The 288358-nt window shown below is 41.5% G+C and overlaps 2 protein-coding genes across 2 annotated transcripts in view; both read left to right on the top strand.

Moving 5' to 3' along the window:
• Positions 1-53862: 53862 nt before the first annotated feature.
• Positions 53863-256915, top strand: nrg3b (neuregulin 3b). The gene is made up of 9 exons (XM_056430675.1): positions 53863-54700; positions 152749-152884; positions 225304-225377; positions 233076-233102; positions 236632-236734; positions 239840-239966; positions 246326-246435; positions 251732-251914; positions 255712-256915. Exons 1-9 carry the CDS (start codon positions 53863-53865, stop codon positions 256448-256450), a joined length of 2337 nt encoding a protein of 778 aa, XP_056286650.1. The 3' UTR covers positions 256451-256915.
• Positions 256916-287153: 30238 nt separating this feature from the next.
• LOC130203930 (uncharacterized) overlaps positions 287154-288358 on the top strand; it is a 2236-nt gene continuing 1031 nt past the window's right edge. The window contains exons 1-3 of the mRNA XM_056430391.1: positions 287154-287366; positions 287477-288065; positions 288152-288205. Of these exons, the coding sequence (XP_056286366.1) occupies positions 287876-288065; positions 288152-288205 (244 nt within the window). The 5' untranslated portion in view covers positions 287154-287366; positions 287477-287875. The remainder of the gene's footprint in view (positions 287367-287476; positions 288066-288151; positions 288206-288358) is intronic.

Raw genomic sequence — 288358 nt, 5'->3', positions numbered from 1 at the left:
ATGGAAGGACACAGGGGACTGCTTGTGTCTGATTTGTAAAATGGTCAAAAGTGATACCGTGGAAAATATTTACCTTTCTTGGGCAACATTATTGCATGCGCACATTTGCACGGAATGAACTCAGAAATGTCTACATATACACCGAGGGACTTATCCATCCTCCCCCCCCATCGGGACTATACGGAATAGTTTGAACTTTGAAGCTTAGTCCATAATCAAATTCTAAATCAACATTTAAATGCTTTGCTGTTTGTCTTTTTTTATGTCTAGTACCTTGTCATGTATTTCTTCACAGTTGCAGATAGAGATAGAGCGACACTAATCAGTGTCACAGGGCTCAGCTGAAAAGAGAAAGGTGAAGTGCAGAGATCGTTGTCGGTCCCGGTTGTAAACAGGCTGGGAGTGAAGAGTGTTATACGGTCTGAGAATAAGATACCGGTGGTGGGGCTGCGTAGGATGGACGGAAGAGTGTTTCCTATTTAATAAAGTTGATTTAATAAAAAAAGAAACTGATCACTTTATTCAAATTTAGGATTTAGTTTAAGGATCCATAAAAAACATTGTAGGGTTTTGAAGTTAGACATTTTACCGACAGACATTCAACACTTCATTCAAAAACCTCAGAAGCTTCGAATGTAAAAATAAAAAATAAAATAAAAACATACAGTACCTCGCCACTGTAGGAAGTGCCACCGCAACGATTCTTTCAGAAAAAAGAAAATCTGTCACGGAGCGATAACAAAAGACCCGAAGCACGACCCACGAGACAAAAGTAACAAATAATAGTCCTTTACTCGAGGACCGGCGTGGAACGGAAGCGGCAGGAACAGGGAAACACACGGCAGACTGCTGGAGCGCTTGATCGGAAAAACACACGAGACAATCTGGGAGAGGACAAGTTCAAGTGAGGGGACCACTCCGCTCTCTTCACTGGTTACCAGTAGCCGCCCGCATCCGCTTCAAAACATTGGTTCTGGCGTACCGCGCTCTGAACGGATCGGGCCCCGTCTCCATCCGGGATGCGGTCACACCGTACACCCCGGCACGGTCGCTCCGCTCGGCAACAGCCAGCCGACTCGTGACTCCTGCACTTCGAGCTAATCACTCTACATCCAGACCTTATTGCTGTCCTGGCTCCTGATTGGTGGAACGAGCTCCCCACTGACATCAGGACGGCAGGAAGTCTCTACATCTTCCGCCGGAAACTAAAAACACATCTTTTCCGACTATATCTGGATTAAAACACAGATTAGCACTCCAGTGGCACTTGAATAGCTCTTATTATGGTACTTTTGTAGTTTGACTATGTTGAGGAAATGTTACTTTCTGTATTCTTGTAGTTCTTAGTTTGCACTCTTGGTTGATGCACTTATTGTAAGTCGCTTTGGATAAAAGCGTCTGCTAAATGACATGTAATGTAATGAGTGAGGGACTAATGAGGGAGCGGGCTGCAGGTGAGACGGGCGTGAGGACCATGTGAAGGGAATGAGGGATGATTAAGTGTGAAGCAGGATCTGGAACGACATGAGAGTGAGTGAAACAGGCACAGGGTGTCCAAGGGTACCTGTGCACAAACATCCATCACATAGAGATGCAGGCAGACATGATGAAAACAGCTCGTCAGGGAGGAATCTGTGGAGCTGAATGTTACAAAATCCAAACCAGTTGAGAAAAACAGTTCAATATTTGTATCATTCAGCCCAACACAAACACTCTTTTGTTGAAGGTTCAGACGTTTACCGTCTTTCTACTTGATTGCCAACAAGCAAACCCTTTTAGAATTTCCACTGAAAACAGGGTTGTTCTGAGATGAAATGATGCTGTGGTTTAAAGTAGAAAAATTAAAGGACAACAGCTCAGGAGGATTGACCTTTTGTCTGTTCGGAATTGGCGAGAAGCCTTGAAATGGTTCTCCAGCAAATGACTATGGTAAGTTTTGCTTTGGAGTGTGTCCTAATGGCTCCCCAAATCAAAAGGGCCATCAAGATGTTTATATTAGGTTTAATATCATTTTATGACTGCTATTGCAGTTCATTCAGCCGTGATAAAAACATGCGCATAAATTACCAATTTGGAAGAATATGTTGAGAGAATATCAAAAGCCATAATCGCTCTTCTGTGCGGAGTAAAGTTGCTGCCATAGGAACTGCTAACTGTGTCCACTCTTTGATCTGATTGGATAAGTATGTTCGTTCCCTCTGCCATAGATCCTGTGTTGATCCACTTCTGTGACAGGAGTTTTTTTGTTTGTTTATTTCCTCTCGACCCACGTCGAAATAAACGAGGAGTCTAAAAATGCAAGAGGTGAATCAGGCGCTGCAACCGTCAACCATCTTCACAGCGTGAGAGGAAGAGGGTCAGCCCGAATGTTTTGGTGGTGGTGGAGGAGAGAAGGGGAGTCCTGATTGAGTCTTGATTCATCCTGTTGGTAGCACACATAATGAGAGGCTGTGCCCTCAGAGCTGAAGATGAAGTTCTACCCTGATTGGATATCCTCATTTTAAATTTAGCAGTCACTTCATGCAGCCAATGCCGAACGGCTGTGGCTCATCTACTCTCTTTTAAACACACCTGTACTATTCTTGTTTCTACGTTTTTAAGAAATGTTTAGGGAATTTCACCCGTTTGCTTTCTTTCTGAGATCTCGTTGAGAAGATTGACAATACTCCCGCGACTGAGTTTGATTTTGATCTCGACGTCGCGCTCTGGGCGAGAAAGCCTCTACGTGTTTTTGTCGAAGTGACCGGTTTCGTGACCGAAAGGCTGTCGGCAATGCAATTCAGGCCACGTTTACACATAGCCGGGTATTTACAGAAACGAAGATTTCTGCCCCTCCGTTTTCAAAAATAACGTCGTACACACAAGGTCGTTTTCAAAAAAGTTTCTGTTTATATGAACCCGCATAAATACGCCCCCGGGCGCCGTCATAACTATGCCAAACCTGTAGTCGGCAGTGTAACGAGAAGGATAAAGACATGCAAACCAATCAGAATTCTCAAGACTCGAGACATCCGAGGAGTATCCTCATGTCAAGGAGGAAATAACTCGGGCGCACCTGACTACGAAAATGAAGGCAGTCAACACTGGACGTAGGAGCCAGTGTTGCCAGGTCCGCGGTTTTCCCGCGGAATTGGGCTACTTTTGAAGTGTTGCGCGGGTTGAATTTGTTGTCCGCTGGTTCGGGTAGACCTATTTTGCATGCAAATTACATGAATATCTTTAAATAAAAATCCATATTTTAAATGAAATAATTTATTTATACACAAATCCTACCAAACTGACTCCAGATCAGCACGTACACACATGGACATTGGACACGTTCACATACACACACTTTAAAAGCAGTGTATATGGTTTGGCACGGGCATATTTTGAGTTCTGATATTGGGCTGGTACACACAGACCTGGCAACCCTGGTAGGAGCGGCCAAACTAACTGTAAACACAGGACGCTCACATGACGTGAAGTATTTTTAGTCGCATACTGTGACGTTTGACAACCTGAAACTCCGTTTGACCTAGTTCACACGCAAACACAAAAACGGAGTTTTCAGAAATCTCCACTTTGGCCGGAGTTTTTAGAAATGATCGTTTTCCGTGATAAAACCTCCGTTTTTGTGTAAATGAAAGGCCAAAACGCATGAAAATATATGCGTTTTCCCATCGTGTAAACGGGGCCTCAGACACGACAACCAATCAAAACGCTTGGCAACACGAGGAGATGTCCGGTTACAGCCGGTTACTGAATTTTATATTATTAGCCGGCAGAGAGTTGTGAGGCTTCAGATAGTAAAATACAGCATTATTACCACAGACCACACAACATGATGCACTCGGCTCACACGCTACTTCTCTCACTTATACAGAGTTCACAGTAATCGAAAGTGAAGATGCGAGTAAAACTATGATCAATCGATGCCAAATAATTCGTGGTCATTTTATAAATTGCCATCTGTACCTACCTGTAAGCCCACTTGGGACACACTGAGGCTATAAGTGTTCTAACGAGGGTGGTATGCTGGCTCAGCAGTTAGCGCTGTGGCCGCACAGTGAGATGCTTATGGGTTTGAATTGTTGCCGTGCTTCTTCTTGTTTGTTTCCTCCCACCATCCGAGCACATGCAGCTCAGATCGCCATGAAAATCTAAATTGTTCAGAAGTATAAATGGGTTTTCTGTGATTTGTATTCTCCTACTGTTCACGCAGAGCGTGCAGAGGCCCAGCTTTCAGAACCCCGTGGCTTCAAGTAGGAGCAGGTATATTATTTTGGAAAGAGACAGCAGACAGAGCCATTTTCAACCAAACCCACCGTCCACTGTGCACTGCAATCTAAGATGATTTTCCCGTTTTGTCTAGCTTTATATTAGATTATATGAGACAACATTTCAACACATTCTGCAGTTGGATAAATACATGGTTTCAAATATTACATTTTCCAGGCCTGGTAAAAACATGAAATCCCTAAAATACTGAAAGGTTTTGTAAAAGTCATATTTAATGAAGCTAACTGTCAAAGTAATATTCCATGGATAACCTTCCACGTGATGTAACATTAAGGGGAACAAAAAATTATATAGCTGTTGTTGCAATGCAGCGGCATACAAAACTAAAGGCCCACACAAGAACAGGGAATTTCACCAAAACCAAACTTTTTCAAAGATTAGAAGATACTTTGGTGTATTTCTCAGTACAAAGGTGTCAAGTATCAATGCTGTAGGTCGGGGGAAGCTCTGAGAATAGAAGCCCACTGGGGTGAAGGCCTTGGTGCAGAAGATGACCATGTAGGGTGGGGGTCAGAAGAACACTTTTAGCCCCAACTGACGTGGCCGGCCTCTAGATTGTGACCTTAAACGGCCCTTCCTTCTCCCTATATAACTTGTAGCAGAATGTCACATCTTTGGACTTTCGCAATCCGGCTCCTGAAAGTCTCCAGTCGTTCTAGGCGTCTGTTGTTGACCTGTATCTTGTAGAATAAACTTTGTATTCCTATCAAGTGCTGAGTCGCTCAAACTTTCCTTCTTCATCATCATTTCTTCAATCTTCCACGGTCACGATATACTACAATAACTAACTAAATAAAATGTTAGATTTCTTGTCCAGAATTCTGGAATACAATGGTGAGGTGTTTCTTGGCCAAAGGTCTTTGGATGTGCATTTGCGATTTTGATGTTCTTCCATTCACAAACCCTACAACACAGGTTCTCATGCGTCTCACACACAACCTTCTCTCCATTGCTGCTGTAGTTGATGAGGACCACCAGGCGGGTCTTTGTTCCTTTTAATTTGCGCTCACACCCGGTTCCGTGATCATATCACTCCTGTCCTTCAATCTCTCCACTGGCTCCCCATCAAAGACCGCATCAACTTTAAAGTGCTCCTCCTCACCTACAAAGCACTTCACTGCCTGGCCCCCCCTTACCTGACTGACCTCCTTCTTCTCCATCGCCCTACCCTAACCCTCCGATCCTCATCCACTCCCCCCCTCATTGTTCCTCCGTCCAAACTCAAACACTTTGGTGATCGAGCCTTCTCTCGAGTTGCACCTCGTCTCTGGAACTCCCTCCCCCAGCCTGTCAGAGACTCACCTTCACTTACCACCTTCAAATCCCGCCTTAAAACCTACCTCTTCTCCCGAGCGTATGACCTCCCCTACCCTTAACCACCTCCTCTCCCCAAACCCCCCCCTCCGCTTTGCTTCTATTTTTCCCTGACTACTGTGTTTTGTTGTTCTGTTCTATTTTGTCTCTATATGTTGCCCATTCTTGTCTGTTCTTTTGCTTTGCATTTTCTGTCAGCGTCTTTGGGTCATTGAAAAGCGCTTTACAAATATAATGAATTATTATTATTATTATTATTCTTCTAATGCGGGTTACAATGAGAAAATTATTCTGCATATGTTGCCGAATTTGTTGTGTTTTCAGGCCGCCGCCATGGGTCCACACTCCTCTTTTCAACATTGTCCTAAACCGTGATTTAATCGGCCAGCTCTAGTATGGCTACGTACTTAATTTGATGCATTATTTTTCAGACGTGCATCCAGCGTTAATAATCAAATGCATTCTACGAATACGCTGGCCGTACAATCGTTTCGGTTTTCCATCACGCATGAAAGCCAGCGCCAGACTGAATGCCTGTTAAGTATTTTAGATGAATATTAACATAACCAACAATTAGAGATTTAAAGATTCTGCCGTTTAATTCCTTAAACACCTATATGAATAGTATATAGATATAATGTTTAGTGTACAGGCTCCTATATGTAGGTTGTGAATAAGGTTATTAACTTCAGCTCAGCAATAATACCATGATATATAGAGCTGTGGGATATTTGCGCAGGAAGGTTGAATCTAAAGATTTTGTATGAACACCATCCACTGCATACAGAACTAACTCATGCATTTATATGAAAGAACAAAGCATGTGTGTGCAAATGGAAATCAGACACATTCAGACTGAAATATTGAGGCCTTGCTTCACTGGGACATTTTATGATGCATCTGATATATTTACTTATCAGCTTCAAAAAAAATGTCATTGAGCATCCAATAAGATGAATGCTTTTGTAGTTTAAATTATAAAGCGATCACATCAGTAATGTTCAGATGACATTTTCCGTTCTTTCAAGTCACTTCAAACATCCGTAGAGGATGGGATTTTACATAATTTAACAACAAAATCAAGTGGGATCTCTGTTTTTTCCCCCATCTGTGTGTCAAAGCTGTTCATTTACAAAGGCTGGTATGGATGGACTGGATGGAGCCGTGAGGTGAAAGAACGTCTACTTCCCCGCAGCCTTCCACTCACCTGCTGTACACAACCTTCACATATATCACTCCACCAAATGCTTAGAATGTGCTGCATGAATCATCTACATAGGGATGCAGATTTGTGGATTAGTCCTTCATCACACTGCGTCTCCGGGGCGCAATCATGTCATTCACAGTGGCGCTAATAAATACCGAGCTCATTTCACACCGCGGTTCACTCCGACGTTGATGGTATCGGAAGCATTATCAATTTCTGCGATGCACTGCGTGAGCAGAAAGAAAAGTGCCGGGGGTTCGTCGATCTATCAGCTCTGTGTTATATCAGAGAGGAGGGAGGGGCAGGAGGGTTAAACTGTGATGTCTATATAAACAGATGGTATGACAAATAGATGATGAATGGAAACAGAAAATAGAAGCGTAGGTTGGATACTAAAAAAAATATGTTTTGGAAAAAATGATTGCAGAACAGTTCCTGATTAAGTGGGAAAGATTTGATGTGTGTGCCATTTATTGTTTGGAAAAAAAATCACTTTGCTGAAAGGCATTTTTATGTCGCAATTACCTGGAATCTTGCTGAATTATCTTTTTTTAACTGCACCATTCAGTCGCTGACAATTTCACGACTCGAGCCTGATTGCAGAGGAGCTCTTTCGTTTTGGCAGTCGGCCAATTGGATGAACATGCTCTTTAATACAACGGGTTAACTGTTAGCGTTTAAGTAGTCCGTGTGTGTGTGTGTGCGCGCATGTGATTGGGTGCTTGATCTCATCTAGATCAAGATGGAATTGTCATGGAAATGCTAACTCTGATGTGCCAAATCACCACGGAGGAGTTTCAGAGCAGAAGGGCTTTGAACAGAAAGTTGGATGACATTTAAAAAAGGAAGACACATGTTTGAACTGGCTCAAAGTCATTTGAAAGTATTGTTTGGCAAAGTCTATCTCTAAATGGGCCACATTGAGGAATTAGAGAGCAATCCATTTTGATATCACATATTTTAAACTATATACCAAAGCACTTTGGAGTTACACCTGAAAACTCCTCATGTATTACTCAGCAGTAGATATTCAGTGTGTTCACTATCTGTAAATACCTATTTCTTGCCATTTCTGCACGGTATTCAAATTGCCTTCCTATGATGAGGGATGCATGCTATGCTACTATTTACAATTTTTTAAGCCAATTGTGATAGAATTTAGCGAAAAGGCAACTGGCAGCATCTGCTGCACACAACATTAATATCAACAGTAAAGTAATTAAATTAATTAAAGTGACAACATATTTCAAAAGGTGAAGAGAAGAGACTAATCTAATCTTCCCACGTGAAAGTCAAAATAATTTAGTATGCCTGAGTCATACATTCAGACTAAAGACACATACTCAAAATGAAATAGCAATATGAAAATGCATCTGTATCACTTGAAACGATGCGTTACATCACCCCCGTTGCCGGGGAGTAGATTTGCAGGTCATGTCACTTGATTTGTTGAGACGCTCCTTTTGACTAAGGGTGATGAATAGGAAGCGTGACCAATCACTGCAATCTGCAGGGGTCACTGGATGCTAATGAGTGGTAGCCCCTTTTCAGACTTCATTAATCCCACATTGCAGGGTGACAAATGCTCCTCGCAGCAGAGTTATTGGTCGGTGGGCAGCGCAAACGGCCACGGCCATTGATCAGACTCAAAGGACCCTGATCTGCTCTGTTTGTTTGCATGGTTGCTCTCCGTCTCATGTCTGTGGCCCTGACTAGATTTATTTGACCTTGAAGATTTTGGAGTTTCCTTGTGTCTTTAATGGCGTCTTTTCCATTCGCCTCACATTCATAATTATTAAAGAGGCGTACTGTCTCTAAATGGTTCTGGGTTCTAGTTCCAATGTCTGCTCAAATCTGTCCTGACATTCATTATGCACCTGTAGCTTTCAAATGAATTGTGAAATGCCCTTAAAGTTATCTTTTTTACATGCTGTTTTCATTTCAATACAGACTCTAAAGTCATAGAGACAACACCAAGGTAAACAAGAATACCTTAATATGTAGATAGAACTGTAAATGCCCACAGGCACTGGAGGTGTCTGACGTGTGTGTTTTAAAGTACTCTTATTAGGTTAACCCTCCTGTTACCTTTCGGGTCAATTTGACCCCATTCAATGTTTAATGTCGGTGTTCCTTGGGGTCAATTTGACCCCAGGCTGTTTTTCACTGTCAAACATATAAGAAATATCAACTTTTTTATATATTTAAAGGGCTATTTAGGTAGTCAACAAACACACATAAAGTACCTCACACTTAAACTTGGGAAACAATATTCATTCTAATAATTTTCTGGATGTTTTAATTGCTGGGGTCAAATTGACCCCGAGGGTAAAATATGTTAGTAAATATGAAGGTAACAGGAGGGTTAAAACATCAAAAGTGTAATTGAAAAGCATTAGGACAAATCCACAATGTAATCGGTGTTTGAAGATGACTGGGCCTGATTGTTATGCATGTTGTATGTCAGTTTGATCATCCAAATTGGATACTATTGCGACTTTAAGAACAATGATCAAATAAATCCAGAGCGAGTTTATCCCCGACTGATTCACAACATCCCTGTGAGACGTGAGCGTCGGCTGTGGGTTGCATCCAGCAGACTTCCCGGTCCTCTATCTGCGTGTGAAAGACTGAGAAACCTCCCACCTCAAAAGATTTAAATAGGCAAACTGTAAACATTCCAGTTCTAGATTTTAACATTGCAGATCGAGTCTGACACCTCGCTCCCTCTGCTGTTCTGCTTTTTTTTTGCACACGTTTAGCCTGATGCTATCACTTCTTTCACTACACTATCTGTTCTTTCGCTAATCCACTGGGCCGAAAGGCTTAAAAGCTTATTAAGCCCCTCGATAACCATTTACCGGGAGCAACTTTTGACTAGCAGTCTGTCCCTGTAGATGTTATTGCGACCTGATTTCCAAGAGAGGTGATGGAGAATTTAATTACTGTATTTCTACTGCTCGCTCCTATAAATATATCTGCACGTGGCAAAAATAACCCTTACTTTATACATATATATAGGCCTATATACACTACCGTTCAAAAGTTTGGGGTCACTTAGAAATGTCTTTATTTTTCAAAGAAAAGCACTGTTTTTTCAATAAAGATAACATTAAATTAATCAAAAATACACACTATACATTGTTAATGTGGTAAATTAATATTCAAGGTGGAAGTGTCTGGTTTCTAATGAAATATCTCCAGAGGTGTATAGAGGCCCATTTCCATCAACTATCACTCCAGTGTTCTAATGGTACATTGTGTTTGCTAATCGCCTTAGAAGACTAATATCTGATTAGAAAACCTGTGCAATTATGCTAGCACAGCTGAAAACAGTTATGCTGGTGATATAAGCTATACAACTGGCCTTCCTTTGAGCTTGAAGTTTGTAGAACAAAATGAATACTTCAAATATTAATCATTATTTCTAACCTTGTCAATGTCTTGACTGTATGTTCTATGAAATGTTCAATTCATTTGATAAATAAAAGTGTGAGTTTTCATGGAAGACACAAAATTGTCTGGGTGACCCCAAACTTTTGAACGGTAGTGTATGTATAAATCTTAAAATTACAAAGTTCTAAATGCGGTCTTAACAAAACTTGTATCATCTCGTCACATTCCTGAAATGAATCGAGTAATTCTAGTCTTCTTGAAATGAGTCACACAAGCATGATATTGACAGAGATACACTGAATGTCCTGAATGATGTCACTGCAGACGAGGCTAAATTGAGGCGTACTAAGCTGCTGGCTATTTATAAATGTATCTCTGCACTGGGCTGTCGTTTGTTTATCGAGACGGGAAATGAATTGGTCTCAGTGGGTGAGACGCACACCTCATCAGTGGTTCTCAACCATGTGGCACGACACCTTTTAAAGCCTGTAGAATCTATTTCCAGCTTTCTACACCTGGGAATTAGTTACATAAAGGTGCTAATCGGTGAGAGCGACCTTGTTGTGTATACGTGTAGAAACAAACACTTGCGGTGCCTTTTTTTGGGAGGAACTGGGAACACTGCTGTTGTTTTGTAAAGATTTAAAAAAAAGCTGTTTTGTAAGACTTCTGAAAGTTTTAAATGTAGCGCTCATAGCCCGGAGCTTCGCACTTTTTATTTATTTATATTTCTAAATGCATGCAGTCTAAAGCCCTGTCTCCCTGGAGACATATTTTTTTAGATCGGATATTTTTCTTTATTTTTAAGCCCTTTATTTACATGCCAACCAATATTTAGGTCACCAGAATAGAGACTTTTGACTACACCTTTTAGTGTGGCAGATTTGTTCTAAACTCTGGTTTCTTTGTCTCTAAAACAGCATTTTGGAAGCGATGATGGCTTCTCCTGAAATGGCATCTCGTCAGTTATTACTGCTTTGGGAATGCGCTCCAGAAACAACAGAAATGGCGCTATATAAAATAAATGATTATTATTATTATAGTAGCAGCATTGTGAGGTGAGCAGCAACTCAACCTCACCGTCTGTCCACATTTCAAAGTCCCATTTCGGTTTTGCCTTAGCACCTTGAGCCTTGTACCAGAAATATATTAAATAAATAGCATATGTATAAATGTATATATATAAAACTAATCAAACTCTCTTCGTTCCACTTCTAGGTGAAAAATAAACCCTTAATTCATCGAGTTAGATTAAAAAATGTCTTTGACACTGTTTTTCTTCACTGTCTGTCTCTCCCCACGAAACATCTGGAGGTGAGAGAAGAACATCGAAAAGGGCTTCTGTTTGCAATGCTACTATTATGTTTCCGTTTGATTTTTTCTTTTCTTCCCCTGGTATTCAACATATCGTTGACGTCGCCTTGATCGTCACCTATCTGGAGGTGTTTTTGTATTCTATTGTGGACAGAGATATTTTAGCGAAGGCAGAAAATATCAGTTTTCATAAATATCTGTGTACAGAACCTACAAAGCAGTGCAATAACCGACAGTCCAAACTCCATGGCCCTTGAGGATTTAGCTATTCATTAATAGGATCATCAATGAGCCATTTAAGACATGTCCTAGATTGGAATTCACAGTGTTGCATCATCACTTGTATGGCCACAAACAGCCACACAAAACACAAGCTGAATCCACATGAATTAAGAAATAATAGCTTCCATTGTTTTGGCTCTCTGCGCATCAGACTTATAGTTGAGGTTTTATTTCAAGCGTTTGAGGGAGCAGAGCAGCAGGACAAAGCCCCTAAACAGACACGCAGACACGACAACTAAAAGCTGATGTATTGACTGGACACATCAGTCGTCCAACCTCAGTCCAATTTACCATGCATTTAATTAGCTGAAAGCAAAAAGCCCCTAGAGCAAGAAGTGACCGTGTTGGTGATGCAGGACCGGAAAAACATCTCACAAGACAGCAGTGTCTGATGTCTATCGGCTATCGAGGATTTTTAACCAATCTCTCAATCTGATTATGAGTTTGTTTGCTTGTGAAAATGCCATCCCTATATCACAGGTTCACACGGGTAAGCTCAGGTGCAGAAGAACTGTCCGACTCCAGGTTTGAGAAACACATGTTTTTACTTCAAAACAGACTGGTCGTGAGCGAATCGACACGAGGGACAAAACACACAACAATCTGGCAGGGGACAAGGCAAAGACTGGGAGAATATATAAGGGGGGGACACACAGGTGTGGGACATCGGGGATCAGGGAGACGGGAGTGGCTGGGGCAGGTGACGGGAATGAAACAATCAGGAGAGGCTGAGGGCAGGTGAGGGGAATGAAACAATCAGGTGAGGCTGAGGGCAGGTGAGGGGAATGAAACAATCAGGAGAGGCTGAGGGCAGGTGAGGGGAATGAAACAATCATGAGAGACTGGGGCAGGTGAGGGGAATGAAACAATCAGGATAGGCTGAGGGCAGGTGAGGGGAATGAAACAATCAGGCGAGGCTGGGGGAAGGTGAGGGGAATGAAACAATCAGGCGAGGCTGAGGGAAGGTGAGGGAAATGAAACAATCGTGAGAGGCTGAGGGCAGGTGAGGGGAATGAAACAATCAGGCGAGGCTGGGGGCAGGTGAGGGGAATGAAACAATCAGGCGAGGCTGAGGGCATGTGCAGGGAATGATCAATCACTGGGGAGACAGACACAACATTAACAGGGTGTTACAGTCCGACTCTTGTATGTTGTGTAAAGCAGGACCGATGAGCCCAAACTGTTTTGAACTTAACATTTTCTGAGCTGAGAGTCACCACTTTGCTTAAAAGCAATTGATTATTGTCAGTATTAATGTCATAGTTCACAGTGCCAAAAACAACAACAACAATCACAGAATAGCTTTTAGCAACCATTGCTGTGCTAAGGTCCGGGATCGTTGTCCTTCATGCTGAGTGCAGGTTCTGTGGGGCAGGACCTGAACAGCTGGAGCTTCACCTCATGCAGCCACAATGTATTGTTGGCATTGTGCAGCAGCAGACGAGCACTGTGCCATATGACCACAGCTCTGACCACATGGGTCCAACTGAGCAAAAATATAGACACACTAACCTTGGATCAGACGATTGACAAAATGAAGCCCGCTGACATCACCGCTCCTTTTTATTTTCTACATAAGTAAGCGTATCAAAGTTAACAGTGCATCGGTCAGCCGGCAAAGCTTTTCTCTTCTGTCAAGAGCAAATGAAAGGCGGAGACTGCTGATAAGAAGAATGGAATGGCTTAGAAATTACATGCTATATATTAAATTCCTTTTTAGCTTCTATAAAAGGTATTACTGCCACGTGTGGACCTCAGATGAACATTTTGGAGAGAGATAACGAGGGAGGAAGCCTCACGGCCGCCTGCATGTTGCCAACGGAGAGTAAAGGTAGCAGCCAGTATTTGTTCGTATTGATTTAGGTTACCTATTGTTATCCAATGTCATATTAAAAATGTACGATTTCTTCAGGAAGGATGTCGGCCAAGACGCCAGCCTATGAATAAATTGATAATAATCACATGACGGAAAGGTGGCTGGGTAAAATGTGAGAGGGACGCAATCAAAAAGTCAAACGTAAAGTTGTTATTCACCAGAGGATGCTTAAATAGTTATTGAGAGACATTTCCAAATAAAGGAGCAGATTTCGGCCTTTCAGGCAATCAGGCCAATGCCAGAAATCATGCTGGTGCATCTACTGGACTCCGTAGTTTAAGAAATTGAACAGAAATATCACCAAAAAGTTACCTCACCATCCTCCGACCTCATTTTTATGACATATTGTAAATAAAGTTGTCGAGGCTCTCGCCACTTCTCGGCTGCCTCTTGTTCTTCTGCTCTCATCGGCTTTTCCACATCTCCGGCCGGTGTCTCCCCGGAGCTTCAGATGTCCCCTGCAGGCGCCCTATAGTCGTCCTCAGCCTGGTCTCTTTTCCTGCTCGGGGGTTTGAAGCATTGCTCCGCTCCCCTCCCTCCTCCTTCCGAATACTTCCAGCACAAAGCCCGAGGACAAGTCTAAGGTCAGAAAGTCCAGAAGAGTAAACTCTCAGCCTTAGCACTGTAATAGAATTCAAATCACACTTAATCTCCCCTTATTGCTCTGTTTATATTTGAGAGTTAAAAGTCCATTGAGTCTGCTCACTGCATCCTTCATCTCACACACCTCCTTGATCAAGTTTCTTTTACCGTCTTCGTTTTTTGCCAATTGTAGAGAGAACATGATGCTTTGAAGTAGTCGATTGCAAGACGGTATATATTCACACAATTCACACTCATTGTACCCCGGGGGCTGTGTGTGTGTGTGTGTGTGTGTGTGTGTGTGTGAAAGAATGAATTCAAAGTATGGTTGGCTTCTTGGAGAGGACCAAACAACTATAGAGAGAATTTACATGAGCAATTAAGAAGCTCTGAGTCAGAGTGTGCTATTTTTGCTTCCCTTTTCCACTGAATAGTCATTAGTCAATACTGATGGTGTGATTTTTTAACTAACATCCAGAGATTAATAGCTAACTAGATGCAGGATGGGCGGAAAGATAGTTCGACACATCAATGTGTCGAAATCCAGCTCGTGACTTTCTCTAAAGTAAGAATGATATATTCCTGTTATTTTAAATGTACATAACATATATAGCCTATATGTGCATGAAGCAAGAAAGCCACTTCTCTTATCCCATGTTCATATTCATCACACCATTTTTAAAATCTCACACCCTGTCTGTGATTCCAGGGAGGGGGGGATGGAGGGAGGGGGGGGGGGCAGGGGAGATTTGCATAGTATGACATATGGGTGTGAATATTAATGTACTGTAAAAAGTGCTCTGAATATTATTTAAATCTTTTCGAGAATTCTGCTGTCTAAGGTTTTTGACACCCCTGAACCACTGATGCATTCTCCAAAAAGCTACTTGACAGTTTGTCAGGATGATGCTCTACTTTACTGGAGAAGACCAAAACTTCAAAGTAAAAAGAAAACCATGAAATAATGATGTTTCCTGAGGAATTACTCGCTTAATGCGCCACTTTGATAAAGGAGAAACCAACCCAACTAAATCTGGATCTTGATGTGTGCAAAGACTAAATAATATATATATAAAAATAAAAAATCCATATATATGTCTACATTTATAATGTCTGGCCATCTCAAAGAGAATAGTTGTGAGAACTATGGCTTTCTTATAGGTTTCTAAATCGCGATGTTTATCGTGGTGCTGCTTTTTGTAAACTTCGGTATGTTCATGAGGTCATAGCTGTCTTTATTACTCTGAGAGTACAGAGGGGGTGATATTGATTTTAGATTAAGGGCTTGTCAAGAGAGATACAATTTTAAATGACGTGCTTCTATATCAAATTAACTTTTTAAAGAAAGGCATACATCTTAAATATTTTTCTTATGAAATAAACACGAGACACATTAATTTCTTGAGCTGGCTGTCTTGAATATCCCACATTCATTCAGGGCACCGTTGTACCATTTGAAAACAGGAAGTAATCCCCAGGATTGCACTGCAGTACACAAAACAAATGAAGCGGATATGTTGAAAAATGAAAGGGAACCAACACGCCAGAGAGAATGTGCACCTTGCTCCCGGCGTAAAAGCCCCAGTGGCAAGAACAATGACTGAAAGTAGCGAGTCTATGAAATGTTAATGAGCAGAGATGTAACCAAGATAATATATTATACTGCATGCAGAAATTTAGGATACGACGTATAAACATTAACAAACTGCTTTGGGATTGGAAAACATGGGTAATGAATAAAGAAATCAGGGATTTATGGACAGGGACCCAGAAAGCTTGGCTCCTGACCTCCCAGCTATTCAAAAGAACCCGAGATGAGAGAAAGGCCCTCTCAGTTTTACCGGTGGCCACCGTTCCTTTCGGCTGCGAACGCTCCGGCTGCGTGCCGTTAAGCCGGCATCTCTAGCCGCCGTGGGGCATTGTCCTGGAGTTTCCTGCAATGGGAAAACAGAAGACTATTGGGGGATTTAGAGGGAAATTGAATGTTGTCTTTTTCGTACCCGGCTCAGTTACTATAGGTGTGGTGTTTGAAATGAGAGATAAAAACGGGGAAATCACCCAGCAGGCATTGAGCAGTGATTTTTCTCATCCATCACCATAAGAGATCATTTCATTCCGATTTGTTGCTTGGAGGAGGAAATAAAAGCATTTAATCACCTCAAAGGCCTTTTCTATTCTTTCTTGAAAAACACACAATACATATAGGTGGCCGTTAACACAGTGCACGAAATACCTTTTTTTTAAAGTTCATTAAATATCACACAAAATGGCTTATTATTAAAAGAAATCAGGGATCGAGGGCACATGACCAGCATTAAACTGTGATTTGGTTTGGTGAAAACAACCACATTTGATAAATAAACACATATATTATTGAATCTGCAATGCACTTGTACAATTGCATTATCTTAATTCATCACATTACCACATTATTCTTATTTTTTCACCTTTTTAACATATTCTTATCAATAAAGCATTTTCATTCGTGAGTTTGGTTCACCACACATCCTGAAGGCTCTTTCCCGCTTTCCACAGTTAATAAATGACTAATTAATAAACTGTGAGCAGTGAGAATGGGCTCGCTTGACTGTCACCTTCACACACAGTTTGGTGAAAAGAGAGCCTTCTACAAATAAAGCAACAACCTCAAACATATTGAGATATTCATGGGTAAATTGGGCGACTGTGGGTCAGTGGGTAGAAGGTCCATCTTTCAATCAGGGGGTTGGAGGTTCAATCCCCGCCCTAGTCTATGTGTCCTTGAGCAAGACACTTAACCCTGAATTGCTCCCTGTAGCTGCGTCTATGGTGTGTAATTGTAACAGGATTGTGAGTCGCTTTGGATAAAAGCGTCAGCTAAATGACATGTAATGTAATGTAATAATGTAAATTCACCTGGTTTTGCACATTAATCTGCCTCTGGTTTGGGTGACTATATACTATTAATACATTTAACTGATGGTACTGATAATTATTATTGACTCATTGTTTAGTAATAATTATATCATTGTTTATTATTAAACAGTTGATCTCTATTAGTGATTAAATCTAAAATTTAGAAAATTAACATTTGCTGACTATTTTCTCAACTACTTGATTTCCCAAAGTTCCAGATGATGTTGTCTTATTTTGGACCAGTAATCTTGATCAAGATATTTCACTTAGCACATCCTCACAGTGAGGATGCTCACATGGAAGGCTGGGCATCGTATATGTTTTATAATGAGCACTACTTTTAATATCCCTTTTAGCGCCCGATGGAAATATTCTTGAAATACTTTCCGCAGCCTCTGAGAGTCACCATCCTTCCTCTGCGCTCTCCCGTTGCTATGGTTACAGGCACTGAGCTGCTGATGAGAATAAACTCAATGCACTTCTTTATAGACAAAGTTCTAATGTCACTCGGCTGAACATGCACAACACAAATCTGGATTCTCTCTCACGGTAATTATTGTTTTCAGTCCTCAGAGTATGATCATATAGTCTGTGACTCAGCTGGTGTAATGACACAATGATTGCTTTGCTGCTGTTCAACAGACGTTTCATAATTCAAAACCAAATATGCAATGAATCAAGAATGTTGGTATGAAGACAATGAATGGTTTGGCATGTGACACAAACACTGTGTCCAAATCTAATTAAAGAGGAGAGTGTGAACATTCATTCATTATTAACTGTGGCCATATATCTATTTTTGACAGGAATGTGCTACTTTCTGACGGATTTGGACATGGAACTTGTTGACGCTTGTCAGGTGGCATTTATATCACAAGCAAGTACATTTGACAATGTTGTTTGGGCTCACTGTGGACGTGACAGCCGTCAATGATTCCGCTCTGAAGGTGTTGATGTTAACAACTTAATTATCTTCAGTGAGCCCTCATGTTTATGACTTTCTCCCATCATTCATGTCTCAGTGTGACACATGTTGCTTCGGTTCAGTCAGTTCTGGTTCCGCTCATATATTCGTGCTCTCCTTGACTCCATTTGTCACATATTTTCTGATTAAAGAAACAGTTTCAAAGAAACGCATAACTTTATGCTATGAACCACCCTTATCTGTGTGACATTGGTCATTGGTGTCAAATACAGGCACTTAAGTGTTACATTGGGGGCTTTTCACTTCGATCTTTCCCAAATGCTTAAAAAACGGAGCTAAAGCTTCGCCTGGAAGCGGTTCCTGAATCTGTATTGGCAATTGAGGGTCTAGAACTGCTTCCTGTGATGCTCGTTTCTGTGATGAAGATGCCATTCAGGGTAATAAGTGTTCATTATGAATCGGGATTTTCCAATGGGTTTGCCTTCCAAGCACAACACAATGACAGTGTAATGTGTCCTTGTTCAGAATGTTAGTGTGTTATAATATACTGTAAGGGATGGCAGGATAGAACTGAGAGTTTCTATACGCTAAAGTAGAAAAAAGCACAGAAAGTCCGCCTTAAAGAAACTTTGTTGAACTTGTAAATGGTTATGAAACTACTTTCAATACTGATGCCTCGAAATGACCTACATAAGTAAACAAGTCCATCGGCGAGAAGATCGGATATTTCTGCAAAGTTATTCTTGCTTGTAATCGGTGCTACCGGGTCAGATTCCGTGCTAAATCACGCAGGTCAAAAACTCCTTCAGCTCCGACCTTTAACCTGCGGTCAGGAACATCTGGCGGAAAGAGGAGAGGTCAACTTCCTGCAGCAGTGTCTCCTCCTCCGACCAGAGCTTCTCCTCTCTGGCTGAGCCCACGCTGCTGCTTTTCGTTGTCTAACTGGTCCTTCAAATATGAAATTAATTATGTGGGCAACAAAGTAGTTATTTGAAACCTAGAGGGACATGTATAACGTCTTTTTAATTATCAAAATGTAAATGTAGTTTTTTACTAAAGCTGTCATCTGTGTTACTGTGCATATACACATATACACTCTTCAGTGCCTGCAGCAGTGTCTCTCATCAGACTGTAAACACTTAATGGCTGTACAATTAAGTGTGAAAGAGCAAATAACCATATGACATCTAAATGTCATAAAATGATGCCTCCCATTCTAAACAGTACTATTTTCTTTATCGTTACCAAAAAGCAGTGTCTTGCTTCTTTAGTACCTTTAGTACCCTGCAAATAAGTTCTGTTGTTCTGACATTTTATAGTAGAAATCCATAGCCGGATAACACATACAAAGCCACAGATACATGTCCTGGATGAGAGTCTCAGCAATGTGTCATCTAAATGAGGAGGTGCTGCATGCAACGCCATTCATTCATCGAGAAGAATTGATCCCTCTGCCTCAGAGTTGGCTCCTGTAATGCATACGCCCAGCCCAACTGCACACAAACAACATCCGACGTATTAAAATCTCAACAGCCACAGTACGTCTGCTAACTAGAACATGAAACCTACGCTCTGTGCACCGGCTCTCCTGTAAAATACCGCTTCCAACCTTGAAGATATTCCTCGTCCCCGCTTCTCAATATAATGTGTGACTTATTGACTCCCTTCCTGTACACCCAACTGCACTGTTCCTTCTCAGGTTGCAGGACTGCAAGAAGATCTATGTATTAGAAATAAAACAGGTGGGAGTCATCTCATCTATAAACCTGAGCAAAACAAACTGCAAAATACTTCTCGTGGCCCTAACTATCGCCAAGAAAACAATCCTCGTGAACTGGAAATCAAGGAATAACACACATATCTCACACTGGAAAAATGTAATGTCAGAATATATTTCAATGGAACAACTCACTTCATCTATCATTTACAATACAACAGAACACCACGACATCCGGTCATCATTCACTATATTTTTACAAACATGACACCACTCCTCTTTTTTATTAGTTAATTCATAATGCTCGCGCACACACATATACACATGTACACATGCATCTGTCTTTCTTTCTTCTTCTCCTTCTAATTCTTTTTATCATTTTTTTTTTTTTCCACAAATATTCTGACTTTATGATGTTATGTCCATTGTTTTGTCGTCCGCATTGTTTATTGTCCTCTAGGTGTTATGTCTATGTATTGTCTTTTGTCTTATAATAAAATGAAAAAAAGAAAAGAAAGCAGGTGTGTGTGTGTGTGTGTGTGTGTGGGGGGGGGGTATTCTGCTGAAGCCCACTACCTCTGGAACAAGCCTCTTGTCCTTGTCAATGATTCAGACTTGACAGTTTTCAAATCTACACTCAAGAAGTGAAATTCAGCACAGCTTGTAACCCGCTACCTGCGGCTGTGTTCCACTTCCCTCTGCAGTCGGTGCCAGTGTTGTTGACTGACTGGGTGTGATTAGTGGACACGCTGTTGTGTGTGTGTGTGTTCAGGGGGGGCGCACACAGGCGGCGTAGGACCGCACTGTACGCATGCGTAATCACAAACGCACACACTCTCCCTCTGTCTCTGTAATGCGCGTCAGCTGTGGGTGTCTTTGATGACGTCGTCCTTTATCTTATTTTGTATCTTTTCATTCTATTCATATCGACATTTTGATTGCTTTTCTAACCTCAATGGTGCTCTGTGAATGAATGACCTCGCGGAAAACATCAACACATTATTGCAGGTTTTAAGTAAGAGAAATGAGCTTCAGCTGTACTTATTGGGTCCTGCTATTTAGAAAATGTGTGCATGCTTACAAGCTGAACTGAAATGGTGAATATGGGAAAGAAATACCTGTTAAACATCCGGCTGCCATCAGCGTCGGGGTAATCATGTTAGCGTGAGTGGCAATAGCCTTTCCATCAAAGCACCACTGTGCCCGAGTGCAGCTTTATACGGCTCCTCGCATGTCTGTATTCATTAAAGATTCAGCGGCAACATTTTAAAAAGGATTTTTTTCCCCTGCGATATCTCCCAAAGGCAATGACAGTATAATTAAGCTGAGACTTGGATCATTGTTATGGCAGATTGACGATGAATAGGCAACTAATGCACTTGGTAAAGGTTGAGGAAAGGTCTTGGTTATGGTTTTTAAGGAAAGTACTTACGCAATCACAGGTCTCTTACTACGGGACACACACTATGGTCTTGTACCCGGAAGACAATAAGGAGAATGTAGTCCCTACATTCTTCCCCCCCCCCGCCTTCCATGAAGGACCACACTATTTCCAGCATTGGCACTGGACATAAATCGTGACCTGCGGATTGGTCCACCATAAGTCAAAGTGATAGTGGGCAGTATTTTCCTGGCGTTTGGCATCGTGCTGATTGGTTCTGATCAAAACACTGCCTGGTGACATCACTGTAGCACCATATAGTGTATCTTTAAATGAAAAAGTCCTTCCAACATATCCATTGAAAACATTTACATTTCGTCCCATGTTTTACTCTATGACTGTCACTGCTTAATTCATGTTATACAATAAACTAAAGTATCTGACCTCAAATCATCAAGGCTAATTGAGAAATGGAATTTCCCCCCCGGGCAATATGAATACAATATAAATACTCTTTGTATGACGATACGCCTTCGCTGTGCCATCATATAGTTCCTAGAATAGTTATGAGATAGATTTCAATATTTTAGACTCTGGCTGGTGTCTTTTCTATTCAGTCGCTGGTCTTGTTGGCTGCTTCAGGAGATGGTCGGTGTTCTCCGGTAATCCCAAACCACAGGTTTCAGCACTCGCCCACTGCCGGGCCTCCATGATACGCCTACTGACCATGAGGCCCACATTCTTTCTGGGAATCCAGAGTGATCAATACCATTTAAAGTGTGGTTGCTGCAGAGCATCTATGATGACAACGGAGCTTCTGGGACTCGTCTGGATGTGGTCTGCTTTGTGTGTGGGTGTCCCCTGGCTGAGGAGACCCAGCTGCCTGCTTTAAAAGGAATTAATCTGAACTTCAATTCAAAAGATTGATATCTTTGGCCTTTCTTGTATTGACGTATAATAATTGAGAGGACATCATTTATGATTTTTAATTTAGTTTCTTTGTAATCTTGACACAACAAGCTGGTTTTTAGGTCAGACAAAAAAAGTAATTTGAGTGAATTATGAATAATAAATCAAGCTCATCCTTAGAGATGGGGTAGGAAGCTCAGACATCCAAAGGCTGCTCGAAAGTTGAGCCGACACCCGTTTGTGTCGAAGGAGCCAGTCGTGATCGTTCTGGCATCTGGAGCTTTTTTTTTCTCATTCTTCAGGCGAAAAGTTTTATAAAAAAGACAATAAAAATTAATAGTCTATCTCTTTTATTTCCTTGTATTTCACCAGTGTTAACAGACACATAGTGGCCTTGTAATTGTCGTACAAGACGTGTTAATAAATGGCAGCTGGCAAGATAAAACTATATGAGCACATTGGAACAGCAGACTAACGGCGGGTTCACACTGGACACGTCTCTTCATGGCATCTCACACCTCAAGCACATTTCTTCATCAGCGTCAAAGTGTTTCTGCTCCTCTGCTGTTTTTTAAAGAGCTAATTTCTGTCTGTCTGATTGTCTTTCTGCTTGTTGCGCTGGCTCTCTGTTGTGTTTTTAAACGGAGCACAACTGACAAATGGCCATGAGGAATACATAAGTAATTTTAAAAAACACAATCACAAACAACAGTGACACGAGGCGATTTCTTATTAAATGGGATTTCAAAATGTGATCTTGTGGAATCATAGACATTGAAAGTCATAACAGCAGGACGGGAGGGGAGGAAATCCCAAAGCTTATAGGCTACATTCTTTATCAGAATCCGATCATTTAAATCATTAAAAAAAAAGATCCTGTGTCAACATTCGAAAACAAATATCACGGGCGCCGAAAGGTCACTGCTTCTCCGAAAATAGGAACAATAGCCAACCTGATTTTAGAGACCTCTTCATTTATTCCTCCTGTTCTTATGCGAGTGCTCTGATTAATACATGTTGGCCGATTATTTGATTTTGAAATGGCCACTTTGTTATTTATGAATGACGAATTCGTGAGATCCTGGGACAGGGATGTCCTATGTGTACAGATTGTCAAGCCCTCTTAGGCAAATTCGTCATTTGTGATATTGGGATATACAAAATGAACTGAATTGAATTGAATGATCCTTGGTTTTATCACCACATTTCCCTCAGGTCTAGTTTTTTTAATTGTCACCCCTAGTTTACCATGAATACACCCGCCAACCCGAGTTTTCTTGAACACGACAATATGAAATGGATGCCTTATGGACGCCTTACTTAGAATTTCCAGGCATGCACAACTGGTTGGAGACCCCGGGGGTAGACCGAGAACACACAGGAGATATTTAATGTTTCACCTGTCTTGGGAACGCCTGGGGTTCCCCTCGGAGGTGCAGGAAAAGGTTGCAGGGGTGAAGGACCTCTGGGCTATTGCTTAGCTGGCTGCCACCGCGCCCGGGTGCTGGTGCCTTTAGAGAGCAATGACGCACTATTTTAAGATTGAATATAACCTTTTAAAGACATTTAAACATTATGCTTTTCCACTAAATTATAGATAGTGATTTGTGTTTGATTTACTGTCTTAACCCTTGTGTTGCCTTCGGGTCATTTTGACCCGATTCAATATTTAACCCTCCTGTCGCCTTCGGGTCAATTTGACCCGATTCAATGTTTAATGTCGGTGTTCTTTGAGAGTCAAACAAACATAAAGTACCTCACACTTAAACTTGGAAAACAATATTAATTCTAATAATTTTCTGGAGATTTTAATAGCTGGGGTCATATTGACCTCAAGGGTAAAATATGTTAGTAAATATAAAGGTAACAGGAGGGTTAAACATTGAATCGGGTCAAATTGACTGTCTTAATGTGTTGTACAGTCCGCCATGATTATATGACACCCCAACTGTACTTGACTTAATGCTTAAATATATTGGATTGGAAATACAGCACAATACAAATACATGTAAATGTAGAGTTATAAATGTTGATCTGGGTGTTTATCAAACCATTGCATGCAAGAAAATGTAGGAATCAATAGATTCATTTGAAGAATTTGAACATTTTAATTAAAATTAAATGAAAGTTGCAACTTATATTACAAATCCATATTTCATTCATTCAGGTTCCATTTTTCAACTGAAATGCACAATATGAGCATTATTTCAGAGATTATAGAATATATAATAATCAGTGGATAAATAAATAGACAGATGTATATAACCTGATGCCAATCCATGCATGTGCTCCACTGTCCTCACTGTCATGTCTCGTCGGTTTTGTTAAGTTTTAGATTTTAGTCCTGTTTTCCATGTCCGCTTTTATTTTGTAGTAACTGTCCTCTCTCGTTTCAGACACTTTATTTCCTGCCCCGGTGTTTCCTCGTTAGTGTGATTGTCTGCTCCACCCCTGATTGTGTCCACCTGTTCCCCATTTCCTCATGTATTTAAGCCGGTGTCTACCTGTGTCTTGTGTCAGATCGTCTTGTCTCTTCTCTCGTCCTGATCGTTCTTGATAGTGTAGTCGTTTGTCCTGGTTTACTTTTCCAGCATAGTTGTGATTTTGTTTTGTACTTTGTTCAAGTCTTTTTCCAACATAGCTGTGATTTTCTGTACTTTTATAAACCCTTTTGATTACCCTGAACTTTGGAGTCGTGCTTTTGGGTCCTGTTTTTTGAGTCGTGACACTCACAAACCACAATTCTCAGGTGTTGCATCGACAGGAAGATGTCACACTGTGCTAACGAGCCTCAGACGCCAAGGCGCAGCAACGGCGTGCCCCGAGTCATCTTTATGCATCGGTTTCCTCAGGATACAAAGTGAACAGAGGTGCAGGTATCAGTCTGCCTGGACCCAGATGACTGAGTCAATCTACCGCGGTAATGTTTCCAGATGGAAATGACTCAAAATTGATGCTCCAACCAGAACATTGACTGTTGCAATGCGACAATGAAGGAAATGAGAATTGATTTCTGCCGAGTCATTCCAATGTCAGGAGATGGCGATCTTCTATACAGGCTTGGTTATGATAACTTCTAATGTCGATGCCTCTGATAACAAAAGGCAATTCCAGAGTTTACGGATCTTCAACAGGAATCCTATGTATCAATAATGAATGCTTGGTTTGTATCATGTACCCATAAAATGAACAGAAGATATTCTTGTTCCAAAGCTCTAACTCTGATAAGGTGGTTGTTGTTCCAACTGACTGTGCCAATCCTTGCCCCCGTACAGCATTCATCCAATCGTAGCTTTGCAACCGTAACTCGGCACAACGGGCCTGTCAATCTTTGGATTTCTCTGTAATTAGAGTCATACTTGTTAGTATTGAAAGAGTTTTGAGGGTGGTGTTTTGTTTTTTTTACCTCCAGCCTAATGAATGTCTTAAAGTATGTGGTTTATCTGGTGTAATGCAAGCTGCAAACGTTAGCAGGTACGACTAAATTAGTGTTAACTAAATGTTACTTCAGAAAGCAGGTGGGAGGAGCCTGTCCAGGGCTGACACAATATTTAGAGCAACAGTATCACCTCTGTTCCGCTCCTCGTTTGAGGAAGTTTAAACTTCATAAGCTCCTGCGCAATGTGTATATAGATACGTTATTAAGATTGCTGATCGTCCCAAAATGATTTTCTCTTGTAAAAGTGTTCAAATAAGGAACATTAAAACATAAATCTCATTACCATATTTGTTAAAGGAATAGTGCCTTTTGTACATCTGTTTGAAATAGAAGCTTTATTTGTATTTTTTATGAATTTTGAGTGATAGCTCTCCTACTGTTATCACTTTGAACTGCATTATGGATTAATAAAATAATGAATGGTCATTAGGTTCCGATGAAGATATCTTAAGCACTGAGTCTGAAACTCTTCTGTATACTTATAAAAGTAAAAGTCACATTAGCATCAATCAGTCCAACTCAGATCTGAGCACAGGTTACACATATCACTTATATTGTGTTATTCTGTCATTTAAAACTAATGGTACTGGAGCCAAACTCACCTACAGCAAGTGGGCTTCAGGAGAACTCGGCTTATCTGTGATCAAAACTGCAGATACCATCTCACTTTCTGTCCTTTTTCTTTGTCAAGTCTGAGCACTTACATAATTGGAGGGTGAATGAAGGTTTACCTTGATAATTGCACTTTTGAATTCCCTGCACGAGGAGAATAACACAAGTATACCTGACCCTTCGTAATAGCCACTGCTCTTTCCAGATAAATTAGTGGGCTCGGTGTATTTCTGTGACATGCGTGGAGGAGGGTTTTTTCTTCAGTTCATTCGTTAATCACCCGTGAATTCAGAAGCAGCCCCCCTGATTTCATTTCATCCTGTAAATGATGCGCCTCGAACGGCAAACAGGAAACTGAGTGGCCTTCGTTTTGCAGGATACAGTTTACCGCTTGAATTCCACAATTATTTCTCTTTTATTAAGGTACCATCCGGAAAACAGACAGTAAATGTAGCTCAAGCAAAGTTCAGACAGGAAGACGCTCTTTACACGCTGGTTCATTCATAAGCAGTCTCTAATTGCAGGGTTACTCCATCAGCTGATTGGGGGCGGGCACGATGAATGAATCAACCAATTAGAGGCAGCGATGTTCTGTAAGCCAATCACAGCGTCGTTGACATTTTAAAATGTGTTCTCTGCTGCTGTCAATTGTCGTTTCAGCTCAAGTCGTTGCGACCCTCCTCCACCCTCGGCTCCTATAATAATAATAATAACAAGAATACATTTAGCTTTTATAAGGTGCCTTTCAAGGCACTCAATGTCGCCGTACAACACATTAAAACAGGAGGACAGCCCTCAGACTACGCTCCTATAGGAGGACAGCCCTCAGACTACGCTCCTATAGGAGGACAGCCCTCAGACTACGCTCCTATAGGAGGACAGCCCTCAGACTACGCTCCTATAGGGGGACAGCCCTCAGACTACGCTCCTATAGGAGGACAGCCCTCAGACTAGGCTCCTATGGGAGGACAACCCTCAGACTACGCTCCTATAGGAGGACGGCCCTCAGACTACGCTCCTATAGGAGGACAGCCCTCAGACTACGCTCCTATAGGAGGACAACCCTCAGACTACGCTCCTATAGGAGGACAGCCCTCAGACTACGCTCCTATAGGAGGACGGCCCTCAGACTAGGCTCCTATAGGAGGACAGCCCTCAGACTAGGCTCCTATAGGAGGACAACCCTCAGACTACGCTCCTATAGGAGGACAGCCCTCAGACTACGCTCCTATAGGAGGACAGCCCTCAGACTACGCTCCTATAGGAGGACAGCCCTCAGACTACGCTCCTATAGGAGGACGGCCCTCAGACTACGCTCCTATAGGAGGACAACTCTCAGACTACGCTCCTATAGGAGGACGGCCCTCAGACTACGCTCCTATAGGAGGACAGCCCTCAGACTACGCTCCTATAGGAGGACGGCCCTCAGACTACGCTCCTATAGGAGGACGGCCCTCAGACTACGCTCCTATCGGAGGACAACTCTCAGACTACGCTCCTATAGGAGGACAACCCTCAGACTACGCTCCTATCGGAGGACAACCCTCAGACTACGCTCCTATAGGAGGACAACCCTCAGACTACGCTCCTATCGGAGGACAACCCTCAGACTACGCTCCTATAGGAGGACAACCCTCAGACTACGCTCCTATATGAGGACAGCCCTCAGACTACGCTCCTATAGGAGGACGGCCCTCAGACTACGCTCCTATCGGAGGACAGTGTGGGAGCAGGAACACACACACCTCAGCACATTAGCACACACATTTAAACATGACTTGCAACCAGAAACAGGCGATATAATCGGCGTTACGGCAACTCTTCTTCTCCACCACCACCAGTGTCTGGACTCCATGGGGGATTCTGCCTTCGCAGATATCAGCATCTCTACCCCCGGCTTATCCTACTTCAGGATGGAGTCCAATCGCCAAAAAGACTTTGCAGTATTTCAATATGCTATTGTAAATACATTATTGTTTAACTCTAAAATACCCATCTCTCCTGATCGAACTGTACTGGCATCTATACTTATTGATACTCTAATTAATGAAGGATTGTTATAGGATTTTGACATTTGCAGCACATAATGGTAAAATGAAAGATCAGTGCATACAACACAAGCAGATAGGAATAAACTCCTCGTAGTTGTAATTCAGATAATTAGATCCACGGAAGTTTCCTGTGGTTCGATGCAAGGCTTATCTATCAGCGAAAGAAAGGCTGTCGAAGAATTCCTTGTCCAATCTGAGCAAACATCTTCCTAATTTAAGGCAAATGTCTGGTTTCTGAGACCGTCTGTGCAGCTTTTATTCCATTAATCATTCACGGTACTCCAGCAGCAGTGCACCTCATTAACTGAAGATGCATGTTCCAGTAGAAACTATTAAACAACTCAAAAAATATATTTTTAACATTGCCACAACCGACAGGTTCACCTTGAACCAGAATAGATTTGTTTACTCAAAATATATTCACATTATGATCTTGCTTCTTCTTCTTTTGCGCAGATAATTGAATTTCACTTTGCAGTTCTCCGTACAATTGTACATTTGTTTCTGTGGACATACATCTTTGCAAACTAAAGATGCTTAAGTTTCATTTCCTGAAAATAAGTTGGTTGCCATCAACAACAAAAAAGTTAATTTTCATAGGAAAACGTCCGCCTCCATATTGCTCGCGGTGCTATCTATCTACATGCTGAGCTGGATATCAATTAGGTGAGCCAACCATGTAATTGACTTCCACCCTGTTACCTTTAGCTCTGTTATTTGTGATGTTTAGACAGCCTTGCCTGTCTTTTTCTGCCGGCTTGTGTCAACAGCTCCACACATACATGCACTTTATTACAATCACGGGAATTAATATGATCTATGTCATCCATTTAGGCCACATGAGCCGCCTCTCATTGTGATTCCATTAAGTTACGCTGCATGTGGTGCGAGATGGACACCGGCTCATTACAGAGTCGCTATAACACCACTATTACAATAAAATCAGATATCAGAATCAGAATCAGAATCAGAAACAGTTTTATTGCCAGGAATGTTTACACAAACGAGGAATTTTTTTTGGCGGAAGGTGCAACATTTGGACATGACAAACAAACAACAATCAACACGACAGAAAGACAACAAATAATGTGAAAGTGTTTGGGTGTGTGCTTCAAGTGGTGTGTTTTAGTTAAAAGTGTATGTTACGCGTGGCGTGTGTTTAAGTTAAAGTGCATGTAAATAAAGTGGCATGTGTGTGGAGGAGGCCTAAAGTTAAAGTGCATGTTAAAGTGACGTGTGTGGAGGAGGCCTCCAGGAGGGAAGAAGAAGGAGGAGGGAGGAGGAGTGGGAGGAAGAGGGAGGAGGAGGAAGAGGAAGGAGCGGGAAGAAGGATTCAAGAGATTCAAGATTCAAGATTCAAGATTCAAGATGTTTTATTTGTCACATACACACACAGGGTGTGCAGTGAAATGAAAGTGGCAATGCTCAGCAGGAATGTGCAAGGGCAACAAGTACACACTATTTACAAATAAAAAACAACACAATATTTACAGTAAGTGTGTGTGTGTGTGTGTGTGTGTGTGTGTGTGCCTAAGAGGGGCAGTTGTGTGGGTCTATGTGGGGGTCCTGGTGAGGTCGGAGTTCACAATCCTGATGGCCTGAGGAAAGAAACTCCGTCTCAGTCTCTCTGTTCTTGCAGCGTGACTACGGGCGCCTGCCTGACCGCAGCAGCTGAAACAGTCTGTTGTTGGGGTGGTGAGGATCCTTCATGATCCTGCGGCTCTGGTTCTGCACCTCCTGGTGTACAAGTCCTGCAGGGTGGGAGTGTAGTTCCAATAGTGCGCTCAGCCGAGCACTACTCTCTGCAGAGCCTTCCTGTCCTGAGCGGAGCAGTTGCCAAACCAGGCTGTGATGCTTCCTGTCAGGACGCTCTCTACAGCTCCAGAGTAGAAGGACTGAAGGATCCTCTGGGAAACTTTAAATTTCCTCAGCTGCCTGAGGTGGTAGAGGCTGCCTTGCCTTTCTCACCAGAGTGTCTGTGTGTGTTGACCATGTCAGATCCTCGGTGATGTGGACTCCCAGGTATTTATACTCGCTCACCCTCTCCACAGTAGTCCCGTTAATCCCCAGTGGTGAGTACGTCCTCTGTTGTTGTACCTTCCTAAAGTCCACAATCAGCTCCTTAGTTTTGGTGACATTCATGATGAGGCTGTTGTCCTGGCACCAGAGTGACAGATCAGCAACTTCCTCCAGGTAGGCCTTCTCGTCGTTGTCGGAGATCAGGCCCACCACCACTGTGTCATCCGCAAACTTGATGATGGTATTGAGTTGAACCTGGCCACACAGTCATGTGTGTACAGGAGTACAGTAGGGGCTGAGGACGCAACCCTGGGGGATCCTGTGTTCAGGGTGAGGGATTTGGAGTGTGTCTGCCCACCCTGACCACCTGTGGCCTGGCGGTCAGGAAGTCCAGGATCCAAGCACACAGGGGTGTTCAGTCCCAGCTCAATCAGCTTGCCGGCCAGTCTGGAGGGACTATGGTGTTGAAAGCTGAACTATAATCAATGAACAGTAGTCTCACATAGCCCCTCTGGCTGTCCAGATGAGAGAGTGTGGTGTGCAGTACCTGGGAGACAGCATCATCCGTGGATCTGTTTGGGCGATAAGCAAACTGCAGCGGGTCCATGGAGGAAGGAGGAAGGCGCAGATGTAGTCCTTTATCAGCCTCTCAAAGCATTTCATGACCACCGAGGTGAGGGCCACGGTCGGTAGTCATTCATACATGCTGGAGAAGCATTCTTGGGCACAGGGACAATAGTGGATCTCTTGAAGCAGGCGGGGACCACGGACTCAGCCAGGAGAGGTTGAATATTGTGGTGAACACTGGAGCTAGCTGGTTAGCACAGGTCTTCAGTACTCGCCCAGATATGCCATCTGGACCTGCAGCTTTCCTGGTGTTCACCCTCAACAGAGCCCTCCTCACACTGTGCTCGGTCACAGAGTGTGTGTTCATCCCCAGCGGTAGAACTCACCTCGGCTACGCTAACGGTGTTGTTGTTAGCGGCGAGCTAAGCGCTGATGTTGCTGGCCTCAAACCGTGCATAAAATGAGTTCAGGTCGTCCGCTAGGGATGCGTCGGCACTCACCATTCTTGGGGTCTGCTCTGGTAGTTTGTGATAGTCCGTAGCCCCTGCCATAGGCGCCTGGTGTCGCGCTGCTCCATCTGTGATTCCACTCTGTCTCGGTACCTCCTTTTGGCGTCCTTCACCGCCCTCCTCAGTCCATAGACCGCTGCCTTGTACTCGTCCATGTTGCGGATACAAGACCGGAGTTATAGGCAGCAATGCGGGCGTTCACAGCTTCACGGATGGATCTATCAACCCACGGCTTTTGATTAGGAAAGACCCTAACTTTTACGGTGGGGACGATGGTGTCCGTTAAGCGTTGCTATGAGGCTCATTGCTACTTCCAAACTCGCTGACGTCACTGGAACTGGATTGGATCATGTCCCAGTCAACGATACTCAGAGCGTCCTGTAGCTCAGCCTCTGATTGGTCAGACCACCGCATTACGTTCCTCGTCACTACCGCTTCCCGCGCGATCCTTTGTTTATACTCCGGAAGCAGAAAAATGGCGGCATGGTCTGATTTCCCTAACGGAGGGAGAGAGACAGCCTTGTAGCCTCTCTTGAATGGCGTATAGCAGTGGTCCAACGTTCTTTCCCCTCTGGTAGCACACGTAATGTGCTGGTGAAAGTCTGTCATGACTTTTTTTAGGTTTGCCTTGTTAAAGTCCCCAGCCACCACCACAGCAGCGTCGGGATACTTGTTCTGATGCCGACATAACACATCATGTAGGTCCGATAGTGCTACGTCGGTGTCCGCTTGTGGTGGAATGTGAGCGGCTGTGGTGATGACCGAGCTGAACTCCGGGGAAGGTAGAATGGGCGGCATGAGATCGTCAGATGTTCCAGGTTCGGCGAGCAGGAGCGAGAAAGAGTCTTAATGTTCTTGGGGTCGCACCACATGTTGTTTGTCATGAAGCAGACCCTCCACCCTTAGATTTACCAGACTCTTCCGTTCTGTCTGCACGGAAAACAGAGAAGGACTCGGTTGGACATATGACTCGATCCGGCACCAGCGGGTCAGCCAAGTTTCCGTCAGACAAAAGATGTTACAATCCCGCATGTCCCGTTGGAATCTGATCCTTGCCTAAAATCATCCATCTTATTTTCCAGAGACTGGACGTTAGCAAGAAGGATGCTGGGCAAAGGTGGACGGTGGGCTTGAACTCTCAGTCTGTTCAATTCGCTCCGTTTCCCTCGATGTTTCGTCGTCTCCCGTAGTAGCGGCTCCACTGCTGTTGTTGTGGTTCGTCGACGATCTCTGCCGCCACGCCGCTGGATCGATGGAAAAAGTGGACAAAAACCCTTGTTTTGCGCAAAAGTTTATGTCCAAAAGTGTGCTGCGGTCGTATGTTGTTAGTGCCGATGTGTTTGTGGCAAAGAAAATATTAAAAATAAACACAAAAACTAAAAGAGCGCACAATCTCCGCGGAGCTGCCGCGACGGCGACTGGACAGAAGAAGAGGTGGTAGTCCTGGGGGTGACAGTCAGTCAGTCCCGGGTTCCATTGATGAGCCCGACTGCCGACGGGAAAAAACTTTTGGTGTGGCGGGTGGACTTTGTCATGATGGACCGCATCCTCCTCCCGAGGAGGGACTCGAACAGGAGTGTCCAGGGTGGGAGGGTCAGCGACAATCTTTCTGGCCCGCTTCAGTGCCCGGGAAGTGAACAGGACCGGGAGGGAAGGCAGATTGCAGCCGATAACCCTCTCGGCCGGCGGATGATGCTCTGCAGCCTGCGCTTGTCTTTGGCTGTGGCTGCAGGGTGCCAGACGGTGATGGAGGAGCAGATGATGGACTCAACGATGGCCGTGTAGAATTGTACCATCATTCTCCCTGGCAGGTTGAATTTCCTCAGCTGCCTCAGGAAGAACATCCTCTGCTGGGCCTTCTTGGTGATGGAGCCGATGTTCAGCTCCCACTTGAGGTCCTGGGTGATGATGGAGCCCAGGAAGCGGAAGGACTCCACAGCGTCGACGGGGGAGTCACACAGGATGAGAGGGGCGGGTGGGGCTGCATTCCTCCTGAAATCCACAACCATCTCCACTGTCTTTAGAGCGTTGAGCTCCAGGTTGTTCTGGCTGCACCAGGTCACCAGGTGGTCAGTCTCCCACCTGTAGGCGGTCTCGTCCCCACCAGAGATGAGCCCAATGAGGGTGGTGTCATCCGCGAACTTCAGGAGCTTGACGGACTGGTGACTGGAGGTGCAGCTGTTGGTGTACAGGGAGAACAGCAGAGGGAAAGAACACAGCCTTGCGGGGAACCTGTGCTGGTGGTCCGGGAGCCTGAGACGTGTTTCCCCAGCCTCACGTGCTGCTTCCTGTCGGTCAGGAAGTCTGTGATCCACCTGCAGGTGGAGTCGGGCACGTGCAGCTGGGAGAGCTTGTCCTGCAGCAGGGACGGGATGATTGTATTGAAAGCAGAGCTGAAGTCCACAAACAGGATCCTGGCGTAGGTTCCTGGGAGTCCAGATGCTGGAGGATGTAGTGAAGGGCCATGTTGACTGTGTCGTCTGCAGACCTGTTGGCTCTGTGGGCGAACTGCAGGGGTCCAGGAGTGGGTCTGTGATGGTCTTAAGGTGTGACAGGACCAAGCGTTCAAGGACTTCATGACCACAGAGGTCAGGCGACGGGCCTGTAGTCATTGAGTCCTGTGATCTTGGGTTTTGGGGACGGGGATGATGGTGGAGGCCTTGAAGCAGGCTGGAACGTGGCATGTCTCCAGGAGGTGTTGAAGATGTCGGTGAACACCGGAGACAGCTGGTCAGCACAGTGCTTCAGGGTGGAGGGGAGACGGAGTCCGGGCCCGCTGCTGCGGGGTTCTGCTTTTAAACAGCCTGTTGACGCTCTCTCCAGGATGACGAGGTCGTCGCTGAGTTGATGGAGGGTGCTCCAGAGGTGTGAGCCCCTGATGGGCTGGGCGAGGGTAGGCTGATGGTCTGTGGCTTGGTGATGGGGCTGTGGGGATTGTCTCAGGACTGCTCCATTGTCTTTCAAAGCGGCAGTAGAACTCATTGAGCTCGTCTGCCAGAAGCACATTGTTCATGGAGTGGGGTGATTTGGGCCTGTAGTTGGTGATCTGCCTGAGCCCTCTCCAGACAGAAGCAGAGTCGTTTGCTGAGAGCTGCTGTTGCAGTTTCTCAGAGTACAGTCGTTTAGCATCTCTCACCGCCTTGCTAAACCTGTATTTTGACTCTGTGTACAGGTCCTTGTCCCCACTCCTGAATGCCTGGTCCTTCTGCAGTCTTAGCTTCCTGAGCTCCGCTGTGAACCAGGGTTTGTCGTTGTTATAACTCACCCTGGAGCTGGATGGAATACAGCTGTCCTCACAGAAGCTGATGTAGGAAGTTACAGCCTCTGTGTACTCATCCAGGCTGTTGGTAGCAGTCCTGAAGACATCCCAGTCAGTACAGTCCAAGCACGCCCGTAGATCCTCCAGAGCCTCACTGGTCCACTTCTTGAACTTCCTCACCACAGGTTTGCAGAGCTTTAGTCTCTGCCTGTATGAGGGAATCAGATGAACCATGGAGTGAACAGAGAGTACCAGTGCAGCTCGAGGACGGCGTGATAGGCCCTGCTGATTGTTGTGTAGCAGTGGTCCAGAATGCTCTTCTCTCTAGTAGGGCATTTAATTAACTGTCTATATTTTGGGAGTTCGTGGCTGAGGTTTCCTTTGTTAAAATCCCCGAGTACAATAACTAAAGAGTCCGGGAAGGTCCGCTCCACACACCGTATCTGTTCGGCGAGGGTCCGCTGTGCCTCTTGCACGTTTCCCTGCGGCATGTAAACTCCGGCCAGGATGAATGAAGCGAACTCACGTGGGGAGTAGAAGGGTTTGCAGTGAATGATAAAAGATTCCAGGTCCGGCGAACAGTGCTGTAGAATCACCGTTACGTCATTGCACCAGCCGTTGTTGAGGTAGAAGCAGATTCCTCCACCCTTTGTTTTTCCGGAGAGCTCCGTGTCCCGGTCCGCTCGGAACAGCTGGAAGCCAGCCAGCTGGGCGCAGAATCTGGTATCGATCCACTTAGCCATGATTCCGTAAAACACAGGACGGAGGATGAGGAGAAGTCTCTGTCTCTCCCCACCAGCAGCTGGAGTTCGTCCAGTTTGTTGCACAGTGAGCGGACATTTGAGAGAAATATGCCCGGCAGCGCTGTACGAGATCCCGTTTCCGTAGCCGTACAAGCGCCCCTGAACGTTTCCCTCTCCGGCGGCGTCTCACCGCGTGAGCGAAGGTGAGGACACCTTTCACAAAAATGTCCAGTAACTCCACAGAAGTTAAAAACGTTGGAAATAAATCCGCTGGAGTTGTTCCCCTGATGTTCATGAGCTCTTCTCTGGTGAAAGAGCTCCGGGAATCACAGCAGAAAATAGTATTTAAGACGAAAACAACAAAAAACATCGCGCACCAACGCACCGAGGCGGCCGTCCGCGGCGCCACAGGAAGTAGAATATGGGAACAAATTACATTTGTGTCCAATCTAAATGATTCTCTGATCTGCAATAACTGCTGCCCCACCAGCCATTCCTCTCACGTAACAGAAAGAAGTTGTACGCACCTCTTGCTCTTGGCAATTTGAATAATTCACTCAGATGTGTGGTTGCGATTGGTCCCTGCGACCTGTGTCTGTGCGGTCTACCTCACTGAATGCAGCGGGGAGATAAGGACGTGAATCACAGACGAGAGATACCTCGGCTTGAGAAGCAGAGGGGGACAACCTGGGGTCAACTATTTGCTCAAGGATGACAACTCGTGCCACGGAGATGTGGGAGACTTACAAGATAAATCAGGTTTTTAGAGAGGTCCATTTTTTTTTAACAAATATGACCAGATGGGATTTCAGTGTTTTATACTCCTATCAGACTCGTATCTGCACGTTGAAAAAGAATGAAACCAATCCTAAACTGCGCCATCGGAGCGAGAGAACGAGGGAGAGCGAATCACGGGAATGTCAGAAAACAAGTTGGAAGTCGACTCGCTTGTGAGGAATCACTTTAGAGCGCCGATTGCTTTCGCCAGGAAGATGTATGCATGTTTATTTCTTCACTCAATGCATCTAGGGCAGTGGTCCCCAAACTACGGCCCGCGGGCCGGATTCGGCCCGCCTCCACATTTGGACCGGCCCCCTGAACAATACCAGAGACGCGTTCCGATTTATTATTTTTTTCACCTGGCCCGCTGCCGTTGAGATTGCAGTGAGACGCGGAGAAAATGTGAAGTGGTGCTCTTCGCAATAAAACATCTTTGATGGACGTGTCGCGTCTCGGCCAATCAGCGTTCAGATGTCCACAGCGTTTGGGAAGTTAGGTTAGCTTGAATGTTAGTCCGCTACATCTACTGCTGTCACGCTGCACGGTGTAGCGATACTAACGAAGTACCCGTACGTTAAACACAATGTGATTTAGCATATCAATTTGACCCCAGCAATTAAAACCTCCAGAAAATTATTAGAATTAATATTGTTTCCCAAGTTTAAGTGTGAGGTACTTTATGTTTGTTTGTTTGTTGACGACCTAAATAGTCCTTTAAATATATAAAAAAGTTGATATTTCTTATATGTTTGACACAGTGAAAAACAGCCTGGGGTCAAATTGACCCCAAAGAACACCGACGTTAAACATTGAATGGGATCAAATTGACCCGAAAGGTAACAGGAGGGTTAAGATGAAATTCACGAGTGTTCACTTGGATGTCGTTCATGAACCCTGAAGATGATGAAGGGAACGAAGCCAGTTTCTATTCTCTCTTCCCTTCGTATTTAATATTCCGTCAACATGAACTACGAAGGTTAACTCAGGAAAATGAATAGGCAGAGTGGGAGGTAATTTTACTTGCAGCCTGCAGGTCCAATCATTAGTTGTGTGGTCCTTCTGGGTTCTCACATCCTCTGACGGCAGCACTGCTCGATGCTTCAAGGTTAGCGCTGAAGTGTTGTTTTCATCCGCACATTCCTGGAAAAAAGCAGAGTGCCTCAGTCACTAAAAGCTCCTGTCTCCGTTTGCTGCTCTGTATCTGCGTGTGTATGTGTGTACACATGAGTCAATGTGTGTGTGTGTGTGTGCACATACACATCTTTCCTCCTGCTTAAACACATGCACTGTCTATCAAAAGGCCCCTTTGTTCCCATAAGTGGGAAAAAAGAATGTTATTCCTCCAAAAACTGTTGTGAATACAAACACAGGCAGGCTCAGTTCAGCCCGAGCATCAGGCTATACCTGGATCTCAGTCGTGCTGCTAAAGAGGGTCACCTTGAAGGACCTCCGGACAGCGTGTGTGTGCATGCTCTGGGGAAAAAAGAACATTTCTCCACTCTCAAATCGAACCATCGGCAGTGTGTCACCATGATGAAATGACTCAACAGTTTCCCGTGTCATAGATCGTTACTAATAAACCAGCATTCCACTTTGTATGTTGCTGACACGATTACAATGAGGAGAAAAAGCCTCTGACACTGATGATTGTAATTATCAAGACAAACCCGACATGTGTGGAATTGCTGCAGAATCACTCGTTACTAATAGCAGGTACACCTGACATGACGACTTTGAATTCCTCCTAATCCTATCCATGTCAGAAGTGGCTTCCGGAAATAGTCTGATCCTTACTTAGGAGGAAAAACATATATAAACCCTTGTAAATGTGTGGGGGGGAAAGGTTTAGCAGTGGGTGTTTAGCCACGATGCGATAAACGACAGGAAGTCTGGAATCCCTCGCATCAAAAAGATGACGAATTTTAGCATGATTTCTTCTTTTTGTGGCATCTTTTGTTTCCTCCCGCACAATTCCCCACGGCTGGCTGATCTCAGGATTTTGGGGGCTTTGAGTGAAGGTACCGACATGTTCAAATTCCACTTATGACAAGCAATTCTTAAAAATGTCGTTCACTTGGCCATTTCCCTGCGAATCCAGACTTTTCAGACACAGAGCACTGAGCAAATTAGCACGCTGCCTGTCACCTCACCTACCAGAGAACGACAGGAGGTGGGTAGGCCTGATGTCAGTGATGTTGTATTTGGAAGTTTAATTTTAAGAGTGCAAGTTTAATTTTCAATCTTTCTTCGTTTACACTTTTCTTACCTCAGTCGTGTAATTTGCTTTGATTAAGAGTGCAAGAAGACTTTTCTGTTGGAAGTGACATCGCCTCTTGATGTCGACTGAATTCTATCAGTTAATGTGCTTATTGATCCTGATGAACAAGTCTTTGTCACTTGTTTTGCTAACCTACTTAAAAATCTTACTTTGACAAACAATTCTTAACTCAAGCGTCACTTACTGGCTTTTCCTGAAGCTTTCGGCTGTTCTTTAGTGACCACACTTTCACACGTATGTCATGTGGTAACAATCCAGCAGTGTCCATGATGGAGTAAACTATCACATTATCTGATCATCTTTGGGTTTTGGATTGTTGGTCAAACAAAAATAGATATTTATATCACTCGACTAACTTACTTCATCATAATATACTTTAAGTCAGCTAGATGATATTTAATGTAATGTAATGTACCAGTTGAGCTAAGAAATACATCTACATGGGCTGTAATAAGAAGATAGTCTATCTTATATTCCCCAACTTTATTCCATGAAAAGTTGTACTTGTTGTCAGTCATCAGTCAGTTTATTGTTGATGTTGAGATAATAATTGCACAGCCTCATCTGACGAGTCTCCAAGCTGTCCTATATGTAAAGACGACCTTGCTCCCACATAGCAACGCAAATCAACTATGATAAATAATAATAAATTACAACGGTGTGCCTCGCTGCTGCCGCCCTCAAATGACGCACTTGAACCACGCTGCTGCGTACCAGGTTGGAGAAAGGTATGAGAGAAATGTCACTTTTAATCAAATTAATCGGCCTTCAGCGGCAACATTATGTAGCTTCACTGTGAGCGGATATAAGCAGAAGTACAAAGACACATTATGTGTGCATGTTTCAATGATACCACTTCTTTAAAAAAATGCTTTTCATAAAATAAATTCAAGTGTGTCTAGTATATAATACAAAGTGAATGTTGAGTCAATATAATTCTTTAAAACTATTTTTCTGTCACTAGAAAATAAAACTTTTTTCCACATTTGGATATGCCAGTGTAATGATTGAAAAATATGCCATAACGTGACTTTGAATTATGAATATGTGTGTCTCATAATACTTATAGGAGCACGATACAACATCAGAACATTAATATAGCAGCAAAAAAAGATCCTCTATGTAAAAATGTTGAGGAGTAACTACTTGAGCAGAACATGAAGTCGCTCTTGTTGAGAGGCGTTGATCGGTTATCATAAGGCACCCAATCATTTATAATGCACCTTTGAGTACTAATTATGTCACTTTTAATTGTGGGGAAATAGTTGTTATCAGAAAATTCCCCAAATCATGTGTGGAGAAATCAAAATGTGTAACTTGTCTTCATGTCCATTAATTTACAGAGAGTATTTCGTAATCTGATTAGTTTGATTCAGTCAGCGCGACGAAGAGTTCCCATGAAGAGTTTTTTCCCCCACACTGAGTGGGGTAAACCACTGGAAAGGAAACTGGTGTGCCGGATTTATAACACAAGACAAAATGAGAATCTTTCAAAACGGAATCTGGTACAACAATAGTGTTATGTTCATTACCTTCGCATTGAAAATGCCGGAAGGTTATGTTTTGATCGCCGTGTATTTATTTATTTATTTATTTGTATGCGTGTTATTCGCAAAACTCAAAAAGTATTGAACCGAATCGCATGAAATTTGGTGGGATGATTGTTTATTATCCGGGGACCAGTTGATTCGATTTTGGGATCGATCGGGTCAAAGGTCAAGGTCAAAGGTCATGAACAGGTCAAAATCTTTCGCAGAACTCAAAAAGTATTGAACCGAATCGCATGAAATTTGGTGGGATGATTGTTTATTATCCGGGACCAGTTGATTAGATTTTGGGATCGATCGGGTCAAAGGTCAAGGTCAAAGGTCATGAACAGGTCAAATCTTCTTGAATCACATGGAATTTGGTGGGATGATTGGTTATTATCCGGGGACCATTTGATTAGATTTTGGGATCAATCCGGTCAAGGTCAAGGTCAAGGTCATGGAAAGGTCAAAATCTTTTTTTTACCATAGCACGATACATTTTTGTCCAATTGGCATGCAACTAATGCCAAAATGTTCATAATTCAATGCCCAATCTTGTGATATGCGAAGGTATGCACTCTACCGAGTGCCCGTTCTAGTTATTACCTGCATCTGCCTGATGGATCACGGAGGTCTGGATCGTGGAGTTTGCCTACTACCAACTATGCCACTAATAAACTGAATTGAATTGAATTGAATGATCTTGTTTTTCAAATCATTGGATTCCAACCCGATTTATGAAATTGAACATTGAACATCAACCATAAGGTTGCCTCACATTTTCATACAAACAGCCATGGTTCCCAGAGGATGAATTTTAGTGTCTTTGGTGATCCCTTGACTTTTTTTAAGCGACCACTATGAGCTTCACATTTGGGGTTTAAAGTGAATTTGGTACTTGTGAAATACACAAAGTAAATCAACCTCTGGTGGTCATATTTAACCACATCAAGGAGGTGATGAACGATTGAGACCAGAGCCTGCAGAGTAACAAACACTGCATTATTTTTGGCCATGCAGGGAGATTGCATATTTTATTTGGACCAAACTGGATCATCACAAACACTATTTTAAACTAGTTATGTGCAGCACCCTTGTTTTCCCCTTCATCAACATGTGTTTTTCCTCATTGTGTCCCCATGAGGCGGCTACCTCTAGCCAATACAAAAATCCATGAAACACACATACACAACACACACCAACTAATCACGCAATATATCATGCATTACTAAGCCGGGGTTTGAATAAAACATAACGGTTAGTGTTTCCCAAATTATTCTCTCAAGGAAAGGGAGACAATTGTGAACATATTTGTTTGGTGCTGACCTGCAGCTTGAATTAACGGAACGTAAGATGTAATGCTGTGCTTTAAAACTAAAACCAGCAGTAAACTAGTTTTTGTAATGGTCATCTGCTACAGAAACATAACTTACTAGATACAAATTGTGGTTTACGACTCCAAACATCTAAAAGAATTCACACAATCCTCTTGATAAGTCACATTGGTATTTATTTGTAACTGTGACTTGGAAAACATCTGATTTTAAGCCCCCATGGTTTCAAAGTGAAATATTATGTTGGAAATGGTATCATGGGGGGTAAAATACAGCTATTGGGAAACATCGGAGGACAGGGTTTAATACCAGTACCTCCAGGAAATATATAGTTGTTTTAAAGTTAAACAGAGGGTTTTCATCTAAAGATTAGGCTCCCTCAAGACAGGACCACACAAAATAGTATCATATAGAGCTGTCATCAATAAGTCATGAGAGGTCCGCTTAGTGTTTGTTGATGGGAAGCGGGTGGCTAATTAAGCCAAGAGGGTCAAAATATTGGCTTTTAAAGGCGTTAAGGTAAACGAACGATGTGTAAAGGATACTGTTTTTTTTTCTTCTCCCACATCTGTCATGTTCTAGATGGCGCGGCTGTGTCCAGTCGCCGTCGCGGCAGCTCCGCGGAGATTGTGCGCTCTTTTAGTTTTTGTGTTTATTTTTAATATTTTCTTTGCCACAAACACATCGGCACTAACAACATACGACCGCAGCACACTTTTGGACATAAACTTTTGCGCAAAACAAGGGTTTTTGTCCACTTTTTCCATCGATCCAGCGTGGCGGCAGAGATCGTCGAGCGAACCACAACAACAGCAGTGGAGCCGCTACTACGGAGGCGACGAAAACATCGAGGGAAGCGGAGCGGAATTCGGAACAGACTGAGAGTTCAAGCCCACCGTCCACCTTTGCCCAGCATCCTTCTTGCTAACGTCCAGTCTCTGGAAAATAAGATGGATGATTTTAGGTCAGGATCAGATTCAACGGGACATGCGGGATTGTAACATCTTTTGTCTGGCGGAAACTTGGCTGACCCGCTGGTGCCGGATCGAGTCATATGTCCAACCGAGTCCTTCTCTGTTTTCCGTGCAGACAGAACGGAAGAGTCTGGTAAATCTAAGGGTGGAGGGTCTGCTTCATGACAAACAACATGTAGTGCGACCCCAAGAACATTAAGACTCTTTCGTTCCTGCTCGCGAACCTGGAACATCTGACGATCTCATGCCGTCCATTCTACCTTCCCGGGAGTTCAGCTCGGTCATCACCACAGCCGTCTACATTCCACCACAAGCGGACACCGACGTAGCACTATCGGACCTACATGATGTGTTATGTCGGCATCAGAACAAGTATCCCGGCGGCTGTGGTGGTGGCTGGGACTTTAACAAGGCAAACCTAAAAAGTCATGCGAACTTTCACCAGCACATTACGTGTGCTACCAGAGGAAAGAACGTTGGACCACTGCTATACGCCATTCAAGAGAGGCTACAAGGCTGTCTCTCTCCCTCCGTTAGGGAAATCAGACCATGCCGCCATTTTTCTGCTTGCGGAGTATAAACAAAGGATCGCGGGAAGCGGTAGTGACGAGCGAATGCGGTGGTCTGACCAATCAGAGGCTGAGCTACAGGACGCTCTGAGTATCGTTGACTGGGACATGATCCAATCCAGTTCCAGTGACGTCAGCGAGTTTGGAGTAGCAATGAGCCTCATAGCAACGCTAACGGACACCATCGTCCCCACGGTAAAGTTAGGGTCTTTCCTAACCAAAAGCCGTGGGTTGATAGATCCATCCGTGAAGCTGTGAACGCCCGTACTGCTGCCTATAACTCCGGTCTTGTATCCGCAACATGGGCGAGTACAAGGCAGCGGTCTATGGACTGAGGAGGCGGTGAAGGACCAAAGGAGGTACCGAGACTTAGTGGAATCACTGATGGAGCAGGGCGACACCAGGCGCGTATGGCAGTGGCTACGGACTAACACAAACTACGGGAGCAGACCCGCGCAATGGTGAGTGCCGACGCATCCCTAGCGGACGACCTGAACTCATTTTATGCGGTTTGAGGCTAGCGACAACAGCGCTAGCTCGCCCGCTCACAACAACACCGTTAAGCGTAGCGGTGAGTTCTACCGCTGGGGATGAACACACACTCTCTGTGACCGAGCACAGTGTGAGGAGGGCTCTGTTGAGGTGAACACCAGGAAAGCTGCAGGTCCAGATGGCATATCTGGGCGAGTACTGAAGACCTGTGCTAACCAGCTAGCTCCAGTGTTCACCACAATATTCAACCTCTCCCTGGCTGAGTCCGTGGTCCCGCCTGCTTCAAGAGATCCACTATTGTCCCTGTGCCCAAGAATGCTTCTCCAGCATGTATGAATGACTACCGACCGGTGGCCCTCACCTCGGTGGTCATGAAATGCTGAGAGGCTGATAAAGGACTACATCTGCGCCTTCCTCCCTTCCTCCATGGACCCGCTGCAGTTTGCTTATCGCCCAAACAGATCCACGGATGATGCTGTCTCCCAGGTACTGCACACCACACTCTCTCATCTGGACAGCCAGAGGGGGCTATGTGAGACTGCTGTTCATTGATTATAGTTCAGCTTTCAACACCATAGTCCCCTCCAGACTGGCCGGCAAGCTGATTGAGCTGGGACTGAACACCCCCCTGTGTGCTTGGATCCTGGACTTCCTGACCGCCAGGCCACAGGTGGTCAGGGTGGGCACACACCTCCAAATCCCTCACCCTGAACACAGGATCCCCAGGGTTGCGTCCTCAGCCCCTACTGTACTCCCTGTACACACATGACTGTGTGGCCAGGTTCAACTCAATACCATCATCAAGTTTGCGGATGACACAGTGGTGGTGGGCCTGATCTCCGACAACGACGAGAAGGCCTACCTGGAGGAAGTTGCTGATCTGTCACTCTGGTGCCAGGACAACAGCCTCATCATGAATGTCACCAAAACTAAGGAGCTGATTGTGGACTTTAGGAAGGTACAACAACAGAGGACGTACTCACCACTGGGGATTAACGGGACTACTGTGGAGAGGGTGAGCGGGTATAAATACCTGGGAGTCCACATCACCGAGGATCTGACATGGTCAACAAACACAGACACTCTGGTGAGAAAGGCAAGGCAGCGCCTCTACCACCTCAGGCAGCTGAGGAAATTTAAAGTTTCCCAGAGGATCCTTCAGTCCTTCTACTCTGGAGCTGTAGAGAGCGTCCTGACAGGAAGCATCACAGCCTGGTTTGGCAACTGCTCCGCTCAGGACAGGAAGGCTCTGCAGAGAGTAGTGCGTTCGGCTGAGCGCACTATTGGAACTACACTCCCCACCCTGCAGGACTTGTACACCAGGAGGTGCAGAACCAGAGCCGGCAGGATCATGAAGGATCCTCACCACCCCAACAACAGACTGTTTCAGCTGCTGCGGTCAGGCAGGCGCCTCCGTAGTCACGCTGCAAGAACAGAGACTGAGACGGAGTTTCTTTCCTCAGGCCATCAGGATTGTGAACTCCGACCTCACCAGGACCCCCACATAGACCCACACAACTGCCCCTCTTAGGCACACACACACACACACACACACACACACACACACACACACACACTTACTGTAAATATTGTGTTGTTTTTTATTTGTAAATAGTGTGTACTTGTTGCCCTTGCACATTCCTGCTGAGCATTGCCACTTTCATTTCACTGCACACCCTGTGTGTGTATGTGACAAATAAAACATCTTGAATCTTGAATCTTGAATCTTCCTCGCAGCATCCGTACCTGAACTGGCTTTACATATTCATGTGAGGCTGTTCAAGCCACTATAATTGAATTTATTTTTGTTTGACATTGACTATTTGCTCAGCCAAACAGAAATTTGAGAAATAGCTAAATCAAATGAACTATTTCAGGAAAAATGAAAAACATTTTGTTCGATGTGAATTACGCATCGTGGTCTGTCTTTACGAATACAACATGTCTTCTTTATGTTTGTAAGTGTGAATGTGAAAACACGACAATGAGAATTAACTTGACCAGTGGTACAACTAAGAAATGGTTGAACTGTGTTGTTGTTTAACCTTATTAAAAATATCCTAAATATATGCCTTTTTAAATGCCAACCACAAAAGAGAACCACAGTTATGTCTGTTCAGTCATTTCTATGCTGAAAATACAGAGATAAAGATACATCATCTCCAGTGAGAGACACACAGCTGCATTTCAGAGATGCATCTCAGTATAAAAACATGAGTAGACACACGCACATTTCAAAGTAACATATTTTTATTTGTTCAGTTGGGTAACCACGCGCTAGTGGGGCTCAGGACTTACTCCTAACATATTTTCCCTTTGCTCGCTTTGAATGTCCCGCAACGAATGAGAAACAGTTGAAACGAGGAATAAATGATGTATGCAATACTTTTACATTACATTATTACAACGATAGCTAACTTTTATCCGTCGACTAACAATAAGTGCTTATGTCATTTAGCAGACGCTTTTATCCAAAGCGACTTACAATAAGTGCTTAAATCAAGATCACAAACTCAGAACAACAAGAATACAGAAAGTAACATTTCTTCAAGAAAGTCGAACCACAAAAGTACCATAAGTAATAAGTAAGAGTGATTTAAGTGCCACTGAAGTGTTAATCTGTGTTTTAATCCAGATATAGTCGGAAAAGATGTGTTTTTAGTTTCCGGGTGAAGATGTAGAGATGTTCCGCATCCACATTCTGCTGAACCCAGTCAGTGCCTGTTCCAATTTTTCCGCATCCCGTTGTGCAGGACAAATAACCCATCTGCATTCTAAATGATTGGGCTGCAGCCAGGTCCCAACTTCGAAATCTTCAGGCTGCCACATAGGTGCTTCCCTGACCTGCTGGCTTTAGCTTATTGGGTCTTAACAGGATACATTGACCATCCTTTGGAAACAGAATTGAAATGAAACTTGTGTTCAAGGAAAGAGGTGTCTTCCTGCTTTCTATTTAATATCTCCTTGAGAACAGGATACACTGGACCATCCTTTGCTAAAAGAGGCAACGCCGTCCCACAATTCCTTGTGGCAGCAGCATTCAACTGAATTTAATTGAATACATCATTAGAATGTAATATAATTCGGCCAAATGTGAAACAATCTCGACTATTTTATGGAGGTAATTTGTCCGGATGGGATTTTGTTTGTCATTTCCCACTTTCCCGAAACTCTAAAATGCCATGAATTCTGTCGAGATGGCAGTTTTCGATTGAACCTCTTGTCTTGAAGCACCTATACTGCAACAGCTACAGCTTTCTTCCTCACACACGCTTTCCATCTCCAAGACAAGTGTGTCATTGCGTACAATTCAATTACTTTGAGTGTCATTGTCTTCGTCTAAGGTTGTGTTTCCGTCATATTTGTTTCGTCTTTAAGTCCTGCAACTCCTGAAACTGCTGCCTTTTTCACCACGGCCTTCTATTGTTAGTAAAGAAGGCAGATGGAGACGACAATAATCAGGTTTCCATCCAAAATTCAGTGCAAAGTTATCTGAAAACAAAATCTAACTATGAATCTTTTCCAGCTACGACTGTTATGCAATATAGACATATTTTAAGCGCCAAGAGGAACACATGTTGTTGTCAGTCACTATTGGGGCTGCTAAAATCAAGCTCAACTTATAATACACAACACTGGCTACATATTTTACTTTTTAATGTGGAATTTGCCCCCAATTATATTGCTGGCACTGCATCGTTCTGTTTGTGTACTCGGGAGCATCCCCTTTCTCTCCCCAGCCCTTAATATGCGTAGGAGTACCTTTCCTCTCACTGAAGACCTAAATGTCCAGGAAGAGAAGTCAGACCCAACTCGTGCACCGTTGTTATTTCCACAAAAGTGAAGTACATTGTAATTAAGTCCCAGCCTGCCTCACTGTTATTCTGTCAAGAGTGTGTGGACCCAGCAGCTCTGGCTCTTCAGAAGTCGACATGTTGCCTAACAAGATCCTCTGCAGCCGGTACCCATACATCGAGGTTCTGCTCTGTCGGGCAACCCATCTGACATTCAAATGGAGGCTTCCCTGTGAACAAGACCTGCAGGGTATTTGCAAGAGCATTGATCCCACGAGAGACGGCATTTCCAAGTCAACGGTTTGGATGCAGCCAGGCAGGGCGACATGGTTTCTCCTGATTAACCCTCTCCATCTGCTCATTTAACCGAGAGCACGGGGGCCAAGGTGAGAAAAAAACCCAGCTGCACGCACAAAAGAAAAGAAAAGCGCAGACGTTATATGAACCGAGGAGCAACGCAGCGATGACATTCTGTGGAACCCCGTGCGGTGGTGGATCATTAGGGCAGCTGTGTAGCTTTGGAGAAGCTCTCCACAATGACCACCGTGTCGGGCAGGATATGGCACGATGGGAGGATACCAACAATGCAAGTCCACAGCAATGTGGGAACACCTCATTATTTCCCCCCCCCCTGAGGAAAGCTCCATCTGTGCTCTGCGAAGGCCTGCTATGTAATGGTAATCTTAGTAATGGCATTAATGGGAACAACGACACACTTCCCACTGAACCCCTGGTAGGGGCTGGGGAGCCCCATTAAGATATAATCCTACAAAGTTGGAATGTGGCCAATTCGAGACCGCGTTCACCTTTTCTGGCTCCACGTATTCACATGTATCACAGGAAGACGACACATCAAAGTATTTAAACTACTTTAGCTTGATGAAAGTTAGTTTTTTAAAAGACTTTCTAGCACTGGACTGATGCTGCTGCTGGTTCTGGGAGTATACACTACCGTTCAAAAGTTTGGGGTCACCCACCCAGACAATTTCGTGTTTAACATGAAAACTCACACTTTTATTTATCAAGTGATTTGCAAAATGAATAGAAAATATAGTCAAGACATTGACAAGGTTAGAAATAATGATTTTTATTTGAAATATTAATTTTGTTCTTCAATCGTCAAGCTCAAAGGAAGGCCAGTTTTATAGCTTCTCTAACCAGCATAACTGTTTTCAGCTGTGCTAACTTAAAAAGGGTTTTCAAGGGTTTTCTAACCCTCCGTTAGTCTTCTAAGGCGATAACACAATGTACCATAAGAACACTGGAGACAGGCCTCCACACACCTATGGAGATATTTCATTAAAAACCAGACATTTCCACCTAGAATAGTCATTTACCACATTAACAATGTATAGAGTGTATTTCTGATTAATTTAATGTTATCTTCATTGGATAAAATAGTGCTTTACTTTGACAAATAAGGACATTTCTTCGTGACCCCAAACTTTTGAACGGTAGTGTATATGCGTGGATGATGTCCATGAACGCGTATACATACCTTGGCATTGGCCATACCGGAAGAAAGTACCAAGTACCCTGTGACAACGGGAGTGATGTGTCTCTCTCTCACAAGAGTTCTGATTGGCTAACGGGTACTCATGTAAAAAAATTTTTTATATATATATATACAGTATATGCCCCGTCAGATATCAAAATACATTTGGAGTGAATTGATGACAGAGAAAGTATTTTTTATTAAATACTGATGAATGAGGGAACAATTTGTCTCCAGAAAAAGGGGCAGTTTTCTCATCAAAAGGGGAGGAGCTTGAGCCCCACTAGGGGTCTATCTGTGCACGTGCCTGGGTGGCATTATATATTCAAGTTGTCAGAGAGTCTATACATACAGTACGTACACATATGTTCCATTCTCGTTATCGTGAGAGCTCTGGAACTCTTTAGTTAAGTTCGTTAATTTGACACAAAACGCCCACTTAATTTGAGGTCACTCAATAATTCATACATTTATTTTGACAATTTTACACAAATGTCGAATAGAATAAAAGGATGAGGTGATGCCTTTGCCAAACAGTAAACTTGAAATGTCAAGTTTGGCAGAGGCGTAGAACCCCGAGGCAATAATTATAGTTAATATTATGCACGGGGAATGATCAATACAATGATGGATGTTGTCTGCGTTTATGCCCACAAAGTGAGGTGGGTGAGAAACAGAAGCTTTGTTGACAGGTTTGACATTTTGGGTGGAGTCCCCTTTTACTGACTGAGGACCTCATGCACTTCATCATGCTCTGGAGGCACACTAGTCTAGCTTAGCGCCTTAAAGTGGACCATGGGAGGCCTCATGGACAAAGACAGGATAACTGACACAATGGACACTGCAGCTGCCCAACAGTCTATAAGGCCATAAATATCTCCAGTCCAGAAGACACCCAGTGACTCAGGGGAATAGACCAGATTAAATGATACGTCCTTCTGGTGACAACCCTCTAGGCCGAGGATAAGGGAGATAGCAAAGGGATGAACTTTAACTGACACCAATGGACATTAATCAGGGACAGTAACCTGAATGGCTCCCTCCAGAAAACAGAGGAGAATTCTTCACTCCAAACTCAGAAATACAGGGCATCATGGGCACCTGACCCAGTCATAGACCATATCAAATTATAACATTTCAGAGTATAATGAGAAATATCACTATTGTGTGTCAATAATAGGAATTAATCTCAGGTTATATATATATATATATATATATATATATATATATATATATATAAAATAAAAAAACATTACAAAATTATAAAAATAAATTTCTATATATATTTTTTCTTTTTTTGGATTTGATATTCCTTTATTTGTCCCAGTGGGGAAATTTAATTTCTTTATACAGGACTGTCTCAGAAAATTAGAATATTGTGATAAAGTTCTTTATTTTCTGTAATGCAATTAAAAAAACAAAAATGTCATGCATTCTGGATTCATTACAAATCAACTGAAATATTGCAAGCCTTTTATTCTTTTAATATTGCTGATTATGGCTTACAGCTTAAGAAAACTCTAAAATCCTATCTCATAAAATTTTAATATTTCCTCAGACCAAGTAAAAAAAAGATTTATAACAGCTGAGTGTTTGTCAAGGCTCAGGAAACCCTTGCAGGTGTTTCGAGTTAATTAGACAATTCAAGTGATTTGTTTAATACCCTACTAGTATACTTTTCATGATATTCTAATATTTAGAGATAGGATATTTGAGTTTTCTTAAGCTGTAAGCCATAATCAGCAATAAATCAGAATAAAAGGCTTGCAATATTTCAGTTGATTTGTAATGAATCCAGAAATTTTTTTTTTTTTTTTTAATTGCATTACAGAAAATAAAGAACTTCATCTCAATATTCTAATTTTCTGAGACAGTCCTGTATATAAAATAATTATATATATAAAAAAATTAAATTTGTATATATAAAATTTAAAAAACATAAACAAATTATAAAAAATAAATGTATGTATATATATATTTATATATATAAATATATATATATAACCTGAGATTATAACTTGTTACACAATTGAAACCAATAGTTCAGTGATTTAAATTCCCCTGTTGAAAGTCTTCAGATTATTTTTCTTTCCCTGAGAATCTTCAAAGGATTGTGAGGGATGAAAGCAAAAGAAGTGAAATCCTGGGAGGGGATGACTGTCGACAGCCTGTCAGGTAGAAACATTTCTTCACAATACTTCTACTCCTAAAGCTGTAAAACAAAAATGCAGTCAAACTCATAAGACGCAATAGCAAGTCGCTAATGAAAGATTTCATTTCAACAGAAATATGAATATGCAGGGAGATGTCACAATGCTGCAAATGTGTCAGACATGTTCTATTATGCATGAAAATCAATTGAGAAACCAACCTCAGGGTGATGCAAATTGTTATTGAAAAAACAATGCATTCAAAGTGGCTTAATTTTCGAGTCGTTTGGGGAATGTGAGGAGTTTGAAATGCAATGAGCGATAAGCAGTTTAGAAAGCAATACATTATGTTGTTTGGGATTTTGTGGGAATGGTGGCAAGCTTTTGGATGTTGAACTGTGTATCGCACAGAGGCTTATACAAGTCGTGTGAAAAAGCAGCAGACATTTTCTTCATTTTACTCTCTCCGACCTCACCTCCATCTTTCTTCCTCGCTCTCCACTTCATCCTCATACAGAGGAACACATACACACCGTTTTTCAAGCACTATTATTACAGACCATATGCACACACTTTTTCGGCGATTCGTTCTTTTTCCTGAATTCGACGAAAACTCCGGTTCCAGCGTTTATAGAATCAATCACGTTCTAAAGAAGCGGCTTAAAATAATGCCACAACCTTAGGCTAACAACGAATAACAAACCAGAGTATACTTCATGCTCATCAACATCTGGGTTTTCTTCCACAAGCCTCAAAAGAAGCTGCATTCGATGCCACTTTGTCAACATCGGAGACAATAGAGACATCTAAATGTCTGATTAGCAATTTAACAACCGCAACTTGTTTAAATAGCTTTTATTATGATTAGAAATTAATCGAGGAAAACTGTCTAGTCACACTTTGATAATGAAACAGCATCGATGTGACTCCCATGGTGACAATGGGTGTGCAAAAAAGAGACAGTAGGGAAGTAGGAAATTCATGTTTTAAGTTACAACTGTTGCTTTTTTTTTTTTCACTCAAAACTGGAGCTATATTGCATGCATATAGAAAATAAAATACACCCTTATATTGCATTTTCTTTCACACACTTCAAATCTTTGTGATGGATAAACATTTTAAAATGTGGTTTTACCCTTAAATGAATTCATAATGTAATTCAAATAAGTGCCCCGTCGTATTTCCAGTGATTTGCTGCTGATTGCACTGCCGGATATTTCATTATAGCCTTATCCATGCCGATGTTAAAAGCTTTTTATAATACAAACCAAAAAGCCAAATCATTAAAGGAGCTTTCATTCTACAATATAGCTTGAGAATATTGTTCACTCATATCAGGATACTGCCGACGTAACCAGAATGGCTTTGCTCCCAACGCACGACTGTCCCTCGTGAACTGTAAAATAAAGGATCCATCTCCTGCCCACAGGAGTATCGAGTTGAAGTAGTGCTGTAACTCGGCCATACATTATCAGCCAGGTGTTTGGTGTGGTTGCTCTTGTGTGCCACTGGTGGAAGACTTCGGGGTGGCGCCTCCCTCCCCTTCTTCCTCATCCTCTCCCTCCCTCCCTGGGGTGTGTCTATGGCAGCGCCTCTCCTCGCCACATCGTGTGTGTGTGTGTGTGTGTGTGTGTGCCGTGCGCGCCGTTGGTGCTGCTGCCTCCTATCTGCATCTGCTGCAGAGCTTAGCGCCTCTCTCTCGCTCCCTGTCTCTCTCTCTCTCTTCATCCCGTCTCTGCCCACCACAATTGTTCTTTTTTCTTTCTTTCGCTTAATCGCTTGGCCCATCGGGGAGTCGGAGCGCACACACCTACGCTCGTGGAGTCCGCGGGGAGGGATGGGGCAGTCACCAGTCGTCACTTTGGAGTGCTGAGGACGGCGGTGAGCCGGAGGAGAGCACCGGATGGGATAGGAGCCGCGAAACCCACATCACTCACCGCGGATTTAGCGAGCCCCCCGCCCCCCCCTCTCTCTCTCTCTCTCTCTCCCTAGTCTGCAGCCTCCAAGAACAGCCGCCGCATCATTTTTTCAGAGCGGCAGCCCCCTCCTTCCCTCCCTCTCTCTCCCTCTCTCTCTCTCTCTTTCTCTCTCTCTCTCTCTCCATCCTCTCTCTCTCTCTCCCTCCGTCTCCCCTTCTGCTGCTTGCACCACTGTGGGAATGCAGAGAAGGTAAACGAATCGTGGAGGCTTCTTTTTCTTCCTCTCACCGACACCGGATCTATCATCTACCGACTCCGACAAGACCGCCCGCGGAGACACGCGACTGTCACTCCCGGGAAATCAGAGCGGAGTGGTCGGCGTCGGGATTGGACCCGGATCTATCGGATTTATCCAGCAGCACCGCCCCATCTCAACCCGACAGCTGAAGCGACCAGAAGGGTGGCCGGGCATGAAGAGCCATTAGAGGCAAACTTGGAGTCACCTGGCAGAGGAAGAGGAGACTCTCTGGTGTACGTAGAGGAAGAAGAAAAAATAGGTCGAATGAACTCAAATGAACTCAAATGAAACCCCAGAGAATAAAGGAACAATACGCGCCTTTTTTATTCAAAGGAACTTATGCGGCCGATAATCAACCGACTGAGCGTGGAGACAACGGGTGCTGCCGTAGCCTGGGTTGTTGATCTACGCGCGCGCGCACGCACATGGATTTACAGCTCCAGTCTGAGGCGGATCGATATCCTTCTCCGTTTCTTTTTACGTCGGCTTTTTTTTAACAAGGGAGTGAAGCATCCTGGGATTTATCGTCGCTTCGTTAGAGCTGAACTACAGTGAGCGCCCCCCCCCCATCCTTCTCCTCGCCCTCTCACCTGTCCATAACCCGCGTGCTCGTCGTGGCGAAGTGTGTGTGTTCTCGTGCATATACACGTGTGTGTTTGTTTTGTTGTCCGCCAGAGGGAGTATCGGTGATATGACTGGCGTGTGCATTTGAGTGCTTTGCCCGGTTTTTTAATTAGTAGTAGGTGACTATGAGTGCTTGTGTCTGCTCGTGGGTGCTAGTGCATTAGTTAATAGTGGTATGTTAGTGCATGAAGATATATATATATAGGTATTGTGTGAGTACATTTTTAAGATGCCCGGCATTTCTTCGGCACCCCTTCCCCTTCCTCCTACATGCCTTTGTATCATTTGGCCACCTGTTTGACCGCCTAAGCACCCCACGAGACGGAAAAAGAAGAAGCTCCAAGCAAGATGAGTGAGCGTTCTGGCACAAGCAGTCTCGCGGCCATGACACTGGAGGAGCCGGGGGCCGAGCAGGCGTCTCCCAGAGCCCCGGGCCCTCTCCGCTGCGGCCCCTGTGCCGTGTGGCCTCGCCAGCAGACCTGGCTGTGTGCCGTGCCCCTGGTAATGGGCTTTGTGGGACTGGGACTCAGTCTCATGCTGCTGAAATGGATCGTCGTGGGATCGGTCCAAGACTATGTCCCCACCGATCTGGTGGATCCCAAAGGTAGCATCGGACAGGACCCCATATTTCTCTCCAAACCCAGTGCCGTGCCCAAGGGGCCCGACATCCCCACAGCCACGACCACTTCGGCCGCCTCCGCCACGGCCACGGCGTTGACGACCACGCTGCTGGCGGCCGACGGCACGGCGCCGCGAACTCGATCGGGGCCGCCGGCGAACCACTCGGCCAACGGCAGCACTGCCAACGGAGACGGCAGTCGCGCCCCGCACCTTCACAACCGCGTCGGCACCCGCGTCAGCGGGACCGTGGTCACCACCTCCACCACTCGCGCCACCCGACTCACTCCGCCCCTCGGCGGTGAGGAGGTCACCCCTCGCAGCACCGTTAGAAAAGGAAGCAGCACCGGCAACGGACGCAACGGAGCCGCCAGCTCCAAGCCGGGGCAGACTCCTCCCACCGCCGACACTACGGCGCCCACCGCGACTACAGCTACTGCGAAGACCACCGCTAAGGCGCAGCCGACCACCTCCCATCAGGCAGCTCCGGTCAAGCCCACGTCACGCTGGAATCACGGGCGCCCGGGCAAGGGCCCGGCCACACGCCCACACCACCGCTACCGAACACGTAAGTCCACTTTTTGGGGGGTTTACGGGGAGCTAATGCTGTTGTGTGAGTTTGTGTGTTGAACTGGAGGTGAGTGTTTCACAAGAACTCCTTTCTGAGCATTTACATAGGAACAATGGTGTGTCACTCTAGCAGTTTATACATGTAACTGTGTGCCTATATCCACAACTTTTGTCTGGTATGCTTTGAAAAGACTCATGGTCTGAGACTATGCATTATTTATTGTTCTATCCACATGGAAAGTGGATACGACGACAGCTTTACATTAATCATATTCATGAGCACATAGATGTATCAGGGGATATTCTCAGTACTCTCATTCCTCTTGTCTTTATCTTTCACTTGCACATTAATCCGATACGAATCATGGGAGTTTTTTTTCCACCCACTGGTTTAAATTGATCTCATTCTGTCTGCTTGAGTTGGGCTGTGAAGGTAATGTAACTGTGGACAGCATATTTGTGTAAATAACAGGAGCTGGTGAGGTGTCGAAGTGGGATAAAGGTTAGCTCTCACTTCCTGTCTCGGGGAATCAGATATAGCAAGGCCACACATCTCATTTAGATCAGAGGATACCGTGACCAGATTGTCACAGGTACTGCAGGGACACAGAGAGAGAGAGAGAAAGATAAGGCACAGAGGGGAAAGTAGATGGATGTTGGGATGAGAATGATGTTGCAAAGGACACATAGATAGAGTTGAGGTAGGTAATGGAGAGAAGAAGAAATACTTTGGCAGAACAACAAAGTAAAAGAGGATGGCACAGGAAGAAAATGTAGGAAGCATACCAAGCAGGGGCACGGTGAGTGGGAGCTGTGAGTAGAGAGAGAGATGGCAGATGGAGTGGGCTAAGTGAGGAAAAGGCTTGAGGGAGGAATAGGGTGTAGAGCAGGGTAGCTGTAGCTGTGCATTTAGCATATTTAGCTTCATGTAAAGAAGGAAGGCTGATTATTCATTCCACAAGGGGCATGCTTTTAACATCACACGCCTGTTTTCAGACGTGGGTGGGGCAGGATGCAACTGTAATCATGAGAATTGCCGGCGTATGACTGTGGAATTTTTATTCTCAAACTCAAACGCTTTGATTTAAAACTCACTTTTGACTCTTGGTCATATATATGCAGTTGCACGAACCACCTGAGCTTTATAGAGTTGCACCAATGCAAAGGATGCAGGTCTAGTGGCAGACACGTGCTGTCGTCAAAACGTCACGGCGGTAATATGAGCTGGGTGGATTTACCAATTTAGGGAATTATGAAGTGGTCAGTTTCCTGTTGTGTTTTTTCTCTCCAGCAAAGTGCAACGATAGAACTTGAATGTGAAAACTGAAACCTTAATTTCTCGACATTTCGGGTGTCGATCACATGTATGGACGCGGCAGTTCCGGTTGTCAAAACGATATCCTCTCTTGTATCGGTTGCAAAAGCTTCAAAGGCGTCGGCGCCCCCCGGCCCCCGACCGTGATCAAAGAACACCATTTGTTTTTTCTTAACCTCAGGCCACATATCTTCAGTATAGCTGGTTGTACATTGGACATTAAACCATACGGTATCCGTTTGCAGTTGAATAGCTTTTTGTGAAAATAGCTTACACTTTGGAGTTTGCCTAATTGAGCGAGAACATTGGTTTTGATCGGCTTGATTTCATGAAGCAACAATGGACTCCGATGGTGATTTCAGTTTCGAAAAGCTGATAGGCCGTCTTCAGACTCCTCCTGCAGCCTAATCCACTGCGCCAGAGTCAATCATGTCACTCAACGATGATCTGCCAAACAGCTGAGAGCTGCCAAACCGGGCGGCCCCCTCATGTGAACATCAGGACACATCTGTCTGTACTATATTCTATAAAAAAAGGCGATGCCTTCCAAAGCTGAAGCATGCTTCGTAAAGCTGCACTCAGTTAATATTATATTCCACGTATATACACTACCGTTCAAAAGTTTGGGGTCACTAAGAAATGTCTTTATTTTTCAAAGAAAATCACTGTTTTTTCAATAAAGATAACATTAATCAAAAATACCCACTATACATTGTTAATGTGGTAAATGACTATTCTAGGTGGAAACCTCTGGTTTCTAATGAAATATCTCCAGAGGTGTATAGAGGCCCATTTCCATCAACGATCACTCCAGTGTTCTAATGGTACATTGTGTTTGCTGATCGCCTTAGAAGACTAATATCTGATTAGAAAACCCGTGCAATTATGTTAGCACAGCTGAAAACAGTTATGCTGGTGATATAAGCTATTCAACTGGCCTTCCTTTGAGCTTGAAGTTTGAAGAACGAAATTAATACTTCAAATATTAATCATTATTTCTAACCTTGTCAATGTCTTGACTTTATTTTCTATTCAATTTTCAATTCATTTGATAATTAAAAGTGAGTTTTCATGGAAGACACAAAATTGTCTGGATGACCCCAAACTTTTGAACGGTAGTGTAAGTCATTTTTCCGTGGAGGCTGATGTCGTTGATAAGTCTCAAACCTACATGTTGACATCATGACTAGTGGGCTGACATCTGAGTCCACTTATGGAATCCATTATCCATGCATCTAGTAAATATCTATACGGCAGCAACTCTACAGGCACCAACACACACGTCTGCTTTCCGCATTGTTCCGAATCAAATTGGCTTTTCTTCAGATTCTTTCAACCTAGATTATTAAAAAAATAGCAAAAGCCTAAAACTATCAGCCCCTTTCTTGTTTTCCAAAAGCATTACCATGGCAGCAAGCGTTGTTCAAGTAATAACTGTTTACATCAATAATGTCCTACAATAATAGGCATATATGTCTCCTACTTTAAAATAGCCATTCTGATTTTCAAAGCAATGCAAAGTGTCATTTTAATTGCTATGGCAGTCTTGCATACATTGTTAAGAATCCTTCAAATATGCTCAACATTCTAATATCATGTACATATTCAGATTTTTATGTAAGATAAATCGTGCCAGCAAATGCTTTTATCAGTCTGTCAACTCACTGCAGCATGTGCAATCCAATGGAATCTTTAAATCTCTCCTTGTAGTAACATTGCTGTAGATCTTCTTTAAGAACAGTAACTTCTCACGGCCCAGGATGTTCTCATGAAGGATTTTCTCCTCAGTATTAATAGACATATCTGTGTCAGGTTGAAGATATTAATTCTTCCCTATCGTCAGCAGACTTTAACTTAAGTCATTCAGTCGACAACCTCCGGATCTCAGAGTGAAGCGCCTTAAACTTGCATTGCCACCAAAAATAAGTCTGATTGTATTGAAGTCTCTGAGAAAAGAACCCGACTCCTCACTTGATTTATTAACTCGGTAAATAGAGTAAACAGGAGTTTATGTTCTCAATCGCTAGTTTCAAGTCCTACAAGATGATGCTCATTTAGTAAATGACGGTCATATTCAGAGTAAAACAGACCATAAAGCAGGGCCGGCTTTAGCATGGCTTCTTTATTATTGGCAGGTCACTTACACACTTTTGTCTACACACAGTGTGTTTTCAGTTCATACAAGTTATTTGTAAGGTTTCAGTCTCCTAAAAAGTCTCATTGAGTGTCCGGTTCTTCTAAGCTCCGCCCTCTTATTTCACTCCCGGTTGCAAAAAGCCAAGATGGTGATGGTCCAAATGACGAACTCTAGGCTTAAAAAAAAAAAATAACCGCTGTAAATCCATTGATTTAATAGCCATATGTTTACCATCATGCTATCGCTTCCAGTACTTGTGAACGCTTTGAATTTTAACCACATCAAACCACAAAAGATGTTAGGGACTAAAATGTAATGGTTAGAATTCAGAGTGGACCACTGCCACTGCTGATTCGCCCAGAGCTGCGCTTTGTGTGAAATGGCTTCTGGTTGCTATGATAATCTCCCCTGCCTCTTGACATTGTTTATATGGGTTACATTATTGAAGCATTCTCTTTACTGCATATTGCTTTAATTTACACAACCTCTGTGCCATTCACACAAGCCCTGTATACAATACTTATGTGCTATATTCCATGCAAAACACTAACACAGTAATCTGCGGTTTACGAAGCAAACTTTCAAGGATGCGGCTTCTTCTAAAGCTCGGATGTATCGAGCTCGTAGATTTGTGTAGTGCCGTTCATTTAAAGTGCGGAGATAAACGGAACGTGTCTCAGCTCTGTAAAACATGACTTCAGGTGGATCGGTCTTCACCCACGGCCAAGTCATCTCATATTTTATGATGAATTATGTGCAGTTAGTTGTACTGCATGGTCTCTGGTTTCACATAATCTTCCACCATTGCTTCTGTAGTTTGGTGAAGATCTAAATGAATCTCCGTGTCCCGGAAGAAAGACACGCTCAGTCCGTTGAGGATAACGACATATTTTCTCTGCTCCTTTTGTCTTCTCCTCATTCTCCCTCTCTGTCTCTCCCTCTTTCCCCCCTCTTTCTCCACGGGTATTGTGTCCGCTCCGGGTGTCATTGTGTTCCTCCATCTATTTTTTGCCTTCCTTTTGTGCATTCTATCTTCCTTCTCACGTTAGCTCCTCAGTTCACAGTCAGGAGCATGTGGGCAGACGCAGAAATATCGCCACACTTCTAACACAAAGACGAGCCAGAAGCCTGTGTGTGCCCAAACTCATGCACCTATCATTTTTTTCTTTTTTTTTCTGAGGCCAATTATGTATCCGACTCCACTCTCTACAACACACCATTGGCTCACAAGTAGAGAAATATCAGGTGAATGGAGCGGAGCACAATGAATGCCTGTTAGAGAAACCATGGAAGCCACATTGGCTCAGGGCCCAATCCCACTCTCTCCTGGCTCGTGAGGAATCTTCTTCAGTGAAAGTGTGGTTGTAATTCCGTGCACATCCCGCTAGCCTGATTCCATCCAACTGACTGAAACAACAGCCATTGAACCACAACAGCTGTGCATCCAAGGCATTTCTTTTTTTTTAAAGATGAAAGGTGTTGTTGCTGTCATCCTCATGGGTTTAATTTATCCGTTGGCTTCTCGTGGTGATTAAGAACACGGGTGGAGAGGATTCGGCGCCTGTGGTCTTACATCTCGGCACCACTTGTGCAAAGGTTGTGAATTTTTTAGTTTGTCATCAACATAGGCGGCTTCCATCGGTGTGTTAACCCTCCTGTTACCTTCGGGTCAATTTGACCCCATTCAATGTTTAACCCTCCTGTTACCTTTATATTTACTGACATATTTTACCCGTGGGGTAAATTTGACCCCAGTAATTAAAAGCTCCAGAAAATTATTAGAATTAATATTGTTTCCCAAGTTTAAGTGTGAGGTACTTTATGTTTGTTTGTTGACTACCTAAATAGCCCTTTAAATATATAAAAAAGTTGATATTTCTTATATGTTTGACACAGTGAAAAACAGCCTGGGGTCAAATTGACCCGAAAGGACACCGACGTTAACATTGAATGGGGTCAAATTGACCCTAAAGGTAACAGGAGGGTTAAAGCTGATTTCTGGATGCAGATTCTATCGCCTGAAATTGACGTCTAACCGATGGATGCTTCGGTCACAGGGATTGGTCAGGGCAAAAGTAGCCTCCCTCCCAAACTGAAGAGCTGAACAGGAGGCCGACGTCAAACTGAAGACTGGGGCGGGAACGAAGTGGCATTTCGCTCTGAATAACAGGCTCGCCTCAGACATCTACTGAGTCAAAAACCAGTCAGACATTGTGCCACATTTTGTATTTCAGATATGAAACACGGGAGAGCGACACGGCCGTCCGTTTTTCTCTCATGTCACGGATGAAAATGAACAGAAGTGGATGTTTTCTCCTGACACGCAAGCCCCTGTTTTTTGTTGTTTGTTGCTGGCTGTACATTAAGCTTGCACAAAGTACTATTGTAGGGCCAGTGAGGCGTGAAAGAGGGATTAAAAAACCAAGATATAAATCCAGTTTGCCTGTCTTTCTCTCTCCAGGGAGGTCAGGCTCAGATTTGCCAGGCTGTCTCTGAGGCCCCTCTGTCTCTCCTGAGACACGCTCTGCTTGTTCGTTGAGGCCGGCCCAAGCCGGGCTGCTTCGGTGTGTGTGTGTGTGTGTGCGTGCAGCTGCACCGATCTACAAACGTCTTCTTAGTCGGAAAGCCAGCTCTTGTGCCTCAGCTTTTATCATTTCAGGCGCACAGTTATTAAAGGACATTTGAAGGCAGGGTTTTTGTTCCGTGGTCCCAGCGTGAGTCTTGCAGATCGTCTCTCACACAGGCGTGTCGTCGTAAGCCTCAGAGGACGAACTCAATGCCTCGAGTTGATGGTAACACGTTGAGTAATACCAGTGGATCCCTCAGTCGCAATGAATATGATACCTGCCTGACACAACTATGGCCATTGCGTATCAAGATCTCCTTTAAGTGACTTTAAAGAAGCTTACTCATTTAAAATGAAGAGGGTTTTTTAATAAACTCCTTGCTTAAGTGTTTTGATACCGGAAATAGCCAAGGTTATGTTTTGATCGCCGTGTATTTATTTATTTGTATGCGTGTTATTCGCATAACAAAAAAAGTTTAAAACCGAATCGCATGAAATTTGGTGGGATGATTGGTTATTATCCGGGGACCATTTGATTAGATTTTGGGATCAATCGGGTCATGGATAGGTCAAAATCTTCTTTTTACCATAGCACGGTCAATTTGTATCCAATTGGCATGCAACTAATGCCAAAATGTTCATAATTCAATGCCCAATCTTGTGATATGCGAAGGTATGCGCTCTACCGAGTGCCCATTCTAGTTCAAATTAGCGACCATTTTTTGGAGTGCAAGTCTATTTTCATAATCTCAAAACAAAGAGCCTTGTTTTTTTCCACCAGTTAACTAGAACGATCTCTTGAAGAAAAGAAGGAAATACCCTTTCTGTATAATGTTGTATCTGAAACTCAAGAGACAGACACATGGGTGCGTGTATGCACATGCAAATTCCAGTCATGGAAGTGTGCAGCATTCAGCAATGTTGGCCCTGAACATCAGCGAGAGCAGAGACACTTGACACTGATGGGCACCAATTACAAAGCAGAATACATCATCGTATTCAGAGGGGTAAGCATTCAGACAAATTATCCCAGAGTGACAGCCCAGTGAATGCTTGAAATTTTGTGGTAATTGATCCCATACCCTTTGCATTGCAAGTGCCGTGCTTTACCCAGTGAACCTCACGGAATCAATGAGAGAGAGAGAGAGAGAGAGAGACCATGAGAGCAGGCTCCAGAAGTACGGATCCAGCTGCAAGTTAAAGGCACATACTCATCACAGTTGAGTGAATGGGTCTTGGCCAGACCTTTTACATATCTCAGACCACCATTCTACCCGTTCTTCTGTTATCCCTCTCATTTATATGCAGATTGCCCTCAAGGTTTTATCCATATTTGAATTTCCAAGTCTTTCACTTCAAACCTGTCACCACGACGCGTCTGCGATGGGTCCTATACAGAACTGAATCAGCGAGTTATGTTAATCAGTGGTGGTTATCAGTGTATTATGATATATATCATATTATTATATATACATTGTGTGACACCAAAGATGTGTTTGAGTGTCTATGGAATACATGTTTTTGACATAAAGATAAGAAAGTTTCACCACACTAACTTTTGAGAAGAGCAAATACCCAATATTATGCAAGTATAATCATTATATTACATATATATATATATAAATGTATTGTACCTTTTTCAACTAAGTCTCTGGTTATGTTTTTATTTATCATATTATTTGTGAAATAACAGCGAATTGAATATCTTTAAGTTGTGATCAGAAAACAAAGACATGTCATTCTATCAATGATCATAATTGATGAATTGAAAAAGATAATAGTCATATATTTAAGAATGAAAATAATCATTAGTTGCAGGCTGATATTATTGCAAAACCAGAGAACCAGTGATGTTGTCCAGTGCGTACATTAAGACCGTTGAGGGCCCGGGGGAGGGGGGGGGGGGGGACAGGGGGTGCTGAAAGGCATGGGACCAAGGGCTCTCCGCGGGAAATTGGCTTTGGCTATTATGAATAATGTGTCCATAAAAGTCCATCCACTGAATGCATTCCACTAAAATCATGGTGCTGCTGTGATCCACATGTTGTTCTGTGTATCTGATGCTTGAGAGTGACATGTGCCCCGCAGGCAGCAGTCGGGGGACTCATAGTTTCCTCTTAGAGTCCTGGCTGAGGCCATCTTAGGGCTTCTTAATGTCACTGTGATTTATGTGGACAAAATGTCCACCTTGAGGTGGCAGAGAGAAGAAAAGGGACGGGAAGGGCTGAAATATTAATGTATGGGAAGAGAAACATGTGCGTTGCCGGAAGTGTGCATAATTGATGAAGCTTCCTTTGTATAAAGTGCTTGAGATGTCCCGTGCCCAGGGGTCTATTGGCAGAAGGATTTTACTCCAGATTACAATTTCTGACTTTTTAAAAGTCTGACCTGTCCCTGGACACACAATCAGGCACGGTCTGGACATGCATTTGGCTTATTTTTGCTCATTTTCTTTCCACAACAACACGCCTCCCCTCCAGATGTATTAGTTACCAATGTTTCTATCGTACAAATAGAGGTGTTCTTAGCCGAAGGGAAGAAATAATCCAAAGGGAAAGTAAACAGTGGGATCATTAGTGTCTCCAAACATGACTCCCCCACTTGACATCTTTTCAAATTGGAAGAAATGGAGAGTAGAGAACACAAATGGGTTTAGTGGTGGTGGTGATGTGTGTGCTTGGGGAGTACTCACTAATTCACTCATTTTAATCACATGCTGTCGTGCCGACTTACCCACAAGTCTGCCAAAGTGCTTTTTTGTATTTTAGGATTGATTACTTTGTATTGGCCTGCTTCAATAAAGAAAACCCACCAGTCATTCATCCATTCATTCATTCATCCACTCCTTCCTTCATTCATGGGCAAATGACGCAGCGACTTGCTGGTATCTCAAGGGGCGCTGACATATTGTCGTGCATGGCTGTGGCAGCGCAGAGAGGATTACAGTCCATCATATCTGATCTGAGACTGTTAGATCCCAAGATTGAATTACGGACCCTGCGGGGTCTCTGGTTCCGTTATCAATTTGCAAACGAATAACGCGGAAAGGAAAGGAATGAGAGTCGGGGCTGGGTGTTGGGTTGGGAGGGGTTGCGTGGCTTTGAGGCAGTTTTGGTCGGATGCGTTGGATCTAATAACGGACTCCTTTTTTTGTTTTGTTCCTGAGACTGAAACTGGCAACACAACTGCACTGCTATGTGTGATTTAGGCATTATGGATCGTGAGTCCTCCTCTCTTCTGTTGGATGCACGGTCTCATATTGGAGGGGTTACGGCTCTAGCAGCTGCATAAAGCTTTCATTAACCTTCCCGAAAACATATTTATGGCCCACATACCCTTTTAAAGCAACATTTAAAAAGCTGTGTAAAGGGTTATAGAAGGAGAGCGCCATGTGTAAGACGGTGAAACCTGCATGATATACACTACCGTTCAAAAGTTTGGGGTCATCCAGACAATTTTGTGTCTTCCATGAGAACTCACTTTTATTTATCAAATGAATTGAACATTGAATAGAAAATATAGTCAAGACATTGACAAGGTTAGAAATAATGATGAATATTTGAAGTATTAATTTTGTTCTACAAACTTCAAGCTCAAAGGAAGGCCAGTTGTATAGCTTATATCACCAGCATAACTGTTTTCAGCTGTGCTAACATAATTGCACAAGGGTTTTCTAATCAGACATTAGTCTTCTAAGGCGATTAGCAAACACAATGTACCATTAGAACACTGGAGTGATAGTTGATGGAAATGGGCCTCTATACACCTCTGGAGATATGTCATTAGAAACCAGACGTTTCCACCTAGAATAGTCATTTACCACATTAACAATGTATAGAGTGTATTTCTGATTAATGTTATCTTTATTGAAAAAACAGTGCTTTTCTTTGAAAAATAAAGACATTTCTAAGTGACCCCAAACTTTTGAACGGTAGTGTATATGTTTTTGATGAGTTTTATAATGTTAAATCACATTTCCCTTTTTTTAAAGGACACTCGAGTCACAACTCGCATGGATATAATCTCAGTCGCCGTCTAATATGCCCTCATCCCGCCCACAGTCATCACTTAAATACTATCATTCAAACCGTGCGTAATGCCAGTTGGAGGGATACCGAAGTCACAACTTCAAACGGGGGGTATGAGTGGCATGTGGCACGGGATTTCTCGCTGTCGCACTTAGCATCCGGGTGCATGACGAGCCTGCAGGAAAGTGTGGATTGCGGCGGTTGCAGCAGTCGGATTGATTCACCGCGATGTGTGGCCCGCTGCCACCCCCAGTGACGGGAAATGTGCCACGGCGCCCTGGCGGAGATGGAGAGGCTTGTTGTGGCGTGTGGAGGTGGAGGTGGAGATGGAGGTCACCTCTCTCACTCACTCTCTCGCCCCCCCTTCCACCATCATTTGTGCCTGTTAGTTTCTCCTTCTTTTTTTTTATTTTTATCCTCCCGCTCTCTATTTTAGGGGCAAACACTTGGCTCTCTCTTTGCTCTCAGTTCCTTTTTGAGGGTTTCTTTCTTTCTCCTCACATTGCCGACAACATGAATAGCACCCAACGAGAGCTCTTATCTTGGGAGTGCACCGGAAGAGATAAGAGTATCATTCATCATTCCATATTACCTGCTGTCATCACTCCCCGCGAAGAGCTCCTGAGGAAATTAAGATAAGGAAGCATGACTATTTCATTGTTATAATAACTTTGGTTTAATTTCTTATTCAAAATAAGCCTCTAAAATCCTTTAGTTCTCCATTTTATACTGAACCTTAAAGCTGCATTGATGTGACATGCATAGTCATCGCTTTCCATGACCAACTCACTGCCTTACATAATCATACGTGTTCACATAATTGTACACCTTACTTAAAATGTCAAATGGGAACTCAAATGTATTTGTGATTGTGTAAAGCATTACGTAATGGCAATTATTGTTGTTTTGGCAATTTTCTGAACATTTATTTGTATATTTTTTTTCCTCTAGTTTCTCCTTCAAAAGACAGAAATTTAGGAAAACATTTTTCTTCCTCAAAACTTTTTTCTTCTTAGTTATAAGTGAAAGTAACTCCTCCATGGGCTTTCTTCCCAATATATCTTTTTTGCATTACTTTAACAATCTCCTAGATAATATCCTGAAAATTAAATAAATTAAAAAAACACATCCTTGAGGAAACAGAAAGGCCTTGCAATGGGGAAAGGAGTCTATCGCCTATTTTTAGCAGGTTTCCTGTATGCACTAGAGAATCCAGAATATTCAACATCCTGCTGCTGATCTTATGATCAAAACTAAAAGGAGAGAGTCTACCATTCAAGTGGAGTTATGACCTATTTTAACAGCGCAGCAAGTTTGGAAGAACACTGGCTCCATGTATCATTAGGACTTCACTTTAAAGTACTTTTGATTTTACATAAAGCTTTAAGTAGCTAAGGCCTGGCCTGCACTGTAGATCCTGCTGTGTTTGTGTTTCATCCACAATCTGTCCACGGTCTGATCCTCTTCACTTCATTTATTAGTTCTTGAGGAGATTTGCAGCGGTTTAAAACTCTCCTCCCAAACTGTGGAGTCGCATCCCATTGGATAATAAGGAGGCGGCTAAAGTGAGAAAGCTTAAAAGACGTCTTTTTTCAGTTGTCTTTGAACTATTCTGCGTGTCTTTTAGTATTTAACTACTTTATCTGACACTTATGTGATGTCGATTTCTATGCGGAAAGACACCGTCTGTGTATTATTGTTACAACATCAATACTGGCATCTAGTATTTGTGTTCCCAAATATTCAACTAAAAGAGAAAGAAAGATGGACTAATGCCTCTTGCGAAGTTACAGCAGATGCCATTATTTCCAAACATTGTGTCAGAAGCCCCAGGTGTGCTGGTCGTGGCATTGATGAATAGTGAGAGTGGAGAGAGAGAGAGAGAGAGAGAGAGACAGTGATCGACTAAGGTCCTCTCATGTTATTTTCCTGGGGGTGCACACAGCTTGCCTCATGTGGTAATCCATGCATGGTAAAACCTTATCCGTGGGGATAATGTCAACTCACTCCCAAAGATAACAAGACAAAAGCCCTTGCCAGCGCTCAGTCCAGATTGTGTTTCATATTCCCCTAATCTGGCATCTTACATGGCTCAGTTCTCTGGATTTGTTGGCCAAGCCTGCCGATTAACACAAGCATGTACACAAACGTAAACACTCTGGACACATTTATGTAATTTCACCTACGCCGAGCGCCCCTTTCGGTTTGAGGAAACTGCAGTCGGGGAATAGATGGCGGCAACGCAAATGGGAAAAGTGTGTTGAAAGTATTAAAGCCCACCACTGCGGAATATTATTTTAGCCGTGGATTTAAGTGCACCCGATGTTTTTATTGCTCATGGCGAGTTGCTTGAGCTCGGCCACACGGAGAGTTCCTGTACATAGCCTGCTGGGCCTCGAGTTAAATGGAGGCGCCAGTTGGCAATTAGTGTTGTGGAGAAATGTGTGAGTGTGACACACCTGATGTGTGTGGGGGTGTGTAGTACTGCAGCTCTTCAGTAGCACAGTGTAGGGATCAAAAGATCATAAAAGGACATTTGGCACTATAGTTCTTGCTCAAAGTGGCCTAAGAGGTCCAAGGTTTAAGAGCACTGAATAAAAATAAAGCATCCGTCACATTCACACCCAACATGTCAGACGACTCAGTGAATTATATATTGAAAGTTCCCGCCGAACATCCAGGGAGAGACATCTTTCTCCCCATGTCTCCCCTTCCATCTGATGCATTGAATCATTGATAGGACATCCACAACAACAACGCTCGTCCCTATAAAACACCTGTCACACACTCCCTGAAAGGACTCCAACCAGAGTGAGATGTGGAATCTGTTTGTGATCTTCTGAATCGTGAGCATGCATCAACATGATGCATATTAGGCCTTGTGCACAGTATTCCAGTTGTGCTGTGTACTGCAGTGCTTCATTCGACACGGCCTTCTCCGGTTCTGCACCCATACTTACTCAGGAAACGAGAACACCAAACCCGATTATCTATTTTCCGTGATAGCTATTAATGGAACGGAATGAAGGGTTCGGTCTCAGTGCGAGCGAGACACTGGCGTTGTCGAGCGTAGACTCTTTGATCCCAGCTGGAGACGGGGATCCTTCAGGGATATGATGGAATATTTTATTGCAGTTGTGTGAAAGCAATTGGTGGTGCTGCCTCAGTCAGCCGGTTTCCCCCTCTCGCCCTCCTCGTAACTTAAGCTTTAAAGCTGCAGCTTGGTACCCAAGTGACTATTTTGCATGTTGTTACTCCTAAATCGTCTCTTTTTCAAAAGGACTGCGCTCCCTCTGAGTTTTTCGAGCAAGTCTGTGTGTGTGTGTGTGTGTCGGGTAAAAGCCGGGCTCAGACTACAGGCTTGCGTCACGCACATAAGGAGAAACTTCACAGATGTCCTGCTCTCTAATCTCCAACTCGCTCACACTACACGATTTGAAAATACTGGCCCATCGCACACTGCAAGATACTATTAAGATGATTGTGCCACAGGGAGCAATGCACCGCCTCCGCGTCGTCACGGGAACGCAAACAAAAAACGAAGACCGGCGTTGTGCGACAACTTGTTGTAATAATGCTTTATATTTAATTTAATTTGTCATGTGTATTGTGTATGCATATGTTATATATATATACATATATAATTTATTTTATATTTTACTTTGTATACTCCTATATCTTTCATCCCTGTTTTTTATATTTTATTTTTAATTCTTGTGTGTTTAGTTTATTGGTGCTGCTACTGTGACGACAAATTTCATCTTGGGGATTAATAAAGTATCAATCTATCTATCTATCTATCTATCTTTGCGGTGAGAAAAGACAAAAAGCTAAATGCCAGGCATGTCTGGATGAGAAAGGATTTTGGGAATGCAGCCTAGGGAAATATTACCCGTCGTTACTAATAATGCCGTGTTACCAACGCAAGCTAACGGTAGCCTAGAGGGCCGGATGTTTTCACCATTGCTCGGAAACAGTGAGCAGCTCTGACTCGTCTCTCTCTCTTTGGCTGTTGTCATCCCGCTTGTAAAGCACCGACTTAATCATCCGGAGTTTAACTCCTAATTATCAATCATGTTTGAAATTATCGGGGCGGCCCAGAGGAGTCTGCCAACGGTTCAGGAGGTTTAGGATCGCCTCTGTTAACCCTTCACATCACCAGATAACCGGGTCCCAGACCAGAGTTCATGAGGGGTGGTTTCAGGTAGAATTGCCCCGGAGCTCCTGTCTGAGCCCAGCTTAAGGGTGCTATGGTACGGACAGGGTTGAAGGCGGGGTTAGTAAAGATGAGGCTGAACACTCCAGCCAGAAAGAGTCTGTCCGGCGTTACGAGGAATAATAAAGATTAAGCTGAGCTCAGCTCCTGGGGAGATTGGAGGGCCGCTGTGGAGGGAAGGTTAGATAGATGAAGGTTAGGGCAGACATGTTTCCTGTTTATCGCAAGCGGAAACCAGCTTGAGTGGTCGCGTCAAGACTTGACAACAAGAAAATAATGCACACGGCATTATTCATGTGTTTCTTTTCGGCACAGAGCTCGGGAGAATTTCAATTTGTTGGAATTTGGACCGCAAGAGGCAGCAACCCTCAGAACAATCATGATAGGATATTTGTAGCATGCCGCCAAAACCTGAGGGTTGAAGCAAAAAGTCACCTGTCGTTTATCACAATTCACTTTAAAGCATCTTCCATCCATGTGTACATCTAAAGCAAAGAACGCATTATTGTATTATGTAACTAGAATGGGCACTCGGTAGAGTGCATACCTTCGCATATCATAAGATTGGGCATTGAATTATGAACATTTTGGCATTAGTTGCATGCCAATTGGACAAAAATGTACCGTGCTATGGTAAAAAAAAGATTTTGACCTTTCCATGACCTTGACCTTTGACCCGATTGATCCCAAAATCTAATCAAATGGTCCCCGGATAATAACCAATCATCCCACCAAATTTCATGCGATTCAAGAAGATTTTGACCTGTTCATGACCTTGACCTTTGACCCGATCGATCCCAAAATCTAATCAAATGGTCCCGGGATAATAACCAATCATCCCACCAAATTTCATGCGATTCGGTTCAATACTTTTTGAGTTTTGCGAATAACACGCATACAAATAAATAAATAAATAAATACACGGCGATCAAAACATAACCTTCCGCATTTTCAATGCGAAGGTAATAATAAGCAAGACAGTGGTTTTGGTTTGGGTCACATCTAGGGCAGCGCCATCAAGAACTGGGAATAAATCAGAAAATAGACCCGCTCTCGGTCTTTGGTAATCCACAACATCTGGTGTGTGTGTGTGTGCGTGTGTGTGTGTGTACTTGATGGACGTCATGTGTGTATGTGCAGAAACAGAGAGGAGATGGCAAGGCCAGATGGGTCCAGCTGTGGATCTGGTGGCCGAGATAAAGGCTAGATGGGTGCCACCACCTTCATGAGGTGCCAGCAGAACATTTAGAGTAGGTGTTAAAAGCATGAAGGCTTTGATGGACCCAGAAATCCAGCTGAGAGAGAGCGTTCATTAACATCTGCTTTTTCATAAAGTCTATAATGACGTATGTTAAAACGTGACCACTGTGTCCAGTTTAGGTTGAATTCAATTGACACTTAGCTATTTAACCTGGGCTGAGGATTCCAATCTATTGTGTTGTGAACGTTTTTTTTTAATGTTTAATCAATTGCTTGGTCGAAATGAACTATTATTTTCCGAAAATATTCGTTTGTGAAATAGTAAAAGAAAATTCCACGGTCCAAGTCATCGCAGGAGAACCTGCAACCAGAGAATACGCAGCATTCTTACCCCATTAATGTCTATCAATTTGATTGATTGCTCAACGGATCGTTTAAGCTCAGTAAACACGATGAACCAGATCCACGTTTTAGAGGCTTGAATCAACCCATGTTTGAATGACAAATGACTATGAATGAATCCATCATCAAAATGGCTGTCTGTCAATTTTATTTCAGTCAAAAAGATGAATCGTCTCATCATTTCTCGATTCTTAGTTTTATGTTTTGGAAACATTTAGCCATGTCCTTGTTTTCTAATTTGGCTAGACATTGCTGGCAGTCCGTAGTGGCCATTTCAGAAAAAAAACCTCCAGCCCACTCCCACACAAACACTTCCACGGCCATTAGGAGGGGAGAGGTGGATAGCCGGTGCTGGAGTGTAGAGAAGGAGGAGGTGAGGTAGCCAGTCTGTCCTCTTCCAGGGGACTCTAGGACAGCGAGAGCCTTCACCAGCACCCCAGGGAGAGAGGGAAGACAGATTAATGCAGTGGCTTTAATATTTCAGATGAAAACGTATTACTGCTCTCTTGCTCTTTCTTCTTCTCTCTGACTCAGAGAAGTGAGCCTTGCTTTCTCCTCTTCTTCTGTCTTCCTCTCTGGCTAGAGGCATGCATGTGTTTTGCTGTGGGGTAGTTGTCTCCATCCAAAGCTTCCCTGTCTACTCATTGTGACGGAGTGGTGGATCAGCAAGAGACACATCTAAATGAATAGTGGAGTGTGTGTGTGTCTGGGTGGGTAGGGTGGGGGGGGGGGGCTTACATGTCCATCTGTATACTTGCACTGAAAGCTCTTGACCGTGCGGTCAATCGTTGCTGTCTATCTTTAGTAACATGTACATCTATATATTCTGCCTACGATTGTCTCTGCTATGAAAACCCATTTGAGTATCGCCAGTTTGCCACATCCCGAGAAGGTCAGATGGCCAGTGTGTGCAAGCTTCAGAAAAATCCACTGTGATCAAATTGTTCATCTGGCCCTGTGGCATCCATACTGGCTTAAGAACAAAGACATATCATACAAAAACAGCACGCATAGGTTCCTACCATGTCTGCAGGCAAGGAAATCCAACCTAAGAAGATGAGAACAGACAATTCTAATCTTGTGGACCAGGGTTTTTTATAAAACTATTGCATCTTATTGCACTATTTAATGACAGTAATGAACTCCAAGCTCTTTGTAATGTTGTATTCCACTCCATTGTATTTTCTCAGATGCTGTAAAGAAAGACATCCGTGTCCTCGTGCAATGTTCTTAGCGTGCCTGCAGTTACAAGTGTGGCCACTAGGCCAGAATCCGTGCAGACGAGCAGAGTGGACGCTTGCTGACACACCCGACTCCTTCAGTTTGAAGCACAATGTCATTTCAGCTCCGCCGCATCACATCCAACACATGTGCAGGTCAGGGTCACCGTGACAACACTGCAAGCAGAGCTGCTAGTCTCCAGCGTGCATACCTGTGGGGGTTGTTGTGTCGCCCATGGTCCTTCTGGGAAATGTAATCCCCAGAAGTGTACCTTGGGTCAGACCCTGGGTCTCCTCCCAGGTGCCGTGCCCTTTTGACCCAGTAAACCTCCCAAGGGAGATCTATCAAGCGCCAAAAAGACACGCGAATACTTTATCTTTTTGTTTCTATGTCAGAAGCTTGTGCTGGAAGATTCATTGCGTGCTTGTTTTAAAAAAAACATTTTTTAAATTCTACCTTGTCTTCTCGTGATATTGAGTTGACGCATACTATTTAAGATTCTTCATCTAGCTCTGCTCTAGGGGGCTTGAGGCTATTTGTCGGAGAACAAGGTCCACTTCCTCCCTCGCTTTCAGAGCTGCACATTTGACACGCGCACAAATGCGCACACACAGAAAGACACACGCTCACACTCTTATTACACACTGTCTCTCTCACACATTCATGAAAACACAAAGGTTTTCTCTCTCATCAGTCGCTCTCTCTCTCTCTTACACACACACAAACACACACACACACACACACACCTGTATTTCTGTTCCTCAGAGGCCCCCCTGCTTCTCTCCAGTGTGCTAATGTGTTCTGTGTTTGACAGAAGCCCTCCCCCTGTTTCCCCTATTTATTCTCTCTCTCATTCTCCTTCCCCCATATGACTTCACAGATCCCTCCCTTAAGATTCCCACACCCACACACACACACACACAGACACACACACACACACACACACAGACGCTAATCTGTGGTGTCAAAGCAGAAATTGTATGCTGATATGTCTTATAATTAAATGTTGGCCTTAATAGAATACTGAAAAAAGTAATTAAGATAGGTTTAGCAGCTACTGACTCCTGAGTGATTTAATTGGATTTAGAGAGTTTGAAAAACAAATTAGGTATGGAATAAAAATAAAAATGTAAAATGCAATGTTAGGATGAATCCAAGATGGCATAAAGGGAAAGGGACCCTTTAAAAAGTTTGGTAGTGAACCACCATAATTTAAAAAAATGGTTTGACTTTGAAAAATTATTTAAAAAAAATGATATCCCAGTTTGAGGGTTGTACTGTACACCTCTTGTTGAAGGGGGGTGCTTTTCAATGTCAACTTTTGCCAGGTATTTGTCATATTTGATGTTGCCACTCTTCATGTGTTGTTACGTAAACTTCAGCTTCATTCGCCCGTTTCTAGGTGCGCTGTTGTGTTTTTGGTGTTTAGGTGTGGCCTATTTCCTCTTTAGCGCAGCTGCCGTCGCTGCTTCTTCTGGGACGGCATCACGCACCGAATCACTGCTCCACAGCCTCATCTTGCCCTTCTCTTCAAAATGCAGTTGGCCCGTCCAGTCAAGGAGCTGTCCAGTGCTGAGCTTTTATCGGTCAACAAGAGTCAGCAGGAGACAGGGTGCAACAGGAACACGGTGTCGACAACACTGTAATGCAGCCGGCGAGCAAAAAGATGGTAGAGCGAGAGGTGAAGCCGGAAACACAGAGAAATGGAAGGGATGGAGGACAAAATGGGGAATGGAGCAACGGGAGTATCATTCTCAGTTACACTGTTTCACATGGTGGAGCCCCTCTTTAAAAGGCCAATTACTCTGTAATAGTCCTGGACTGACTAGGTGATTTCTTACTGGGCTGAGTGGAATGGCAGAGCAGGAGTGGAGTCAGTCCAGTGGAGAGACCCAATCATCATTGCACTGGAGTGAAGGGAGTCAGGGGACACGCGCACGTGTGTGTGTGTGTGTGTGTGTGTGTGTGTGTGTGTGCGTGTGCTTGTGTGTGTGTGTAGGTGCACATGAATAGTTTGTGTGTGTAATTGTCACTCTTCCACTGAATTCATTATTGAACGTGACCTTCAAGCACTGCAAGCATACTTCAATGGCACTGAAATGTTGTTTGTGTGTGTGGTTGTGTGTGTGTGTGTGTGTGTGTGTGTACATGGCTGTGTGCAAAATAACCCCCGCCAGGGATATATTATACGGGCCTCTCCAACCAGAGGCCAGGCGGGATTCACTTTCAGATTCAATTGGATTTGAACCCTTTTCTATATATAATTCAAATCTAGTTTCTGTATTAAATTTATTTAATTGAAAGTGAATTCAATTTTAAAAAGCTTAGAGGCCATTAATTGACATCAATGATACATGGTGATTCGATGTGCACCTTTTCCCCACTGAATCCTCCTTGCCCACAGTAAAATCCATTTTACTTCTCTCTATGCCTCCTATTCATGCCTTTTTCCTTCCTGCTCCCATTGTTATCCAACACGGTGGTGCTGTGGGCTTAACACCGATTGTATTCCATACTAATTAGTGCGTGTTACTTTGGAGATGTATGGATTTATGGATGCACTTATACGTCTCTCTAAATAATAACATCAGGTATGCCTAAAATATACATAAACAGCACTGTGAGGAAGTCAGCGGCAACCCGCCCTGACAATGAAAAGAGTAAAGTCACACATGTAGGATTAACATTACACACCGTGTCACTAATTGAAATAAATCTAATTATCTGTCACACACCCAAAGGTTTTTTCAGAATTGTTAGAAATAAACAAGGAAAGGGCAACAGCTTCGCGGCGTCACCAGCCTGCTGACGGGGAACGTTTTAATTAATATAAAACAGCAAATATATAAAAAAGTATATAGTGACATCTCGTCAGCGGGTTTTCGGGGATCAACGGATTCCAACCGTAAAAAACAAATGTTGGCTTGTGATTAACCACCTCTCATGACATGATGACAGCGATGTTAGCCGACAAAGGCAAATGTTTTTCAGATGATTAAGACAGCATGATGGACGACATCATCAAACAGCTGATCGGTAAAGTGCGATGAAGATAAATTGAGCTGTCTGACAGCCTGTCACTCAAGTCTCAAATCGAGGACGAAAGAAGGACTCATATTTAGCAGGTGCTGGCCATCTCTAACATACACACATCTAAAACATTAGACGTTGCATACTATACACTAATGTTTGTTGCAGACCAAAGTATGTCATTATGAAAGGGAATGGCGCAGCATGCATACATAAATAATCATATGCTTCTTATTTTTTGACAGGCTGATTTTCAAATATCGATACTGTCAGAATCAAATCTAATTTGATGGTCTCCAGAAAATATACTGGCCCATGCTCAGAGCACAAGGCAGAGAATTCCCCGCCTTGTGGTTCCCTTTAAAAGCCGACTTACCACAAGCTAATGGTTGCTGCGCATGAATGTTTAAACACATATGGATGGGATCAAAGATTTTGAGATGTGCGTGACGGCACCCATTGCTTCCCTGGTGGCCTGTGATGGCCTCCACTAAAGATCTTTGAGTGAAGTCATGCTGAAAGAGCCAGATGACACTGCTGCTGCATTAGTACTGAGTGTGTGTGTGTGTGTGTGTGTGTGTGTGTGTGTATGTGTGTGTGTTCTCACAAAGGGAGTGTGGAGAGAGGAGAAGCTGTTTTCATACCAAACAACCTGCCACGGTTGTGATTTAAAATGACACAAATGTGGAGAGATACAGTGGGTCGGGTTCTAGTCCACGATTGAGAGAGGTTAGTGGTGCTTGAATGGATTCCTCCCGAAACACACAGGTTTCTGATCATATTAGAAAAGGCTATAGGCTCGTTGTATGAGGCAGAGGTGTGCACATAAATGTCCTTATTCAGATGATATAAAATGCACTTGTGTATTGTGCACCACTGATTTTTTTTCTTGCTTTTGCTAATGTACAAACACACTTTTTTTACAAATTCATGAGCATCCCTTTCTATTTTTATTTTCGTATCGATTGGGCATAGCAGTGGACGGTTCTCTCTGCATGTGCGCTCGGTGTGACCTTGTATGCTGAGTAAACACGCCGTGCATATGCTATCAGGTTGTGTGTGTGTCTGGTCCAGATTGCAAGTGCACTGGAGGCATTTGTAATATACTTCCGTTGCCTCCTTTCTCTCGGTTGGCAGGTTGACGGCACTTTGTAGCGGACAGGAATGAGAAGAGAGGCACATGGAAGAATATACTGACAGACAACCCTGTTGCAGAAACACAAGACGTTCCAGTGACAGTCCCATACGCTAATTAAGGGCAATTGACTGACTTGGAAACAGGGAATGTTTGTGATTTAAATTATCTGTAAATGACTTATTCTTTAACTCTTCAATTCCAGAACAATTTACAATCCATAGACACTATGGCATATGTATATATATATATATATACATATGCCATAGTATATATATATGTATATACTGTACATATATATATATATACATACATATGACATAGTATATATATATACATACATATGACATGGTATATATATATATATATATATAGCTTTACTTTCAATTGTACTAATATTTCAATTCCTGTGATATGAACCGCAAAGGCAATAACACATATCTTGATAACATGAGTGATTCTCTTGCAATATATTGGCCATCAATATTATTGTGGACACCTGCCATTATTATGGAATGTGTTGTCATTATGTGCAAATGATGATGCAGCAGCAGGCATGCAGACAGTCAGCTCCCAGAGTTAATGCGTCCAGATGTGAGGAAAACAGTCACTACCTAAAAGCATCTTTTGTCGCTGTCATAATGTGACATTTGGTGCAGGGAATGCAAAATTGCCAAAACAGATCAGTGCAGTGGACCAACTACATTTCACAAGTCAAATCAAGGTGCTTTGATGCATCAGTTACATGTCCTTATTGCCAGGCTTGGGGGCAGCGAAGGAGAAAAAAATGCATTGCACCTATTTCTCTGTTTCTGCCGCTTTCCAGCAAGTCAATGATATTCCAATTTCTCAAAGTAAATGCAAAACGAATGATGTCGATCGGAGCTGTGAGTCGGGGCAACCCTTTAAATTGAATCTTTCCAGATCAGTATCACTTTTTGCCTGCGCCTTGTAAACAAAGACTGGTTGCATATTGTCTAATCTAGGATTAGATTTACCTGCAATTGGAACTGCGGGGGGTGAGTTAACTGTTAAATTGCTCTTCAGTTAGGAGATGCCACCCAATATGCCTGGGCCAACCATCTGGTGGGGAAACAGTGATGAGTCTCTAACAAGATGGGATGACTGATAGCGACGGGCTACCTGGGAAACAAAGAGGCTCTCGCAGTGCTCTCCCCCCTTTTGCAATTTACGCAGTTGTTTTCATAAACAACCTGAAATCCTATCTTATCTCATTTTGGGATGACATTATTAGAAATGTGTCTTTAGGAAATACATCCTATATTATTTTAAAATGGGATTTAAAATATTACAAAATTAGAGATATTCCAAGTTAGGAATCCTAAATAAGGATGACATACACTGAATTCAAAATAATAAAAAAATGTCTCACTTCATTTAGACATTTAGTCCAAAATGAAAAAACAGTGAAATTTCAGGAAAAAAAATAATGTTCGGCTACAGCAATGGCATTAGGTATTGCCCCTCTAATAGGAAGATAGGAGTATTCCTATCTTTGTAACATAAGTTAAGATAGGAAAAGCATTTAGTTTGTTATTTTCTGTAATGAGGCCCCAGGACCATAATGATCTCTGTCCACTGAACTCCTCATTGGCTTGCCACAATGACAGTGGACTGCCGACTTTGTGTGAGGGAGTAGTGACCACTTTAGCTGCATTCATTGGTGCATTCGGAGGCAATTTCGTAATGATGTAGAGTGGATGCCATTAGGGTTGTGGTTTGGTAATGGTAATAGTCCAGCTATTGCAGCAGGTGCTTACAGGGGTTATGAGCCCATTCAGGCCTGATCATTACAGAGCAGTTAAGAATTGAAAGGGGTTTCACTTCATTCTAAATGTGAGGTCATTTGACACATGCATGCTTCATGTGTTATTGGCAGAAGTCCGAAGTCGATGGCCGTTCTGATCCGCACCGTGACTAATAGTGAACTGGCTTTTCATTTCTTTGTTAACGATGGGATTTGGTTCTTTTGAAACGCGTGTGACTTCCCACTGTGAGGGTCTTCAGCCGCTGGGATCTTATTGCATTGACGTGCTATGAGCTGCCCGTCTGGATTGGCCGAGTATTCCGGAGGGACGAGGGTGATCAGATACAAACCGTACTCGTTGGTAACAAGACTTGTCCTCGCGGATGGCGTTTCATCCAGTGTCATGTTCCATGAGGTTGCTTTGGAATAGACGACTCAACCCAGAATGACGTCACATAACATCAGCTATAAGGCGGCCCATCACATCAGCCCATTTGAAGACTGGCGGAGTCTTCTAACGGTTTTTTTGTTCAACTCTATGGGCGAACAAGAATGACTGTGCAGTGGTCTAAATGTGATTTTATCCATCAGATCATCACACACTATTTCAAACGACCCCATTGCACCAGTCTCGTCTAAAATGGCGAGGGCAGCTGATTTTTACTCGCTATGTATCAAACAGGTAACGCATAGGAAAGATTACAGAAAATCACTGTTGTGCTACAACAGTTAATTTTACTCTACGATATGGTAAATAAATAAAATAAATTTCCACATTTTATTACCCATGTTGTTTGCATATGAGCTGACTAAATGCGGAATTCTCTCTCTGAACACAGCTGAGCTAACATCCTCCACATTTAAACCGTGTGTGTCGAGACAAATAAAACATTGGAAACTTGTGGCATGAGGACAACAACACTAAACACACGGTACTCCACCATGAATACTGATGAGTCAGCAGTGTTTCGTGGTTTATCTGCACAATGGTGCCCAACAAAACTCTTTTTTCATAATGAGAAATGGATTTACTCATCATACTTTATTACGGTATTTGACTCTACTGCAACTCTGTCATAAAGCACGATGTAAATATTTGCCAATGATCAATAAGAAATATGCCACAGTGGGCCCAAATCACTTCTATGTGTTTATGACACAGCCGAGAAACAAGGAATCTATTCGATCTAGTTTTTTTTTTTTTTTTAGCGGGCTACTACTTTAAAATAGAAGTATATTCATGAAGTATGTATGGTCTGTTCAGGGTCAGTGGATTTCATGATAAAATGGTGTTGAAAGGGTTACATCACAGCTCCTATGACTATATTTTCTCCTTTCACACTTAATTTTTTTAGGAATTTTCCACCAAAAGACAAAGCTGTAATGCTACCATCATTTTATATAACTAAACCTACTCAGCCCTGCCATTTTACATCAGCTGCAGCTTGTTGCAGCCCACATTCATTTTCATCTACCACAGTTAGAAATATGGAGCAACTCTGATTAGATTTGCTCTCACCTCCACTGAAAACACGTTAACAGCACCTGAGGTATATGAGGGAGGGATAGAAGTTTTAATGGAGATTTTTTTTTAATGATTCTCCCTGTTCCCCTTTGATTGCCGTCTCTGTATGGTGTGCTTTTCGCTTGGCATGCATGCAGATGGGGAGTGGTCCTACAAATCATATCAATTATACCTCATTTCCATCCTGAAGTCTCTGCACATCGTTATTTCAAAGCACACACGTCCATTTATCCTCCCGCGCCCCCGGGGACAGCACACACATCATCTCTGAGCTTTGACATCCTGGCTTTCTCGCTATCGTCGTCGAGTGAATCCAAAGACAAATTGCTGCTGTCGTGGACAGATTCTGGGCGGTTAGGATCTCTGAGGCTCTAAAGCGTAGCGTCAATATCTTTAATCTTATTAACACAGAGATGTGGGAAATGATCAATGCATTTCTGTCATGCAGTCATAGTTTTCCTGATTTCTCCATTACAAGCAGTTATCATTTTAATACGGCCATTTGGCATCGTGATGGTAATTGTCCGTCTGTCACTGTTCATTTGTCTCAATTTTTCAATATTAGGATATAGGCAGTGCACTAAATGAAGTCCATGTTGTAAGCGACATACTTCATAGCGCTGTCTGGTCAATTCTCATTTATGAAATCTAAAGAAAGAGTTCACAATTAATGAAGAGTATATTATTTATATACTGTACATTGCAGTTTCAGACGGCATAATACAACACAGCGCCGCAGCCGAGATGTTGTGTGGCTGGGCACAGTCATCCTACAAGACATTTGTCAAAAAGATACTGTGCGCTTGTGAGAAAGTACAGCCAGCACGTCTAATCTTTGAAGGAGGGTTTCTGTTAAAATCACAGCCATTGAAAAATGTGTGCTGGTGCGCTTGCTTTAAAAACATTTTTTAGAGATGATATTCGGTGACTTTGAGTAGTTGGATTGTCTTATTGACTTCAAAGCTTCAAAGTGAAGGATTAATCCATCACTTCTTTCAAAGAGTGTTTTTGTTTTTATGGCATGACTGTCTGGAACTCGACGGTGTTGATAGAAACTCTCCACGCTTTCGTTTTAGACATTGAAATGGAGATATTTTATTTACATCGACGGTTGTGTTATGAAGATGGGGAAAAGCTTCATGTAAATGTATAGCTGATGTAAAAAATGTTGCCTGGTTTTAACATAATACTTCAGAAACAACACTATCTTTTTGTATTGGTTTTTATTTATCAAATTTTTTTTTTTAAAATCCCATGTCAAGATTATGTGACTCCTATAAGAAGATTTTTAATTTGATACATTTTAAAATTAGATATGAATTTTATCATTTTAACCATTTGCTATTCGACCATACAGAGATGATCACTGAATTCCGCTTGATCAGGCATTGACTTCCTTTTAATATTAATAACCGTGAACAAAAAAAAAAATTTTCAATCAAAGTCTTCGAAAAATACGTTTACTATAGCTGAAAAAAACCGAATCTACGACATCGTTAATGCGTCTGCTTGGGCACAGAGGTGCGTTGAGCTAAATGCTAACCTCAACATCCAAACGCGCAGAGCCGGGTCGTAACAAGTCACATCTGCTCCGATACACGGACTCAAGGGACTTCTGTGACTGTGGATCGGTGGAGGTCCGGCTGCGCGAGAATAGCTGGTCCCAGGTCTGTTGGTTATCCTGCAGCAGCCATGGCTCCACATGACTCCATTCAAAAGCAGCATCGCTGAAGCCACAGCCCGAGGTGATGAAAGCGGGTGGCCTCATAGGCACAACGGGGGAATGGCGGCTAACGTTACCGTCGTGGCTTTTCAAACAGTTCCAGCAGCGGGTGATATTTACAGACGGACGAATGGCGCGTCGTGCAGCGGGCTGCGGTTGTGAACGCCGGCCGGAGGTCAGCTCATCCCGATAATGTATCGGCGGTGAGTGTCTGGTGTGTTAATGCCTGGTAATAATAAGTTCGTAACACATAGGCATGAAAAAAAAGAGGGAAAGAAGCTTTTATTTCTTGTTTAAATGACCACAGATGTTCCTTCTCAGGTTGACGTGAAGAGGTGAACACAGCGGTATTTAATGGGGGATAATGGATAAAACATCACGGCGTTGTCACCTGATTAGCCTCAATGAGTCATCCGATATGAGACATTTTCAGAAAAAAGGAGACTTGTTTGTCTTCTTCTTCGCCAATCTTATTATCTCCATAGGACATTTATACAGGAATAACGCTGTCACATGTTTATACTCTTTATGCTCTTTAGATACAGCCTGTTCTGCACATGCACAGGTGCACAAAGGAGACAACAAGCAAATGATGTAACCTTTATCTTTAATTATTGATGGATAGAGTATATAATAGTAATTATATATTTTGTTATCAAACTTGAGAAATACAGACTGGGAATATTGTCTGGTTTATATGTGGCAGGAGATATTGCCTTATCGCAAATAATGGTCACGCCCTCGCCATCCAAGGAAAACAAAAGTGTGAACAATACAGATATCCAAAGTTTTTTTTTGCATCCTCTGAGGACCTTGAATTATTATTAAGTATTCCATTTAGCCCTCCTGTTACCTTCACATTTACTAACATATTTTACCCTCGGGGTCAATTTGACCCCAGCAATTAAAACCTCCAGAAAATTATTAGAATTAATATTGTTTCCCAAGTTTAAGTGTGAGGTACTTTATGTTTGTTTGTTGACTACCTAAATAGCCCTTTAAATAAATAAAAAAGTTGATATTTCTTATACGTTTGACACAGTAAAAAACAGCCTGGGGTCAAATTGACCCCAAAGAACACCGACATTAAAAACATTGAATGGGGTCAAATTGACCCGAAAGGTAACAGGAGGGTTAATAGAAAACCGTATCGTAGATATTAAAGTATTTCATTCAACAAAAAAGTCAAGGAATCACCAGAATCCACTGGAAAGCGCAATAAAAATACCATATTGCCTTCACTGGGGAGAAAGTCTCAAACCACTCGCAGTAAGACTGTAACTATACATAATTACTTATTTTCAAATTGACTTTCTATCCTACCTGCTAGTAAATTGCATCCAACCGGCAGCCCACGTGGAGCGTTCTCCCGTCTGAGACCACGGAAGACAAACCAACCGATCTCCACAGGACTCCGAGGTAGAAGCATCCTGTGGAGGCCGCCACACAGCTTCCAGATATATTGCTATGGTTACTATAAGGATGTTCTGAAACTGGGCACTTCGCAAATGATGGAAAACAGGCTTCCGGACGCGCGTGAATTAAGTTATCAACATTTAATGGCAGGAAGTGTAAAACAAACATTCAAGGCCTCACCATCGTGGTCTTCATCGGTCCCGGCTCCTCAGCCTTCCGGCGTCCCGTGGGAAGAGAGCCGCTCTCTCTAATCCACACAGTCTTAGACTCAAAAACAGCCAATCCTCACTCTCAAAGGTGAGTCCATCCTTTAACACCTAGTGATTGGTTCAAAGTCCCGCTAGAACAATGGAGGGGTCGAATGTCACTGAACCCCGGGTCAAAACGTCACTTCCGGTCAAGTCACTAAACAAGTATTTTCACAATAAAAGTCCCGTCTATTATTGTAAGTCACTTTACAGATTTTAACCGGCTTCGTCGATCAATAATACTAACATACAGTCACTCTCATGCAACATACATTCATTCTTGTCATTTACATTTGCATAGAGTAAACATTACCCCTATGCTTCATAATACATTAATAACAATATCAATATTCTCCCTAATATTTCCTATTATAATATCTTTCTATATGTATTAATTTAAAGCATAAGACCTCTGCACATGTTATCAAAATAAACTATTACAACCTAACATTACAATCATGACTAATGCAGATTAAAGAAAAGGGCAGCGCTCACCTTTGCCAGTTCTACCATAATAGTGCTTGAAGCCATGCAGTTATTTTGTCACCTTCATTAATTAGCCATATTAGCTACAGCCATATGCGTTTTTATTAAAACGGGGGCATTGCAGTGTTCCCCCATGTTTGTTATTAAACACTTGCTTTTCCTAGTTTTTCAGTTATCTACGACTGGGATATAACAATTAATAAATGCATTGAAATTTGCAGAAAAAGGCCGCGATCTGAGAGCACAATAGATACCTTGGCACACATCTGTTATTTTGTGCTGAATGTTTGTCCTTATCGTAGTGAGGGCGTGACCTTTCCATAATGTTTTGCTTAGAGAGGCTGAAATGGATCAGATTTAGGCATTCCATTTTTTCGCAGCTCGAGTCTTCATTATTCATGGCCTTTACGTTTTGCATTTTAAACATTACAATACACATTTAAAGGAGTGCTCGGTGGTCTCACAAAGTATCGCAATGATAATCCTACACCCCATTCTTTATTTTGACTGGGATACAAAAGAAACGGGATGTAGAATCCCGATAAAAGTGTTCCTCTTCACTTCCAATAGCTCCTCCTGCTTATTGACTGAGGGAGAAATGCAAAGACAGACTTGTTTGTAAATCTTTTTGACCGATTGTAGACATCTTCACTCACTTAAACATCATTTTAAGACACGTCCATTACTCATGATCTCATTCTCTGTTGCATTATTGCTCATCTTTTTTTGGAGTACTTTCCTCCTGAAAACGTGACATATAAGCGATAGGATGTGAAAAACTATTCCTCGCGATATTACGCCATAGATCCGTACCGTACATGCACAACCAAACGACTTCAGAAGAAGTGAGTTAAATCATATCAAGATGTATTCCATCCTGTGTAGGAAGGGAATAGATATTATGGTCATCCATCAATATATTTCGGGCTTTTTAATTTAGGCTAACTACTTAAACAATGTGACTGAACATCATCTGGAATGTCAATGTGTTATCATATCAGCTGCCATTAGCTACAGTAATACTGCAGACTATAAAATCAGAGTTATTTACTTCTCATATAAAATTCATACACCTGCGTGAATATTTTAGTTTGTTTATTGTGTCTACAGTTATCTGTTGTTTTTGTTCCGTCCTTTGTATTTGAATTTGTATTAATACTAAACTTGAATATAAATATGCTGAGGATGTTCCATAAATGCCAGAAACAAACAAACATTGGGTCGGGAACCAATATTGAAACTTAAAGTGTTTCCGCCTGACAGTGATTGATTACGTTCTCTGCTCCAATACTGATGATGTATCTATTGCAGGCGTCGCAGACTGTGACGAACTAAAAATAGCGCAAATGGAAAATCTTTTCATCACTATAAGAAAAGAAGCGACACGACGCAGCATTTAGAGCAGCTTTAATCAAGTATTGTTTGCTTTGAAAAAGGCTGAAAAATAGGTTTTCTATGCATATTTGTTATGACTAATGCAGACTTGTTCATTAAGAAAATGTGCAGAAACGCATCTCATACTTTTGACTTCATAAAGGAGAGCTGAGACATATGAAACATCTGTTCAATCAAGACACAGATTGGTGTGAAACGGTGTTACTCTTGACAAGAAAACTGTATCTTCCCTCGGTGAGCATCTGACAGACTCCTTACTCTCCTCCTATTCTCTTGAGCTGCATTGAAGATATCGGAACATCCTCTGGAGCGGTGGCGCTTGCTAGATTCACAGGTCACAGAGTGGGGAACGAATGAGGAGTGAGTAGATGAGGGAGCACCAAAGGAGCTCATTGCGTAGGTTAATGTAGGATTGGTTATCGACGCCATCCGTACCAGCTGAGCATCAGCGGATCTCCCTAAGTGCCTCCTTTATGCCCACATCCCGTTTACCTATGTAATCTGTATTAAAACAGTGATGCACTCACTAAGTGGTTCAACGACGTTGGCTGATTAGACATATGCACAGGAATGTGTGTATGTGTGTGTGTTTGTCTGCAGGCTGATGGAAAATCTTTATTTTTTCTTCCCCTCACTATTCCTCATTTTCTGTGCTACTGAAGAGGCTGTATATAATCTGACATGATTTACCGGCTTGTGCCGTTGCATCGAATCAAAGGATAGTCATCTTCTGAGCATTGTGATTGTTACCTTCGCATTGAAAATGCAGAAGGTTATGTTTTGATCGCCGTGTATTTATTTATTTATTTGTATGCGTGTTATTCGCATTAAAAAAAAGAGTTTTAAACCGAATCGCATGAAATTTGGTGGGATGATTGGTTATTATCCGGGGACCATTTGATTAGATTTTGGGATCGATCGGGTCAAAGGTCAAGGTCATGAAAAGGTCAGCATCTTCTTGAATCGCATGACATTTGGTGGGATGATTGGATATTATCCGGGGACCATTTGATTACATTTTGGGATCAATCGGGTCAAAGGTCAAAGTCAAGGTCATGGAAAGGTCAACATCTTCTTTTTACCATAGCACGGTAAATGTTTATCCAATTGTCATGCAACTAATGCCAAAATGTTCATAATTCAATGCCCAATCTTGTGATATGCGAAGGTATGCGCTCTACCGAGTGCCCATTCTAGTTTTACCTGTGTAAATGTTTTTTTAGAAAGATGGAGCCTTATATGTCCCACTTCACCAGTTTCTGTGAATAGTTCTTGTGTCTCTTGGTCTTTTTTATTTATTCAACCAATCCATTTGTGCCTGCAATGGAAATTTGGAATTTAGTGGAAGTGTTTTCAGGGCTCGCTGAAGCACACATCTGAGTAATTTGGCGAAATGTGAAGAACGAGTGAGTTTAATATATTTTTTTATATGTGCTCAATGATTAAATCAAGTATGATAAACTATAATTATAACTCCAAGGAGCACAATCAAATATTTGGTATCAATGAACTCGTAGGAAAGTGAATAGTTAAACCAGATCACACACGCGTGTTGATCTAGATGACAGTGAAATTCAGCTTTAGAGGGGCCTCTGGCTCACTGGACCTTCTGCAACACTTCAATTATCATGTTAATCATTCATGTTATTATTACCTTCGCATAAAAAATGCGGAAGGTTATGTTTTGATTTGTATGTTTGTGTGTTATTCGCATAACTCAAAAAGTATTAAACCGAATCGCATGAAATTTGGTGGGATGATTGGTTATTATCCGGGGACCATTTGATTCGATTTTGGGATCCATCGGGTCAAAGGTCAAGGTCAAGGTCATGAAAAGGTCAAATCTTCTTTATAGCGCGGTTAATTTTGATCCAATTGGCATGCAACTCATGCCAAAATGTGGCTGCGGCGAAGGTATGCGCTCTACCGAGTGCCCGTTCTAGTTTACAGTATGTGTTTGCTCCTAATGCAAAGTATGTATGCCGTGAAAAATATCTATTCCCTGTAAAGCTGTGCTCAATTTCAACCTGATCAAAAGGCCTAATCAGCCAGAAAAAACTGGCAATGCCTCTTCTGGTGTGTAGGGCCCGAAATGTCCTTCTGCATCTGATTGCTGCTGCCGCTGCTTTCAAGAAGCTGTTGCTAAGTACTCTGGCTTCTGCCTCCATTCACTCGCATCTTCGCATGCAAAGCTGACCTTATGAAATATGTTATATTTTATTACATTTCTATCGTATATTTTATCATCTTGGACTGTATAGTTTCATGTCACAGTTAATGAGGTTTTTTTTTGTGGTGCTCTCCCCAATAATATTAAATGACCTACTGATTGAGAAGGAACGTGAGTTTAAATTAGGACACTGTCCATTTCGATTGTATTTGCCATAATATTAACATAACTGTAGTCAGCACGGCCACCACACTCTCCTCCCCATGCCCCCACCAGCGAGGAGGAGGGGAGAGGGCCCTGGGGACCACCACAACCTGGGGAGGAGGAGTCCGCCCCTGGTGAACAGGAGGGGGCTATGACGGGGGGAGGGCTCAGGACAGGCCGCGCAGGAGCCGGGGCAGCTGCCGGGCCGGGATGAGGCGATCTAGCAGCCCTCTCGGGGGACCCAGACTGAGTCAGCCGGCCCAGACCGGGCGCCGGGTGGCTGGACCCTGGCCCGTAGGGGAGGCTAGGAGGGCCACAATAACAAAAGACACATTTGATTATCCTCACAGAGTTCAGGATTATAAGAAGTCTACCTTGTGTGTATTGACCAAAAATCACTTGCAAAATGTTCTTTAACCCTCCTGTTACCTTTACATTTACTGACATCTTTTACCCTCGGGGTCGATTTGACCCCAGCAATTAAAACCTCCAGAAAATTATTAGAATTAATATTGTTTCCCAAGTTTAAGTGTGAGGTACTTTATGTTTGTTTGTTGACTACCTAAATAGCCCTTTAAATATATAAAAAAGTTGGTATTTCTTATATGTTTGACACAGTGAAAAACAGCCTGGGGTCAAATTGACCCCAAAGAACACCGACATTAAACATTGAATGGGGTTAAATTGACCCGAAAGGTAACAGGAGGGTTAAAACAACATTGAATGACAGGACGGCATATTTGAAGATGTATGTAACGTGCACTTTAGAGGAGCTGTCCGTTCAGTCCTACATAACCTAAAAGACTAGCAGCACAATGTTCATATTCATTTTCCATGAACTTAAACTGATTATTTTTGCTGCTGATCCTGTATTTCCTCACACTCGTATAAAAATAAAATTGAATAATTTAGTATTGAAATCATTTTAGCATTCCTCCCACAGACGTATGTAACTCAGCAGATGTAAATCAACTCCCCAGCATAAACACATAAATGGCCCTTATATTTATATCGTGAGGTTCTAAGAGTTGGAAAATGCACTACAGGCTGAATCCAGAGTTATCGTCCTTCCTTCGTTAATGGGCTGCACCGAGGGCTGAGAGGCGGGGCTGAAGGAAAGATCACAGGAAGAGACACACATTTTTCATCTTTATTCTTTATTTGGAAGTCCAATCTTTTTACACAATATTCATATTAATTACAGGAGCGCTGCTGGTTTAGGGTGCTCCCCCATCAAGGACCCTGTCCTGGATTTAAGAACATTTCACCCCAAAGTCCAGTTTGTTTAATTAGTCTGAACACCGTGTGCCAACCGGAGCGCTATTTAGAACGTGTTGTCATGACGACGCGGCGGTCCCGTTCAGACATACGTGCTTAAAACTGCCATCTTTCCGCGGTGGCGAGCTGGGTTCGGTGACTGGAGGAGGTGTGTGCCAGTCACTGTGGCTGGCGGCGCCGTGTGTTCACTGAATCGATTTGACACACAAACACTATTTACATGGCGATGCGTGCACAGCTGCTGACGTTCCGTTCTTCATTCCTCAACGCTTTACGATGTAATCTCGGATTTCTGCAACCGATGATAATCGGCTATGATGTGCGCCACAACTGACCAGGACTGTCAGTACCGTCCGGTTCTGAAAGGTGCTTATGGAATAGCTTTCTACACCGCGGTCGTGTCCTGAAGGTAACCGGGTAGATGATGACGCAAGGTGCAAAACAACAACTACAACGTGAAAGCTGAGCCGAGAGAGGGGTCAATGGTACAAATCAATCAAACCTATTATCGAAAGGCCCTTATAGATCTCCTCATGGTTCTCAATTCCGAGAGGAATACACTATATATACATTGAGGTAAATATCCCATACAAAGGTACTTTTAAGACTGGCGTGGTCATTTAATTGATAAAATCCATTAGTGGTGTTTCCGTGAAATTGCAGGTAGGTCATCTTCCCATCCGGCTCATCTTACACTGCCTCACTACTTCTTACCATATGGGAACCTCCTGCAGTTTAGATTGCGCAGTAGTCAAAGTCAAAGTGACATTTATGAATGGTGTAATAACTGTAGTTAGCTTTAAAAAAAAATGTATTATAAAAAAATATGATTTATTCAGGATAACTATTCTAACCTACACAAATAAAAATAAAAAGTATTTGCTGCAGAACCAATCATCCTCATTTGAAGACCTTTCCACTCTGCACAAGGCAATGCGACTGCAGCGTTGCAGCAAATAATTGGACTTTCGCATTCAACGGCAGCATCAGAAGCCACTGTGGTCGGCCATGATGCGTGGTGTTTACAGATGGCAGGTTGCCATAGCGAGCGGGATACCGTCCCTCAACTGGAGGCTGCGGGTTTAAGCTTCTGTGTTGGGAGGCGTTCCCCCTGCTTCAGCATCCTTGAGCAAGACACTGATCCCTGCCAGCTTTATGGCTGCTCCTCTGGGGCTGACCTTCTGGTGGAGGCTGGAAAGCAGCAAGGAACATTAGATTGTGTAAATTCATCACGATCATTCTAATTATTTACCGTATTAAAATCGGCAACAGTAATAATTGTTTCGTGGATTGTGGGAAAGATGGATCGTGGTCCATGCCTACTACTCATTATTCATACATTTCTGTCATATTCTTTGAATGTGTTGTAACGCTGTTCATCTGAACACATGACATCTATAGCTTCTATCCTCCTCTGTTGCTCTCCTGAAGGTTCCTTTCCTTTTTTCCCTGTGAAAAGGTCTTTGTGTACAGATTGTAAAGCCCTCTGAGGCAAATTTGTGATTACAAAATAACCTGAATGGAATGAATGACTATTTTCAAGGATGCCAACCACGCAAATTGCCTTTCACGTAAAACAAATGTCAGGTTTTTGTTGTTTTGATGAAAGAAAATGTCGAGCATTCACTTTGCGAACATGCATAGAAAACATTTTAGAAATGTGGCAGAGTTTTCCATGGATCAACACCTCTGGCACGTTTAAAGCTTACCAAGGGAAAGGTAAGCACTCATGAATGGGGAGCGTGGCGCTCAACCTGATGTATTCACATTTTCCTGTTCGGGGAGGCTTTTTGGAGAGACTGTTAAGTGCTCCATCCTGGCTGAACAAATGAGCTCTCGGGAGTTGAGAGGGAAGGAAAGGGAGAGAAGATGGGAAGGGATGTGATGTACGAGGTATAAAGATCTCATGTGTGATTGTAGAACTAAAAGTTCCACTGAGAGAGGTCAGTTCATTCCCTCATCAAATCTAGATTCAAGGCATTTGTGATCTTCTGATCTTCCTTAATCTCTCCGCAACAGATGCCTGACCTCTCAAAATGGCTGCCGCACACCCACAGCACTGTTACAGTAATGATTGACATGCTAGATTACAGGGCCAGGCAGTGCACTAATCAAGAAGGGATTAGAATTATAATGCTCAGTAGCTAAAAACAAATGTCAGGGTTCCACAATAACCATGACCCGATGGCCACAACAAATTCCTCTATGGCAACCGAATATCCCTTGAGAAATCTGTTGAGAAAGAGACTGCGCCTCGTGACAGCTGTGGAGTGCAGTGTCTGTGCAGTTTATTTAACAGCTACAACTCCTCAAGACCAGAGCCAAGTTCCTGCGTATTGCACGCAACCTGCTGATTAAAGGGAAGTTAGCCCTGATGTCAGCCACAGCTTATGCTCGGGATCACTTAAGGTGGACTGGCCATTAAGGTGGAACCAGCAATTCTCTTCTGAGTGACGAGCCGCTCTTCCGAGTTTTGTCCAGCGGCATTTCAGCCCGAGACTCATCGTACCGCTGCTTAGCGGAGGACGATGACATCCACTCAGAGCATTGCTCTCCGAGGCAACTCAACAAAATAGCTGACAGAAGTGTTCATCAGATTGCCTTAAGTCACGCCGATTCAGACTGTGCAATTCAATTATAATGTAATAGCTGCAAGAAATGTTCACGAACATAACATTAACTTGCTAACTTACCATTAGATGAGTCACGTTACGCGGGGAATTCAATTGTTATATTGCCGAGCGCTGCTTTTCATGGTCAAAACTATCATACCGAAGATATTGTGAATCTGTTAAATCACTCAGTGAATGAGAATACCAATAACATTTCTCACTCTGTGATTATTCAATTCAGTTCATTTGTATAGCCAATTTTCACAAGTTATTATTACAATTATATAGAGTTATTATTACATTATTATTACATGTCATTTAGCAGACGCTTTTATCCAAAGCGACTTACAATAAGTGCATTCAACCTAGAGTACAAACTAAGAACAACAAAGAATACAGAAAGTAACATTTCCTCAACATAGTCGAACTACAAAAGTACCATAATAAGAGCCATTCAAGTGCCACTGAAGTGCTAATCTGTGTTTTAATCCAGATATAGTCGGAAAAGGTGTGTTTTCAGTTCAAACACATTCAATGAATATGACACAGTGTATGAATAGTTGGTGGCAGGCATATTCCACGATGGAGACCTCCACGATCCATCAGGCAGATGGAGGTAGAGGAGGAGTGGGCGGAGTCTCAACAGTGGGCGGAGTCTCAACAGGGCAATGGCGTAGTTGGTAGTAGGCATATTCCACGATCCTGACCTCGATGATCCATCAGGCAGATGGGGTCCGATGACGATGAGACGTGAAGTCAAACGATCATCTGGTGTTCACCGGTCAACGGTCAGGCGCGAATATATGAGATTGAGGACAAATGAAATGCACCGTTTCCAATGATACAATTACAGATTAATATGATATAATCATAAAATGACCTGTCAGCACACAGAAATAAAAACACGCAAGGAATTTGGTCACGGTTGACGCAGTGATATAATTAAGAAATATACTTCACATCCTATTCCAGAGAGAGATAATTTGCCCTGTGAGAGAAGTGAGGAAACATCGACCACTCTTTCAACGACTTACACAAGTCATTCAATATTTATGCTTTCAAAAAAGCTCACACCTCTCTGCAAGATGGGTTGTGTATGTGACCTGAGGTTCTGCACCAACCTACAAGATTCTATTGCATGTTGCAAACAAATCAACGGACAGCATCCTTGTATTCGATCGTTGTATAAGACGACTCTTCTTGACCTTCGGTCGATCAAATGTTGCTCAACTTTCAACCTCGTGAAAGGGAATGTCCTACTTTCTGATTGCACATAAACATCATGTAACCGAAGTACAACACATGAGCTGTAGCTGCTATCAGCTGGGGTTCTAACAATAGGTCAGTATGATTGATAACTCAAAACTACTTCAATTTTTTCAAAGAACACAACTGAACTAAATATAGGTCTAGGCCGTTTTAGACATTTTAATTAAGAAATGTTACATATTATACCGTAATAGATTAAATATTGTATTCATTATCATAGAGGCAGGAGCAGGTAGAGTCTAAGAAGAGGTTCTACGTTTTGTCTTGACTTTCTTATGTCTAGCTTTCAGAGAAGAGATGCTTTTCCAATGATTCAAGGTCACAGGATTTCGGTTTTCTGGGTTGTCTTTCTTCTTTTTCCGAAGGCTTTTTTTTTTTTTTTTTTTTACATTGCTCCATTGAACCGTTTAACAAAGCAATCTGAATGCGGTATAAAAGAGGTCAGGTCAACACTTTGAAGACATCTAAAGAATGTCAGATGTCCGCTGTGTTTCGCCCACGGTGACCTTGAATGAGAGAGGGGGCTTAGACTGTTGAATTCATGGTGGGTGACTCGGAGGATAATCTGTTCACTTTGCGAGCCGTCATCAAGCAGTCATCCTCAGCTGCATGATCTGGAATTATTTTTTCATACGGTCCTTTTCAATACGAAGATGTAGCACCTTTTCCTCCGCTTTTTAAATTGAGTTAAACTGGACAGTTGAGACTGACATATGATTTATTTCACCACATGCCACAATTATAGGATAAACAAAAGGGTCCAATCAGTGTCTTCCTCGTACATTTCATAGAACATATGCACTGTAAAACCTCTTTGGTTGTCTGTAGTCTCAGTCTGTATTCTCATTTACTGTTAAATTAAATTCTGAAGCTACACTGACGACAATATAAATATATATACAATATACGTGCTCCTATTGGACATTCTTTACAATACATTTAGTTTGTATTTCCATTTTATTTGTCAGATTTACTCCCAATGCTCAGTTACTATTCATATAAAACAATCTAATAAAATGTGCATTTGTTAGGAGAATAGGATGAGAGCCGTCGTACTGCGGAACAATGATGTGAATGCCCTGTATTGTAAACTGCATGTACAGCAATATTAAAGCCAAGCAGTGAGCTATAATATGGATGTTGCATAATATATGTGAAGCACTTGAGAGATTGTTGGACCAAATATTGATATATATATTTTGAAATACTGAATATTTTGCAAAACAACTTATTTTTTTCCCCCTAAGTCGAGGAAAGTGTGAATATATTTTTTTAAATGTCATTTTGGAACTAATTACTGATTATTTTCTCAATTAAGCGAGTGAAAACTGTTCATTGCAAGCCCATCTGCTTGTTTTGTCTGAGGCTCTAAAATCTAAAGATATTCTGATTATCATGACTAAAGACAAGCAGCACAATTTCTTCACAATTCAGAAGCTGGAACTGGAAAATGAAATGAATGAAATATTGGAAAAAGTGCACGTCAACTAAAATCACAAAACAAATAACTATGAATAGCACTTCACAATCCTGTGTTTGGCTTTTAACAGATACACAATTAGTTTTGCTTTCTTTGGTAGCTTTTATCTTGTTCCCCGAGTGTGTCTCCAACTGTTTTTATTGCTACACAGAACTAAAATCCTGCTGGACTCACAGTGGACATTTCTATTGCATCATATGAACCGTGTTATTTCTTTATGTCTTTATTCAACTGACCACATACTTGCTTTATGACACAAATAACTTTTCTTTTCAGTGGCTGGATTTTTTGTTTTGATTCTCTCGGAGGTTTTGGTGGAAAAGATTTGTTTACTAGGGCATTCCATCCAGACAATAACAACAGTCATGTTGAGATACTGAAGACAGGATTTTACCTGTAGAATATTATCTTTCTATCTTTATTTACAACATACATTTGTGTTTGGCTTCCAAGATATGGAGTAGAAGATATTCAGATTCGGTAGCAACATTACAGCGTTTAACTTGGACCAACAGCAGTTCCAGCTCGTGATTAATTAGATTGCCCTAAAAAAAACAAGAAAAAACAACAACAACCTTTGAGTGATGTTTTAAATGTAGCCGTGCTGCATCACTCAAGGATTACTGCTGCCATGCGTACAGTGTATGGCAAAAGGCTGCCTGAGGTTGGGATTAATTTTGAGTTATGTAATCCAGATGTTAGAATATGTTCTGACTGCTCTGCCCGTGTCGTCCCTTTTCTGTTAACTACACAGAAATATATCTTCGTACGCTTGTTAAATGTCTTTTTTGTTGCCGTTGACGTGAACATTGTCTCACAAACGAGTGCATGTTGTTTATTTGTGTTTGTGTATGCACGCTAAGGCTTCTTTTTGCCAAGAGATGTTCTATATCCATCTGTGGATACAGAGTATGTATCTCACATAGATGCATTTTTCATGCCCTCTTGATTATTCATTTGTGTTTATTTCAGTATGCTGCCATAAAAGTCGCAGTGAATTCCGTTTGAAATCTTGACGGGACTCTGCCAGCCATTTGCAGAATTTAGAGAGCTGATGGGTGACACTTCTCACAGCTAGCACATCCACCTAAATAGGGTCCTTCACAGTTAATGAACTGGAAGAGATGCAAAGAAATGTACGCGGAAATCAATCAAATCAAAAGGCATTTTAGTGGGTAAGATATATGAAGTCTACATACAGAGTTTACAGTGGGTGCAAACATATGCTTATCTACTCATTTAATATAAAGTATCCAGTCAGCATGCATATTAACTCCAGTAGGTTCTGAAGTGGAGGGTAATTGCTATGCAGAGGAGAGAAGAATGTTCTTTGAGCGTGTCCCCTCACAGCTATAACACTGCTGAAAGAACTCCTAACCCCTCTCTCTTTCACACACACACAATATAATCTATAATTTAGTGTCAGATGGAGGCAATGTGTAGAGGCAGCAAGAGCAGGTGCACACGGCAGCGTCTTGGAGCCCGACCTGATCAAAGTGTCTGCAGGTCAGAAGGTTAGATATGCACAAATCAAAGTTGGTGTGAGGAGAAGGCGTCCAGAGGCCCCTGTGCCGTTATGTATTCAGAACTCACAGCCATAGACCCACTTATGCATACAAAACAGTATATTAGGACCGGTCAAGTGGATAAAGATGTATATGTTTTTTATCATGGCAGAAGGACGAGCTTGCTGTGGAAACTCAAAATACAATATTTCACACACAAAGTGAAGTAACGAGAACAAACTGCTGCTGCTTGATTTAAGGACTCTGGGTGTGAAACATTTCCAGCACAATACAAATGTATTCACATCTGTAGAACTGGAGAGCAATGTGTGTGTGTGTGTGTGTGTTTGTGTGTGTGTGTTTGTGTTTACTGGTTTGCAATAAATCTTCGAAATTAATTTTTCACTTAGCAGCTTTTATTCTTAATACAGTACATAACAAAGGAATGTGTTGGGTGTTAATTAATATTTAGTTTTGCAGGTATTTTGACAGCTCATTTAAAAATCGTTTTTTGTGACAACAAAATATAACACCTATTCTTATTGTTACACGTGTGATATGACAAAAATGTTCAGCCTTAATTGTGTTTTAATACTTAATAATAATGTCCGTACAGGAGTGTTGCCTCATGCAGGTGAGTGTATTCCAATCATGCCGCCACTTTGTGGGGATTTTTGACCTCGCATTTTTTGGGCAACAAATCATCGGAATAAAAAACATAAAGACAGAGTTGCCTTTCAGATGGGATTACAAACGATGTCTGCTATGAATGTTAAATCTAGCAGTAAGCCACGCAATCTAGATGTTTGTGTTGGCGTGGCCTCTTTGGACTGCATCTCACCAGGTCAAGAGAGAAGAGTCAATACAAAGTAATCAGAAAGTGTCATGTCCTCCATTTGCCTGTGGACAACCCGAAATTAATGTGAGTCTGGCTAGCCTTAGTTGGAGGCCGCCTCGTTTATCAGTGAGGGGGCATCGCGTCTGAGGCCTTTCTCAAGGCTCATTGACCGGTTTGTAATCAAAGAGCTTTTCCTGTTAATGGCTGTGACCAAGGACCATGCTATGTGAATCATGGCACTCGCCCAACAAGTTGAAGTCATTCACACCTGCACACAGCATCTTTGATTCATCATTTACCTTGACATTTGACCTTTTTACCCGCCCCCCCTGAAGCACTTTGGATTGTTTTTCAGGAGAGCATCTCTGATCCATTCTTGCTGGTCAAGTCTGTCATCAGGTCTCCCACAATTATGTGAAGGTGTCTGATGAAACGGTGTCGCTATCATGTCGTCTATGAAATGTATCGTGATGATTTCTCATCCATAACCCCATCAGGACCAGTCGAAACCAGTTTTCCACCGACTGTTTAACCCTCCTGTTACCTTAGGGTCAATTTGACCCCATTCAATGTTTAATGTCGGTGTTCTTTGGGGTCAATTTGACCCCAGGCTGTTTTTCACTGTGTCAAACATATAAGAAATATCAACTTTTTTATATATTTAAAGGGCTATTTAGGTAGTCAACAAACAAACATAAAGTACCTCACACTTAAACTTGGAAAACAATATTAATTCTAATAATTTTCTGGAGGTTTTAATAGCTGGGGTCAAATTGACCCCAAGGGTAAAATATGTCAGTAAATATAAAGGTAACAGGAGGGTTAAACATTGAATGGGGTCAAATTGACCCAAAGGTAACAGGAGGGTTAAATGAGAGTTTTCACACCAACCGATTGGCCGAGATTGCTGTCAATCAACAGATCATAATATCAGCTATTATGTCTGGATGTAACCCGTCCTTAAATGTTGAAATGGCCAACCGGAATCTGCATGACATCTTTGGTTGTGTCCCATCCTGAATGATAGTCACTTAGATTTGTTGTTGTTTAGGTTTCTTAAATTGCAGTGGTTATTTCATGGTTACAAGGTTGTTATAAAGCCATAGTCACTGTCATTACGCAGAATCGATCAAGTGCGTTGTGTAATGACAGTAAATATGGCTTTATAACAACCTTGTAACCATTAACTAATGAAGATTAAGAAAATGAACAAACCTTATTAATGTTGCTGGTTAATTGTGTTGCTCTTCTGCTTCAGCTACCACAGTGTGACACTCGGAATTGGAATGAAGGTTATTTTGAAACAAATAAGGCAAACCGTAAATGTAAATTAATAGAATTTGCCGTGTATCTTGATTGTAATCATTCATATGCATTTTTTAAAATATTGTTTACAATATTTATTGTTATTCTGAAAAATAAAAGACAAATATGACATTGGTCAAGGACTGAGAGGGTTATTGTTGTACTAAAAAAAGAAAATCCTCACGTTAGGTTCTTTATTCAGCGATAAGGAGAGGGACACACTTGATTCAATTTTTTGACCAAAAATAGAAGCAGTCCTGATTACCATGAGCTACAGTGTATTGCATTCAGGTTATTATGTGCTCTGGTTATTTCTTAGTACTATTGCATATCATTTAGGTTTTTCAATTTATTTTCAAATGAAAGTATTTAGAGTACAGTGTAAAGTGAGGACACACATTTTTTACTTCTTCAGTGCAACCAATTTTAAGCATTTCATGTGAGTGCTCTTTAAGGCCTCGACTGTAATCCCCTTGCTGTGGACAAAGATAAATGTGATATGGTTTCGGGTAAAATGTCCTATTTTTGCATTGCACGCTGCTAGAAAGGGAAATATAAGGACAGTGCGAGGAAAATGTGGATTCAACTGCCTGCAGTGTCAATCCTCCTTGGGAGCAAACGAGTCCATAAATACTAAAACTCCAAATCTCAAATGAGGTTCCCGAGAAAAAAAAACATGAACTTTCAGGAAGTTGGATCCATTTTTCAAAATGACCGTCCTTTGCTTCCTTCAGCCAATCAGAATGTACTCTAAATGGATCCACAAAGAGGATACCAGCTTCCACCATCACCTCTACCTGTCCAAAAACTACAAGGAGGTATAGAGGAAGAACGTTTTCAGAGACAGCTAGCAGGTGCAGGTGGAGGACTGTGTGTGTTGACAGGCTTGCGCTGCGGTGTTCTGTCTATTGGACACGCATCAGAGCAGGTAAGAAGGAGCCATGGGAATACAAACATCCTGTTTTTAAAGCAACACGGCGGGGATTGCAGAAGTGAAGAAAGGTAAGGGAAGAGCGGGACGAGACTTCAGTGTTTTTGCTTTATTTTACTACCTAAAACTGCAGCTTGTTTGTGAATACATTATAAACTGTACTCTGTGTTTTGTTCGGAAATGCTCCTTATGTATGTCCAAAAGAGGACCGCAAGGGCTTAAACAGCACAAACTGCAAGGGAGTCCGAACTTGCTGAAAGACGATGATTTAAATGTACAAGAGCAGCAACCTTGTGTATTCAGAGAGACTCTTTTCAGACTCAGTGCTGCTATCAGCACACATTTTCAGCCAAGACCGGATGGCCGCCAGCCCTCGGTGGGAGAATCTGAGGGGCCCTGCAGTGCGGCGGGGAATTGTAGTTTGCTGTGGGGGAAGTTTGCAGAAACCATGCAGAGGTGTGAAGACAAACAAGAGAAGTTTGGAACAAGTTTGAAGAGGCTACATTTGATGTAATGTGGTGTCTTTTTTACATTTGAACACCAACCAATGCCAGAAGTATATAAAAACAGCAGAAACTGCAGTAGCTAGGAGGATAATAATGCCATAATACACCGACCAGCTGATTCTGGACTTCATTCTTGATTCTAGAAGTAGCTGAGATGTTTTAAATGAGACTTTTCACTTGCCTGTTAGCCAAACTTCATTTTCCGAAATAGAAAATGTAGGTCTAAAAAATGTAAAACCAAAGGGAGTTGGGGAAGACGGAAAAAGATACTGAATTTTATCCTCATATTTAGAGCTCGTGTTTATCTTTATTCATATTTGCCGCAGTGAAGCGAGGAGCCGGCTCCAGAAAATGATCGCGCGGCTTGGTCAGGAACCTCAGATTTATTTAATATGTCTTGGGATTATACAAAATAGACTTTAGAAACAGGAGTTCTTAAAACGCTTTATTCAGGTAAACGATTTGGAATTGTTTACAGGATGTGCAACCTCTCTTTCTTTCGAGCATGTACTATTTGACATCTTTCTTCACAGGGCTTGTACATAGGCGATAAAGTAGTCAATACACATGAGATATGACAGTTAATTACAATCCCTCCGTGGCATTGTGGAGGTTGGTTTATGACTTTATGACTTCGGGCATATCTCCAATTAAACCAGGACTAACCTTAAATTCTTGGACGGACATTTAAACATTGTATCTGACGGATTCAGGGTGACGTTACCTGCCCTGCACTCTGTTCTCTCCACTTCATACATGGCTTCTCTGCGGAAAAAAGGCGCTGCTCCTGCCATGTGACTCCGTGTGATGATCATCATGCAGCAGGGACAAAATGTTTACCCAGTTGTGACTCGAGCTTCGCAGAAATAAGCAGCGCTTTCAGACGTAATTGCATGAAAGGAAAAGCTGCCAAGCGGCAGGTCCTTAAAATCAGTGTGGCGTGATTGAGAGGGAGGGAGGAATCTTCTGAGCTCAGCTGGAGTCACTGGGTGGACGAAGCCTGCAGTTGCATCTGTGTGTGTGTGTGTGTGTAGGTTGATGGCTTTTTGGGAGTATTTGCACATTCGTGTTATGTCTCGGTATATTACTGAATATAATTTTTGCGTGGGGGTATTCACAGGTCTTGAATGTTTGGGGCTGTGTTGTTGTTGGTGTGTGTGGGATGAGTGAAACAACCCGTGAGCCCTCACAGTAAATCCCCAATGATAATGGACATATACAGCAGCGTCATTGAGGAGGCAGGTGAAAGCCCCATCCAGCAGGTCTTAATTACATCACAGCTAGTGCTGCGATGCCTGGGTGAATACTGCTGGTGGAGCAGGCAATGGCTACAGTCGGCAGGGTGATAAGTCTTCGAGGCGTATTGCACATTTCACTTGAGGGAGCACGTGCCCTCTCAAATGTTTGAGCTATGACGGCTGTGGGGAGTAGTTAGTTCTTGTCCGTTTCGCCACACAACACTTTGAAGAACATTTTCAGTTTGAATTTTGCATTTGTAACTTTTTTTGTCCTGGGTAATGAATGTTTTCTTGTGTAAGATGTAACAGGGTGGAAAACCTGGAAAAGTCCTGGAATTTTAAAATGGTCATTTCCAGGCCTGGAAAAGTCATGGAAAAAACTTAAATCATCAAAGTTTTGGAAAAGTCATGGAAATTTGTTATAATCACATGTTCATTTTCGCCGAGTTTGAAATAACTAATAGGTTTTTCTTAAGAAAGATGCTCAAAATATAAGCCGGCGTACGCTCTCAATACGAAATATTTTCTAAATTGTTCATGTTTATACCGAGATTTCAGTTTGGTCATGGACATTTGGTTTAAAGTCATGGAAAAGTCCTGGAAATCCACTGGTCAACATGTGTAATTACCTTCGCATTGAAAATGCGGAAGGTTATGTTTTGATCGCCGTGTATTTATTTATTTATTTATTTGTATGCGTGTTACTCGCATAACTAAAAAAGTATTAAACCGGATTGCATGAAATTTGGTGGGATGATTGGTTATTATCCGGGGACCATTTGATCAGATTTTGGGATCGATCGGGTCAAAGGTCAAGGTCATGAAAAGGTCAAAATATTCCTTTTACCATAGCACGGTCAATTTGTATCCAATTGGCATGCAACTAATGCCAACATGTTCATAATTCAATGCCCAATCTTGTGATATGCGAAGGTATGCGCTCTACCGAGTGCCCGTTCTAGTTTCATTTGGTTTAGAGTCCTATTTGTAGGTGTCTTGCAGACCAGAGTGTTGCCCTCGGTACAGCCACATGGTGTAAAACGGTTTGCATCGTTGAATGATTGTTTGTGTCTATAGACTGGTCTGTTTGCTGTCTTCCTCTTATTGCTCGAAGAAGATCTCGGACTGAAAGTTTGCTCTAATAAAGAGATATTGCAAAAGATTGGAGTTTGCAGATGCCTTTTCTATTTCCAACCTTGAGCCTTTTCAGCACAAGCCTTTATTTGGCAAACGATGAGCCTTAAATGGATCGTAAAAATGTCCTAAAGGCACACAAGCATTCTTTCTCTCTGAGTAAGGCAGCGGTGTCATTCCTTACCCTGGAGAGCGGGGAGGTTTCACAACCCGCAAGCTAAAAAATCTAAAGTGTGAGTCGTGAACGATCTCAAGTAATGCAGTATGACTTTTCTAAATGGACATGGTTAGTTACTCAGCGCTTCAGAAATAACTTTGGCCTGCACCTCTTATATCACGGGCCGCCCCGCATCCTTTACCTCCCGGGCTGGAAGGGAGACCCACTGGTATACCGCTAATGCTAATTACCAAAATGTCCAACAGCGGTTTTCAAAAGGCAGCTCCTCCACATAAGTACTTTGGTTTTGGTACAGAGGTACACTGATAAACACAAGACTCCCCGTAACCATAGAAACAGAGACGAGAAGATCTGCACAATATATTGTTTGTTTGTGTATTTTATTCAGTCAATCAAATCAAATACAATACAATATTATCCTATATAATATACAAAAGAGAAAGACTGAAAAGGTATAGGTAGAAGCAAAAAAATGCTTATAAATTCCTATCCTAAATTGAAATCAAAATATATCAGAAAATTAATATAAAATAAAGAAAATAAAAAAACAATAAACAAAATAAAAAATATATTTATATATACTACCACATACATCTTCCATATTAATACGTTTTTAATTACATTTATAACTCTCAAGAATTGTTTTATAAATAATTCCCGTGAAAACCAAAAAGGAGTTCACCATTCTTACATCCATTTCAACATTATTCCATAATTTATAATATAAGGAATTGATGAATTGAATAGAAAAGAAAAAGAACATTGTAGATTCCTATTAAAGAACGTGGTGAAGGGACTCAACTTCGACACATGTTGGACGTTTAATTCAGAGCTGTCCTAAACAAAAACTGGACGTTTGTTCACCCTGCTGCATGTACATATTGACATTTTGCACACGTTACATTGTTTTTTCTGAATAAATGGGTCCTTCCTTTATTCATAAGCCCAAATGTCATCACATCTGTATGCGCTCAATGCCAGAAGCCTTTGCACACCTTTCCTTTCCTCCGTGTAGTCTATTCAGCAAGCACTTATAGCAGCAAGCAGTAATAAACACACATCTACCTCCATGTTTTCTGGTTGACATGCACCTCTCCCCGCTCACAGGAACTACAAACCGAAACACACTTTGCCGGCAAAGGTGGAAAAACAATCCGAGAGGCACAAACTCTCCCGTAAATACAGGGTGAATTTTGTCTGCACTCTGTAGGCAAATGCAGAGGCCATCAAATGCATTGTTAAGATGGCAACAGGTGAGTAAATTAGAGACTCATTCCCTATTTTGGAGAGGAGCCTAGACAGAGCCTCGAGCGAGAGCCGTAAACGGACCGTTCTTTGGCAGGTGCGAAAATGGGTGTAGAAAGTGGCAATATTATAAAATCCCAATCTTATGCAGAATCCTCCCTCAACAGAACCTTTCTCGTCCAAGGGGTTACTGGAACAACAACTCCTGAAAGAAGAACAACAACAGAACTCCCATGAACCCCCTCCCCCCTATGAACCCCTTGTGTTTTTTCCCCCAGGACCTTTTCTCAGGAACCTTCTGGCCCTCCCATCTTGCGGACTGAACTTTGTCTGTTGTGGCCTGGGGAAGGTGGCCTGGGAGTCACGACATACCAGAACACTACACACACTAATCCTCAATAACCCCCCCCCCCCGCCTCCCCCCTCCCCCCCCCCCGCCTGCTGCTTTTACCCCCAGTGCGCTGCGGAGGGGCTGCTTGGGCGCTTGGGCTGGCTGGCTGGTGCTGCAGCCTTCTGCCCCCTGTTGCCCCCAATGGATAATGGGTGATGATCACCCCTCCCCCCCCTCCCCTACTTCCCTCCCCCCCTGTTATAATGTAATGTTATGTGCTATGGTTATTTTGTTGCTCCCTTTTTTCTGCTCCCTCACTTCGGGGTCGGGGCATAGTTTTTGGTTTTTTTTCTTTCCCTCATGTTTTGCTGTAATCTTTCTTCCCCCCTTTCTTGTATTTTCGATGCTTTGTACTGTACTCTGGGCAAGCGACAAATAAATATATCATCATCATCACACTGCGGTGCTGCGCTCCGGCCCGACGCTCTCTTGTGACATCCTCGCTGCGCTCACACCGTCCTTTTTTTGCTGATCCCAAGTCAGCCTCATTCATATCATCTTCCCAGGACAGTATTATCTCTTGTGCAAGTTTCCTTTGCAGCCGTGACCGTTTCAAAACTTTTAAGGTAATCCGGAATCATTATTTTTTTTCCAGATATACCGTACGGCTTCCTTCACGGAACAGGTATCCAAATCGGGACATCAGGCTCTGGCTTTTTCGACCAGATGATCGTTCAGCGCGGTTTTAGTTGGCCACCCTTACATGTTCAGAATAACAGAACGATATTCACCTTGTCTCTTTCTCTATCCTTTACCACGTTGTTGTCGGGCATCTGAGAAAGTAACAACAGTTATTTTCTCATACTAGTTTGAATGGCAATGCTATGAATGACTAACTATTTGGTAAAACCCTCTTAATTCCACCTGTAGCCCATGTGACTCCAGCAGGAAAGGTGACCGCTGTCGATAGAAAAAAGAAAGCAAATTTGCCGATTTAAACCAGAGAAAGGAATGTGAAGAAAGCTTAAACACCTCAAATCTCCACTACCGTCCTAAAACTCACCATCGAACAAAATGCGCATGTCTGCCATGGATTCGGGTCCCAAAGTGTCGCCGGGCCAAAACTTATTTTTCTTTGCCATGGTAATTACAAACATACACTACCGTTCAAAAGTGTGGGGTCACTTAGAAATGTCTTTATTTTTCAAAGAAAAGCACTGTTTTTTCAATAAAGATAACATTAATCAAAAATACCCTCTATACATTGTTAATGTGGTAAATGACTATTCTAGGTGGAAACGTCTGGTTTCTAATGAAATATCTCCATAGGTGTATAGAGGCCCATTTCCATCAACTATCACTCCAGTGTTCTCATGGTACATTGTGTTTGCTAATCGCCTTAGAAGACTAATGTCTGATTAGAAAACCCTTGTGCAATTATGTTAGCACAGCTGAAAACAGTTATGCTGGTGATATAAGCTATACAACTGGCCTTCCTTTGAGCTTGAAGTTTGAAGAACAAAATTAATACTTCAAATATTAATCATTATTTCTAACCTTGTCAATGTCTTGACTATATTTTCTATTCAATTTTCAATTCATTTCATAAATAAAAGTGAGTTTTCATGGAAGACACGAAATTGTCTGGATGACCCCACACTTTTGAACGGTAGTGTACATTTTTACGTGGTTTTATCGGGGGTTATATTTGAGCTCCTTCCATCTATTTACAATCTTTGATTTGGGATTTGTTTCTGCGTCTGGCTGTCAAAATATTTTTATGCACCACACAAGATACTATAAAGCTGATTAGGGCCTTGCCAGCCCTTGTTTAAATGCATCGCACGCACAGTTTTACCATTACGAGATCTCTTTACTTGTCTCGTAGGCTCTACCACACTGTTAACACACTTGGCATGCAGCACAGAAGTAAGTCTGGTTGAATCCAGCTGGAGAACCGTGTGTTTCAACCAGCAGAATAATGACTGAGCGTGCATGCTTGGCTACGTGCACACTGATTAAATCTGTCCACTTTAATTACAGCAGTCATTGATTTAAAGACTGTTATAACCGTATTCATCCGGTGAGAAATAAGGTAATAACCTGCTTTTAGTTATGCTAGGTCACCAACATGGTCGGTAATCTTAGTCCGTGGATTAGTTATGCTTTGTTAGAGGGAAATTTCACGTACATTTCCAGCTGTTAGACATAAAACCTGTCACGGTGATTCCTACACACGGCTCGGGAGGATGCCGATTGATGTTTTGTTTTTTCTTCTCATAGTTGATTGTCAAGGAGGAAATCAACATCCTTTTTAGATGCAAGGCGTGCCAGGCATTGGTTATCAGCTATAGTTTATGCTTCTGAGGATTTCAAGAAATTAGATTCAGCTGATCACAGGAGGATTTTCCTGACTTTATTTTTATTTTTTAGAATGAAGATTATCAGCTTTTGAACATTACCCTGTAGCAAGTGTACATTTTGTTGTTGTTTCTCCTTCCAAGGTCATCCTCAGTTGAAAGATGAGTGATGCTGTTTTGGCACCTCATGCATGTAGCCTGAAGAATTCTCTTTTAGCCCGGTTTGTTGAACGGATTGTAAAATAAAGCTCCCTCCATTTTAGTAACCAGATGCTAAATTCCAATAGTCTTAAACCCCTTTTTTGTTCTTTGTTTTCCAATCATGGCTTGAAGAGAGCTCAACAATGCATTGATGATCAAATTCATTGATTGGGTTGTTCCTGTGTTTTAATGTGTGTGTAATGATTCCTTCTGGTCACATGACAACTATGACACCTGTCCATCCTGGAGAGGGATCCTCCTCTGTTCTCTCCTCAAGGGTTCTTCACTTTATTCCCCGTGAAGGGTTGTTTGGGAGTTGTTCCTGATCCGATGTGAGGTCAAAGGTCAGGGATGTCTATGTGTACAGATTGCAAAGCACTCTGAGACAACTTTCTAATTTGTGAAAATGGGCTATACAAATAAACTGACTTGACTTGACTTGATGTTTCAGAAAAAACATTTCAGAAATAGAGATAAAGGCAGTGATTGCATTTCATTTTGTTCCATTCCACCATTTGCAAATTGGCCCTCGTGCGTTTAACATACCCAACTGTACGCTTGTTCCACAATGCTAGATTGTGGGGAACAAGCTTGCGTTTGAGAAGAACAAAATTCCCCGTGATTGATTTTCGGGAACGCAGTCTCGATGAATTGCAAACAGTTGCTTAGTTGTGCGGATCCAGATCTAAAATGTGTTGTGAAATCAGCTGCACTATGTTTAAGCACCACATTGTACTCAGTGTTTTGCTTCTAGGGGGCAAGGAAGTTGTTAGAGCTGATTTAATGTGTGATTACTTGGAAGTGTTCTGTTGAGGGACTGCTTTAGTTCTGTCAACAGCATGAAATGCATGTTTGAATCCATTTTGTTTTCAATTTCAGGGATTCAGATTGTTAACATTTTCATATATATAGAAATGTGCGTACGGTCCACGTATCAATAGAATATTAATTATTCTAGAATACGTATTTGTACACACACTGAAGAGATGTATGTAATTCAAGGAAGAGAAGAGGATTATATGGATAGTAAAAGCAAAGAAAACATTATATTGTGCACACCCACACAATCACAGTCTTCTGAATCAAAACTGGCACACATACCTGTTTCTTCATTTGTCAGGTTATGAGCCTCCGCAGCAGATTGCTGCCTCATTACCGAGCTACTTTTCCAGCTTTAATCAGTTCAGACCAAGTCAGAGATCCTTGGATTTCCTTGCGTTAATATCAGTAGTTCTGTTGCAAGGTCCTAATCCCATTAGTGGAAGCGATAAATGAATAGCGCAAATACTGGCATTACTCATGGGTTATGGAGAAAAATACAAAGTTCATAATTTAAAAAAAAAGCTCTGCTCCAACTCACACGCACATAATAGAGATGTCATTTTAGTGAAAATATATAGATAAGTTCAAAACTATTAATATTTCAGTAATCCTCCAATTAGTTCATGGCTTGCACTGCTCGCCTTAGCAGAGGCCTTTCATAGAGTGATAGAAATGTGCTCTTTGACAAAAAATTAATTAAAGACTGTTGATAAAAAGTGATAACAAGTTTTATTTTATAATGCGTCTTGGCGAGACTTCAAAAGGTATTTGAAATTTAAAGAAGCCCTGCAGAAAACATCACAGCGAAGACAAGGGGGGTCGGGTTCTCCTCCTACTCATCTCGATGAGACGGGGTGACGTGATAGTCGTGAAAATTAAGAGATATGCTTTAAATCGTGGTTTCATCATCCGTGTCGAACAGCAAGGAGTTCCTAAAACAGTCCATTAAAATTCAGGCCATCGTTTTATATGTGTTGTGCAGGAAATATTTCCTGCATCATTTAAAGAATTTAAAATACATTTTCGTGGCATGGTTCATTCAACATTATTGTTTTTTTGTTGTCTGAAATCTACTAAATTAAATAGTTTTGCTTGCTTCCTCTTACGACACTCATTTGAACTTCCAGGACCATTGGAACGCTTCAGCTCAAAAAAAATTGTATTTTCCTTTTTCTTGCGAGTTCCCTACAAAATCTACATGTGTTGTGCAGGAAATATTTCCCGCATCATTTAAAGAATTTAAAATGAGTCGTGGCATGGTTCATTCAACATTATTGTTTTTTGTTGTCAGAAATCGACAAAATTAAAGAGTTTTGCTCGCTCCCTCTTACGACACTCATTTGAACTTCCAGGACCATTGGGATGCTTCAGCTCAAAAAAAAGTGTCTTTTCCTTTTTCTTGCGAGTTCCAGAGACGACAAAGAAGCGTGAGGCTCACTCCTGAGCTAATTCCATCATAAAAACAATAAAAAAACAATGCATGCGAGTTGCAAGCCCAAGGTGCCATTTTACTTCCTCCAGGCCATCGGAGAAATCCTTATTGTTGAACCGTGCATGGTTTCCTCATTCTCCCATCAGATGATCAAAGATGAGATTGCAGCTTGTGACATGAGAGTGAATTTTACTGAACGTTGTTTGGAGATGACGCAGTTCTTCTTTTGTCATATTCGCAATGCCCCGAGTGATTCTCTCGGCACCAGGTGTAATCATCAGTAATTGAGCTTGTGTGGTTTTTCGAAGCACTGCCCCCTCCCATGCGAGGCAAACACTCACGGTCTCTTTCTCTCTCTCTCTCCACATGTCATATTCACTATTTATGTTTGCCTGTCCCTCACTACGCTATTACCAGTGAAGATAAAACAAATGCAGACAAAAGATGTTGTGTTTGGCATCGGTAAAGCTGGGACGATGAACAGTCCAGTATCACAGTATCGCTCAGACACAATAAGAGACAATGTGCGTAAAGATGCTCCAAAATAACGGGGTGTAAGAAAGCTTTGACTCACACAATGCTGCGGCCGCCACATTACCAGACGTGTCTCTCAAGCTTTTTGATTTCCTTGACTTGCAGCTATAGAGGCACACTGGTGATCCTGATCGTCGTTTAAGTTATCACATGCAGCCAGAGAAAGCGCGAGTGTAAAACCATCAAACGCTATGCAAAACACGGCAACCCTCTGCTCGTGTCTTTTTGCCACCCCCGCTGTTTTGCGAGTGCATTTCCTTTTACATTTGAACAATTTATGTGAACCATCTTATTCGATATTGAAAAAAATAGTCTGAGTCGAAGAAAGTGTTTTTCATCTCACAGTGGAAGTTTGAAAGCACTTTACAGTTAAACACCGTATTCATAGTGGGAGACTAGTTCTGCCCAGTCGTCTATGCCCCAGTGTAGTTTTACTGGTTCACTTAAGAGCTTCCTAATTCAGAACTACAAAGTGTTTTTAGGCTATAATTCATGTTTTTGATCACATCCCATCATTTTCTTATGCTTGGTTTCTGATGGCAAAGTTATTCAAATTTGAGCAAAATATTGTACTTTGGTTCCACAAAAAACAGGTTTGCCACAGTAAATGATTCACTGTTGGGCACTTTCAAATACACAACATGCTCAAATAAATAGTGAATAGACCGAATTTAAATGAATACCCTGCTCATCCTTGCTTTTTTGAGAACATTGTATTTCCGAGCAGCGTCTGATGGCAAAGCCTGCACATGCTCAGCGTAGGTCCCAAATGGTCCCAAAAACCGGGCATTGCTTTTTGTAAAAATGTTTTCCAAAAGCAGAACAATAATGAACTGCAGACATTGATAATACAATTCAGTTAAACGGCAACTGAAAATAGCCAGATGTAATTTAATGCAAATTAACTCACAAATAATGAAGATTGGGAACACAGATCACCGTGAAATGGCATTTCTAGGCCGTACGGTTGCACAGGTAGGAGAACAGAGAGGGTCAGAAGTGGTAGACCTGTCTCAGTGGAGGTGTTCTGGCTCGTTCTGCAGCGCTGCAGCTGCCAGGTTGTGTCCTACTATTCTGGATGGAGTAGCCCTCCACTCACAATTTGATGGTAATGAGAGTGACTGATAGGGATGCTTGGAGAGGCTGCCAAAACTAATGTGTTGTGTTTCCCTCGCTTGCTTTGCCTCAATCTTCTGCTGTCGTCTGCCGCTCCTTATTTAAATCCAGTCAAAAAGAAATTGTAATGAAGATACAAAAATTATGATTTCTAGGTCATTGCAGGAGAGAAATAAGAAAGAAAAAAACAGGCAGATCATGTGTTAAATAAACTGATTTAAAGACTTTACGACACTGAACTGAGCCCCTAGCCCATATATGGCTCTTCTGGTGATGGCATATGGCTCCCAGACAATTTTGAGTTGGAAAAAAAAAAATCTCCGCCCGCCCCCCTGTCATTGTCTCTATCGCGCCATATTACAGCAGAAGTAATGTCAGGTCCCTTTTCTTAAAGATGTCTTTGTTCTTTTATTAAACTAAACGTCTGTTATTGATCGTATCTAACCAGCAGCATGTCACTTCTGTCTCTACGTGTCGCGTTAACACTTCTCGCCCCCCCCCCCCCCCCCGCATAGTATCATGCAGCACCAGAAGTCGCATTAAAAGCAAGACATATTTAATTTATTATACGTTAAAAATACTACATGGCTCTCAATGAAATATATTTAGAAATATTTGGCTTTTATGGCTCTCCCAGTCAAAAAGGTTCCTGACCCCTGGCCTAGACGCTTTGCGATGTTGGTTATAGACATGCTGGGATTTACGGAGCCGAGGTGCTAATGCATATAGTGTGTCTGCTGTCATGTGATTGACAGGTCCTAATAACAAACAGAAATGGGTCTGCGTTAATTGTGAGAATGGAGAAGTGGGAGGCACGATTGAAACCACGACGGCGCCTGGTTACAGTAGTTTTAATCCTGCGATTACCGAGTGCACGCCATGACACAGAGCATCTGCATGAGCAGACTGCACGCCGTTAACAATGAGAGCAATGGCTTGTAAAAGGGGTGTTGTTTTAAACCTCCGGCCACTGGTTCAACATCCCGACCACAGATGTACGCCTTCCCCGTTATGCAGACCAGGATTACAACATCTGTCGTCGTCCCCCAAAAAAAAGAAGATAAAGATAAGAACCACATCACTTTTCCCTCCCTTTCAGCTTCGTTCTGACAGTTCAGCACGCCGATGTATTTCTGCGTCTCAGCGAGCCGCGTGACGCCTCGCCGTTCTTTGCCGGTCTCGCTCATTATACCTTTCCGAGTACTGAGCCAAAAGGACGGAGAAGCACGCCCATCTAATTCAACAGTGCTCTTAGGTTGCCTCATAATGATACATTGAAGATAAAAAGTTGGTTCTTCGTCCTCCAGTTGTCACTTCGCGTCCTCGGCGCCTGCCTGCCCTGCGCCTTTAATGATGTGATATGAAGAGATGCAGCAGGCAGACCACAGATGAGAATGTATTCAAACATTTTTTTTAAAAAGCATCACGTTTCATCTCGCGACTTACACCAGATGCCGAGTCGCGTTGTGCCTCAATTATCAGATCCGCTGTTTACTTTTGGGCTGCTCTTCTCCCACATGTTTTGTTTTCTCTTCTTTATTTTTCGCACTGATTTTTTGGTTCGGTTCTGTCCCGCACACCACGTCAAGGGAGGAAGAAGAATACAGAACGGTAAAAGACAACTTTTCCCCCGCAAAGGATTCAGTATACCTCTCTTGTTCGCCTCAATCCGCCTTTCTTTGTCCTCTTATTGAAGTGTACATTGGAAAATGGCAGTGCAGTTGTAAAACGCATCAACATCACAAGTCAAACATTCACTCACTTGTGTCTGTAACACTGCATTTTAATGGTAAATTCCACTTTCACTTATGGGACTTCTGGCCAGAATGATGAGGGAAAGGACTTTAAATGACTTACAAATGTATTTGAACCCAAATCCTTTAACCAGAAGATTGGCAAAAAAAGAAAATATTTGTTATTCATTTTTTACTTTTTCTTAGAACTGACTGAAGGGAGGCTCTCCTATTACTGATGATTGTCAGCATATATAGAAGTCCGGTCTTACTGTATATGAAAAAAACAATCGTGTAGAAAATTCAGTCAGCTCATTCACAGCAAAGGTAAAAATGGTCAAGTCAGATAAGATATAGGGGCTAGAGGGACAGACGTTAAGGAACGAGGCTTTAAAGGTGACGAGGCCATGTCAGCTACCAGGGATCAGAGATTAAGCCACTATCGCGAGGGGGAAGTCCGCCATCTGTCTTACCCCAGACAATGAACTCTGCTGCTTAGAATGTGTGGCCTCTTACTCTCAAAAATGTTCCACCAAATATCAAACATATTTTAAGTAAGAATTACTGCAGCCTGCAGCAGAGAAAGACAATACATACACAACTAGAACGGGCACTCGGTAGAGCGCATACCTTCGCATATCACAAGATTGGGCATTGAATTATGAACATGTTGGCATTAGTTGCATGCCAATTGGATAGAAATTGAACGTGCTATGGTCAAAAGAAGATTTTGACCTTTCCATGACCTTGACCTTTGACCCGATTGATCCCAAAATCTAATCAAATGGTCCCCGGATAATAACCAATCATCCCACAAAATTTCATGTGATTCGGTTTAAAACTTGTTTTGTTATGAGAGTAACACACATACAAATACATAAATAAATACACGGCGATCAAAACATAATCTTCCGCATTTTCAATGCGAAGGTAATCAGTGCCGCCGCTCCCATAACGCACTCTACTCGCTGAGCGTAGGGCACCGAGTCCTGAGGGGGCGCCAAAAAATAGGAAACAAAAAAAATCATCATATTTATAATAACTATAATGCCGATATTATTTCAGTATAGAAATATTAGGCACCTTTTAGAGCATGTATATCACAAAACAGGCAGAACAAGAGATTGATTAATTGCAAAAAAAAGTTACGTTGGCGCACAATCGCGTGTTTCCGGTTTGTCGTGTCCGCGTTTGGGTCACACCAGGCGTCGTCAAATAATCCTGCACAAATGTGTCGCACACATTTCAGAGCTACACACAGTTTGCAGGAGTAACTGTGAGGTAATGATGTGGTGTGGCGGGTGAAATGTGTTCGCGGGGGGAGGGGGGGGGGTTCATGGGGGTTCATGCTTCAGTAGTAGATGTTCGCTTTAGTTAGAGTATGGGAGCTTCCTTTCAGATGATGTGCTCGATGCGGCGCAGGAAACAATCGGAAAAAACAATACTTTTTTTTCATCAAAGTGTAGCCCTATTCGCAATCTCTCATTTCGATCTTCTTGCGGCGCTCCGCTGTGCTGCTGTGCTGCTTCGGCAAGATGTCAGACCAAAATGAACAGATTGTGCTGTCTGAGCATCGCCGTACCACGCTGTGCCATTCTGCACAACTGGGAAGAATGGAAACTTTAACAATTTCCGCAGTGAATAAAAAAGCGACGGGGGCAGTGGGTTTAAAAAAAAAAAAGCGACCGACTGAAAGAAAAGGCTATGTGAGACGACAGGTCATCACAATAAAGATCCCCGCACTGGAGATGCTTGGAGTGCATTCGACAACCAGGGTAAAGAAAACTCCTCTCACCCAAGTGCCACACAGAATAGATATAGTTGCTCTCAACAGTCGAATTGCGCCCACAGTTGGCGGAATGGATGGTTGGTGTTATTTCATGCAGAGACAAAACAAAGAAAAACAGTTGGAAGTAGGAATAATCACGAGCTAGCCGTGATGGGCATTGCTGCATCTGCAACCCTCAAACCAAGGAGAACATACGCGTTCGAGAAAACCAGAACATACACGACCGTTCAAAAGTTTGGGGTCATCCAGACAATTTTGTGTCTTCCATGAAAACTCACTTTTATTTATCAAATGAATTGAAAATTGAATAGAAAATATAGTCGAGACATTGACAAGGTTAGAAATAATGATTCATATTTGAAGTATTAATTTTGTTCTTCAAACTTCAAGCTCAAAGGAAGGCCAGTTGTATAGCTTATATCACCAGCATAACTGTTTTCAGCTGTGCTAACATAATTGCACAAGGGTTTTCTAATCAGATATTAGTCTTCTAAGGCGATTAGCAAACACAATGTACCATTAGAACACTGGAGTGATCGTTGATGGAAATGGGCCTCTATACACCTCTGGAGATATTTCATTAGAAACCAGACGTTTCCACCTAGAATAGTCATTTACCACATTAACAATGTATAGAGTGTATTTTTGATTAATGTTATCTTTATTGAAAAAACAGTGCTTTTCTTTGAAAAATAAAGACATTTCTAAGTGACCCCAAACTTTTGAACGGTAGTGTCTGCCCAATGACGTCTTTTTAACCCTTCATAGGAACAATGCATATGCATGCCAGGTACAATCCACTGTGGTAACAGTTACTGAGACAAACTACTCGCTTAATATTAGCGAAACTATTATTGTTTGATCATACCTTTTGATGCGATTTGGGATTTAACTCGATCGGAGGATCGGCGGTTCGATCCCTGGCTCCGTCAGTCCATGTGGACGATGTCCTTGTGTGAGACACTTCACCCTAGATTGCTGCCATAGGCTGTGCCTGCGGTGTGTTAATGGGTGTGAATGTTAGTTAGTTCTGATGGGCAGGTGACAAGAAAAGTGCACAAGTCCATTTACCATTGACATGCACACTGTTCCCTACATTTCCACAGCATATACATGAATCTGGCAATATTCAATTCAGTTTATTTGTATAGCCCATTTTCACAAATTACAAATGTGTCTCGGAGTGCTTCACAATCTGTACACATAGACATCCCTGACCTTTGACCTCACATCGGATCAGGAACAACTCCCAAACAACCCTTCACGGGAAAAAAAAGGTGAAGAACCCTTCAGGAGAGAACAGAGGAGGATCCCTCTCCAGGATGGACAGAACAATAGATGTCATGTGACCAGAAATTACAATATAGATTGTTGTAAGAAATGAAGAAAATTAGAATAAAAAGAAAATGCATTCATTACAACTGAATTGCAAATTCAAATTTATACAATTTGTTTCATTTATTCTTTTCATATTTTTGATTATGATTATGTTGCTGAAAACTCAAATATCCTATCAAAATAATATTAAGAAAATCTAAAAAAAGTATGTAAAGGGTATTAAAAAAATCACTTGAATTGTGATATTAACTCAAACACCTGCAGGTTTACTGAGCCTCAGACACACAAAGCAGCTTAAAATTTTTTTTTTTTTTTGGGCTGAATAAAAAAAATTTATTTTTCTGAGATAGGATTTTTGTTTTAAGCCATAATGTATAAAAAGCAATATTAAAAGAATAAAAAGTAATGCAATAGTTGATTTGTAATGAATCCAGAATGCATGATATTTTTTTTTTTTTTTAATTTACATAAAAAAATAAAGAACTTTATCACAATATTCTAATTTTCTGAGACAGTCCTGTATAATCTCCTTTAAGAATATTATTTATTTGGGGAAGTGAGCTGCATGATGTAATGTACAAATAATACAATGTTCTAATAATATGCCTTGGTAGCCATACTCGATTAAGAATGTGCACCCCCATGCGTTGTTGTACAGCTCGACAGTGAGATTTAACTATTTACACACTAACTAACTCCCCAATGTTTACTAGAACAACTCCCTGGGTTACATTAGACCTACTATACTGGTACAAATGTCAGAATAAAAGTAATACATTTACATAATACAATTTGTATAAAACCTGGGTCCACGGACTCCATGTGATCTAATCTATAAAATAAAGAACACGTTCTCAACGTTCTCTTTGGCTTTTGGATTTTACTTCAAGTGCAACTTGTGAAAACCACTTATGTCGTTTGCGATTATCTGGCGTCCGCATTCTTCCGAGAAGTGTTATAAAATCCTCCCCAACGGCGTTGGCTTTTTGCCCAGGTCCATCCCTCAGAGAAGCCAGCAGAGGGCTCAACTGCTGGTGGCAGAGGAGGGATTTAGTCCCGTCTGAGGACAGCTAAACCCCTGTGATTATTGCTTAATCTTCTCCGTCATATCACGTGCATGACGGCAGCACAGTGAGCCTTTTGTGACATCACGGCGGAGGCTGACGTGAGGCTTCTTAGTCCAGATATCTCGATCTCTCTGCATCTAGGCCTCCAACGCTGCCTTCCTACATCTCCCTTACCATCTTACTCTCTCACACTATGTCCTTGCTCTGGATTTCGCCTGTCAGTCTGTTTCTGTCTCTCCCTCCCTCTCCATTGTCAGATAGAGGAGGGGAGGTGGAGAGTGGAAGGGAGATCAGTGGGGATGTTCCCCGTCTGGAAAACACGGCTGGATTTGTTCGCCATCTCCGTAGTTGGATGTTGTGCCAAGCTGCCCTGGACTAATGGGCCAGCAGCAAGTCAGTCACATGCTCTTAACCCTTTGGTGGCTCATGTGGGGCAGTTTTATTCAACATGTGAGCCATTCGTTCATGAATAAAACGACTGGTCGATAAACAACAAAACATTATGTAAGAAACTTGGGATCGGGTCAATCTGCCTCTTATGTGTCCTGCTCTTCGTCATCTATCGCTCTCACTCAGTCGTTCGATCATGTGGTCTGGAGAGTCCACGGAGAGTTTGACGAGGTTCTTAGGAAATGCTGCTGCAATCAGAATTCCGTGCAGAACGGGTATTTCCTTCTGACCGAGGGTCCTGCGGAACGCTTTTAAAACACAAGCCTTTGAGTTTCTTCGCTTCTGAGAATGAAGCCTTTTATGTTTCATGTCAGTCACCCAGTGTAAGACTGCATGTTCGTGGACTTTGAAGTGGATATAATATAGCATCAACAGGCTCAAGACACTGAATTATGGGAGATTTATTTTGATTTTTTTTTAGGTTAGCGTTGAAACCAAACAAACATCAAATGGACATCGGACCTTTTGAAAATTACATCTGAAATGTGGCCTGTGCGGTAAAAGCACTAGGCCTACCGTCTGAGCTGAGCCTTCCCACTGATGTTCATTTAGAAAGCAAGGAGGCAGTGATCCCAAAATAAGTTAAAATGCTTTGTTGTGTCTATTTTAGGAAATCTAACTGTATGTGTACGTTCAAAAAGTTTTCAGGTGTATAGAGGCCCATTTCCCTATTATCATCAACAGTGTTTCTAGGTAACATTGTGTTTTGTTTGCGCCTTTAGAAGACTAATATCTGATTAGAAAACCCTTGTGCAATTATGTTAGCACAAGCAAAAACAGTTATGCTGGGATATATGCTTACAACTGGCCTCTCCTTTGAGCTTGAAGTTTGAAAGAAAAAAATTAATCAAAAATTAATCATTATTATTCTAACCTTGTCAATGTCTTGACTACAAAATGTGAGACACAACAACACAAATACAAATTCAAACTTTGACTTGGTAGTGTATGTGTATGTGCGTTTGAATGTGGATTCTTATAAGATATAAGATTTGAGAGGTGCCTTCTCTCTCCACAGCTCATCTTTTGCTACTAATAGCAAATGACGTGGATTTCATATGTGTTTTATTTTTCTTTCTCTCAGCCAAAAATCATGCAATGAATTGAAATATAGCCCGCAGTAGCTGGTAGAAGCTCCCGGGGCTACTGCCGGGCTACTATTCATATGTATCGGTCTGAGAGTTAGATTGTTAACCATAACTTTGTGCATGTTCAAACTGCAGTGAATATGTTGTATTGAAAAACGATACCACATCGAGTTTCATTCAAAATTATATAATAAATATAGCAGGTGGGGTGGTTTTTTTTTTACATAGAAAATCCAAAAATTTTTTTTTTTTTTTTTAAAAATTGTCATTTTTGTCATATTTACACTTTTTTGTTTTTGTGTAAAACATGATGGTGTTGCATATTTAGTATTGTCCTTTTCTTTGGAGCTAAGCTAGTTGTTGCTGTATGTGTATATATGCTCTGACTCTTCTTCTCATCATCTCTTTGCAAAAAGAGACAATGTTAGCATTTTTCCGCTTGAAAAACATTACTCAAAGGCAAATTTTTCTCCTTGAATTCATACCTTTGTGATGTATTCATAAAATAATTGGAAATCTGTCGCAGCAAACTTGACAGGTGTAAAGTAGTTCTGAAACTGGGCACTTCGCAGATGATGGAAAACAGGCTTCCGGACGCGCGTGAATTAAGTTATCAAAGTGAACAAACATCCTCCCTTTCCTCGGGCTCTCGCCGCCCGCCCTCAGCTTTTATGGCCTCGGGATCTGTGAAGAGACCCGATTTAATCCACGGATTAAAGAGAGTTCGTCTTTGTATTTTGCATTGAAGACACTTTCACAATAAAAAATCCTTTATTATTGTTCACTTCACGGGGAATTCTGGCCTCTTCAATCTATAATACTAACATAGTCACTCTCATGCAATATACATTAATTCTTGCTTACCCCTATGCTTCATAATACATTAATAACAATATCAATATTCTGTCACGGCGCGATTAGAGTGGACCCAAAAGCATGACTCAGACAGGAGTAACAAAGAATACTGTCTTTGATTGGAAACAGGTTGGGTCAAAACCGGGAGATCAGTCGAAGAAGCAAACAAGTCCAAAAAGGGGCGGGGCAGAGAATCAGAGGTCAGGGCAGGCAGGTCAGGAATCTCCTCTAATAACGCTGGAGAACTTGGCACGAAAACACAAGACAATCTGGCAGAGGACAAGTGGAAGTGAGGGAGCTAAATAGTGAGGGACTAATGAGGGGATGGGCTGCAGGTGAGAAGGGCGTGAGGACCAGGTGAAGGGAATGAGGGACTAACGAGGGAGTGATCAGAGGCAGGTGAGGGGAGTTGGACTGACGAGATGGTGTGACAGGATGAAAACAACTATTACAAAAAGGAAGGCGTGGAACTAAACTGTTACATATTCTCCCTAATATTTTCTATAATAATATCTTTCTATATGTATTAATTTAAAACATAAGACCTCTGCAGATGTTATCAAAATAAACTATTACAACCTAACACAGGCGAGCAGAGATGTCTTCCAGCTTGTCGGTGAATGCTGAATGTCATGACAATAAATGGCATTTGAGTTGTCAGTCAACTTGTCAATTAATCACAGCTTTTAGCATCATTTTAGTATCATCTTTCCGACACATTCCTGCACGCTCCCGCAGATTAAATAAATGTCCACAGGAATCGACAGCTCCATTTATGCTCAGCAACGTTCACCAAACCTTAATAAGAAACTATTGACTTTTCACAAAAGGATGGCTGAACAAAATCATCTCCGAATGATAAAAATAAAATAAAAATGTCACAGAGACCTCAATTAAATCCACTGTTAATATTATTTCGCTCATGCAGCCTCCACATCTGAGTGATTATGTTTGTAAAAAAAACTGGAGTTTGAGTCTCCTGGAAAGATTGAGCATGTATTTTCCACAAAATAACCATAACAATACAGAATAAAGACTTAATCAGGCACAGATTCATCCTAGATGCGAATTTAGTATTGCAACACATATTGTAGTATGTTTAAAGGCTGTTTCTTGTCATACATTTCATATAATGCATCCCCCTACAGATATAGTTGGCCATTTGAATGAATATTATATAAGACTTCTGTCTCTTTTCTTCAGGAAACCACTGGATCCTTGTTAATGGCTCTCCCCTGGCTATTCCTATATCCTATAGCTATTCCTAATGGGTTCTTTCAAACGTCACACATGTGCACACTCTTGCATGTAACCCATAACAATAACACACTCAATTCACACTGTCTCAATTTTAATGAATCTGCATCCCGTGAATAATGACAATGAAGACATGAACAGAAGCCACATACGATAAATGTCAGGTTTCGTAGAGTAAATAGTAATCATCGTTCATCGAGGATCCGTTCCAGAGAAGAGCGAGAGTATTGGGAAATAAATACCGTGGTTACATTTCCTGTGATTAATCTTTTCTTTCATGCACCAGTATTCTGCTCCTCTATATGCTCTGGAGGAGTTGGTGCTCCAGGAGGGCAGATGAGCCGATGCCAGAAAGGGGGTGTAGCAGGCGGTGAAGATGAGGAGAAAAGGATGTGGGAATTTCTTGAGTGCAGTTCCTGGACCAGGGACAAAGGTTCAAGTAGGACACTCTCAGAATGATACTTCTTCCAGATACCTTGAGCATTCACTCATACATTTACTAGCCAGCATGACCAGTCATACAGATGCTACCAGTAGCCTACTGCATGAGCAACTGATCGATAACTTTAGTGTGGCAACTGGTGTGTGTTCCTGGCATTCATTTCTATTTCTGTGCCGGTACATCAAGATGAGATGAAGAAGAAAATGAAACGGTGTCAGATTCCTTGAATGTGCTCACACACTTGACCGATAAAAATAAAACTCAGAAACAACAATATGTCATTTGCACGGTCATTTGCATATGGTCATAACCAGCAATACATCACCGCAGACCGAAGTGGACACATTATTACGCAGAAAGAATCTCTTTTGAAACCCAGTTTATTTTTACCCGCTGATATTTTCCAATGACTTCTTTGAGCTTTTCGAAACACAACACACACTGTATGAAAAATGACATCTTAGCATGCCAAACCCACAGAACCCATCCCTCTTCTGTATCTCAAGCAGAGTGGCCCATCATTATTAAATGCTGAGGGACTTTTTGGTTGTTGGTGCTGAGCAGACAAATTGCAGCCTAAAATAAGGCAGATAATGAGAACACAGGGGAAAACACGGGAAACGCCTCCACCAAATTATCCAGTACTGAGAGTTACTGTGAAATGGATGGTATACAGTCAAATAAGGTTGCGGAGATAGTGCGCTAATTTGGCTTGCATGGGGGCCAACTTTTGTGTGGATTCCATGTAAACTTTCAGCAAAAAAAGAGAGAGAGAGAGACCATAGATATTCATAACAGTCAAGTGTCTCTTCACCCTCGAACGACGAGGTCTGAAGTGGCTGTTGTTAAGAGCAGATGGAATCGCCGGCCTGAATGCCGTTTAAAGTCTCCGTGACAGTGGTTCACAATGGCATGCGCCCATTGACAGAATGATGAAAGTGACCAGGAAAGCAAGAAGCTGTCCCTGTTGTGTGGAATTGAGACGCCATATCTGCGTATGCGTGTATGCTCTCGGTGTTGTTCTGGCGTATATAATTCTTTCCAAAAAGTAATCTCTGATCTCGGCATTGCCGAGTGTGAATGATAGACGGGCCTCCAGCATGGATGGATGAAGTGTGTTGGCAGTGCCGCCGCTTGTCTGTGCCAGAGACCCGGCTTACATTGTTCACTCGTGGCCTCTAATCCGTGTGATCTGAAACAGAGGTGCTGACTCCAGTCAAAAGAGCCGAGCACCGTCATGAAAGAAAGCTACCCCCTGCTCACCATTAGACGTCATCGTTTTAAAAATAGCTCCTCCGCGAAAGAACATACTCTCTCGTCTTTCCAAACGCATTTCGTATTCAGTCTGCGCTCCTCAAATTTGTCCCCCTTTTATTAGCCCTCAGGATTATGATTACTCTCCAATTTCAAAAGCGTGCCGACTCAAAGCCGACAGTATTCCATCTGATCCTCGAGGCAAAAGCAAGCCTCGAGCCACTTCGAGACCCGGAGAAATCGTACGTCCGTGTGCAGTCGCTCAGTAATGTCGCACTTTGGTCAATTTTCTTTGAACAGTAGCTTTCTGTCGCAGTAAAAAACAAACAATGTGATGCATCTCTAAAGGTGAGAGGCCCTGTGGATTTTCTCCACCTACAGCAGAATCTAAGACGATCATTATTTCTGTGACACAAGGGAACACAATTGACTGCACTCATCTGCATATCCCTGCATTAAATGAACCGTAACAGTTGGAAGTCAAACGGAACACGTATTTATCCATTTATAAAGGCAACAAAATGTCTTTAGAATTATTTAAAGGATTTCATAATTGCATTATGCCCCAAATAATGACTTTCATTTGATCGAAACAACATGTTTTCGTGCGCCTGCAGCCATTAACCTGGCAATGTTCCCTCTCAGCCCTATTAGCTAGATCAAATGTATTACTTCCCCTCATATAGAAAAATTAATTGAAATTGGATGAGAAAAGGTATCATTCCTTCTTTTTAGAGAGTGAGTTATCCCGAGAGACGCACTTTCAGATTCTAAAAAGGCCAGAGACGTCGGCTTCCGCGCGGGCCGATGGGCCCGGCTGATGTGTCGCGCCGCCGCTGATTCTGTCACTCGGTGAATCAAAAGGAAACACTGATGCTGATGTAGAACCACAAGGGACCTCGATCCTTACATCTTCACGCTCGTGAGGGCACCGACTGACGACAGCAGAAGAGAACAGAGTCATGACCTTCTCTCCCAGCCCGTCAGCACACACTACTTTCTAAGCTCAATTACAGCTTATGTCAAATAGAAGATGCCGCAATTAATATGTGTATGACTGATTGGGTATTGAAGTGTGGGTTATTGTTTCATGGGGCATTGAGCATGGTGTTTGTTTAAGGGCTGTGAAGACAGTGCATTGTCTTGCCATTGTCATGCATTTTAATTACAGCTTGATTGTTCGATTATGCCGTGAAGGGCATTTTTGCATAAATCAAAGACAAACTCGCGTGATTCAATTTGCGAACGCGAGAAAGAATCTGCCGTCTGACCGTTCGCCTCAGGCAAGCGTGGTTTTAAGTGTCGTGAAATCGTATAAGGCCAGCCATGCAAGCAGACTGTCATATTCACTCCTACGATACCATATTTGTGAGCATGGGTGCCATCACACTTCATTCATTAGCGAAACTCATCACACCCGAGACCCTGCAGTACATTGTGTGCCGGCACACTGGTGATGCCATGTCAGATCAGAGGCTGTAATAGATAGTGAGAATGGCAGACATGAGTGATGTATACAAGTAAAATATAAAATACAAAATGAAGTATATATATGTATATAAAATGAAACATATATGTTTATATATATATATATATATATATATATATATATATACACACACACAAACAAATATAATACAATGACTGTGCAAAGTATACAAAGTAAAATATAAAATACAAAATAAAATATATATGTATATATATATATACAACATATATGCATACACAATACAATACTAATGACTGCAGTGTAAAATTAAATTAAATATAAAAATATTAAATATAGACAGAGTGTGCAAAATGCAAAGTGTGTATATGTGTGTAGTGTAAATGAAAATGAAATGTGTGTGTATGTGTGTAGTGTAAATAAATGAAATGTGTGTACAAGTCAACAAGTACACAGTGTGTCGTTCATGCTACCAAACACATGACATGATGTTTGTCTTGACCACAACTCACAGACATGACATGGCAGACATCATGCTTCATCCCTGTGTGCATGTCAAAGTAGATGATCTGCCCTCTTGTCCTGTACGAAGGAGGCCATTAGTTTGTCTTGCTGCTGTGCATCTCCCCATACAGTACACCTCAGCAGTAACCATCACTCGTACAAATCAGATTGAATGTACACGCAGCAAGTAGCAAAGAAGTGTCCCCTCCATGTGGATTATGACGAAGCTTAATTTTCAAATCTGTCATGAACAGCAGCGCGATGAAAGCTGCTCAGTCTCCACAGAACCAGGGACACAGGAGATTTACTTCTGGTTTTGATTTGATTTAACACCAATAACATCAAACACACGGCTGTGGCGAAAGCTCAAGTAGTCGTACGACTCTGGAGTTATTCAATAACTTTCTGTTCTCCAGTCTTTTCTGGCTGCTTCCCACTTAATCAAACCACTCTATATCTCTAAAGCTCATTGGGCTGCACCTTCTGAGACAGGGCCAGATTTAAAGAAGGGTTAATTGAGTGCAGGTACCTCTGTGACCCGCTAGTCCCTTCCTGATTTTGTGGGAGAGACACACACACTTCTGTGTGCATTCTTGTGTTGTTTGTGAGCCTCCTGATCAATTTCTACCAGCGAACATGCCATTTGAGAACAAAAGAACGGCGAGCAGAGAGGATGAATAACGATCGCTAAGTTTGCCGGGCCGACAAGAGTCCATTTTATGTCTCTTGGAAGATATGAACAGGAAGGCCCAGTTTTCATCGCGAGAACGACATTAAAACTCGACTCGAGTCGATTGAATCTGCTCGGAAATAAACAGACGTGTGTCTTAAGTGACTCCACAACCTCGAGCACTTAGTCCCTCTCCAACTGTAAGGGTGTTCATGACAGGTTTGCTTTCTCCGAGGCTCAGAATATCTTCTGCAAACACATCCAGCCTCTTGTTTTTGTATTAAGTTAATTACCTTCGCATTGAAAATGCGGAAGGTAATATTTTTGATCCCTGTGTATTTGTATGCGTGCGTGAGTGTTATTCGCATAAGTCAAAAAGTATTAAACCGAATCGCATGAAATTTGGTGGGATGATTGGTTATTATCCGGGGGCCATTTGATTAGATTTTGGGATCGATCGGGTCAAAGGTCAAGGTCATGAAAAGGTCAAGATCTTCTTTCTACCATATAGCGCGGTCAATTTATATCCAATTGGCATGCAACTAATGCCAACATGTTCATAATTCAATGCCCAATCTTGTGATATGCGAAGGTATGCGCTCTACCGAGTGCCCATTCTAGTTGTATAATGTGCTTGTTAAGTTTATCGTCATTGTGTTATCGCTTCAGTTTAGCATTGTGCTGCGGTGCATTTTTTTTGGGCCTGAAAGTACAAGTGTCGACTCTCGACTAGGATATAGGTTTTCATATTTTGCAGCCGAGAGAAGCTGGAAAGTCATGGGAGAAATATCAAGGGAAATATGAGGACGATGGGTGGCAGGCTTCGAGTTGCCGTGTCGATCACGGGCAACTCCGTTTGAACGAAAGCCCTTTCCCGAAATCATCATAGTGCACGGATGGCTGTATATGGATTTCTGTCTTGTTTAAGATATTCTAGATAGCGTGTTCATTGCAGCATACTTCAGTTGAGGACGGGGTGGATGCTCATTTGCCTTCCCACACAATCAGTCCTTTTGTTTGTGACCTGTTCTCTTTAATTTTCACCCACAGCCTGGAAAATAATGGGCTCAGGGGGAGGCAGTCTGGCGATAGCTTCTGGAAATATATTAAGACATGTGCCCTGCGCACCCACCCCCTCTACCTACACTTCAGTGTGATTCATTTTCCCTTTCATTTCCCAGGCCACTTATACTTCAAAATGTCTGTGTGTTTAGTTGTATCCGGTGAGCAGCTCGCAGACTCCTTCCCTAAAGGGCGTAAAGGTGCAATCAACAGTATCTAATGTTGTCAAGCAATTAGAAAATGGCTTACATTCACAAGTATGTATTAAAAGAAAATCTGTTGCAAGCCTTTAGTTTAAAAAAAGGAAGAAAGAAAGCACAGGTGTTACTTGTTTAATGATATTTGTAGCATCACTATTACGTGCTGCTAAAGTAGTCATTCTTTTCAGATTTCGGTCCCGGTTGACTTGCCGACAGCTGTGGTTATTGGTAACAGCAAGAGTGGTTTAATACTACATACTATATATTTAATTGCAGCCATGATCTGATTTCCTGCCGATTGAAAAATGTTTGCGAGCACTAACCATGGTATCAAATTATATTGTGTGTTCTGTAGGTTTTTCACAATAAAAGCCGCCCCCTTTTTGCCAGTGGAACACTTTTAATGTGGAGGAGCATCAATGAAAACGACAACAGAGAGAGATAATAGCATAATATTGAATGCCTTTGGCAGAAAACAATCAAGACTGATATTAGTATCGTGAATTAGATCTAATTTGAATACAAATTATAAATGTATCTTATATAAATTAATTTTAGCAGGTTTTTTCAAAGCTCTGGGATGATTGCGGTTCAAACATCTTTTGAATATCCAGCTTTTATGTCTCAGATATTTTTGAACAAAAGAAAAGAACTACACAACATCAACGTTTTTTGGGATGTTTGTTTGTCAGTGACAAGTGTAACATGTTTTTTCTTCTCTTATTATGAAGATATGAATTTTAAATATAGCAAGTACAGGCTTACACATATGAGATGAGACGGTAACAATAGTATCCCTCTGAGTTTTCCCACAGTTCCCTCCAGCTAAATGCTGAGTTGATGACACACACACACACTCAGAGCTCATGAATTATTCAATAGCCTAGTTTTATTTTGTGTGAAAAAAAAGAAACTTGAGGTGATTATTATACCCACTGTCTTCAGGGTGAATACACTCTGCTTTTGCTCACCCCTCCGTTGTATATTCTTGGGCTACAATATGAACTCTGTTTCCATTCTGTATTTATTATTTCAAATGTGTAAAAGTAAAGAAATGACCACCTTTGTTTTTTATTTTGGGTCGCCCTACTTGGTTTCTGTTTGTTAAATATAGAATTATGTATTTAACCTAAACATACAGTGTACAGCTAGAGGAATATACATAATCTACCTGATCTTATCTCATGTTGTATTATCCCACGCATTATCCTCTTTTACCATCAGCATAACTAAAGGCCTACATTAATTAAAGGCTTAGCATCTGACAGATCTGACATTAGAGGAAGCATTATGTAGAGATGCTCCAACTAATTATTCTACATGAATTCCACTAAATACTCTCAGGTTAAATTTTTTTAATATAAGTTTGAACCTCTTAATCAGCTGTCTTTCACTTTTAATGATGATTTTTGTTAATCAATGCACGCAAGTCTTCATGTTCAAACTGTGATCTGTGCCCCGTCGTTTTGCATTACATACTTTTCACCTGAATAAAACTTGTTATAATTCCCAGCTGATCTGATGAAAATAAACCGCCTGTCCGTGGTTTACACCTTATTCAAATGAGGAAAGTTTCAATTTGAAAAGATGAACATTCGAGGTTTAGATACATGCTAATAAGCAGATATGGAAGAAATATTTTGCAGGTAATAAAGCAGCAGCACACAGAAAACTGTTTGCGAATGTGTAATTGGGATCTTCTGGATAATGAGGTAGAGGGTTGCTTCTAAAATGAAGATGGCAAAATATGGCATGTTTCAAAGACGACATTTAATTTGAAACCCAAAACAAATACGTTCATAATAAGAATAATGAATGTTTATTTCTTGTTTAATTAGTTGACAACTGAGCTGAGCAATGCCAGGTTGCAGTGTGTGATTTCAACTCTTTTTCCAACAGCAAGTCACATATAATTTAGCCAAATGACAATGGATTTCAATGATATGCTTTAAGTTTGATTTCGCGCGCAGGATGATAGTAAACCATTCATGGCAATATGCTTGGTCGGTTCATGAGTGGCGAGCTCTGATAAAAAACTGTGCCTAACTATAATGGCATACCTTCGCATATCACAAGATTGGGCATTGAATTATGAACATTTTGGCATTAGTTGCATGCCACACAAAAAAAATGTATGCTATGGTAAAAAAAAAAAAGTTTGACCTTTACATGACCTTTGACTTGACCTTTGACCCAATTGGTCCCAAAATAATCATCACCAAATTTCATGCGATTCAAGAAGATTTTGACCTGTTCATGACCTTGACCTGACCTTTGACCCGATCGGATAATTAACGCGCGAGCATGCAGCACTGTCAGTGCAATCACACTCTCTCAGTTTATTAACGCGGTTAAGGAAGTCGGGTACAGTAATGTTCCCCCTGCAAGCCAGATGATAGGCCCAGAGATGAAGCAAACCAAGTGTGACTGACTCTCCCTCTTGCTTTCTTTGTCTCTCATCTCTCCTTTTTTTCCCTTCATTTTCTCAGCTCTCCTCCCCACGCCTCACTTACACGCCACCTCCTCCCCTTAACACCCCGCCCTCTTCTCACTTTCCGCGAGGGTCGGAAGTGTAATATCACATGCGTTTCCTTTCTTTCTTTTTTCCAGTCTAAAAATAACTTCTCACAGCAGGAAGTGCTGACATTTGCTTCCCACACCACTCTAGTGTAAACAACTAGACATGTTCATTGGTCAAGACAGGCGTGCGATAGCGGCGCGGGAGAAGCGGCTCTCGATTGGCGTCTAGTCAGCAGCAGAAAGGCACAACACGGAAAACCCTTTGAAGCTGCAAACAATAATCAGCATGAGTGATGAGGGAGATCTGGTTATTATATGTACCACTTGGCACGCTGAACCGTGATACTTAATACAAGCCTTGCTCTTTCAAATTTAATTTAAGTGATGTTTCATTTCTGCTAATTGTTGTTGACCTTTTTTTCCGTTAAGTCGGTACTTGACTTTGCGCCCTTTGCCGGATATTCCGACGTTCATTAAAGTCTGTTGTTATTACAGGGACACAATTGGAACCCGTGCGGCTCGACCGAATACAAAGTCCAGGGGAGACGACAGTGCTCAGCTGCATGTTGAGGGAGCGATGTTGTGTCTTCCTGCTTGTTGCCGAAGATGGAATATCAGCTGACCTGATTATGTGCGACGGGAATTCAAACGGCATCTGAGGAGAAATAGATACCTCTCGTCTTCCTGCCAGCAGTCCCTTGGTAGAGACCGGTGTTGTTGTGTGTTTTTTTTCTTCACAAAGTGGTTGAAACAACAGCGGAAGAGCCCAGGGACTAAAAGATATCTGTTTTAAAAGGAAATTCAATTTCAGAAAAGAAAAAAAAACCTTATCATCACTTTTAGCCACCATAATCTTGGCGCCATGGAAATTTTTTCCTTTGTAAAATTCATCGTAGCTCAGAGGCATCACTGGAATTGTTTTTGCAACATGTGTATTATGTGAAAGGACAGACTGTGACCAAAGGTATAGCTCCTTGATGTTCAGTATTTGACACACAGATGTTACCGAATATAAATATCAAGCTTCCAACTCACCACTCCAGTGTTTCTGCTGTCAGACATGTGCACGACTTAAATATACATTGTCATTAGGCTCATGGTGTGTCTATCTTTAGAGCTCTGCTCTGTGTTGACAAAGCATGTTAATGTTTTTACAGGCAAAGGAAGTCTGGCTAGTCTTGTTAAAGACCCCCCTCACCCCCCTCCGCTCTGGGCCATTTTGAGTTCTCCTCTCACTGATCAAAGGTCAACACTTGGCAGGGTAGAGACACTGACCTTAGGCGTGTGTGTGTGTGTCGTGCGAGGTGGCAGAGTCTAAGGCCTTCTGACATGAACCATCGGGACTCAGTCAGGCTTCAAGCCTTTCCGTGCACGCTGACTAAACAGCGTCGTCGACTTTTTGCTCACCTAGCATGCAGAATGTTCACATCGGTGAGCAGCTCTTGGGTTTTCTTCTTTCCGGTAAGCTTCACTCGGGGAATCAGAGGCTGGACACGGTTCAGAGAATCTCATGATTATTCATGTCCAACCTAAAGGTGGAGAGCGCCACAAGCAGTTGGCAAGGTATGAAGTCGCCGTGAGGCAATGTTCGTGTGCTTTTTAACTGCTCCTGTCAAGATCAAAGATACATGATTTAGTTTCTAATTCAAAAGTCTAAATCTTTTTGAAATGACCAGCCTTGATGATAGCAAACACAGGCACTTCAACTCATTTTGTGACCCCCAAAATACAAAGAATAGGCCAACAACATTGTATTGAATAGCACTGACTATGAATTTACCCCTAATTTGGATCCGACACACCAGCTTCACACATCCTGAGTTCTTGATATGCAGATCCAGTTTCCCCCACATCCAGAACTATTTACACACTGCAGAAGAAAGTCATTCCATGTCCTATTCAGCTTGTCTTTTCCCCTTCATCTCAGAGGTTATACTCATCAAAACAGTAATGATGATTGGAAGGAAACTGAATTGCCATCATGCATTTGTATGTGAGAAATGAGCACATAGATCGACTTCCCAATATGCACAAATATATGGTAGTGTATTCCTGTTCACTGATAATTAGGCACTACCTCTATGCTGTGGGATGGAGGTTGTGATTTAGCATGATTATTGGTTGATCGGGAGGAATACAAACGTATTAACCCTTGTGTTGCCTTCGGGTCATTTTGACCCGATTCAATATTTAACCCTCCTGTCGCCTTCGGGTCAATTTGACCCGATTCAATGTTTAATGTCGGTGTTCTTTCGGGAGTCAACAAACAAGCATAAAGTACCTCACACTTAAACTTGGAAAACAATATTAATTCTAATAATTTTCTGGAGATTTTAATAGCTGGGGTCATATTGACATCAAGGGTAAAATATGTTAGTAAATATAAAGGTAACAGGAGGGTTAAACATTGAATCGGGTCAAATTGACCCGAAGGCGACACAAGGGTTAAAGTATTGATTTTGTGATTTCTTTAAATGCAGCCTACATTAGATATTCACCTTTTCTCAACAGCAGTAGCAAATTAACTGATCCTACGCCATGATAAACACACCAGATACAATTGTACAATTGAATGTGAATTATGTTATTTTTCTATATATATATATATATATATAGTTATGTTTATATTTGATAAAGCGGTGTTTTGCTTTAAATCTGTATTTTTCAAATTGATGTGTCTGTCTGCCTTTCGGCGGCTAAGGATCACATAGTTATTCTCAGACATTTCTGCAAGTAAATATGTGTAACACGGGGATTCCGGCCGATGCCGGCAATTTCCCTCTTCTCCAGTGGTAATCAGTCAATGCACAAAACAAGTCAGTGAGATCGTAATAGCTTCCATCTCGGGTTTGTATTGTTGTGTACAACACGCCCTCTCGACGCCTCATTCCAAAGGTCTCATTCTATCCAAGAGGATTCGACTTGGGGAAATGCAAACGCGTGCGACGAGTTAATGTCCGAGCGGGCGAAAGGATTGGAAGCCTGCGCTGTCGAGCGTCGCCTCGAGTCAATAAGCACACAATCCTGTTTGTGCCCCACTGTTCCTTCACTGCCCCCCCCCCCCCTCCCCCCCTGGCGTTTTCTGACCGTCTCCCTGTGGAGTGATGGTGACAGTGAACTTAACCAAACACAGGAGAGGGGAGCCTCCTTCATGCCTCATTGACTTTGTTTTCTTAGGCTCATTTTCTTCCTTTCTCCTCCCACCCCCCCCAAAAAAAATCACGCGCACACATTCCCAAACACACATCACATCTATTCCCCCCCCCCCCCTTTATCTCTCCACGCATCGCCATTTTGACGCCGATCGTGACACGCAGGCTGTCACGCAGCAGTTCTCTGGGAGGTAGCGATTAACAGAGCTGTCGCCATATGGAGTGAGATCAGCCGTCGGAACCCGACATAATTGGCTCGGGGAGGGAAATGCTTGTGTAACAAAGCTGTGAAAAAAAAGAGGGAGAACGAGTTGATGGCGGACATCTCGCTCGGCGCATCTACCAATATTAAACACCCATTAAAACACTTGCGAAGTGATTCATTGGTAATGAGAATCTAAATGCAGCACGACACCCAAAGGGAAGACAGGACACATCTTGCATTATTGTGCTGTAGAAAAAGAGGATCGTTTCCCTAATCCCCGAAAAAAAGAAACCAGTGGAGAACAGAAACGTGTGTGTGTAGTGATAAGTCATCTCTTGTTCTGTCCATCCTGGAGAGGGGTCCTCCTCTGTTGCTCTCCTGAAGGTTTCTTCCCTTTTTTCCCCCGTGAAAGTTTTTCTCTATTTCTTGGGATTTTTCTCCTGATCCGATGTGAGGTCCTGGGACATAGATGTCGTATGTGTACGGATTGTTAAATCCCTCTGAGACAAATTCGCACTTTTTGCTATTAGGCAATATCAAATAATCTGAATTGAATGTAGAGGGCTAAGAATGAACAATTTCTAAAAAATCAATGCAGGAGAATTCTCACATTTGATGAATCCATTCTCATGTCTGCGTCTAATATTGAAATGGACATGAAGTCTGAGCCGGGGGTTTACATTGCTGACGGCCTAATTATATGGATTGGCTGCAGTAGAGCATAGCCTATCAGCTCTTGGGAGAAATTAATTCTGGTACAGGGGAAGAGAGAGAGAGAGAGAGAGAGAGAGGGGCAGGCTGCAGTCGGCCTCACTGCTGTGACTTAATGGCTGCACAGGGCCCGGCTGCTGTTTGTGTGTGTGCACAGGGTTCTGGTTCACTTAAAGCTACACGCAGCCTCACTGAAGGCTTTGCTCTTTGTGATTTAGAAAGCAGTGGGAAGCTCTGACGCATATGTGTGGAATTACAACAACAACCATGAGCTAGATGTAAACGACATCCGGTTGATTCACCGTTGTCCCTGCACCATACTGCGTGCTGTTTTGTTCTCGCTCATCGGTACATACAGCCGTCCTGTTTATTTCCAAACCGGCGGGTGGCTGAAGTAATGCCCATCGTCGCGAGCACGCTGCGAGCGTTGCCTCAGAGTGACACCGCAGAGTGCAGACTGTAAGCTTGTTTAAGCAGCATTAAGTCTCTGAAACAGAGAGCTAAATACGTAAGAAACATTTTGAGCCGAGACAAGTCAAGGTCGTGAAAACATTTCCACAAAAACTAAGGGCGAAGGCTAAGATGTCGGGTTTGGATAAATAATGACGCCGTTCGATTTTTTTTTGTCATCCCAGAGGCAGCTAATAATGCATCCAACCTTTCTTCAATCGTGATTGTTTTGGTCCCTGTATGATTCTGATTCACCCCAAAGAGAGATCTTGCATGTGATGCATATCTCACAACCATGATCACCTTTGTGCGCCAGCAGTAACACTGACCACACAGCGTGCAGACATCTTGTGGGGCATATCTTTTGGTTGCTGGTGAAACATCTTACATTAATTGTCTACCTGTCTTATAGGAATGATGCACTTGTGTTCATGCTTGGTGCCAATATACTGTGGTGAAGAATGACAGTTTCTACAATGTGTACACAGTATATATATAAATATATATATATGAATATATATATATATACAGTATATTATATATATATAAATACACTACCGTTCAAAAGTTTGGGGTCATCCAGACAATTTCGTGTATTCCATGAAAACTCACTTTTATTTATCAAATGAATTGAAAATTGAATAGAAAATATAGTCAAGACATTGACAAGGTTAGAAATAATGATTAATATTTGAAGTATTAATTTTGTTCTTCAAACTTCAAGCTCAAAGGAAGGCCAGTTGTATAGCTTATATCACCAGCATAACTGTTTTCAGCTGTGCTAACATAATTGCACAAGGGTTTTCTAATCAGATATTAGTCTTCTAAGGCGATTAGCAAACACAATGTACCATTAGAACACTGGAGTGATCGTTGATGGAAATGGGCCTCTATACACCTCTGGAGATGTTTCATTAGAAACCAGACGTTTCCACCTAGAATAGTCATTTACCACATTAACAATGTATAGTGTGTATTTTTGATTAATGTTATCTTTATTGAAAAAAACAGTGCTTTTCTTTGAAAAATAAAGACAATTCTAAGTGACCCCAAACTTTTGAACGGTAGTGTATATATATATTTTAAAATCTTTTATGAATGCTCTAATCTGCTGTGATCCTGAAATGTCACCACTGTGGGACCAATAAAGGAATATCTAATCTAATCTATTTTTTTTGTTTTCTTTTTGTTAAAATAAATTACTAAGCGATGGGTACAATTAAAATAGGACATGTGTGTTCTTTCCAGCAAGACAACACTTTTAAATGTTGTGCCAGCAGATGCCGAGCAGATACAACATCCAGATTCTTTCATTAAGGCAGTGAAAGCATCCCGCCGCCTTCCCGTCCTGCTAATTGGCTGAGTCTGGGGCTCTGTGATGTGTCGTGAATGCTGACTATACATTTCCCCATCATTTTGAGACTGTTTTTCAGAATAGTACTCTGACTTCCAGTCTTTTTCTTTTTTCACCGCTCAGTAATCAAAAATAGTAGTCGAAACCCTTTTTTTCCCGATCACCAGATGTTCCAACGGCAACGTTCGTGCAAAATCCCTCGTTCACAACTGCAAAGAACAAGGCGCCAGCCGGCGACGACAGAGACTTTTAGCGGTGTGTACGCACCGAAAGGCAGCAGCCTCTTCTCTGCCCTCTGTCTTTTAATGCCTCCGTGTTATCAGTGGAGTCAGTCCCACCAGTTTGTTATTTATGTGCACCATCACCCCGTTCTCGTCCTTTGTGGTGACAGGTGTCAGTGGCTTTTGTTCGAAATGTTCCACTAGCTCTTGACTTGTGCCTAGCTGTGGATGGCTGTCATAGCTGGCAGCATTGGTTGGCACTGAGGATTTATTTTAGAGCGACAGGGAGAGAGCATCAAATGAACGCACTGACTTTTTTTGATTCGCAGAATTTTCCGACAGTGGAAGTCGCTTATGTAATTGCGCATGTGAAGGGATCTGCTTTTAATTGCTTCGTCCATCACATTCTGTTCAAATCTAAGTCGACGGATGGATTTGAGTCGATTTCTATTCAGACAAATTGTATCAGCGCTACAGATAATGATAAAACTGTACTGCACCGACTGCATTTTCCTTTTAAACACAATGAGAAGAATTAACTATCTATAATATTTAAACCGTCAAAAGCCATCTTGTTATCATGTGCCGGTGGTCATGGAGTCTGCGTGCTCACTAACAGCCGACGTGTCCTTCAGCCACTAATCCTCTGCCTGCTCACCAAATGTAAACTGTTCACTCTGCTTTATACGCCGCAAATGTCAAGATGCCACTGAAAACTAACCAATCACCGGACCGCTGAAGCATGAGCAGCGACATCCAACAACACTCGTGAACTGATCCGTGAGAGCCGGAGACGGCGTGCTGCTGAAATGTGCTGCAGGTTGTTCTTTTTAATCCTCTTTTTTGACATGTATCCGTCAATAGAGGTACAGCCATCCTATGTTTTAGATACAAAATACTATTTTCGGTCCACAACAGTCAATTTGTCCACCACACGCATGTGATTCGGGTAAACATGCCCATCATGTGAACACGGCGCAGTCAAACTTGACCTTTCCACCTACTGGATTGGAAATAGTCAAGGTGACAAGTGTACATTCTGTTCCCGATATTTACTAAAACACCTACCCATCTGCCAAGAAGACAGACAACAGGCCGGTTGGGGGTGTCACAGCAGAGAAGTCCGGTTGTCAAAAGAAGCAAAAAGGCCACATTAACTAAAATCACCATCAGTTCTGACAGCTTATTTCTGGGAGCTTTATTTTTCACTTTCTTTTGACTGTGACAGTGGTCGGTTTTGGTCCGGAGGCACAAAGGAAGCGGAGAACTGTAAATGTCAGCAGCTGTTGTGGTATGACTGGATTTAGGTATACTGCACAACGTGTCATTGTTTAAGCCCTGCTGCCTTCCTTTCTGTCATAAGGGACAATGTGAGATCGCTATTGTAACAGTTTAGCTCCATACCTTCCTTTTTTATTAGTTGTTTTCATCCTGTCTCTAACTATCACGTCATTCCAGATCCTGCTTCCCATCTCGTCAGTCCAACTCCCCTCACCTGCCTCTGATCACCTCGTTAGTCCCTCATTACCTTCACCTGGTCCTCACGCCCTTCTCACCTGCAGCCCATCCCCTCATTAGTCCCTCACTATTTAGCTCCCTCACTTCCACTTGTCCTCTGCCAGATTGTCTCGTGTTTTTCCGACCGAGCCCTCGAGCGTTCCATAGTTTGATTATTCCGTCTGTTCCGATCTTGACGACGCTTTCAGTGAAGCATCTTTATTTGAATTATCTGTCTCCTGAGTCGTGCATTTGGGTCCGCCCTAACCTCGGCGTGACAGCTATTCATCATTGCTGTAATACTAATAGTATTGGTACTAATGACAATATGCTTTGGTCTAATCAATTCAGTCTTTTCTCAAGGCACTTTACAATTAATCTTGGATTTTGAAGTTGTTTCTTAACGCATAACAGTATAGTTAAAGCCACATATTTATATACACATATCTCAGCACTTTACTCTGCACTTTACTTTACTCAGCACTTTACTTTGTTTTCCCCTTGTATATTTAGTATTTTAGTATTGTTATTGTGTTTGGTGTTTTGTTTTTATTAATGCTCTAACGTGCACCTGCTGCTGTGATCCTGAAATTTCCCGACTGTGGGACTAATAAAGGGTTATCTTATCTTATCTGATATGCAACACCTAGGTATACAACATGTGAGTTGCTCACTTTGAGCCCATCAGATAGTCGGGCTTCACAATTTAGATAACTCACTTTCCTGATATATTGTGATGTGAATTACATCAGAATTCTCTCTCGAGTGAATATAAAAATGCATGAATTATAAACGACGGCAGCAGCACATCAGTGTACAGTATGTTGTACCCTTTGCTGTCTTTTACGTGGCCGTGGTTTAGGGCGACTGTGAATGTTGGGAACAATTTTCCTGTCATTTCTTGCCTGGATTTATCCCAAGCCACTCTCCTCTAAAGCCTTGTTTGTTCTTTTATTCAAAGCCCGTTATCTCGTGCTTCAGCTTGGGAGTTTTACTGTTCTCAGCTTTCAGCAACCTGCGGTGTCTTCCGTACCCTAATGTGCCAAATTCAACATCGACACACAAAGACTAAAAACGCTGGGAAATAACAGCATTTCACACCATTGAACAAAGATAGCATTCTCTACCTTTGTTTTCTCAAGAGGAAGTGTTGTTGCAGTAATTTTGAGACAAACATCCATTTTGGTAAAATATTTGCCCGTGGCATTCGTCGAGTGTGACATATTGAGCGGCGGCGACGTCGTCGTGTGGCGCATTGGGAGGACACTGTATTGTATTCACTCCCGAAATGGCTCCAAGCAAAATGTCTTTGATTAATATGTCTGTTCGGAAATGTTATGCACCAGAGAGAGAACCACTTTCTGAAAACACAACCATCATTCACGCACAACATCTTTGGCCGTCGGGTTTAATGTGTTCACGCGTCCTTCGATGGAGGCCATCGAGGAGAATGGAGAAGAATATTTGGGGGGAGCGATATGTTTTACAGGGAGTTTAACAGCTCCGATAATTTGTGAAATCATCATCATTCATCACTCAATGTGCTCACGCTGAAGACTTGGATTAAAACGAAATCCCGACACTGAAGCCATCCAATTAACAGACGGCATTGTTATCGCTGCTGAAATCATTAAGAATTGGAAAGGCACACTGTATTGAGCTTGTGTGTGTGTGTCCTGTCGTTGTGTGTAGCTCCTTTAGTCAAAATATACGCACAATCACCCCACTTACCTCTGCTTAACACTCAACACACACACACAACTACACATCTCTCTCTCTCTCCTTCTCTCTCACACACACACATGCAGATGAACATAGCAGGTGGTGAGGTGTTAACCAGGCCATAATTTGGCGAGCATTTAATGGCAGACACTCCCTGAAGGCCAAGAGAGGGCTAAACAGGATTTCACTGATCCAGAGTCAGCGCCAACGCTGCCAGTCCCGGCATTGTCAGTGCCAGTCGGGTATTTCTAAGCATTTGGCGATACCCCAAACTGTGTGTTTGGCAGCATTGCCTCAGGGTAAAGCCTCAAGGTCCATATACTGCATGCAACTTTACCTTAACACCTCATACTTTAACTTCATACCTTAAAACTCACCGTCAAGAGTCCCCACCTATACCGATCATTATTTCCTCGATCCGTTTCAAATCGTCACATTATCTGCGCTCTCTCCTTTCTGTCGAGTAACACCGATGACGAGCTTGTTCCCGAGGGAGGCCGAGCCGCAACCTTTCCCTTGTTTCTGCATGTGTCACCGGGATTGGATTAGAGCGGTGTCTTTCTGCTGCGAGTGAGCAGTCTGAGAGGCATGTCCTCCTGTTCCCGCTGCTCCATTGAGAGCAGAAGGCGGTTGTGGGTGTGTGTCGCTGCCTGTTTCTACCTGTGTTTTTTTTATTTTTTGGTGGAGCTTTGGGGTGATACTGACTGGATTGTTTTGTGTGTGTGTTTGAGAGAGAGAGAGAGAGACACCTCCGAGATATGGATGGCCGTATTGAGCGATGTGGGGGTGACAGGGGAAATCTGCCTCCATTTTATAAAGGAAAGTAAAATTCATGAGGGCTTTGCTTTGTCCATGAGACGCACAGTTAGTGGGCTTTCTAATTGGGATTAACCGTTGTCCCCTGGTGTGTTTTCAAAGCTAGTTATCATTAATGTAATCCAATTAGTACATTCATGTGTTTACAGATTTGTCTCTAAATGACTGATTGTAGGCTTACTTAATGCCGACTCGATTATTAACCTAATAGATGCCTTTGATACAGTGTATTTGATATGCCTGGCTTTCATCGTGTTTTTAAATAACGATTTATCTTTATATGGACATCTTTTTTTTAACCATCTCTTTGGTAAGTGTTACTTAGCTTGTTGATTAGTCATCCATAGACAAACAACGATGAGCACAAGAACACAGGTTTTGTGCAAAGCCTTGACGACAGTGGATCTGTTATGTGTCATCATGCTCTGACAATGCACATCACTCAAGTCGGAGGGGAACACGTGACACTTGCTGAACAGAGTGTTCGTAAGTAAGTAAAATGTATTTATATGGTGCTTTTCATAGACATGTTGTCAGAGAAATAATTTTAGAGAGCATATGGTATCTCATCAATGCAACCTTCCTGCACCAAGTGTCCAAATAATCCACGTCGTCAAATACTGACTGACAACTATTGCTCGCTGTTAGTACATAAAAGCCATAATCCCTCAAGTCCCACCCCCGAATGCAGACGAGCCAATCATAGCGAGCCATTGGCCAGCTCCGACCAAGATCCAACAAGACATCCAGCTCTGCTCCATAGACACTCAAGTCATGGTTTCAGATGTTGGTATGGTCAAGCCAGTCATGTTTTAGTGTTTTCTTTTCTTTCTATGGTAGCTCTTCCAGTTTGAAAGAGTAGAGCGGGGGCGGGGCTTAGCACAGGGTTAAGAAGAACACTTTAATATGTTAATAACTCTGATCAGGATCTTTAGGCATTTGGGGCGGAGCAGCAGCTTTTCCTTCCAGTCTGTTATTACCGTCGCATTGAAAATGCGGAAGGTAATGTTTTGATCGCCGTGTATTTATTTATTTATTTATTTGTATGGGTGTTATTCGCATAACTAAAAAAGTATTAAACCGAATCGCATGAAATTTGGTGGGATGATTGGTTATTATCCGGGGACCATTTGATTAGATTTTGGGATCGATCGGGTCAAAGGTCAAGGTCATGAAATGGTCAAAATCTTCTTTTTACCATAGCACGGTCAATTTGTATCCAATTGGCATGCAACTAATGCCAAAATGTTCATGATTCAATGCCAAATCTTGTGATATGCAAAGGTATGCGCTCTACCGAGTGCCCGTTCTAGTTCTGACATTAGCTCAGCAGCTCAAGAAAAACCGAGCTTGTGTGTAAATTGGGATATTAGAGCGCTCTGAAAGACTGCGCCTCAGCCAATTGACACAATGAAAATACAACACGACATGGGTGTGGCGTCTTGTCTATTACGCTGTTAATCTGCAGTCGGGTGGCAGATGGTACAAAACGTCCACATCAACATTCCAATACAGTGCTGGTGTCAGAACCTACAGCGCGTGTCTCCTGCAACTGCAGCGCACGTCAAAACACCCAAATAACAAACGGCACCGGACGAGAAAAAAAGAAAGAAATCACTTTAAAATAACACCTCGCAATGCACCCGCATAAACATAGAATCCTGTGAATCTGACTGTGCAGCGGCCTGAAAATCAGTCAAACCTTTCAAAGTCACAGTTTCTATGTCAAATGCAATGCAAGGCGGCGCAAGAGCTTGTTTTTCATATCAATAGAATTGGGGGCCAATCTCATCTTCCCTTCCACTAAGCCTGCATTCTAAACCCCAACTCAGTCAATGTTTACACCAGCTCCCTTAATCCATCTCCCCTTCGATGTTCCCTGCTGTTTGTAGAAAAATCAATACAAATATACGGCGTAAAAAAAAAAGCCTCTCTTCTACCTTCATATTGGCAACTTTCAGCAAACCAACGGCACCAAAAAGATCCAGCTGCCATCCTACTGATCTCAGGAGTCGCAAGAAGAACAAACGGTATCGCTGGGCGCCCCCCCGCTCCGCTCATGTATGCACTTAGAGCCAAGATATATATGCCAAGCGAGCTGCCAAGGGAGCGGACAGGCGAGCTCAGTGACTGCCAATCTGCAGATGCAGGAGTCGTCCGCTCATGCATACTAAGCCCACGCCACCTGCTCATCGCACATCACACCCTGCATTCTTAGTCGCAGGAATTGCGCTGACAGGAAGCCGCTCTCTTGGAGCGGAGTCGCTGCTTTCTTCTTACTGTCACCCATGAAAGCTGGGATGGGAGATGCTTGTTGATGTTGCATTTCTGATACTTCCTCGAGGAAGACGGAGAGACGGATCGGAAAACGGCGATGGAGGCAGATGGGGCGAAAAGACAGCTGTGCCTTTTAAAATACGGCGATCTCCGATGGCGTTCGCACGTCTTTCTTGTCCTCTCAGGTGTGAATAGTCGTCTGTATCTTGTCGGATTAACCAAAGAGAGAGAGAGACGGAGAGAAAATCGCGGCAATAAATTGCGATCCAAATGATAATCTGTATTAGTTTAAATCAGGCTTCCTAACCTTCTCTTTGGGCTTTTGTCCTCTTCTTTTCATATCTGATCTGTTTGCATGTGCGAAATGCATCGAGAGACGAGTGCTGCATAAAACAGCACTCTGAGTCATTTCCAATTCAAATCTGTTTGTCGGGCATAAAGAGGGAGCAGGTTGAATACCCATGGAAGATTTTAAAACTGAAGTATTCAAACACAGCTGTGCAGCGATCACATCACTGGCAACACGGCATCTCAACTCATCGGCATGACGAAATCTGCATTTTTTTTTTAGCATCGACCGTCATGTCAGTGAAGACGTTACAGCCAGGAGATGAAAACGCCTCTGAGTCTCGCTGCCACAGCATGATCTTCTAGAGGCCACAGGATGCAATTTGTTTGGCATCTTTTTATATATGTAAAGAGTTAACCCTCATGTTACCTTTGGGGTAAATTTGACCCCATTCAATGTGTAAAATCTCAACAAAAAAATGATTGACATCATTTTTTTTTTTGCTTCATATTTCATGACTTGTCCTAATTTATTGGGGACAATTGGGAAAACATCAAATTCACATGATGATATGTTTTCAATGTCCTGTACACAACTTATAAATTTGTAAATTTGACCCCAGGCTGTTTTTCACTGTGTAAAACATGTAAGAAATATCAACTTTTTTATTTATTTAAAAGGCTATTTAGGTAGTCAACAAACAAACATAAAGTGACACTTAAACTTGGGAAACAATATAAATTCTAATACATTTCTTGAAGTTTTAATTGCTGGGGTCAAATTGACCCCACGGGTAAAATATGTGAGTAAATTTGAAGGAGGGTTAAAAAATAAAAAAGGCAGATAAAGACACGTACTGCCAAGACAGGACAGTTAGATGCACATTAACAGGGAAGCCAGATATGCCACGTTTGATAAATGACTTGTTAGCATTCTTAATAAAATTGTTTTGAAGAACAAAAGGGTTTTCATCAAAATAAATACAATATTGTTTGGGACACATGCTGTGCACGTACGCACACATCACAGATTATAATCATATCTGTGAATGAGGCCTTTGTGGAAATAGCTCAAACTAATTATGTTGGAGTTTCTATTGGGTTGTGTAGTTGATTGTCAGTTTCTTTCAGTCAGTCTGGGATAGATTAAATGTTGAGGGCTGTAACTTCATATTTGTTCTCATGAATAATCCAGATACAAGCAAAGAGTATTTGTGAACATGAATGGATATCTTGTGTTTTATCAAAATGTCTCAACACACCAGGCCTCAGACACACATGTGATATGTATGTGTCTCGTCTCCTGGAGTGCTTTTCACTACTTTCATGCCTTCTTGCACATTCGTGTGCGTGTTTTGTGTGTTTTTCATTAGTTTTACAGCCTCTTTCATGGGGTCCCCCCTGTAAACAGTGATGAATTATTAATGACTTACCCCAATACCCCAGGTAAGTACCTTTCTGTATATTTCTGCAAAACTCTAGCAAGCTTTAATTTGTTTTTACATTTTTTGCATGTCCTGGAATCAAAATAAAAATGTTTTGTCATTACTGTGTCAAAAGCACTAAAGCGACCTCTCATTAAATATACATGATTCAAATGTATTCCTCTAGTTTCTGATTATTCTGTTATTTTGCTGTTATGGAGATAATGGCATCAAAGTACCTCACCCGCTTCTGAATACGGGGTGGAGGCACTCATTTCATTCTCAACCGCTTTTACGAGCCCCCCCCCACCCCACACATGGATGCATCTTCATGGCTGCACTGACATCTACATCACATTGGTTTGGCAAGTTTGACACACACACATTAGACAAACATATCCAGCACAACACTGACATCATCACCGTCGTCAAAGACATATAAATCTGACACAAATTTAAGAAACGTGACACAAACGTTGGAATAATAAGCACCGCGTCCACTACACAAGTTTCTTTCACGTCTGAGATCATAAGCAGTGACATCATTGTCGTACACCTGTTGGCATATTCTGATAATTACACAACAAACTAGAACGGGCACTCGGTAGAGCGCATACCTTCGCATATCACAAGATTGGGCATTGAGTTATGAACATGTTGGCATTAGTTGCATGCCAATTGGATATAAATTGACCGCGCTATGGTAAAAAGAAGATGTTGACCTTCTCATGACCTTGACCTTTCACCCGATCGATCCCAAAATCTAATCAAATGGTCCCCGGATAATAACCAATCATCCCACCAAATGTCATGCGATTCGGTGTAATACTTTAACTTATGCGAATAACATGCATACAAATAAATAAATAAATATATAAATAAATACACGGCGATCAAAACATTACCTTCCGCATTTTCAATGCGAAGGTAATTACAATCAATGAATCAGAATGAATGATCCATCTTGACCCATGTCACTGCATGTGGGTTGCAAAGAGAAATTGCTTCTAATAAAATTGTTCTGCGTTTGAGCATTCTTGTAAAGCTCATTACGGATTGCAGTCTTCAACAGGAAGTGAACAACATCTGACAAATTGCATGTTGACCTTGATAGCCAAGGGACTGCTATAGGAGGAACTGCAGGTCGAGTCACCGTTTCCTCTCGTCACATTGACACTTTCATAATCATCATCTGATTTGGCATGCGGTGAACATTGTGTCTTCGTTACCACGACTGAGTCAGAAGAATGTGCAAGTGAGGAGGTAAATTATCTCTGAAAGCCCTAAAGGCACCTTCAGATAAGCAGAGAGCCAGAGATGTCGGCACTGATAATAATCTGACAAAATGAGTCATGATAATTTCAGAGAAATTCAATCAATCTCATGCACTGCTCTGTGTCCCTTGTATTTTCTTAAGGGTACTTTTGTAATACTTCATTTCTAGCTTCAATGGCTGTAGGGTCAAAAGGTATATTAAGCAGCCTAACATTATTCACATCTATACAATAATGTTCATGAAGAGATAATGCTTAATTACAATGTGATTTCAATGTTCTTTAGAAAGCTTGAACCTTTCTTTCTCCCCTCGTGCGGAAAACTGATGCACATCATTTTTATGATTTCTTGTCCTTTTTTTTTTTTAATTTTTTTTGATTAACAATTTTTTTTTTTACAGAATATTTGTAGTGAAATAGCATTTACAGTTTGTTATGCTGAAAATATTATTTTACAAAAAGAAAATATACAAATGTATAACCTTGTAGAAATCACCACACAGGGATGATGTTATTTTTTTTAACATAAGATGAAAACAAGGAGGAAAAAACTAAACAAAAAACAACAACAAAAATAAGACAAAACAAAAACATCACACAAACTTTTCCCCATCCCACCCCTCCCCTTGTATGGCTCTCTGTTTCCTTTCATTTATACATCTACGCAGTCTCTACACAGTTTACCTTCACCCATCCATACACATTTATATCTACACAAACCAATACAGCACTCACAACAAAATAAAACCAAAATAAATAACCTGCAGCGGACTTAATTTGACGCCGGTCTCACACCACCACGATCAGCCAAGTCCAGAGATGGCAGAATATCTATGAAGGGGCCCCAGATTTGTCCAAAGGCTGCCTGCTTCCCTCTCACATTATATAACATCATTTCTTGTCCTTTTCATTACCTTTCATTCTTGAAGAAAACTAGAGAAAAGTCACGATGACTTATACTGCACGAGTGTAGTGAGAGTTTGTAAACAGATGTTTTGACATATAGTTTTGCAGTTGTTAAAAGACATGTCTATGCTTTTTGATTCTCCCAGCTCCCCAAGTGTTTGCAGAGCCTCTTCTGCATATTCCACTGACAGTGCAGACACATTTCACCTCCAATAGAGGTATATTCCGCATCAGCCCACAAACGAGCTGAGGCTTCTCGTAGAGAGCAGTACAGGCGATTTGGACTTCCAGTGCAGTCTCTTGGCTGTAGAACACTCTCTCCACGTTGCGTGGGTTGTGGAGACACATTTCATGCTTTATGATCTGTTCGAGAGAAGGAGGGGTCTGGAACTGCAGAGGGTTAGTTGTTCAGCGTACGATAGTCATCCAAACTTTAATCAAGATTCAGCTGACACAGGGTGAGGAGATAATGTAGATAATTAAAACTTTTCATTAGGGGGTGAATTATTCCCTTTGGGGTTAATGCATGTGTCATGTCTTCTGGGGTCTCCTTTATTAACCTGCTGCGTTGGGCCCGTCACCGTGAACACATTCAAAACCCTTTTTAGTTTGGCCAATAACGGTGCTGTTCGATAATAGCGAGACTCAAACGTGCTGTAGTGACCGTATGTCGGACGCCTGAATGCCCCCACCGCAATGGCAAATGGGTGCAACACATTACAAAACTCACAGTTCAGATCATATCACGGTCTTTGGTCAAGCAGCACAATATCATTTTCTAGAAATGTCCCGATCACAATTTTCTTTTGCTGCTTACACTGTTATCAGATCGTCATTGAGCCATGGAGGGTCGGACTGATATTGTAGGCTACAGTGTGCTGTGTATGTTCCAACTTGAGGCTTTAAGATTGGACCAGAGTGAAAAACAACTAGGAAACCCATGACAAATGTCCCACCGAATACCGATCACTGGGCTGTCATGGCGACCGAGGTCGTGTGCTCTCTAACCCGGCTTACACACATTGGCTGCCACCTTTGACCGACTGTCCCACGGGTTGACTACTATTTGTTTGTGTCATGTCAGGGACAGAAGGTCTCCTAAGGGTTTCCGTCTTGATGACCACGCAAGACATACAGTGCATTATAGTTTTTTTCATTTGTGTGTGTGTGGGTCTGTGTGTGTGTTTGTGTGAGAGACATCTGACCAAAACATCAGGGCTATGCTACTGTACATATTGACCATGATTATTTAAAAAGTATTAAACATTCTAGGCTAAAATAAGTCATTGTTGTCTCTGCTGTATATATATATATATATATATTTATTCATTTATTATTTGAGGCTTTATTTGATAAGGTAGTGCATTCATGCTCAGTAGCTCTATGTGGGTTTTTCTACACGCAACAACCCATAATGACAAAGTGAAAACTGTTTTTTGCAAATTTTTGTGTGTGGTTCCAAACTTCTTCCATGTCCAGATGATGGAGGCCACTGTGCTCATTGGGACTTTCAATGCTGCAGAAATCTTTCTGTACCCTTCGCCAGATCTGTGCCTCGATACAATTCCTGTCTCGGCGGTCTATCGATAATTCCTTGAACTTCATGGCTTGGTTTATGCTCTGATATGCAGTCAACTGTGATACCTTATATAGACAGGTGTGTGCCTTTCTCAATCATGTCCAATCAACTGAATTTAGCACAGGTGGACTCCAATCAAACATCTCAAGGATGATCAGTGGAAACAGGACCTGAGCTACATGTTGAGTGTCATGGCAAAGGCTCTGAATACTTATGTACATGTTATGTTTTCGTTCTTTATTTTTAACAGATTTGCAAAAATTTGCAAAAAACAGTTTTCACTTTGTCATTATGGGTTGTTGCGTGTAGAATGTTGAGGAAAATAATGAATTTAATCCATTTTGGAATAAGGCTGTAACATAACAAAATGTGGAAAAAGTGAAGCGCTGTGAATACTTTCCAGATGCACTGTATATCATATCGTATATTTTGCCATCTGTTGGGCCATTGTTGAAATAGATCGTTTTCAGAATCGTAAAAAAGAAACTAGCATTTTATTTACGGAAACACGATGACACCGAGAAATGTGGCTTTAAAAAAAAACGCCAACAGCTCTTTTTAATTAGCATCCTATGTTTATGATGCATGCTTTGCATATTGCTGTGTTCAGTTTGGTGGATTGAACCACTGAATGAGCTTTGCGGTAGCACTCAATGAAGAACGACTGGCATCGTCAGCGCTATGCTTAGCTTAGTTGCTTTGATCTTCCACATATAGGTGGCATCATTATATTTTGCTTGAATCTTGGACTTGAAATATGTTCCCTTTTTTTGTAGACTGGATGATAATCATACTTTTGGCACTTTTTTTTCAAATTGTGAGAAAAGCAACTTGAACCATGGGGCCCATAAACTGATAATGTATCACCCTCTCTTTAATAGTGTCCAGTAATTAGCAATTTCTTCATTCCTCCCGAAGCAGCTGAAGTGCTGCTTGAGAGAAGACATTGTGAAAGTAATTTCCGAACCGTAGTGACAGAAGGCATTGTCAGGGCCAATGTGTTATCCACACATACTGCATTTTATATTCCTCTGAATATGGTGCTGTCCAAAAGGCAGCGGTGCATGATGGGTAAGCAATCAGCAGGCTCTCTCAGGACTTTCCCTTTACGTAGTAAGGCCTTCTTTGATGTGTGCTGCAGTAAACACGGGCAGTTCTCTCCCGACCAGAGTCTCCTGGGGGATGAGGCTCAGCACAAGAACACTAATGAGCACATTAGAAGGAAGCCATAGAAGGAAAATGCTACAGTTGTAAATGGAATTGTCTCTTGTGTTGTCTGCGCCAATAATGCACGGTCTACAGGAAGTGTAGTGTGCCGAGTATGTACAGAATACAAGGGGTGAGAAGCTCCCATCCCTGGTATTCACGCTTCGACGATTCCAGGTCAGAGGGTTACGATGAGATTATAAAACGATGATCGGTTCATTTTTAACGCATCAACAATGTTCTATACACTGTGACACTGTGTCTCAACTATCTGCCATTTTTAAAGCACTGCATATTTGTAATGATTCATAACTGAAAAAACAAATGTATTGATTTAACAGCATTGGAAAAAGAACCAACAAGAACATAAATGCAATTGTGCCTGACGCAGCATCCTTGCAGTAAAACATAATGCTCTGTGGAACATGTGGGAGAACTATATACAGTGATAAAGGGAGCGTTGCACAGGGACTTCCATTTATAGCATTACATCCTACCCGCTTTCCTTAGTCATTCCAGCGTTGAAAAGATTGATCTGCTGAGGTGGCGTTTGACGAGACGGTGAATTCGCTGTTTATTACATTTAAAATAATCATAGGTCATCAGGGCTCTCAAGTTTTGAAGACAGGTAAGAGTGACATTTCCATCAGCACCCCCCCCCCCCCCCCTCGCAGAACGAAATTTTCGGGTATCGGTCAGTCGCGCGCAATTCCAGGATGCTTTATTTTCATTGGTTGCTGGATGAAATCTTACCCAGATACAACAGATACAGGGTTTTTTCTGATTGGCTATTGTATTGTGTAGCCCATTTCTTTTTTTTGATTGGCTGATAAGTGGCACCTCACAGCAGAACTCCAGGGGAGCGCTTGATTCCTCCACGGTGAGGGCAGCGCGGCCAGCTCATGTTGGCGCGCTGCGGCACATTAAAACATTAAATAGCCGAGAGTTTTTTTCAGCGTGAGAAATACGATGTGTGGCGGGAGTGCGTGACTTAAGACCGAAATGCGTGAGTCTCACGCTCAATGCGTGACACTTGAGAGCCCTGGGTCATAAAGAAGTGATGTTGTCAAGCTTACCTGCTTGACAACATTGTTACGGCCCCCATGGCTATGGCAAGGTGTGTTTATGTGTGTAGGTATGTGTGTGTGTGTTTGTGTGTCTCAATACATTAGGTGTATACATGAGGCACTAAAAAAGATGTCCTGTAGATCCCAAGAATCCACTTTCAACACTCCTTCCACTTTAGTTTTATGCTTGTTTTATGGAATACATACTGTGGTTCAAAAGAGTTTGTTACGTACCACTAAATTATCAAAGGTTTTTTAGCAGAATGCAAACATTGAAAATGTCTCAATGTTTACCACAAAAGAAAATTCAGATCCAAACTGCAGTGTACCTCTCTGCATAATATCTCTCTGCATTTGAAATGTCTGTTTCTTTGTGCATTAAGAAAGAGGAACATGTAGGACCGGGACTTTTTCTTTTCTATTGTACGAAAAATGACACCGCTTCTGCTGTGGATTTATTGTAAAGGTCGACAAGTCGTAAGTGTGCCTTCCATTCTCAACAGAGGTACATTTCAAAGTATAATTAATTCTATATTTAGTGTAAACTGTGAGACTTTAGAAGATATTTATTGAAAGCGGTTGAATGGCGGTGACTCGGAAAGGAGCCCTATCCTCAGTTTTCCTTTCAGAAAACTGATCTCTCCAGCGTCGTCTGAATCTGTGATCCCCAGCCGGTAGATTCCTTGAAAGTTACCGAGGGAATCGGCAATCTGGATTGCTTTTGTGCAGCGGGGGGAGTGAGAGACTTGTAACTGATTTCAAAGACTCCAAGATGAATCACGCTCAAACTGCAACTGCCATTTATCAGCACACTTTCCTCCATGTTTGTTTTTTTCACAGCCACCGAAGAGTGTGAGTTTGAGATAGATTGCTAGAAGATAACCTAGCAAATTCTATTCTGTAAAAATTCTATTCTGTAAAGAGGCTTCATTAAAAGTGATGATAAATTAACCTAGCGGCAACTTCTATGTTGGTCATAATTAGTCATGACACTACGTCTTAATAATACCTTAAAGCCCCATAATGGAGTTTTTCCCTTTTAGCGCCCCCTTCAGTTTTGGAGGTATTTAACGTTGACTTCAGTGTCGTAAATACCCAGTTACGATAGATGCAGCCTCGCATACACTTGTATTGATGACCAGACGAAGTCAACCGATAAGGTAAGAATATTCAACGATTTTACATAAATATGACTGCATAGTTTTATTCATTGTGATATCGGAGATGAATGCTAACATAACCAAAAGAATGACAACATTTAGTTTAGATGAAATACTGATCGCGTTTTCAGCCGATATGCGTTGTTTTCTAAATGTTTGAATGTGGAGTACGTGTGATCCAATACAATATTGTTGACGACACCAAAAAGCTACATATTCATAATTTACATTGGAATGTGTAATTCATTACAAAAGACTTCGCTTGCTTCGCCCTTATACTGGAGCTGCGAGCGTGGACTGGCACTATATGACATTGCGTAATCACTGCCAGAAAGCAGGTCGAAGTACATCCGCCCCGGATCGGGCGGCCCCAGAATCCTACATAGCGGAGTTATTTCCCCACAGACCCCGATGGCAATGGCGGAGGCGCAAATCGCCATATTAAAAGTCATTGTATCGGCACAATTTTGTTCAAGCTGTTATTTTAAGGTACAATTGTTGCATAATGTTACTTTAAAGCAAGGGACACATAATGTATCAGACATTACTTCCATAATGAAGATGAACATACATATTCTAAGTAAAGTGTGATATTCATTCAGTTCTGGTTGGATATCAAAATAAGATTTTTTAAAATGCTTCTCTTGGTTTGTTATTTCCTGCAGGCTTCACATCGATCTATTCCCTTGATAGTCAAGACATGAAAACACATAACTTCACAACATACTGTACAAACACACATTGTCACCATTATGCTCTGACACACTCAAGAGTAAACTAATTTCCTTTTTTTCAACTTGCTCTATTTCTGATGGGAATCTTTAAAGAACACAACATTTCAACAGGATCCCGTTCGACGGGCGTTTGTTCAAAAGTGAGCCGAGTTGCGCCGGCTGTGCTGCAGAGTTGTTCCCATTTCTTGCCTGTCCCGGTGATGAAACGGGGACCCATAATAAATTGACAGCCTGTATTGCTCAAGGCCAAACATATCTGAGGCTGGCTTGTTCCTTGATGTGGCCAACAGGGCTAACAGAGTGAAGGTAATCCTTTAAGACTTAAGAGGCTTTTTTTTGTAGATTCTTGAGAGGTTATCAGTACAGTTTGTTTGTTTTAAGACCTTGCACCAGGTGAAGACATGCTGAGCCCTATGTTTTAGATTGACAGGTGAGGGACTGAGCACTTTTTGGTTAGTTTGAATGAAATAGAGAACAAGCGGAGCATGTTTTACAGGTCAAATAATGCCTTGGGTTTTGGGATATATTGTTTTTAAATCGCCATCACAATGTCAATTAGCGCAATACGCACATTGCGAAAGACTGAGATTTGAGTTAGGGTTAGGTTGAAAGAGTTATCAGTAGAAAACCACACTTTAAAAAAGACAATCTATTATTAAAATGTATGTCTTTTGTGTTCAGTTCAATGTTGATGTCTTCAATAAACACATTATTTCCGTTAATATATTTTATTCGACGAGCAATTTGTTGCATTTGAACAGAACATACTAAATGTAGCAGAACGGAGCCCACTTTATTATGTTTATTTATCACAAGTAATATTGTTATAGCATATTGGATATCATTATGAATATGTTTAACAACGTGACATATCACAGATATATGGCGCAGCCCTAGCAACGGTATACCACAAACAAATCAGCAGTTAAAGAAATCCTTTGCTCATTGAAAGCCTGCCATCATTTGTTTAATGTAAGACCACTCATGTCAGCCTCCCTCTCTCCGAGTGTGAAACTGGCACATTGATTGTCTGAGAAAAAAAGAGCCAATACAACAAGGGTGCTGCTGTAATGTACCTTGGAGTTTTGTGGGAGCTTTGTTCATCATGAGAGAGATATACGGACGCATCATACATCATCATCGATTCCCAAAGTGCGGTGTCACAGCGACCACGGTGACCTTGTGTAGTTCACATCCTACGCCTCTGCTCTGTCAACAACATATGAAAAATGAAAATGATTGCTGTACTTGAACCACTTTTTACACAGAACAGGCTATCCAGTAATCGTGGATCAGCAAATGCCTCCTTCCCTGATTCTTGGAAGTAACATATAGAGACAGGTGAAAGTTTGTGTTTTAAACGTTTTATCATAAGATTACTCACGACGCAGGAAATACAGAAGTGGTTGTTATCTGCCTGACCTTGGTTTTTTACTAATGTACGGAGAACAATGGTTAGGCTTACACCAACAAATCAATTTGCTCTTATCTCGCAAAAGCTCTTTCTCTTGATGTGCTCCAACATAAACCACTGACCTAACATAGCGGCCGTTGTCTTTGCATGTCATCCGTGCTATTTCTCACACGTGGTCACATCTGAATAATAGATACAAGGGACTATAAATGCCATGATAATTATTGCCACGGACATGCGTACCACAGGGGGAGGTTGTGTTCTATTTTCTATTATTAAAATTGCATCTCGGAATAGATAACCTTTTGAATGTTACACTCCGGGAATATGTGGAATTAATAATACAAGATGTGATCTGCGTCTTTTACAGCCTCGGAAGTGAAAGTGTCAGCCGAGGTTCTAAATCTACTTTTATATGCATCACACTTTTGAGACTGATCTACAAAGAACTGAGCCATGGAATTATTCTCAACAGTCAAAAAGTAGGACAATCAACAGATTCAGAACGGGAATTTAAAAACATAAATTAAAAAGAAAGCTACCCCAATGCATTTGAAGAGGCACTCCAAAGGTGATTTAAATGATAGTTTTTTCCTCAGACATAGGAGAGTCTTGGTTGGTCCCAAGAACACCACATATCTCTTTTTGTGTTCCCTCTGATCTCTCATCATCTCTTTGGCCTTACATGACGAGCCCCCGGCTTCATCGATCAATGGCCGTAAACAAAACTGAGCTTGAACTGGACACTTGAGCAACACAAACGGATTGCTGACTTTTTATTCCTGCACACGCAATTGGATACTCGAGCCTCGACCGGAAACGGCCATTGGTCGGCAGGACTGCGATGCAGAGGGCAGAAGAGATGTGGCAGACGCACTAATTCCCTTGGTTTTCAAGAGAATTATTTATAAAACAATTCTTGAGTTATAAATGTAATTAAAAACGTATTAATATGGAAGATGTATGTGGTAGTATATATAAATATATTTTGTTTTTTGTTTTGTTGTTTTGTTGTTGTTTTATTTTCTTCTATATTTTATATTAATTTTCTGATTTATTTTTATTTCAATTTAGGATAGGAATTTATCAGCATTTTTTTGCTTCTACCTATACCTTTTCAGTCTCTCTTTTGTATATTATATAGGATAATATTGTTTTGTATTTGATTTGATTGACTGAATAAAAAAAAATACAAACAAACAAATTGGTTACTCGAGCCTCGACCGGAAACGGCCATTGGCTGGCAGGACTGCGATGCAGATTGGGCAGACGAGATGTGGCACACACACCGTGAAAGGCGGCGAAAAATAGGAATGGCATGACAATGAGAAGAATATGGCGTGTGTGCGCGCTTGTGTGTGCATTTAAACGGTGTGTCAGTGTGGGCAATAGAAATGGATAAAAGCAGAATCCGATGTGTAATCCAATTGTATTGGCAGGGTATCGAGCGTAATACCAGTCAATCCAATTTGCATTGCTTGGTGACATGATGGAGCGCTAAAGCTTCTGAGGGATCGTTGCCATGTTATTGTACACATGTGTTTGTGTGTGTGTGGTTATTGGTGTGCCAACAGCACATGTGTACATTTCTGCATACAGATGGTGGCCATGCTCGCTCACAATATTTATACATCGCTGACAGCTGTGCACATTTCACCAGGTGGAGAACCCTGCATTGCAGTGCCTGTACATGGCAGTCATGCTCTTTATGTGAGCGCCACTGAGGGTTAGACTAGAAGAGGAGAATTAAAGCGACATCACAAGTCCATCTCTCTCGCTCTGTTCCTTTGTGTCATGTTGGATATCGTCATCTCACTTTCCTTCAGCTGTAATGCATTTGTGTGTTTTCCAACCGTGTTTACGAAAGCTACAGAACAGGAACTTCGTTGTTGGAATTGTTTTTTAACCTGCTGATGGCAAAACCGACACAGTAAAATTAAACAAATACACCTCAAGCATTACAATACTGATAAACGATAATTGTACTAAAGCATGTTATTCGAGTCATATTCATGTGCGTTACACCCTTACTTTCTTTGTTGCAGCAGGGCAAAGTCAGAAACCTTCAAAAACAAAAATGCTAATTCTCTAGTCAGTGATGAAGAAAGTCATTTCGTTGGGCTATCTTGCCCTTAGCCCAATGAGAAATGAATCAACATTAAATAAAGTATTTTCTTCCACTCTGAGAAGGATGGCCATTTCAGTACAAAAGACGATATTTTTAGAACCATAACGGCATTCAATTCACAGAGGCACATCAAAGAAATTATAGGAATGGGAAACATTCATATGCAAACCAGCAATGATTTAATTGAAAGAACCAGATAAATTAACAGTTTTTTAATGTATTTTTTTTTTATACATTCAATCCAATAATAACTAAACCTGTCCTCTCTGTCTTTTCTGTCAATAGCAGTGGCCCCCACACTTCCCAGTCTACATTCAGAGGTGTTCCAGCCATGTGTGGAAGACAAGGACCTGGCCTTTTGTCTCAACGAGGGAGAGTGCTCCATCATTGAAACTGTGGCGGGGGTTCACAGACACTGCAGGTGAGTGTCATGCGAGGCGTTTGGTTTCCCTCTCAGCATTGACGTTTCCGATCTCTGCCCTTCCCTTTCTATCACGATCTCATACAAGCTGCTGTGTTTCATTGAAAGCTCCGGACAGCCTGTGTTGTGTGGCGAAACACAAGAAAATGGAACACCTCAAATCACCAAATATCTCTATACATATAGCCCGACAGTAGATGCAGCCGATTCTCCCAATCAAACTACACGAATTGGAAATAACTCTTTCCATGCAGATCCAAGTAAGAAGACCACAAGGAGAAGATTTGATCTTTATTTGGTCCGACAACATTTTTAATACTAATAACACTCTATTTCCTCTGGTATAGATGCATTTTAATAATAGGTGTAAAGATCGGCCTTTCGCAAGGTCTTTGTTTGATTTTACTTAAAAGCGACAGCATTTTTTTTCTTTTTTTTTCTTTTTTTTTCTTTGAATTTCACTCAGGCAGTCACTCACAGCTGGAAATGAATAAGTAGTCGTAGAGGAAACTAGATAAACCCTTAACAGCAGGGAGGCTGGAAGTTGGTTAGAGGTGGGGGTGCAGAGAGAAAGTCAGTCTTTGAAATGACGTCATACTAAATGATGCTTGACATTCATACAGTCAACACCACTGAGCTAATGAGAGGAGTGAGTCAGTGAAGGGGTGACCCGTAACCATGTTAGGCTACTATAGTTTATGATAAGGGAGGACAGTGATAATACAGCCAGACGACAAGTCTGTCCCGATGCACATTCACCCTGCAGAGGTTCATATGTTGTTAATATATACATTTTGAATTGCCATGGCAGTGAAATAATACGCCTACGGGAAAAAGACAGGTGGTGCTGCATCACCCGCGATGATGCTTAGCCGACTTCGACACAACTCATCATGAGGCAGGCATAACTGAAATGTTATCAATTACCTGAATTAAATTTAACAAATCCAATCCTTTCTAATACATTTGACAACCTATTTGCCTGCATTATCAAGCGAGTATCGTTTATCTGACAGCTAGTTGTGTTTCTTTATGTCATGAGAGTAAGCACGCTTCGTTTAGATAGCACCCAGAGGAGAAAATACAAAGTGCTTCATAACTAAAAGAGAAGCTATGTTCACAACAAAACGTAAATAGTATTATAATACTCAATCTTTTTTTTAGCAACATATTCAATAATATGTTTGCGTTTGCTGCAAGAACCACACAGTTGAAAACAGAATGTGAGAAAAGCATGCTTATTATTGATGTGCATGTCATGGCATGTGCGATGTAGGGTGCCAGTTCTTTGGACCTTCAGCTTCTCTGCAAGTTTCCCGCATGTCTGCTTCCCTCAAGTCCGGACGCACTTTCACTCTGCAATCACTCGGTTACATCACTTTAAAAATACATGACTTTAAATATACATGATAAGATATGTTCTTTGAGGGAAGGGTTGTGCTGAATGGAGTTTTTATTTTTATCCCTCCTGTTACCTTTACATTTCCTAACATATTTTACCCTCGGGGTCAATTTGACCCCAGCAATTAAAACCTCCAGAAAATTACTAGAATTAATATTGTTTCCCAAGTTTAAGTGTGAGGTACTTTATGTTTGTTTGTTGACTTCCTAAATAGCCCTTTAAATATATAAAAAAAGTTGATATTTCTTATACGTTTGACACAGTGACAAACAGCCTGGGGTCAAATTGACCCCAAAGAACACCGACATTAAACATTGAATGAGGTCAAATTGACCCTAAAGGTAACAGGAGGGTTACCTGAAATTAAAGTGTCCTACATTTTCCATAATGTAAATGTTGAGCAAAAATAAATAAAAACTTTTAAATTAAAACTCTAAATATAGTGATATAGAGACTTGTTACGGTGACGACGTCCCGCCTAAGTGACCACAGCACTAAGAATCCCTGGAGACCTGCACTGTAGCAACTGCCCTCTGGGCAATAATTAGCAATATGAATGACTGCATGCACTGTAGGACACAGGGAAGACTGGAGGGCTGAACCAAGAGGCACCGTCTGCCACCTTCCCTTGAGCCGAGTGCCTGTTTGGGAAGAATGATGATGGGTTCAAGAGTACTTTTATTGAAAAGGTTGGGTTTGTTTTATGTGCCCGGGAGAAGTACAGGCAGTGAGCTTGAAATACTGCATGTTTTTTAATCATTTTATATACTCAAAAACCATAACAAATTTCTCCCCCATATGTCTTCTTGGCAGGAACAACAGAGACTAACTCGAAAAACCAAGCCCTCAGGGAGAGCACAGGAATTTAATGCTAATTTTACATACTGGCCCAAAAGGTGGATTTACAATGTCCGGGTTTGTCATGTGATGCCATTCCAATGACTTACATTGGAAGGTGATGCCTGTAACTGTAAGGGTGACAGGTACTGGAGGTCAACAGCACGACTCGGAGGCAGATGGACAAGCGAAACTCTTTTACTGAGTTTCAGGCCGGGAGGTCAGTCAAAACAGGCAAACAAATCCGAGTAGGGGCAGGCAAAATCCAGGGTCAACTGAACAAACAAAACAGGGTCAGAACAGGTAGATCAGGCAGGGAACACCGGCACGCTGGAGAGTTTGCCACTAACACACAAGACAATCTGGCAGAGGGCAAGTGAGGGGACCTAAGTAGTGAGGGACTAACGAGGAAATGGGCTGCAGGTGAAGAGGATGATGGATGATCAGGTGTGATGGGCAGGATCTGAAATGACACGAGAGTTAATTAACCAGGGGTGAAAAGAACCAATATGACAGGGCATCCGTGACAGTCACTCAGATACTTTTTAAGTTAAATTAACTTCCCAGTACGAATACAGTAGTCCCAATTTAAATCATTAGGTCCTAAAAGTTGTAAAAATGCACTAATAACTAAATCCAGACTTGTTTTCCAGCCTCTGTTCATGTGTATAAGCCCAAGAACAAGACTGGGAGGCAGGTGACAGAAAACGCCAGTGTGCATGCTCCGTGGGCCCCAAAATGGGGAAGAGCAGAGCATTCAGCATAAAGAAGGATCTTTAGTGCTGTATTGTAATATAAATTAATGAGTTTTATACAAGTCACACCCATTACAGTCAAAAATACAGTCAGAAATATGCTGTAGAGATGAAAACCATGTTTGATGACCAGGATGTGGATGAGGATCATTTCTGCTGTAAAGTTGGGCACTTTAACATGGAGGTCAATGGGGATGGACTCACTTTTGGAGCCAGCCTCAACAGTTTCTCAATACCATAATTTCTGAGCTCCAGAAGTTGTCGCTTAGAAATGCAATGCTGATGTTGTTTGATATCATCTTTAATACGTTGCATTTTCGATGTTCTTGTTGTTATCTTCAACAAGCGCTCTTTCAGGACAGTGATCCTCACATATTTCTGCAGTTTGAAGATAACAAGCACATTTTTACACAAACTACATTAAAGCTACACTAAATTATTTCTAACCACAACGCAGCAGAAAGTTCCAAAACAGTGCAGCAAAGTTAAAGTTAAAGCAGTTGAACTGAAACTTCAAATCTTGAAAGCAGATTCTTTACCTACATGGAATAAATGATGTGATTAAGTTTAATGGAACTAATGTGTGCCGCACTCGACCAGAATCCGTTAGTTGCCCTTTTCCTTGACAAATGAATAATGTATTAATTTCTGGTCACTTAATAACCTACAAACACATTTATCAGATGAACATCTGATAAGCTGCGGAATGTAAGTCCATGACTCACTCATCCATCCTCAATTCTGCCACAAGCTCATGATAAAAATACCTTTCTTTTTGTGGGTTTGCTGAATGTTCGACTCTCCTCGCCAGCCTTTTGTTCACTTCAGATCTTTGTCATTTCATGCAGAGCATGTAGCATACCGTAAGCTTTTGAGAGGTTGTTTGCTGAATATGGCAATCCGCGGTTATATCTTTGTAGGAGATTCAACCACATGGACTGTCAGACCAAAACAACGAGCTGAAGACTGCAAACAGCCCAGTCGGTGCCGTGGCTGTATTCACCGTGAACGCGGGGTTGCTCTCTGTTCTTCTTGTATATTGTGCATCCACATTTCTGGATACAACTCACATAGAATAAGTTCTCACATACCCAAATATGATAATAACGGTGTTTTCGGTGGAAATACTGCTGGTAATCAATCATCTTTGCAAGCACTGCCGGATGAGCGTCTGCCGGATGAGCGTCCTCAGGACAATACCCGCTGACCTCCTCAGTCTGTTCTAAAGTACAGAAAAGTAAAAGGTAAAACGATCGCAGCTTCCTCTGACGTCATCGTTTCCTCCAGGCCTTCAGTGAAAAGAGCATAATAGATGGTTGGATGTTGTCCAATATTAGATGAGTAAAAGGTTGAGCTTTAAAGACTAGAATCATTGGATGTGAACACAGTTTTTAACTTGGGAATCAATTTATTTAGTTATGAAACATTCCCTTAGCTTCCTTCTCCTTTTCTCCCCCCTCCCACCAGATATGCATGTTTGCCAATGCTAATAAGGCTCCCAAAGTAAACATGCAAATGTGAGTTTAAGACCTTCTTCCACAAAAGAGCTTTGCCTTCGATGTGCAATAACTCAAAGACCGTGTCGTAATGTGTTAACATGTAGAATTCACACAGTATCAATCCTGACTGTAGAAAGTACTCTGATTTCTCAACCAAGGATTTTTAAACCAAACCATCGAGGAGGAAATGGCAGAAAAATCAGTTTAAGATCAAACAATTCATACAGTGTATTTTATATGAAGATGCATAACATGTCATTTAAACAGTCTTTAGATTTAGCTAATTAATATAAAATAGTTAACTTACAGTATTTCCTGTAAATGCACAGATTTGTAAATACAGTCATACAGTTAAAAATATTTATGATATTTAGCTCTATGGCTCTTATTGCCTCTTGCCCCCAAATTATCCAGAACTAGTACAGCACGAGCCAAGTCCCTGAAAAGCATTGATATAGCAATGTACTTTATAGAAATAACACATTTGGAATATTAAGCATCATTTGCCATGAAGAGTTGTAAAACTCAATAATTGTCCCGTGTAGATGCAGATCGATATCAAATGTACCCTCATGAGGAAGGAAACTGAATCTTGAGATGCACTTCTGGTAGCAAAGGGGAGATTAAGATGACATGTTTTTCTTTAGCGCCTACATGTCAGACTCACTGAGCTTACAAAAGCAGAATGCGCATATTATATGGAAAAGTTAAGATGAAGGAAAACATTATCAGGAGGTGTGGTCGAGCTGGCCGTCAGACCCAATCCCCCAACCTGTTTTCCTATGCTTGTGTTCAGCAGCAGAGCACTAAGACAGTCAGGTGGTGAGTCCGGAATAAAGCGTCTTTAAGGGAAAAATATGTGCCAGGAGGTAGAGAATCACCACCAAATGTGTGAGACATGAGGAGTCAACGCATGTTTCTGTGATCATATCGGAACTATTAGCCGGAGTAAGAATTTACGATGTGAAGGGACACATACGGCGTTTCTCAATTCAAAGTACACGAGTACAGACTTGTGTCCTTTTGGAGTCTGGACTTGGGAGTCTGGTCTTGGGAGTCCAGACTCCGGAGGACGGGACAACAGGAGGACGGTCTTTCTGCGATTGGAACAGCAGCTGACTTGATGACGTCACCACATCAGCTGTTCTTGCTCCTGGGTTTACTCTAATTATTCACTGTAAATTATTTTTTTACAGTCAAATAAACAAAACATCCTAAAATGACATTCCGTGACTCAACAACAGTAGTATTTATAAAAAGTCAACTATCAGAAGTTTATTTTCTCCTCCGCTACTGTTTCCGGTTGCTGGTGAAATGCATTCTGGGATATCTGCTGGCCAGAGTACGCACAAGTCTCCTCTGATGCATCCTCCGGAAAGTGGGAGGATCAAGTCACATCCGGGCGTTTTGACCGTGCTTTGCGAGAAGCGGACTTTGAATGTGAACATGATCTCGGGCTGAGACTGATGACGTTTCACGAGTCCACAAGTAGAGAAAAGTACGCACAAGTATGCATATTGAGAAACGCCGATAGAACCTGCGGCACACGTTGACTGTGCCGGTGCTGCATGGACCTGGTGATGGCTGCCAGAGCCATAGAAGATAGCGCTAGCTCCACAACCGTCTCTCCATGCGTAATGTTGCATCACGGTTGAATAACGATCACTACGCACAGCCACACGTGCATTTCGTTCCCAGAACGATGTTTTCTTCTCCCGATGAGGAATTCAAGTTTAAATTGCCCATATAATGTATCATCTGCAAAATGTTTAAAAAGGCTTTGTTTTATAGATTCATTTTTTGAAAAAGGAAAATAGTTTATGACTGTGCCCTGCACCATGCTTTTGATATGATCTGCATGGATGGGTGGTGCCAGGGCAAATTACGGTAGTTATCAACATCCGAATCTCAGTGCTGCATAATCGCGACTGACACAAACCGCATTGTACATTTTTTTTCCACTTAAACACAGACACATTCATGGCAAATCAGTGCATTCTGTGTTTCATTCTAGAGCTGCATGTTTGTAAAAATAGCGACAGTTCCACGCCGAGGTGTTCGGAGGTTAATTGGTGGTGCAAAGAGTTATGCATGGGTGTGAATTAGAGGAGGGCATGTGTGTAATGCAGTGAGGCAAAGCTTGCCAGAACAACTTACCGTCCTCCCAGAGCCCACGACACAATAGGACTCGGTGGCCTCTCGTCATATCTTATGAGAATAACTGTTTTATAATTGATCATTCTGCATGGATGCCCTTCATTCAGCTCAGCTCTTATTGATGATATACCTCAGCCTGAGTCACATTTCTTCTGCATTTTTCAATACAATTATATTTCTAGCAGGTTGTAGTTTAAAAATATCGGACCCGTTCATCGATGCAGGCTTTGGCTTTAATGTGGGCGCTCGGTAGTATCGGTCCGCCGCGTGCTCAGCTAACCAAAAGCATGCAGTTAGCCGCGGGTGGAAGGTATTGTAGAAGATGTACTCTGAATGAGGGCGCCCTGTAGCTTTGGCTGCCACCTGCCGCATTGTGTTGAGCTTTTCGGGACACACAGCAAAGGTTTGAACTTCCGGGTATCGAGGAGCTCGGCATGCAGATGTACGGGACTGGTGGTTGTATGAGAATCTGCACACTTAAACGGCATGGTTCTTTTTAAGTCACGCCTACTAACTTACAGAAAGTAAAGATCGTTTTTTTTCTCCTGATTTGAATGGAAAAGATTTGTCTCGTGAAATTCAGGAGCAAACTTTTTCACTGAAGATACTTGGTTCCTTTTGACAGAATGTTTCCTAACTGTGACTTCGTATGAACAACAGATGATGCAAAACTGCTGCAAGTGGGTTGAAACGCCTCGATGCCAGCTTGCCAAAGAAAAATGAAGATGAAACGCATAAATTGGACCTAGCGTTGTGTTTATCTGTGCAATTTTGTACGGAAATCATCAGCATAGCTATTTTTCATTTTGATATTTAAATCCATAGCCATAAAACATATTAAAATGTCAACTTCCAGTCAAAGTTGAGTTTATGTAAAAATCCAACGGAAGAAGAAGAAGAAGAAGTTATTTGAAGTTATGTTAACAGTTTCATAATCTCTTATTCCGCTTGTCGTGGCCTGAGCATGAAATTGGTAGCATCTTAAAATGGAGGACTAAAATAAAGCCGTTATCGTAAATTTGTGTCCGTCTTTCCTGTCATTTCAGATCCTGCGTTTATTAACGCTTATCATACAGTAGTGCCGTGCCTTTTTTTTTGGGTGTTAAATCATCTTCTTCAGCTTTTATTCTCTTTAGAATGGAGGATGAATCACTGTCCTCTCTCTGAGCGCGTGCATCTTTGTGTGTGCATTAAAAGCTTGGCAAAGCCCAAGGTAGCTCGTGTCTACCATTACCATGGTAACGTCTCCCCTCATTAGTGTGAGGCCAGAAGCAGGAAAAAAAAAGCTGTTAACTCAGTTATAGAGCTCTCGCTATTTGGCAGTTGCACTCAGATGCTACGTCGCCGCGTTATATATGTTGTGCATTGATTCGGATTGATCAGATAATTCATGACGCAATTTGCTCATTGGATTGCTTCAAACACTGCGATGCTGACATAACATATCGAATCATTCAGAGGAACATCGATTCACAATTCATACCCCATCTGTGCAGATTGATAACCAGCGAAACCAGTATTTTCATAAGCAAAGTGCTTACTATGTGTGCGTATGTGTAAGTGTGTGTGTGTGAGTCAAACCGCATGCCTGATTTCATAATAGAAATTTAAAAAAGGACAATGCAATTCTCCGGTCCCATGAGGGAGAGAGCTATTGTTTGCTGTGGGGTTAAGCTTAAGGATAGGCTGAGAGCGCCCGAGTGTGTTTGTCTGCGTCTCCGTGAGCCTGTTTATGTTTTTCCCCAGGACCCTGGAGACGTTGACAGCAGTATTAACAGAATCTGATATGACACAATGAATCATATAAATGAAGTCCACAGCCTCTTAACTTCCCCTTCCTGTTTTTCTGCCTCTCATCCTCCCTTTTCTATGGGGAGCATGTTCAGTGATTAAATTGTCACTGCACCGTCAGACCTTGACAGGCTGCACTAATCCACGATGCCGTCGTTGCTCTACTGATCCATCCTGCTGGGGAGGACGTTCTCCAGGCTTAAAGCCAATGGGCCATGTCCCCCAATACCCCACCCGGCTCCTGTCATAAAGCTACACAATCATAAACCTGGGGGCAGATTTACCTGTTGGCAACATCCCATGACAGACCCATCATCTTGTCCTGGAGCTGAGGGGAGTTGGCAACATTACGTTTCTAAGTCAAGTGAATTAATCAAGATAAAAACAGTTTTAAACTAGAACGGGCACTCGGTAGAGCGCATACCTTCGCATATCACAAGATTGGGCATTGAATTATGAACATGTTGGCATTATTATTGGCCAATTGGATATAAATTGACCGCGCTATGGTAAAAAGAAGATGTTGACCTTTTCATGACCTTGACCTTTGACCCGATCGATCCCAAAATCTAATCAAATGGTCCCCGGATAATAACCAATCATCCCACCAAATTTCATGCGATTCAAGAAGATTTTGACCTTTTTCATGACCTTGACCTTTGACCCGATCGAAAAAAAAAAAAAAAAATCAAATGGTAATAATAACCAATCCAATCATCCCACCAAATTTCATTATTTTTTTTTTTTTTTTTTTAGTTAAACACATAATAAATAAATAAATACACGGCGATCAAAACATAACCTTCCGCATTTTCAATGCGAAGGTAAAAATGAGATTAAAGTGCATCTTTTCCTTATCTGACCAGCAACACGACAGTGTATAGCTCTCGTTATATATGCGCTCCTAACAACAAGCATGTTGTAACCACATGAGTTTCCTCAGCCACGCTTCCATCTCGGCTCTTCCGGCGTGATGTTTTACGTTCTGCCAACTCGTCACAAACTGCAGATGAAAGAATCCCATCAGAGGCCAATTAAGGCTGTCGTGTTTTTCAAGCTACGAAACATAAGACAACCCACCACGCCGGCAGACAATTAAAACTGTGCAAGGTGTCGGCCTATAATTTACCATTTGACATGAAAGGTGCATGATCCACGACTGGAAGCGGTTTGATTTCCTCTCGACGGATGTCAACATCGCGAAGGCGAGCCGACCACTCAAAAGCATACGCCGTCTGAGAGCCGTGCAAAGCAGCAGCCGGGAGCTAACCGGTGAGGCGCGCTAGAAGCAGGCAGCGAGCACGCTTGGCTATGTTAACGAAGCAAAAAGAAGCTTAATTAACAACACACGCATATTTCATTCTGTGCTTAGCCGGAGAGTTCTGCTGCAGCTCATGGGGATGAGTGGTCGACCTGTAATCACAAGGTATGCTCTATACTCGGTTAGATCCCCGCTCTCCCCATAGTTGCATGTCGAAGTGTCCTTGAGCAAGACGTTGAACCCCCAGTTGCTCCCCGGGTGCTTTTCTACAGCCCACTGCTCCTTAATAACGAAGGATGGGTCAAAGGCAGAGAAGAATTTCCCCACGGGGATCAATAAAAGTGTACATTTCTTTTCTCTCAATCATAAATTGTTGTTTGCTGCGAGATGTATTAATATATAATACACTTTCAGCACCAAATTATTATATATTGTTTTTTTATGCGTTGGACTTTGGATATTGTCTGGCAGGGGAATTTTTTTCTTCTTCTGTGTTGCAGTACCGTGGGTGGCCACTGGGATTTGCAGCAAAGCTGGGTGTTGCCGCCATCTTTAGCCCTCAATACATGGTGGATCTGGCCCTCAGGAAAAAGCTTAACTACTCCGAAGTCATTATATATTTATATCCTCACACAAAAAGTGAGGGCAACCCGATTTCTGTTCGACTCAAAGATTTTACAAAAGGATGAAGCATAAATACTCCTCGACACTGCCATGTTGCTCCTGATGATGAAATCAGACCAACACATGGGGAAATGTGTTGTTCTATTCATCTCACCAGCCTGATGGAACCGCTGTAAAGTGTCAAATGTGTGTTTCCACATTTACAAATTCACATTTTTTGAGAAAACTGTGCAGAATCACAGTTGCAGAGTCTTAAGAGGATCACAAAGACAATAACAGACACACTCAACACGCAGCATCTCCCTCTCCACACATCAAAGGCACGCTAAGACTTTAGATAAAGTGATGACAAAGCATTTTGATTTACTCGCCACGAAGAGGCTGCATTGGATTTGCAAACAGCAGCACAGCCTCGGTTAGTTGCCGGTAGCACTTGTCATTTCATTTTGAGCCCAGCTGGTGAAGGATAACAGCTGCTTCTCATTACTGATGTTTAGTCGAAATGATTTTCGGCAGTGGACACAGAACAGCGAGCGTAGAGCGGCAACATCATGTCTGAGCACAGAAAACACTGAGACAGCTGACTTTGATATCTCTGGATCCGCCACATGAAGATGGGGGTCTCTGGAGGGGTTTTCAAGGACTGCCTACTGAGCCTGTTACTTTGTCATCAGGACAAACCAGATAGAGGAGGAAAATAAGACAGACAGTCGTTAGGTGGATTGTTGAAGGGAATCAATTGAGGATAAGGATGTCACTTCCTCCCCTCCCAGGGGTATCAGTTGGTCAAATCTTTCCGATCAGGAGTTCGGCGTAGACCTTGAAACAACTTTGCTGAGGATTGTCGTCTGTGTTCCACCAGAGGGGGCTGCACTGAATTCCTCATTTCCAGTAGAAACTTCATGAAAACAAAAGAGACGTTTTTATATTCAGCCCCCTAGATGTGTGTGGGTTGCTGCTCTATTGGGGTGTATTGGTAAAGAGGTCATGAAGCTAAAGGTCTCAAGACTTTTGTTTGTGCGTGAAGGCAAATTATATTTAAAGATGTTGCATTTTTCTCATGGAATTAACAGATAACCAATTATCCGTTTATAGGGGGGAAATCTAAAAAACATGCATATATATACTTCATAATATTGCCTCCTTTTCTCCCACACTCTACCTTGCCTTGCTCATGTTGTCTCTGTCGGGAGGGAAGTGTAAGACACAGCCTTCTTCGTAGCGTTTTTTTACCGGCTTTATCTCGACTGCGGCTCGTGCGTTTTATCCCCAGAAGGGTGTCAAATAAGGTAATGGGATCAGTTAGTTGCGGAAACACAAGCCAGAGGATTCAGTGAAATCAGGAAAGAGGAGACTACCTGAGCAAGAGATAGCGAACAGCAGACTTGCACAGAAGGAATAGGCGCAGGTGCTTATTCAGGGTGATGACTCATCATTCAATTATCTGACGTGATTCTTTATTTGTCCTGATATCTTCGTTCTGCTTGGCGTGTTTTCACAAGAGGGTTTTCTTTGGTATTCATGCCCCAGTAGCACTGTCCATGTTTATTGATAGAACCCTCCGGAATTGGATTAGAATGTAATTAAGTAAATTGGAGAATGAAAGGAGGCGGGGAGAGGCAGGGAGAAATCCCATTTTCCCACCGTCACATTTCTCAAGCTAAAATCAATTATGAAGCGACAGACTAGCTTAATCCCCGTTCTCTGGTAAATAACAAGCAACTTGTGGATACATTCAAATGTGTGAGATTTATATGTTCTTAAACCAAGCTATAATGGAAAGAGCAGTTTCAAACAGTAAACCTAGGTTGAATTCTAATTTAAACAAAAAATTATGTTGTTTCCATCCAGTGAGGAACAACTTTATACCTTCTAACCCAGGTGCCACTCGACTGACCGCCGTGAAGCTAAACAGACAAATTCCTCTTTGAGTTGATCATCGTTATTTTTTAGAACTTGAAGATTTTATCTTTTTTTTCTTCATATGATAACATGACAGAGGTTATCTTATAACCAGCAGCCGGGACTGCCGATTCACACGCATCTGATGTGACCGCAGTTAATTTAAAGTTAAAGCACATCATGTGTTTGAAGCTAACCTTTTTTTTATCTCTGTGCAAATCAGTTACTTGTTTTTTTTGGTATCATGACAGATCTTGACATGCATGGTGGTGTGTAGTGAGTTTAAGGGAAGGCGTGTCATCTAAAGAAAGAGTGTTGGTTTGTGCTACATTGACGCATTCAAATGCAGAAAACAGGGCATCGGGTAACTTCATCCACCGCAGCTGTCAGGATGGAAAGAACAACGGCAGCAGCGATTAATGTAGATGTTTAAGTCCCATCCTCCTTAATTACTGTTGCCTGTCAAGCTTTCCACGCTTAAGCAGTTTCGAATGGTAACAGCGGGCGATTTACCACTCTAAACTCTTAGTAGTTTTTTTTAACTCATCATAGATTTCAGACAGAAGAAGACATCAGTAGGCTTCTAATTTCGAGCCGGTCACTGTATATTTCACCAGCTGAAGCGAACTATCCAATGAAGGTACTCGGAGCTGTGTGCTTTTGTTAAAAATGCGGTCTCTAGCTGATCGGGGTCCTAAATAAGCATTTCATGGCTACATACGATATTGTGCGTAAAGATTGAGCCGACAGTCAAAATGTCAGCATCCCCACCAAATGTTAAAAAAAAGAACCTGCGCTGTATTGCGGTGTTTATAGCGAGTTAGTCATAGTTTGATACAGAACAATTTAAAATAATCCTGTTCAGCTTCTAACATATATACATTAACATTGCTGCAATATTACAACATTGTTACTTTGACAGCTTATGAGAGCCAGGGTATATATGCTTCTTTCGACGTTTTTTCAAATGGAAACGCCCAGTCAGCTGTGAGCAAAAAGCAGTGACGTAGGTGATCATCGAAGGCTAATCAATAGGGTTATGAATGAAGTGAATAGAACTAACTGAGTGAACATTAACTTTGCTAAATTTGGGGGAAAGGTTAGATTTTTTTGGAGTCAGTGATCGATCTTTGATAGTTCCCCGTCGGATCGGGCCGGCTGAAGGCTCGATGAAGCAACGGGACTGAAGAATTGAAGACGTTATGTTGCCTTTGTTCAAAGTCACAAGACTCCACGGACAAAAAACAGCCACATTGTAAAACAATTATAATAGTGATCACGGATCCGCTCTTTCATAAAGGCTGTTTTACTGGGATTTTACTTTAATTCAGAATTGATCCCAACTAATCCCTCTGTTACCGACTACAAATGATCCCTGCTGAGATGGACATCGGAGCTCATGGTTCATGCTTCGCTTGACCTCTTCACGACCTTTAGCGTGATAAATAATGAACCGAGGAATTGCTGCGGCATCTGTGGGACTGGCCCGCACTGGTTATCTGTCAGTATGCTTTGGGTTTTTATTGGTGATTGCGTTATTTCTGCTTAATTTAGTATGTGCAGTCACCCACAAGCTTGTTTCCATTGCTCTGGAAGTTCTGCCGTATCTATCACCGTCTCCCCAATATCCTTGAGGAAAATGCAGAAAGACAGAAAGTCCGTGTTACTTGCTCTCATGTCATGTCAAGTCATCTCAACATAAATAGCCCTCTTAATTCTATTACATCAAGTCTTAATCTGAGATTTAGAGTTATGTTGGCACTTTCAAGGATATGTTCCGTTATTTTTTTTAAAGAATCTCATATTTTTTTAATGGAAGGAGCTATATAAAGACCGTCATTTTACATTTACACACATCCACCAACAATAAAACACTCACTAGTCTTTGTAATTAACACATTCTCAGACATTAAATCGAATCAGTAACTTCTTTTAAATCACTTCTTAAAACCCATTTATATATAACAGCTTTTAAGTGATCTCATCCTTTTATGCAGAACTTTGGTTCCCCTAATTTAGTTTGTCTGTTTTTATTTTAATTTATATTTCTAAATGTTATATTTGATTCTTACTATTCCATTTATTTTGCCGTTACCCTCAGTAGAGCACGTTGTAAACATTGTTTTTAAAGGGGCTATATAAATAAAGTTATTATTATTAATAGGAAAAAGTTCATGAAAGTTAAATAACACACTTTAAAGTGCTCACTGTTTACAAAAAGCAAGACATATCTGTAATGAATGAACCACGATATAAGCAGCCATGCGTTTATGCTTTGGGTTGCCACAGAAAGTCCTTGATGGATGGCACCAGTCACTTGTTCTCTGCACTAAGAAGTTATTTTCAGTTGAGGAAGCCGTCTGAACTTATGACAAGAAGCAGAGCAGTGTTGTCAAAGTCTGCATTTCGCAAACAATTCGGTTGATACGAACATTTTTCCGGAGAGCATGACAGTGATTACATGTTTTGAGATGCCGTGGTTTTTTGTGTTGAGGAATGTTGATGGCATTGAAGCTTTTGTTGATATTTTCGTAGGATGCCAGTCTCCTGCTTGTCACTGCTCTTTCTATTAATCTCAGGAGAACTCAGTTGATGAAAGGTCCTGCCATCTCTAATTAGATGTTATCATTGTGTCAAAAAATCTAAGTTGGTATAATATCATGATATTTCGAGCAAAAAAGAAGGACATGTCAGAGCAGCACAGCTTTTTAGATGTCACAACTTCGTACTTGTTTTTAGAGCCAGTATCCCACTTACTAAAATTCAGACAAGTATACACATCAAATCCATAGTTGTATAATTATTCAAAACTACACGAAACATGCCCCAATTTAATGTTTGATGGCATTCAGAGTTGTGCTATTTAATTATTTATATATTTTTTTAATCATGAAATGCTTAATAAAATTTGTATTTTATTACATTGCTGACAGAGTTGATCAGCGTTGTATGAGCCTTGCTGTATACAACAGATTTAATGTAATTAGGTCGCCTTGAATGCTTGATTCTAAAGTACTGTAATACTACAGTGTGTTATCTGACACACACGGGCAGAGAGAGAGAGAGATTTGAAAGCCATCTTTAGTCTTTGAATCTTTCAAGTTAATTTGCATGGTAGGTTACACACATTGATAAAGAGACAGCAGCAACGACAGCAGCAGTCTGGTTTATGAGATGGGGGGAAATGTATGTATATATATATATATATGTGTGTATATATATGTACTGTATATATACAGTATATATATGTGTATATATATATATATGTATATATACAGTATATATATATGTGTATATATATATATATGTATATATACAGTATATATATATATGTATGTGCGTGTGTGTCAGTTAAAACACTGTAGTATTACAGTACTTCACAATCAATATATGTTACTATATATATATTATCAATTTATTTTATTTTAATTTAATTAACGTAGCAACTTTTTGTGTTACTTATTGAGGAAATCACCAGAAAGCTCAATGAACTTAGAACTATTATTTTTTTGAGGATGCTTGAGTTTTTATTTTCTGTAATCTTTGTCAAGAGCTTGGCACAAGCTGTCATAAACCTGAACCGAAGGTTACACTTTCAAATTGATGTCCTGAGCTTCCTTAATCACTGCTTGTGTGAGAGAGCAGAGAGCTGGGAAAGAGTGCAACAGAGAGAAAGAGAGGTAGATGAGGAGAGAGTGGAAGATTAGAGTGGCTTGACAAGGAAAAGCCTTTCAACTCTGTTTGAAGTGCTAATGACATGCAAATGTGTGTACATTTGTGTGCACCAACCCCCATCAACACTCACCGAATACTTGAAGCCGAGTAAAATTCCGGGCTGGTGTTTGTCTATAAATAGTGAAAGTTTGGGAATGTTTGATTATTTTTTACTAGGCATGGTGAGTGAAAACTGGACGAACATCTTCAGCTCTATCGATCTTTTCTGATTTATCAACAAATGTGTCTCACTTTTTAGATTTATATTGAATTTGAAAAAATAATTGTCACCAACATGCAGTATGTCAGTGAACAAAATAATGTATGCATTAATATAATTATGAAGTTAATAGTAACTGGTTGTTGAAAAGTTGACTGATAATCTGAGTTTTGAGGTTTGTGCATAAACTGCTTGAGCCTAAACCAACTAGTTTAATACACAAACCACGATACAACTGTGTCATGCAACTCACATTTCAAAACAGAACAGCCAAATAAAGGGATGCACGAGCAGATCAATGATCCAATTACCTTGCTGACACACAAATCCATAGATCGTGTGGAGAAAGATGGCATGCTAATCCATTTCACAGCAGTTAACAACTTCAATAAAAGGTTTCTTAAAACAGCTCGCAAATGTTTGGCAACATGAGAGATAAGATGAGTTATGGTTTCACACAGAAAGAGAAGAAATAAAGTGCATAATGGCATGCAGGACAAGCGCATGCCCTTCTGCATGCTCTTTTTGCAACGTACTATACCAGCGACAAAACACAACAGCAATGCTCCATATTCAGAACGTTAATAGTAACGCCACTGCCTCAACAATATTAAAGAATGCAGGCATTTTGCTGATCCATATAAAACTAGAATGGGCACTCGGTAGAGCGCATACCTTCGCATATCACAAGATTGGGCATTGAATTATGAACATGTTGTCATTAGTTGCATGCCAATTGGATAAAAATTGACCGTGCTATGGTAAAAAGATTTTGACCTTTTCATGACCTTGACCTTTGACCCGATTGATCCCAAAATCTAATCAGATGGTCATGCGATTCGGTTTAATACTTTTTGTGTTATGCGAATAACACGCATACAAATAAATAAGTCAATAAATAAATAAATAAATACACGGCGATCAAAACATAACCTTCCGCATTTTCAATGCGAAGCTAACTAAAACCAAACTGATCTGCATAATAGCTCATGTGATCTGCTTCTAAATTTGTAACGACTCAAGTGAGTTATTTTCCAAATTATGCAATTTCAGCTCCTCAAACCAAATACTACAAGTGCAAATCTCTCTGACAACACCACTTTCTCATGAAATGTGCGCAAGCAACTTTCATCAGCATTTTAAAGGACCAGAGAGCAAATAAAGCTGACCTTTTCACATCCGACACTTTCGCGCGAGCACCTGCCACCTCTTCTCTTTTGGAACAACTGCGAGTGCCACTGGCTTTTGGTAATGACTTGACGGTGCGCCATCGTGCTTTCTAACACTCCCTGGATCAATCCCTGTTTTTGAAGAGCCAGCTTTTACAAAAGTTTCCTCTTTTTCGATTCAGATAATGAGCAAAAGCTCCTTACTCTCACGTTGCAAGTCGACCATTGGCTCGTGGAAGCTGGCGGCGGCTGCAGGCGCTGAGAGGGTAACCTCGCGAGGCTGCAGTTGCTGCTAATGGTTTATCTGCTCATGAATAAAGCACAAGTCAGGCTGGTTTTGTCTCACTCTTTTATGGACGATTACAATAAGCACGCACACCGCCGGAGCTCCTCCTGACTCCTGATACGACACTTACGTCAAGGCCTCTAATCTCACACTAACATGTGTGATGGCATATGCATATTAATGCGTAATATTCAGAGATCAAAGGAAGGCCTACAAAACAGAATCTGTCATGGCAGGTGAGAAACATTGATCCATGCGTGCTGTCGCCGAAACCCAACAGTTCCCATATTATCAGGATGGCTCACAACAGTCCACAAGTCAATTCTAGTGATTAAGATGGAGGGATAAATCTGTAAAGCCTTCACACTACCAGATAATCTGTCCTAACCATCACTCCCAAACCAAGCCGCTAATGGGGATTTCACATGTGATTGTTTGCGGGGGGGATACATCTGGTGGAAGTGGTTCAATAAGGGGCAGGGGTAGACTGAATCACTGGTTTGTATCATTACCTTCGCATTGAAAATGCGGAAGGTTATGTTTTGATCGCCGTGTATTTATTTATTTATTTATTTATTTGTATGCGTGTTATTCGCAAAACTCAAAAAGTATTGAACCGAATCGCATGAAATTTGGTGGGATGATTGGTTATTATCCGGGGACCAGTTGATTAGATTTTGGGATCGATCGGGTCAAAGTTCAAGGTCAAAGGTCATGAACAGGGGAAAATCTTCTTGAATCGCATGAAATTTGGTGGGATGATTGGTTATTATCCAGGGACCATTTGATTAGATTTTGGGATCAATCGGGTCAAAGTCATGGAAAGGTCAACATCTTTTTTTTACCATAGCACGATACATTTGTCCAATTGGCATGCAACTGATGCCAAAATGTTCATAATTCAATGCCCAATCTTGTGATATGCGAAGGTATGCGCTCTACCGAGTGCCCATTCTAGTTTTAGTGAGGTTTCGCCAAGAAGACATTCACAGTTTTGAACTGGGCTGTTTTCATGAAAAGTGGCAGAAACAGTTGAGTAAATCTACAGAGCCAAAGAGAGGAGAACCAACCCCGGCACATCTGGCCTGAAGTGGCCGTGAATGTCGGATCGTTGGTTACAGACTGAGTCCGTCTCTGCCCTCTCTCAACCAATGTCGGAAATGTGTGGAGCGACTGGGTTGTCGAAGCTATCCGACAAGCCGACCATTCGACAAGCGTTCCTGATGAAGTATACAAGCCCTATCAAGCTTTGGTGAGTGTCCAGCCGTCGTTAACAATTCAATGTCGATGCAACATTACTTCTACAGCTGCAAAGGTGAGTGTAAGACAGGGTGCAGGCTGGAGGACCTCGGCAGCAACAAGGAGGAGACAATGAGCAGATCCAGCTGCCGTGAAGCGAGCAAATGGAAAGTTATTATTATTATTATTACGACCAGCTGGTCTGTGAAAAGATGAAAAGTTCAACTGTTACTTATTGGCATAACTGGTGATTTTCTCCAGACATTTCTGCTTCGTTAACATGAATATTTGTATGTAACTTGAGAAGAGGAAGAGGTAAGAGGATAGTTTGTATCATTTGGCTTTGGTAGATTGTTGAGATAAAAACACCACAACACCAAAACTTTGATATACTATCTGCCTGTTAGGTCCTTATTGATATCATATTCATATTCATGTTATGCTGTCATCTTTCATCCACCCTTTCCTAGATGGTTGTTTGTGTTTTTTTAATATGAACATTCTTTGGCAATAAACCTGTTTCTGATTCTGATTTCTGATTCTGATTCTGATTCTGATAAATACACGACCTGAGCATTGTAATCTTACCACCTGAGGAAGTCACCTTTTCACTGAGTTGTTGAAAAGTTATCTGTTTCTTAAATTGCTCCACCTTTCTTTCAACTCTGGCATTTCATGTAAGTAATAGCGTCAGGTCTTTCAAGAAACAGTTGCTTTGTTTTTGCATTCTTTACACATACTATATGGGGATGTTGATGAGAACTGCGGATACTCTGAAAACAATCAACTCAAACTTCAACTCTGCAAAAAGCTACAGAACGGGCTACAGCGTATGAGTAGTCGTACAACCTTTGACTTTATGTTAATGTCAAAGGCTTTAAAGACCTTTTTATAGTCACAATGAAAGAAAAAAAAAACTAATATTTAAACATTTTATGAATTAGAAGTCTATCGAAAGTTCCCAAAGACAATCTGCATATCCCGCCTGGAGCACGATAACAAAAAATCTAAATGCCGGTGCTTTAATGTAGCTTTTTAAGCTTCTGCTAAAAGGAAGGAAGTTTCAAGGAAACCATTTTTTGTGAACATTTTGAAAACATTATTATTTTAGAACTGTACTTATGGCCTTATGAGAACTAATAGTGATTCAATAATAATATCTGTCCATTGCAAAGGTCAGAGTCTGAATTAAAGCGGGTTAATTAAACAAGTTAGAATAAAATACTCTTCTTCGAAAAGGTTAACGCTACAAACTGATTTTAGAAAACTCAATATAAACCATGATTGCTTGCGCCATGCACTGGACTGGACCGTCTCTGAGCCACGAATTGCCGTGGGAAAATATAATAATATTCAACAACAAATGCACTGTATCGCTCTTTTTCATGCAACTACTATTGCATATGTTTCCCTTGTTATAGTATTGTGACTATAGATGACATTAAATGGAGCAACAGTGTTCATTTTCTCTCAGCCTTCATACCATAGATACTTAACAATGCATACTGCTTCAATGTAAAATGCTAAATTCTATGAGGATTGCAAAACAACTTCATTTGAAAAATTAGCCTATCATTTCTAGCCAAGCAATTGAAGTCGTATTGGATTTCAAGCAGGAAGTTTGCAAATTTAATTATGAAAATAATCCTTATTGTCACAATTCCCAGAAAGTACAATGCTTTCAACAAGGCAACATGCTTAATACATATTATAAATAGTTCTCCTTTCTCTATATGTTTGGTTGGAGATCGACACAGTTTTCAAACCACTATTAAAAAAGCTAATCAGCAACACTGAAGCCTGAGAAATGACAGACCAATTTGCTATCTTGAACCCACTTACTTGCTCTGTATCTATCGCCTCCATGAATCTGCCTCCGGCTGCACTGTACAGTAGCACTGAGGCAGCTCTAATGAAAGTAACAAATAGCCTGCTATTTTGACCAGGGCCCTGCATTAGTCTTTGTTTTGGAAGAAATGAATGGGAGAATGGGAGTCAATGCGACAGCTCCTGGGCACTGCTGTCACCTTGAGGCTAAATATCCATTTGTGCTATTTTATTTTGAAGCTAACAATATATATATTAATAGTGAATATTGTGGGAATAAGAGAAATATAATGAAGAATTGTATATCACACACCCTGTCTCTGAACATGCTATCCCAAACTAGTTTAACAAAGCTTAAAAACAAACACAAATGGGTTTTAAAAGTTGAATAATAGAGTGGTGCGGTAATGAGTCCTAAAACCCACAGAGTACCTAGCATTTTTGAACGGGTCCTTGGTTAGATGCCTGATAAAAATCCTACGGTTAACATGTTAACATATAACAAAGATAAATAATGCGTCAGTAGATACTCCTCTCGAGACAAACAAGTGGCTAAATTAGACTCCAAAACATCACAATGTTGACTAGTCCACCTCCACAGCCTCGATGTGTATCGTACATTTCTTTGCTCATGACTATGCCATTTTACACGTTATAAAATTCTATTAATTTGTGAAGATTGTCTTGATGAAGAAATCATGAATATAAACTTGTTTTTTGCAATAATCCCAAATCACTCTTTGACGAGGGAAAATACATCAGCCATCCCTGCAGCTCTGAACCCGCAATGGATTCAATCTGAAAGTATGACTGAGTCGATAGGAGTTCAAAATGCATGGAAAAGTGTGAGAATGTTTCAATTATGAACATTCATTTGAATGCAGAATTTTCTTCCGGAACACATATGTGAAATATGAAAGGTTTGCATGCGCAGTTTATTATTATGCACCAAATCACTTCTCCAAACGTCGTTTGCCAGCTCCACCCCTCTTTTTATCATTTGAAAAAGTCTATGAACATTTTCTATTCTGTCTGGGTTACTTACTCTATCTTTAGCATGTGTGAAAAAGCCTACTCAACTCCACACACACACACACACCACGAATAAGCAGCCGTAATATCCACGTAAACTAGAAAACATCAACATAATCTAGTCTCTCTTCGACTCTCTCATGGTGTTGCAAATGGATTTATCGATGAGGGACTTGCAGGATTACACGTCGCTGCATTTGACTGAATAAAAAAGCTGTGGAAAAAACCCCCGTTGACAATGGGAACCCCACTATGTGGACAAGCTCCCCACCATTGTTCAGTTACCAGACGCTGTCTCGGTATTTAAGTCCAGACTCCATTAATTCAGCACAGCATCCAACCCACCTTAACTCCCACCTTGTCAGCCAGTCTCTTTTATGTACTGCCATGCAGTGTATCCTCCACTTCCCTCCACAGATGGTCCCCGCATTGAACAGTGCAGTGCACACATACAGTTTCCATGGTAATAAGCACAGACACTTGCTCTGGCCCAATTTGTTCGAGCGTGTCATACATCTGTTACGTCTCCTTTTCGCAGATGTCAGCGTCATATTTGTTACTTGTTGAATTCACACTTAAGAGATTAAGAAATGGAAAATAAATCAGTCGTTAACTGACATCTGATTAGAGGCATGCATTTGTATGCATTTGATACATTTACAGTCAACATATACGCCTTAAATTACAGATGAGACGGTAATAAGAAACACGTTTAAAAACAATTTCAAGAAACTTCTAATCTAATCAAGATTACCTTGTTTCTAATCACGAAACAAGCTAATCTAAATTGCAACAAAGGATAGTTCATTTTTTATTGTCAAAAAAGAGTTTGGGGATGAGCATGGATTTGCATGTAAGCATGTGTGTATGGAAGAGGTGCACTTATATATTTGATATCCTTTAATGGCTGCAGCCTCTGTTACCAGAACACTGTATTGTGTGTTAATGCTTACCATGCAGCTAGATGCATGTTGGGTAAAAAGTTCGGACCAATCTGACGGCAAAAATAGCGTTTTTTGAACACTGAAGTTCGCATGAAAAAAAAAGAAACATTTTTAACTTTATCAGGAACAGGGAGACGTAACTGTCAAAGCAGGAGATGAATATCACCGACAAAGAAGGCGTTTAAGACATTAAACTGACAGCAGTTATGCCTCTTATGAAAGCATAGTCTGTGAGAGGAGATGAGGCAGCACGGAAAGGAAAGAAGGAAACAAGAAGAAAGTGAAAAATCAGCTTATGCTGTTTATCACAAGGTGAGGTGACATTACACTTCAGGCTGTGCTGTGCTTCTCGGAGGCTGGAGAGCCACGGAAAGAGTGCTTTTCGAAATAATCTTGCATGTCACACTTTTGTGGTGATTTTCATGGAGCCCCAAAAAATATCAGTCTCACCTGACAAGTGCAGAGCAGCATGTCAAGGAGGTTATGTGTGAGGTGATAAAACAGCTTCATATGCCATGGGAGAAATGTTGGAAACCTTCAGTCGCTCAGGCATAAAAATGAGTGACGGAAAAATCTGCCTCTCAAATTGACGAAAAACTAATCAACGTCTCACTTTCAATTGCATCAGTAAACTGGAGGGAGTGGGAATCCTTTCAGAGTAATGTGTGTCATATGTAACTATAATTTATTCAGATGAACACAGAGTGGCCTCCGTTCAACTTCTTGTTATTGAACACCATCTTTAATTCAGACCATTCTGGTGTTTGTGAATGGGCAAGCAGGGCCTCCCTCCAGTCTGACCAACTGGCTATCACGCCCGACGTCACGGGTAGCGAGGTGGCGGAAGCTCAGGCGCAGAGAAACAGGCAGGGCTCAACGTGAATAACAAAAGGCGCTCTTTAATGAGGCAAACGTTTACAAAAAAAACAAAGTCCAAAAAGGGGCAGGCAGAGAATCGGGGTTCAGGGCAGGCGAACGGGGTCGAAACAGGCAGGATCCGGAATACGTACGACAGACAGGACGACGGAAAAAAAGACAACAATCCAGCAACAGACAAGAGAAAGAGTGGCACAATATATAGGGGGGAAACAGGTGTACGACATGGAAACAGGTGTACGACATGGAAACAGGTGTACCACATGAGACAGTAACGAGACGAGAGTGGCTGAGGGCAGGTGAAGGGAATGAAACAATCAAGGAGACAGAGTAGACACAGAACAGACACAGAACAGGACCTTACACTGGCACCAGTAGCTCCTGGTGTTTCCTGTTAGACTTGTCGGTTATGGTTTGGTCCACGACTCCCGGAGGCCAGTGACATCCCTGTAGACTTCTGCTTGCATGGGTGTATGATTTGCTTACCATTCCTTGCATCAGCAATGTTTCTCACTCGAAGGCGATTCCCTGTTGGGAACATTCCACCTCAATCTGCCATTGGTCCCCATGGGTGTTTCCTTATTTTTATTTTTAGCTCGGAACTACAACCAAGTACATTTCTGGAGTACTGTCTCCGTTTGAGAATCAAGAAATTGTTCATTAAATTTTTTTTTTTAAATGGTATCTTTTATTTTGGTGACAGAGATGATTGCTCAAAGTATTATCCTCACATTTTTGAACAATATAATCATATATGCAGATGTACATGAATTAATTTAATGACGTATTTCATGTGTCTTTCTCGGTGGGATTCCATTAACGCTGCATGACAAGCGGGCGGAACAGAAGAACACGAACGCCTGAAACAAATAATGTAACCTCGTGCAATAACACCACCTTTACAAATTTCACAGTGATCAAAGGTTGTGACTCTTTTTGAGAGTCAAATCAACTCTGTGTTGATTTCTGAGGCTTTGACGTTGTTGTTTTTGTAGAGCACTATCAAAATGAAGAAACCCTTTACAAAATAATTCATCGAACCACAAGTCTGATCCCTCAAAAAAGTGTGCTGGTGTCTTTTTTGTTGTTGTGATAATTTACTCACACTACTTAACTCAAAAATATGAAAGCAGCATTAACTTCTGTCTTTTTTTGGGGGCACTTGGGGTATTTCTTTGTGCTGAAATCAGCTGCCAGCTGTGTCTGGAAAATGAGGTTGATGAGAGCAGTGAGAGTGAAACAAAAGGTGATAATTATGAGGATGTATCACATCACAACAAGTGACCCCCTTTCACATTACCAGGTTATTTGAGCCATAATATTTAAACATTGATTATTGCAGCTCAATGTTACTCATCATATTATTAAGGGCAGTTATTTTTTCTCGTATACACTATACGCTTTCATAATTTGCACAGTGTACGTCTAATTTTAATTCATATAGACCTGGATCTTTATACAGGGTGACTGTGGGTCAGTGGTTAGGCGGTCCGTCTTTCAATCATGGGGTTGGTGGTTCAATCCCTGCCATAGTCAATATCTCTTTGAGCACTTAACCCTGAGATGCTCCCTGTTCCTGTGTTCACAGTGTTTGAATGTAACATTATTGTAAGTCGCTTTGGATAAAAGCATCAGCTAAATGAGATGTAATGTAATCAACAGATTTGACACCATACACTCACATGTTCTGCTCATGTCATATCAGCGTGTATCCAGAATCAGACAATCTATTGTCTGAGTTTTGCGTGTCCAAAGATACTTCCAAAGATGTATGAGCAACACTTGTTTTATTGTGTGTTAATAAGAATAGGAGTATATTTGTCACGTATTACAGATGCTAAAAGCACATTTAAAGGCAGTAAATGGACGCAACCATTCATATTTGCATATGATTGGGTGAAATCATCTAAAACAGATAATGATATACAGTTTAAATGATGCCATTAAGGCTTTTCCTTCTTATGACTTGCATAAACTGACCATGTTAATGATGTACAACTATTGAATGTTATAAATAGTATGATATGCAGAGTATTAATATTGATTAACTCTCTTAATGATGGGGAAGTTCCATTATCATGAAGTGCTCCCACGGTGGCACTTCGCCTGACTTAAAGGCAGATTGTAATCTGTCTGCTGTCGTAGAGGTGCTGATGAAGGCAAACAGGAGAAGTGGCAAGATTGTGGATCAGTTTCATCTGTGGAGAAGGGAGATAATTTATACCAAAGTCTGTAAGGTCAGCAGAGGAGGTCGTGGAGGGAATTGAGGACGGGGTCAGTGGGTAGTTTAAAGAAAGTCGGGAGGAAAGAGAGGATGGGGGGGAGGAGGGATGCATAGAATTATTTGCTGAGGTCAGAAGCACATGATTAGATTTAGACTTGGAGGGGTTGAAATACATGCAGATAAGAAGGCGTGGAGCGACTGAAAGTGAGAGAGGTCATCCGACGAGCCACATTCGAAGCACTTTCTTCCAGCAACCTGAACTTGTGTACACTCAATTTGCAAGGCTTTAGACAGAAGGAGACGAGCGGATTGACAGGGAAGTCAAGAAGAGAGAGAAGGGAGAAAGTCAAAGGAGGCAGAAGGGGAGATAAACTTATGAATTTAGTGTCGTCAGTTTACAGATAAAGGGTGTCAAGTTGAGGAAATGACAGTAGGATGGAGGCTGGCAAGATGCTACTGGCTATTTTGCCAGGTGGAGGTAGTTTGCAGCATGATATATATTGAGCTTGTGTGTTAAATGGAGCAAAAAATAGACACTATATTGAATATTATAATGCTCTGAAAGCGTCTGACGGAAGAAAAGAAAAATTCACTCCACCATCTTAATAGAAATCTATATCAGCCATCCATTTAGCACTGCAGAAATGAGCAGAATCAATAGTGCTGCAGAAAAGTGGGTAGCGGACAATTTAAGGATTCATATGTTCTTTCGATGCTCAGTCAATGTGAGAATTTCTAAAGCTTTTCCAACCAGCGTCATTTGCAGTGTAGTTATGTTTGAAGTATGTTCTGTAACTCAATATGCAGAGGGAACTGTTAAATACGTCTGCAAAATGTTTCATCTCTGGATGAGGATTGCAATTAATGTTAGCCCCAGAGTGATGAATATACCTTTTTGTCTTTAACAGCTGTCTCTCGCATAATGCATTATTAAATTGTGTCTAATTAGTTTGAGGTTAATTAAAACTCAAATTAATGGTTTTAATTTTCTGTAATGGTTTGCATACAAATGTATCAGATGCTCGTCGACAAACTTATTCTACACACCCATACTGTATTTATAAAATGTGTGTATTATGTATGCCATTATTCAGTCACTCTTATCACTGAAAATGTATGAGGCTTGTATGAAAGCTCTCCCCCGTCCATCGTGACTCTTTTCAACCAATGACGGCACAGACTGAAGCTCAGGCGTCACTCGACATGATGAAAAGCATGTTTTACGCAACCCTTTCTGTTAAGAAATATGCTTCAAGGACAGAGTTGTTTTCTGTTGCATGAATACTATATGAACGGCTATAACCTTTGAATAATTGGACATAACCTCAAACTAATTAAAGCTCTTGATTACTACACACATTTTGCTGTCCAAAATTGAACCGGTTTTATCCGCTTCTGATTTTGAGCGTGTAATTCATGCATTTGTTTCTACGCGTTTAGATTACTGTAATGCACTTTATGCCGGCTTAAACAAGACTTCGCTGGCCCGCCTGCAGCGTGTGCAAAACGCTGCGGCTCGGTTGCTTACAGGAACCATAATGCGATCACATCACTCCAGTCCTGTCTTCCCTCCATTGGCTTCCTGTCCACTTTAGAGTTCATTTTAAGATTTTATTGTTTGTTTTTAAAGCGCTTAATGGGCTGGCCTCAGTACATCTCTGACCTCATACAGGTGTACACCCCCTCAAGGGGTCTGAGATCGGCTGACCAGCTCCTCCTAGTAGTCCCTAAAACTAAGAAAATTACCAGAGGAGACCGGGCCTTCTCAGCAGTAGCCCCCAGGCTCTGGAACGACCTGCCCCCCCAGGTCAAATTGTCGCCCACCCTCCAAACCTTTAAGTCCCGCCTGAAGACCCACCTCTTTTCCCTCGCTTTCGAGTCAGTTTGAGCTATGTTTTGTATTGATTTCTCTCTATTTTGTTTGTATGCCTTTTATCTACTACTGTAATATTATATTTTATTATTATGCTATGCTTACTGTGAAGCACTTCGTTAAACCCTCTGTTTTTAATATGTGCTATATAAATAAATTGGATTGGATTGGATTGGATACACAAGGTTAAAAAGCAGCTTATATATTCAGAATGCTTAATATATGTCCTTTTATTTCTTAATGTTCTGCTTCTCTTGACTAGAAGCTATAAAACCAACACTGCGATCATATTCACTATTTTAAGGTGTACCACCTTCAGAACTTATACCTCACCTAAAACTGTGACATATTTGCAAAAATCCCTCTCTAGTCGATCAAAGAAACGTCCGTAAATGTGACGTTTTTTCCTGTGAGACTCCTAACATACATGTTTACCAGCTGATGTGGAGTGTGTCTGAGTAATAACCTTGGGTCACTAGTCACTGTTAGGACGATGTTTCAATGCATTGTTTGGTTTCGAAGGGCACTTTTGATACGTGTGGTTGTTGGTTCATGTGTCATGGTGAAGTATTCATTCAGCCTGTGGAAACGGTTAACTAATTATCTGGCTCTGAAAGCAGCCAAAGTTAAATGAAAAGTAACCCTGATGATATCGTCAGGGTTATGCCTTGAGACTTGTGTATTAACATAGAGGTCCATATTGGAATTAAGTGGTGTATTACTTTTTGAGCGATTAAACATCTCTCTTGTTCTGCCTGTTTTCTGATATACATGCCTAAAAGGAGGATGATGATCGTGTATCTGGCAACACTGAGATCGATCGACCAATGACTGCTCTCTCTACAGTCAGAGCTCGCGCAAGAAGGTGGAACGTTAAGGGAGATACCATTTCCAAAACTTGTAAGGGGTAATAACGAGTTTGTGAAAGACCCAGAGAAACACAAATATCCGACGAAGCAAAATCACGGACGTTTTTGGAATCCCTGCCGGACGCATTTTTTAGGTCTCAAAAAGAGGACATGCCCGGGGAAAAGAGGACGTCTGGTCACCCTAACGAAATGAATATAAAATCTAAGAGAAAGCCCGTTTTACAACTTGGAGCAGTGGGCTTAGGCTATAATGAGACAAGGAGGGTTTAAAACATCTTGAGTTACATTATGGTAAATGTAGGATCCAACATTTCTGGAGCTTTATCCATTCGACTTACTTTACATATTGTGGCCTCCACTGTTTTAATTTTGAGACGTCCCAGACTTTATGGAAGCGACATACAAGTGCTTCCTCTTAGCCGACTCTCTCCGAATGCCATCATCACAACAGCAATAAATATGTGGTGACATTTGTGTGAGATAGCCAGAGGGTTCGTTTCGAGAGATGATCGTTGAACTGGACAAACCAGAACCGAGGAGTCCGCGAGCAAGACTCGACCATGCAGCAAGAGAGTAATTTAGACATTGGTATTCCTCTGTGGCGATCAATAATCACCACAATACTATTTCACATGTTTGATGGATGGCGGTAACCCCAACAATAATGAGATTTTGTAAAGATAAAGACACTTTTTCAAATTACAGTGTTATTTAATTCACTCCAAAGGGAACAGATTACTGAAATCTAATGGGGGGGACATCATATATCCTTTGGCACCCAATGTAATTGCAAGACGTTACATGCATTCAAATGTGAAAGGTTAGAAGTAACAAAAAAGGCAATTAGCTTTCTTTAGCTATTTTATAAAAATCCCCCTGAGACTTGGGAAACAAACAAAAAGGCCAACTATGTTCCCCCCACCGAGCTCTCAGCACATGCATATTTAAGTGTAAATCTACCACCACATCTCGCTTGCGTTTTCAGAAGACCATAAAAGGACCCCAAATCGTACACTTTACTTTGCTCACTGTGGTGAAACGCTTTCTTATCGTCATCTGCACAATAATACATTGAAGGTCTCTTTGTTGTGTTTATGGGGTACAACACAACATGTAGAACTCCAATGTGTTAATCTTCTTGCTGCTATCGCTCTTTACAGTGATGCACCGGAGAGCTGCCGAGGGTTTGCAGTTACTTTATCACCCTCCATTAGCACCATTGTCCTGCATTACAGCTATTACAGTGTCCGATCAATACCATACAAGGGAGTTTGAATTGGTCACACGGAGCTCCGTGATTCTTCCTATAAACTTTGTGCGACGTGGATTGGATTCAATCTATTGTCATTGCACAGAGTACAGGTACACAGGCAGCGAAATGGATTCTCTGCATTTAACCCTTGTGTTGCCTTCGGGTCAATTTGACCCGATTCAATGTTTCACCCTCCTGTCGCCTTCGGGTCAATTTGACCCGATTCAATGTTTAACCCTCCTGTTACCTTTATATTTACTAACATATTTTACCCTTGAGGTCAATATGACCCCAGCTATTAAAATCTCCAGAAAATTATTAGAATTAATATTGTTTTCCAAGTTTAAGTGTGAGGTACTTTATGTTTGTTTGTTGACTCCCGAAAGAACACCGACATTAAACATTGAATCGGGTTAAATTGACCCGAAGGCGACAGGAGGGTTAAATATTGAATCGGGTCAAAATGACCCGAAGGCAACACAAGGGTTAAGGAGCAGTGGGCTGCAGTGAAGCGCCCGGGGAGCAACTGGGGGTTCAGTGCCTTGCTCAAGGACACTTCGACTTGCAACTAATGGGGAGAGCGGGGATCGAACCGACGACCTTGGGGTTGCAGGACGACCCCCTCACCCCACTGAGCAGCTACAGCCGCCCCTGGAGAGAGGTTGATGCCGCTCACTGTGGCCACTAATTCAATTCAATTCAGTTTATTTGTATAGCCCAATTTCACAAATTACAAATTTGTCTCGGAGTGCTTTACAATCTGTACACATAGACATCCCTGACCTTTGACCTCACATCGGATGAGGAAAAACTCCCAAATAATCCTTCAGGGGGAAAAAAGGGAATAACCCTTGAGGAGAGAACAGAGGAGGATCCCTCTCCAGGATGGACAGAACAATAGATGTCATGTGACCAGAAGGACAGATTAGAGTTAAAACACATTCAATGAATATGACAGAGTGTATGAATAGTTCATAGTTGGCATATTCCACGATGGAGACCTCCACGATCCATCAGGCAGATGGCGGTTGGGAGGAGGCGTGGGCGGAGTCTCAACAGTGGGTGGAGTCTCAACAGGGCAGTGGCGTAGTTGGTAGCAGGAATTCCACGACTCGAATATTTCAGGACGCAAAATGAGCAACCGAAAGCTCACCGACCCGACGACCCTTTATTGCGCCCAGAAACTAACAATTTGATCACATTTCTTCTATTTTTTTCTTTATTGAATCCCAATGAAGCTACAGTTTACTGATTCATTTCCGATTGTGGACAACTGATTCTGAAGATGTTTGTGTTGTCACATTGTACGTTATGTCCATATCCAGCCTGCTAACGGCTGTTGTAGAGGTGATTGTCTGCATTTAGATCTGTCCCTTTTTATTATTTTTTTTCTTCTCTCTTCCTTGCAATATCTGGCCACATATCATGTCTGCATCTGCATTGATCGTGGATGCAGGATTCTAGATCACAGTGACAGCACGCCGACGTTCACTTCTGGTTTTGACAGGCAGTGAGACTGCAAGCAAAATCCGATATGTTCGTGTCTAGATGTGTCGGTAGTTATTAATATTATAGAACTGAAGGGTAACCACAGCCTTACGAAAACACTTCGTCATACTAATTATCCTCATCTATTGGGAAGTCATTCAGCACAGGTTTCCTCTCTGTGCTTGAAAGTCTGAGATTGAGGTTATACTCACCTAAGTCTGACCTGGGTCAAACGTATTGAGAATACAGGGCTAGTTTGCTCAAGCAAGACAAACGCAGCCCATCTTTTCTCTCGTCAGAAGCAGGGCCACAGTCGGGGTTGTCATCTCATTGAATTTAGGACAGGGAGGGAGATGCTAATCTTAATCTGCTCCAAGGAATTATTAAAGTAGAGCAGAGTTTCCAACTGCATTGAAAATTGACCCAAAAATCGATAGCTCCAAAGTCACATCTCTTTGTCGTCCAACTGAGCAGAAGTACAGGGGACACGTCATTGCAACTGTGATATTTTGCTTATTTCCCCATGTCTGGTAATGATGAGCTGGATCACATGGACTGAGACACTGAAATTGAATTTTTTTTAATGTAAAAATCTCCTACACGTGCAGGAAAGAAATATTCACCATGGGTATATGTCAGCACATAACGTCCTTGCCTGAGTTCATCCTTGATTGTTATGTAATCTGACTGGAGGAGCCTACCTTCTTGAAATCCACTTATCCTTGTCCTCTAGTCTTCTCCTTTGAGCCTCTGCCTGAATGTGGGATTGGTATGATACTCTGCTGTTAATGTACCATGCAGGGCAGACTGCACCTGAAAGTGCTATTTCGAGGCCAAATAGTAGTGATTCATTCACAATTTAAAAAAAAAATGTACAAGCTAAATCGTGTGGTTTCAGCTGGTAAAGATATAATTAACTCAGCATTGAGGCATAGAGGCAGAATGGTCTCTTCCAACTTTAAAACTTCAAATATCGCTCAGTCAATCCATCAAAAATCTTCAACACAGAATGCAAATTGATTTTGTCGATTTTCCTTTTCAATCCTTTTGTCGCATACATCTCATTGAGCTCGAGATATAAACAGCATGGCTATACACTCCATAAATCGCATACTCGTCATTGTTCTAAAGCGCCACTATTGGTTAGAAACTCCACTTTGTACCTTTTTTAGTCCTATCTTGCCAACTATTGTCCCGATAGACGATTACAAATCATCAAGCCGTGTTGATGTGAGATGAAACTTGGATTTGATAGCAAACAAACAGACGTGTAGAGCTGTTGTGCACATTATTTACAGAGAAACCGTGACGCACACTCAGACGAAAAACAATAATGACACACTGTCTTTCAACAATCTCTCCTCGTGTTTCTAATCTAATTATCTGATCTTCACTCAGTAAACAATCCTTTAACTGATCATCGAAAGTCTTTCGATATTTTGACTTTGAAATATCATATATGCTAGATTTCCTGATATTTAATTATGATATTTTATTTTATTTTTAATTTTATTTTATATTTTAATTTTATTTTACATTTTAATTTTAAATTTTTAGAGCTTTTGGATATTAAGTTCCTAGTGTAGGAGGAAGCGCTGTGCCAACGGCTGCTTGTTTCAGTAGTGGCGTTTTGCTTTTACCTTATTGTCTTTTTTTGCACTTTTCCTCTCTCTTTCTTTTTCTTTTCTTTCACGTTTGTCTTAGTTACGGTCGGACACTGGACCATAACTACTTTTTTCGATAATTCTACTGTGGCTTTTGTTCACTTTGTCGTGACTATCGGAGAGCCACAGCAAAACAATGACGGGGACTGTCGTCTACTCGCGCGCTCAGCTGATCGCTGTGCAGGCGAAGCTTCTGCCTGGAGACAGACCTGTGATCCCGCTGGAGCTACGGAGAAGGGCTCGCGGCTGCAGATCTGGCGTCAGCGGAGGGCTAAAGCGAGGAGATACAAACCCTCGGTACCGTCGATCATAACGAGGCGTGAGGTCTTTGGCGAATAAGGCGGATGAGCTCGGCGCTGGTAATGACCGAGAGGTCTTCCGTGAGAGCAGTCTCTTGTGTTTCACTGAGGCGTGGCTGCCGCGGACTATCCGGATCTGCGCGTCTTTGCCCGGCTTCAGGACTGTTCGGGCTGACAGAGCGCTACACAGGCGGTAAGAAGAGGCGGGATCGCTGTTTATGTGAATGAGCGGTGGTGCCATCCGGACCATGTGTGCGTGAAGGAGCGCTTCTGTAGCGAACATTGAACTGTTGGCCGTGGGGATGCGCCCGTACTATTTGCCGAGAGAGTTCACGTCCGCCATTTTGGTTGTCGTATGCGTGCCGCCATCAGCTGGCGCTGAGGAAGCTGTGGACACCATCCACTCCACTGTGTCTGCTCTGCTGAATCATCAGCCTGGAGCATTCATGGCTATCACTGGTGACTTTAACCACACCACATTGGAAAAAGCTCTGCCAACCTTCCATCAATACATAGACTGCCCAACAAGGAACAATAAAACTCTGGACTTGCTGTATGCTAATACTAAGGATGCATACAGCGCCACTGCCCTTCCCCTCGGCAGGTCTGATCATGACCTGGTCCGGCTGACACCCAGGTATGTTCCTCTGGTGAAGAGGCTGCGGTGACCACCAGGACTGTGAGGAGGTGGTCTCTGGAGGCTAACGACGCTCTACAGGACTGCTTGAGTCAACGGACTGGGATGTGCTGTGTGGACCGCGCAGGAGGACATCAACAGTATGACCGACTGCATCACGGAATACATCAAGTTCTGTGAACACACCACCATCCCATCACGGACTGTGCGCTGCTTCCCCAACAACAAGCCCTGGATCACCAGGGACCTGAAGGCGCTTCTTAACATGAAAGCTGCTTTCAGGTCTGGAGACAGGGATGAGCTGAGAAAGCCCAGCGCAACCTAAAGGTGAAGCTCAGGAGGCAAGGACTCCTACAGGAGGAAGCTGGAGGCCAAACTCCAGCTGAACAACACAAGGAGGTGTGGTCTGGCATGAAGCAGATAACTGGCTTCAAGGTGGGAGGAGACAGCCAGGGGCTCCCTGGAGAGGGCCAACGAGCTGAACTGTTTTCAATAGGTTCAGTTCACAGCCCTCCCCGTCTCCTCCTTACATCACACCTCCCAAACACCTCCTCCCCTCTGTCCCCCTGCTGAGCTGCACATCCACCGAGCCCTCAATAACAATGGGCTCCTCTACCCTCCCCTCTCCTCTCTGTGACGACTGACCAGGTGAGAAGACAGCTGGAGAAACTACACCAGCGCAGAGCTGAAGGTCCTGATGGCATCAGCCCCAGGGTCCTAAAGACCTCGCCACCCAGCTGTCTGGTGTCCTGCAGCGCCTCTTCAACCTCAGCCTGAGGCTGGGGAAGTCCCGTGCTGTGGAAGGCGTCGTGCCTGGTCCCTGTCCCAAAGAAGTCAGCACCATCTGGCCTCAACGACTACCGACCGGTCGCCTCACCTCCCATGTGATGAAGGTGCTGGAGAGGCTGGTCTTGGCCCACCTCCGGCCGCAGGTGAAATCATCGTTGGACCCTCTGCAATTTGCTTACCAGCCTCATGTGGGAGTGGCGACGCCATCATCTACCTGCTGCAGAGCTCAGTCGCACCTGGATGGAACCGGTGTCTCTGTGAGAGTCACTTTCTTTGACTTCTCCAGTGCATTTAACACCATCCAGCCGCTGCTGCTGAGTGAGAAGCTGCGGGTGGCCGGTGTGGACGCGTCCACCATCTCCTGCATCACTGACTACCTCACAGCCAGTCCACAGTTTGTCAGAATGGGCGTGTGCTGTCTGGAACGGTGGTCAGTGATGTTGGACCCCACAGGAACTGTTCTGTCTCCTTCCTCTTCACCCTGTACACCAGTGACTTCCAGTACAACACGGAGTCATGCCATCTGCAGAAGTACTCTGATGATTCTGCAGTGGTCGGGTGTATTAGGGATGGACGGGAGGAGGAGTACAGGGCAGTGGTGAGTGACTTTGTAAAGTGGGCGATGAGAACCACCTGCGGCTGAGCGTGGCCAAGACCAGAGAGATGGTGGTGGACTTCAGGAGGAAGGCGACAGCTCCTACACCTCTGAGTGTCCTGGGGTGGGCGTGGACATGGTGGAGAGTACAAGTACCTGGGCGTCTCCATCGACAGCCGACTGAACTGGAAGGCCAACATCAACGCTGTGTACAAGAAGGGGATGAGTCGACTCTTTTTCCTGAAAGCTTGATCCTTCAACGTGTGCAGCAAGATGTTGGAGTTGTTCTACCAGTCGGTTGTGGCCAGTGTGCTGCACTTTGCCATTGTCTGCTGGGGAGCAGCATCGGGCCGGTGACACCAGCCGTCTTAACAAACTGGTTAGGAAGGCTGGCTCCATCATCGGCTGCCAGCTGGAGCACCTGGAACAGGTGGTGGAGAGGAGGACGTTGAAGAAACTGGTGTCCATATTGGACAACCCGGACCACCCTCTCCACCACCTCCTACAGGGACAGAGGAGTTCTTTCTCCAGACGTCTCCTCACGCTCCGCTGCCACAAGGAGAGATACAGGAGAACATTCACGCGGCAGATCACTACAACCCTTGCCAGAGTTCACCCTTGATTAATATGTATATCTATCTATCTATCTATCTATCTATCTATATGTCATCCTTGCCGGAGGAGTGATGACTTTGAAGGAATGATGCTGATATTGTGTTTAACATTTGCCGTACTTTTGTGAAATGCATTCAACACCAGAATGAATAAAGTCAAACCTGAATAAGTCATGACAACACCATTACTCCAGCAACACGGATGAGTAAACCATTGCCCTGATATGATAATTGCAGTTTAAGTGTCACTTTCAGATGTCGGCTCCAGATCCATTTATTTACGGAATGGCTTTTAAAATATAAATGACTAAGTGGCGGATTGATTGTCATAGAAAATCCTATTATGCCAACACTATTATTTGTATTTTGTAAAATAAGTTAAAAACTGATTATCTTGAAAATTCATTCTCAATTCTACGAATTTCAGTGTATTTAATTATGGAAATAATTGTGAGCCTCTCAATTTACAAACTAAAGTTGCTTGTTTTAACGTCATACCATGTGTCGGATTGATAGTCATAGAAACTCCTATTATGCCAACACTATTATTTGTAATTTGTAAAATAATTTAAAAACGGATTATCTTGAAAATTCATTCTCAATTCTACGAATTTCAGTGTATTTAATTCTGGAAATAATTGTGAGCCTCTCAATTTACAAACTAAAGTTGCTTGTTTTAACGTCATACCATGTGTCGCATTGAGAGTCATAGAAAATCCTATTTATGCCAACACTATTATTTGTATTTTGTAAAATAAGTTAAAAACGGATTATCTTGAAAATTCATTCTCAATTCTACGAATTTCAGTGTATTTAATTCTGGAAATAATTGTGAGCCTCTCAATTTACAAACTAAAGTTGCTTGTTTTCATGTCATACCATGTGTCCTCATGAATGAAGACATAACGGTGTGTCCGAAGTAGTTTATAGGATCATACCCTGAGCAGCAAATGGGATCATATACTGGATTACTACAGTGAGCGCTGTGATGACGTCTTTTCCGATTAGTTTTCTTGCCTTTTACCTCTCAAATCACATATAAAGTCTTTGCAATCAACATCGTTTGTGTTCCTGGCTGAAAGTACTTGAATTACCGAACTGATCATCCTTGAACTGGCTTTTACCACCAAGACCCAAGAATGTTGGCTAGGAAAGTATTAACTTCCAGTTCGCTCACACAGCGTTTTCAGTGAGTCCAGCATTCTTCTCAGGGCTTTATGCCTGAATGGGTTTATTTCAAGCCAAAACATAATCGTTTCCTAAACCCAACCACGTAGGTTCATTGCCTAAACCTAAAGAGATTACTGGCAGAAAGCCTAGACGGCAAATGTCATGTGCTTTGGGAACACCTATTTTACTGCAGTGCATATGCTTGTTATGTTCAATCTGGGCTTGGAAAAGTAGAAACCATTTACACTGCCTCAAAATATGCAAACAAAAACAGAAATCAATCAGTTTTCCAGTCGATTACAATACATTAAGTCGTTAAATATTTTAAACATGCGGTTGAAGCCATGGAACATATTCAACAACAACAGTGCTTTCCTTCATATGCACAGCCCGCCTAGTGATGTGTGTTTTACAGAGGAATTAGCTATTTCTATGATTTATGACAGTTGACTTTTGTTGAGATCAAAGACAGAAAGCTATCATTGCGATGTTCACTCATAATAAATATTTTAACTGAAACTAAATGGAATATAGAAACGAAATTAGTTTTTAGAAGGCCTCGCGGACAGATGGATTTCTTATATTTATTATCGTCTAGACTAGACAGCAACACACAACTTTTAATAATCTTTTTGCACAAAGAGGGAGATGCTTTACTTCAATACAGCACCAACAAATTAGCGTCTACACATTTACTTCTAAAATATATCAATACACACAGGAAAATAGAGTTGTAGCTTTTAGACTTATTCGAAAATGGTGAATGAAACGTCTAGGCTCTTCTCTTTTTTCAAGAGGACGAATAGAATATAATTTCTCTCAGCAGAGGTATCTTGTCCTGGTATGAAAATACTGACGCAGAGAGAAACTATAGACATAATGCTGCTCAATACGTCTGCCTTTATATATTTGAAAACAATTCCCACTGAGATTCAAATGTGCTCAGGCGAAGGAAGAGCAGTGGGTGTGGAGGGGAAACATTCATACCTGAGCTTTGGTTGCCCTGTAGCTCTTTTTATTAGACCGAAAAAGGCTGATCTGTGAGGATACGAGTGTTTTATGCCAAGGATGCTTTAAGAGCTTTTCTAAGAGCTTATCTATGAATTTCTTAAGCAAGGTTAAGATGACAGTTACTACTTACAGACACTCGCGTAAAACAGAAGATATGCAACCGCAAACAAAAGTTCAGGAAAAGCAGCATTTCAGCAAGGAGATTATTATTTGTGGTTCGGATAAAAAAAACTTTTAATTAAAGGCTGCAACAACAAAGATATACTTGAATTAGAAACCACCGTTGCCACAGTAAACCAGCATTTAACTTATTCATATTTTACCTGTGTGTCAGATCAATTGTATTGCTTGATCAAATATAGATAGACAGTTTGACATACTATCCCCAAAAATGTTCGTCATCGGCTACCAGTCAAGAGTCAAAAATAATCTCTTCAGTTTTCTTAGTGTTGAAATGAAGAAACCCAGATCTACGCTAAGCAACACACTGATCTACCCTAATCACTTGTCATGCCACAAACAATAGTTTTATTTATAGAGCGTGTCAGTAGTATCAACTAATATATGGAATTAACACAAACAATAAAGTTTCTAAATTAGATACATACGTTCTACTTCCTCTCCCAGGAGTTTGAGGTTTTCTAAGATGTTTTTAAGGAGACAGTGTGAAAACAACCCAAAAGAAGAAGATGTGCAGGGATTTTAATATCGTCTTAGCTTTAGGATGCTTTCTGAAAATGAGAGGGGCGGGGCTTGGATATTTCAAGAAAAATACAGACCTGGAGCATGTGTAAAATGATCTTGCATTGGTGGTTGATGCAGCTGTAAGAGCAATAAGAAAGCACTTAGCTGTATGTGTCCTCGGAGAAATGGACACAGTTCACGGCTCCTCGTTGTCCAGTCTTTTATTTAAAAGCAGCCGCATGGCCCGTCCCAAGGCAAATATCTCATTTGTTAGAAACTTCATTTTGTTATGAACGACAGCCCCTACCTTAACAAACCGAATACATAACATAACATCAAAATGTTCAGATTCTTCATCAAGAACTCATATGCAACACGAGATATGGCGCCGTACGTGATGGCGGCTGTGTTGCGAGCTCCCGGATTTTGTAGTAGTTTTTTGTTATTTATTCTTCTTATTGCGACTATTTTTGCACAAAACGTTAGCAGCCAGTTAACGTACGACAGATGCACACTTCTGGAGATTGGATCGGCAGTTGCTCGCCGCCTACCAGAGTTTTTCAACTCTTACTCGGACGTCCCGCCAGGAACAGTAGCGGAACTATCTCCGTCCATTTTAGGCGCGATCTCACGCAAACGTCGCCGACGGAGGGAAGCGAGCTGGCGTGCTGGTTAGGCTGAGACGTCGAGCCAATCGACCCCACTACCCACCATTTTACTGGCAAATGTACAGTCTTTGGACAATAAGCTATCGAGCTCCAGGCTCGTATTCAATTCCACCGGAAAACTAAGAACAACTGCATCATCTGCCTTACGGAGACATGGATGGCGGAGGAGGTTACCGACTCAGCCATCGACCCGGCAGGATTTTCCGTCCACCGCGGACAGAACAAAGACTCTCTCTGGTAAAGATCGTGGAGGGGTATGTCTCATGATAAACAGATCTTGGTGCAACCAAAGTCATGTACATACTCTCAAGTCGTTCTGTTCCCCGGACCTGGAGTACCTAATGCTCATGTGTCGACCATTCTGGCTACCGCGGAGTTTACAGCAGTCACCGTAACTGCTGTGTACATTCCGCCTCAAGCTAACACGGACATAGCGCTGAAGGAACTCTACGGGCGATCAGCGAGCAGGAGTCGGCACACCCGAGGCTGCTTTCATTGTGGCGGGGACTTCAACAACGCGAACCTGAAGAAAGTTCTCCAAGTTCTACCAACACATAAAGGCAACACGAGGGGAGCGGATTCTCGACCACTGCTACACTCCCTTCCGGGATGGATACAAAGCCCTCCTCCGCCCACCGTTCGCAAATCGGACCACCGCTCCATCCAACTACTCCCGCCTACAGGCAGAGGCTGAAGCAGCAACCAATCGCTGTGAAGGAAGTGCAACGCTGGTCGGACCAATCGGTGTCTATGCTACAGGACTGTTTTGGTCGTGCTGACTGGGATACGGTCAGGGTCGCGTCGGACAACAACGTCAGTGAGTATGCGTCCTCAGTCACGGGTTCATCAAGAAATGCATAGATGACGTTGTTCCTACCAAGTCGGTTCGGATTTATCCCAACCAGAAACCGTGGATAAATGGCGATGTTCGCTGCACTCCGACGCGTAACACCGCCTTTGACTCCGGGAATATGGCGGAATACAAAGAGCCCGCTCGACCTCCGTAAGACCATCGGCTCTGCCAGCGGGAGTTCAGGAACAAGGTGGAGGAAAAGCTCAAGAGCCATGACGTGAGAGGTGTGTGGAAGGGCTACAGACAATCACGGACTTCAGAGGAAAACCAGCGGTGAAGAGAACTCCTCTACCTCCCTCCCAGGCGAGCTAAATACATTCTTTGCTCGGTTCGGCGTGAACGGCAGCCCGCCGAAGGCAGCGCCGCCGAGGAGACCAGCCTGCTGATCATCTCAGAGGCTGGCGTCGCAGAGCCTTCAAGCGGGTGGACATCCGGAAGGCGGCAGGTCCCGACCACATCCCGGGCGCGCCTCAGAGCATGTGCAGACCAGTTGGCAGGAGTCTTCGCAGACATCTTCAACCTCTCCCTGTCCCAGGCTGTTGTTCCTGAGAGCTTCAAGATGTCCACCATTGTGCCTGTCCCCAAACACCCCAAGGTAACCTGCCTGAATGACTGGAGACCCGTAGCCCTCACCTCGATTGTCAGTAAATGCTTGAGAGGTTGGTCAAGGACTTCATTTGTTCCATGTTGCCTGCCACGCTGGACCCATGGCAATTTGCATATCGTCAAAACAGATCCACCGACGACGCAATTGCCATGGCACTTCACACCGCCCTTTCCCACCTGGAGGAGGAACTGTTGTGTGCGAATGCTGGTTGTGGACTACAGCTCAGCGTTCAACACTATTGTTCCCGCCAAGCTCGACACCAAGCTCAGAGGTCTAGGCCTGCACTCTACCATGTGCAGCTGGATACTGGACTTCCTGTCGGGCCGCCGCCAGGTGGTGAGGATGGGCAGTACCACCTCAGAGCCGCTGACCCTCAACACGGGAGCCCCTCAGGGATGCGTGTTGAGCCCTCTCCTCTACTCCTGTACACCCACGACTGCACGGCCATGCACAGCTCCAACGTCATCATCAAGTTTGCTGGCGACACAACAGTGTTGGGGCTGATCACCGACGACGACGAGACAGCCTACAGGGAGGAGGTTGGATCACTGGTACAGTGGTGCCAGGAGAACAGCCTCGTCCTCAACGTCAAGAAGACCAAGGAGCTGATCGTGGACTACAGGAAGCGGAGAGGAGAGCACACCCCCATCTCCATAGACGGAGTTGCAGTAGAGAGGTCAGCAGCTTCAAGTTCCTCGGCGTGCACATCTCCGAGGACCTCACATGGACCACGCACACCACTCACGTGGTGAAAAGGGCCCAACAACGCCTGTATTTCCTTAGGCGACTGAGGAAATTCAACATGGCCCCCCGCATCCTCAGAACATTCTACACCAGTACCATCGAGAGTGTTCTGACAGGTTGCATCACCGTCTGGTACGGGAACTGCACCGCCCTGGGCGTAGGGCACTACAGAGGGTGGTGCGGTCGGCACAGTACATCGTTGGAGGTGAGCTTCCCTCCATCCTGGACATATACACCAAGCGGTGCGTGGCCAGGGCCACGCGGATGCTGAAAGATGATAGCCAGCCCGGCCACAAGCTGTTCACCCTTCTACCGTCAGGCAGGCGATACCGCAGTATCAAGTGCCGCACAAACAGACTGAGCGACAGCTTCTTCAGTCAGGCCATCAGGCTGCTGAACAAGGACTGAGACCCTCATTAACACTACACACCAGAACATATTCTGTGAATATCTATGGCCATGGTGTATATTTTATTACATTGTTTATATATATATATATTGTATATATATATTGTATGTATATACATATATATATATATAGTCTCAAAAAAAGTGTATATTTTATTACATTGTTTTATATATATATATTGTCATGATGTATATTCTATTACATTGTTTTATATATATATTGTTAATACTTTCTTCTTTTTTTTTTTTGTGTGGATATTGTATAGTTTATTCTCATTCTTATTCTTTTTTTAGTCTGCTACTGCTGTCGGGTGTTTTGCACATAAGAATTTCACGAACCGATTATACTTGTATAAAAGGGGATGTGACAATAAAAACTTGAAACTTGAAACTTGAAAGTACAAGAGGGATGAAAACACTCTGAGGGACATTTATTTTCTAGCTTCATTTGTCATTTGACGTAGTTTTGACGTACATATCCTGCACAGGACTGCAGCAGAGATAAGGGTGTGTGTTTGTGTGCACATGCACAGTGGATCCTTATATGCGGAGCTTACAGGGAATATTGCCAAAACATGCAAATACACTGCCAACTAGAATGGGCACTCGGTAGAGCGCATACCTTCGCATATCACAAGATTGGGCATTGAATTATGAACATTTTGGCATTAGTTGCATGCCAATTGGACACAAATGTATCGTGCTATGATAAAAAAAAAGATGTTGACCTTTCCATGACCATGACCATGACCTTTGACCCAATTGATCCCAAAATCTAATCAAATGGTCCCCGGATAATAACCAATCATCCCACCAAATTCCATGCGATTCGGTTCAATACTTTTTGAGTTCTGCGAATAACACGCATACAAATAAATAAATAAATAAATACACGGCGATCAAAACATAACCTTCCGCATTTTCAATGCGAAGGTAACAATGCTAAGAGTCGGCTTAAAATCCCCCCCCCCCCCCCACGTCTACCCCCCCTTGGATGACAGCAGCCGGGCGTTTTGCACTGAAATGCAAAGCGTCTCACTCATTTGTATCAGTCTGGCGAGGCCTCAGCCCAGGAACAAATGATTCTTCGCATCAAGTCAAAGGTTTTTTTTCTTTCTTCTTCCTGCTGAATTTGCATGGAGCCCGATGCCGTCGCTTCAATCCTCTGATGGCAGTTTGGGCACAAATGAATGGCACCAGTGAGGCCCCCTCCAGCCGCCACAGAGGTTCAGTGACTCGTCTTTAAACATTCACGCGTCCCCGAAACAATTTCCTCCGTCTAATCTGAGGACGTGAGCGTCGGCGTACATTATTCATCAGCAGGTTGTCTGCCGGTGAAAAGGAGGCTGTGGAAAAGGAAGCGATCGGTCATGACGGGGCATTGGCAGTTCTAAGCACGGACAAAGTCACTCGTATGCAGACGATTTGAGCCGAGCAGAACCAGATCCACGTGAAAGCTTGTATTCAAGGGTCCAGCTTATGTTGCGAGCTGTTGTTACCGAGGCAGACGTGATCGGATGTTTTCTATTCACGCGTGTGCGTCCTGTGGTTTGGTTGACGGGTAGAGAATGACGAATTATATCGTGTTTAATAATTATTCTTTTTTCATGTTTGCTATATTATAAATATTTCGTTGATTTATTCATTTTAATTTCACAACATCAGGGCTAAAAAGAAACGCCTGGTGTGATGGTTGATTTTGTTCCACAAATCCTATGAAAAGACCAAAACACACACAATGTTATACTTCCCCTGAAAATAAATACACATTCATATTTTCAAAAGATAGTAAGTAAATATAACTCAGGCAGGGGTGGATTGCATTTCTCATGGACTAATTGTTTATTTTATTACGTTTTCTGGATCTACAAATGCACACTCTATATAGAAATAGATACTTAAAAGTAATGCTTTTTATATGTAAATGCTTCATTCAAAGTTAATAATAATATGCTAATATGCTCAAATGTTTTTAATCATTTCATTTAATGTTGCATTAGAATGAGATTTCATGATAAAATACTTAACTCATTAGTTTGTTTTGTACTGTTCCATTAATTTCCATATTATCAACACACACAAAAAGCATTTGAGCTGAACAGCGTTCTCTTTCATTTGTTTCTGAAGTAGTGAGTGTTGTTTAGTTCATATGTGGAAAAGGATTATCGCGGTTTGTCCCTTAACCGTTGAATGCGCAACATTAATCTGACACATTTCTATTTATTCATCACGAAATTGGACCAATGATTGTTTCTTGGCCTCTTCCTGTCGGTTTCCTCTCTGGGTTGAATGTCCTCTGACACGGTGGGCAGTGAGCCATGTGTGGAGAGGTGACTGATGGCTTGGCATCCATAGTCACGACTGGCAAGGGGACGTGTTGGAGGCCTGATAAGAGCTATGCCTGGGACCCCGTCTGTGCATAGAGTTGATGGAGGGGGCATTTGTGTCGCCTGCAGGATAAGATGAATTAGCTCAAATCAACCAGTGCTGCATATTGCAGCCATCAATGCTCAGTCTGTCAGATCTCCACTGCTATTGTACTTAATACGGTTTCCTTCACATCCTCCAGCCTATATTTGGAGGGAGGGCCTATATTTTTTTTGGAAGCTTCCATTTTCAAGTCTTTATTTATCAACTATTTCACTTTGTGTTTCAAATTTGTATATATATATAATGTATCTAAAATATATATATATATATAAATTGTATATAAAATATATATATATAATATATATATAAATATATATAAAATATATATATATATATATATATTCTTTTTTTGCATTGCATTGCAGCGATGTGCTTAATTTTCGATTCAATGTCATTTTTCAAACATTTCAAATTTGTATTTATATATATATATATATATAATGTATCTAAAATATATATATATATATTTATATAAAATGTATATAAAATGTATAATATATATATATATGTATATATATATATATTCTTTTTTGCATTGCATTGCAGCGATGTGCTTAATTTTAGATTCAATGTCATTTTTCAAACATTTTCAACGGCCAGATATTTTCACAAATTACTTTCTCGGCACACTTTTTTTTCCTTCACTGCTCTGACATTGACTGGCAATCAGTTCAGTGCCTCTGGATATAAATACCTGATGTGGAGCATCGAGTTGCCGTGCGTGGCTTTACTAATCTCTCTGTGGCTGTCAACTAAATCGCTATGTCTCACACACAAGAAAACGTCTTTTGTGACCCTTTCAAACATCAGAATACGCAAGAAAAATAGGTCCTTTAAAGTGGTGAGGTTTCAGGTTGCGTTCAACTGATTGCCCCTCTGCTCACCTCTCCTGTCAGATAAATATGTTGTCCTTCAGGTAACATAAAAATGCAAAATGTCCTCTCTAGAACCAGTCTTGTGTTTGTCCATTCTGGGCTACTGTAGAAACATATCTGTGCAACATGGCAGACTCCCATTTTGAAGGTAGCAAAAACTCAACATCACTTATTTACAGGTGATTAAACATCACACTAAAACATAGCAATGAATGTTATATTACATTCCAATTACATTTCTGCTAATAACTCCCCATAAATCTTACACATACACACAAAAAGGTTGTCCGTCTGTCTGTTTACATTGTTTTGTGTCAAAGCTCTCACAATAAAACAGCCGCTGTAGTAGTTGAACCGTCCGTAGAGCTAAAGGGTAACGACGAGTGTGTCACTATTCACAACCCCTTTGACAGTATACGAAGTATATCAAATAAGTCATTGTGTATATAGAATATTGATTGGTGCAGCTTAAATACAATTACTAATGTAAGAAATAAAATAACTCATAATAATAATACATTTCATTTGGAGGCGCCGTTCAAGTCACCCACGGTCACCTTATAATAAAATAATACAGAATAAAAGATAAAAGCATGAAAGATAGAAACAACATTAAAACAGAACATCAACATAAAAACAAGTCCAACATTCACACAAGACAATAAAAGTCTATGTAGTTCGTAGCATGATTCTATAGACTCTATAGTCTCCGATGAGAAGGTGCAGGGTGTGTTCTGACGTCCAAAACGTACACAAGAAAGCTGCCCTCATTATTTTCAACGTAAACACACACACAGTTACCCAGTATTCTTTCTAATGATTCATCGGCTCTGTCCGTGTTGGTCCAACAGGCTCATTAAACACAGGTAAAATGTCATTAATCGGACTACCGTTGACTCTAAGCGGTCTCATCCAATATGAGCAGAAATAATTCTACAGGCTTGTAATTGTTTTTCTAAAAAGACCACATCCTCACATGTTGAAATATGGGGAGTTAAGATGTCAAATGTGTCACGACTCACAAACAGGACCCAAGAGCACAACTCCAAAGTTCAGGGCAATCGAAAGGGTTTATATAACCCTTCTGTTACCTTAGGGTCAATTTGACCGCATTTAATGTTTAACCCTCCTTTTACCTTTATATTTACTGACATATTTTACCCTTGGGGTCAATTTGACCCCAGCAATTAAAACCTCCAGAAAATTATTAGAATTAATATTGTTTTCCAAGTTTAAGTGTGAGGTACTTTATGTTTGTTTGTTGACTACCTAAATAGCCCTTTAAACATATATAAAAAGTTGATATTTCTTATATGTTTGACACAGTGAAAAACAGCCTGGGGTCAAATTGACCCGAAAGAACACCGACATTAAACATTGAATGGGGTCAAATTGACCCAAAGGTAACAGGAGGGTTAAACATTGGAAGTCAACAAAAAATTCCAAAAAAACCAAAGTACAACTTAAAGTTGCTGCTGAGCAGGAAACTAAGATGGGGTTTAGAAAAACAGAAAATCACAGCTATGCTGGGAAAAAGACTTGATAAAAGTATAAACAAAATCACAACTATGCTGGAAACTGCAAATCAGGACAAAAGACTACACTAACATGAACAACAATTACTTAGACTAGACGGATCAGGACGAGACTTGAGACAAGTCAATCTGACACAAGACACCGGCTTAAAATACATGAGGAAATAGGGAACAGGTGGACACAATCAGGGGCGGAGCAGACAATCACACTAACGAGGAAACACCGGGGCAGGAAATAAAGTGTCTGAAACGAGAGAGGACAGTGACTACAAAATAAAAGCTGACATGGAAAACAGGACTGAAACCTAAAACTTAACATAACCGACGAGACATGACAAAATGTCATACTGTTTATAATTAATTTTCACAACACAGACATTCACCTGCTTGTAATAAATACACATGCAACTAAATGAGTGCTCTAAGAAATTGACACGGTACAATACTGTAACTCTGTTGTTGTGAGTAATTTGTGCATTCCTGGTACACACAATGAAATATGACTGTAACACCATCTTTTTCTGTTTGTTTATTTTTTGGCAGTGTTGGTTAAGAATATACCAACTATCAATAAGGCAAGAAGAAACAGCCTAGTTTGTTTGAACAATGTTATTCTCATGTATGAGCATTATTTGCTGACATTACATTGAGCTAAATTACCTCATGAATAATTGCCTCACTGCTTAATTGAGGTTTAATCTACTTTCATGCCACCAATCCCTCGGTTTCAAACCACGCCGGAGGGATCTCCAGTTTGCCTCTATAAATCTGATCATTAGCATCTCAGAAAACGTAACATCACTAATTTGCACACGGTTCATTTCCATTCCCTGACATGTCGTGTCGATCAAGCACTTACCTCCAACCTGCTCATTATCTTTGATGTCTCTCTGATACGGTTCTGATGTCTTTACTGTGCATTTCAAGTAGCTCCAAATACATTGCTGTGCAATATCAAAATGTGGCACAAGCACAGCAAATATTTTGCATCATGTGTTATTTTTAAGACATTGTTGACATCAAACAATACAAATAGTCTTCTGAAAACAAATTAAATGAAACACCAAAAATAGATATTTTATTTCTTTGTACAATCAGTTTAGCACATTGCTGAATGAATTGTTTAATGAAGTCATGTAAAACAGAATAAAATTGAATTATTGATCAACTCTAATTACCACCGACCCGTTTAATTACTACATGTTAATAGTTTTCCTCCTTGACCTTTAGACTGTCATTGCAGTTAATCATTTAGTCTTTATTAGGTAATGGATACAACTATATTAAACTAATCTAGACGTATTACAGTGTCACATAAAAACAGTGGAACCTGTTTTCATGACTGAAGACGGATGTATTTTTGTTCGCTGACCAATTAGGCTTTGGAACAGTATCTCTCGGACAGTGAAGGCAGGTTTAGGTGCTTTAGGGATTTATGAATTAACAGTGTTCAAAGATATATATTAACGACCCAACAGTGGCAATGGTGTGTGTTGCATGTGTATGTTATTGGTGACTCAACAAAGCAGCATGTAGAGACCCGTCCATGTTCGTTTACAACCTAATACTTCATTTCTGTGAAACCCAGTGTGTAGTTTTTATGTGAAGGAGCACATACACAACCTACTTAATTAGCACTCAGTTCTTTGTGCTTGTTTGTTCAGAATGCTTTGACCAGTACAGAAGAGAGAGAAAGAGAAAGAGACACGCATGAAGGGTGTTCTCCTCTGTGTTCATTTTACATTAACACTGTGATTAGCTAATGCTGTTTCTCTTTCTCAGTTTCCTGACCTCTTGTCCGGATACACAATTATTAGAGGAACTTGTTCACACTGTGGGACGAGCTCCAGTTGTACAGTTTAAGGGGAAGGATGTTGTGAAGTTTTAAGAGGGAGAAGTGGCTATGGGAGCTTTCTTTTGGGTCTCAAAAACCGGCGTGAGCAACAAATTCATCCCACATCTGAGTGGCTTTGATCGTGCAGCTCGCGAACACAACTGAGAACTACAACCCCTTTTTCCAACCCACGTTGGCTAATATGCAATCAATTGAATTCAAACTTATAATTAGTTGAATTTAAAATCACTTTGTATTTCATCCTGAAGGTGTCCAACACTTTATTACCTTCGCATTGAAAATGCGGAAGGTTATGTTTTGATCGCCGTGTATTTATTTATTTATTTGTATGCTTGTTACTCGCATAACTAAAAAAGTATTAAACCGAATCGCATGAAATTTGGTGGGATGATTGGTTATTATCCGGGGACCATTTGATTAGATTTTTGGATCGATCGGGTCAAAGGTCAAGGTCATGAAAAGGTCAACATCTTCTTTTTACCATAGCGTGGTCAATTTATATCCAATTGGCATGCAACTAATGCCAAAATGTTCATAATTCAATGCCCAATCTTGTGATATGCGAAGCTATGCGATCTACCGAGTGCCCGTTCTAGTTTTCAATGACTTGCTAAGGACCAGAGAGCTCATGGAGGCACAACTGAAAAACAGGAAATTGTTGACTCATTCCGAGCTCCTGACGCAAAATGAGTGAATCAGGGAAAAAAGCTCAAATGTGATGGCTTTCATTTTCCTGACAGCAGCAGCAGCACTGAATATCCTCAAATAGGTCAAAAGCCTATGAGTTCCACTTAAGCACAGGCATGTACATGTTATAGCTTTAGGTGCACATCAATATTCAAACAGTTATTTATTTAAGTGCTCACGATTTAAAAATGAAAAAAAACTGAATAGATTGCGCCAAGTAGCTCACTTTGACCATGAACATTGAATTTGTTTCGAACAAACAGCCTTTTCAGATTTCAACGCCTTCATCTTTCAAACATTTCAATAGACCCTAGTTGAGTGAGCACACTTCATTTGGGCTGCTGCTTTTGCTAATGCCACAGTGTAAAATCATGTTGTCAAGGCACTTTTTGGTTCAACAATCAAGCAGCGCTGAGAGTTTTCAAAAACTTGACAAATAATTCTGATTTTGGATCGTTCTCTCAGGGGTTGCAGATTCCCTTCTTAGAAGATTTTAGAAGCAGGCAGGCTCAAAATTATCTTTTCAATTTAAGTCCCTAAAGGTGTTATGGCTAAAGATATTTCCTTGCGCAGTACCTATTCGAAAAAAATAAATAGTATTCCTTTTAGCAATTCACGTACAGCAAACCCACAGTGGTTTCTATATTTCATCCGGTGCATGTAGAAAGGTGATTTCAAAGAGAAAGGAAAGGGAAAGATCACAGAAAAAGTAAAGCCGGAGAATGGAGCCTGTGCTCATTGTTCTTTTCTGAGGACCTCGATGGAACACCGAGGATCTGTGGAAATCATGGTTTCAACTTTGCTGTTGTTGTCGGGCTGTAAAAATCAATCAGGATTGTCATCAATGTTGCTTGCAAGGCTCCAGGGACACAATGTCCGTGTGTTGGTCAGTTTCCTCCAAACTGAAATATCTCAACAGCTATTGGATTAAGAAGCAATTTCTTGTTGACACATCCAACATATTAATCTAAGTGTAGCGGGAATATTAGTTTGTTCCCATTAGCATTTAGTGGAAAGCACTGCAGCGTTCCACTCTTCTTTCAACATCCTATGACCAACGTATTCCCATTTTTACAAATTTGGCACACTTGTGTATTTGAATTCAGGAGTGTTACGTCCCATGACTGAGGAACTTCCAGGAAGAGGGTGGAGCTATGTCTTTCAGGTCTGGCACGCCTGGAGCAACGCCACCTGAGAGGCATCTCCTAATCAGTGGGCGGGGCTTATATACACCCTGAAAGCAGGTGTCTCTCTCTCTTCACCTGTGTTTGACCTTTCTGTGGCATGGTGCCTAAGTGTAGGCCACCATTTGTGTGTTTTGGGGTCAAGCTGTGTCGGGGTTCTCTGCCATTTTTGTTGTGTCTTTTTCTCCTGTTTTGTGGTCAGACATGGAGCTCAGTGTTGTTTTTCATTTCACCACGGTAGTTCAGCGTGACCTTTTGTTTTCTAGTTAGCATTGGGGTTTTGTTTTGTTGTGTTGGCCTTGGAGACCCTGATGCCTTTTTGTTTCTGTTTCAGTCTACCCTTTGTTAAGCCTTATCTCCACCAAATAAATGTTCCTTATTTTGCTTAAGTATTTCATTTTATTGTTCGCCTCCTTTGTTCCCCCCTTAGCTGTATCCCTTATTATTTGTATGTTACGGCCTGTGCATCCCTAGACAACCGAGAGGCCGAAACAAGGAGCATCAGGGCAATTCTATGAGGGGGGAGATATATATGCTAATAAATTGACAGATCATGAATTGACATTCTCCTCAAAATTACATAATATCTCTAACGGCATCTAAAAAATAAAATAAGTCAATGCTCAGCTGTGTATGTCACTGTCACTTTAGATTTAGGCCACTTATTCCCAGAGCAGACGCTGCACGATTGAAAAGACATTTTGAGTTTGAGTTCCCCTCAGCTCCTTTTGGGTAATCTCCAACGGAGACATATCCGCCCGAGTCGTGCTGAACAAAAGCTTTGGTGCATTGGCTCAGATGAAGTTAAGTGCTTATCTCAATTCGGACTACAAACCCAATGAAGCAGAAATAAATCATTTAGACTGAGGGGAAGTGGAGACACCACAGCACTAAATGATTACATTTCACCACAAATTAACTTCTGCAAATGGTGAACACAAATTGGTGATACAATGTACGACTGTGCAAGAAGCCGTTTGTTATTTGGGATCTATTATCTAACTAATTAGCTTCTAGTATCTAAGAGTATAGCCCGGCTAACCCTTCTATAATACCGATAAGACAGTTTGAAGTCACTTGGAAACTTCTTTACGAAACCAAGTGAAAACGGTGAAATATAACCACATTATATCGAACGTTTCCCACTTGAAAACACCGAGCTGGTTGAAACAAATGGACTGTGAGAGAATGCATGTTTATGTAATCTCAGCACACCAACGCACAACTGAAGGTGTTTATCGCGTTCGCACGCTTGGATATAGGAGAGCATTTTTATGTGTTCATCTTTGACACATTGTTATCACACAAATGTGATGGAAGTAGCTTAAATAATGGCAACATGGAGGCGATCTTCTAGAATATAGTGTGTCTTTGGAGATCGCAGTCATTGGAGCTCATTTGTAATACACTGTCTAGCTTCAGAATGGGTTTTTATCATGTCACGGCTGTGTTGTTAATTGCAGTCATTTGAAGACAAACGCGATCTTTCAGTTCATTACAATCGTAGAAGGAAAACACAGCATATAAAAGAAACATCCGACCCGCCAACCAGCAGAGGAACTATCGTACCCGCAAGGCGAGGCCGCCTGCAGTTTAAGTCCCCACATCTTACTCGATGCGCGCGTTTGCTCTTTTCCCTCGGTTTGACGGGAACAGCGGTCGCGATAGCAGCCCTGAATGTCAACGATCGGGGGAAAACCGTGTTCTTTAGTTCCTGAGCAGAGGGCCCCGTCAGGGTACAGATCAGCCACGTGACAAGCCGCTGTGACTCATTTCCAGCTCACTGGCATTAACGAGCATTGCCCTTTCTGCAGGCGAGCGCAGTGTGGGAGTCGGCGAGCTGGCTCGCCAGAGTGATAAGGAGGAGGGAGTGAGAAGGCTCATGCTGCTTTCATCGGAGAGAAGTCAAGGGTGGAATACATTTACCGGCGCAGTTCTGCTCTGATAATTGCCTTGATAAAACTCATTCTTTGTTATTTTGCTTGCCTGTTTAACTATTGGTGTCAAGTGGTTGAATACTTTGCGCTGATCTCTGATATACCATGAAATAAAACATGAAATATGTCTTTATTGTTGTTATAACAATACTTTTAGGCCGTTGCTATATTTTTCAACTTCATCAAATGTGCAAGCCCAGTTTAATACATTTCTAGGTATTAGTGAGATCAGAATAAAAGCTAAACAAGTATTTAAAGGACATAGGTTAATTGTGTAATTATTATTAGTGTTGCAGATGCAGTTGTGTCGTCTGTAGAGCCTCAAACAACGGGAAGCAACAAGACACAGGTTATATCTCACTGATTCTAACATTCATTTGATTGGTTGATTTAAATGTTTACCTTCTGTAGATGTTCATATGAAAGACAAAATATGAAAGGAACTGGAAACACTGCTCCCTTCATGTTGGGCCCATTTAGCAAAATAACCTCTGAAGCGGCTGCTATACCCAAACCAACACATCCCTGAAACATCTTTTCAGGGATTTGATCAAGTAATAAAGTGGAGAAAGTGCTGAGCTTATAAATATATTAGAAAAATGCACATCACACAAACCAAACCACAGAAATGACTCTTTTCTTGGAGCGCTAATAGGCTCAGGTTAATATATGTCCAATGACTGGATCTGTAGAGATAAAACACGGAGGGTTATCCATGATCACTCCAATGTAATATTATCATCATACTTCAAAGTAAAGGGATGGAGTGAGGGATTTTGAAATACCGCTTGCTAATTCAGCAGCTGCATGATCAGTTATCCTGAAATGGTCAGACATCGAGGATTGCTGGCTTCATAGAAGAAAACAACCTTGATTTTTCTCTTTTAAAAATTGGTAATCACTGGGCTCAATCAAATAGATTTTGCTGACGTGTTGTTATTTTATCGGCAAGAGAAGCAATTAACATCCCAGCATATATGTGCACAAACACACAAAAACACACTTGGAGCTCTGGGATCCAGGCAAAGCTAATCAGCAGCGTGTAAGAAAGTAATTAGTAGCTCCAGCAGAACCTCAAATGCAGTTAGAGGAGAACATGTGTGCGTACTGTGGACGGGTACAGGCGAACCACATAGAATGAGACAGTTCACCATCACCTGTGAAATAAATAAATGTTTGAATACACGAAGATCTTGCCTCCACTGTCATTTGGCCAGTTTGAATTTCACTGTTTTAGTGTCTTTGTTATTTGTATTTGTCCTCATTAATGTAACGATAAAGAGCGAGCCAAGAATCTCCTGTGATTTTCTGCATTTTGGATTCCAAATGAGAATTCAGTCTATGCCAAAAGGCGTACAATTAAAGATTTGTACTACTCTACAATGCAGCGCTAGTTATTGGTTGGAAGACTGTAAGAGAGGCTGTGAGCAGCGACATATGGTGCAGCCAACATAACAGATTATTAAAGGCTTTATAGCCCATATTTTTACTCGATTCCTTGAAAACATTTAAATCACTGTCTGCAGAACCAAGGATATGATTAGTGAGGTGATGGCGCTTGAAGACATATCAGAGTAGACTAGATAGACAAATGGTTGGATTTAGGGATGGATATACATTTATTCCATAAAATAATGTATTTCCATAGGTATCTTTATTTGTCGCGACACAAGATGTGGAATAATTCATTCTTATGTGGGCGTCGCATCCGACATTCAGGCTGAGAGCCTGAGAAGTATCGTTGTCCCTCGAAGTGTCATCCTGCAGCTCTGATCCAGTGTAAAGGCAGGAAAATTAAATAAAAATACACTTTATTTAATGTTGCATCATCCCGTGTTGCAATCTGAATCCCCCGCGAGAATGGCGTACCCCACCACTACCACTAAATACTATTTTCTACGTGCGACTGGACATAAATGCATTCAATGGCTCTTGTGGAAAAGATGTCGATCACACGTAGTAACTGGAGCACCAGTGGTTACAGGGATCATGACTTAATTGGAAAAGAAAAATAGGTACACTACCGTTCAAAAGTTTGGGGTCACTTAGAAATGTCTTTATTTTTCAAAGAAAAGCACTGTTTTTTCAATAAAGATAACATTAATCAAAAATACACTCTATACATTGTTAATGTGGTAAATGACTATTCTAGGTGGAAACGTCTGGTTTCTAATGAAATATCTCCATAGGTGTATAGAGGCCCATTTCCATCAACTATCACTCCAGTGTTCTCATGGTACATTGTGTTTGCTAATCGCCTTAGAAGACTAATGTCTGATTAGAAAACCCTTGTGCAATTATGTTAGCACAGCTGAAAACAGTTATGCTGGTAATATAAGCTATACAACTGGCCTTCCTTTGAGCTTGAAGTTTGAAGAACAAAATGAATACTTCAAATATTAATCATTATTTCTAACCTTGTCAATGTCTTGACTACATTTTATATTCATTTGATAAATAAAAGTGTGATTTTTCATGGAAGACACAAAATTGTCTGGGTGACCCCAAACGGTAGTGTAAATGTGAAAATAATTGTGTCGACGCAATATTTTTACATTTCTTGTAATTTCTTGACTGTTATTTATAACCTGATTTGTGTTGCATTTAAGCATTGAGCTCTTTCATTTCTTGTTCCATCCATTCGTAATTATGGCCGACTTTCCTCCCCCTAAGTACCTGTCACTGTTTGTAGAAAAGGACATACATCTGTCACATTAACCGTAATTAGACTCTCGAGCCGCGGTGGCAGTCGGCACAGCTGACTCGGCTGACAATGCTATCGGTACATGTCAGCTGGGTTGAGTTGCAACATGTTCAGCATAATGTGTTGAGCATGGGAACATCTCATTAGCCACCATCATTGGGGATGCAGCTTGACTGACGTTGACGCGCTCCACGTTGACTGTTTCCGTCTCATAATTCCCGAGACTCGCCCACCCTTCTTCTCGATTTCTTCTGCCCATACTTCTCGCGTTCATCCTTTTAGCGCGTGATTCCAAAGTGTGACACGGACAGATGTAGTGGACTCCACCGACGGCTAAACACGGAAGCGTATCCTCTTGACGACTGCATAGTCAGAGCTCTGTTCACCTCAGGCGGATACATAATGTGTGTTAGTGCTTTTTGGGCAGGGAAATAAATGAGAGGAGTATCATTTTGATCTCTTTGCAGTAATGTCACACTCCTTGGAGATTTTGACATTCCTGAAACATGTGCTAAATGTCAATAGAGACAGTTTTGACGGTTAAATATAGCATTTCTCCACCCTGTCCACGAATTAATGTCAATATATAGTCCAGCAGCTCACACAGACCACACTGACCAAGGAGTCAAGGGTAATTAAATCCACAGAGGTCATCTATTTCTGAGCTTGAGCTCCATTTGTAGAGAAAGGCAGTTCATCTCAGCTCCTGCTGGCAATAATAGTGAAACCAGGGTAACTGAATTAGAATGTAATCGATACCAACTCATAGCTGTCCGTGAGTTAAAAAACAGCCCTTACTACCATGAAAAACTCACCGATAGGTAAATCATAAAATATTGGTGTATTTACAGAGTGTATAGTATATATAGATCACACTGAAAATCTATAGGGTTGACATCTGCCGTGAGACTGTGGGGTTATTTCTCGAGCTCAATTCTCTTCCAATTAGCATCGCGGCTATAAGTTTATACTGCAGTCTCATTTTTCATTTTTAAATGTGAAATCCATTCCTTAAATCTTTTAGGGGGGGATTTTGTTTTCTCACTGCCTCAGGCCTATATTTGTTTTTTTTTCCAGCTGCCTGTCAGGGCTCAGATTTGTGCTATGACGAAGCATTGATCTGCGTATCGTCTGGGTAATATTAACCATTTGACTGCATATCTGTTGATAATATAGCTCTAAACTTTTTTTCGGATGAACTCGTACAACAAATAGGATGTAAGATGCTGAAACAGCTCAGAACATGATGTTCTGGAAAGCAAAATGAGGTGTGCAGGGGAATTATGCAGATATCTTTGTATGGTAAATTTGGTCACGAGTGCAGTATCACAGCCACTCTTCCGAAAACTTAAAATGTGTATAATTAGATCCAGATTGTCGCTACAACATGGTTAGCATATTCAAATTGGGAAATTGTGAGTATGCAGCGCTCCTTTGTTTCTTGTGTAGCATGCACAGTGCTACTACTGCAGTATAACACATTGTGCTGTTCATTAATTGGAGGTTTTAAATCTGGCATGAACTTAAAATAATCTGTTATTCAGATATTAACCCTCCTGTTACCTTTAGGGTCAATTTGACCCCATTCAATATTTAATGTCGGTGTTCTTTGGGGTCAATTTGACCCCAGGCTGTTTTTCACTGTGTCAAACATATAAGAAATATCAACTTTTTTATATATTTAAAGGGCTATTTAGGTAGTCAACAAACAAACATAAAGTACCTCACACTTAAACTTGGGAAACAATATTAATTCTAATAATTTTCTGGAGGTTTTAATTGCTGGGGTCAAATTGACCCCGAGGGTTAAATATGTTAGTAAATGTGAAGGTAAAACAATCAGAACTCTCTGTTGCTATCATTTAAAAAACACCGTGGATACTTAAAGGTTAACAAGTACAACACTCAGCTTTTTCTTGTTTTTCTTATTCGTGTGGCCATCCTGAAACTGTCTGTAATAATCTCGTTGCTAAGGCCCTCACGGCTTCTACGACGCCCCCGAAGACCCTCACTTTGAGACCAACACAGCTCTCGCTACATGCTTACAACAACCATTCTGAGTTTGACGGTGTTTTTCTTGCTCACCCTTCGATTTGAACTTTCCCAAGAACAGGTGTAATACCCAAACTAACACAATGCACGTCTAATACAACACAGTGCGGTCTTTACTGACACCCACACACATATTTAGGATGCAATCAGCCGCTATTATACTGGGAGGTATTGTATTAAAAAGAAACCGGGAACAATGAGCACAATTTGAGTTTAAGCTGGGATAAGATGTCATTCATTGTGTTTGACAGTGTATTGCGTCGCAGCCTGCAGGGTACAGATATGTGACCATCTATTTAGAGCTGGTTGGCTGAGGCAGTCAGATTGATCACAATGGGAGCAATCTTTTCTTTCCCCCAGACGCTTGTTTGGGTTCTGCTCGGCGGCAGCGTAAGCTGCTCCAGTCGTCTCTATCCGAGCACACGGCTCTAAACCTCTCGCACTTGTAGGCCGCACACACACCACACTCGACACATGTGAAGCCGGTTACTTTACGACGTGCACACACTCATCTTATGACACCGTGCCTCAGTGTGAGAGTAGTTATAGAGGAGTCTAATCCATCTTTCACAGCTGACACTGTGGCGTACCCAGAGGGTTTGGCTTCAAGGCCGTTCGTCAACAGACAAAGTCCCGTCTAGACGGTGCTGTACCCTCGCTGTGTGTTTGAGGGTACTGGGTTTGCTTGTGTTTGCCGGTATGTGCTTTTGAGAGTGCGCGTGTATCGGTCCTTTGGAGGTCATTACCGTCGCATTGAAAATGCGGAAGGTTATGTTTTGATCGCCGTGTATTTATTTATTTGTATGCGTGTTATTCGCATAACACAAAAAGTATTAAACCGAATCGCATGAAATTTGGTGGGATGATTGGTTATTATCCGGGGACCATTTGATTAGATTTTGGCATCAATCGGGTCAAAGGTCAAGGTCATGAAAAGGTCAAAATCTTCTTTTTACCATAGCGCGGTCAATTTCTATCCAATTGGCATGCAACTAATGCCAAAATATTCATAATTCAATGCCCAATCTTGTGATATGCGAAGGTATGCGCTCTACCGAGTGCCCGTTCTTGTTAGAATTTGTAAAAATTTGAACTCAATCGTGCTGAATGTGGCAGACGTGTTTGAGGTTGCGGAGGCAGATGTTCGCAGCATCCAACACACCGGGCACAAAAGGCATCGGCGTCCTCTTTTTTTTCTTTACAGAAAAGATGAATTTTAAAGCTACTCAGTCGTGGGTGGGCCTGGGGGGGGAAAGGAGCCACAGCTCAGCTATTGGCAGACAGAAAATTCATCCAACTTTGGCGAGCTCCTGATATGAATGCAGATCGGCGGAAACACCTGGAGCCGCGTGGCATTATGGCTTTTGCACTCTGCTATGCATCACAGAGCAGAGTGATCCCCCCGATACCAGAACCAGAGGCAGATTGGTACTATGTAGGGCAAAGTGAGAAGCGGGGAAATGGGCTTAACTAATACCATTGATGTTTGTGGAGAAAACCACAACATAATCCTGCGTGCATGATGGGAGTATTTACTTGCAGCTCTTGAGGGCATTCACAGTATCGGTGTTTTCAATTCATTTGTAATGTAATAATCATTTAATGCAGAACTGTTTGCAAATCACTGTTGTTTTGCTATTGACTGAAAATGCAACTATTCGTGTCCACATAGATGTGGAGAAGTTATTTTCCACCAACAGGAAAGCTATGAAGCGGTCGATGAGCTCGTATAGATGTCGATTGTTAAAGATTGTTAACGCACTTAATAATCCTAGATTTTTGAAAGTTATTTACAAATATAAATATTAATATGATATGATGATATTATATGATATTCCTTTATTTGTCCCACAGTGGGGACATTTCAAAAATCACAGCAGCGGTGCACATCAGAGCATCAATAAAATAAATATAAAATAATAAATAAAATAATAATAACATAATAATAATAATAGTATGTACAACACTTACTATAATCATTAATCTTAATTAGGAGAGCGAGGTGGTTCCATCAATTATCATGCTCTCCTTAAAGTGTAAAGAAATGAAAGTTTATGTCTCATGTATCATGTGCTTATTTTATATGTGACTTTACATTTGCCACATTGTGATAAAAATGACTAATTCCTTGATTTAATTGTTAAGTTGTTTGGTAATATCGTAAGAAATGGCCATCACAGTTTCTCATTTCTTTTGTTTGTTCCGACCATAATGCAGAAAACTTTAATGTACACAGACAATAAACAAGGAGAGGCAGCACTCCTTATAGAGGGGACACGATTTATGAGTCTGCCATGGGTCACTGAGTCTGAGCAAAGGTAAACTCTAATAGTGTGCCATGCCGGAGGAGACCGATAATGACAGTGTTTCCAGAAAGGTTGCTCCTGTGAATCAAGTGTTATTCAAGTTTACTGTAAAAAATAAAATAAAAAGCTCTTGGTTTCGCTTCCCCAAAGCCTCTTTTCCTATAATTACAGTATAATCATGTGTTGATAGCAATGTCTTCACCTATACGACTAAACTGCCAGTCTGCAGCAAACCCTGTGATATTCAAGAGGCGTCTGCATTTAATGATGCACTCATTTACAAACTGAAGCACTTGTTGAGGTAAAGGTAATTTGAATTTCTTCTCGGTGGCACCATTACTTTTCATATCCTAAGAAAGTGTGGGGAAGCAGAGATTGATGAAAGGCATTGCAGATTTCATCAGCAAACAATGAGCACCATTTCATGCTTATGCGCAGGACAAGTGTCTTTTACTTTATTGAACTTACTTTCTGGAATGTTTTCATATTTATACATATAAGTCGTTGTCATATCGAGGTGCTTTTCAGAAGATATGCTCCATATACACTACCGTTCAAAAGTTTGGGGTCACTTAGAAATGTCTTTATTTTTCAAAGAAAAGCACTGTTTTTTTCAATAAAGATAACATTAAATTAATCAAAAATACACTCTATACATTGTTAATGTGGTAAATGACTATTCTAGGTGGAAACGTCTGGTTTCTAATGAAATATCTCCAGAGGTGTATAGAGGCCCATTTCCATCAACGATCACTCCAGTGTTCTAATGGTACATTGTGTTTGCTAATCGCCTTAGAAGACTAATATCTGATTAGAAAACCCTTGTGCAATTATATTAGCACAGCTGAAAACAGTTATGCTGGTGATATAAGCTATACAACTGGCCTTCCTTTGAGCTTGAAGTTTGAAGAACTAAATTAATACTTCAAATATTAATCATTATTTCTAACCTTGTCAATGTCTTGACTATATGTTCTATGACATGTTCAATTCATTTGATAAATAAAAGTGTGAGTTTTCATGGAAGACACGAAATTGTCTGGGTGACCCCAAACTTTTGAACGGTAGTGTAAATATTAAAAAGCATGTAAATTGTAGTTATATTTCAGCTCGATAACACCGTTTAAATCCAGTCAAGATTAAAATGCACTCTAGTCATGTTTCCTCCATGTAAGATGCAAGATATCTAAATAACTCGGTGAGGATCTCCATGCATACGATGCGTTAGGACAGGGCCATGATGTTACATGCATCTTCACTTACTCACTACGAGTAGGAGGGTGAATTATTCAGGTCAGTCTCACTCCAGCTGTGGCGATGTCATCTGCCGCAACAATTCTTGGCAATTTAGTAACGTGAAGTCAAACAGGCCGTTTGCAGATAACAATGAAGCTAAATCACTCCCAAGTAATGACTTGTGTTCGGACTGTATTTTCTATTTAGGGTTACAAACAACACAGTTGAACTTAATTACGTTTTCATTGGCTCCGGTCCCTACGGGGCATGTCGATGATATCAAAGAAGATAAGCTTTTACACACCTCGTTGACGAGCAGGGACTTCTGTTTTTCTTCCTCCACTCTCTTGCCATCTCTCTTAATTACTGTTTGATAATCACATTATGTTCTCTCAAGGTGCAGTTCAACCCCCCCCCCCCCCCCCTTTCTAAATGCTTAATGTACTGCATCATAGTGGAGGCAGCCAACAGTTTATGTCGTCTGGCAGTTGCTTGAGAAAGGAGGAGAGGTCTCATGAATAATAAAGAAACATCTCTGGTGATTCAGGACGATATTGTTTTGATGGATCTCATAAGCTTCATGATTGTCAGGAGGATCTCAGTCAAATTGTTCAGGCAGTTATCTCTCTCATCAGCTTAGAAACGTTACAATATTAACAAGAAGTGCTAATACCCACTCTGTTAGATGCACTTTAGCCTCAAACAAGTCATCATTAGATCAACACACAGAAACATAGTGGCTTTGAGTTGAATAATTGCAGCTAAAAGCAACTTAACGTGAAGTTATAAGTCGGTATCGGCATCGATTGAGCTCGAATTCTCCGAATTTCAGTCCGCAGCACACCATGACGAGTAGAGAACGAGAGGGATTGATCCTTCACATTTCAGTTTGAGGTAAAGCTCCCTGGTGAAACCGCCTTATGGAGAAATGTGTTGTTTTTATTTACAACTCAGCTTGTCTTCTTTTAGTCTCTTTCGCGTGCCCATGGAGCATGGAAGATTTATTTATAATTGTAGAAAACTAAATCAGAAACCAACTCCGGCCTTCATTTCTACCCCTCAAAACACCAAATGTAGTTTTACCTCAGGAGAAGCGGTTATCAGGTGGAGCTCCTATATTTATTGTAGCACCTGAAGATTTTACTCATGGGCACGGGGCATGGCTCATATGACATCAACAGAAACATGGTACCAACAGTGGCTCTTGACTGGCACATTGTTGTCGTTTAGCTTGCTTGAGGAAATGTCACTTTGTTGATTCTTGTTTGTACTCGTGGTTGAATGCACTTCTTGTCAGTGGCTTTAGATAAAAGCGTCAGCTAAATTGATATGTAATGTCATGTTACCCATCACTCAGACCCACATTAATGGATCATGTTTAGTAAGTCACCAAATGATCATCATCACCACAAACACAGCTGAGTGATGATAACGGTACCTTCCCCTCTCTTTGCCGTGTTAGATTTGTCTGGAAATATTCAAGCAATGCACTTCTTTTTTTTTAAATTATGAATCACGAGGTGGGAAGCGTGGAAGGTCAATAGATACACAACGCAGACGTCTCGTATTATACGGGGTCGAAAGGGCAAATATTATGAATATTTTACCTAAACGTACTGCTGTTGAAATTCATCCTTATTTTTCAAGAGGTTCGCTTAAAATATGTGCGTCCTTCAAAACGGAATAGTGTTTCCCCCCCGTCTGACATTATATTGTTTTGCAATTGTGTGCACACACATACAGGACTGTCTCAGAAAATTAGAATATTGTGATAAATTTTATGAGATAGGATTTTAGAGTTTTCTTAAGCTGTAAGCCATAATCAGCAATATTAAAAGAATAAAAGGCTTGCAATATTTCAGTTGATTTGTAATGAATCCAGAATGCATGACATTTTTGTTTTTTTAATTGCATTACAGAAAATAAAGAACTTTATCACAATATTCTAATTTTCTGAGACAGTCCTGTACATATAGAGAGAGAGAGAGAGAGATGAATACATCCCCTTCAGCCGCAGCCCCCCCCCCCCCCTCTCTCTCTTTCACTGTGTCCGTCTCCCCTCGCCCTTTCCTCCTCCCCCCCCCCCTGTTATCTCAGGCCCTTTGAAACAGCACCTGTTACTGACTCGCAGCTCGGGAGCGCCGCCGTGATGCAGTGTGCTCCTTAGCGTGACACACTGCCAGCTCCCGCGTTCACATTCAGCCCCGCTCACGTGCGAGAATAAAAACCAAGCCGGGACGTCTTCATCCTCCAGGAGCTCAATGACGACTTGGAGCGTTCCAATCCGAGATCGGCCACGCCAGACCAGAACAGCGTGTGCTCTGTGTTGCACTGTTTGTGCCCGTTGACATATCTCATTCTGCTAGTTGGATTCAGATGGCATTTGATAGTGAGGTGTCGTAAGTGTGTGTGTGTGTGTGTGTTATCTTGATGAATGAAATGGCTGCAGCAGCCTTGTTTACCGTCTTAGCTGATGAAATTGTAATGATCCCTGCAGCGCAATGGGGACATTGCAGCAGCAATTATAGCAGACGACGGCTCAAGAAAATGCAATATACAATAAACACATTTCCTCCCAGCAATTAGTCTTCAGGAGAAGATCCAGAAAGCAGGGGAACCTTAAAAAAAAAGGAATGAGGACAGTATAACCTTACTAAACTTTATTAACAATGCATTTACTCTAACAGTAAAGCGGCTCATTAGTCAGGAGCCTAATGAAGCTGCACTTAACTCTCGTAGAGTTGGGATGCAGCATCGGAGACAAACGGTTGCTTGACTGACACTAGATTTTAATCACAGCATTATGGCACGATATATCACACGTCAAACTTTTCATGTCCCCAGAAAATGAACTAGCTTTATAAGCGCTCTGTTTTGTCATCAAAGTAATTAGGTCTGCCCAAATTTATGATGACAATTATTTAACCGCGATCATGTTCAAAATCCACAAATTCTCCGTTTTTTTGACGGAAGGAGAAGTGGCTCGGTGACAGCCGTCCTCCTAGCTTTACTTCTTTCGGGCCTCTTCTCGGAGATTCATTTAAAGTTTACAACACGGGCACATCCTGGCGGCGGCATATCGCTCTTGTATGTAAACAGCTCACACGGAGGAATAGACATCCATCAAATCCGCTGAGGTATAAATCATGTCCAGCGTATCTTCCCTGCTGCACTGCTGCAGAACACGAATAGAGATATGTACACTACCGTTCAAAAGTTTGGGATCACCCAGACAATTTCGTGTCTTCCATGAAAAATCACACTTTTATTTATCAAATGAATATAAAATATAGTCAAGACATTGACAAGGTTAGAAATAATGCTTAATATTTGAAGTATTAATTTTGTTCTTCAAACTTCAAGCTCAAAGGAAGGCCAGTTGTATAACTTATATCACCAGCATAACTGTTTTCAGCTGTGCTAACATAATTGCACGGGTTTTCTAATCAGACATTAGTCTTCTAAGGCGATGAGCAAACACAATGTACCATTAGAACACTGGAGTGATAGTTGATGGAAATGGGCCTCTATACACCTATGGAGATATTTCATTAGAAACCAGACGTCTCCACCTAGAATAGTCATTTACCACATTAACAATGTATAGAGTGTATTTCTGATTAATTTAATGTTATCTTTATTGAAAAAACAGTGCTTTTCTTTGAAAAATAAAGTCATTTCTAAGTGATCCCAAACTTTTGAACGGTAGTGTATGGCTTATGCGATGAAAGTACAAGGCTGTCTTTATTGTGAGAAAGTTGGCCTTGTACCATGTTTGTTTTATTTAACCAGAGAACAATCTGGGCAGATTGCAGCCAACTCATAGCTATTCTTCCCTCGTACCCCATCAATAACAATGAGAGAAGTGTCAACCACTGATTAGGCTTTGATATTGAGAGTGAAACGCGTGTGTTTGTGTACACGACTGTGTGTGTGTGTGTGTGTGTGTGTAACGGGTGTGATATGTATATATGCGTATTTCTTATTAAAAAATGAATTCGATCGCTCGGAGGTGTACTTCTTCTCTGCTCATAATAAATGGATTTTAGTTATTCATTCCGATCTTCCCAGTGGTAAAAATTAGGCTGCGGTGAAAAGCGAGTGCGTCTTAAATCAACTGCCGACCCTCATCTTCCTCCTATGCTGTAGTCGTGCACTTGATATAATAGGTTGGTATCTCATTCTACAGCAGAGGCTATATCTCAAAAAGGAGCAAATTAAAATACCACAGTAGTAACCGGTTCACCGGCAACCGGTTCTGTCGAAGAGTTCCTTGATTGTTTTTGTTTATGTTTGGTGTTCTCTGTGGCGTGTGGTAACGCGCGTTATTACCTTTTTTGGCGCTTAACTTTGCGGAACTTTTATAGTTTCTGGCAAACCGCAGCAAAGTGCAAGCAGCAGGCACACGAACTTTGGCTCACGACAAAAACCGACAACAACAACGCTCTAAAATCAAACAAAAAACAACAAAAATGATAACAAAACAAAACACACAATGGAAATACAAAGATGAAAACATTTGAACACAGCGTGGATGCAAATGTTCCTCCAGCTCATCTCTTTCTGTCCAGCGCTTCAAGCAAGTCTCCACTCTCTCTCACTGCACGTCAAAACACTCAGTTTGTGTGGCAACCCTTTTCACAACTAATTTTATTTTCTGTCCTTCCTTTTACATTGCTTTTTTTGAAGCATTCATTTGAGCTCCGGCATTGGTCTCCCATTATCGATCACTTCACGTTTGGATTAAAAGTTGAGTTGAAAATGTTTGATCGTATGTTTGATTGTATTATTATTAATTATTCGTTTTCAAATTTAAACGTTCGCGTTAATCGATTTTATTTAATTCATTATTAATCGATTTTTACTTATTTTTATTTACATATAATCTTGCTAGCCGCGCTAACATTGTGACATTGCTCAGTGTTTGAGGCGAGGAGGTAGTGTTTGCCTCCCTTCTTCCTCAAATTTTTCAGATTTGTCAGCAAGCCATTGATTTTATTGTATTTGTTTTTTTGTTAAATAAATAATATTTCACTATATCATAAATCTCCATTGAGGTCATCCCATTTTCAGTTCAGAGGCGGGTCAGAGGCTGGTCGGCTGTCTGGTCTCGTCTGTCTCAGCTCACGTCTTTTTTCCTCATATTCATCCCATCCTCCCCTCCATTCCGTTCCTCCAGACAATAGACAGTTCTCCGGCTGGAGATCCTGAGAGTCCGCGTATCCTCCCGGAGAATATTTTTCTGCTTTATTTTTCTTTATGAAATTGTTTATTGTTGGTTGCATGTTATTTTATTTTTATTTTTTGGTATTTCATTCATTTTCAGTTTTTATTCAAATAAAAAAAAAAAAAAAAGGAAAAAGGAGGATTTAAATTATTCTTAAAACATTTTATTTATTTTATTTTTTTTTTTTTTTTTTTTATTGTAGTTTTAAGTTCATTATAATGTTTTTGTTTTAAAAAAATAAAAATGTGTAAATGTAATACATACTGTGTGTGTGTGTTTATATTAAAGAAAATTAAAATGAATAAACCCGTTTGTGCTCTTTTTTTCACCCCTTGCCCAAAAGAATCGATAAGAGAATCGGTAAGGAATCGAATCGATAAGGTATCGGAATCGTTAAAATCTTATCAATTCTCATCCCTACACAGTAGTCATCATCCGCACACAGTGAGATGACTTTAAATAATTTATTTCAATATTTAGCAATTAACATAATAGCGTATTGCATCTGTGCAGACCATGCATATGCAAATGTTGATTTTATTATGCAGCACTTGTAGGTCAATTTATGGAAATTAAGGGTCACGCCCAATTCAGTAATACTTATCAACACCAACTGCACCAGTTAGTGTGCAATTTGAGAAGTGGCAGTGAGTCAAAAGACGTGGTGCAGAGTGATAAATTTGCCTATTGACTGTGACAAGAAGCCCTGCTGCCAAATAATGATTGCCTTTGATAAAGAGACTGAAGAAAGTCATTTCCAAGAATAAGAATCAGGTAATTAAGAGAAAATGGATTCAGTCCAACCTTATCTGATTCAGATTATTTGTAGATTCCTTCCGTTAACTTCCTTCTCATTATGCGTAGATAACATGAAGTGCTAAATTGAAGTTATGCGGTGTCTCCTCTTAGGTTTTTGTCTTATATATTGAGTCGTTATATGCAAAAATAAGTTATTCATTTCATTTTGGCAAACAGTGCTAACAAGCTGATTATCATGTCCTGCAGTTCAGGGAGAGCAAGCTTTAGTCATAAAGCCAATCATATATATTTCATATAAATCAAGATGTTCATATTGAGTGTGAGGCTTTGAGCCTGTAACCATCATGTTGAACTCTACCAGAGGCCAAGTCTTCTGATTAAAGATGGGATTTTATACACCGCTACATGACTTCAAAGAAAACCATTTGCTTCAATCAGAATGATTGATTTTCACCATTAAAAACTACAGTTTTTTTACATATGTAAATGATAATATTTAATATGTAAAGCTACAAACCGTACATGGATGTTCATTTTCTTAACATGTGTTCTTCAAAGGTTTACATTAACAACATAAAGAGAAAACCAAGTGTATTTCTACAATTTTATTTGAATATTATTATCTCAGTGTTAGATGCCTTTGGATGGATCATTTATGTGATTACTCAAATGAGAATAACGTTTTAACACACGGTCCATATCGCAACTATTCTTGAGTTTTGAATCACTTGCTCTCCATCATCAGATGCAGAAACTTTTTTAATACAATTTCTAAGGTCAAGAATGAACTTTGACCCACAGCTTTTCAGCCAGAATGGATGATGAACCCTTCAGCAAATAAGGTTTATTTGCTTTCTTGCCGAGGACTCTCATGTCCAGGAGCTGGTTATCTAAGCTTAGCATAAAGGCTGGAAACACATGAAGTAGCTGGTCTGCCTGGCTCTGTCCAAAGGTGATAAAATATGCCTAACTTTAAAATTCACTAACAGTAACACGGTATATCTTCCTTGCTCATCCATACAAAAACATAAGCATTTTGCCAAAAAAAAACATATTTTCACTATAGGCTGTGCACAATTTCCCATTGTCACCAGATGCCATTGAACGTAAAAGCCTGAGTGGAGTCCGTATGCACTCAACACTGCACAGAGAAACTGTCGTTCATATGGACTGTTTGTAGACGACATGTGGAAGTTAATATGCATGGGCAACAGGGATTTAATGAAGAGTTGAGTTGACACGATCACATTCCCATTCCGTCCCCCCTCCTTGAACCTCTTTCCCCTCGCCCTTGCACTCAAACTATCCTCAATTTGTCTTCACGCTAATTAACAGGTGATTAGTTCTGAGGCAGCGGTCCCCACCCCTCCGTCATCCTCCAGACTCAGAGGCGTGTTTCTCCGTGACTTGAACATGTGTTAAAGGCAGCTGGGTAGTCTCAGCTCCGGAGCAGTGGGGGGGGAAACATGCTCCGACTCTATAGCTGCTGCTCATCCACACAGCGGCTGCAGGATACAAACACACACACACACACACACACGCACATACGCACACTTGAGAAAGCTGTCTCAGGTAGCCGGAGCGACACACACATCTGGGTTCTCATTGTGATATGACCCCCTTTTGCAACAAACAGAGGCGCACACACATAAATACAAGCTCTGGAAGATATACGTCCCAAACGCATACTCGAGGAGCGTCATTATCACACATTGTTTATCATCCATTCCACGCCATGTTCACACAAACACATTTACAAGGCATTGTTTGCGTCTCACTGAGGGACGGCCGAGCTTGTTTCCCGATGCCACAACGATGGAAGATGGGGAGAGTTGGAGACGTAGACAAACATAAAGCCGGCCCAGAAGTAAACAGATAGCCAGACAGGCATTCTGCCTTTGGGTTCGTGATTCAGAATACTAATGAGGCGTCTCAGGGATAGAAGGTGATAAAGGATAGAGCCAGGTAACGGCAGGGGAGGGACGCTCTACCCTTGAAATCTGTTGAATTTGTACGGTACATGATTGGCTGTTTGACTGTGACTGGCGCCTTGACAGAAAGGGGACAGTGCTTGAGTTTAATACCAAATCAAGTAATCTGTTTTTTAACTGCAAACAAAGAGATGCCCAAAAGTTTGTATCTGGCAACGCAGAAAATATCAGCATCAGCAAGGTTTCCTGTGATATGGATGGGACAACTTTTCTGATAAAAGATGAACTTTGTGTGTCCTGGGATTCTAATATTTTTAAATTCCACTGTGGCATTGTAATAATTACTCCCATAGAAAAGCAGTTTTGATTTGGTAATTATTCTGATATTTTTCCATGAGTCATTTGGATCGGTGCGTTGTGATTTTGCATATTCCATGTACAATGCCTGGGCTGATTTAATGGTGTATATCCACTGTAATTAATGATGATTTTTAAAGGCATATTCTCTTTCATAATTGTTCACTTATATCCTTTTCGCTTTCGTTGTCTTGTCTGATTGTGTAAGATGCATATTTAGTGCATTACGTAAAGGGACCATCATAATTCAACTCATGCGATTCAGCAAAGACATTTTTTGATGCACTATACTGTATTATGCAATTGATTAATAAAACAAGCCCCAGCTCACAAATATAGTGAACAGAAGCTGGTTAATATGTATGAAACAAATTAACTACAGTATCATCTACATAACTTGATTGAATCCTCAAATTAGTTTGGTCATCATATCTACCACGAAGGAACATTTCCAAAAATATCACCATAAAACTGCAGTTGTCACACAAAGTTATTATTGCTCTATTAGTAGCAATGTGTGCTGCTCTAGAGGACAACATAACATGTTATCATTTATTTGTTTGTATGGCGTGAAGGAACAACTTCCCAGGGACTTTGCGTTGTCCTTCTTTTCAGTTTGATTAAAAGGTAGAAGTCTGTCTGTGGGAGAGACAATAACAGGAAAGAATCAAGTTCTTTATCCCCCTCCTTTTCTTGCCTGAGCGGATAACGATGGAAGTTTTTTTATTTCACAAATGAAAAGAAGAATTTGAGTTTTGTTAAGGGTATATTTCACACATCAGTTGAACAGTAATGAGTTGCACTTTAATGTTGCAGTTAGAGTTTTTACTGCCACATAATACAAATTGACTGTTTCAACGACCATGCCCTGCAGCCCGACAGCAGCGCTGTTCCCTATGAGTTGTACTGAGACTTCCAAAGCTTTTCAAAACTACTTTATAGCAAAGCTGTGATTTAAAATATTTTGTGTGGCTATAATCAGTATTTTTTATAATTGCAATGGAACACACGGCTGTATGTGATGGAAGGGGAAAGGTTCACTTTTAATGAAGAACGACTCTGCAGATCCACTCAGCTGTATTAAGAATTACAATCTCTTTTAACTCACTGATTTGGGTTTCCGGCAGCCAACTTTATTGGTTTGATTAACATTACATTTTCATTTCAGCTGAAGCTTTTATCCAAAACAACTTAAAATCATGTTTCATTCATACACCGTTACATGGAGCAATCCAGGGTTACGTGTCTTGCTCAAGGACACATCAACTAGGGCGGGGATTGAAACGCCGACCCCATGATTGAAAGACGGACCTGCTAACCTCTGACCCACAGTCGCTAATTAACTCTATGCGCACTCGTATTCTGTCATTTCCAGAAGCAGCAAGGCTTCTGTTTTCAGCAGAAAAGCTCAAAAAATCCCACCATTATCTCTCCAGTACGAAAAGACAGACAGAAAAACATCCCGGCGAACATAGTGGAACTAATGTTCCACTATGTTCCTTTGGAGGCATGAAATCACAAAAAACAGGTGCAACATCTGAACAGCCAGATGCAGGTGCATTAGCACCACGATCAGCTTTGAATCAGCACAAAATGAGAGGACCGGATACTGTATCCTATTCATTTTCATTAATTTGTGAAGTTCCATTCTGCATTATAGAGGAAATTGGAAGTATAAGACGCTGCACATTCTGAGCTGAGACACATTGCACAAATAAAAGCTAAAATAAAAGCTAAAATCTTCCACCGTTTTCTCTCTTATCCAATTTAACCGACAGCTTATGCTGCTCGGTTGGTTTTAAAGAACTCGGCTGTTTGCATTGTTGTTTTTTATTTCTCTTCAAGCTATCGGATTGAGCCGAGCGAGCGAATGGTCGACTTCCGCCTGCGGTCGCTCATCCGGGACATTAGACCGCACATGAGAGCGGTGACACCGGTGGATACGTGGCGGACAGATATTGACGGATAAAGCGCGAGCGCAAATCCCAACAGTTTACCAACAATATGTCATCGACCAAATAGAGAAAATATTGACAACTTTGACATATCGCTCACTCGAGTGCAAGTGTATGTTGAACTAGACACATCAAAGCAAATCCCCCAATTGTCTCCCGTAAGCCGTGAAGGCGCATGGGAAGGATCCGCCCACTCAATGTGCTCCGACTGAAGATGGACGTGAAAAATGCCTATAAGTCCTCTTTGAGGCAAAAGCTATAGAGAATTGTTCCAAACTCGTACTGAGTGCAGATGGACAACGTCAAACTTTTTATCTCTCACCTGATTTGTAGGCGGAACTTTACACGTTTTTGTGAAAATAAAACCAGAACAAGTGTTTTTTTACCTTCGCATTGAAAATGCGGAGAAGGTTATGTTTTGATCGGCGTGTATTCATTTATTTATGTGTATGCGTGTTATTGTTATTCGCATAACTCAAAAAGTATTAAACCGAATCGCATGAAATTTGGTGGGATGATTGGTTATTATCCGGGGACCATTTAATTCGATTTTGCGATCGATCGGGTCAAAGGTCAAGGTCAATGTCATGAAACGGTCAAAATCTTCTTTTTAACATAGCGTGGTCAATTTTTATCCAATTGGCATGCAACTAATGCCAAAATGTTCATAATTCAATGCCCGTTCTTGTGATATGCGAAGGTATGCGCTCTACCGAGTGCCCGTTCTAGTTTCATTTGTTATTCTTTATTTTGCACAGGATTGGTTAAAAATCTTGAATGATGCATAACCAATAATAATGTAGAACGATGAGGGTATTACTGAGATATTGCAGCATACCCAGCCAAACTTCAAAATGTCATAATTTCTCGAGCTATATATCTCTGACAGCTGCTGAGGGATCTGCAGGCGTCAACAGTGGAGAGATATTTATTTGACGTAGAAGCAAAATATCTGGACTGTGCCAGGACGTTGTTTATATGAGCGTTCTAACTATGGCACTGTAGATCTTGAGTTGTCTGCATCACGCCAAGTGCTCTCCATCCCAGTTCCCCGTTTCTTCCACTGGGACCTGGCATTCCTGTCAGTCATGTGCTATCAGTGAGGCTGCAGACGCTGCTTCGGCCTGCTCAACTATCTTCCCCTCCCTCTCTCTTTCTGCTCACCCCACCCCTCTCGACAGTTTCGGTGTATCTCCCCGTGCCACCTCGGTCCTCGATGAGCACTCGACTTTTTTTACAATCCATTCAGTCTTCGTTCCAGGTTTCCTCTTCTTAACTTTCCTTATCTGGAATTCTTCCGCTGATATAGTTCATGCTGTACTCGAGTCCTTTTTGCTTGATTTGTCTTACTTCTAATCTTGCTCTCTATCTCTTTTTTTTCTCTCCCTCTCTCTCTCTCTCGCAGGTGTAAGGAGGGCTACCATGGGCTACGCTGTGACCAGTTTGTACCCAAGACAGATGCTCTCTTGTCAGACCCAAGTACGCTCTCTTTTCTATTTCATACCCTCCGATACCAGTGAATTGATCTGCGGCGTGAAAACAAATTCCAACATGAGCAAATCTCTGACTGTCCTGTATCAGTCAAGGAGATGAATACAAACCAAGTGAGATCCGCCTCACATTAACTCTTGTAGCACAGGGCCCTAAAGGTGCGTTCACACCAAAAGCGATGCGATTTTTCCGCGCGACCGAATCCCATGAAAAGTCAACGTACAGACGCGTGTGGCTGCGATAGACGCGAATGGCATCGCTTTTGGTGTGAATGCACCTTAAGCCTTAAAGGGGTGAAGGTGGCAACCATGAACATCTCTCTCTCCCCTTGTTTCTTCTCACTATGTTTCTTTTCAATAATGAAGGCAGAAAATACCACAAATATTGTATTTCAAGTAAAGTGAAAATGCTGAAGTAATTTGATGATACGTCTCGGACCAGATAACATGACGATATGGCTGATGTATGAAGTCTCGCAGGTAGTGTTACTGCATGTATTTCAGAAGAACCGATGTTTCAGTTGCTGTATCATCTACATTTAGCTTAATATTTCCATTTCCTTTTTCATAACACGTGGTGATACGTTTATTAATACTGTCATAATGTGGAGATTTCCATTTTTAATCTGAATGTGGACATTATTAGAGCACATAAAACAGGATTAAGTTACTGGACACTGGGCTTCTTTATTGGCCCACATTGGTCCAGAGCCACCATTTATATTTAAGGATTAAAAACTGTGCATAAAACTTCCTGTATCTTTTATTCACGTCTTTAATCTTGATTTGCTTTAGTCTCGCTAAAAAGGAAAAAACGCCTGCAATTACCTCTTCTTCACGAAAAACAATTCCCCAGGAGTCTTTGAATCCCCCATGACGGCTGTGTAGAGTAGTTGCAAAATAAAGCAAAAGTCAGAGGTACAAGGAAGAGAAATTGGTGACCCGGAGCCTTTCCCATGAGGCTGCGGCTTTACAAATCCACACGCTTTTATGAAGTGGCTTGGCTCCTCTGCACCAAGAGTCAAGAGAGAAAACTTAACTTATATTGCCTTCTGTTTGATACCACCAGGCCCACTGAGAGTCCATTAATGGGGTCACAAGTGTCACAAAGCATGTTTCTTCCTCCCTCATTGCAGCCAGTTTTCACAGTGCGATCGATTTGCTCTTCGATAGGCAGGCGTCCATGTCTGTGCCCGTCCAGGTCAGGAGATGTTATGTTGCTCTTTGAGATAAACTGAGTTGTATAGTGTTGCCCAATAATGTTCAGCAGATTACAAACACAGTTATGGTACGTTTGCATTCATTCAAAATGTATAAGACAATAAGCCTCAGAAGGCCAATGTGATATGTGTATATGCCTTTTTATGCACATAGTTTATAGCATAGCAGACTCTGCAGTATAGTATGCTGTACATGCATTTGTGTTGGATACATTAGAATTTAGAAACTATATTTCCCGCAGTGTACAGAGACTGAAAGCACTTCAACACAAAATTATTCTTTGGAAAAGATTTCTCTTTTAAAAATATAGCAGGCTTGAAGTTAATAATTGAAGTGGATTGATTTTCTTTTTTTACAAAAGGTTTTTCAGATGATCGGAAAACTTTGTTTTAGGGACATGCATCTTTTATAGCTGAAGATATAAGCCTTTGAAAATGAGTAACGACAGTAGAAACATGCCAGATAACAGCATTATGTTACAAAACTATTGCACTTACTGCTCTCGCTGCTGCTTGTGATGTATCCAGAATAGTTTAACCCTCCTGTTACCTTCACATTTACTAACATATTTTACCCTCGGGGTCAATTTGACCCCAGCAATTAAAACCTCCAGAAAATTATTAGAATTAATATTGTTTCCCAAATTTAAGTGTGAGGTACTTTATGTTTGTTTGTTGACTACCTAAATATCCCTTTAAATATATAAAAAAGTTGATATTTCTTATATGTTTGACACAGTGAAAAACAGCCTGGGGTCAAATTGACCCCAAGGAACACCGACATTAAACATTGAATGGGGTCAAATTGACCCGAAAGGTAACAGGAGGGTTAAGGCCCGTTCTCTTCTTACGACCTCCTAAAACAAAGCAATGTGTTGAGTCCTGAAGGTTTAAAATTAACCTGTCGCAACCTGCACAAAAAACATAATAAACATACATTTTTGGTGTCTTCTTCATATGATATGATCGTAAATGCAGCCTTGCTTGACATGAAAATATAAGGATTTACTGGAAAGCAAGGCGTTACCAGTGCAGGGTCCATTCAGCGGTTGCCTTTCTCAAACAACGTGTCTTCAGATTTTATTTTGAGCAGCAAAAAACGCTGACAAAGTACACAAAAGAATAAACGTTCAAAACGATCACACGGTCATACGGTAATAAAAAAAAATCTGCTCTCTTGTCTAAATGCCGTCATGATGTCATGAAATCACCTGACTCGAGCGTCAGTCATTAACATAAACATCTTTCAATATATTTCACCTATAGTTCCTACACCGTGAGCATAATTCTGAATATTAAATTATAAACAATTCTGAAACTTCAATTTACTAAAAACCCACTTGTGGCTCTTACAGCTTGCTTTCTTTTTCTTTTCTTGAAAGTACTGGATAAACCATGTTTAAGAAATCTTAATCAGGACTATCGTTGTGTCATGAACTCATCCTCAACATCTTCTATCGGGAGGGTGGGAGAAAAAAAGGATGATATCACAACGCTGGATACAAATTGCATTGTACTGCCACTGCACCTGTTCCCCACAAATGAGCTGTGTCTCGGCCACAATCCTGCAGCCACCGCAAGAGATAAGTGTACCCTGGAGGATTTGAGAGAGGGATGACGCCAATTGTGTAGCCTCTGTTGATACAAAGTAATAAAGTTTACCCGTGATTACCTGGGGTTCGAGGATTATCCTGCATTTTAAAGCCGATTCATTCAATAACATGCAGGCATACACGCACACGCTATCAGCAACTGCAAGTGGGAGGAGCTCCAGTGAAATTAAATTCATTCAAGTATACACTACCGTTCAAAAGTTTGGGGTCACTTAGAAATGTCTTTATTTTTCAAAGAAAAGCACTGTTTTTTCAATAAAGATGACATTAATCAAAAATACACACTATACATTGTTAATGTGGTAAATGACTATTCTAAGTGGAAACGTCATAGGTGTAGAGAGGCCCATTTCCATCAACTATCAGTGTTCTAATGGTACATTGTGTTTGCTAATCGCCTTAGAAGACTAATGTCTGATTAGAAAACCCGTGCAATTATGTTAGCACAGCTGAAAACAGTTATGCTGGTGATATAAGCTATACAACTGGCCTTCCTTTGAGCTTGAAGTTTGAAGAACAAAATTAATACTTCAAATATTAATCATTATTTCTAACCTTGTCAATGTCTTGACTATATTTTCTATTCAATTTTCATCATTTGATAAATAAAAGTGAGTTTTCATGGAAGACACGAAATTGTCTGGATGACCCCAAACTTTTGAACGGTAGTGTATGTGTGTATGAGCAGGTTTGTGTTTCCAGGCTTGTTTTACAAGTAAAGTATAATCTTAACATCTTCAGCCTTACACCCAAATTATACACTGGGGAGATAAAAGTTTCATCTGCCACGCACGCTTTTCTCTCTTAACCTTTTTTCTTCTTCTTCTGAAATCGATCTCTGCGCTCCTCACAGTCACAAATCATCATCGCCTCTCACGCTTTGTCTTGGTATCGACTGGCCGCAAGGCAGCCACTCGGCAGCGCCGCTCCGTCACACACGCATCCTTACAAAGGTGTAGCGAGACTGTCGCGAAAAGCCCAGGGGCGAAAAGGACAAAGAGGCTCCCTGTCGGCTCCTCCAGCTCCACTGCTGTGAACTCGGCCTCGGAGATGAGATGGCGAGAAGGTGCCGTGGTCTTGCATATTGGTTCACAGTGGGGAAGGGGCGGGGTCTTTAATTGGATGCAGGGAGGTGTAGGAAGGCTGTAATATAGCGGCCTCTAAGTCGAGGGGTAGTTACGGGCATGCAACTGTTAGGTTGTAATAGTTTATTTTGATAACATCTGCAGAGGTCTTATGTTTTAAATTAATACATATAGAAAGATATTATAATAGAAAATATTAGGGAGAATATTGATATTGTTATTAATGTATTATGAAGCATAGGGGTAATGTTTACTCTATGCAAATGTAAATGGCAAGAATTAATGTATATTGCATGAGAGTGAATGTTAGTTAGTATTATAGATCGACGAGGCCGGTTGAATTCCGTCAAGTGACTTACAAAAACAAGGAACTTTTATTGTGAAAGTGACTTTAATGAGGACAATAACAAGACAGGACTCTTATTGTGAAAATACTTGTTTAGCGACTTGACCGGAAGTGACGTTTTGACCGGGGCCGGTGAGATTGAGTATGAAACTCCGTGGATTAGAGAAATCGGGTCTCTTCTACAGGTATCGGAGGCGCCGGGAGCCGAGGAAGAGCGCCTTGAATGTTTGTTCTACACTTCCTGCCATTAAATGTTGATAACTTAATTCACGCGCGTCCGGAAGCCTGTTTTCCATCATCTGCGAAGTGCCCAGTTTCAGAACTACTTTACACAACTCAGGTGGCTGCAGCTGGTTGCACCTTTGAGACGACGTGTTGTTTGGTGGAAGATGGAAGAGGAGAAGCGAGGAGGCGAGCTTGGTTTTACCCAGCTGACTTACAAAGAGGAAGAAGGCAAGCCTCGAATTTGAACTATTTATGTTCGGTAGATATTAGGTCTGGTGGTGAGTAGCTGCACAGGATATTGAGTTCAATAACACACACGCACACACACACAAACAAACATTGGCTCCCCAGTTCCCTGCTCGCCCCAAACGAAGAAGGGGATTACGGATTTGATTCACTTCTGCCATTGTCTCGCCCACCCGCCAGATTCGTGCCTCTCTATCGGGCCAAGAGCCTCTGACACGATGCACAGGTATTCTCCGCGCTCGCTCGAGGCTCCCACAAGACGGCGTAAAGGGATTCCCGGGGGTGCTTTGATTCGCCAGCACAATGGATTGGGAGCCTGCATGCGTTGCGATTGGTGAATGTCTCCGGACGAGGCATCGCCAGGGCGAGGGATGCGTATCAGTGTTGTAACGACATCATCTGCACAGGCTGTGACAGTCAGGGCGATTTAGAGTGGAGAAAGTGTTGGCTGTTGCCACGGGCAATCGCAGAGAGAGGCTCGAACGGATAATGCGGCTCAGGCAACGTCGGAGAGGAACCGCATTCACGTCTTCGGCCTCGCCGAATGTCGGCTCGACGGTGACAGTCGGCGCCAAAAGCGTCGTCCTCGTCTCCGTCATGCAGGTATATCTCAAAACTCGGAAACAGCAGAAGGCTTAATGTCCGCAGGATAGAAGAGATTGTTTTGATCAATAATTTGTAAGTTGTTATTCGACGGACTATGAATCAGTAAGAGCGGATAATAATCCTCGGGGCTACGAAAATTATGGATCGACATTGTGTTCAGTAAAAACATAATGATGACTTACATTTCATTAAAATATAAACATAAGTTAATGTGTTAATCAATGATTAATTATGGGTTTTTAGACTCGCCTTTGTTTATATGTTCTCTCTGTTATTGCAGGAGTTGTGGAAATCCCCTTTCCTCATTAAGAGTGTGTTAGGCACTCGAAGAGTAAATCTTGGCTTTGTATTAAATACAAAGGATCAGCACGCGCTCTGAAACTTTCCCCGAATCGTCAAAGTTTTCTGACTGTATTTCAAATGTCTTCATTTACAATAAAAACGCCTATTTCCTCAAATCACACCCCTTAATAGAGCAAGATAACTTTCTCCAATTATTATGAATCCGTTCATCCAAATGATCAGTGGTGCTTTTTATGTGAAACTGCCTCCAGTTCTCGGGTGTTTTTATGTTTCCCTAAACTTACAAAGCCACGGTGCTGACATATTTTCCTGATGTACAATTAAAATGCATCCGAGAACAGATGTTTTTTTTTCTCTCTGTTGAATTGTGCCCACTACTTAATCTGTTAGGAGCCTGGCAGGCCGCATTAAAGTTAAAACTCACACACCACCTCTGTCGGAAAAGCAATTACTAGTGAGGGTTTCATTTTAATTTAAATGAGATAACATTACAGTGACATGAAAAAGAGACTCTGTCAGGATGTAAAGAACACGCGTGCTCCTTTTTATCGGTTTCCCCACCACTGGGATTTGGGGGGGGGGGGAGGGGGAAGACTTAACTGCATGAAGAAAGAGTGTGAGCGTGTGTGTGTGTGTGGGGGGGGGGGTTATATGTGTGTGTGTGTGGGAAACAAAAACATACAGACAAAAGCAACATCCTGTATGGCTACGATTGCGCATGTAAACATGTGTGTTTGTCTTAAACTGACCAGCTATTGAATATTGAGACAGAGGAGAACAATTACCTCAGGCTCAAATCAATATATATATATATATATGTATGTATATATGTATATATATATGTATGTTTATATATATGTATGTATATATATATATATATATATATATATGTATGTATATATATGTATGTATATATATGTATGTATATATATGTATGTATATATATGTATGTATGTATATATGTATGTATATGTATGTATATATATGTATGTATATATATATATATGTATATATGTATGTATATATATATATATGTATGTATATATATGTGTGTATATATATATATATATATATACAGGACTGTCTCAGAAAATTAGAATATTGTGATAAAGTTCTTTATTTTCTGTAATGCAATTAAAAAAACAAAAATGTCATGCATTCTGGATTCATTACAAATCAACTGAAATATTGCAACCTTTTATTCTTTTAATATTGCTGATTATGGTTTACAGCTTAAGAAAACTCTAAAATCCTATCTCATAAAATTTGAATATTTCCTCAGACCAAGTAAAAAAAAAGATTTATAACAGCAAAACAAAATCAAACATTTGAAAATGTGTTTCCAGGTGTTTCGAGTTAATTAGACGATTCAAGTGATTTGTTTAATACCCTACTAGTATACTTTTTCATGATATTCTAATATTTAGAAATAGGATATTTGAGTTTTCTTAAGCTGTAAGCCATAATCAGCAATATTAAAAGAATAAAAGGCTTGCAATATTTCAGTTGATTTGTAATGAATCCAGAATGCATGACATTTTTGTTTTTTTAATTGCATTACAGAAAATAAAGAACTTTATCACAATATTCTAATTTTCTGAGACAGTCCTGTATATATTGATTTGCCCTGTGCAAAGGAACGTCAGTGACATAAAGCTATGTGATATGTCTTAACGTTTTGTTTTTTATGATCCTTCCTCTAATCCTCTGCCCCGTAACTTTTGTTGTTTTCGTTCTTCCTTCAATGCCACTGTAGGCCGTATGAATTCAGAGCGTATTTCGCAGAAAGCATCGCGAGCGCCTGGGGCTGCCTGGCTGATTACCTGGCGCTCGAGGGAGGGCCGTGTCGGAGGAAGCCGTCAACCCGGCGTTATGGTCCAGTTGCAGCATGTGTCTCTCCCTACGGTGAATTCTGAGTAAGATATAGGCACATCGTGTTGTAACTGTTTTATTCCCCCCCCTTTCCCTCTCTCTCCCTCTCCCTCTCCCCTGTTTGCCCGTCCCCTCCCTTCTTCTCATGCTATCTGGCCTCGAACGGAACAGCGGATGAACTCGGGATTGAGTTCATGGGTAAGACAACTTTTCATTTACTCTTTGGAGCGTTCGTTAATGTGTCTTACGGGCTTTGAAATGCTGTACATAAGAAACACAGAATCCAGCACAACAGGGCCACTCACCTTGGAAAATTAATGCGGGCCAGTCGCCATGGAAACACCGTTGTGGTGAATTAGGTGTATGCCGTCTGCATGAAGAACAGTGCGGTTCTAGACGACGGAGCAATGAAGACAACATGCAGCAGTTAACGTGTGAATGTCTGTCGACTTGCCGGCGACATGTGTGTAAATCCAGATTAGCAGCAACTTCTGGATCTGTTGCTTTATAGATAGATATAGGGAGAAAACAACCTGTCTTTATTTTGAGTTATAACGGTCTATTCAAATGCAATGGGCGGCAATGGAAATACAATTTCAACCTCTTTGGGTACCTTTCAACATTTCAGGCAGTTAACAAGATAAAAAAATTCAACATACATATTATCCAGCTTCTCTTTCGTTATAGTTATCACACACGGTTCCTTCTCACACAGCCTCGACACCACCTCACTCGTAGTATTTCAGATCTTCTCTTTGCCGTCTCTTCGTCGCTCTCCAGCTCCCGTGCGTGTGCACGCTCACTTGCTTTATTCGTCGTGTTACGTTGTGACTACCCCTTCTGCTTTAGAAATTAATCTTTTGAAAGCCGTTATATGAATTGAACGTGTGACACCTAAGAGCTCTGGTTGAAGTGGGATTGAGTATTCTAAATAATTGTGTCTTTTTGTAATTTCTTTGGGCCCAGCTGCTGAGGCTCTGTATGTCTCCCTCGTCGATGTATTTCAGGACGAACGCCCCTCCCCATTCCGTCGTGGAGACTTCGACATGCTTTTCATCACAGCATGTTTTTCTGAGCAGAGTGGTGCGGTTGCTATGGTACAGCTGGCCATATGGGATTGTGCTGTCCTCCTGTCAATATAACATGGCTTAGCCAATGTATCTGAGGCTGCTCAGTTAGTTCTGTCTCCCAACATGCTCTTGCGTCTAATTTTAAGAATGCCTCGTAGGCAGCGGGCATGAAAGCCCTGTAATGGTTTTATATTCAGACTGCATGTTGGTTTTTTCCTCGCAGCCATTCATGGAGCTTTGAAGACCGCTTTTTATGTTCGGATGAGAGGAAAGGCCTCTGCCATCCCTCCAAAAAATGGCAAAAGCTCATCTCAGGTGTTGCCGCACATGAGCGCTGATGATGTTGCAGCAAGAGCGGAGAGTTCCCATATGTTTCAAAGACGGAACCGTCGCAAGGTCATTTCACTGATGGCTAAAGACTGTAGGGTTTACGGGGATACAGATAAGTCACAGATTCCTAAAAACGGAGGGCGTCTTTTGTTTTTTTGTATCGTGCAGAACGAAGACATTCCCGGCTGTGTCCCAGATGAAAGGCGGGCTAGCTCAAGAATCTGAGTCATTATTTTGAAGAATGAAATTATGATATAATATTTGCCCTATTATATTCTGTTGTGCATAAAAGAACCTGACATATATATCCCATGGCTGATATTGTCGGCCATATTAGCTTATTATACTTATGTAATCAACATATGTTGGCATATATATATATGTATTTATTTATATATATATATATTTGTATATATATATGTATTTATATATATATGTATTTATATATATATATTTATATATATATATATCTAATTTTTTATATATATATATAGCAATTTCAGTTCAATGAATTGTCATCAGCTGCATTTCTAGGTGTAGTATATACTTTCATTTCTTAGTATATATTTGCTTATGTTCAGTATTTATACTAAGAGTAACATTTTGATTAATGATCTCATTTATAAGATTTACAATATGAAATTAACTCATTTTATGTCAAGTAAGTTAAGAAAATATTTTCCCTTAAACATCTTTTCAACTCTTTTAGAACTGAATCCGATGGAAAATACACAAATCTGCACACATATATTTACATATTATCCAATATTCTTTATCTCATATAGAAATATTGTGTCAATATGTAAAATCTAGTACCTGTCAGGTAATGCACAACGTAAACCAACTAAACGAGTTAATCACACTCCACGTTGCTCTTTTCAAGGTCATGACGTGCGAGCCAAACCAACTCCACTTTGAAATGTAAAAGTTTAAGCCAATTATTTGCCAAAGGAATGCACCAACAGTATGACCAAAATGATCCACAGAGCTGTTTGTTATTAAATAAGCAACAGTGTGTCACAGCTGACCACCCCTGCAGCATTTCTTTCGGTGGGCTCAATTTTAATTCCAACCCATCCTGCCTCTTTTTCACCGGAGCCGAGTGGGCAGTCGTCTGTGTATCTCCACATATTGTAACTCCGGGACGTAGTTTAAATGTTATCTTCGTCTTTTGCTCGAAGCGTTCTGATATTAAAAAGGTTTCCCTCCAGTTTGAACTCTGTTACACCATCCCACCCCTCAAATGTGTTGATGCAGCACTGATTTCACGCGGAGGAAGAAAATGAAAACAGTGGGAAATGGTGAAAACGGTGTGCTTGGTTGCACTCCGGTGTGAGTTGTGTGTGCAAGAGGCGACCCGACTGTGCCCGAAAGACAAAAGTCGGAGGAGGTTGATAAACCAGGTTAGACAAGGGGCGGTGAAGAAGACCTCCCGGGACAGTTCTCTGACAGCATCAAAAGCCCCAGACAAGCCCTCAAAGGTCACAAACGGGTTGCGGGGATGTTTTCTGCACTTCGCCCAGCTGTCGTCAAGGCGGTGAGATCAACCACAGGGGGGGGTTTGTTTGTGATTGATTGCCTAATGTCACAGGAGGTTGTGTTCAAAGTTGTCAAAGACCGTGTTTACATGCATTCGAATAACTGGCTTAGTCGGACTGAAATCGAATTATCCGTTTCATGAAAACACCTTTGTTCGACGATGTGCGGTCCGACTACGATCCGATTAACACCCCTGGATAACTCGATCCGATCCGGTTGATAATTCGACTCTCGCGGCATGTAACGGTGAATTGGATTAAGAACTGGACTTTGCGTCTTTGCGCATGCTTGAGATCCCGCCGCCCTCCTCCCCTCCCTCCCATGTCGTGACCCGGAAGTCTAAAGAGACGATAATGTCACAATTAACATCATGCAAGAATAGTAGAGGGATGTAGCTTCGCCTTGCTCTCTGCTCGCCATCTTTCTCGAAATGTTGATGTTGTTGTTGTTGGTTGTTGTTGGTAGTGGTGAAGAGGTCAAGCGGAAATGGCTGTATCACCACGAGTTGTAATGAAAACAGCGCCACCTATGGTATCGGATATGACATGCTTTCGGCCAATGATTCGAATTACTCACTGCCATGTATATTGGGATAATAGCAGATCCCCCAAAAGATAGCAGAGTCCGACTAAAGCAAGATTTGAATCATACCATCATGTAAACGCACTGAGTGTGTGCGTCCGTCCGCGGTTTGTGTGGGCGTAGTGTGTCAATTCAAGACACATTGCTCATATTATTTGTATCACGATAGAACTCCAATGGCCTGAACTGTGTTCTCTCCTCCGCAGAGAGCGGTGACACTTACCAGAGGCAGGTGCTGTCCATCTTCAGCATCGCCTCGGGGATCTGTCTTCTCGGAGTGGCGTGTATGGCTCTCTACCGACGCAACAAGTGAGTGATGCAAGCCAGCACCACATTAGTGGAGTAGGCCCCCCCGGCTGTGCAAAAAGAGCACTTTACTTTCGTGGCGTGGAGCCCAATGAAATTCTAAGTGTGAGTTAGCGAGAGGATGTTTTTATCAGGGCTTCAGATCTAAATTGTGGAGGATGCATTTGGGACAGATGCTCGTGTCAGTATTTGTAAAGGGGGTTGAAACAAGCAGGTGTGTGTCACAAATTGCTTCACACATAGAAAACACGCACAGAGACACGGCGAAAGGGAGAGGAAATACGAAAAAACATTAGACCCGACGCACATGTGCAGTGGTTACCCCCCCACAAGTACTCATTTCAGGGAAGTAAAAAGCAAAAGCAATGCTGACAATTGAAAGTAATGGCAGAGTTAAGAGGGAGTTAATGTAGGTTGGCTTGATTGAATTGGTCTTGATAAACAAAAAATTGGTTCTATTTTCAGTCCTCCGGCACTATAAATAGTGCAGCGGCCATCAGTCAGTCCTGGCTCAACGGTAAAATAAATGAACAGGACATTATCCAAACCCACGCTCCTTTATAAATTGAACTCCTTTTCCCAAAATGTTGTTTGACAGTATAGCTTCTCCTGCAATAAACGTAAGTGTATTCTGCTCCGCAGTAAAGACCTGAAATGTAATTTGTATCAGCACTTACAGAGAAGATTAACCAGTAGAAAAGGGATTCTTATACATCTTTAAATACCTAAATAAATGAATGAGACTTGTTAATTATGTGTGGTTATAAAATGTTGTAATAAGGCAGATACTGAAGGGCTACATATCACTGTGGTGCGGATGCTCGCAATATAGCCACCGTGGAGTGGACTAGGAAATTAACTTCAGTAAGTAATAATTATATACACAATATTGTGCAGCAGTTAGTAGGCTTATATAATAAGTGAGCATACCTAAAAAATAAATAATAATAATATTAAAAATAATTTATTTTTTATTGTTTAACAAACAAAAACACAAATGTAGACAAACTACAAAGGAAAGGGGCTTGTGGGTGGTATATACATAAATAAATAAATATATAATATATAAATAAATAAATATATATACAGGACTGTCTCAGAAAATTAGAATATTGTGATGAAGTTCTTTATTTTCTGTAATGCAATTAAAAAAACAAAAATGTCATGCATTCTGGATTCATTACAAATCAACTGAAATATTGCAAGCCTTTTATTCTGATTTATTGCTGATTATGGCTTACAGCTTAAGAAAACTCAAATATCCTATCTCATAAAATTTTAATATTTCATGAAAAGTAAAAAAAGATTTAAACAAATCAGCTGAATTGTCTAATTAACTCAGAAACACCTTGCAGGTGTTTCCTGAGTTAATTAGACAATTCAGCTGTTATAAATCTTAGTTTTTACTTGGTCTGATGAAATATTCTAATATTTATGAGATAGGATTTTGAGTTTTCTTAAGCTGTAAGCCATAATCAGCAATAAAAAGAATAAAAGGCTTGCAATATTTCAGTTGATTTGTAATGAATCCAGAATGCATGACATTTTTGTTTTTTTAATTGCATTACAGAAAATAAAGAACTTCATCACAATATTCTAATTTTCTGAGAGTCCTGTACATAAATAAATATATAAATAAATAAATATATATATACATAAATAAATATATATATATATATATATGAATTAAAAAATACTATATATATAAATAAATATATATATATTGTATTTTATAAGTAAAACACACAGTTCAATACAGCACACTCGCACAAGGTAACTAATATACAGAATATGTGAATGTGTGCAATTAGTGACAACATTAAGCCTGGCCGTGTCCCCTGGTAGCTACAGAGTGCCTCAATAACTAATCACAGAGAACATTTCACAGTTAACAATAGCTGTGAAACAACGACAAAAAGAGGCACTTGGGCCTCGAGCTTGAAGGTATCGTAGAGTAACTAAATGCATCCTCGGTACTTTAACTGTTAGCGCTGTTATTTAGCCAAGCAGACCGACTGAACCTCGGAGGCATTTGGAGCCAAAGAGAGTTTACCAACCTCGTATTTAAGAATTAACATTTAATGATGAATTAACATTTAAATAACTTAGGCATCAATTAATTTATAATCTAATCAAAGTTTAATCCAGAATGAAGGAACACTGTCATACTTTATATTTAGCCCATCTGAAAGACTTTTTATGGTGAAGATTGGAACAGACCCTTTTGAAAAGTTCAAAACTCTATGAAGGTATTTCTGTAAAAAATCGTGTTATTTCTTTTTTCTTTCTTTTTAGAAAATTAGCACAAAAACATGTAATGGACGTTTCACGGTACATTTCCTTAATTAAAATGTCTGTTAAACAAGACATCTTTAATCCTGATGCTATTTTTACAACCAGTTTGAGCACTTTTCACCACCATCAAACCTTCAATTACAGCTCTGGGAGAAAATGTCCATGTGTCAGCTGATGACCTTTAACCTTTCGAGGTTAAAGGTCATCAACATTTGACAGATGTTATTAGATGTCCGCACTGGTTTTTTTCTTTTCTTTTGTAAAACAAATTACTCTTAATTCTATATCTATGTATTGTCACGCTTTACATAATATTGTGTGTCTGTGTGTGTAATATTCTGGCAAAAGACTGTAAAAGTTCCTATTCTTTCCCAAGGTCCACACTTGGTTGGTGGAGTGTGATTGTCCACTGTAATGGAATGAATGTATGTGTGTGGCTGTTTTTACACATGTGCAGTTAAGAGTGTGTCAAGAATGAAAGGGTATTATGTCAATAAATATGATCAACTACCTCGCTGTTACATGGGTGGCCAAATAGGTCAAATAAATCAATGTCTGGGCCAAGAAATGCTATCAGAGCATGCTATCATAAGAAAGAATGCATGAGGCAGATATCTAATGGGGCCATAGACTTTATAGTGGAGCACACCACCAAGTCTTTTTTTTCCTCTTTCTTTTTTTCCGTTGTAACCTTAAATTACAGTCTCAATTGTAATTTTTTTTAAACGTATTGTGTTCACAGATTACTTCGACCTATTTTAGTCGTGATATTGCAATCTCTCTCTTTCTCCTCACACCTGCATTCCTGCACAGAAGACACCGGGAAAAACTCCAGGCTCATTTCTCCGAGAGCCGCAGCCTGAGGGACTGCAGTGTGAACGCGTCTGGCCTCATGTCCAAATCTACTCCCAGGCTCCAATACAGCCTTCAACTGCAAAAGGTAATACTTTACCCAGTATTGATTTATTTCCAGTGATTTCTTTATCACCATTATGATCAATTACCTGTTAATATGTATAGTACTTCTCTAAAAACAGGGTTGAGAGTGTTTAACAGGATGATGCACGACGCGAGTCTTTATAAATCTCTCGACTGCAGGAAGCCCTTTGTTCACGCTCATATCTGACGTGGCTGAGAGACAGTGGGAATTTGGAGTTTCAAACAAATGCATCATGTGTTGAACAGGAGAAACCTGCTTGTCATGTTCCCAATGACAGTTTCCTGTGACAAACTGCAGATGAGAAATTCTGATCCACGGTGTGTAGCGGGTCTTGAAATCACACTGCAAGCACAGCATCAAAACTGCATGGCAGACAACTAATGTTAAATGGCACTTTACAAGTGATATTTTACTCCTGAGAATGTGCAAACTTTATATGTGGTGCATTCACTTGCTGTATGCAAATGGTAAAAAAAACCTTCGACTGACATTTTGAACCCTCAACTCGGCTCGGGGGATGGAAAGAAAGTTGTGTGATTAAAATATGGATTAATGAAGAAATGGTAAGAGCCCGAGGAGAAAAGTATATTTTCTCACAATAAAAAATACCACAGACAAACGAAAAGAAATGCCAAGGTGTCAACATAAAAGAAAAAGTAGCTTGAAATGAATTAAATGCCTGCAGTGTCTGGAAACTGACCCAGAAATTCACAGCAGAGCACATGGAGGATGCAGATGACACCGACCCGGCTGATGTGTCCACAGAATCCGTGAAGTAATTGCAGCCTAACACACACTTATGAACTTCTACAAGGAGTGCAATTGCTATAATGCATTAACACTTTTCTGAATGCGCCCTTTTTGTCTGGCGTTAGCATCGTTTTTACATATCTGCACATGTTATCTTCTCATTAAGATGCTGTGTTATGGTTTTTGATGTTGTTGTTGTTGTTTGGTGTTCAGCTTTCTTTCACCGTGTGAGGAAGCTATACACACATTACTGATTTTCTACAATATGCTAATGTTCACCTGCTCTTTATAGACGTGGAAACCTCCAGTTGTTACTACCCCTCACAGTTTGTTAGAACATAAATAATTACTGAACAACTTCTTGCAACTTGCATGACTTTCACTTCAATATGTCAAGGAGAAAAGAGGGTGGGCCGCCTGTTTGATAACCAACACATTTGTTGTCCTGGACACAAATGTGTTTGTTGTTGCCTGAAAGTCCTCATTCAAGTTCAGCCTTGTTCTGTCATTGCTGCGTCCCCAAATGAAGCCTGCACTGAATCTCTTTAATAATGCAACAGCGTCTATTACGACCCACTGAAACAAACACCCCTCAAGCCATCCCCACCCACGTGGGCTCTGACCTCCTGACAGCCAAGTAGTCGGACAGCATGTGCCGTAAATGTCGTTGCTCTTAAGTAGCCGTGTTGAATAAATGAACTCACGTTCAACTGACTTTGAAATAGGACACAACGCAACACAAACGATCTATAGAACAGCTTTTAAGTGATCTCGTCTTTTTATGCAGAACTGTGGTTCCCCTAATTTAGTTTGTCTGTTTTTGATTTATTTTTGATTTATTTTTAATTTATTTGGTTTTTAATTAATTGTTGTTATTTTTGTATTTTAATTTTAATATATATTTTTTTAATTGTCTGTTTTTGATTTATTTTTAATTTATTTTTAATTTATTTGGTTTTCAATTAATTGTATTTTTTTTAGTATTTTAATTTTAATCTATATTTTTAAATGTAATATTGGTTTCTTCCTATTCCTATTCCATTTGTTTTGCTTTGACTCTCTGTGGAGCACTTTGTAAACATTGTTTTTAAAGGTGCAAAATAAAGTTATTATTATTATTATTATTATTACTGCGCAGACGAGATGGACGAGAAGCCTCCGCTCTCTCAGCACATCGGAGTCCAGTTCAATGCGGTTCGGTCGGTCCCGTCGTCCCGTAGCACAACAGCGGGGCTACCGGATGATCGCCATGACAATGAGAATGTGGGGACAGGAATGCCGGCGAGCTCAGCGGGAAAGGGCCGCCTCGTCTCCAGCCACGAGATGCTCTCAGAGCTGGACACCGGGAGGAGGCCAGGAGGAAGGCAAAGACAACAATAATGGACAGCAATAACGCCACAATACAGAAACACAAGCTGTGTTGAACAGTGTGAAGGAAGCTTGAGGTGGGGCGTTAAAGATCACTGGCTATAAAACCTCAGCAGGTTGTCATGAGCTGAACAGACAAGGGAAATATTAACAAGCGAAAACCTATTTTTCTACACATTTGACACAGCAACCCCAGCCCACTGCTGCTCTCCACCCGCTTCCTCAGCTTGCAACCATCTCGGGAGAGGACGCGCTGTGGGTGGTGCAGTCCTACAGGTTTTCTATTTTTTTTTTTTGTAAGAATGAGTTCGACTGACAAAACGAAGAACGAAAGAATACTCGGGGCAGAGTGTTCTTAAAAGAGACTCAAAATGCTGGCTGCGGAAAGAATTCGGCATCGGCGGGTTTTCTTCCGTGTGCGTTTGAGGCGGTGACGGCGGAGGACGAGCGCAGCGAGCTGTGAAAGCAGGCCGCCTCTGCCGAGACAGGTGCGGAGGAGACGGTGAAACCGAAGTCCACTTTAGTCGGTGTCTGCCGTCTCCTCGCCGTGATGAACTGAGGCGCCACTCGAGTATCTTTAACCTCCCCAAAAACACGTCAACTCCCCGAACTCGGATGTTGCGGACCGAGACGCTTTCTCTCGAGGTTTGCTGAGTAGCAATGCAAAGACGTAGACGATAAATGCTGACATCAGTGACACAATGCTTTCGGCAGCACCCTTGGCACCTTTTTTTTAAAATAGACACCTGGGCAACTGCCCTGCCTCTCTACTGCGTGTACTTCACAGCCCTGAAATATGATGGCCGGAGTCTTTGCGCACCTTTCTTGGCTCATGCAATATTTGTCCATATTTATATTTGTCCCTTCCATCTGTCATTGCAAATACCTATCTATATATATATATATATTTGCACATCTGTAAAATGTCCTGTGCATATGTTCCCTCCATCTGTGATTATGAATCTGAATAGATATGTGGATTTCACATGCTCCTGCACTTAACTATAAATAATCAGACCTGGAACATTATATATGAGTCATATAGGACAGTGGGACTGGTTTGAAGGCACTTTGAAGGGAAAAGAAACCAAAAGATGAATGTAAATGTGATTAAATACTTCTCACACGCCTCTGAAAATTTAATTAACACCTCTATGGCAATAATAGTGTGTCTCAGATAAAAAAAGAGATGGGTCACGCAGCCATAGGACACGGTGCACTGAAACAGACGTGCACCGGCATGAAGGAATAGGGTCACACAGGCTGGGAAGACAAGACTAGAAGAACTCAATTCCCTTCAGCCTGAAGCTGGAGGTAACTAACGAGTCGTGCTCTAAGAAGAGACTGGGTAACCCTCAGGAATGAGGCAAAGCGGTATGAATACTATAATATAAATAGAGAATATTAAGGGCCACAGAAGAGAGCCTTGGCTACAGAAATGTATATTAACCCTCCTATGACCTTTGGGGTCAATTTGACCCCATTCAATGTTTAGCGTCTCTAAAAAAAATTATTGACATCATTTATTTTGCTTCATATTTCATGACTTTTACTAATTTATTGGGGACAACTGGGAAAACATAAAATTCACATGATGATATGTTTTCAATGTCCTGAACACAACTTGTACCCATCGGTGTTTTTCGGGTTCAATTTGACCCCAGGCTGTTTTTCACTGTGTAAAACATATAAAGAAATATCAACTTTTTTATTTATTTAAAGGGCTATGTAGTCAACAAACAAACATAAAGTACCTCACACTTAAACTTGGGAAACAATATTAATTCAAATAATTTTCTGGAGATTTTAATTGCTGGGGTCAAATTGACCCCACGGGTAAAATATGTTAGTAAATGTTAAGGTAACAGGAGGGTTAATAAAAAGCTCTGGTGTGCCACAGGGCTGTCAATTGCACAATACTCTGAACTCATGTGGTCTCACAGAGACCGTGTCCTCTTCAACAAGACATCTGATAACATTTTAATAAACATCGGACAGGTCGAGAAATTGACTTCCTGCTCTCCTTTTAAAAGCATTTTTTTCAAATAAAGTGAAATAGGTCCAACAAGCGGTCAAGTCTCTTGAAGATGAAGGTTTTTCATCGTACTGCAGCTTCAGAAAAAAAGGGCCCGTCCCATCAGAGAATTAATCAGCGTGCCAGTATTAACAGTAAATGTGGGAGGAATATTAGCAACTTGTTCAGTTCGTGTTATGACAGAAGCTTCCGCAGGTAGCTCCGTGATTAATAAAAGGACAGGCCGCTGCAGCTTGAACATGAATAATGCTGTCAGGAGTTACAAACTCAAAGCTAATGTGCGTGTCAGTGCATAATTCTAAAACAAGTGATTAACATTTTGGTCTCGGAGAGCCAAAATTGTGTTTTCTACCAATGGTATTCATGCACGTTGCTCCGTTTGAGCAGTAAAATACACCGGGGTCGTTCTGCTGCGAGCAGAAGGAACGTCCTTCATGAAGAATGGTCAAATATCCCATTATGCAGAGTTCAAAACGTGTGATTTGATGGTAATCCAAGGAGGATTAACGCTGCTCTAAATGCATAGGTTTGGCTTTGTCCTTGTTATGTAGTTGATAGTCAACATATTGACAGATTTTTCTGTGTTTTCCCTTTTTTCCCTCCTTGAAATAAATCCACATTGCGTTGTGTTTATCCACGGTATAAAAGTGGCACGCAACCAGGCCAAAAGTGAGATAGGAGGGAACAAGCTAAATGGGTTACGGCATACAGGTCTGCTATTGTCTGCCACAAACTATTCATTCTATCCCCTGACATCGATATCATCCTCTGGGAAAGTTTTCCACAGTAATTGTTCCCGAAAGTGAGGCGTTCCTGCAGGGTGTATGGGAGGTTGGCCAAAAATGATCCTATTTTCGTGCACGACTGGTGAACAGCGTTAACGGCTCCCTCTGGGAGTCAGGGGTGCAAGGGGGGAAAACGAGGCTTATCGGACGTGAGCACCCTGACCTGGCGCCAAGTCGCATGCAATTGCTTTAATGATTTAAAATCAGACGGAGCGAAAAGGCTAGCGCAGGAAGTAAGTGGAATAACATCTTTATATCGTGACTTAGTGCCTCACAGGAGGTTGTTGGGGCATCCATGGTCGCTCTGTCTGTGGCCTGTTGTCAGATAGTGGTGTTCATTTTGATAAGAATAAAGGGAATTAAGGGGGGGGGATTCTTTAGGAAACTGTTAATATAATCTCGTGTGGGATTAATTATTCAGTGCAGCGGGAGTGTCACAAGGGCCACGGTGGAGTTTATTCACAAAGCGTCCCCTCCTAACCTGCAGTTTAAAGTGTAAAGTGTCATTATAAGGACACTCTGCCACACTGACCGTGTCTACATGCATTCGAATAACTGGCTTAGTCGGACTGAAATCGAATTATCCGTTTCATGTCAACACCTTTGTTCGACGATGTGCGGTCCGACTACGATCCGATTAACACCCCTGGATAACTCGATCCGATCCGGTTGATAATTCGACTATCGCGGCATGTAACGGTGAATTGGATTAGGAACTGGACTTTGCGTCTTTGCGCATGCTTGAGATCCCTCCTCCCTCCTCCCCCCTCCCTCCCATGTCGTGACCCGGAAGTCGAAAGAGACGATAATGTCACTATTAACATCATGCAAGAACAGTAGAGGGATGTAGCTTCGCCTTGCTCTCTGCTCGCCATCTTTCTCGAAATGTTGTTGTTGTTGTTGTTGGTTGTTGTTGGTAGTGGTGAAGAGGTCAAGCGGAAATGGCTGTATCGAGTTGTAATGAAAACAGCGCCACCTATCGTATCGGATATGACATGCTTTCAAAGGCCAATGATATTCGAATTACTCACTGCCATGTATATTGGGATAACAGCAGATCCCCCAAAAGATAGCAGAGTCCGACTAAAGCAAGATTCGAATTATACCATCATGTAAACGCACTGACTACGGGGATACATCAGGGAGAGAACATCCTCAACCTGACTGGGGACTTAAACATGCTGCTTAACCACATGCCGTATCCCCTGCAGTATGATACCCAAATCTTATTTCCTGACCCTATTGTTTTGAATTTTGATCATTATACTAAATGAGTCCAAGCTAAGCCATAATAAAGGAGCTTCCTGTTTGTGTCTTTCTCACAGCCGTAGAATAATAATGAAGATGCATCCCGGAGCCACAATTACCATGTGTTGTGGCTCACTGTACCTACTGTTCTTCTTTCCTTTTTTTTGTTGCAGAGCTGCCGTTCGCACGGATCATCTGTTAAGGGCAGCACCGTGGCACCAGGCACATCCACAGTGGCCCCGCCCATTCTCAGCAGAGCGCCGTCTCAAGGGAAACGCTTCAGGTGACGTCCTCTTATTTCCTGTCTCATATCGTCCACTTTATCCAGACATGAGAGGCAGCCGAGGGAGAAATGTAATCACCCTGCAATACGGTGGGAAATATCGACCTCCGAAAACCATAAACAGATCATTTGTAAAATTGTTAGAAAGATTGATGGTGATTATAATTTGGGGCCACTCTGTTAATATACATCTTGGATGCACTGTCAACACTATACGCTTTGCCTGTGTGCATATCCTCAGTTAGAATTTGACGTTTTATAGGATTATTAGTTTGGCTAGGTTGATTCAATTAATTACCGTCCATCCAAAAAGCTAGATATGAAGATGTCTATATTTACATGGCATGTCCAGTAAATTGTGCAAAGTGATTAAATGTATGCTCAGGCAGAAGTGACTTCTTGCACACTGATCGGGAGAAGGAGACGTCCTCTGTTTGATGTGCAGAGTTAAACATCGGTTCAACCAAATTCCTTTCACGCAATCCTTCAAGTGACAGAAGCTTCAACAAAAGGAGCAACACAGGGATGTGAGTGTGGAGCGCGTGACAATGGCCCCCTCCTGGGATGTTCACAGAAAAGCTTTATTTGTTTTGATGATATGGGTGCAGGCTCGCGATGACAGGTAATGACATTCAGCCACACATTGTGCAAGAAGTGGTTTCTGAAAAATGTTTTTCCCTTCGCACCAATTACACTCATTGTTGGCAAATCTCAAAGATAGATGTTTACATTTCACTTGATCTGATGCTGTTCAGCTGCCTTGGAGGCCACTCTGGGTAAGAGAGCAGGCTGTGCATGAGGCTTCGCACATTTATTTGTAGTCACAATGCACTGCTGTGCGCATTAGACCAACTCACTGTGATGTAGGGAGAAGATCCCGTACAGTCAGGATGTACAGTGATAAAAGGAAGCCATGTTTGCAGAGATAACTAGAACGGGCACTCGGTAGAGCGCATACCTTTACATATCACAAGATTGGGCATTGAATTATGAACATTTTGGCATTAGTTGAATGCCAATTGGATAAAAATGGACCGTGCTATGGTAAAAAGAAGATTTTGAACTTTTCATGGCCTTGACCTTGACCTTTGACCCGATCAATCCCAAAATCTAATCAAATGGTCCCTGGATAATAACCAATCATCCCACTAAATTTCATGCGATTCGGTTTAATACTTTTTGTGTTATGCGAGTAACACGCATACAAATAAATAAATACACGCCGATCAAAACATAACCTTCCGCATTTTCAATGCGAAGGTAATGAGGAACTGAGAGTTTGTGTGTGTGTGTGTGGTGTGTGTGTGCATGGGTACAGTGAGGTTTTTTCTTTTAATAAGTCGGGTTGACGATGTTGTGAAATTCTCTGCGTTTTAATGGGCCGCTGCTGAGTCGCAGAGGAGAGGTTTTCCAAAGGGTTGTCATGTGTGGCTGCGGGGACGTTGCCAACTCGCCCCGGCTTTTTATTCTCCGCGGTGCCGTGCAGGTGCTTCACGGGGAGAAGCTGACAGTCAATCATGTGTTCGGCTTGTTTCTCAAAGCAGGCAGAGAAGAACTTGCCTCTGATGGATGATGTTGAGATGCTTTCAGCCAGTGACCTGAGAGGAGTGGACCACATTTGAAGCTATCAGGAGAAATGCTCCATAAAAGCATGTCAACAAGTCCCATCAATATTGCTGCAAAAGGTTAAATGGGCATCAGAGGATTTAGCACTGGGTGTGAACATGGGCAGATTGATTGACATGCTTGAATGCACAGCGTATCTATTGAACTGGGATTTTGCGAAAAACAATGTAAACTTCCCATGAATCACTGAATATATGTATGAGAAATAGATTTAAAAACATATCACCGGCTCTTGAATCAGAAAGAACAGTGTGTTTGGCTGTACAATGGTGTTTTGAGCTAAATGCTAACTCCCAATGACATCCGACCATCATATTCACCATTGTGATTTAGTTTTTTAGCATGCCAACGTGACTTAATCAGCACTTTACAAAAAGGACGTCTTCAGCTGATGGGAACAGGTGTTTTGCAGGTGTTTGGAGATTATTGGTGGTAATTTCCCCAAGTGGGACAATGGAGATGACCTTGACCTTTGCTCAGGGCTGTAGCTCATGGGGGAGAGTGGTCGTCCCGTAACCACAAGGTACCCGCCGATTTAATCCCCACTCTCCTCATAGTTGCAAGTCGAAGCGTCCATGAGCAAGGCATGAACCCCCAGTTGCTCCCCTGGCGCTTCACTGCAGCCCTCTGCTCCTTAATCACTAAGGATGGGTCAAATGCAGAGAATACATTCCCCATGGGGATCAATAAAAGTGTACATTTCTTTTCTTAACTTTAACTAAAATGCTTGACCTCGTGGTGGCACTAGAGGAAAAGCCAGCGGATCATTAAAATCCATAAAAAATGTTTATGTAAAAGATAATTTAGTCTTGACCAAAGACATCCCTCAAGCCATGTGACGAGTGTTTATGTATTAACACTGTCTATCTCTGTTGCCTAGTGCTAGTTGAACACATGTCAGTGGGGGGAAATGGACATATCCATCATTTTAAACCAATCATTTCCAATTTGGATAAGTTCTGACCAGCACAGCTCCTTCTGTTCTGCTTGTTTTGAAAGCATATTTCCGAGGTTGCTTTGCCAGCAAAATCGGATGGAAATAACACCATCCGAGTCAATGTATAATCATCACACTGCCAGTAGTCAATCATTGTTGTCATTTGTGCTGGTGTTGGGATTTGATCCATCCCCAGATTCCTTTTTCATGATTGGATTATAAGAAAAATTGTTGGCTAATCAATATTCTCAAATTGAGTCAGTGAACACAGGCATATATTAGAAGTGCTGTGTCATTGTGCTGGTTCGGTGGGGAAGGGTGTTTATTTGTGTCACGTGTCATCCTTTTCTGTCTCCCAGTGGTTTCCGCCTCTCTATCTCGTATTTTCAAAAGAGGCACAAACACAGAGGAATTTAATGAAGAACGTGCTTTATTCCTCTCACAGATGGTCTTACCCGTTTAACATCAGGAGGTTGTACTTTCTTTTTTTAATTGAAGAGATAAGCAGCTGCCTTTCAGTTTTAGACCTTTAACATTCAATAATTACAACAGCCTGGTGATTTTGTTCACAAAATCATATTTGAATTTCCTTCCAGCTTTCAGTTAATCCTAATTTTAAAAATCAGCATGCTAAGAGCAAACAAAACTGACGTAACTCAGCTTTATTCATATCAACTTTTTCCAACATCAGTCGATGCGAATGTTCATGCTGGCGAAGCCAACGTTAGCCGCATGCTTATTGTTCCAATCCCTCGGGCATTTGGGAATTATTATAGTTTTAGTATATTTTTGCACAGCGGTCCATTCAGCTATCAATTAATAAGCAGATGTGGACTGGACCCAAATTAAAAGGAATTGGGGAGTTCAGTTGAAGGAAAATCTAAAAAATCTTAGAGTATGGACATCTTGATTACCATTTAAACAGTCCACCACTTCACACATAGTCTATTTGTGTAATTTGTCACTGTTACAATGCCAAATTATTCAAGAGCCAAAATCAAGCTTGTTCAGTGCTTCCATGCAAACCGGTTTTGCACCCAGCAGTAATACTAATTCATAAATTTTTTTGTGGTTCACTAAAACTGACACAATCAAGTGACCTTTTGTTCACAAAGGAATGATTGACAAGGCAGCTACAGTGCTGAAATGTGTTCAAAGTAACTGAAAATAGACACTGCTGTGGGAGTTGTTTGTTCTCGCATGATGTACATGCACATGGGATTGCAATATAACTTTGATTCACATTACATGACGTGTCTTTATTGCTGCAGGCGTGCAGGGATCTGCTTGGAAGTTGACCACTTCAAATTAAAAACAGTGTGTCTTGGCAGGAAGCATAAGATCTTTGATGACATCATGATAGAGATGTATTCTGGTCGTGTTGATGTGGGTTTTTAGGATATTCCCTTTTGTATGTACCAGGATAAACGAAGAAGAAGATGCTCTTCAGCTTCAGCAAATATGCAGACTAATCAAAGCAGTGTTGTACTTCCTGCCTGTTTTAGCCTTTAAAGCTTTGTGGCACTATGGGTGGCGAGATCATGATTGGTTATCCCCTGACTTTTCCTCTGAAGCAACTATGAGCTTGACATTTGAGGTTGTGAGTGAAAATATTGGATGGATTGTCATAAAAGATATTCACGGTCTTTAGAGGATCATTTATAATGACTTTGCTAATGTTGTGACTTTTAACCCTCCTGTTGCCTTAGGGTCAATTTGACCCCATTCAATGTTTAACCCTCCTGTTACCTTTATATTTACTGACATATTTTTTCCCATGGGGTCAATTTGACCCCAGCAATTAAAACCTCCAGAAAATTATTAGAATTAATATTGTTTTCCAAGTTTAAGTGTGAGGTACTTTATGTTTGTTTGTTGACTACCTAAATAGCCCTTTAAATATATTAAAAAGTTGATATTTCTTATAAGGTTTAAGGTTTAAGGTTTTTTATTTGCCATCTGTGCCTAGACCAGCAGTCCAGACACATCGGAATTATTTTTGCAGGGTTCTCCGAGTCAAGAGGTACAAAACAACACACTATAATAACAGTAACAGTAACAATAATAGAAATATGAAACATATCTCAAAAAAAAAAAAAAACACCGTACAAAAAACACTGTACATAGTGTGGTAATGTGTATGTATGCAATGTGTTTGACACAGTGAAAAACAGCCTGGGGTCAAATTGACCCTAAAGAACACCGACATTAAACATTGAATGGGGTCAAATTGACCCAAAGGTAATCGGAGGGTTAATGTAGCACCATAAATAGCTAACAATCTATTACTAATTATACTTTGGTTTATAACCAAATACCTGCAAAACGAATGATACTCCCATCATTCTCAGCAGTAGTTTGTGTTTAGTGGTATTTAGCTCATATTAGCATGCCAGTAGGCTAAACTGGTGAACCTAAGCATCGACATGCTGGCTTTGACACTTGAATTAGCATTTAGCAAAAGTACGGCCTCACAGAGTTTATTCATTTCGTCGTTTGTATTGCGTCAGTAAATTATTCTTTTCACAACACCAGTCACACAAGGCAAGGTCATTAATGCGTCATCTTTTCCATTCAAACATCAAACAGAAAGGTCACTCCCGTCCAGTCCATCATATTAACGAACCCAGGAGAAAAAGATACACGATACAATAAAACAACTCGTGAGTGCTGTTTGAATTCATGCAACTTTTGTAAAGTAGTTTAATCTGTGATTTTCCCTTCTGGTTCCAGGAGTAATTCCCTTTCACTCAGTCCTGCCCAGCAACGGAGGGAGACGAGTTACTTCAGGACCCCACCCATTTCAAGAGGGAAACACAAAATATCGACAAATCTCACCGATGGATCCAGAGGGAACGGCCACGTCTACAAACACTTGCAGGAGGATGAGCCAACAGACGTGGAGTCCATAATAAGGTGAAACTTGGACTTTCTCGCATGGTTTGTTTGTATTTGTTTGTATTTTTTATTCAGTCAATCAAATCAAATACAATACAATATTATCCTATATAATATACAAAAGAGAAAGACTGAAAAGGTATAGGTAGAAGCAAAAAATGCTTATAAATTCCTATCCTAAATTGAAATCAAAATAAATCAGAAAATTAATATAAAATAAAGAAGAAAATAAAACGACAACAAAAAAACAACAATAAACTAAATAAAAAACAAAATATATTGATATATACTACCACATACATCTTCCATATTAATACGTTTTTAATTACATTTATAACTCTCAAGAATTGTTTTATAAATAATTCCCTTGAAAACCAAAAAGGAGTTCACCATTCTTACATCCATTTCAACATTATTCCATAATTGGACTCCGACAACAGAAATACATCTTCTTTTAATCCCTTTTTTAGCCTTTTGTACCGTGAACTTACAAACATCTCTCAAATCATATTTACACTCATGTATTGAAAATACATGGTGGTTTTGTCGTGTTTGTTTGATTCTCAAAGAGGAAGTTATATTTGCCTCTTTTCCGCGCTCACGTCGAATAGCCGGTTCAGTGAGACTTTAGGAGTTTCTGAATGAAGTGCTCGGAGGGTAAAACCATGAACTAGCTTCATGAAATCTGATCCAGGCAAATAAATGAGATCGGCAGTGCCCTCGTTCAACTGATACCGTCACAATTAATTTGGAGATCGCGCTCGATCCCAACTGCTCGACGGTATCATGGTGCTGGGGAAGTCCAGGAAATGAGTACGTGTGTAATCCTGCATGCACTTGCCTCTGGGTAGTTGCTGTGAATGAAGATGTGATTTATCTGCAGGGTTTTATCTGCTGGCTTTTATCAGCGTTGGAAATACAACAACACCGCCAAAGCTAATTACCAGATGATGCATGAGTTCACATGAATTTCAACATGGCCACAATGGGTTGATATTGAGTAATGCTCGAGCATTATGCAGAAGCTTTGCGGTTAACATATCAAATAGAAGAAAAATGTTCTGGCTCGATATGAAGTCGTATTGGTTGACTGCAGCCGTATAGCGAAATACTATAAATTGTAAAGAATTAATTTCAGGCATTGACACATCTTAAATTCTCCTCCTTATGCTGGTCCTGATGTCGAGTGAGGACAGCGAGTTGCCCTATTTCATGGCTATCACAAGAGAGGCACAGCTACTGGCGCTGTTTCAGGAGGCTTTAGAAGCAGGGAGGACTTTTCGCAGAGCCACCTCTCGCAACTTGGCTATTCATCCACTCTGTCATATTCATTGAATGTATTTTAACTCCAAATCTGTCCTTCTGGTCACATGACATCTATTGCACCTGTCCATCCTGGAGAGGGATCCTCCTCTGTTGCTCTCCTGAAGGTTTCTTCCCTTTTTTTCCCCCTGAAGGGTTATTTGGGAGTTTTTCCTGGTCCGATGTGAGGTTTTGGGGCAGGGATGTCTATGTGTACAGATTGTAAAGCACTCCGAGACAAATTTGTAATTTGTGAAATTGGGCTATACAAAATAAAACTGAATCTGGGGGCTTAAAATAACACACACATTTTAAAAGTACAGTCTGATGATCATTGCTGGCACGTGTTCAAAAGGATAGCTTGAAATGAAATCCTCTCTGACACATTTGTTATCAAAGAGCGATGTTTACGGAGATGATCCATGTTGAGTGAAAAGTCTGTCAGTTAAGACTTTTCTTTTCGCCTCAAAGATATTCAGACCAGAAATGACATTGATTGTTATGTAACATGTAGCGACGCTGGAAATATGTATATTACACTGTTGATTCAACTGCTTGTTTTTCTAAGAAGAATCATGCATAATGTCAAGCAGTTCTCTAAAAGTAGTAACAATAAAACGTTGAGGTATTTTAGGATTTACTGAAAGATGCAGAAGAGAGATACGCCCGAGTGAGGCAGTCCTCTTTAGCATACGACTCAGGAACAGCCTCATGTTCTGTCAGTGGGTGCAGCTTGAACGATGGCACTGTTATCAGAAACGTCTGTCGTGAATTCCACACGCTTAAAAGTGCCGAGCGATATTTCTATTCGCATGCCAACCCGGTTGAGCGCTACAGTGGCCTGTAAGATGCACTGCAAGCTGCCAAACTCTTTATGTGACCTATTTCCAGAATTTACATTTTTAAACAAAGCTCCATGGAGCTCAGCAGTTCTTTCAAATGGTCGTGCGGGGAGATCCTCCAGGATTGTAGCGGTTTCCCTCTTAACACACACACACACACACTCGTGTTCACACGGAGTGACAAATAAACAAACTACGAAAGAAACTAATGAGGCCTCTTTTTTTTTTATTCACAAAAGGCAAAATCTGTAAGCTATAGGCAACAGCTTTTCAAGTGTTTAGGAGAAGAGCAGAGGGTTTCTCATCTTCTCTGGGATAAGAGTGTGTGTGTGTGTGTGTGTGTGTGTACAGTTAAACAATTTATATCTCATTATCCATTGATAATTCCCCTGCAGATCTATCAGTCGAGTATATTTCACCGGCCTTCAGGGGGTTGAAATGACGTATTTCTCGACTTAACAGCTAAACAACAAGCTCCCGAGCTTACAGCCCCGTCCTCCGGCCCCCTCCTCTCTCTTGTTTCCATGGATACACTCTCTCATCTCTGAAAATGAAAAATGGGAGGTGGAAAGGAGAGTGAGAGAACGAGAGACGGGTAGGTGAGGAAAGAAGGGAGATTGTGCAGAGATGAGTGCAGTGAAGGAAAGACGGAGGCACAGAGTGCGGGAGAAAGTGTTTAAGGCGACAGCAGCAAACAAACACGAGAACACTCCATGTTTTCCATTTTGTGACAACAAATCCCTGCAGAGTATTGTCACTTTCATTATCCAGTGTACAAAACATATATTTACCCCTCACGGAATTATTTGTAGATATGTTTTGATGCAGCTTGCATGTGCCCTTCTAATACCGAGGGAGCGACGGGAAAGTAATTGAATTATTTAAACGTGGTTATGCTGTAAACAGTCTCTGAAGGCTGACGATGACACTGGCTGTCTCCTAAGGCTTCGCCTGGGTGATTCTAAATGTGAATTGAGTCTTCAGTCACAATATTAACTCGTGTGCACATTAAACTCACATGTGAAGGTATGCCCACTTGACTCTGGGTACGTTTCCCTGCTCTCGCCGTCTTACTTCCTTCATGAACGTGAAGCCTTTCAAGGTTGTCGGCACCGTTTTGTGATAATTCACTCGTATGCGGTGGAAAGATGCATCATCATGCAAACTTAGATGCTGAGACTGTCACACCCACGAACACTCCTTCGTTAGCCCCCATTGGCTCGTTATTTATCCGTCAGACGAGGTGTGTTCTGTGAGATGTTGGAGTCAAAATTAGAAAACACACGTTCAAGGAGACACATTTTTCCACATCTTTCCACAGGCCAGCTGCTGTGTTTCCAAAGCCTTAAATCTCTGATAAGGCAGTCAAAAGAGAAGGGATTGTGCAGTTCATGCAGCAACAATACAGATTGCTCATGTTGGGGATTATAATTAATGACACAAGATTACGAAAGAACAATACCGAAATCATATGTGCAAGATCGTTTTCTTTTGTTCCGACAAATGGGGCGAAACGAAATGGTTAAAAAGCTCAAAAGAATGGCCACTTTTATCTTCATATTCTATATTGTAGTCCTCTTAGGAAACGAGTGCCTCGGACAAAAAAGGTCACACTTTAAACGACTCTTCTTTTTCTCACTCTGCCGTTTTCTATTATTTTTCTGCCTCAAGGTGCGATTCCGCCAGCGGAAAGGTCGGCGCCCTTTTCAGCAGGACGTCGCTCCCTCGCTTCGCGGCCAGGAAGGCGTGGGCCGAGGTCCCGTGCACCCGTCTGGATAAGGGAACCGCCTGCCTTCTTCCGCCTTCCCTGCGCACCCAATCCGTGCCCATCATTCCTTCCCTCCAATCACGCGACCACGAGAATGTGGACGCGGGTGATGGGAACCAACGGGCGCTCCTCAAGTTGGCTGGAAAGACGGCGATGCCCAGCGGCGGTTCTCCCTCTTCGCCCCGCCGCGAGGAGAGCGGCGTGCTGGCGCCCGGCGGCGTAAACCCTCCCGCCACCGTCGTCGTCGTCGTCGTCACGCCGGGGTCGGAGAAGAATCCGGGCTCCGCGCAAACACCCTGCTCCTTTGAAATTACAGTGGAACTCGCGCAGGGATTAAAACAGAAAAGCGTCTCCGTGAAAATGTCGGGGTCTCAAAGCGAAATCCGCCGCGGTGGCACAGACGCTCTGGAGGCCGGCGCCGCCGCGCGGGAGTCAGAGGGGAACCGTGTCCAGCATTCAGCCAGAGTTCTGCACACGGCCGGTGGGGCCAGAGGTCCGAAGGCGGCGGGCCAAAGAGAAGCCCAGGGGCGGCGCCAAGGTCAGGCGTCCTTCTTGAGCGGAGGCGCAAACTTCTCCTTGGCCGGCGAAGGGCCCAGCTGCAGAGGCAGTGGAAACGCTTATGCCAGGCCGTCTGCGAGCTGATCGGATTAACTCTCTAAAGCGGCGAAGACACCGTTTCCAGTCGCTGTATACCGTCGCTGGTGGCACAGGATGGTGAGCAGGTGGAACCGTCTGCGGGGCCACGTCGACCAACGACAGATGGCCGTCGATTTTGATGGAAAGTGAACAGATTGAACTGCAGACCAAAAAAAAAATACTGACATCTAATTCTAAAGAAGAAGAGACAAACAAACACACATTGTGAATAAATGTGACTCAATAAGGAAAACAAAACCATGACTTGAGTGGGAGCTTGACTTAAACAGTGTGTTGAAGAAAAAAAATGCCACTATTTAAACGGAGCTTCTACTTAGAAACCAAAATAGTGTGTCATCTCTATGTTGTTTCTCTATTGTAAAGAAATGAAATTATATATGTCATATAATATATGTCATATAGACGTATATATATATTTGACATACAATTGTGACAAAATAAAGACTAAGATAACAGTGTTAATTAAGGGCTTCAATCTATTTTTATTACATGTGAAGAATGTCTGTGCATGTGTCTTAGATATACTGAATATTCCATAAAATATGCCTATAGTTTAGGGTGGATTTAATATCAGGTTTCCCTTTATCCCCACTGGATTTTATCTTTACCTTCTTGCTGTCCCCCATACCTCAACCCTGAAAACATCCTCACTAATTAAGTATTTTTTTTGTCAGATAGAGTTAGCTGTTCTTCAGGTTTGTGTGTGTGTGTGTGTGTGTGTTCCAGTATTTCTCATGTTGTGGGGACACACATGTGTTTACACATTCATATAGTGGGGACCTGCCTATTTTGGGTGGACACAATGGAGACAATTGTCTATAATGTAAATCATTACATTTCTGTGGAGGATTAGGCAAGTTGGGGTTATAGTTAGCGTTAGAGTAAGTCTACATGTCCTCTTAAGTGATGGAAACATGACTGTTTGGGGTCCACTTGTTAATAAGAATCAATAGAGTAAACAGAGGGAGACTTTTCTACTTTATTCGCAGGTTTAGAAATCAAAAAACAACAAAGGTAAGAACAGAGCGGAGGATAATAGATAAAGATTTGGTGATGGAATACTCACTCTGTGCATGTGAAGAAAAGGTTGTTTCAGTCTACACTCTTTATTTCCCATGATGCACTTTATAGTCTACCAGAGGCTATAAACACAAAAGAAGATCAACTTCACTGTTTTGAATTACAACAATGGCCATGAGGTTTGTGAATGGAAATGAAGCAGTGCACAAGTACAATTATTTTTGTATTCATGCCTTATTTATGTGAAATTCAGTATATCTGCGTTTCCTCCCTTTCAGGTTTGCAAAGTCTGCCGGCAAGGTAAGTTGTACAGGACGTGCAAATAGGTATTATTGAGACTTCTTCATCACTGCTCTGCAGAATAAAACCAATTTGAGTCTATAAGAAGGTTTTTATGAAGATTAAAATAAACTTCATTGATCTCCAAGGGGAAATTGTGCACAGGCAGCTGCAAAGCAGAGATAAAATGATAGAAACATATTTAGGATTCTAAAAGCATCCAGTGACTGTTGGCGTGACATAATTCACCACACACTTCACTGAATGTTCCCATATTTACAGATTTGCATTATGTATTTATCCTGCGGCGCATGACCACAAAGGTGTTCAAATACAGATGAGTTTCAAAGTAAAGGAAAATCACTAGTAATCCACCTAGAAATAAAATGCAAATACTGAGCACACAGGAGAAAACTATAAGGAGCAGTATTTTTAATTTGACCACTTCTTTTTACAATAGTATACATATTTCACATCAAAATATTCCACATTTCTATTTCATAAAAAAATAAGTATATGTAAACTTCCCATTCTGCTGTGTTCCTAATTATGAAAAGTGATTTGGCAAACTACAGCTATGGATTATTTAAAAAGAGACAAAAAAATTAGATGGTTTTGATTTTGACCTTTTAATCCTAAAAGATAGTATATGCACAGTGTTATAGATAGATAGATAACATTGTGCATATAAAGCATTTAATGTATGCTAAATGATGTATAAGTGGGATTCACATGGGCCTCATGCATCAAGCCATTTCCTCTCATTTTGTATCCTCGATTGTTCTTATTCTTTTAGTACCCATTGATTTCTTTGATTCATCAATGTGTTCTTGCTTTTGCTCTTCTCTTAGGTGAGAGAACATTTTATGAGTGGGAGAAAGCACTCTTACCAAGACAACTTTCACAGTCCGAAATACACCATTTATATCTCAGGAACATGAAAACATGCATGGTTGTCATGTAATCAAATCTCGATGATTTATATTTTAAAGTAATTGTTCAATTTCAACTTGTGGGCTTAAGAAATACTTTTGATCCCAATTGAGACTCTAAAAGGCCTCTGAGGATAGTGTGTGCTTTCAGCTTCTGAATGTCTCACGTCCTGCTCCTCAATACTCTGGACATGCAGTCATTTGAATTTCAGGAAATTCCATTTTTCTGGCTTTGTTTACGTTTATTCAATAGTACCTTCATTTCACCACTGCTGAAGTTATTATTCTTTTACAGCAATCTTTGGTGGGAACTCTCACTTTCTCATCGATGCGCCAGAGTATTTGCACACGGCACACCACCTGCCTTTGCTTAGTGTTTTGGGAGGTGTTGCATAATTTAAAAAACAATCCGCTACACGCCCCTCTAATTTATGACCAAGTGGGAGTCATCATCCAGCACACCTGGGTAAGAGCAGATATGAATGCTTAAACATGTGTGGTGCATCTGGAGGTGATAGAAAAGGAAGAGAGAGAGAAATATAGGATACATTTAAGAGATGTTGCTGCATGAGGCCCACATCCTAAACAGCACTCGATTGTAGTCAAATGTGTAACTGTAAAGGATGATGCAATGATAGATTGCTGTCAGAGAGGTGTCTTCATAGTGGCGCTAATAAGAGGCCGAATGGATTTGAAGAGGATGCGATCGGTCTTTAATCACAGTTTGCACTAAAAGCCAAAAAGCGAGTTTGAAGAACGAGTCAGAGACTGGGTTCTCCTGCCGAAAAATATGTCAAGAAGCCAGAGAAGACCTGCCTGAAGCAATAACGGGACATAGGGAACTGCAGCTGTAATTAAGAGAAAGGGAATGAGGACAGTGAATGAGCTACAGTCAGCGAGAAGCTTAGACTTTGATATCACCTTGTTACCTTCGCATTGAAAATGCGGAAGGTTATGTTTTGATCGCCGTGTATTTATTTATTTATTTATTTATTTATTTGTATGCGTATTACTCGCATAACTAAAAAAGTATTAAACCGAATCGCATGAAATTTGGTGGGATGATTGGTTATTATCCGGGGACCATTTGATTAGATTTTGGGATCGATCGGGTCAAAGATCAAGGTCAAGGTCATGAAAAGGTCAACATCTTCTTTTTACCATAGCGCGGTCAATTTTTATCCAATTGGCATGCAACTAATGCCAAAATGTTTATAATTCAATGCCCAATCTTGTGATATGCGAAGGTATGTGCTCTACCGAGTGCCCGTTCTAGTTTAATATGGTTTCGGCCTTTATTCGAGTTTAAATTGACATTTTCCAGAAATGATGTTTTCAAGATCATGAAAGGATTTATTTTATTGCAACGTCAACAGATGAGCAGACCCTCAACAACGACACAGAGTCGCAACCGTGGGTCCATTCGTGTACGACGTGAGAGGACGCTTACTTCGTGAGGGGGTGGAACCGCACACAAGCAAGGACAACAATGAAGAAGATTAAAAAAGTAAGCGTTCTCATTACCTGTAATGAGCCAGGTTTGTCCGAGGTGGGTCCTGAAGCGGTTCGATCAATCCTCATCGGCTTTGACTCCTTTTTTGATTCAGAGGAACGTCGCGCACATTGCTCTCCCTCGTTCGGTGTGAGAGGAATACTAATGCGCCGGAGGTGCAGCGGGACGGCGAGGTTCCCCACCAGATGGCACGGTGAACGAGGACAGCAGGCCAGCATACCAGTGTGAATGGCTGCTAACGTCTCTCACCAGCTCCCCCTCAACGTGGGATATCAGGTGATATTTAACATATCCACAGGCCGTTTCAAGTGGCAATTTCTGTTTCCGTCATGAAACGAGATTTGTTTGGTTTCAGGTGACAACACAGCGAACATGTGAGCATATAAAATGTGTCAGTTCAAGTAGGATCTCCTGTTGTATAACCCAAACAACAGCACCAAAGGAAATATTACATTATTCTGTCTGTGCAGAATCCATCGATGGGGCTTCGTTCCAACACGAACGAATATGGTAGACTTATCAAGTTTCTTATTATTATTAGAAACTTATTATTATATATAATTATTCTTATCAAGTTTCTTATTTTTACTTTCTTGCTGTCTCCCTATATATCTCACACCAAATATAAATAGACTATACCAGCTATGCTCTCTTCTGTGAGCTGTCATACAGTTGTTGGCTCCTCTAATATTAATTATTTTAATATAACTGCATTAAAGCAATGGTTTTGATGTTTTTAGCTATATATATATATATATGTGTGTGTATATATATATGTATGTATATATATATATATGTATATATATATATGTATATATATATATGTATTAGTTAGGTATTGTCAGTCAGTGTCTCCATCACGGGGTTCACATTTGGTGTTCTGAGGTAAATGTCTCATAAATTAATGAAATGTAGTGCAGACAGGATGAGTTGTAAAAACTTTAATGATCATTCAAATGTTTCATTAATTGCCATCATGTCAGTGAAACATAAACCAATCTCTCTATCATCACGGTGAATGGCTGCATGTAAAGGGTCAAGAAACTCCTCCAAGAAAAACCTTTAATGGGGAGAAAAAAGAAGAAATCTTAAGGAGAGCAAAGGAGGAGGGTCCCTCTCCCCGGATGGACAGAAGTACAATAGATGTCATGTGTATAGAGAAGTCATATTTATGTCATATTCAATGCATATGACAGAAATTATTCATATAATGAGAGAAGTAGGCATGATGAAAACTACCAAAGATAACGGCGGGTATAATAAAATAGAAATGATATTAATGTTAATGTTAATTAATGGTACCTGCAATGGTAATGGCAATGCAACTAATATTAATAATACTCGTAGCAGTAGGTGTCAGGCAAGCCCAGTGTGTAGATCTAACCACGCTCCATGGAAACCTTTCTGTGGCGAGAAAGCACAAAGACTCCGGGGAGGAAGCAAAGTCAGTAATGTGCATTATTGGGACATGAATTCATACCAAAGGAGAGAGTTGTATGGAAACATAATCTAGTTGAAAACAGGATTGCATATACAAATTGCATTACAAAAATTGCATTGTAAAATCACAATACCATCCACAGTTTGACCTTTTCGTGGGGAAGGAATGCAGAAGATAGCAATAACCACCACCTCGGCCAAGAGGAGGGCACCAACGTCACCGAGCTGGAGTTTTTGTGAAAACTGCTTTTAACATCAGAGGTGTGTCCCTGTATGACTCTTTAACAATGGTTCAACATCGTGAGCCAATGAGAGACTTTCCACTTTGAGTCTGATGGAACTGACAAGAGCTGACATGATTCTGACAGCTGACTTTTCCCCTATTAAACTTTAATGTAGCTGTCCTGGAAATATCTCCCTGTGACACCTCATTATCTTATAGTCAACTAGAACGGGCACTCGGTAGAGCGCATACCTTCGCATATCACAAGATTGGGCATTGCATTATGAACATTTTGGCATTAGTTGCATGCCAATTGGATCAAAATTGACCGTGCTATGGTAAAAAGAAGATTTTGACCTTTCCATGACCTTGACCTTTGACCCGATTGATCCCAAAAATCTAATCAAATGGTCCCCGGATAATAACCAAACATCCCACCAAATTTCATGCGATTCAAGAAGATGTTGACCTTTTCATGACCTTGACCTTTGACCATTGACCCAATCGATCCCAAAATCTAATCACATGGTCCCCGGATAATAACCAATCATCCCACCAAATTTCATGCGATTCGGTTTAATACTTTTTGAGTTAGGCGAATAACACGCATACAAATAAATACGCGGCGATCAAAACATAACCTTCCGCATTTTCAATGCGAAGGTAATTATCTTTGCAGACAAGGGCTCATTTTCCTATTAGGAACACTTGAAATCTATCCTCTTATATAAAGTTGTATTTAGATTAAAAGGAATTAGTGGAAGAACGTACTGCAGTTGACATGGAGTTAATGTATGGAGCAATGCAACAGTGATAACAAATAATATTCCACCTGCTCCCACTGGCTAGTATGTTGCCCAGATATTGTGTGATACAATAAATAAACAAATATTTACTAACAACAAAGAATATTCATTGCTCACCATGCTGGCAACACAGTCTCAAATGTATCTGATCTTCTGCTCACTGCTTATATTAATGCTCCCACTTGTTTTGATATTTTGATTACAGTACAAAATGTCTAAAGAAATGTCCTGGACTCCTCAGAAAGTTAAAGTTTTAGGCTTCACGCCGAGCTGCGGAGTGTCAGTGAAGACGAAGCATGCCTATTTTTCCATCAGCTTCCTAAAACCACAGCGCGAAAGCCGAATGCATCTTGAAGCACGCTCGGATCATCAAGCACACCATTGGGAGTCATATTTCCATATTTTTTTAAGTTTGACGTCACGCCGGCTTAATGGCCAGACCAGACATATGGACGAAGGAGAACTAATTAAAGCATGATGTAAAATGATTTGGTTGGACGGCTTCTTCCTTGATGTTAACAGTCAAATACTCACAGTCATTACCTTCGCATTGAAAATGCGGAAGGTTATGTTTTGATCGCCGTGTATTTATTTATTTATTTATTTGTATGCGTGTTACTCGCATAACACAAAAAGTATAAAACCGAATCGCATGAAATTTGGTGGGATGATTGGTTATTATCCGGAGACCATTTGATTAGATTTTGGGATCAATCGGGTCAAAGGTCAAGGTCATGAAAAGGTCAAAATCTTCATTTTACCATAGCACGGTCAATTGTTATCCAATTAAAATGTTCATAATTCAATGCCCACTCTTGTGATATGCGAAGGTATGCGCTCTACCGAGTGCCCTTTCTAGTTTATTTATTTATTTATTTATTTGCGTGTTACTCGCATAACTAAAAAAGTATTAAACTGAATCGCATGAAATTTGGTGGGATGATTGGTTATTATCCGGGGACCATTGGATTAGATTTTGGGATCGATCGGGTCAAAGGTCAAGGTCATGAAAAGGTCAAAATCTTCTTTTTTCTATCCAATTGGCATGCAACTAATGCCAAAATGTTCATAATTCAATGCCCAATCTTGTGATATGCGAAGGTATGCGCTCTACCGAGTGCCCGTTCTAGTTTCCAATGTATCTGGGCTGTTTCTGAATCATCAGGATCTACTGATACATTCACCATCAAGTAGTGTAAAAACAGCTCATATTTTATTTAATTCTCAATTCTTATGGTATGGTAAACGTGTCCCATATAATGATTTCTTGGGTTACAGCTATAGTGCAGGCGAGTGCAATATTTCAAGAAGAGAAAAGGAAGGCAAGTGCCTCTGGGTGTTGGTGTCAATGAAACATTACATCACATGTCATTTAGCTGACACTTCTTTTGTTGTTGTTGATTGAACCGCCAACCCCCTGGTTGTAAGACGGACCTGCGAGCCACTGACCCACAGTCACCCACACAAAAAAACAATCTCTCTTATCATCACTGTGAATGGCTGCATGTAAAGGGTCAAAGAATGTAAAAAGCGCAACCATGTTGACTTCGGCTGAAAGATAATAATGTGATCCTTACTGTGTAGTGTGAGTTGTTTTTGATTTCTTCGATGTCATGGTTTGGCATGTCATCTTTGACCCAACAGGCCAAAGATATACTCTATAATGAGGACCAGATGCCTTGCCTTGTTGCCATGATCGCAGTCAAAAGGACTGTCTGGCTCTGGTATACAGGAGTAATAATGGTGCAGTCTGCTGGTGGGTCTTATAGGGTGAAAAACAGGTCAGAGATTGGTAGCAGAGCACTGATCTTTACATATTTCTAGTGGTTATTGATCAGGGAGACATATTGCATGGTATGCATGGATATACCCATGCCAGCGGAACGTTAAGAGGTTAAATGACGTACACACGTTGGAGTCCGACTCATTCAAAACACTCTATGAACACTCAAACAACATATTTTCTGCACAGTGACACAAACAAGCCTTCGAGGCGCTCAGTATTTCCCCGAAGAACAATCCCCTAGACGTTGCTGAAGTGGTGGAGAAAAACAATGCCTGTCAGTCATGCATGCTTGTTGATTTTTTAAGGATTCCCCACAACACACATAAAGCCGAAGAGTGGTTATGATTGCCGGGTCGTCCACAGGTCAAGGCGCTTTGATCCTCCGGGATGTCCACGTCAGCCTGCAAGACAGATTGTGGTCTTGACCTTCCGACTGTGTTTTGGTCTCGGGGATAATAAGGATGTTCCCTATGCACGGGCTGTCAAGCTGCACACGTCGGTAGTCTGCTCAGTCCAAATAGAGACTGGTTCATGTGAACATTGATAGGAAAGATAGACGGGTTTTTTTTTTCTTTCTAAATTCTAGCTTTCTGTAAGATTCTATTTGCAATCATTTTAAGGTCAGGCTGCTCGAGTTTCCTTGTTATACTGTAGGACAGTGTGAGACATTTTGAGGAGACTAAAACTATCCTCTTGAATTATTGAGTGGGGCGAATTTGGATCCATCTCCATTTCAACAATTCTGGTGTACAGGGAGAACAATGTCTTTACAGTGCATTCATGCTTTGATCACAACGTCTTATGTATTTGCGTAATGTTAAGCAAGTTAAACCATTTTCTTAATCTTTGTTGTGATAAGCAATAGCCATAACGCTGTGGGGAATACTGTACCTCCGTCTGCTTTCTTGCACAGCATTATATAAGAAGCTAGAGAGCAGTGTGCCATAGCTGTGTGTGTGTGTACAAATAAGGCTTCAGCTAGCAGCCACTGTCTGTATTTGTAAAGATTAAACAAACCAATACCACACATGTTAATTAATGCACATTGCTATACGGTTACAATATAAAACTGTTGTTGATTTATACTAGGCTGACCAGACGTCCTCTTTTCCCCGGACATGTCCTCTTTTTGAGACCTAAAAAATGCGTCCGGCAGGGATTCCAAAAACGTCCGTGATTTTGCTTCGTCGGATATTTGTGTTTCTCTGGGTCTTTCGCAAACTAGTTATTACCCCTTACAAGTTTTGGAAATGGTATCTCCCTTACGTTCCACCTTCTTGCGCGAGCTCTGACTGCAGAGAGAGCAGTCATTGGTCGACCGATCTCAGGGTTGCCAGATACACGATAATTATCCTCCAAATACGACCATGTTCAGCCTTTGGTACGATACTTCACCGTCTCCAATCTGGCAACACGGAGCACCTTGCCGCCTCCACTAGTTGCATTGTTGTTTGCAACACCACCATTAACACCACCGCCATCAACACCACCATCACCACCAGCTGCTGCTGCTGCTGCTTTCAGCCAGCTCTCTCCAGTCTCCCATCTATTTTTGTCAGCTCCCATCAGAAAACAACCAGCAGCTCCCATCTCTGCAGTCCAACCTCCACCAGTATCTGCCAATATGCAATTTTCCAGCATGCTCATCTGCTTTAAAGCCTGCGTGTGTCGGACTTGGTACATTTGGCCATTTTTAGTGGCGCTATCCTAAAATATTGTGATAGAAAGCAATGCATGCCCCCCCCCCCCTTATCTGACCCAGATAATTAATTAGTTTAAGGGCAGCAGATGAACCGCTACACTTTTAACCAGCATTGTTTCCGTGCTACGACAAATGAAGAGCCCTAATTGCGTAAACAAACTGACACATCGGGGCTTTCGGGAGTTATCAGTAGAGTTACACTAATCACATCAGCAGCTCCCTCTTATGTGTGTATTTTGGGTGCACCCAATTATGGTGTGATTGGGTTGCAAATGATAGTCCTAACATACCTTTCTGCAGAGAATGAAAGCTGCCATTTGCAATCTTTACAGTTTGACACTAAATAAGGTGTCAGCCTGCGTATAGCTTAAATGTAATCTATAATCGGTGTGTGTGTGTGTCTATAAATTCACAAATACACTACATTTATTGTAATTAATGGCGGCTGGCAAATAGAGGGCCACAGGGCCTGGCCCCCCCCCACCTTGAGCCACAAACAAAAAGTATACAAAAATTAGAATAGTAATATTCATATTCATAAATTATTATATGTGTTTTGAAAATATGGAATATACCCAGTTATATTTGTAAAATAGGGTATCTGTAAAAAAAAAAAATGCTTCACCTGAACTTCCTGCACGTCCTCTCCGCCTGTCTGCGCTGGGGACGAATCGTTTTGGCCCAGAAGAGACGCGTCGAAGAAGCAGTTTAGCCCATTACTGATTAAAGATATGAATGAGTGACATACAATTTAGCCTATCAGCGTCCTAAAATTGGTTCAGCTTTGAGCCAAAGTCATCTTGAAAGTACCTCATAACTCAAAGGTTATGAGTTTAATGGACTGACAGAAGAGGGTTCTGTGGAAAGACCACCAAATGTTCAACGTTAATGCCACGTGAAAGAACAAGGTCGAGGCTGTGGCCAAAGCAGAGAGTGGGTTTCTGTTCTCTCTGACAGAATCAAGTCCAACAATGAGATAAATGCAGCACTAAGGCAATCATTATCAACATCCACATGAATATTAAAATCTCCTACAATAATAACCTTATCAGTTATAAGGACTAAACTTGATAGAAACTGAGAATTCAGATAGAAATTCCGAATACAGACCTGGTGGCCGGTGCAGTATCACAAATAGAATCGGCTGTATTGTTTTCCAGGTTTGATGTGAAAGACAAAGAACAAGGCTTTCAAATGAGTTGTAGTTTAATTTAGGTTTAGGATTTATTAATCTCGAGTCAAAGATGGCTGCTACTCCACCTCCTCGGCCGGTGCCTTGAGGAATGTGAGTATTAATATAACTTGGAGGAGTCGATTCATTTCGCCTGACGTATTCTTCATGACTCAGCCAGGTTTCAGGAAGACAACATAAATCAATGTGATCGTCTGATATTAAATCATTTACTAACACAGCTTTAGATGACGGAGATCTAATATTTAGGAGTCCACATTTAATTCTCCTATTTTGTTGCACTGCTGAAATAGTGGTGTTAACCTTTATGAGTTTGTTTTGTCTGACTCCTCTTCTGGTTACTTGTGATTGTATATGATTGAAGTGGACGTGGGACAGTCTCTATAGAGTTATGGGTGGGTAACATACACACTCTGCATTTAGTGTATTTCTAGGTTTTTGCCCTTCATGTAACATTTTAATTCACTTGTCAAATGTTGCAGTGTTATGTGAATAAGAGGTGTTTAAACAAAACAAATAATAACCTGTAGCTGTGGCATCATAATGAGGTTATTAGGTTGTTCAGCTGTAGTCAGAAGAAAATGCATGGCCCACCACTGAATTTGATTATTGAATAATCTGAATAATTCAGTATAACTTTCCTCACGTATGAAACACGTAAAAATGTAAAATGCAGAAATAATATATTATCGCGGCAACAGCATGTATACATATAGATATGTGCTGCCTATATGTGTACAGCAATGAAATAAATGAACTGTATGACAATATCAATGGTTTAACCCTCCTGTTACCTTCGGGTCACATTGACCCCATTCAATGTTTAACCCTCCTGTTACCTTTATATTTACTGACATATTTTACCCTCGGGGTCAATTTGACCCCAGCAATTAAAACCTCCAGAAAATTATTAGAATTAATATTGTTTCCCAAGTTTAAGTGTGAGGGACTTTATGTTTGTTTGTTAACTACCTAAATAGCCCTTTAAATATATAAAAAAGTTGATATTTCTTATATGTTTGACACAGTGAAAAACAGCCTGGGGTCAAATTGACCCGAAAGAACACCGACATTAAACATTGAATGGGGTCAAATTGACCCTAAGGTAACAGGAGGGTTAAGGAATCATTGTGAAAAAATGATGCATTAAGATGCAGTCGACCATTATCACATCATATATCCTGTTTAAATGAGGCTTTGAATGGAGACATTTACTTTGCAGCGATGAACAAATCCTCAAGCACTTTTAGAAAAACATGGACTCAGCTGAAAGTGGGTTTTATGTGACCAGGTGGTCGATTACACTCGTAATGCTTGAAGTGGGTCAGAACATGGTCTGGAGAGTTCTTTAGAGGGATCACATCCTTCCCCCTGTGTGGGTCTTGGAAAAGAGAGTGAGTGCAGGAACATGTTTCTGCTATTTTTCTAGCATGCTGGAGTGGCCCTGTCTTCTGCTGGGTCAAGCCCAGGAAAGCTGAGGAGAAAATTCATGTCGGACGAGTTTGTAAAAGTACTCAAGAAGTATTGATCGGTCTCCGTTGTTTTTGCTGTAGATCGCCTGAAAGAGGGGATGAGTTCTCGGACTGTGTCGAGTCGACCCCTCTCCCTTTCTCCGCGAGTATTCCCCATTAGAGGGATCGATGTGACGGATCGTTTACAAAAGGTAATATAAATGATCAACAAATGAAGACATGTGTTGTTCGTATTGATAGACGTCCAGGCGCTGATGCGTCCCCTCCTGACGGAGCATTTGGACCTGGACATTGAGTGTGAACCCCATAAGTGGGAGACAAGAAATCAGGATGTTCACGCCAGCTGGATATGTTTCCTTTATAAATAAAGCAGGAGCTAAACCTGGACCCTGTAGTGTGAACTACCTGAGCTGTTCTCCTTTCTTTCTTTCTTTTTTTTACAAATCCACGGCCACGGCAAAACAATCAGTCCTGGAAAGGGAACAGAGGATGCCACTGTGCATGAACTGGGAGCAATCAGATACAACCCCGACTGAACAACGAAAGACCTGCTGCTGCATTGTTACCTTCGCACTGAAAATGCAGAAGGTAATGTTTTGATCGCCGTGTATTTATTTATTTATTCATTTATTTTTATGCGTGTTATTCGCATAAGTAAAAAAGTATTAAACCGAATCGCATGAAATTTGGTGGGATGATTGGTTATTATCCGGGGACCATTTGATTAGATTTTGGGATCGATCGGGTCAAAGGTCATGGTCAAGGTCATGAAAAGGTCAACATCTTCTTTTTACCATAGCGCGGTCAATTTTTATCCAATTGGCATGCAACTAATGCCAACATGTTCATAATTCAATGCCCAATCTTGTGATATGCGAAGGTATGCGCTCTGCCGAGTGCCCATTCTAGTTTCCCATGGAGTACCCTCCTTCCCTGTGGGATGAGGCACACACCAATAGCACAAGAGCACAAGTCACGCCACGTATATGGTCGACAATATGAAATGCGCAACCTCAGCCTCTTCAGAGCCATTATCCAGCTGAACTTGAACATTTTTATGGGAATTACAGTTTCAAGTACCCTCAAATGATCTACTTAATACAGTAGTTTCCTATAGATAATAATTTACAAAGAGCACCTAATTATATTGTAAGATGTCAGATTTATATACTTTTTATTGTACAGTATAATGCAAACTGCTAATGTTGTATTGTGTTTTTATTGGCGTGGTGGAAACCATGTCAGTAAGAATTGCCAGGTGCTTCTGACAATAACTTAAATGGTGTTTTATAATCACGGTTCGGGAATGAACTCCAATCACCGAGCCCTGAGTGACCTGAAAGCACTTCCTAAACATAATGGTACGGAATTAAATCCAACCTCATGTTTGTGTTATAAGCCTCGTCGGTGTGACCCTCCTGAACCTCGATGCATTTATACATTACGTTTCATTTAGCTGACTCTTCTATCCAAAGCGACTTACAATCATGTTACATTCATACGCCGTAGACACAGCTACCTCCTGAATCCAATAGCTCTCATCTGCATGCTGTTGTCCACCATATACTAGCGTGAGAAGACACTCGGCATCGGCATCATCAAAGTCCTCAAGTTGACGCCCCCAGAGCTGCCCTCTCGGAGCGTTCGCTCTTGCTCCACCACGTCCGTCACATCCTCAGCAGTCAGATGGGATCCACGTTTTTCTGCTGGAGCCTCATAAATTCTGCCATCATCCCAATCGGAGCCATATCAGAGCTGCTGTGCCAGCAGAGCTGCAGAGATATCAATCACACGAGGGTGTGTGGAACAACACTTTGATGGGTCTGTAGATGCCTCTGATCTCTTTCATGAACTCCATGGATATTTATTTACTGTGTATCTTACAACAGAAGAAGTGTCAAAGTGATCCCAATTCTGACGTTTACATGCGTGTTTCCATTTTCTTATCCTTTGAACTTCGACTCGACGACATATATTTGATAGCTTTCGTTCCTGTAGTTAATTTGCAGATGCAGAAAAATAAAAAAATATCAGGATGTATTGTTATAGTCATTAAAATGTGCTCCACCGTTACCAGCTGCAACTGCAAAGTGATGCACACATTGATTATAATCCAATAATGGAAGATACATTATTCTGACATGGGCCATTCTGCATGATGTCATATTTTTACGATAGCCAAAGATTCCCAACTCTCTTGACAAACCCTTAATTTTCACTTTTGCCATCCATTCTCATCCGCTTATTCTGGGGTCGGGTCGCGGGGCAGCGGACCCAGCAGGCTGACCCAGACTTCCCTCACACCCGCAAATTTTTCCAGCTCATTCTGGAGGATCCTGAGGCGTTCCCAGGCCAGCCGGGAGATATGATCAGATGCAAAAGAAAGTACATTTTTCTCTATAATTAGAAAAGGGGCTTTGTATTTCATTCTCGCTAAACTGATGATGCAGCAGTCGATGCACCCGAGATAGATTAACATATTATGCTCTGGAAAAAGTGAATTCACAAGAGAGCCTCTTCTGTATTTTGAAGTAGTCTGGCTACTAGCTCAGACTTTGAATGAATAAATATATAACACTTGAGGGGAAAACTGTTAAAGATATTCCCTCAGAATCAATTGTTGTTTTACAGTCAGAACTGCAGCTTTAAAGCCTGTTTAGTGAGTTTGGAGAAACGTGACAAGAGAAACTCACCCGATAAATTGAAGGAGTTGAAAGTAACGCGTCTGATTATAAGCCAAATGTAATCTGAATATGTTTATTGTGACAACTCTTACAACGTAATTTATGCATCTTAACACTAAAAATAAACACAACTAAAGTTTACTTTCAATATAAATCCTTTATGACTCATTTGGCTTGATTTTGAGTGGGCGGGTCATTATGACCCTGAACAGCACAGGTGTCTCATCTCTATTTATCTACATGAAGAAGAAAAAAACTTACAAAATACAAATAAAATGTAGGAGAAAATACATGTTATGGTAGACTAATTTAATTTAGATTTAGATTTTTTCAAAGTACCTATAAAATTGTTTGAACATGTATTTTTCATTAAAACGAGTCTCAGAAGGTTTCATTTCTAAAGATTTTAAATTTTTTGGGGGAAACCTGATTGGTCCATTTGTTTTTAGCCTGTCAGCGTACGAATTCAGGGGCATAGCTGCAAACTCAACGGGGGGGGGGGGGGGGGGGAGTTGAAAGTAACGCGTCTGATTATGAGTCAAATGTATTCTGAATATTTTTATTGCGACAACTCTTAAAACGTATTTGATCATAAGTCATTGATCACATTTCAGATCTCGAGAGTTCTTTAGTGTTCTCCTCAATACCGGCAGTATTGTGCCGGTGAAATATCCGTAGCGGTTGTTGACAAACATGAAGGCGAGCGGCGTGTATATTTTCCAGAGGAGACTCAATTCCTCTCCTGCAGGGATATCCAGATGAGCAGGACATCAAAGCATGTGCGTTATGCAAAATGACTGCCAACGTTTACCGCATACTTCACCCAGGTAGCGTGGCGAATCAGGAGAGCCAAACGGATACCGACTGGGTCGCAGAACACAATTGGATAGAGGCCGCCGACGCCCCGTCTCGAGGCGCGATTCACAAAATCTCATTCAAAATGACTGCTCAAACTGAGTTTTGCTTCCGAGTGCAGCGTGGACAGTTCTTGCAAAGTGGCTCATTTGCTTAAAAAGGAGCAGATTATGCAACAAATGAATGCATATTACCTCATTTCGGCATATGCAAACTGCGCAGGAGCACTGATATGCTATTTGCTTTGCAGCACAGTTCAGCCTGTGTGTGCTCGGAGCATTACTCGGCTTGTATTTGTCTTCCCTGTGCAGGTTTATCAGCTGTAACAATGCCTAACAATCCTTTTGTGAATTCGCAACTAAGTCACGCTAAGCTGGGTCAGCTGACAGCAGCTCGCCCACCACGCCCTTCACATCTAATTGCATCGATTTTGATCAATTAAAAAAATGTCACGCTCACATTCAGAGAGCTGACCTGCTTTTTCTTTTCTTTTTCTGCTGCCGTGCCACATCAACATGCACATTGCATCCATTGCTCATCAGACGAACGGCCACAAATACTGCAGATTTGACTTGGTAGGATGTTGCACTTAATGGGCGCATGGAAATTTTTCGATCTGATGTTCGAATGACCTTGCTTTATCCTCCATGCATGGCTTGCATTTGGGATATCAGAGAGGCCACATGGCGGGGCGCTCCAGAGGGAAAATACAAGCTGCAGCGGCTTCTAGTTTATCAATATTCGCTCAGATTGCAGGACGAGTTCAAAAATCACATCGTATCTCTATGTAAATTGTGTGTGCGCAAATTACATTGAATTAATTTGTCATGCCATCAATGCCCATTCATAATCAAGTTGATTGATGCATGAAGTACCTTAAGGGTATCCTACAGTACATTCTCACAGGGATTGTCGAGTTCAGAGCCGACATGCTGAATGGAAATCCCTCTGCATACTGGCATTCAGTCGCATCCAATATGCTGTACCCTGATCAGATCAAGTGTAATATAAACAGATTTACTGTATGTTTGCAAGGAGTGATATGTTTTGAACCGAAACCCTTAGTGTCAACAAACATGCTGTCATCACTTCTGAATACATCTGTTCCTGTTAGCAGTGTGAGAGCAAAGTCTTTCAGATGTCGTGGCGCCGCCGTACCGATGGAAATAACATGTTGATAATATACATGCCTATAAGGAAGACCAAGAGGCGGGAGATGACTGACTTGAAAATAGAGAGTGGCAACAGAAAAACAGCTGCGAATAACGATCACTTTCTTCGGCGAGTACGACATCCATATGTCTGGCATGTGTCGGTCAGAGGCCCAAGACATTTGACTCGAACTTCCAGGAGGCGGGGAAGCTTAGCAGCAGTGACAATGATGTGCTCTTATTTGCTATAAGTTGGTATTCTTTACATAAATAGGCCATGATTTTTAGGTTATTTAAAAGGGTGGTTTAAACTCACCTGTCTGAGTACAAAAGGTTCAAAAACCAACAACGAAAAGTGAAGAACGTTTAGAGGTAAAGCTCACAGCATGGCCCACAGTACAGCATCTCTATTAGGGCGAAAGTCTTTTTTAGTGTGTCGGGTGTTGAAATGCCCTTGTCACATTAAGTGGCAGCTCTCAGGACACTTAACATTCCTCCCCACCCCCTTGGCAGATGCAGTGTTTTAATGACATTGTCTGCTTCTTTTCAAATCAGCTGGGGGCTGATATGGGGAAAGTCACCTGTGGAAGGACAGTGGAGAAAGAAATGTCTCGAAGGCCATGCAGCACAGGAACTGTGCTGGGTTGTGACTTTAGTGGGAGTGCTACACTTATAGGGGAATCAGGGCTGACACTGCACAGGGAGGAGGGGAAAAACACTTTGGGCTGTGCGTTTTTCCGACGGTTAGTGCGCTGTTCTTTTAACTGGGCTCAAAGGAACCATTCCATCGCATGATGAAAAAACGTCCAAAGGGAATTATAAAAATATGTTTGTTATGAAAGAGGGTTGGTGTTGAATTGTGTGTGTGTGTGTGTGTGTGGATGCACGCACACTGTGCCTCCTTCACAAGTCAGGTATGCGTTGCTTGCTTTACACTCTGGTCAGCTTCATCTTCAATTCAAATGAATCTGCTCCCCTCAGGCACCTCTTTCCGTCACGTCTTTGTCTCTTTCATGTTCTCTCGCTGGTCATTTCTCACAGAAAATGTTCTACTAGGCTATGAATATGGCAGAAATCTGGCCAGGAAAAGCATGACACGATGAGAGAGGAGCACTTGAAGAGAATCCCCCGTATTAAAGAACTGACACGCCTGCCTCTATTTGGGATTCTCTGGAGGTGAATGTATGGTTTCTCCGCATGTGGGTACTAATCACAAAAGGCTGCACTGTGATAGTGCCTCTTGGTGGTAAAACGGTAGAACTGTGCCCTCAGATAAAGCTGTCGGGGGAAATTGAGAATAACGTGACGTACTCATTATTTATCGATGTGGAGCTATTGCCCTGCATAATTTGACACGACAAAACTGCCCATATTACATTCGTTTCATGCAGGTTTAGGTGAAGCAGTCGGCAACCCGGAACGGTCTTCATATTTGTCTTTTGGTTTTAATTCCATTTCTTTGTTGTTTCGATTTTGTTTTGGTTTCTTTCTGCTGTGTGAGTCGACCATTTGCAATATGTTGTGATTAAATACATCTTTTTCTCTCATTAAGCTCTACGGTAAGTTCAGTCAGGAAGGCTATACTTGTGTAGGCCCAAAGTTTATTTCTTATTCATCTACTTTACTCATAATGTCAATTATAATATGTCTAACAATGTCTAGCTGATGTTCCGTGCTCCTCCACCTCGCCATCTCCGCCCAGTATCCACATCAGCTTCATCAACGCATCCTTCTTTCAGCCTCACCGCTCACCACCAGTGCCTGAACTCAGACAACACATTTCCCTGTTGAGTCCAAACATAAAGAACTGTCAAGACTTTATCATCCTTTAATAATAAACACTGATCTTTTCTTCATCTGATTTGTCTCTCCTGATAATAATAGTTTGATTAGAAACTCACTATGTGTGTTGCCACACTGTGATGCACTTGGTTGTTTTAGTCTTGACATGCAGCATTGGGTAATGGGTGGGAAACTTGATGTGAGCGGGGGAGGTATACTATGTTGGTCTCTGATGGAAATAAATTTCTTTTTATAGGCTTATGTCAGCTGGCCAAACATCAACATTTTAATCGTGTGCCCTACTGCCATGGCTGTATGTTGTACACAGTGTTGGGTGCACACTATTATACAGTCGACAGTTCCTCCACTGTTTCCTCATTATGGACATGAAAACCACCAAACATCTAAGTGAATGTGTTCGCTACACATGGAGCAACATTAGCATTCACTTGGAGTCATGCTTGTGTCCCCGGTGAACGTAAGTCCAATATTCACTTTCTTTTTTGCACTGTTTTGCTTTGCACCGACTCCTGAGGGAAATATCTGGCTCTTTAGCTGCTAAATGCTCCACTGCGTTCACCAGCTACTCTGTTCGCTGCATGGAGCTGTGCAGGTAGCATGCAGTGGGTCTTCTGAAAGCCGTGCTGAGAGTGGAGAGAGTGAAACAAAAGCAATATGTTTCAGGCTCGAAAACATTGATGTGAAAGATATTGAAGCGCTGTGTGGAGCTTAGGGAGACTGCAGAGTCGGCTAAGGAGTCTGCGGATAACTTAGTATTGATTAATGCTCCTTCGTAAAGCCGAAATTGCCGGAATGTGAAAATGTACTTCATAGTCATCGCTTAAAATCAAGTCGAATGTGTTCATCTGCGGCAAAAACAATGTGTAATGTGTCACTGCCCCCTGATAATGGTATTTCCCTCTCAAAAATAGGTAAGTAGGGCAAAGGTAAATCCATCTGCAGAAAGATGACAGTGAGGAATATATCGCAATTGATTTAGTACACGATGGGGCGGTTGTCTAACAAAGTTTGTGTTCTTAACCCTCCTGTTACCTTCGGGTCAATTTGACCCCATTCAATGTTTAACCCTCCTGTTACCTTTATATTTACTGACATATTTTACCCTTGGGGTCAATTTGACCCCAGCAATTAAAACCTCCAGAAAATTATTAGAATTAATATTGTTTTCCAAGTTTAAGTGTGAGGTACTTCATGTTTGTTTGTTGACTACCTAAATAGCCCTTTAAATATATAAAAAAGTTGATATTTCTTATATGTTTGACACAGTGAAAAACAGCCTGGGGTCAAATTGACCCAAAAGAACACCGACATTAAACATTGAATGGGGTCAAATTGACCCTAAGGTAACAGGAGGGTTAAACAAAACAGAGGTGTTAATATTTGGTCGTAAGATGGGAGCGTCAACCCCTCAAAGCATCTAGACAAGTGCTATAAACTGTGCGGTGGGGTCACTGAGATTAACAGTGTGGTAGATCTTATCATCAGCATAACAGTGAAAGCTAATGCAGTAATGTGAATTAGAGGGAGTACATCCGTTTCCAACCCTTGCTACGCCTCCAACCATTCTGCTCCTCTGTGGAGCTGTCAGACGTGCCATGGAGCCCACACTGTCCTTAACTGCCCTCCCTGAATAAGATCTCATTTCAGAGAGAAGCAGACAGGAGGGTGTACATTATGTGTTTGAAGGACATATCCACAATGTCAAACTGATTCAGCAGAAAAGGATAAAAGCTAAATCACCGCATGACCGTGGGATCAAGACGGTAGCACCTAGCATAGATGTGCTAACGTGCTGTGCTAATGTTAGCTCCACTGATTTTTAGGAAGATACGCAACATTTGAGAAACGCATTTCGAGTAAAACTATCACACAACATTTAACCGTGACTGGCTCCAAATCTACAAAACCTGACTGAAAATTAAGAAAATATCAAAGGGTTGCATGAGAGTCTCTGGAGCAGAGCTGGTTAGTTGATGCACTCTGGTTGGAGATGGCTGATGCCAGGCTTTGATTGGCCAGTCTTCTTTAGAGGGGTGGGACTAAGGGAAGGTCGTTGCAGACACACCTGGCGGAGATCTGTACTTTTTGTACCATCACTCAGGTTAGAAACTCTATTACATTTTAAATTCAGACTTTAAAATGAACATAGAGGGCATTCTTTGTTGTATCGCCACGAGTCACAGTTTATCCTCTCTCTCTCTCTCTCTCTCACATTGATGACTAACGTCCTCTAAAAAAGGTACCAAAAGGGATCTTGTGACTGAGTTTGAAAACGGCAATCATCACAAACAATTTTCAGTATTTAAAAGAAGCAATAAGATTCTTATGATTCTGCGGTTCAGTAATTGTGGCAGCCATCTTCTAATGTATTTATCTCTCTGCTAGTTCCACCCTGGATGGAATGAGTCTTCAAATACAAGACAAGAAATAATAACAAATTCGCGAGATAAAATCAAGTCCATCAATCTTAACAAATATACCCACATTAGAATGGCTCTCAGCCACTCTGTGGCAGTCATATTTCAGATGATCTTTTCCATCCTGACAAGGTTCAGCAGCACATGAAAGGAATATAAATTTGACGTTGGAGGAATGGAAAAGTTGTGCTGATGAATAATATGCTATTGGTGACGCCAGAAGGGGTGTTAATGATGAAAGTACTTTACCTGGCTCAGGATGTCATACCGCTGTTCACTGGATCAGAGATGACACTGGCACACAGTGTCGTTGGTCACAATTTTAAAGTGTGTTCTGTAAGAGAATGTAAAACTCTCAAATTCTATCTTAACCTGCTTGTTAAACTTTTTCAGAATTTTAAAGTGTTTCTCTTTTTCTGCATTTCACATAAAGAGGGATGTGTGTTGAGTATATCATTAGATATTTAAACCAAGGGAGACTTTTAAGGATTCGCTGTCTAACCCAATTAGAGGATTTGGAGAATTTTTGTGATTGGAAAGCGTCAAAATGTACCAAACCAGCAATTTAGCGAGAGATTACTGCTGTGGAGCTGTGATGGTGCTCCCCATAACTTATTGTTTCTACCCATCCTCAAATCAGATGTGTAATCAATGAACAAAATGTAATATTCAATAATGTTGAGACACATAGGGGAGTTCAAACTGGGAATTTAATAATCGCAAAAATATAGCAAATATGGGTGCATGGGTTCCAGCTTTTTTAAAATATCAACATTTGATGTATATTCTCTATTTTATATAATTATGCAGTAAATTGAATAACTTTGGGTTATTCACTCTATCTTGATATTACCTGATCGTTAATAGAGATAATCCTTAGTTTCAGCCCTGTGCTGTTGTACAAGATACTAAACAAATGTATGTTTTGAACATATTTGGACCGGCTTATAACATTATGCATTTATCATATGCAACATCAGACTTCTGGACTTACTTTCATTGTGTTCAAAGTTGTTAATTTCAGTCCAACCTTTTCTGGTTCTGTCTCTTTTAACAATTGCTTTTGCTCTTTATTGGAGGCAGGTGCTTTGAACAGATGTTGCTACGGACATTTGACGAATGACTCTCGACACAATTGAAACAGTGATTTCAGACGACATGATGTTAACCACAGCTCTAAGTTATCTCATGTTAGACGTTAATGCAAAAGTTCTAAAAATGTAGTTGTGTTTTTCAAGCATAAACCATGCCAAATGCACACTTTTTTGTAATTTTTAGGACTTTATTTCTGGGGGGAAATATTTTTTTTTAAACTCTGACGCTCAGAGACCATGTGTCCCAAAGCCACCAAACGTAATGGATGAGTTCAGATTCACATCCACGACTCGCTCCTAAAAAATTAAACATCCAGATGGAAGTACTTTAACAAGCAATTTAAGGTTTCAGCTAGTGCCACCTGAACAATACCAGACTGCACACATACCTGCTTGTACTCGAGCCACTACCAGGCGCATCTCTGACTTTGCATTTCTTGCTTGACCTCACACCTCCGTGTATCCATGTGGCCTAACAATGAAGTTGACAGCAAGATTTAACACAACCATAAACTTTTTATCCAGAGCCGTGGAATTTGAGTTTCTGCATGTGTCGGCATAGATTTACTTCCGTAATGTTTAAACCATGCCGTGTATGCACTGAGAAGACTACCTCAGCCAGCAGGGACAGCACGGAAAAGTTGAGGAGGAAGGGAAAGAATAAGTGAGACATGTTTTTGCTATTCCTTTCATGCATAAACAGTACGGCTGTCTGTCTAAGCACTTTAGCTGCAGGCCTGAAAAACTAGTGATATGCTATGCATTACAAAAGCTACATTCCGCAGCTATACCCTCACAGTTGCACGAATAGGAGAGCCACAAGTTACATTAGTATAAATAATTCTCAAAGACTTTAAAACCCATGTGTGATTCAGTATTTTCATATTTGGCCATATAGCCTTTCCCAAAAGGAACCTCAGCACATATTCATGTTGATGTAGTCGAGTCTCTCTGCATCTGCATATGTTTGGCAGCAGCTAAATTGGTAATATGGTAAGTCAGCACACACACACACTTCAAAGAATTTACAATTCAAGGACATCACAAATTCAGCCAGCCATAGAGATGAACTTATGACGAACTATGAACTTATTTCCATATTGGTGTCGATAAGACATCAAGTAATTTACTGCCTACCCCTTAGGTTCAATTATATGTGGTAAACATTATAGTGTGCTTGTTTATTCTATGTAACCTGTGTCTATATGCTTCAGCTTCAGAACAACAAGCTGGTGAAGTGAACTTTTTGTTTATATTGAATTATTTTTTGAATGTCATCAAACACCTCAGTATGCCTCCTAAGGAAGGTATCGGTGAAAACAAAGCCTGAACATTGAGTGATGGAAAGGAAAGCAGGTGGAAAATACAAAGGAATGTATGAGGAACTGTAAAAAAATCGGTAGTTGGAATGTTTCCAAAAAATCCATCCCCGTGAATAATTTAACAGTATGGCCTGAGATGGCCTAAACTATTGTGTTGTTACTGCATGGTGATCCTTCTCTGTTCTTCAATCAAGCCTCGGAAAAAGTGAAAAATGGCATTAACCGCATTCGTGTTCAAAATTGCATTGCCTTTCTCGGGACATGCAAAACGAGGAGTTCCATTTCTTCCGTTATTAGGATTATACAACGTTTTTGCTGCACTTTTTAAAGGGTTGGCAGAAGAGGGGGTTTCAGGGATTGTGGAAGGAGGCAAAGACTCCCCAGACATTACATTCTGATGTAAATGATGTTCATTCTTTACACTTGTGTCGAGTGCTTTTGCTCATAACTAGAAATCTTACAATAATCTTTCATCCTCTTAAGAGAGGAAAGAAACTTTTCCGAAGAGAGCTTCTAAAACGGATCCCAATTCATATGGCGTGAGATTATCCACCATGATTTTGCAGAGGAGAAAACCTGAAAGACTTTGAGGCAAGAATAAAAAAGGAAATAAAGAAGCCACAGGGGTCCTCAGCCCACCTTTCATGTGACGTAAGGTGGCTCACATCAGACAACGCAAAAAAAAGAAGCATGGACTAAAATGTGGAAATAATGGAAAAACGTATTTTATAATCTCTACGGCAAAATGCTTTTTCTCAAAATTTGATCCATGGTCCTTTGTCATATTTCAAGGTATTTAAGTCCAATTTGTGTCAGTGAAGAGTTTTTCTCTGCAAGGCTACAGCAAAAAGAGCATATTTCTTAGTAAGGGGAAGCCAATTGTTCCAATGCAAACTACTCGTATTTGACTGCTGACAGGACCACTGATCCCAGATGCCATTCACTTAAATCTCAGATTTGCTTTTGCTGCTCATTAGGTATTCTGCAGAACTGTTGAAGAGCAGTCCAACCCAAACAGTAACCGGGTCCTGAGGAATGTATTGCAATTTTTATCGAGTATACACATCGTTTTTTAAATGTTATGCGTGTGTGACTTTTGGACATAATAACACAATTAATCTACCACTGAAGATGCATATTAGTGGGTCACAATCTTTTTTTTCTCTGTAATAACCCAAGAACACTTTTGATTATCATGAATATCCTTTTATGCAGTTAAACTCATTGCATAGGTTTGCATTCATAAAAACTACAACTTTGAGTGGCTGAATGTTTCAACTATTTATCCATATGTTTCTTATATTGAAAAAATGTTAGACAATAGTATTATTTAGCATCTGTTTATCTTCTTCACCGTTTATTCCTTCATTTTAGCTAACTCTGTTTTTTTCCATTCCTTTTAGCAATTTTTCAAATCCAAAAATCCCTTATTTATAGATCTATTTCAGTAACCCTTTTGTTCGATCCATAACCAATATACTATTGCCACTAGCCTATACTAGCTGCCTTAACTGTGCTGAACTTCTTGGGAAATAATGTATCTTTCGCACCTTGCAGGAAACCCTTCCAGCTGCAAATCTTCAGCCTTTAAAAGTATTTGGCTCGCTATATAGTTGTATATTCTTACGTTACCAGTGAATGCAGATGAAAGCTACTGAAAGCAATTTAAATCAACATTGATGTCCATGTGTGCACATCTCGTGGCGACCGTGGTTAGCAGGTCCGTCATTCAATCAGAGGATCGGCGGTTCAATCCCCGCCTCCGCTAGCCCTAGTCAAAGCATGTGTCTATGATGTATGAATGGAAGTCGCTTTGGATAAAAGTCAGAGAAATTAAATGTAATGTCATGAATGCAATATTGTCAGTTGACTGTCAGACTAAGTGCTATCCACCACCTTAGTGCATTTCTAATTGCATGCCAGTAATTCAAACTGATAAGGCAATACATACATTTATGAAGCATGTTACTTTCGCATTGAAAATGCGGAAGGTTATGTTTTGATCGCCGTGTATTTATTTATTTATTTATTTGTATGCGTGTTACTCGCATTACTCAAAAAGTATTAAACCGAATCGCATGAAATTTGGTGGGATGATTGGGTATTATCCGGGGACCATTTGATTAGATTTTAGGATCGATCGGGTCAAAGGTCAAGGTAAAGGTCATGAAAAGGTCAACATCTTCTTTTTACCATAGCACGGTACATTTTTATCCAATTGGCATGCAACTAATGCCAAAATGTTAATAATTCAATGCCCAATCTTGTGATATGCGAAGGTATGCGCTCTACAGAGTGCCCATTCTAGTTCTGTTATGTTCTGATTAAACAAAATGTGGGCCTAAAAGCAGCAAGTACTAGTCGGGGTGAACTAAGATTGTATTAATAATAATACATTCAAAGTCAACAGCTTATGAGTAAGGTGGTGTAAACTACCACCGTGGCGACGAAAACAACCTGCCGACGAAAGGCGGGAAGTCCAGGCTTGATATGCTGCAGAGTGTGTCTTGATTGATGATTGGTGACAGCTGCTCCAGCAACCTGCACCAATGAGAGAGAGGAGATGGCCACGCCTCCTTACTGACAGACAGACCAGACTGGTCAAACACACGGCACACAAAAGGACAGGGTCACTTTAGTCGCTGTCTGAGTGATAACGTCACCGTTTCAAGGCTGTTCAATCAGATTCTCGTGCTTTGTGGAGGTAGAAAGGTTGCCTGGTTGATGGTGAAGACACATTCATGAACATAAAAGAGTACGTAATGTTTATGTGAAGAATGTATTCGTCAAAGTTCAAACATTCGAACTCAATGGTCTTAATAGAAAAGAAGAATAAATATTGGATTTATAAAAGTAATAAAGCCTAAAGCAGTGTGTGCTTGTTGTTTCTGTGGCAGAAAGCGGAGTGGTTCATTAGCCTTATCGCTGAACAGCATGGGCAAATCAACCATGGAATACGTCAAAGTTGGGCTTGGCAGGATTTGGCTGTTCATTAATTATATTTTGTAATGAGTATTTTTGTTGAAGATGATTATTACACTGGTGGGATAATGGTTGTTTATTTCATGGCAACACAAACATACCCATTGCAGTATTTTCCTAATGTTATCGGGATGGACATTTAATGAAGCTTTCAGGGTTTTGAAAACACTTTTTTTCCTTTCTCCTTGAAACACAGAGGGCTCCGGGAATATCTATCAGGGCCTTAATTGATTGCAAACTCACGGTCTTGAATCGCATTTTTATCTGTCCAGCGTTCTCTTACTCAGCTCACTTCTCCTCCAGCTCGATGGTACAGTGGGTCGTAACATGGCTGGTTTCGTAGACGGCGAAGAGCAATGCTTTGATCGCTCGACCCAGAGTGTTTGGAAAAACACCAGTGAGTTCACAAGAGGTGTGGGCGATAGCGTTTCTTCTCGAAGAATGAACAAATGTCATACAGCTTTTAAAAGAGAACATTTTAATAGCGCTCACATAAATGGTGTGTGTTCATTTTTTTTTTAAAGGCTGTAGAATTTCTATATAGTGTGAAAATTGTTTTGATCCTATTTGCAATTTGAGTAGCTGTTAAAAGGCAGTGAAAGGGAAGGAGAGAGCAGAGAGAGAGAAAGATGGACTGAACAGAGAGAAAGAAATTAAAAACAAATATTTATTGTATTAGTATCTGCCGCACCCAGTGCCATACATATATCCTGAGACAGTGAGCTCTGATAAATGCTGACTTGTGAACATAAAAACATTACATTAGTATATGCTTTTGTGATATGCATTGGACATGTTTGACCGTCATGTATTGCATTTACAGTCCATCTTATGTTACAAGACGAGATCGTCTACGAAAATAGAGATGACCGGATTTGCTTGATTCATTAAATCCTTTGTTAACTCCTAGTTTTCTGATTTGTAGTTTTTTCGTATTATTTTCTCTTTCATGTATGGACATCTTTTGCTAAAATTAATTAACAATTTTCGAACATCTTTGTGATCCCTGTGTTTAAATTTGCACCCCAGTCCAGATGTCCCTTAAAGCAAAACCACGATCATTGTAGTTTTTCTATCCTTATCAGTGACTCAATACGAATGACACCAAATAAATTGATTTCACACTTTCGAGTCCTTTAAGTCAAACCAATTTGAAATGGCAGAGAGAGAGTTGTGTGAAACAATTATACAATTACATAATTATAATGGTATTGTTGTCTGTATTTATGCTTGGCTTTATGCCTCTCAGTGTGCCGCTAAAATTAAATTCGCGTGACATCTGACATAATTGCCACTTTTACACTTTATATTTTACCTCATTCAGCTTTACAGTCAGGTGTATTGACACGTTACAAATAACACTTTCAGTCTGGGAAGGCATCTGATCTCTAAATGTCAGAGGAAAAATAATCTTTTCTCATATCATTTCACAGTTATGTTGATGTCACAGTAAATGGAGTCAGTAAACATCTTTATTTCCCAAACACCAGCTTGCCATCTCATTCTTTTATTTGTTTAAGCGTAAAAAAACATGATTTTGTTTTTTACACAGACCCATACATGCTGTGTATTTGTGGCGAGCTGATGTGCTCCTTCAGTCTATGTAAACATTCATTTAATGAATCCTAATGAAATATGAATGGATCATGAATCTCCTTTGTTTTATGTCATCTTGCCGCTATGATTGCTGTCGAACGACAGCAAGTTTGCATATGTTGTTAATGCGGCAATCAATCTCTGTTTTGCATTTATTTGTTCTATTTATTATTTTCGTATTGACGGCCCGAACATGATCTTTTCTCTTCATCATTTTCAGGGTCACAGGGGATCATCAACCTATACAGGTGTCATGAATAATGTTCCTTTTATGTCGGCCAGCTAGGGCTCTGGCATTGTGCATGCTATGTGTTTTAAATGGAGGGGGGAAATATAAAATACGAATAAAAGAGAACTTGCAAAACTCCACTGCCCAAATTCATTAAGAATGCATTTGATCTGATCTCATCAAGGTGCTTTGGACTAGACATTATCTCTCTCTGGCGCACAACATCTCTTGCACTGATCGAGTGTTGTGCTGATGCGAGTCCAGATAGAAGTGTTTCTCTCAGAGGTCACTCGGTAATCCAACTCCAGGCGATACAAGCGAGGCCAGACTGTAATGTAGAGGCGGCATGGGGTCTGCAGCAGAGCGGTCAAGCTGCTCAGCTGATGATGCAGGCTTGGCTCACCGAGAGATGGATCTGTGAGCCAAGCTCCTCTCTGGCTCTCGTGAGGCCCTTTGGGGCCAGAATGAGAGTCTGGCAGGTCCGTGAATCACCCAAATGGTGAAAAATGTTGTCTCGATAAATTATACAGGTTTCATAACAAATTTCAATTGGTGACATGTTACTTGTCGCGCTGTCGTCTCCTCGCAGTTTTTAATTAGCTTGGTTGGTCAAACCTGAAAGAGTTTCCCGGCTGTAGCATGTGAGAGCTGGCTGTGGAGCGGTGGTGCTCCACATCGAGGTGTACGTCTCCATCTGCCTGCTTCTCCACAGGGAGCAGAGTTATAGATACCGGCTTTGATGGTACGAAAACAAAATTAATCCTCAGATGCCCTTTGACCAAGCAGACCATTACTGGCTCAGCCATGTAAAGACTTCATACCCAATATGTTGTTGTTCCTCAGCTGGGAATTACATGCTGGACGGACTTGTACACTCAGCCAGCCAGAAACACTAATTAAATAATAGCCAAGTATAATTTTGTGCATCAAAACGAAAATAGAAAGTGTAAAGAAAATATTTATCTTTGAGTAGTTAGCTGGTGGAGATTTACAGCTGCAATTATGGACCATACTTACCGATTGGACAATCATAAAATCAGAGGTAATATGTACAAAGCAGCTCAACAATGTACTCTGCAGCCTGTAGATTATGCCAGTTAATTAAACAACATTATACTAAATTGACACTTTTAACCACAAACATCTGGACAACGTCCATGCATAGTCTGCAATATATTACAATATTACTTTGTATTGTGTATACAGCATTGACCCCTATGGTACATTAAAAAATGGAAGAATTAAAGATATATTTGAGCAACTTGAAGTCAGTTTAATATAATACAACTTTAGATAGTACTAGGCCTACTGTACAGTAGATACAGTTCACAATGGTCAACCACTATTCACACCAGGGGTGTTCAATACGTCGATCGCGATCTACCAGTCGATCGCGGCGTAGTATTGGTAGATCGCATGACATTAAAAAAAATTGGCCCGCCCCAATGAAATCTCCGCCCGCCACCCTATAATTTTCTCAAAAGCGCCAGATTACAGCAGAAGTAATGTAAAGTCCCTTTTCTTAAAGAGCACGTCTTTGTTCTTGTATTAAACTAAACAGCCGTCTGTTGTTGATCGTATCCAAACAACAGCATGTCACTTCTGTCTCTACGTGTCGCGTTAAAACTTCTCGGCTCGCCGTCTCGCGCGCCGCAGAGCTCCGATGCCGGCGTGTCTGCGCGCATCGGGACGGAGCAACCAAAAAAAAGTCACTTGCACCCCCAAAAAGTGTTCAAGAACACTTTTTTAAATTTCTTTATGTAATAAATGAATTCCCTTTTTGTTTCTCTTTTATCTATTGTCCTTGGCAATTCTCATTTCTGAGAATCACCTTCCCACCCACCCGTTTTGTGATCTCACAGCAGAGCCCACCCACCCCCTTCTCCAATTCAGCCACTTCCCTGGGTGGAGGGGGGTTTCTGTGAGATTCACAGACGTAACTCTTGCTGGAAGTCACTGCTAGTTACAGACTCTGGTTCGCTGCTCCGTGACGTCACTACTCACGAGCGACGTCACAGCACAGAACCAGAGTAGGCCTACATGTCATGTGACAATGTTTCCATGGTGACTGTAACGGATCCCCGTATTTGAATCTGCGTGAGACTTACTGCTGGTGAACTTCTTTATTTTCTTTCTTTCGGCGAATACAATTGAACCAAAAATCTTTCTTAAATACCTCCTTGTCACCAGGGGCGTGTCTAGGGGGTGGCCAGGGGTGGCACGTGCTACCCCTGGAATCTGATTGGCCACCCCAGGTGCCACCCCATATGCTAAACTATGATTGGCTATCTGCCCACGGAGGCGGGAACGTTTGAATTGTGTGACTACCGAACTTTCATTTTCAACCGACAAGAAGACATCAAGAAGACATCAAGAGATTGCGGCTACTCGCTCCTGAAAGATGTGAGTAGCTAGAATTATTGATAACAGTTACACATAATGAGTCAGTGGTTTAAAAAGTTTGAACTGTAATAAGCTAAAACGTTTTTTGATTTTCACGATATGTGGTGCAGGTCTGTCATCATCGCGACTGTCGACAGTGTCGACTGACTCAGCTTGCTGCCTAGCAAACCTGTCCAGGGATTCTTAGCTCCTGAAAGATGTGAGTAGACTTATTGATACACATGTGTGAATGGTTTAAAAGCTAAAACGTTTTCCCATCTTATTTTATTATTTCCTGACTCAGCTTACTAGCAAACCTGTCGTCATCATTGTTTGGTTATTGTCAACGATGCTAACGCTAATGCTAACGCTGATGCTAACGCTAGCTAACTTAATGTTACAGTATGTAAATCTGTCTTGTATCTCTTCTAACTTTGTAACATTAGACCTGAGTAAGTTTTGCATGTCACATTCATTCATGCATTCATAATTAGGCTAAATGTATTGTGCAAGATATAGTGACATGCATCATGACATGCGACTATTACAGTATGAAAAGAAATCAGAACATTCAGGGATTCTTCAAAAGAAAGAAATCCAAAACAACAGAGCAGGACAGAGCAGCAGAAGCCAGCAGTGCTAGTCAGTCTGAGGATGAGAGCCAGCTTGACTCTGCTAGGGATGTACAGCAGGAGCCTCCAGCTTCAGCTGTACACATGGGTATGTAAAATCCTGATACCACTTAGCCTACTTACAAAAAGGCTGATTTTATTATCATTCTGATGACAACGTATGTGTTTTTGTAGACTCAGACAAGGATACTGGTGATGAAGGCCCTTCATCTTCACTTGCACATCAGGGTATGTAATGTATGCATCTTTATAAAACTATCTGCTATGACTTGAGATGTTTCACTTTTGCTATACTTATAGTGGCTTATACTGAGATTCAGGGCAAAGCCCTATTTTTAACAATACAGGTGTGAAAAAGCTAAATATGACTAATTTGACATA

The sequence above is a fragment of the Pseudoliparis swirei genome, chromosome 13 (genome assembly GCF_029220125.1).
Source record: "Pseudoliparis swirei isolate HS2019 ecotype Mariana Trench chromosome 13, NWPU_hadal_v1, whole genome shotgun sequence".
In the NCBI taxonomy this organism is placed as follows: Eukaryota; Metazoa; Chordata; class Actinopteri; order Perciformes; family Liparidae; genus Pseudoliparis; species Pseudoliparis swirei.
This window is presented reverse-complemented; position numbering and strand designations above follow the sequence as displayed.

Excerpts from the sequence above, each read along its gene's own strand:
- nrg3b (XM_056430675.1), top strand. The coding sequence starts at position 53,863 with ATGAGTGAGCGTTCTGGCACAAGCAGTCTCGCGGCCATGACACTGGAG. Across the intron at positions 54,701-152,748 it reads ACACCACCGCTACCGAACAC|CAGTGGCCCCCACACTTCCC; the intron begins GTAAGTCCACTT and ends TTCTGTCAATAG. Across the intron at positions 233,103-236,631 it reads ACTCGGGATTGAGTTCATGG|AGAGCGGTGACACTTACCAG; the intron begins GTAAGACAACTT and ends TCTCCTCCGCAG.